Source organism: Zalophus californianus, chromosome 7, assembly GCF_009762305.2.
Source record: "Zalophus californianus isolate mZalCal1 chromosome 7, mZalCal1.pri.v2, whole genome shotgun sequence".
In the NCBI taxonomy this organism is placed as follows: Eukaryota; Metazoa; Chordata; class Mammalia; order Carnivora; family Otariidae; genus Zalophus; species Zalophus californianus.
Window position 1 is genome coordinate 96,072,582 of NC_045601.1, and position 251,021 is coordinate 96,323,602.

A 251,021-nucleotide genomic window follows, 5' to 3' on the forward strand; every position below is an offset into this window, starting at 1 on the left:
CCACCCAGGCACCCTCTACACAAATATTTTAAAATTTCCTTTGTCTTAATCAAAAGCTTTAGGAAACTAAATGCACAATCTTTGAAAATGTAATTTAAAATTACAAAATACAAACCTAGAAAACTTGAGCAACACAGTATAAATTCAACCTAAGGCTTAAAATGTAGCTAGTTTCATGTGTTTGCCACACACTCTGGCAGAGGTAGGAGGGGTTTGTTTTGTTTCAAAATAACTAAAGAAGTTAAAGAATGTGTATGATTTTCTTTTCCTCAAACTAATTTATATGTAATATTTGTTTTCTGATGAACTGACTTAAAGTTTCCCATTTCAGGGCTTCTTTGTCAGTGGAAAACTTGGCAAAGAGCCCTGCAGATCCAACATTCACTGGTGGTGGAGCCTGCAGCCACTGGGCTAGCTCCCTGCTGCCCTCAACTTTTCTTCTCCTTAAAAAAAAAAAAAGGGAGGAAGGAAAATTTTGGATGAGACCATTTTATGAATGACCTTTCTCCTCACCAAACTCTCTAGACACCCAACAAACTACTTCTCTATGGGAATAGATAGCTAATCAATATAACTTTTGTATGCACTTACGGAATTAAATCAACTTACTTTTTTTATCAAACGTTTTCACTGAGAAAACAATCTGACTTTTATACAGGAGATAATCAGGTTTCTTATGCTTCAGCTCTTTAGCTTGCCCCTATTAGGGAAAAGTAGAACATTCTTCTGGAAAAATCATAAACTACAAAAGAAATCACTGATACTTTTTTAAAATAAATTTCAGAGAAACATAAACATGCTATATAACTACTGGTTTTTTGAAGCTAAGCAAGCTCGTGTCCTAGTAACTTTCAGACTAATGAGATGTAATAAAAGACTAAAGTTACTGATGGGCCACAGGAAGGATACCACCAATTATTCTGCAAGAAGACCTCTCATGGTGACACAAATTTTACTAAGCTTGGAGGCATGGGCATTTTCTGTCCCCCAAATCATGAAGTGAATGAGTTAAATATTGAGACCACTGAGAAGAGTCTAGTATTCAGAAACTCTACATTTTTATGTTGAGTAAACAGGAGATATTATATCAGCTAAAACAGCAAACTACCACATTTCTCCCAAATTGAGCAATGAGAACCCCTGATATGAACAGATATACACAGGTAGCAAGAGCAGTCACAAATATCTCTTTATACTGTTTTTATTTATTTTTATTTTTTTCTAAAGATTTACTTATTTTTTTTTAGAAAGAGAGAGAGTGAGGGGAGGGGCAGAGGGAGAGGGAGAAGCAGACTCCCTTCTGATCACAGAGCCTGACTCTAGGCTCCATCCTAGGACCCTGGGATCATGACCTGAGCCGAAATCCAGAGTTGGCTGCTCAACCGACTGAGCCACCCAGGAGTCTCTCTTTATACGGTATTTAAAAATAGAGTTTATTAACTAAAAATAAAACCTAAAATAAATTATAACTTAAAAAAACTGTAAATAAAGCAGTTCAAAGGACAGTCCAAGTATGTGAAACTGCCAACTAGGCATGAGTTAGGAACATGATTTCAACACTCTATGTAGGAAAGTGTAAAGCTTTTCTTAGTTATATAATCATTAATTGCAGTGTTTGTCTTCAGATTAGCATGGATTGATAACTAGACTTACTAAGGTGCCTAGAAATAGAACAATTTATCCAAAGAAGTGGTAGACTGGAGACTCAAGAATAATGAGTAGTTAATTTTTATACTGTTTCTTCAGTCCCTCTGGAATGAGTAGTTTTCAGAGTTTGATTTCTGGACCAGCAGCATCACCATTACCTGGAAATTTGGTAAAAATGCAAATTCTCAAGCACACCCTAGACTTAAAAAACTGGGACGAGGCCCAGCAATCTGTGTTTTAGCATGTTCTCCACATGCTTCTGATTCAGGCTAAAGATTGGGAACCGTTTTTTATAGGAAATTATAAGCCCTTTTACAGAAATGTCATTCTACTGAATTATATGCATATCTTAATGTTCATGTTTGTATTTCAGATAAAATGTACTTTAGATATTAGCTGACTCATATGGTGATGCCAACAGTTCATCTTCTTCAGAATCATTTCCTAAACTGTATATAAGTATTTGCTTGCTTGGTCAGTTGTTGAATTTTTTTTTACTTGCTTTTATATAGATAGAGTATAAAACGTAAACACCAAAGTACTGATACTACTTATTGAAACAGAATTCTCATGATTTTATGTAAATCAAACCTGAAATTAAATGCACCAGAAATTGCAGATTTTTAGTCTCTCTTGGATGCTTATGGGGCCTAATCTTAATGATTTTGTGTTTAATTGTGGAAGAAAATACAAACAAGTTAAGACAATGCATGAAATGCCAGAACTGTATCATCAAAGACTGTGATTTAGAAGAAAATGCAATTACACGTTGTGTAACTTTTTTTTTTTTTTTTTGCTTTTTGGGAATGGAAATTTTCATAACATATATAGAAAAATCTTATTTTCCTTATAATTTTAGTTATCAATTCTTTTTGTATGCATGTGAACAATATTCAATCAATTGTTCTCAAACTAAATGATCTATGAAACTTCTTTTGCTACCAGAGAGTCAAATATAAAAGGTCAGCTCTATACTACTCTATAGTCTGCATTCTTATTTTTTGATGATTTCATTATTTGACAAAGGATATTCTTTTCATGTAATTTTTGTATATTTATTTGGCAAGCCGAGAGATCTAGAGACAAATGAAACATTTCTAGAGAGATGATGTATTTTATTAATAATACATTATTATTTATATTTATCCTATCTTAAAATGGAGAAACTTTCATGGAAGCTATAACAAAAGGTCTAGAAAGGGAAAACATTAGCTTTGGACTTACCTAGATTGAAAAAGGTATGTGGGAAAATAATTGCTAAAAGAATAATAACATATTAAAGTTAAATCATATTACTTATGGTTTAAGATTTATTTATTTATTTATTTTTATTTTTTTAAAGATCTTATTTATTTATTTGACAGTAAGAGACGGAACACAAGCAGGGAGATGGGAAAGGGAGAAGCAGGCTTCCCACCGAGCAGGGAGCCCAATGCGGGGCTCGATCCCAGGACCCGGGATCATGACCTGAGCCGAAGGCAGACGCTAAACGACTGAGCCACCCAGGCACCCCTCATTTATTTATTTTAGAGAGAGAGAGAGAAAGGGAGACAGAGCATGTGAGCTGGGGGAGGGGCAGAAGGAGAGGGAGACAAGCAAATTCCTGAGTGGGGATCCTGGACACTGGACCAACAAGAGGCTCAATCCCAGGACACTGAGATCATGACCTGAGCTGAAATCAAGAGTCAGATGCTTAACTGACTGAGCCACTCAGGTGCCCCATATTACTTACAGTTAAAATATTTATGTTATTTAGTCTTTAGTATAAGAAATTAATAATAAAAACATGCTAATTAAGAAATTTGGTCAAAATCAGTGATTTATAGTCAAGTCAATTTTCTTAAATGTTAATTATATCCAATTCACTTTTTAATCAAGAACGTCTAACAATTAGCAAATGTGCTGACCTACTAAGAAGAAGAAAACAGTTTTTAGAGCTACACTGCTTAAACTCCTGTGTGGTAAATTGATTGCAAAAGTGGCTACGATTCTCCATTTATTCCTTATTTATCCCCTTTTATAATATACTTCAGTAGGTTCAAGGAGTAAAGTCTATATCCTTACTCTTTGAGTTTGTATTAAACTTAGACTTGATTTGTCCTGTACAATGCAGTAGAATTGATAATCTGTCAGTTAAGAGACCATGTGTTTCCACTGTTTCTCTCTGAAACCTTTGTAGCTACTGAGAACAAGTCAAGGCTATGCTGTAGAATGATGAGAGTCATGTGTCCCAGCCACCCCAATAGCTTCAGCCAACAGTTAACAAACCACTAACTAGATAAATGAGTGAGGCCATCCTCTGATGGCCAGGCCTTAGCCTTCCCATCAACTGAAGATAGATACTGAAGAAAGCCCACTTTAGATTAGCCAAGTCTGGCCAAGATCAGTAGTACCATCCAACTGACCTACAAACTCACAATTCACAACACAATTCACATTCACTGAGGTTTTGTTATTTGTGGCCATTTGGGTTGCCAGACTTAGTTAGTAAAAATACAAGATACTGGGCCACCTGGGTGGCTCAGTTAGTTAAGCATCTGCCTTCGGCTCAGGTCACGATCCCAAGGTCCTGGGATCCAGCCCATGTCAGGCTCCCTGTTCAGTGGGGAGCCTGCTTTTCCCTCTTCCTCTCCCTTACCCTGCTTGTGCTCTCTCTCTCTCTCCCAAATAAATAAAATCTTTAAAAAGAATACAAGATGCTCGCTTAAATATTGAATTATTTCTAATTAACTTTGAATATTGCATTGAGATAAAAGAAAATTTGTGAGAGACTTATCTATACTAAAAATTATTTCTGATTTATCTGCAATAAATTGTAAGTATTTGAATTGCATACTTCTTTCTTCAACTATATTTCCCTGATGATTTGGATTTATTTAACAGTTTCTTGTTTTGCATAATTTGCTTGTCAGATTCCATTGAAACATAGCTCCTACAATCATCGTAGCCAACTTCTTTTGTACTTTGGTCCATTGAACATTCACTAATGGGAAAACACACTGAGCATTAGCATTATACACTGGTATACCGAACACTTGTTAGCATAAAGTTAACTCAGAGTTGATTTTCAATTTGATTTTTGAAGCACATACTATTTTTTAGGGAAGTACAATTGACACACAATGTTACATGAGTTTCAAGTATACATAGTGATTCAACCAGTTTATACACTATGCTATGCTCACCACAAGTGTAGGTATTATGTGACACCTAACACTATTTTAATGGCACAACTTGCTTTTGCCTTCTTCAGGATTGTGTTGCATATCCTGATAAGCAACTTTTTAAAATGTTGTCCACTAACAAGAAAAGAGCATTGTTATCAACTTTTATTCCATTCTTCTTCAGCATTACACATAATGATTTCATATTCTCATGCTGGAAGAATATTTACTAACATCCATATAGAAGAATCAAATTCTTTAAGGGGTGAAGTCCACTTCAAAAAATAGTCATGACAAGTACCTTAGCAATTATACACTTCAAATCAGAATTTATTTTCCTATTTATAAGTGATGTCCCTCTTTTAAGAAGAGCCTTGATACCTAGCAGGATACATTTTTTCATTGATTCTCTCTTTAACACATCTGAAAAGTTCCTTGAAACAAGGCAGTATTTCAATAATACTGTTAACTCTTCTTTCAATTTACATAATCCTAATATTAAAAAGAAACTATAGGCTTCACTTAGTGTCAACATTCTTATCAACAAGAATCTGGGGGGCCTCGGGGCACCTGGGTGGCCCAGTAGGTTAAGCATCTGCCTTCAGCTCAGGTCATGATCCCAGGGTCCTAGGATTGAGCCCTGTATCAGGCTCCCTGCTCAGTGGGGAGTCTGCTTCCCCTTCTCCCTCTGCACCCCCCCACTTGTGCTCTCTCTTGCATGCATGCTCTCTCCCTCTCTCTCTCAAATAAATAAATAAATAAATAAATAAATAAATAGAATTTGGGAGGCCTTTTTTTAAGAATTAAACAGATTTCAGAGCTTCAAATAAATTGAGGATTCTCTCAACTGCATTTGTTAAAGAGAGCCACAGGGTTTTGAATGTGAAAGAAGTTAATATTGAATGCCAAAATAATCACAAAAATTCTTTAATCTTTCAGTTTGAATAGAACAAATGAAGTGAAAGAATAATTTTATAACATTTACTTCAATAGAATGGAAATCCAATGATGCTTGAGGAGCATTATTAGAATATGGGCAAGACAGCCAATACCTTCTGTAAGACCATTCGTGTTTTGCTTCAACTTCAAATAGACACCGTCTTCACATTTATACTAACATTTACCAAATTTATATTTGTTTGAACTCCATTAAAAGCAGTACTTTTTCTCCATTAACTACTAAATAAGAGAATCTGCAAAATTTTCTATTGTTTCTCAAGTCCATTTTATAAGCAAGACATTTTCACACATACAAAAATACTGCATGGGCAAAGGGAAATTTTTTTCGGCATTGTGATTGCTTATCTATGGTTTATGCAAGTTATGGTTTAAAAAGTGAGACATTTATATTTTTATCTCTGTAGTAGTAAATGGAGTTAGTACTTTTAAAAGTTATTGCAATAGATTTTTTTTTGGCACTTGAAAATTTGCTTGCAATTTTAGAATCAGAAAATACCTCTGATAGGAGTATGTTTGGTCCTTTGAGCTGAAAAAGACTAATGAAAATATTCAGTGTCGATGGCCATTTCAACTTGTTTTCTTTATCTGAATTTCTCTTCATAGGAATGTTTGTTATTTATCTCTTTCTTTGGTACTAGTTTGTTGGGGTTAATGTAGAGCATGAAATCAGCCATAATACCTGGCTTGCTAAAATGTAACACAAAGGCCACTGGGGCCTAGGGAAGGTTTTGGAGAAGGGCATAGGCTTTTGGAATGTCGAGGCCTACATGACCACTCTGTGGTAGGAATGCGGCGGTGGGGGTTGTTGCCTTCCCAGAAGCTTTCTTAGCCCAAACAGCCTCCCTGTGATCTAAGAGATGTAAGATGTCTGCATTGTCCCTTAGGCTGTGTTTAGCAGAACTCGTAGAACACCCAGATTAGCATATTGTATCTTTCCCGTAAACAGATCCTCCTAGTTCCAGTAAGACCCCTTGTCACACATCACGTGCTTGAGAAACAGTGATAAGGATTTGTGATTATCCTGAAGGACCAACAAAGGCAGGGGCAAAGAAGAGCAAAGGGTCTTGGTCTCTAAGCGTTGACCTCCTTGCCTTCTCTCTTTCAAGGCAAAGTTTGGAGTCCTCTTTCATCCATAGGTACAGGGATTGCGGGCCATTCCCGGCACTAGTTGAAGCTCTTGGCTGGAAAATATTGCTTTGTATCTGATTTTCCATCATTATCGATATTGAATTAACAAATTCATATTGCTCAAGGAGGCTCAAGAGTTCTTTTTCTTTGTTTAATAAGTGTCCACTCTTTAGAAAATGTATCACAAAACTGATTCTTTCATTTTGGGGTACAAATATATACAAATAAAAAATAGATAACAGAGCTCTGGGCCTTAGTGACATCTTCCTGGAAACCTTGGCACCATGACAGCCCACATGGAGGAAGAAGCGGATGCGCAGGCTGAAGTAAAAAAGGATGAGTCAGAGGTCCAAGTAAACCACTAGCTTGTGCACCCATGGAAGCCGCAGGAGCAGAACCACGGAAAGCTGGAGGCCAGGGATGCTGGTACAAATTGGACTGCATGCCAACTTTCTAGAACTTGATTCAATGGATTGCAATGACCACCTTTGAGAGACCCATCTGGCTCACACCAAAACAATTCCTTTTGGTCCTTTGCCCCTGGACGTGTGACTTTTGGGGCTAATTCTGTTTTCATCTGTGGCTGAGTGTACAATACATCATCGCTTCCGCTGTCTTAGCTGAAGAAAAGAAGATAATAATAGAAACCACTGCAGGAATCGAAAAGATCCCATCTGATAATCTCACAGCCACACCAGTGGGTCTGTTTTTTCACAAGTGCAAACTCATAACTAACTAATCAGAGTTCGAATCATTGAGAGAGTTGCAAACTAACAATAAGTGACTTTGAGGTCTGATGAAAAAATGGTTAACTCCCTTTTGCCTGCAAGAGACAGCTGTATTTTAAGATATGACTACAAAGCTAGAGTTGATCTTCCATATAGTTTAGGAAAGCCTGAAGTTCAAGAACTAATGGACTTCCAGAAGCAGATATGTTTTTGATGGACTTTCAGGTGTGTTAGTATGGGTCTTAAAAGTAGGGCTGATGTTGACTGGCTGATTGGCTGTGTCTAGACTGGTCACTGATGAAGCTGCTGACTTTCAAATGCATGGGGCTGTCATTCATGTTCTTACTTTCCAAAGTGAGACTATTGTGGAGTGGCTGATTTCAGTGCTTGGGAACAAATTTGAGGTTTTCTCTACTTAATGGCAGCTACTTGTCACAACTTAGAACTCTGGCCAAAATAGTCTTTCTCTTTCTCTTTTATGAATAGAAAAAAAATAAGTACTTTTAATTCTCAGCCCTCCCTGTTCATTTTCCCTTAGTTAAAACTGCAGGAGAAACCCTAAGAGATCATTCAGATCTTTATTAGTGAGTGGAAGTATGGCTTCAGCTAGTTGGCTTAATTTATTTAAGCACCAGTTACTGGGGCAGAAAAATAGGTCTGGCATATTTTTTGTAGTTTTTTGACAAAAGCTAAAAGACATTTAAAGTATCCTATCAAAGTTACTCCAGGACATAGAGCAAAATCATTCAACACAGGACATGTTCTGTGCATATAGGACACTTGGCAACCATAATGACAGTAGATAACAGATCCTTCTCCTGCAAAGGTGAGGTTTTGTTTTTGTTTTCGGGTGGTGTTTCTTTGTTTGTTTTTAGCCCTTAATTTGAACACATTCCATGATGAGGACCTTACATATCCTGGATAAGTACAGTTTAGTTGACCCTGCTCTTCTTGTGGGAAACCTGCCCTTCTGTATACTGAACCTGTGTTTTCACCCACTGATCCAAATCCCAATCTTTGTCATCATGCAGAACCAGTCTAATCCTTCTTCCACAATGGATTTCCTCAAGCATTTTATTTTAGTCATCATGCCCCTTTCTGAGTTTAGTCTTATTAAGGTAAAATACCCAGATACTAAGCTCCATTTCTTTGTCTTACAAGGCTAAGTCTGTAAAAAAAAGAAAAGAAAAATTTAGTTTAAAATGGTTTATTTTTGTGAAGTTGTCCTGGCCATAATGATTAACATTTCTATTTTCTCTACTACAAACTGTCCCATTTATAATTTCAGCTAGCATCTCACACGGAATTAATATTTTAATCTATTTTGAAAATAATTACTTCATTTTACCATTGTCATTGGTAGTTCCTTTATGCCATATCTCAAAGATAATGGAATAAGTGCAGGGAGTTGTTTTTTTTTTTTAATGTTTTAAAATTTTCATAGACTCCAGACATGTAATTTTCTGGGCCATGAGCCCTGAGCTCTTACAACTTCTTCCTTTTACAACTTCTTAATATATCTTGTATTTCAATTCCCTCTTAACAACTTCTGTATCCTTTTCAATGGCAGCTTTGAAAATCTGGGATTAATTCTTACATAAGTACTGTTTTGTTATGGAAGAAATTATGTCTTCATAGATAGAAAGAGGTTGTAAATCATATTTAAAAATTTATTTTAATATGCCTTTAGTATTCTTGTGATGAAAGGAAAAGTCCTATAGAGGCATTATATTTTGAACTTTATAAAAGTATGTATAATTACTTTTTTTAGAATTTCTTTATTAAAGTTTTATTAACTTTATTGACATGGTGTTTGCAATGAAAGCCAAAAGTAAAAAATAGTTATGTTAGGTTCTAAAAATCTTACCTTATTCATAACATATATGTTGTAACTTGACCTTGAGATAAAACCGAAATGAGATGTGGAAAAGCAAATGATACCAACATTCTGTTGCTGATCAAGAATCATTGAATTTCACACATAACGTTTTACTTTTTTTATAATGACGTTATTTTAATATATTTTTCATCTAGCTGAGAGTATATATTTTAAATATTTTTCCATGTTGATAAGCCAACAACTGGCTTTGTTACAAGATAAGTGTATTTTAGTACTGTCATTGATTTTCAGTATCTACATAGTAAATAGAATTGTCATAGTGGTTTTAAATGTTAAATGTTTAATTTGGGGCAGACAGTAGTTTAAAATTCATCTCTGGTGATATAAACTTCATGAACTAATTGCTAATAACAGATTTGAAAGAAAGAAATTAAATATGTACGTAATTTAAATACATAGTGAAATGTACTTGAGATTTTACAATGCAAATCTATAAATTCTTAAACTTTCACTGTGTTTTTATTCATACTTTTGCTAGAGACATTTTGAGTTATATCCAAGTTTTCTGAACTCATGATTTTAAATAAAAATTGCACATAAGTTCTCAATATATATTCTAGTTACTATTGCTGTGTAACAAACCACCTCGAACTTAGAGTTATAAGCAACAACCATTTTATTACACTCACTAATTCTGTGGGTCAGGAATTAGGGAATGGCACAGAGGACAAATATTTCTTGCTCTACCATGTCTGGAGCCTTAGCTGGGAAGACTCAGCAGTGGTTGTGGCCTTGAAAAGCTGGAGCTGGGGAATTTACTTCCAAGATGGCTTCTTTTCTCACATTCTGGTATCTGGGCTGGATCTGTTGACTGGATCACCTACACATGACCTCTCCATGTGATATGGATTCCTTAGAGCCTGGTGGCTGAGGTCTGAAAGGATGTGTCCCAAGAGAGGACTCCAAAGAGTAAGTGATAGAAACGAATGAGTGATAGAATAAAAGCTGCATGGCCTTTCTGACCGAGTCTCAGAAGTCACAACATTTCACTTCCATTAGGTTCTGTCGGTTAAAAAATAGTCAAGTAAGGTTGGCTCTGAGTCGAGAGGAGATAGACACCACCTCTCAGGGTAGGGTTATCAATGAACTTATGGACAGATCTTAAAACCACTGTTTTAAGCATGTTCATTTTTTTAAGATTTTAAAGATTTTGAAATATCTAATATTATCTTTCCCATGAATAAATCCTAAATTGACACCCAATTATTCCCACCTCTTGGGGTTTACATCTTTGTGTAATACTTTTTTTGGTGAGTGTGGGCAGAATTTGTGAACTTGCTTTTAACTGATAAAATAAGGTGATAGAATGTCATTCTTGCAGTTATATTATATCACATGAGGTGTCATCTTAGCCAACTAGAGCTAGAGATTCTCCTGTGGGTTCAATGAAGGATGGCAGCCATGTTGGAGAAGTGCCCACATGGCTAGGAACTATGGGTGGTCTCTAGGACCTGAGAGCAGTCTCCAGCTTGCAGCCAGCAAAAAGGCAGGATTTCCAATCATATGGCCTCAGAGAAATGGATTCTACCAATAACTCGGATGAACTTGGGAGTGAATTCTTCCCTTGACGAGCCTTCTGTTTAGAATATAGTCCATCTACCTTGATTGCAGCCTTGTGAGATCCTGAGGAAAGGAGGCTGTTAAGTTATGCCCAGATTCTTTCACATGGAGATGTGAGATAATAAATGTGTATTTCTTTAAGCTGCTTAGTTTGTGGTAATTTGTTACACAGTGACAAAATACCAATACAATCTTATTGTAGGTTCCTGCACGTGCTGTGGTTTTAATCATATAGGGTGACCACATGATTTAATTGTCCAAATTGAGACTCTTAAATTTTAAAAGTACACTAAAGTAATTGAAATTATGTAAATTCTGAAATATTTATTTATTGATAATATATTGGTGCACCTATAAAATAGCTCTTTTAAACAATACTCTTAGTTTTCTTTAAAAAATAAAAATATATACCTATATAAAAAGAAAATAGATTTTATTGTATTAATTATCAGAACATTAAAAAAAATAAGTACTACATTTATTCATGAACTTAATCCATTTGTTAGTCATATCTTTCTCTAATAGCATATCCCTCATATTTTCTAAAATGTGTGTGGGAATATGCTTTTTCAACATGGACTTGATATCAAAATTTTCCATAATATTTCTACATTCTTTCCTAAAGTTATATATTTTGTTTAATAAAATTGAAATTTTATTGCTGAACTGGAGTCTCTCCTATAGAAGATATTTTTTAGTTGAGAAAATATTTTTATATAGTTGCTGAATTTCCTGGTAAGCTCAGAAAAAAAAATTTTTTTGATGTAGAGGGTTTCTCAATTCCTACACACATATATATATATTTTTTTAATTTTTAATTTTTTAATTTTTTTTGAGAGAGAGAGCATTGCGAGCAGGGTGTGGGGGCAGAGAGGGAGAGAGGGAATCTTAAGCAGGTTCCATGCTCAGTGCAGAGCCTAATGAGGGGCTTGATCTCATGACATTGACACCACAACCTGAGCCGAAATCAAGAGTTGGATGCTTACCAGACTGAGGCACCCAGGTGCCCCTCAATTCCTATATTTCATTCAAATATTTTAACCCACGTAACTATAGTGTCTTTTAAATTGCATTTAGAAATTTTTGCTTTGAAAAAAACATTTGCAAGATAAAAATTCATCAAGCAAACTGTCTCTATGAATATTTGTTATTCTATTCAAATTCAATATTTCTTTCAATATAAATATCAGTATCTTGTTTAATATCTATTTTGTTGAATATTTTCCAAATAAGATATTGTGAAAGTATAAGCCTTCTTATTTAATTTCATTCCCATAGAGAATATGAATTTATCCGATAACACATAAGGTTTTTAACAAAAGATTCATCCCCAAATTCAAGATATCACAAAACTCAGTTATACAAATTCAGACTTAAATCTTATATATCATTTAACATTTGCCATTTAGGTTGAAGTGGTAAAGATAAATATTAAAGACTTCTCTTTGTAAACTTGGTTTTCTTAAATTATAATTTGCTAAAATTTTCAAAAGGTAGTCTTGGGCATTCTATTAATTGAACATATTTATTAAAGAATTCAAGCCCTTATTTTTTGTTTGTTTGTTTTGCTCCCCGAGTCTTGCCTGTTCTTTATTTTGTGCTTTTTTTCTTTTTAATGAGGTTTTTTAAAATTTTTTATTAATTTTATTTTATTATGTTAGTCACCATACATTACATCATTAGTTTTTTTTTTCCCTCTTGGCAACTCTAAATATTCCTGTTTTATTTTACTTTATTTTATTATGTTATGTTAATCACCATACATTACATCATTAGTTTTTGATGTAGTTTTCCATGATTCATTGTTTGCATATAACACCCAGTGCTCCATTCAATATGTGCCCTCTTTAATACCCATCACCAGGCTAACCCATCCCCCCACACCCCTCCCCTCTAGAACCCTCAGTTTGTTTCTCAGAGTCCATAGTCTCTCATGGTTCGTCTCCCCCTCCAATTTGCCCCCCTTCATTTCTACCTTCCAACTATCTTCTTTTTTTTAACATATGATGTATTATCTGTTTCAGAGGTACACGTCTGTGACTCAACAGTTTTACACAATTCACAGCGCTCACCATAGCACATACCCTCCCCAATGTCTGTCACCCAGCCACCCCATGCTTCCCAACCCCCACCACTCCAACAACCCTCAGTTTGTTTCCTGAGATTAAGAATTCCTCATATCAGTAAGAGCATATGATACATGTCTTTCTCTGATTGACTTATTTCCCTCAGCATAATACTCTACAGTTCGATCCACGTCATTGCAAATGGCAAGATTTCATGTTTTTTTTTTTTTTATGGCTGCATAATATCCCATTGTACATATATACACCACATCGTCTTTATCCATTCATCTGTCGATGGACATCTTGGCTCTTTCTATAGTTTGGCTATTGTGGACATTGCTGCTATAAACATTGGGTGCATGTACCCTTCAGATCCCTACATTTGTATCTTTGGGGTAAATACCCAGTAGTGCAATTGCTGGGTCATAGGGTAGCTCTATTTTCAACTTTTTGAGGAACCACCATACTGTTTTCCAGAGTGGTTGCACCAGCTTGCATTCCCACCAACAGTGTAGGAGGGTTCCCCTTTCTCCACATCCCCACCAACATCTGTCGTTTCCTGAATTGTTAATTTTAGCCATTCTGACTGGTGTGCAGTGGTATCTCATTGAGGTTTTGATTTGGATTTCCCTGATGCCGAGCGATGTTGAGCACTTTTTCATGTGTCTGTTGGCCATTTGGATGTCTTTTTGGAAAAAATGTCTTTCATGTCTTCTGCCCATTTCTTGATTGGATTACTTGTTCTTTGGGTGTTGAGTTTAATAAGTTCTTTATAGATTTTGGATACTAGCCCTTGATTTGATATGTAATTTGCAAATATCTTCTCCCATTCTGTCAGTTGTCTTTTGGTTTTGTGGACTGTTTCTTTTGCTGTGCAAAAGCTTTTTATCTTGATGAAGTCCCAGTAGTTCATTTTTGTCCTTGCTTCCCTTGCCTTTGGTGATGTTTCTAGGAAGAAGCTGCGGCAGCTGAGGTCGAAGAGGTTGCTGCCTGTGTTCCCCTTTGGGATTTTGATGCACTCCTGTCTCACATTTAAGTCTTTCAACCATTTTGAGTCTATTTTTGTGTGTGGTGTAAGGAAATGGTCCAGTTTCATTCTTCTGCATGTGGCTGTCCAATTTTCCCAACACCATTTGTTGAAGAGACTGTCTTTTTTCCATTGGACATTCTTTCCTGCTTTGTCGAAGATTAGTTGACCACAGAGTTGAGGGTCCATTTCTGGGCTCTCTATTCTGTTCCATTGATCTGTGTGTCTGTTTTTGTGCTAGTACCGTACTGTCTTGATGATGACAGCTTTGTAATAGAGCTGGAAGTCCGGAATTGTGATGCCGCCAGCTTTGCTTTTCTTTTTCAACATTCCTCTGGGTATTTGGGGTCTTTTCTGGTTCCATACAAATTTTAGGATTATTTGTTCCATTTCTTTGAAAAAAGTGGATGGTATCTTGATAGGGATTGCATTAAATGTGTAGATTGCTCTAGGTAGCATTGACATCTTCACAATATTTGTTCTTCCAATCCATGAGCATGGAATGTTTTTCCATTTCTTTGTGTCTTCCTCAATTTCTTTCATGAGTATTTTATAGTTTTCTGAGTATAGATTCTTTGCCTCTTTGGTTAGACTTATTCCTAGGTATCTTGTGGTTTTGGCTGCAATTGTAAATGGGATCAACTCCTTAATTTCTCTTTCTTCTGTCTTGTTGGTGTATAGGAATGCCACTGATTTCTGTGCATTGATTTTATATCCTGCCACTTTACTGAATTCCTGTATGAGTTCTAGCAGTTCTGGGGTGGAGTCTTTTGGGTTTTCCACAGGAAGTATCATACCATCTGCAAAGAGTGAGAGTTTGACTTCTTTGCTGATTTGGATGCCTTTTATTTCTTTTTGTTGTCTGATTGTTGTGGCTAGGACTTCTAGTACTATGTTGAATAGCAGTGGTGATAGTGCACATCCTTGCCGTGTTCCTGACCTTAGGCAGAAGCTCTCAGTTTTTCCCCATTGAGAATTATATTCACTGTGGGTTTTTCATAGATGGCTTTGTGATATTTAGGTATGTACCCTCTATCCCTATACTCTGAAGAGTTTTGATCAAGAAAGGATGCTGTACTTTGTCAAATGCTTTTCCTGCATCTATTGAGAGGATCATATGGTTCTTGTTCTTTCTTTTGTTAATGTATTGTATCACACTGATTGATTTGTGGATATTGAACTAACCTTGCAGCCCAGGATAAATCCCACTTGGTCGTGGTGAATAATCCTTTTAATGTACTGTTGGATCCTATTGGCTAGTACTTTGGTGAGAATTTTTGCATCCATGTTCATCAGGGATATTGGTCTGTAATTCTCCTTTTTGATGGGGACTTTGGTTTTGGAATTAAGGTAATGGTGGCCTCATAAAACGAGTTTGGAAGTTTTCCTTCCATTTCTATTTTTTGGAAAAGTTTCAGGAGAATAGGTATTGATTCTTCTTTAAATGTTTGGTAGAATTCCCCTGGGAAGCCATCTGGCCCTGGGCTCTTGTTTGTTGGGAGATTTTTGATTAATGCTTCAATTTCCTTAGTGGTTATAGGTCTGTTCAGGTTTTCTATTTCTTTCTGGTTTAGTTTGGTAGTTTTATACATCTCTAGGAATGCATCCATTTCTTCCAGATTATCTAATTTGCTGGCATATAGTTCCTCATAACATGTTCTTATAATTGCTTATATTTCTTTGGTGTTGGTTGTGATCTCTCCTCTTTCATTCATGATTTTATTTATTTGGGTTCTTTCTCTTTTCTTTTTGATAAATCTGGCCAGGGGTTTATCAATCTTATTAATTCTTTCAAAGAACCAGCTCCTAGTTTCATTGATCTGTTCTACTGTTCTTTTGGTTTCTATTTCATTGATTTCTGCTTTGATCTTTATTATTTCTCTTCTCCTGCTGGTTTTAGACTTTACTTGCTGTTCTTTCTCTAGCTCCTTTAGGTGTAGGGTTAGGTTGTGTATTTGAGACCTTTCTGTTTCTTGAGAAAGTCTTGTATTGCCATATACTTTCCTCTTAGGACTGCCTTTGCTGCATCCCAAAGATTTTGAACAGTTGTGTTTTCATTTTCATTGTTTTCCATGAAATTTTTTAATTCTTCTTTAATTTCCTGGGTGACCGTTCATTCTTTAGTAGGATGCTCTTTAGCCTCCATGTATTTGAGTTCTTTCCGACTTTCCTCTTGTGATTGAGTTCTAGTTTCAAAGCATTGTGGTCTGAAAATATGCAGGGAGTGATCCCAATCTTTTGGTACCAGTTGAGACCTGATTTGTGACCTAGGGTGTGATCAATTCTGGAGAATGTTCCATGGGCACTAGAGAAGAATGTGTATTCTGTTGCTTTGAGATGGAATGTTCTGAATATGTCTGTGAAGTTCATTTGGTCCAGTGTGTCATTTAAAGTCTTTATTTCCTTATTGATCTTTTGCTTAGATGATCTGTCCATTACAGTGAGGGGGGTGTCAAAGTCCCCCTATTATTGTATTGTTGTCAAGTGTTTCTTTGCTTTTGTTATTAATTGGCTTATATAATTGGCTGCTCCCATGTTAAGGGCATAGATATTTACAATTGTTAGATCTTCTTGTTGGATAGACCCTTTAAGTAGGATATAGTGTCCTTCCTCATCTCTTATTATAATCTTTGGTTTAAAATCTAATTTGTCTGATATAAGGATTGCCACCCCAGCTTTCTTTTGGTGTCCATTAGCTTGGTAAATAGTTTTCCACCCCCTCACTTTCAATGTGGGGTGTCTTTGGGTCCAAAATGAGTCTCTTGCAGACAGCATATGGATGGGTCTTGTTTTTTATCCCATCTGATACCCTGTGTCTTTTGACTGGGGCTTTTAGCCTATTTATATTCAGGGTAACTATTGAAAGATATGAATTTAGTGCCATTGAATTGCCGGTAAGGTGACTGTTACTGTATATTGTCTGTGTTCCTTTCTGGTCTATGTTACTTTTAGGCTCTCTCTTTGCTTAGAGGACCCTCTTCAATATTTCTTGTAGGGCTGGATTTGTGTTTCCAAATTCCTTTAGTTTTTCTTTGTCCTGGAAGCTTTTGATCTCTCCTTCTATTTTCAATGACAGCCTAGCTGGATATAGTATTCTTGGCTGCATATTTTTCTCATTTAGTTCTTTGAATATATCATGCCAGTCCTTTCTGGCCTGCCCAGGTCTCTGTGGATAGGTCTGTTGCCAATCTAATGTTTCCACCATTGTAGTTTACAAATCTCTTGTCCCAAGCTGCTTTCAGGATTTTCTCTTTGTCTCTGAGATTCATAAGTTTTAGTATTAGATGTCGGGGTGTTGACCTATTTTTATTGATTTTGAGGGGGTTTTCTGTGCCTCCTGGATTTTGATGCCCGTTTCCTTGCCCAAATTAGTGAAGTTCTGTGCTATAATTTGCTCCAATATACCTTCTGCCCCTCTCTCTCTTTCTTCTTCTTCTGGGATCCCTATTATTCTAATATTGTTTCATCTTATGGTATCACTTCTCTCTCAAATTCTGCCTTCATGATCCAGTAGTTGTTTATCTCTCTTTTTCTCAGCTTCTTTATTTTCCTTCATTTGGTCTTCCATATTACTAATTCTCTCTTCTGCCTCATTTATCCTAGCAGTTAGAGCCTCCATTTTTGATTGCACCTCCTTAATAGCCTTTTTGATTTCTACTTGGTTAGATTTTAGTTCTTTTATTTCTCCAGAAAGGGTTTCTCTAATATTTTCCATGCTTTTTTCAAGCCTAGCTATTATCTTTATAATCTTCATTCTGAACTCTAGTTCCAACATCTTACTAATGTCTGTATTGATTAGGTTCTTGGCAGTCGGGACTGCCTCTTGTTCTTTTTTTTGAGGTGATTTTTTTCTGTCTTGTCATTTTGTCCAGAAGAGAATAGATGAATAAGAGAACAAAATGCTAACAGGGTAACAACGACCCCAGAAAAATATACACTAAACAAATCAGAAGAGACCTGAAACCAGGGCAAAAGAAAGCTGAGCAACTTTGGGGAAAGCAAATATTTTTTGTAGTAATCACACACATGCAATAATCAAGAGACAAAGAAATTCTCAAACTCTTCAAGTTACGTTCAAAACCCCATCCCTGTCATTTAAGTACCTTCAAAGCAAATCACCAAAGTGGCTGAGCAATCTCTACTGCAATATTTAGTTATGTTTATAAATCCTAAAATCCTTATGGCGCCATTGCTGGCTGGCAACAGAGCAGTTTTTGGTGTTTCTGAAATTGCGGGTGCTTAATTATGTCTTACGATGTTGGTTATCAATAAAGTGTGCATCCATGTCCGAACTCAAAAAAAAAAAAAAAAAAAAGAAAGAAAGAAAAAAAGAAAAAGATAAAAAGAATATGATCAAATATGATCAAGCTGGTGCATAGATCAGTGCTACACACTAGATTTTGGGTGTATTTTGGTCTGTTAGAAGAAACTGGCTCCCAAAATTTTAAAGAAAAAAAACCTTATATATGTACAAATATAAGGGTAAATACGATGATGTGATGGAATATGACTGTAAAGATGAAAATAATTATAAATGATTTTATAAAAGGAATTGATAGGATAAGAAGCTGATTGAAAAAAGAAAGGAGAGAAATTAAAAAAAAAAAAAGAGAATGTGATCAGGCAGGAGACTAGAACAAAGCCATACACTAGAGATTTAGGGTGTATTTTGTTCTGTTAGAAGAAACTGTATCCCAAAATTTTAAAGAGAGAACAACTTATATATATACCAAAAATAAGATTAACTACTATGAAGGGATAGAATATGACTCTAAAAATGAAAAATCGAAAAGATTTTTAAAAAAGAGATTGATGTTGCTTGTAAAAGGGAAAAAGAAAAATTCAAAAAAAATATAGTTAAAAAAATTAACTTTGAAAGACTAAAGAATCATGGGAAAAAAGCCATGAATTCTATGTGCAGTATTCCCTTAGTGCTGGAGTTCTGCTGTTCTCATTGATCAGTAAACTTGGTCTTGGCTGGCTGTTCTTGCTGATCTTCTGGGGGAGGGGCCTGTTGCAGTGGTTTCCATATGTTTTTGCCGGAGGGGGAATTGCCCCGCCCTTGCCGGTCCAGGCTAAGTAATCTGCTTGGGTTTGCTCTCGGGAGTTTTTGTTCCCAACAAGCTTTCCATACAGCTTTGGAGGACGAGAGTGAAAATGGCGGCCTCCCAATCTCTGCCCCGGAGGAGCTGAGAACTCTGGGCCCCACTCTTCAGTGAGCCCCCAGAGAAAAGCAGTCGATCACTCCCATCTCCCCGGTCTCCGGCTGTACTCCGTGCTCCCCCGGCCTGTGACCGAGCATTTCTATCTCTGGCACACGATCCCGTGTGGAGTCTCCAAACCCAGCAGATCCCTGCTGTGTGCTCCTGCACTGCTCCTCCCAGCAGAGGAAAGGGAGTCTCCCCGGATCTGCCACTTTTTGGGTCCCTGTTGGAAGAGCAGTGGTCTGACTTTGCCATGGATCACGGTTTATGGCAATGCTGAGCTGAGAGCCTCGGCTCCATTTTTGCAGCCAGCTTCCCCGCTCCGAAACCTGGGAGCTCTGCTGTACTCAGACACCCCTGGTCTTTCTGTGACCCCAAGGGTCCTGAGACCACACTGTCCCATCGAGGGTTCCATCCCCCCTGCTTAGCCACTGGAGTGATGTCCCTCAGCAGAGCAGACTTCTAAAAGTTCCAATTTTGTGCTCTGCATCTCTAACACTTGCTGGTAGCGGCTGAGGGAGACTCCCTCCCCCCACTGTCTATCTTCCCAAATATCCCCTTGGATTCACTTCTCCGCACATCCTACCTTCCAGAAAGTGGTCGCTTTTCTGTTCAGAGAGCTGCTGCTATTCTTTTCTTCGATCTGTTGAGTTCATAGGTGTTCAGAATGGTTTGATCCCTATCTAGCTGAATTCCTGGGACCAGATGAAATTTAGGTCTCCTACTCCTCCACCATCTTAACATCATTAGTTTTTGATGTAGTGTTCCATGATTCATTGTTGGTATATAACACCCAGTGCTCCATGCAATACCTGCCCTCCTTAATACCCATCGCCGGGCTAACCCATCCCCCTACCCCCTCCCCTCTAAAACCCTGTTTGTTTCTCAGAGTCCATAGTCTCTCATGGTTTGTCTCCCCCTCCGATTTCCCCCCCTTCATTTTTCCCTTCCTATTATCTTCTTCTTTTTTTTTTTTTTAAGATATAATGTATTATTTGCTTCAGAGGTACAGGTCTGTGATTCATCAGTCTTACACAATTCACAGTGCTCACCATAGCACATACCCTCTCCAATGTCCATCACCCAGCCACCCCATCCCTCCCATCCCCCACCACTCCAGCAACCCTCAGTTTGTTTCCTGAGATTAAGAGTTCCTCATATCAGTGAGATCATATGATACTTGCCTTTCTCTGATTGACTAATTTCTTTTGAATAAAATGCCATCACAATGTAGAGGAATCTTTTACAAAACATGTTCTATACATATTAGAAACTGAGATTTATTTGCAAAGTTGTTCACAAAGGCCCTAATATTCTAAAATACGATCAAAGATAATCGGTGAAGAAGGAATATTATACATTAAGCTATGGTATTTTTTTCAACATCAGTTTATCACAAAAGATTGTAGTTCAACAATATATTCCCTAATATGTGTAAATTTTGACATCTAGATCTTCAATTTTGAATAGTAGAATATTTCCCCAGTTTGGCTACATTCATGAATTATTTTTGCCTCATAGCCAATCCCAAGTACATTTTTTTCTTTATAGTTTTTTTTTAGTAGGAACGTTGCTTTTATTATATTGGTATGATACACCAAACTTTCCATTTGTATTATCACAATCATGACAAAAATTATCTTCCATGTTAAACTTTTAGTAGAACTTACAATAACATTCACAGTCAAGTCAGATCTTTTACTTGGTGGAATACATTTCAACAGATTTACTTTGATTCCATGAATCAGATGGGAAACAAAACTTTTGTGGTAATTAGCTAAACTGCTTTTCTATTGAAATTTCTGAACACAATATAATAAACAGGTATTACTTACAAGTTCTCTTTCTCATGGAGTGAATATATTAACAGCCCTATCTTTATTATTCACATGTGCGCGCGCGCACACACACACACACACACACACACCAATACACAAAAACCAAAAACCCAGAGTCTTAGAAAGTAAATAGGTAGATTAACTTAGAATAGTTACTTAACTAAATGAAAAGTCATGCTTTATAGATTAATATATGCCCCACCTCTGCCTGTTCATGTGTTTAGATGTCTTTGGGTGCTGTCTTCTTAAAATGCTGATGCTTCTGTTGCAGATTTGTCTTTTGATTTTAATATGATCAGTACAACTCTCAGGGTAGATGGTAAATAGTGAAATACATTTTGTTTAAATTACAAGCGCATCATCAACTTTCTTGAGAGATGGAAATTCAGAACTTATTACTCTAAACGCACATTTCTGTTTCCTCATGAGATTGCTATCAAAAGATTTTATTACAAAATAAAAAGTACTAGTATAAGCAAAAATCCAATGAACACTTGTGGAGTTATGTTGTACAATTTTTAAAAACTCCACAAAATCCAGAGTATTCGCTACAATCTATACTCTAGCAGGACTGTTCAGCTTCTGTTCCCTCAGCCTCTATTCATGTATGTTCAGCTTATAATTTTCAATATTTCCCTCTGGCCCACAGGATTGGTATTGTGTCAGCCTCAGATATCTCACAAAACTAGGAAGGGGTCATGGAAAAAACTAGACAGCTTGTAAGACCAAGGGACCCACAGGGGCTGATGGGTAGATTTCTTTTCTGACCATCACCACCCAAGATCACATGGAGTTAGCTGTCCCTAGCTGCTTCTCACAGAGCACACTTTATTTGATCAGCTGGTACCCTGCATGCTGTCTTTGAAAAGGAGATAGTAGTTATATGTTCCATCTGGAAAAGATCAAATAAAGAAAGAGTCTTGTTGCTGGTCCTCTTACAGATTTAACCACGTGCTAAACTGAGAACTCCATTCTCAGAACAAATGTCTCTTACTCTGCAAGATGAGCTTATGGCAGAAGCTGGAGGTTGACATACCCCATCCTGGCTTATTTTAATACAATTACTAAATAAAGTTCTTTGTTAAAAGTGAGAAATTCAGGAAATTCTAAATAGTATAGGACACCAGGACAAGTATAATCTGGGACTGACCCAAGCAAACTGGACAACCTGTCTCACTGATGGGTGATGTGAAAGACAAGAGGACCCAGATATTTGAGCTAATGAGAAGGGAAGAAAGAAAAAAAGTGAACTGTTTATGTAATAATTTAGAATCATTGAATTCAAAAGCATTTTTATAATTATTAATTCATTTCTTCATAAGATGAAATTCTTACCCTCTGCTGCTAAGAATTTTTTTAGATGGTACAGTTTTTAAGAGACCAAGTACATTTTTCCTACTGTGTCAGTCTAAGATAGGTGTTCTAATTTAATTACTCTATCTACTAAAATGACAACTAATATAATATGTGGCAATAATCCCCCCACCTTAGGAGGGTGCCATACATAAGTGATTCCACTATAGCTTTGATGCCAAACTGGGGGTTTAACCCACTAAACTAAATCATTTCCTAGCTATGTGACTTTGGTCAAGTTCTTTAATCTCTCTATGGTTCTAATTCTTTGCTTCCACAATGGGGATATTAAAGATACCTACATAAAGGGGTTGTTATGAGGATTAAATGAATTAATATATGAAGAACTGTTCATATAGTGTGTGGCACATAGAAATCAATCAATAAATGCAAGTTAGTTAAGGTTGTTATTATTGCAATCGACTTTCCTAGAAACTTGGAAGGAGATAATATACTTCTCATGTATTTAATATTATATAAATTAACCATGCTTGATTAGAAATAAAACTTTGATTATTAGACTATACTCCTTACAACTTTTTATAGTCAGTATGAAACAAAACAGGTTTTAGATCAAGAGAGATATCCTATTTTTTGAAGACATGGTACTTACAAAGGCAAAATCTTTATAAATTATGCTGTATGATAGTTTTTATTTTGCGTGAAAATATCACTTCTGCCACACACAGTTAAGATAGAGAGGTGGCAAAATAAATCTAAGTTTTGCTGGCTATTATTTATAAGAAAATAGTATTTGAATGCTGAGAGATACAGGATTTATAAACTAACTTTAACGATTTTGTTTTGAACTAATGATAATAAAAATATATAGATACTGTTAATATTTGAATGATTATAAAGTAAAATAACATGTAGGCAGCTTTATGATATTTATGGGTCTCATACTCATAACTATGGTTCTGTCAGGATGTGATCCCAAACTCTAATTCCTTGGACTGAGCTTTAAATCTCTGCCTGCAAAATCTGGTCTTTCATGGAATTTCAATAACTCAATGAACAGGACTAAGGGAATAAGGGAACCTACTTATCGGGAGAGGTTTTACATTTGTAGGAAGTCTGTTTTCCATGGGTTATATATTTGAAATTATGGGAAAAAATGTAAACCTAAAATTATCCAATGGAATTTGATGGATTCCATTCTTGCGTAGTGTGATTTCAGCAAAGCAGCGATAGCCTGATGATAAAAAATGTAGGTTCTGAAGTCAGACTGCTTGGGTTTGAATTCCGGCTGTCTTACTAACTAGCCATGTGATGTTATGTGACTTAGTTAACTTCTCTGTGCTCACATTGTCTCATCTGTAAAGTAAAAATCACAGAACCTTTCTCATCAATTAGATAATGTGTACTTGAAGTACTTAGCACAGTTCTTGTCACATGGTTAAGTCATTGCCATCATCATCATTTATACCAGTGATTCTCAACCAGTGGTGGTTTTTGCCTCCCAGGGGGGACATTTGGCGGTGCCTGGAGATAATTTTAGTTGTCATGACTTAGGGAAGGCTACTAGCCTCTAGCAGGTTAGAGTGCAGGAGTCTGCTAAAATTCCCACAATGCACAGGATAGCCCTCAAACAAAGAATTAACGGATCCAAAAAAACAATAGTGCTGAGGTTGAGAAACACTGATTTAACTTATTCTGTTGTTGGAAATGAAGTTTAAAGGCCAACAAACATTTTCAAAATGTTGCAAATAATGCTGATTAATCCTAACATTAACTATTTTCTAAGCTGCTGTTAAGCAAACTGTGAGTTACCAAGAATCAGAAATCTCTATAGATATGTAACTATGGGGTGGGAAAAGTTTCTGAAGGAATAATGAAATATATAAGGCAACAAGAGTGTTATACAACATAGACTAAGAAGGTGAGATAGAAGATACTGGACAAACACTAATGGGAACAGGGACTGAGCAAGAAGAGGGGCATCTCAAGAACCTGATTTTAAGTCTCCTGTTCCCTTCCCACCCCCACCCCGGGCTCTGGTGGGTTTATAATTTTTTAGTTAATTTGAAACTTTACATGAGTGAGTGAAAATTTATCCAAACATCATGTATGAATTTTGAAAGCTGCAAAAATTAATATTGCATTACACAATAACTATAGATTATTGCCTTGAAAAATCATGTATTTCATATTGAGGCATTTCCATTTGTGAATTTAGTGAAGATTTGAGGCTGGAAAAATGCAGGGCATTGAGTAATGCCACTTATTAATGTACTCTTATGCCTTTCTGCCTTTACAGTTTTTAACTAAAATGTTCTTGGAGTGATGACATTCTAGTTAGAAAGGGACTCCATTATCCAATCAGTTGTTGTAAATTCTCTAGAGAGTTGTACTTCCAAGAGAACACTGGGAAACTGTTGGCATGGCAACTACTTTTTCCATGATGGAAAAACTTCCTCAAGTGGTAGAGTAGAACTTCATTAGTTCAGGAAAAAAATACCATATGACATGTGGGCAAATATGCTAATGAGTATTCCAGGTGACAGAGAAGGAAAAAATGAAAAGTAAAAAGTCATCAGGAATTTAAAAATCATAATTCTTATTAGATAGATGTTTTGATAAACTTATAGCATGGACATAAATTCATGGATTAAATAACTTCTAAAAAGAGAAATACCACCAACCACCACTACATGTGATTATCAAAATGAAGTACCCCTCTGCAAATTTTCTTGAGGACCTAGAGCTTAGTCTTAAACCCTCAAAGAAGAGGGGTTTTTTTTTAATTTTTTTTATTTTTTAAAAATTTTTTTTAAAGATTTTTATTTATTTGGCAGAGGGAGATACAGCGAGAGGGGGTACACAAGCAGGGGGAGTGGAAGAGGGAGAAGCGCCTAGGCCCCCCGCTGAGCAGGGAGCCCGATGCCGGGCTCAATCCCAGGGCTCCGGGATCATGACCTGAGCCGAAGGCAGACACTTAACAACTGAGCCACCCAGGGAATATACAGATGCTGAAGTTATGAAGAGGGTTCTTTAACTTTATGTTAACTTTATGGAAAGTACTTTTAATGTCATCAAATCTGAAAAGGTCCTCTAATTTCCTACTTAAGACAAGATTGTTTGCTCCATACTTTGTGGAAATCTCATAGAATTCAGAATTAGAAGACTGAGCTCTAGAGTAAACATTATAACCTCTCTGAGCAAAGGTTTCCTTTTCTAGAAAGTGCTATGAGGAACAAATGACTATGTGTATGAATAATGTTTGTTTATCATTTATTCTTGAAAACCATGATATGAAAAAGGTAAAGCAAAGGGTTTGAGAGACACAAATTTGAGCCCACTTCATTTTGATTTTGCTGTAGTTGTTCAAGATCTCTGAGTCTCAGTTTCTGTAGCAGTTAAATGGAGATGAGAATTCATACACATAGTTAATTCATACACAAATGGAGATGAGAATTTATACACATAGCCTCAGTTTCTGTAGCAGTTAAATGGAGATGAGAATTCATACACATACCCAGTGGAGTGCTTCCTAGGTCTTGTCACTTAAATACAACCTTTCCTCCCCTGCTCACAAGAACAGGTATGACACACTTAAAAAAATCTAAAGCTGTATATAAAAGTCTGACTTGCAAAATAAATACTTTAAAATTAGTCTCTTTAGCACCTCCAGTGGATTATGTTTGTTCATATTTATGTGTTTATATTCATCTGTGGCAAAACTGAGAAGGATCATTATATCTATAATTTCCACTGTGAAATGATTATGAACATAAAAATATCATTAGATTAGGTGCTTTTATGAAGATTTTTATTTGAAGTTATTTCCATGTCTTGATAGTTCTTGGTAGTAATATAGCCTGTTATCAATTGATCTTTCTTGTCCCATCCTGCTGCCTTCACCATGATGGGCTTGGTCTGTCCAATCCTCTCAATGTGCCCTCCTTCCCGGTGCCTTCTCTTACATTCCTAACTGAACATGGGATGTACTCTGCTCCAGTGCTTCTCAACTTATATTATCACTTGGCACTTATCAACAGACTGCTTTGTTGTAGATATTTGAGTGGTATATTTCACTAGAAAATTAGAAGTCTCTTTGTGTTAAAGACTGCTTGTTCATCATTACTCTCCACATAGTAGTATAGTGCCCTATACTTATTATGCAATTAAATACTCAATGCACATTTAATGAACATGCAAATTGTGCTATAATGTTTTTTAATCTAGATTCTATAACTGTGGGATTTAATGTCTTACATTCATCTAATGAAAATGCATCTGCTACTATACATATTAGACATTATATATGTACACATTTTAATTTTTGTTTTCTTTGGATGTCACCACTAGAATGGGAGACCCTTAAAGCCAAGAGGGCATGTCTTATATGTTTGTTCATATTTATTTTCCCATTAACTACTGAGCATCAAAATATCTCTTTAGTGATTTAAACTAATGTTCTATAGAAGTCACTGAATTCAGGCTTTATAGATTCCCTCCAACTGGGACAATATCACATATATATATTCTTAACAGTGAACTGATTTGAAAAGAGGAGAAAAGATAGAAAGCGAAGATGTATTATTGAACACCTACTCTGTGCAAAGCAAAATACAAAGTACTTTGTACTTATAATTGCTATTGACTTGTTTTCTCATTCAATAGTGCTCGATACAGATTCAAAGAATGATACTGTTCATGGGTAAGAGTTAATATAGTTTACCTCTTAAGGTCACATTTACTATGAACCATCAAAATACATCAACTGATTGATAAAAACATTTTCCAAATAGAGTCTGAGTTTGTAGGTAATGGAATGGAAAGATACTTTTATATCTATTGGCAAAAATGTGCACTGCAGCCATCTAATGAACTAATAATAGTTAATGAACAGTCACTGTCTGTATCTTTTATTTTACAATATAGCTGGCAAAGCTAATGCTTTTGGATCCTTCTGAATTAGTGAAAGAAGAAATAGACTCCTACATCTGGAGAAATGTGGTTTGCAGCTTTGTTCTGATTTCTGTATCTAGTGCCAGGTATCCATCACCTGGGTGGGGTGTTGTTTTGGTAAAATAGATCTCATTACTTACTCTCAAAAAAATGTTCTATTTCAGAACAATGCTATTGTTAATGGAACTTTGATTTTAGGGACCAAATGCCAAGAATGTTTTTAAACACACTGTTATCCTTCCCATCAATTTAGATCAGCCAGACATAACAGATGTGAGAAGTTATCTAAATTTTTCAGCAATAAAACTGAGATGATGAAAGCTTTGCTTCCCCTTAGGTATCATCCAGTATTGGTAACCAAGTTGTTTTCATTCTTTCTTTTTTATTGTTTAAGGCTGGAGAACATTAGCCTTGTGATCCTTGCCAAAATTCTATAGCATCATTGTTTGAGACTCACCATATGTGTCTTTGATCCCTGCCCAGTAGGTACCTTGGCTACATGCCAGTTTGGCACTTATTACTATTACTATTTTGATTTTTTCACTTGCTTCTGATTTTATCAATGCTGTCATCATACAAACCCTTAAATAGCCATCTTTGGGACCAAAGGGACTCACAGAATAACCTGTTTTAACTGGACATTTCTCCCCGAAGAACTTGCCACTTGAGAGGATTGATAGTGGTCAATCTACCTAATTTTGGGTTGACTGGTCTCTGGAAGACAAACCCGTCCCCATTCTGTTTTTGAGAGACTTTGTTTAGGATATAGGCAATGCACAACTACGTAATTTATTTTTGTCATTTTATATGGAGAAGAGATAGGGAGAAGGATGGGAGTGGGTAATGAGAACATATGGCTTTAGTCTAGTTTTCTTTCTTATAGATTCGTCAAAATATCAGAACTCTACTGTAAGTTTCTCAGGTTCTCCAAGTAACACTTAGTGTTCTCAGTTCAGTTCACCATCTCCTGGATTCTACCTTTACTTTACTAGAGGTGACCGCAACTCCAGGAACTGAATAATATGTGCAAACACAGTAATCATAAAAAAACAATTTCATGTTAGAATTCTGATAAATATGGGGGACTAAGCTGATGTGAGATATGTATGTCCCTCTCCTCAGACACTGATATCAAGGATGTACCCAGGGACTAAATATTGCCAAGAAGCCCACAGGAGGGTACAGGTCTTTATAGCCAGAGGCTGGGGCTTTTATCACATGGGAATGGGATATCCAATGAGCATCTGAGAAAGGGAGCTAATTGAGCCAAGATCATGAGCTATTGGGTCTCCAAAGACAGTTCCATGTATATAGATGGAAAAGGTTTGCTTGAGCGTGTGAGTGGGAAATGGAATTCCCTGCAAGAAAACTGAAGCCAAATTCCATTGTGCATGGTTTTAAGTTCCAGGTTCATAATATCCTTATGGTACCCCAAGCTAAGATGTTAACAAAAAAATGAATCCCAGAATTGTCAAACCAAACTCACTGGAAATCCCAGCCAAGCCAAAGTGAAGTTATTCTTTAGGGGGTGTACCAATAACCCGTACAAGATCCCCATAGGAAAAAAAAAAAAAAAGCCTTGGGATGCCTGGGTGGCTCAGTCAGTTAAGCATCTGCCTTCTGCTCAGGTCATGATCCCAGGGTCCTAGGATCGAGTCCCACATCGGGCTCCTTGCTCAGCGGGGAGCCTGCTTCTCCCTCTGCCTGCTACTCCCCCTGCTTGTGCTCTCTCTCTGTGTCAAATAAATAAAATCTTAAAAAGAAAGCCTTCACCAAGGATAAACTCATATTAGTAAATTACCAACCACATGAGGAAATGCTGTATGTATGAAACCAAACTTTGTTAAAAACAAAAACAGAAATTGACAGAAACACAACCATCATGGAAGATTTCCACGACTGTGCTGTTTTTGGAAGATTAGACAATTATTTATACAAACATTCACATGATCATATTCTAGCTAGTCATCTCCCTTTCAAAAATAAGTAAAAGGTTATGCTTTAGAAGATGATTAAAATGATTTTGATTATATATGTATATATGAATATTGCATAGCCATTAGCATAATAGTTTGAAAGAACTTAATTAAGTGTTAAATGAAAAGGGCAGAATAAAAAGCAGAGACAGAAAAATGTTAATTTATTTTCTCTCTGAGAGAAAATATGTTAAAATATTTCTAGCATTAGAATGATGGTTGATTTCATTGATATCTTCATGAACCTTTTGTGTTTCCCAAAATGTGTATAATATGGAACAAAATTCAAATGATAGTACAACACAGGAGAGCCCTGAAATTTTGAGAACTGCAAATACTTTGATATTTCTGGAGTTAGGAACTTAAGTTGGAAATGGACAGGAGATGAGACTGGAAAGATAACTGAGTCTCCTCAAGAAAACTTGGGTGTCATTTTAATAAACTTCTCTGCAAAATTATGAGAAATCTCTAAGAATTTTAAGCTGAGAAATATTATCAGATACATATTTTCAAAAATTGCTCAGGCTATACAGTGTGATTTTAGAATGCAAAATAAAACAGAGAGCCAGACCACTGTAGTAATAATAGCTAAATATTTTATTGGGTGCCTACTATGTGCCAGAGACCATGTGTTGATCACTTTATATATTCTAACTCATTTCATCTTGCAACGGCTCTGTCAGGTAGGAAATTTTATCATCACCCTCCTAAACATAAGGAAACGGAGGCTAAAGAACTTGCTGAAGGTGGCTCAGTTTGTAACTGGTGGAACCAGGCTCCCATCTCGCGTAATCTAAAACCACGGTGAGGGATCTCCCTCACTGTGCTATGGTGGTGCCTTTCAAAAAGAAATGTGGCAGAGAGAAGTCAATAGGGGAACTGAGAGAGAAAATGGATGGGTCCAAGATGTTAACATCTCTTCTTGGGAGACTGGATTTTTGGTAGGAGCTTAAGGAGGGAAGGGAGTCAAGAACAATTCAGGAAAGACAGGTACGTGTGAATGTTTTGAGTGAAAAGTTATTTATATTTACTAGAGGAAACAGGAAATTTAATTCCTTTAATTTGCAATGATTTTTTGTATCTTCTTATATTTGAATGATTGAAATGCAATGAAATAGAAATGGCTTTAGTCCTGATGCATAATGAGAGTGGTATAGAGCGCAGATCACCATATGCCACACACACGTGATTTTTAACACGTATTTCCTATACTGCTCTGATGGAGCTCAAGTTTCTTAACCTGCATATGGGGAGAAAGAGCTACATTGTCCACCACACGGATTTGCTGTATCTACTCTGATTTCATTTAGAGCTTTCTCGATTTGCATTAACAGAGATACAGATAAAAATTTCATTCTAATGATAAAAAGAAAGATATACACTAACGTAACTTTTCAAATTTATACATTTTCAGTATTCAGAATTAACTTTAACATCAAACTGTACCTTCCAGCAAAAGCCCATCTATTTTCACTCCCTTTCATTTGTGAGAGTAAACATTCTTAAGATACTTGGTCCTTATTATTGTTAATGATTTTTGTATTTACAGGAATTATAGTTTAAATTTTTGATATTATAGCATTTTCCATATGAAAGGCATTAATTAATGCCTTAAGTAAGTCTGTGTCAACAAATATTTTCATATTTATAAGGCTTTTATGAAAAAAAAACCCACTATATTACTTTGGTGAACTAACTGGGATATGATATTTTCTGAAGACCTTCCTATTTAGAAAAGTATTAAGCAGTAAAGTTTACTTCTAGGTGTTCTTTATAGCAAAGGAACGTATAGTATTTGGCTTATTTCAAAAGTCATATTCTGCAAAAACTTAGACTTCACTAATAAATGTCAAAACTATTTCAAGTTTTGAAGGACTGACTCCATTCTGAAGGTTACCTTGTTTACTGTTGTTCAAATTGGTCCTTTCAAATTCTTTCAGAAACTATGTTCCCTGTTACAGTATTACAACAGGGAGAGAAAAAAAAAAGATAATAGGCATTGGTGCAACCTGAATGCATTTCAGCTGTGGAGGAAAAATAATTAACAGTTGAGCTCTGCTAAAAACAACATAGAATAGATTTAGCCTTATGAATACACACCTATAAAATAGTCACTTTCAGGTAAATAATAATTGGAATTTTTTGTGTGTGCTTTAGGAGTTTTAAAGGCATCCAGTACTTGCATGACTTCACTTTGGCAGCTCAGGTCATGTTCTCCAAGTTAAACCTCCTTGGTCAAAGCTGTGAGGTCTCAGATCCCCTTACCCTCTTTGCCCTTTCCAATGCTATTCCACTGAGGATCTACATGATACCTCTCTCATTCTTTGCCTTTTCCTGTCCTTAGCTGCTTTATTTCTATTGCTGGTGGAAGTCTCACCACTCTCCCAAGTAGTAATGATTGTTCCCTTATTCTGGGTGTTAAATTCCTTCTAAGTGTGTTTATACTATGTTTTACAAGATAATCTTTGGATCCTTCCATTTGGTTGTGCAACATCAGCCAGCTTCTGATTTCTCTTTGCTGCAGCAACTGGTAGAGCTGACTGGTATGCCTGGCCATGAACACTTGGCTGCATAAGACTGGTCTTTTTTTTTTTTTAAGATTTTATTTATTTATTTGTTAGAGAAAGAGCGCTTGAGAGAGCACAAGCAGAGGGGAGCCCAAGGCAGAGGGAGAAGCAGGCTTCCCGCTGAGCAAGGAGTTAAGAATTCACGAATACACTGTTGATGGTATGGAAGGCAATACCACTATGTACTTTTGCTCTTGTATAACAATGGCCATGAAATCCGTGGCTAGTACTCAATCCCAGGACCCTGCGATCATGACCAGAACCGAAGCCAGACGCTTAAACCACTGAGCCACCCAGGTGTCCCAAGACTGTTCTTGATGAATGTCTATTCAGTTGCAAGCTGCTGAACCCACTCTGAAGAGTTTTAGAGTGGGTCCAGGTGATGTACCTGTGCCTGTGAAGGAGAGGAGGTAAGGAAATGGTCTGTTCCAGGACCATCTTCCCAACCCCTTCCACACCAAAGATTATTCCTATTCTAATATCCTAAGGATTTATGTAGCATTTTTAGTTCCAATGAATTTAGGCTTTAGGGCTTCAACAGTTTTGAGCCATGCATCTCTTAAGCAACTCCATTCCAGTTCAGTGCTTAACTTGTAGTACCAACTTAATGACAATTTACTGACTTATCCAAGTTATCTGTGACATCTCCCCCAATGTAGTACTTTGTATATTTTCTTCTTTATTAGGCTGTGTTTTAAGCTTGCAAATGAGCTCAACATATTTTAAAATCGAGCTTATTGTTGTCAAGCACAAACTCAAGTGAGTTCAATGCTGGACAAATCTACATTAAGCATGAGTCTGCAGCTGGAAATGAGCAAACGCACCGGCACTAAAACGCATGCGCCCTTCCTTTTATTTACACCCTTTCTCTTAGGATCTGAACCAGGTGAGAAGTCGGTAAGTGGGGCTTGTGCAGAGAGCCCCGCAAGCTCAGCGCAGTAAGGAAAATGCGCCACACCTGAACATCCTTGGGCTCAGTTCCTTTTCTTCTCCGGTTCCGGGTGCTGCGGACGTCTGCCGCAGGTGCCTCCCGCACTCCCTGCCCCGGGCGCCGCCGCGAGTGTGGCCCGCTCCCCACCCTCTCGGCGCCGACGCAGTGCGCGGAGCAGGGCCGGTGCTCGCAGCCGGTGGCCCGGAGGGGCGCGCTCTGGGCTGGCGCAGCTCGCTCCGCATCCCTTTCCTCCCGGCTCCTGGCGCCCTCCTATCTCCGTCTGCAGTCCCAGGCCCCGCCATGGGGAATGTGCCATCTGCGGTGAAGCACTGCCTCAGCTACCAGCAGCTTCTCCGGGAGCATCTCTGGATCGGGGATTCAGTGGCTGGGGCGCTCGACCCTGCGCAGGTACCACCTCGCGGCCCAGGGTGTCCCCACCCTTTTGCACACAGCCGGCTGGTCTCTCTCCCTGTTATGTCACCACCGCACCGCAGGGCCCTCCCTGCAGCAGTTCGGTCTTGTTAGGCCTCACCTCTTAAAAGGGTCCCCATCATCTCTGTGCTGTGAACATGTAGACCCGCCTCTATAGCTCAGACCCAGCAAAATCCCTACCTGTGGCCTTTTGCAGGACGCCTAAAGGAAACTGCCGCTTCTCTGTTTTTCCCTTGGAGGGGCTGCATTATACAATATGCGTATCTCTTGGCTTTCCTCCAGGGATAGTGCCTTTATTTTCAGTTCCTTCCCTGTACCGTGTAACAAAGGGGACAATGTGTGGCAGAAAGAGCAATGAAGCCAACATATATGGCTAGGAAAACATCGTAGGGTGAAATTATCTAACATATCATTAATTATCCCTAATGTATTTATGCTTCAACACACTTGAATAAGCTTGAAAAAAATTGTAAATAACAGCAATTTCAAACCAAAATTGATGCCCCTGTGATTCCTGAATGCTTTAAGACAATAGGCAACTTGATTGGATCCACGTGTTTGCAGCTTAATGCATTCTCAAACAAATGGCAGGTAAATGAAAAAAGAAATTTGCTTTTCCTTTAAAAGAGCTCAAAATTTAAAATTTCACCAAGTAGTAACAGTGACAATTGTTATGTGAATATTAAAGCATGGAAAAATGAAGGGGCAGTATAAGGGTTTCACTCTTTCTTGATTTTTTGCTGGACGCAAAAATGTTCATCCCTGATTCATCTTGTGAACAGCATAATAACTTGGGTTAATTATAATATTTCAGTGGGTAAACATAATCTGACTATGTGGCTTTAGATCAGCTCTTCTAATACTAGGTATCCATTTTTCCTGTAGTTTTACATTTAGCGTATTCTCAGCTTAGTGTATCAGTATGTGAAATTGTGATCTTAGTTCTACAAATAGGAATTCAGCATTTGTGGATTCTTTCAAAACCAATCAGAAGATACATTGCTCCTCATTACTTAAAAGATGGTCATGGTCATCTGGCTTGAAGTCTGTTGCTGAAAATGCACGAGAGGGAGAGTTATTCTTCTCATATATTCACATGTCTATTTAATTTTTCTACATTCTGATTTGATTTTTTGCTATTATAACTTTGTTTTTATAACCTTTTTTTAAACTTCCATATTCAGTCTGTTAGAGAATCAGGAATCCTCTTTTCTTCCCTGAGACTTTGCGTGATGTTTGTTGCTGTGTTAACATTGTATTTCTCTCCCTCATGTTCTGATTTGTGAGCTGTGGGGGCAGTGGTGGAGACTAGGCTGCTACCTGAGGATGTCTACTTTGCCCTGTTAAGATGTGGAAGCAGGTCATCAAAAATGATAAGGAGTGTGAGAAACAGCTATACCTTCACTAAATAGTGACTTCTTTGCCTGGGAAACTCTTACTCGTTTTTCAAACACAGCTTAAATGTTACTTCCTTTAACCAACTCTTTGCTCCACCCAGAGTTAATGCCCCATTTCTGTGCTTCCATGGCATTTTAGGCATCATTCTGTTTCAGTCCCACTCGTTGAATTGTAGTTTTTTATATCTTGCCTTATTTGAACTCAGCACCATTGACATCTGACACTTGACTCATTGAAATTGATCTTCCTTGGCATCTGTTTAATAACACCTGTAACTGCTTTAAGCCCTACGGAGTCTCTGGTTCCTTGGTCGGGCACCAGATGGACTCAGTGGCCTATCGCTGTCTGGTAAATGACCAGGTTCCTCATGACTTTGTATCCACACTCACGGTTTCGGTTACTATTTATATATTCGTGGTCTCCAGATTTATATTCCTGTCTCCCTCTTCAGCCTCTCACTGGACATAATCACTTGGATATTTCAAAAGCAATTCAAACTCAACATTTCCGAAATTGGATTCACGTTCTCCTTCCTTCAACCCCAGACCTTCTCCAGTATTTGCTATCACAGGAAACCATCACAATCTGTTCAGTTCTATATGCCACAAGGCAAGAGCTTTTCATTTTCATTTCCCCACATCCAAAGTATCACTAAGTCCTGCAATTTTACCTCTTGAATTTCTCTCAAATCCATCTTTTTTTCCAACTTTACTCCTAGTATCAATTTTAAAATAGCATTCTCTCTCATGGACTACTGGGTGATTGCAGTCCTTCTTTAACACCCATGTAGCCAGTTGGGAGATGTTATCTATTTCAAATGGAATCCTGCTGACCCCCGTTTTATAGCCTTGTATGCATTTCTATTACTTTTAGGAATGAACACCAAAACTTTCAATGTGTCTCTGAAGCTTTCCCTGTTATTTGCATTGCATTTCTCTATAATATCATCTTAAGGTACTCTCTTGTTCTTGCCACCGTGGCCCTCTTTGAATTCTTAATAATGTTTCCTCTGGAGCCATGGTCTTTGTTTTCCCCTCTGTTGGGAAGACTGTTTTTAACAAATTCTGTTCACCCTTCAGATCTTAACTCAAATGTTACCTTCTCATGAACTGTTTCCCAGACTCTTAAGGCAAGCAGCTCTTGTTATCCTATATGGCTCAGTACATAGTTCATTATATATAATATGAATTGCCTATTTTTGTGATTATTTGATGTCTAGTTCCCTACCAGAGTCTAGGCATCATAAAAGTAAGGGAAACACCCACCATTCTCAGCAACTAACAGAATGTCTGGTTAGTCTTTCACGGCCAGTAAATACTTAATGAACAAATGAGTGAATGTTTATCTCCTGCTTATGGGGACCATGAAATTCTTCGTAGCTCTTGCCAAATCAATGATTGGTACATTGTGGTACAATGAAAAATATTAGTTAAGTGAATGCTAATGTGATGATAATGAATACTTGATGTCAATATAGTTTGGTCTTAGTGATAGAAGATGGATATTATTCCTGTTGGTGTCTTACCTTTTCATCTCACAGGAGTTAGGCTTTGATGGGGAGAAGAGCTGAAAATGGATTCTGGGGGGTGTTGATGAGACAGCACAGTGCTTAACAAATCATTGTAAAATCTGGCAGAGAGAATCATGAGCAGGACCTCTGGAATTTGAAACAATTTTGTAACTGTTGGGACAGATAGAATATTTTGAAAGAATCCTGTGCTAGGCAATAGAAGATTGGAAACCTAGATATTTTTTGGCTACCAATTCATCCTGTGAATTTGTGCAGGCAATATCCTGGCTAGATCTTAAAATTTCAGTTTACATGTGAGAGATAATAATATATCCCTGATAAATTATTAGGATGAAAAATAAATACTGGATGTATGTATGTGTAAAAATAGACACACATACGTTTGAAGTTTAACAATTTATTATCCAATACAAAATAGGTCAGTGTGAATAAAAGGTTTATTGTACCACAGCTCCACAAATTAAATTTTTGAGTCTCTAATTTTTTGCTAATGACACTGATTTTGCAGAGGATTCCTTTCATAGACCAGGAGGTTAAAATTGATCATCCTATGGTTCAAGCTATCTTTTCAGGCCTGTTTTATTTTCTATGTTTGTCTCTGTTAAAATTGGTATGAAGAAGCTGGCTTAATTGGTATATTTCAAGGTTTTGATTAAATGTAAGGTACCTGGTAAAGCAATTCCTTTTTGATTTGCAAGTGCTGCTAAAGCAGTAGCTAAATTTTTTTCATATATTAATACCCTGTGTGACAATAAAATTCTCCAGGGCCTAAATTCTAATACAATATTTTAAATGCAGTAGATGTATAGAAGCAAAATTGTAGGTTATGTGACATTAAACTTATAGTTATTGTACATTATATCCTGAATCCTTTAAGTTACATTTGCTCTCAGCAAAAATTATGATTCAAAGAAAGTATTTGGTATTAAAAGTTTTCAGGAATCTAACCTAAATATATTTCTGCATAAATTTAATCTGAGGATAATGTGACTGTATGCTTTTTAGTTTGCAGCTCTGCAGTTGTTAGTACATTTACTAAATACTTTAGGATGACTGGGGAGGAATTTTCAGAAAAGAACCAAGGTACCATCCCACTGTTTTTTTTTTTTAATTTGTCTCAAGTAAGTGTTCTTTTTCCCCTCTTTTTTCCTCCTGGTATGCTTTTTCCCCGCTTTTTTCTCCTTTTATAGCTTCTTTTGAGTGACATAATTTTGTTCATTTTTCCCCCTGCCATGGCTTAATTATATATTGTTTTTACTATACTCTTTGTTGCTATATATAAGATGTCAACACATGATCTGGACTTACTAAAAATATTATATAAATTGGTATCTTTGCAACTTATTAAACATGCAAATATAGTATTTTAGCTCCATTACTGACTTCCACTTTTCATATTATTGTATATGTTAGTTTTATATCTGTTGTCTATATGTATATAGTTGATATACATTTTATATTTAGAATATATTTCTTTCCTTTAGTCTTCCTTTCTTCATCCCCATTTTTCCATCTGAAATTATTTTCCTTCGTCTAGAAGTAGTTTTTTTCCTACATTCTTTAGTAAAAATATGATTTTTTTCATTTTTGTTTGAAATTACATTTATTTTGATAAATGATGTACATAATTGTAAGTTAATACTGGCCATAAATATATAGTCCACATAAAGAATTAAAATGCATGACAACAGCACAAAATGTAGATTTCTCAAGAGAGGTAATGGAAGCCAGAGACAATGAAATGAACTGTTAGTCTTATTTTTGCTTCTTTGATGATAATGAGTCTTCTCGTTGTCTTTGGTTTTTCACAGTATGACTATGATATGTCTAGATTTAATTTTCTTTGCATTTGCCAGTGGTTTGTAGCATTTTTTGAATCTATGGCTCCATGCTTTATTGGCTTTCATAGATTTTAGAAAATTTTCAACCATTTCTCCTTAAGTATTGCTCTGTTTCTTTTTTAATCCCTCCACTTGGGCTTATCATTTGAAAAATCTTAGAACTTTCCCTGTGCTCCATCTATTTCTTACACTCATTTTTGTCTTTGTCACCTTTTTTTCTCCATGTTCAGTCTGAATATTATCTTCTCACTTGTATTCCATTTCACTAATTCTCTCTTCAGTTGTAATTTGCTGTTAATCTAATGTACTGAGTTTAATTTTATATTTTTGAGTTGATGCATTTCTGTGTTTTTCAAAACAACTTTTTTGTTCTTTGCCACAATTTTTCATCTTGTCATGAACGCTTGAGTATTAGTGTTATTTTTAAGTTCCATGTCTGATAACTCCAATATTTGGATCTCTAGTGGGTCTTATTTATTTATGTATCTTTCCTCTTGGAATGCTTACCGATTTTTGGGTGTGTGTTAGACACCTGAAATGAAAATTATAGACCTAATTTGAGACACCTCAAATTATCCTTCTCCAGAAAGGGTTCTTCCCCCACCCCCGCCCCATTTACCGACTTCCCCTTGTTTGCCCTCCCTGCCCCACTTCCACCTCTGGCAACAATCTGTTCTCAGTATCTATGAGTTTACTTTTTTTAGATTCCACATATAAATGATACCTCACTGTATTTGTCTTTCTCTGCCTGACTGACTTTGTTTAGCATAAAGCCCTTAATGTGTATCCATCTTGTCACAAATGACAGGATTTTTTTAAAGCTAAAAAATATGCCTGTGTATGTCTACTACATCTTATTCATCTGTTGATGGACACTAATGTTGGCTATTGTAAATGATGGTGCAGTTAACATGAGGGTGCAGATACTTTTTAAATATAGTGATTTCCTTTCCTTTGGATACTTAGAAGTAGAATTGCTGGATCATATGGCAGTTCTATTTTTAATTTTTAGAGGACCCTCCATATTGTTTTCCAAGGGGCTGCACCAATTTATGTTCCCACCAATGGTCCAGGAGGGATCTCCCCTCCCCCCACACCATCCTTCACAACACTTATTTCTTGGATTTTTTAAAGTAGCTGTTCTAATAGTTGTGAGATACAAAAAGGATTATCTTTAGCTTTTAGCAAATAGTATAAGGATAGCTTACCTTAATCCAATCAGATGCTTAGCTGATTTGAGTCTGGGCCTACTTTATTTGTGAGGATTTGTCTTTTTCTCTTCACCCTTTCATTTTGTCACTGTTCAGGGGTTCTAACTGAAAAACCTAGTGTGTTTACCAGGGTATCTCCTAGTTGGGACCTAAAATCAAAGTATTTTCTCCTTAGCCTCTAAGACTTATAGAAGTTCTGATGATCTTCTCAACTGCTAGTATTGAATTGACAAATATTTCAAGAGGAAGTCATGATCGATGTTGGTCTTACCACTTTGTTTTTCTTCTGCATATATATATTTGGTATATTGGCCACTTAAGTACTCACTACCTTGGCAACTCTCTGAGGCTATCAAACAAGTGTTTTCATTAATATTTTGTCCAGATTTTCTGGTTGTTCTCGGAAATTCACTCTGAACAAGCTAGTTGAAATACAATATAAGAGGGAAAATGTAAGAAAACAAAACAATTATGCAATGTAATTGGAGTTGTAAAAATATATTAATTTACCATATTACAAAAATTTTGAGGTAGTTATGTTATGTTCCAGGTAATATACAAACTGTTTAGAGTAACTATCTTCCCAGCTTTGAGATATAATTAACATATAACATTGTATAAGTTTAAGGTGTACAGATTTGATACACTTATATATTGCACGATGATTACCACCTTAGCATTAGCTAGCATCTGAGTCCCATAACAATTTACAATTTCCTTTTTGTGGTGAGAAAATATAATAACTACATCCTTAGCAAATTTCAAGTATATAATGCAGTATTATTAACTGTAATCACTATGCTATACATTAGATTCCCAGAACTTATTTATCTTACAGCTGAAAGTTTGTATAGAATAATAATTTAAAACTCAAAAAAGGAATTCAAAGATTGGCTGCTTTATGAGAAACTAATACTTCATGGAAAAACAGACTATTGCAATGGTTTTCACTATAAATAAGAATTATGAAAGAGAAGAGATTTTAAAAATAAGAAAAGTTATGCTCAACTTCAATATCTGGCTTTAGAGAAGCAACATACTATTTACTCCTGTGTGACATAGTTCAGTAAAGTTTGTTCAGTGAATCAATGAATGATTAAATGGATAGTCCCCTTATGGTATTTTATGTCTATTGATAAAAGTTTATCTCAAATCTTTTTTTTTTTTTTCTTATGGACATGGAGTTGGTAAACAAATTTTATTATTGTCATTAGCCTTTTCTTTTTAATCTTTTATATTGCCTTATTTCATTCCTGGTTAACTATTTCTCTTTTTTTGTTGATTCCTAAGCCTTGGTAGAAATCGACATATTTTATCAGTTGATTTGAAAAGTATTTTGTAGGGGGTGCCTGGGTGGCTCAGTTGGTTAAGCGACTGCCTTCAGCTCAGGTCATGATCCTGGAGTCCCGGGATCGAGTCCCACATCGGGCTCCCTGCTCAGCAGGGAGTCTGCTTCTCCCTCTGACCCTCTTCCCTCTCATGCTCTTTCTCATTCTCTCTCTCTCAAATAAATTAAAATCTTAAAAAAATATTTTGTAGGTTTGCAGATCCTCTCTTCTATACGTGTATGTTTGTATCTTTGTGCATATGTATGACGTGCTAACAACTGATTTCTATTTTTTGAAAAAAACCCTGCATTTCTGTTTTCTGAATTAACATTTTAGTTTTCTTTATTTGAATATTTAGCTCATGTAATTTTAGTCATCTTAAGAATGCCTTAAGACAGTTCACGTCCATTTCTCTGTCATTTTGCTTTAAATTGTGTCTCTTATAAGCTGAGCTGCTTATCTGATTGTCTCTATCCTTAATTAGGTGAATTTACCTTTAATTACATGTGATTATGTGTGACTCTTGATATGTTTATCCTATTTTCTGCCATATCTATCAGCCTCACTCACCACTTTATATTTCTTATATTTGAGGCTATTTATACTTTTTTGGTGTTCTTATTTTATATTTAAATTAATGTGCTTGTTTGGAACAAAAGATGTATTTCACAGAGTGAACTCCTTCATATTGAGGAAAATGTCTGTTTCATTATTTTTACACCTTGGGTCCTCAGCATGTTACCAGGTATATCGCCGTTCTCAAGACTCTTTGTTAACCTAAGATCTCTCACAGGTAGGTGGAAGTAGAGTTCCAAAGACTTGTAGTACTGACGAAGCCTAAGATTTTAGTCATGGCCCCAACAAAATTAGAAAGTTGAAAATACTTGTGGTCAGAATCTTAATAAGTGAGCAGTCACAAACAGTAATAAGCCCTTTGTATGACCATGTGAATTAATGGCTCAACTAAAGTAAAATCTAGTAAATTTCAGTGGAAATCGAATATTGGATGGAAGGTTCACCAGGACACTGAGTAAACTGCAGAATAATGTCAAAATTGGGGAGTAAGAAAACAATGGCAAACTAAGTTCTAATGGCTTTGGTATATAAGGGATACAAGTCCTCAAAAAGGGCTAAAGGACCGTATGGCCAAATCACATGGATCTCAAAGGAACAGGAGTTTTCGTACAAATAAAGAGTGACAGTTTTCAGGAAGTAATAGAAACTGCAGATACCATCCATACTTCACATGTTGATTCCCAACTAGTGAATGGTGAGACCAAGAGCAGAAACCCTATGGTTGAACTGGCTTGGTCTCTGTACAGTTGGGAAAAATGCTCCCATGTATACTTCATCCCAGGCATACTGCATCTAAGATGCAGCCTTTTTATTCCTTTTTCATATTTTACTTTTTAATCAATTAAGACACATTATTTTGTATGAGTTCTCTATTCAGAGTACTTTCATAGTTTTAGAGCTACCACTGTGAAGTGTTCAATATGTGCTAGGTCCTGCCTAACTGCTTTCTGTACAAAACCTCATTTAATCCTCCCAACAATCCACTTTATAAACTAAATATTTGGGATGCAGAAAAGTAAAATTTGTTCATGTTCCACAGCTAATGACTAGCAGAGCTCGGAACGAAATTCAGGCAGCTCTAGTTTCAGAGCCCCCAATTTTTACTACTAGATCGGTGTTTCCTCGACTTTTCTGGTGATAAGATTCACCCTGAGGTGTTTATTAAATGTACCAGAAATTCTTATTCAGTAGCTCTGAGATGGAGCCAGACTATCACTGTTTTTACTTTGTTTTGTTTTGTTTGATTTTTGAAAATCATGTGCCCGGTGAGACTGCCACCCCTTCCCCCCTCCCCCCGCCGTATCTGCTTTCAGAGGGTCTGCTGTCATATCATGTTTTTTTCTAATCTGTCTTTCCAGAGCTCCTGGCTGCTGTCCAGGAAAGACTCCTATGAGTTTCAACTTCCCTTCTGTCCTCTTTGAGGTTGAGACTAGAGTTCTGCCTGGAATAGAATTGCATTGGATACAAAAGGAAAAACAACTTGGTTTCCAATAAATTTCCTGTTCCCTTCAATCTCCAATACTTTCTGTCCTTGGATTTCTGTTGGCTCCTGTATTTCTTGCTTTCTCTTATTCCAGCTGGCTTTCACATCCTTCCCTCCCCCCACTCTATGCTCTTGTTTTTTTCATTAGCTGTGAGCTCCTCCAAGTCCTCTGGCTTTCTTTATGCTTATTCACTCTGTGCTGTAACTTTCCCTGACCCTTTCTTCTCTCCTTGACTCTCCCTTTCCAAGTTTAGCTTTTATTTTTGTTTCTTTTTATTTTTCCTCCTCAACTAGGGGGCTAGACTGTGCAGAACCACGACTTTATGGGTCACTGTCATGGAACAGATCATAGTAAAAGAGCTAAAGCAGAATCGTGTTTTTGGGGAATATTATTTTTAACAGAAATTCTGATTTGAAAGTGATTGTCCAGCCTGCTTGAAGCCCTAATAATAAAAGCAGCATATAGATTCCCAGTTTCCTCCTGCCAGTCTCTATTGTTAGTCTAAGTGGGAGATGCAAATTGGCTCTTTCACAGGTGAGCAAAATTTAACCTCTGGAAATATTTTGTTTGGTCAAGACTACACTGAAAAGATAAGTACATAGAAATGCCTTAAGCAGGACTTGCACTCTTTATTTGTATACTTAGCTGCCTCTGGCACCCGGATTATCTTCCTGTGCCGGTGGATGTTTGATTTTGTTATCCTTGGTGGATAGTTACATGGGGATGCTTTAATGAACATGGTTCTCAACAACCATCCAGGACATTTCTGAACGTTGGCAAATTTTCAACACTATAGACCCTAATCCTAATTACTCGACAGGCAGGAGTTAAGTCTTTAAATTCCCAGAAATTTGCCATCTTCCCCTTTGGATGATCTTCCTTTTCTGAGTGATCGGAATTCATTCCTAAGTGAACACTGAGGTGTCGTTGCATTTCTTCTACATCTGACCAATTTGGGGCCAATTTTTATGTTCTTTTCTTTGGAAAATAATACTGGTTGGCAGATCTTGTTCCCAAAACATGCATTCTAGAATCAGACTTCATATGAAGAGACTTTTATGTGAAGGTAATTTAGAACATTATTCAAGTTTATGGTTGTTTATATTTTTTAGACTTTCCTCATTTATATGAAAGCCTAGTAATAATGTAAAGGAAAGCCAAGTAGTGGGCTCTCTGAAAAATATAAAGTGTAAACAAAAACTACTTTCTACATACGTGATGAAGGGACCAGAGCTGTGCATTACAAACATGATTTTGATAAGAGGAGTTGATACTTCCTTCCCTGGTTTAGAGAGAGGAAGGGCTGAGCTCCAGCTCTCGGATGCTGGCAAGGTGCTAAGGACCCTGGTGGGCAAGAAAGGGAGATAGAAGCACTAGAGCTTCCATCCCAACAGCACTATTCAGGCCATGTGTTCATTTTTCATTGCTGTCTCCGAAAAGCTCATTTCTTCATCCTGCTTTTTATTTGAATCCTGCTTTTTCCTGCATTCTTTGGTTGAAACTCATTTACAAACACAAGCCTGCAAATAGGTTCTAATGCAGTGCAGGGCGAATCCATGAGGATGATAATAGTCTTTGTGTTGGAGGTAGATTGGACGTCAAATGGGATTTGCATAGATAGAAGGCGTTCCAGTTCAGAATAAGATGATTGAACATTTATGGGCAGACTTAATGTAATAAAGTAATGGAGAGTTATTCATTTAGTTAGGGATATTTCTGTGTCTGAGTATATGCATATCAACCTACATCTGGATCCTCTCTCTGGTCTATTGTCTCTTGCAAGGAAAAGGAATTTAGAGGCCCTAATCTTAAAAATGGCCTTACTAGTTTTTTTCATGTTTGATTTGAAAATGGATGCTTATGTTTTGCAAGTGGTGAATCTTGTGAGTGTTTGGCTTATGTCCTTCACCTTTCCCTCTCCCAGCCCCAATCCCTGTATAGTGCTTAGTGGGCCCGTCTTCCACTTAGAAGTAGAGTTCGCCATCAAATATTTTTGAATAAATGGAAGTATCTCTATATTAAATACACAGTATTTTTAGTGCGAGACTGAGATCTTCTCAAGAGATGAAACTAATATTTGATTCTCCTTTCTGTTATCGAGGAGACCTAAGTACTCAGATCTTTTTAATATATTTCTGGAACTAAATCGTTTCTGCGTGTTAAATACAGCAAACTTCAGGTGCTTTTTGCCAAATTAGTGGACTTTATGATTGGCACAGGTAATATCAAAAATAGTAGTTTTGGGGGCTCATGGGTGGCTCAGTCATTAGGCGTCTGCCTTCGGCTCAGGTCATGATCCCGGGGTCCTGGGATCGAGCCCCACATCGGGCTTCCTGCTCAGCGGGAAGCCTGCTTCTCCCTCGCCCTCTCCCCCTACTTGTGTTCCTACTCTCGCTTTGTCTCTCTCTGTCAAATAAATAAATAGAATCTTTAAAAAAAAATAGTACTTTTGTAAAGTAGAGTTAGTAGTTTCAGCTATGCTATATTATTTTTCACATTGGACGGTAATGTAGATTTTTAAATCCAGGTGCTAATTTTTTTTTCTTTCCTGGCTATGAAGGTAGAATCTAGCTTTTCATTCACTTTCCATATCTCTGTTTTTACTGAGTTAATTCACACGGTGTACAATATGCATCTTCTCAGGACTCCGTTTTATGAGAGAAGGAGTAGACACACTGGGGGGTATAATGATACCCTCAGGGTGAAGCAGCTTCTCTATTGCAGTGTCTCAGCCACGGTCTCTGGTTTTGGATTCAGTGTTTGGGCTGAATATCCCACTGATAGTGAGCACATCAAATGTTACCTTACGCTCGTTAACTTTCCAAGTCACGCTTCCCTGGATTTGTGAAGTAGGGAAATGCAGATGTCAGGAAACTTCGACTACATAAAAACGCCTTTAATACAAGTTTCACTCTATGAAATCAGCATTTCATAAAGTCGTCTTGGTGAACTTTATTAACAAGCAATGGGGTCTAGGAAGCTTGGCAAACAAGGAGGCAGGAAACCCCAAAGAGAACATGTCTGTCAGACATCTTTCCTTCTGGGGCTTCCTTCCAAATGTTTTTGGATCTTGAAGGAAGTGGAGTGGCTCTCTGCCACCGCTTTCATACATCTGTAACCCACTGAGTGTACGGAGTCTGGCATTCCCTTTCTAAATTCTTTCCTCAATCCGTATTTATTTCACTGTAAAATAGAAGCTGATCATATAGGTTAATGTTGAAATCCAAATATGAATCTTATTTTACTTAGACACAATTTCTACTTCCTGGGAATTTTGATTTAAGGACCGAGAATTCTCGGATTTTTAAAAATGCGATGGCACTGTTCAAATTTTGCATTTTGTAGAACGCTGTGGACCTGGTCAAACATAAAAGCTGAGGGCAATTTGGAGTTCTGTCTGCCTAGGTTTTAGGGCTGTGTTTAAAAGACATTTGCAAGACCTGTGGAGAAACAGATGTAGTTATTCAGAGTTTCACTCACGAATGTCTGCTATCACTTAGTCCCCATTCCCATATGACACGATTTTAATATTTAATGTAATTCTGCTAAATGTATGCTCTCGAAAATATTGAAAGAAAAACTTGAGCTAAAGGAGATGGAACATAAGCCTCTGTAAATACTCCCCTCTAGAGAGCTAGATCTCTTAAATATCTATTTGCTCTTTAAATAATGTATACAGATATTGACCTTTTGGTGAGAAAAGAATAGTGATAACTTGTTAAGTAGAATGTCAATTATTCGTCTTAATCAAAAATTATTATTTAGGGAAAATAGTATTTTTTTAGCATACCTGCTCTGGATTTCCAACTGACTTACCAAATGGGACAAATGAAAGAATACAGGAGATATAAAATGCTACATAAACTGTTAATAGAGTATTATTAACAAGAGTTTGGGAAATCACACAGCATCAGTATTTTTTTTTTTTAAGATTTTTATTTATTTAGTGGACAGCGCGAGAGGGAGCTAGAGCGAGTGCAGGAGCAGAGCAGGGGGAGCGGGAGTGGGAGAAGCAGACTCCCTGATGCGGGGCTGGATCCCAGGACCCTGGCATCATAACCTCAGCTGAAGGCAGATGCTTAACGGACTGAGCCACCCAGGCGCCCCTCACACAGCATCGGTATTAGCAACCCCGCTACCAGATGGTGAACTTATTCCAGTGACTTTGCTAAGGGCTTTATTTAACTTCTGAACTCTTAGATTTGCATAAAGAAGATCCCGTTACACTCACTTTTAATAAGAGGAAAGGGAGGCTCAGAGAGTTAATAAAAATCTCTGTAGGCCACATAACTAGTAGAGGCATTGGACTTGAACCTATAACAGTTTCCAAAGCCAGTATTTCTTACACTGCATCCTGTCAAGTCTGTTGACCAATATGAACATCAGTTGTCTTGTACTCACTTATTATAACGTCATTTAACATAATTATTAAGGTTCTAGATTAATCTATCACTTTAAGGAGGGAAACTGCAGTCGGTTACAAATGACGGGATGATACAGCTCACCTTCCCTCATTAGTTCATTTTGAGACTCAACATTTAAAATCTGAGGTAGAAGAACCTGAATGAATCCTTCTTATTTCAGACAGAAGTTATTCAGACTCTTTAAAATGATGCCATCGTTCTTGAATCTTTGCTTGCCATCCCCTTTCGCTCTGTACCTAACAGCAGCTCTTCTTTTACCCCTGTACTCAGCGAAATGGTTTTATAGGATATTTCTGAGAAATATGGCCTTTCTTAGTTTTTCAGTAAGTAGCTTAAACTTGGGGCAAGTACAGTTGACTTAAAGTCCTACCAAAAAGGTCAGATTTATATAAAATGCATTGTATTCATACCAAACACTATGTATGTAGACTTCACACACCAACTGAAAGTTCCTGGCTAAGTTCTGTTGGAAAAATCTGTTTGCCTCAACCACTGCATCTTTATTCTGTTTTCTAAGAGGTCATCAACAACCATAGTGTGTAGAGTAAAACCACACTATGATACAATAAATGGAACAAAAAAAGAAGAACTCAGTCCCATAAAATGTGCTGAAGTGCTATTGTGAGGTTAATAAAAATCTTTATTAAGACCTGGCTTGTTTGAAGCATAGAAAACAAGAATTTGCTGCTTCACACCGAAGGTCAAAAAATGATGAAACAAATTGTATATAATCGATCATCGAATGAAAAAGGTAATGGGTGAGAAAGAAAGAATAATCACATAATCACAAGGCAGTTGTTCTAGCCCTACAGTGTGTCCCTAAGAGAAAAACTTCAAGGTGTTTCCATTTGAGAAATGAGGAGCTCAGGAACCGGTCACATTATGACCGAACGTTTGAGTTGAATTTATACTGTCACAGATGCACTTTCCTGTGGCTTTGCTGTCCTTCATTTCTGCTCAGCATTTCTAAAGAAACAATGCCAAAGTAGGGAAAGCTGAGGTGGTCTGTTGTGTCTTTCCTCCTTTCTTCTTGCCACTGGGGTTGACTTTGTTCCTTGAGAGAGCATCGGGCTCTGAGGCTGCAGGATCCACCTCTGAGGAAGCCACAAGCCTTATGATTTTTGATACCTGTTTTCTTTTACTAATAAAGGCAAAAGCAAACGAGGACCAGCAGCTTCTTTATAAACTATTGAGAAAGGAAAATAAAAATGATTCTTGTCATTAATTTTGTATGAACTCCTGTTTAACTAGTTTTGATGAAACCACAGGCAAAACTTTGTATCAGATTAACTAATTACCATACTACATGTAACAACTTTTTGTTTTCTGATTCCTAACATCATTGGAGACCTTATCTATTAACCAATAGGGATAGGAGAAACTCAATGCTAAGAGCTCTTTTAGAAAGTTTGAAATATTTAAAAAGGACTGAGACGCACTAGACAATAGATATATCCTTAATTCCTAGGAAGGAAACCTACATGTGAAAAATTAAATTTGTGCCTAATCATTAGTAAAATATACAATTCTCATAGATGATAAAGACCACAGGAGTTCAAAACCAGGAGAAACTGAGCATATTCTTACATTGTTTTGTTACTGTATTGCTGTTGTGGCAGAGTATAATTATATTTGGTCTGTAGGGTATAGGCTTTATTTTTCACATTTGGCTCTCACACCCCTGATTATTTATTAGTTATTATTAAACATCTGAATACTTTCCAAGTGCCAACACATTTTAGTTGCTGTAATTTTCATGAAGACAAATACCTATAGCTCATGAGCTTGTTCCTGTGAATGTTTATCATCATGTGAAGACATATATACCTACTTACTTAAAATCGCCCCATCCATGTCCAAACATGTTTGTGAGTTTATGAATGTACCTCTCCGTGTATGTAGGTTTAGGTCTATGAATATATGTAAGTTCATATTTATTACTGTTGGGTAAATGGTAGTATATCAAAGCATGGTTTTTGGAGTCAGAACACTCAGGGGAAAATGATGAGCTGGGCAAAGAGAGATTAGGACCTGGAGCAATTGAGGGCAATGTGTATAGGATTGATAGAAGAAAACCTGTGAGAGACCACTGAAAAGTGGGCATCCAGGAGAAGGCATCAATTAGTATAGAATCTTCCATAGTGCCTCTCGTTGATCCTATCTGACTTGTAATTGATTGCTTGGCTTATTCTGCTGACATCTTTGAGTGTCCTTGAGGCTTCAATATATTATCTCGAACCTTCAAATGACCACTGTTAGTTATTACATCTGGTATTATGTCACTTTGGACAGTAGGACCTACTCTTGCCACACCAAACCTGTGTAAGTCAGCCATTGATGTTCCAACTTTTTCCCTCTACAGGGACTGAAAAGAGGCCCTAGAAACCAGAGGGCCTGGTAGTGGGGGCAGCAGATCTTGAGGCCTTTGCTGAACAACCATCTCCCGTTCTCTCAAGCTATTCAGCATTGACATAATGACTCTCTGTTCCTTTTGGTGTGCTCTAGTATACATGGATGTTACCAATATTGGTATTTCAAATACCACTGAAAATTTAATGAGATGTAGAAAAATGTTTAAATGACTTGCAAACTTTATAAAGAGAGATTGTAGAATTGTTTGAGATTCGTGTTACAGTTTAAAATTTCACCCATTAATTCCTCTAACATATGCTGAGAAGACTGATTTGGAATGGTCCCGATGAGGACAGATGAATCATTTTCACTGAGACATAAAATAGTGGTATTTGAAAGGAAGGAGTTAGGAAGCTATGGGATTAGGATGGATATTAATATAAAGATTGTGATTTTAATTTTAATTTTTACACTATATTGGCAGAGGGATTTTCTTGATTTTATAGTTGATGGTGATGGGCACTTAAGCATAGTCATATAGATTTTCTCTTAAGTTGGCCTAAACTAGACCCATGGTTCTCAGATTATGTCCTTGCCTCAAGAGCATCACCACTATCTGTGAGCTGGTTAGAAATGCAAATGCATGGATTCAACCTGACCTAAAGAATAATGATCTCTGGAGATGGGCCCAAGAAATTGTGTTTTAATAAGCTCTACAGGGGATTCACATGCACATTAAAATTTGAGAAATACTGATCTAAAGGAATTGCCGATGACTAAAGGCCATTATGATCTATACAGGAAGCAGCTGGGATGAGGAGGCTTGAGGTTTGTCTCAGGCTTGTAGGGACCTTATTTCCAAAAAAGAATCTCCATTAACTGAGGTTGTGAAACAAATAAGATGCAAGTTTTAAAAATGATTTTATAAGAATACAGTATAATTATATTCAAGGTTATTAATATGAGAGTTCTAATCAATAATTTTAATAAATGTTGAATACTTTTAGCTTAGAAGAAGCAGTTTGTTGGGATGCTTGTGTCCCAAATAAATTGAATAAATAATGCTGCTGAAATGAACTATTTATGTACAGAATGAAGTTAAACTTTATTGAGCAACCTGATAAATTTTGTTAGAGATTAGGTTTCCAAATAGAAGCTTAGTTCGCTTAGCTGGAAGGTATAAAGTCTAATTAGTCATTGCATGTAACCTGTTTGTTAATTGTTCCTCTGAGGGGAAATTGAAAATCAGCCTTTATGGTTTATTTTTTAATGGACACTGAAAAAAAGAACATTGATTTATTGCCTAAAATGACTGATAAAGTTAGCATCCAACTTTAGCCGAACTGTGCACAATTTTTTTCTTTGTTTTGATGTTTCAGTCTGCAGATGTTAGCTGTTTTTGTGAGGAAATAATGGTGTTAGCTGTGAGTTTTCTTGGAAAGAAAGAGCTTAAAAGCTTTAGAGTGCTGGAATCAGAGTCAGCACAACCAGATGAACATGGCTGGAATGTTAGGTGAAGCCCATGGGGAGTCCTTCCACAGCAGCATCTGGAAGGAAACAGTCAGTGACTGGAGGGTTTACTTTTCAGGCAAATGATTAAGAAGTGATTAAATGAAGGTGTTAGGATGTGAGGGAGGGAAGGAAGCACTGAAAGTGTATATGCAATATGGAACAGAGGGATTATGGAGAAGACTTAACAGAATGAATCGTAGATCACAGCTGAACTTATAAAAAAAAAAAAGGCTGGAATTGGAATTTGGACAGAAAAACTTATAGGTATCAAATGAAACAGAACGTGAGAATCACATAATACAGAACATACTGGAACATATTTTCTTGGAATAGTAAAGGACAGTGATGATGTCTAGTTATTCAGAGCCACTGGAAATCATTTCTTAGAGTTGGAAAGACATCCCACATTATACCTTTATAGTCTTACTCTAATTATATTGGCCCTACTTTAAAGTCCTAAGAAAGCTCTGCAGTTTGTAAACAGAAGTCCAAGGCTTTGATCAAGTGAGTGGTTGCGATTTAGCAGTTTGATACCACCTTGTTCATAATACATAATGACAGTGTTGCTTTAAATTGCTTTCCACAGAAATTTATTTTTACTCTTCTTGTAAATGATCATATCTTCCTGCCCGTTTCTCTTGCTTAGTGACTATTTTCCACTCCAAACTGTGAATGAATGAATGAATAAATGAATGTTTGAATATATGGAATATATGAGCTGGTCTGTTAGTTAAATGAAAAAAAATATTTTCATGCATAAATAATTTCATACATAAAGGAGCCTCACTAAAACAGGAGAACTGACCAAGGAGAAAGGGAGTAAGGCATCTGGGGCTTCAAAGAAGAGAAAGACAATTGATAGGAAGATAGGAAAAGCAAAAGTCTGGTAAATATTTGTCATGCCATGCAGAGACAGTAGGACACAGAGAGGAATTTGGACAAACAGGCTCTGGGGAGCTTCCCCTAGCTTACCACACCTGCCCTGTAATTCTTGTAGTTATCTCTGGTGTTAGCTCTCCTTCCTGGACCAGGCTCTGAATCTAAATTCTTAGAGGCAGTTAATGGGGGGGTAAAAAAGCTTTCCCGAGTCTTTTGGGCCTTGACAGGCTTCAGCTCAAAATAAACTACATGCCAAAGTGACACATTTTGGGGAGACTCATTCTGAACCCCCTTCAGTCCCACCTATAAAGCTTTGCCAAGAAGTTTGACAGTACAGAAGCTGACTTGTTAAATTGCTCCATTTCACTGAACCTGTCTCCTTAGTCCTGAGAATAGGTATGTTCAGTTAAACAGTTATCTCATTTCAGGAGATGGTGATGCAGGTGGACCCCCAAAGTTAGGTTTATGGTACAATCAGGTTTTTAATAAGACACATTTCTATGGAAACAAAAGAAAAAAATGGTTAGTGATTGGACAGACTATAATCCTAGCTTCTGAGTTCTGAAGGCAGCTAGTTGAGAAAATTTCTAGATGTCTGGCTTGAAGCATTTTCAGGTGAGTGAAGGCAGGCAGAGGAAACCTGATAGATAATCCTGGTTTGTAGTTTGAATGTCTCTGGTGATCTTTTTAGGTGGTCACCCAGCAACTGGCATGAAGATTGTTTATATGTGAACTATTGTGATTTTTCTGAAGTTCATAGCAAATTGTCCAACTCTAGCTTGCATGGCTTTGGGAAAAGGACAATTTTAGTTCTCAGTGATTTCAAGTCAGAGATAGGAGAGAAGTGTAAGTTTAGAGAATTGTAGACAAATACTGGAAAAAAACTGGAGGAATTCAGGATCTAGTCCAATTTATAGGTAGAAAACAAAATCTCAAAAACAACAGCACTAGAATTTGATATCCACAAAGGTATATGTTACTACAACATAATAATTTTCTCTATAATCATCCATATTTTTATTAAAGTAAACAGACTAATTTGTTCACAGATTAAGTCTAGTTTCAATAAATTTGGACTGATTATAGAATTATAGCAAAAATAGTGATTGTTCACCTAGGCTCTTTTGAATCTGCTTTGTTGGAACTTTTGTTTTTGTTTTTTTGAGAAAGAGACCATGAAGGAGGGGCATAGGGAGAGGGAATCTTAAACAGGCTCCATTCCCAAGGTAGGGCTTGATCTCATGACCCCGAGATCATGACCCGAGCTGAAATCAAGAGTTGGTAGCTCAACTGGTTGAGCTGCTTAGGTGCCCCTACTTTCACTGGAACTTTTTATAAAAAAAAAAAAAAGCTCAGATTGAATTTTTAAAAGCCTCTTGAGGCAAGGAGGTCAAGCCAATGACTTGCTGTCAGACTTCACCAGCAACACCTATAGATTCAGGTTAATTCTTCTCTTCTTGAGGTCTCCCAAATATACTGAGGTTTCTATACTTGCCAGAAAGTGACCTTATTCACCTACTAAGGCTGCCAGGAACTCTGTAAGCAAGTTGCCAGGCTGATTTTTTTTTTTCCCCCCAAGGGGTTTTATTAGCTCCATAGAATCAACCTTAGTTCCTTAAAGCTGTTACAAGGTGAACAGATTCTTACTGAACTTAGGCAAATAAGTGTATTGCCATGAAAATAAGAATACTCCCAGAGAGTTTTCAAATTCTGGAGGGATCAGGTAGGGAGAAAAAGATAAATGTTTAATCTTTGCTCATAAAAATACATTCTGCTAAATTGCTGTGAGTCACAGCTTAGGAGGACAAGTTTTCCTGTATTTGGAAAACACATGATTAAAGAGCCATTAATATTTTAAACAAAAAGTCCATAAAAATTAAAATCCTCTTCCTCAGTTCATCAGGCTTATGTAATGAATTCTTGTTAATTTTGATCTTTTGTTAGCAGTGTTATGAAGCCATCAGTCCCCCCCCCCCCCCCCCCCCCCCGCTTTGGAGTTCTGTAATTGCTTACTTCAGTGGTATGATCTGAAACTTATCAGAAAACTGTACTCTAGAGTACTTACAGAATCCTTTCCATAAATTTCTTTGAAGCTGAAACACTTGTGGATAAACACGCAAAAACATCAAAGTAAAACAATAACTGTAAATGACAAAGGCTTAAAAATAGCAATGACTAAAGGTCAGATAAGAGTTCATTATAATGCAGTTGACAAGGAATTTGGTTATGTGACATACAATATATTAAAATAAATTGGAATTACAAGTGATAACATTGTATTAGGACATATCAGATTTCTAGGAACATTACATACAATTTCTGGAATACTTATCATATATACCTACAAAGACAACATAAAGAAGGCTTAGTATTCTTTTTTGACAATGGTTCCCATGTCATTTAATATATCAAGTAAGTTTAATTAGTTTAACTTGTTTGTTTTTAATTTAAGGAGAGAGAATAACTCTTTTGAGATGTTCTAAGGACCCTCTAAAAAATCCCAAAGTTGGTTCAAGGTCAAAGATTTCATTTAGAATTTGATTGTGGGGAAATTTGTCAAAAATATCAAAAGGTTTTACAATCACCAAAGAGGATCATATGTCACTATGAAACAATACTTAGTTATCTATTTAACCATAAGGACAAAGACTTCAAAGGCAAATACAGAAAATTAAATACTTGTAAAAAAAACAAAACAACCCACAAAACAGCTCTTTTAATAGAGAAAACTCGGTTTTCTTGAGTAATCAGACTTGATAAATAAGCAGTTATTTTTACAAGAGAAATTGTCAAAATTTTTGTTTTCTAGGCATATTAAAAGATAACCTTTTATAATCTCTTACCAAGTTTAGACCAGTAGTTCAAGAAAACTTTGTCCTTTTAGTAGATGAAAGAAAATTAAGTCTCAGTTTTACAGAAGTGTACTATTGATAATAAAGCTTATTTTTAAAGTACTTATAGTAACAATTCAATTTTAGCTGCTTGATTACACAAGGTAAAATATATATAGAGACAGTCATGAACATACAAACATAGACCTCATAGTTTCCATTCTAAAATTTTAACCATGAGATGGGTATTTGTGCGGAAGGCACATGAGGTGATTTTTTAATTTTCCTAAGGTTCAAATAACCTTTCCCCTTTTCTTTTGATTAAAAAAAAATACCTTTCTGAAGTTTATTTTAAAGTGATGACCTAATTAAGAATTCCCAGGGAAAGTGGGGTAAAACATTTACATTTCAAGGCACAGTGAAAGAATGCAAGTTTCTCTTAAAAGGACTCATTCCCTTAAGGCCAGAATTTTTACAATACTTAGAAGCCTTTTGAGATAAATAGGGGTGATTTTGGGAGTAGTGAAAAGGATAAGTGGCCTTTGTGTTGTGCCTGGAGTTGCATTTCTGGTTTTGCAAAGATTTTTAAGATAAGGCAGTTGCTTTAATTCCTCAAAGAGCTGGTATGGACTCTGGATGATAAAGGACTGACCTATCTATCCACCTCCATTGGAATGTTTCCCTTTTTCTCTGGACACATTTAGCTTAGAGCAGAAGGTCTAAAAAAAATCCTATTAGGCTACGGATATCCGCTTCCAATGTAGCCAAGATTTCTATCACAGAGCTATTAAATCCTTTCAGATATCTTGCCATGTTTCAGCGGGGACAAACAGTAAATATTTCTGGCAGTATTAAACAACTCTGTGGACTCAAGAGGTGTCCTCAAGGAAGGTGCAAAGGATAACTTCACAAGATCTGGCGTCATTCGTAAAGATAACCAAAAGAAAGAACTGACAACCTGCATGGTTCAGGCAGATGGAAAGCCAAGGCAGATCTCAGGGCACAAAATGAGACAAGCAAGAAAGCAATACTGATCCCTGGGGGAGAAAGGATCAATATCCAGTGGGTCTGGATTTGGAAAGGAAAAGATGTCAAATTTTATTTTCCTCTCTTGACTGGGCCTTACAGACAGAGAAGCAAGAGAGCTGAATCTGGCAAGAATCTTTGCTCTTAGCTGGCTTCTGCCAGTTTTCCTAAGGTCCCCTCTGCAGACTCCAGTATCTGCCAGAATTTGGCAAGATTTTTCATTAATTTTAATTTTAATTCCCTTAGCTATTTAAGGGAATAATGTAGCAAGTTACCAGAAAATTCCCCAGAGTCTCGTCAACCCCAGGGAGGGTTAGGAAAGTCTGTATAAAACATTCAACAATTCTCCTTTCTGAGCACACAATTCAACCTTAGACCAATTCACTGCAGGGTGAAAAACTCTACTATTGCTTCCATTAGCCCCGTGAAGGTTGGCCTCAAGCTGATCTATTTCCTGATTATTTGCAGGAGGGTCTGGGAATTGGCAGAGGAGATACGGTAGTTTTTAAGAAGGTAGTTTTTAAGAAGAATTAATGTTGGGTGTGGACCTTAATTTTTGTTATAAGTCTAATTTATGTTCTATCTTGTTGAGAGTGTCCCTAAGGCTAGCTATTATAATCCTTTGTGTTCTCTTTTTAATTTGGTCTTTCCATAGGTACCAATAAGATAATTACTTAGGATGAGCACTATATACAATTTTTTCTTTCAAATAAAGCCAATTCAAAGGATCCGTCATGTGGCCACTGATGAATAGGATCTTATATTCTTAATAGGGACTCAAAACAGTAAGCCTTTTTCTGCAAGAGCCATCCTAAAGGAGAGTGCAAAAGGATTCACAAAATCCAGAAAGTTCACTTCCAAGGTTAGCCTAAGAAAGCAAAAGATCCCCATTTTCACAGTTGGTAGGAATGGTGTAGTGCAAATGGAGTCTCTAGTTTCTCATGAGAATGTGAGTTGCCTGCTAATCTGTGACACTGGGCAGGTGCTCCTGGAGTAGGACTTTGCCAGCACCAACAACACAAGATTAAAATGACCAAGATCCTGTATTGACTGGGATCCTTTATGACAAACTCCCTTGAGAGCTGCCACAGCTGACAGAGGGAATGCCACCATACCCTGGAACCAGTCCAGCTCAAGTTGGACCAAGTCTAGTTTTTCTTATCAGATCCACATCCTATTTGGATTCACACTGATACATGTATCTTTTGGTTGGTGGAGACTAGAGAATACTCTCTGTGGTTTTAAAGCCAAGCTCTCAGGACATAGAATAAGAAGACAGAAACGAAATAATGACTATCTCTGGGAGAAAGGAATCAATAGGAAGATAAGAATACTCAAACCAAAAATTTGCCAGAGTTATTATACCCAAGAAACTAGTTCACATAGTATTTTTTCCTGGTAATCCAAATTTAAAAAAGGAAAAAGGACTCTCTAGTCTTCCACTGGACCCTGCAGGCAGAGATTTGGGAGACTGACATAGTAAGAATTCTTACCTTCTGCTGGTGCTTGTCAGAGGTCCTGGGATCTCTCAGCTGCAAAAGTCCCAGAGTGAAGTGTCCAGCTGCTGAAGGTCCCTTCATGGTCGCTAATTGCAAGCACAGAAAAATTTTCCTTCTTTTTCCTAGGTTTTTTTGGGGGGCATTGGTGGGGAGGACTGGTTTGTTTATTAAAGTGACCTAAGACAGATTAATAGGAGAAAAATTAATTTCAAAGATATGAGAAGCTCAAAGACAATTAGGTTTATAGGTCATCCTGAGCCGAACAGAGGAGGGTAGGGGTCTGAAGTTTCAAAGGGAAGGAAGATAATTCACAGGAAGATGGGAAGAGCAAAATATTGGTAAACAAATGTGTGTCATGACATGCAGAGACAGTGGGACAAAGATATTTGAATAAACAGGTCCTGCCAAGCTCCCCTCAGCTTACCACACCTAGCTTATACTCTTTATACTTATCTCTGGTGATAGCTCTCTTCCTGGGCCAGGCCCTCTATATGAATTCTTAGAGGCAGTTCATGGGGAGGTGAAAAGCTCTTTCTGAGTCTTTAAGGGCCTTCATTGTGTTCAGCTCAAAATAATCCACATGCTGCATTTTGGGGAAGCTTGTTCTCAACCCATTCTAATGGTAAGGAATGGTTTATTTTTCCACAAAAGCCTTCTATTTATCATTAAAAACAAAATTAAGTTTACTTCTGAATAGAAGTTTTTCTTCTTGATGCCAGATATTTGAGCATTGGGAAAAGTCAGAGATTAGAAATAGAAGCCAGCTTTAGGGAGGTTAATGCCCTGCTCTCCCACCAGTCATCTTCCCAGTGGTCATTTAAAGGTCCTTTAATCTTTTTTTTTTTTTTTGCATTTTCTTTTATTATGTTCTGTTAATCACCATACATTACATCATTAGTTTTTGATGTAGGGTTCCATGATTCATTGTTTGCGTATAACACCCAGTGCTCCATTCAGTAGGTGCCCTCTTTAGTACCCATCACCAGGCTAACCAATCCCCCCACTCCCCTCCCCTCTAGAACCCTCAGTTTGTTTCTCAGAGTCCATAGTCTCTCATGGTTCGTCTCCCCCTCCAATTCCCCCCCACCTTCGTTTTTCCCTTCCTACTATCTTCTTTTTTTTTAACATGTATTATTTGTTTCAGAGGTACGGGTCTGTGATTCATCAGTCTTACACAGTTCACAGTGCTCACTATACCCTCCCCAATGTCCATCACCCAGCCGCCCCATCCCTCCCACTCCCCACCACTCCTTTAATCTTAATGTATGGAGACTCTGAACACAAGGCTCAATCTTGACTCCAGACTCAAAATCTAAGAATTGGATTTTATTAGCCAATTATCTAAATATTGTAATGCACAATTACACATTTTCTGTAGTTTCAGATAATCACAGGTGACTTCTTACTCAAATCCCCTATAGATGATTTGGTCATTCAGGGACCTAGGCTCCTCCTTGTGGCCCTGCTCCACACTAGGTTCTTCCATTTAGCTGGTGGTTGGAGGGAAAAAGATCATAGGGAAGACACATCTATTTCTTCCCACATCATTCTGAAAGGGACACACTTTGGCTTCACTCCATTGTCCAGAACTCACTTGAATGGTCATACACAGGTGTGAGGGTGACAGTGGAGTGTGCACAGTGGTCTCTACCATATGGACTTAACCTTCCTGCCAAATCTCTAGGCAGGCTCTTTTTTTCTGGATTATAAGAGAGTATAACTGGGCACATTCAGGAACAAATGACTGGGCAAATGGAGGGCTCTGTGTATAATATTTGGTCCCACGACAAAACTTTGTGATAGAAGGTCCCATTTAATTCTATTTAAATATCTCTGGCCTCTCTTCCTCCTCTTGCACAACTGGTGGTCCCTCAGGATGATCATTTCATCAAGTGGTGGTGAGAAGTCACAATTTAAGAGGTGCCATTGCTAAAATGTGCCTTAGGGTTGGTTCCATTGCTAGGTGAAAGGTTTGGGAGTGTCTGCCTACCCAAAATTTATTCTGGGCTACATCGGGGTGAGGAAGGCACTTTGACAACCAAGACCATAGTCGTGACAGATGATGGACATGGTCGGGGAAAATTTCGGTGAGATTTGAATGTTTGGTAGTTCTGAGGATGGTGGATCCATTGCAAAATGGAAAATTAAAAAAAAAGAAAAAAGTCAAGAAGCAGCCCTGGAGGAAGTAGTGTTGAAAACAAGTCTCCTTTTTCACATTGCCCAGATCTGCCTATAGAAAAACATAGGCACGAGAAAAGGCTCAATTTCTAGGGCATTTCACATATCGGGATTCAAGGAATCTTGGAAGGATGGCTTTGCTTATTTGTGATTATTCTTGGTCATCATAGTCACATGGATAGACTGAAAATGATAAGCAGGGTCAGAGATAGGAATCTTACTGTCACTATGAGAACTCTGTATTCTGGTAGGAGTAGAAGGGATGTATAGTGAAATTGTCTGTATTCCTTCCAAGTAAGTTTATGTAGGAAATTTAAGTGAGATGATCATATAACTTATGGTCCAAACTTGGGCACGTTGAGGGTAAAAGGGGGTCATGTTAATTACCCCAGGGCAACAGGTATAAACCAGGACCACTTCAAACAAAAGGGATGTTTGGCCACCTCAGAGCGTGTTAGTGCAATCATCCATCAGTAACCCTTCAGAGTTTTTAACAGCCCTCACTTTCAGAAAATTTCATCCTTGTACTCAGTCTATTTCTATTAATTCCTGCATTAAATAAAAATTGACAGATTCCATTCTTTGTAGGGTCATCCTTTACCTACTAAGTTATAAAATTGCCCGTTAGTTCTCTATACTCTAGCCTAAATATTTCTAGTCCTTTTTACCATCTCTCGCCCTTGCTATGCCTGCTACTTTAATTCCTTTGCAGACCTTTCCTAAGTTTCTTGTCTCTTTAAATGGAGCCTGAAACAGCCCTGGGTCCTCCCGGTAAGTTCCAACTGAATTCTGGAAAGGCAGGCGTGTTTTAGACTGACCCCAACAGGTTAAACTTTTATCTAAGTATCCTGTTGCTCGCTTGTTCAGCTGGAGAATAGAAGGTGGTGGAATAAATTAGGCATAGTCTTAAGTACGTGGAACACTTTTAAGTACAGTGTGCACACCAGCTGTACTCTTTTTAGGCAATATAATTTATCGAGTATCCCCCTACTTCCTGGTATATGGAGAACATTTAAGCAGGGCTAGATTTTGGCTTACATGGAATGAACAAATACACATATGATGTGATTTAAGAAGGATCAGAAATTCAGCGGCCCCAGACCACCCCTTACCAGCCTGATCACATTTCTACCATTAGAGACACCTCTGGGGTTTCAGATTCAGTGTCTCCAAAATGAAATCAGCCACCCGGAAAGGAAAGCGTAATAAAGCTGGTAGCGACCTCATCAGTTGGATTCAGAGCCCTAAGGAAACAAAACATAAGTTTTAATTAGAATTAGGGCCAGGAGAGGTCAGTGTGTTAGAAAGCGGAGACAGGTGAGAAGTCAGAGAGAAACAGTCTAGAAATGACTGAATGCAGAGCCGGGGTTGCTGCGGGCAAGTGGCCTCAGGAAGCAGGAGGTGAGGCCAGGCAACCTAATGGAGTTCTAGTATATGTGCTGCCGAACTGAGCACTACAGCCTAATGGAGTTCTTTCGCTCCAGGCTGGCCTGTGGTTTGAAGCTCCAGACAGGGAGACAGCAGTAGTGTTCACAGAGAAGGTGGGGAGGAGTTTAATGAGGAAGCAGATTTCGAATAAACTTAACCATTTCTTTTCCTTTCTTTCTTTCTTTTTTCCTTTTTTTCTTTTTTTTACACTTGCCCTCTCATGAGTATTCTGACTTTTTCTGCATTTTACATTGTCAGACTTCTAGGCAAAATCAGGGTGTAAGTTTTTCATCTGCCCTGCCTCGCCTAGGAGTCAAGAGACATTCTGTTAGGGTGAAAAGTTGTATCTTCACGGTCTCCTTTTGCCTCCTCTACTCCTAAGCTGTCTTAACCCAAGCCACCATTACGCCTCACCTGGATTATTGCCGCACCTTTTGTTGGTCTCTTAGTGTCTGGTTTCCCTGCTGGCCTCTATCATTCTGTTCTTGATAGAGCAGCCAGAGTGAGCCCAGTGAAATAACACCTCTGATCCTGTCAGTCCTCTGTTCCAGAGTGCTCCAGTGGCTTTCCATCTGCTTGGGAATAAGTCTTAGTTGCTCTCTCTACTACCAAAATCTTCATTTTATTTTATTACTTTGTTTTTACTTCTTGCTCACTCTTAACACCGGCCTTCCGGCTCTTCCTACAACAGTTCACACACCAAATGCATTTCCCCCAGTCAACTTGGAGAACATGGCATTGGCTGTTAGAAGGCCCTTTCCCAGGACCTCTCTATAACTTGGCACCCAGTCCCATTGACTCCTTCTATTCTTTTCTCGAAGGGCACCTTCCTATGTAAACTTGCAACAGGTCTCCTGTCCCCCAAATTCTTCTTCCCTTTCCCTCATTGATTTCTTTTTCTTTGTAACACTAAGAACATATTGTTATATTTTTTGCCGTAAACTCCATGAAGAAGGGATCTTTTGTCTGTTCTGTTCACTGTAGTATGCCATGGCTTATCAAGTGAATGGATGAAAGAAAGTCTAGCTTACTAATAGTCACAGAATTCCATGGAGCCCTTGGTAATTGATGCTGATAGCAGTGATCACAAAGATTCTGCAATTCTGTATACTGGTAGTGTTTGGACACTCAAGGTCAAGACTCTGGATATATTTTGGTTTATCATAGCCAGTAATACCAGTAGAAAATTTCAACTCTATCCCACCCTGCCCAGGAGAATCTGTACAACAGAAACTTGTATATTCTCTTAGCCCACGGGACATTCTATTTTTTTAGAAAAGCAGCGGTCCAGATGTTTGACCTAACTTCCTTTTGTAGAAGCTTCTTTACCACATGAAACTCCTATTGGGTTTTTGAAAGCTTCCCTTGGACAATTCATGAGCAAATAATGCTTCCAATTGTCTTCCTCAGAGTGTAAGGGAACACAATGTATAGTGAATTTTCATTAGTTTTCTAAGCCATAATGAGTGTGAACATCCTTTATTATATGACTAACTTCTGTGAATTTACTGAATAAATCATATCCATTTATTTATTCCATAAGTGTTTCCTGAGCATGTTCCATATGCCAGACTCAGTTCAGAGAACCGGGATACAGCAGTGAACTTAAGTCCGTACGCTCATGGGGCTCTTAGTCTAGTGGGAAGAGACAGACAGTAGATAATTAAATAGACATACTCATAATGTTCTAGGGGGTGGTGAGTTCTAGAAGAATAATAAAGATTAAGGGTGATAAGATGGTGAAGAGGATTTTTTTTCATATTGGCTTTACAAAGAACAGAGTCATGAAGAAAGTGAAGAAATGAGCCACAGAGATATATGAGGGAAGAGTAGTCCAGCGGGGGAAGTGCGGGTGCACAGGTGTTCAAGGGGCTGTGGGGAATTCAGTGTGGTTGGAGCAGGAGGAAAGGGGGAGTCAGAGAGGAGCTCAGAAAACTAATAAGGTACAACATCTTGGAGTCCTCAAAAGCCATGGTAAAAACCTTGGAGTTTTCTCTAAGGGAAATGGGAAGTCATGGGGGTGGTTGAACCAGAGGAAGGATGTGATTGGTTTTATGTTTTAAAAGTGTTAGTAAGTAAGGTTGCTGCCTTGGAGAAGGGGTGGCAAGAGTAGATGCAGAGAGGCTGCTTACAATGCTTTTCCAGTAATCCAGGTGAGAGATGATTATTTCAAAGATGGAACATGGTTTGCTGATTGACCTGATGGGGGGCACATGAAGAAGAGAGGGGTCAAGGATGAGTCCATGTGTAGGCTTTAGCTGTTACCTTAGTCTGTTGGGGCTACTATAATAGAATACTACTGACTGGGTGGCTTGTAAAGAACTAATTTATTTCTCGGTTCTTGATAACGGGAGGTCCAATATCAGGGTGCTGGCTGATTTGGTGTTGTGAGAATTTACTTCCTAATTCACAGCTGTCTTTCTGTCTTTTTTCTTTGTCCTCACATGGTGGAAGTATAGTGGGAGCTCTCCAGAGTCTCTTTTATAAGGGCATTAATCCCATTCATGAGGTCTCCACCTCGTGACTTAATCATCTCCTAAAGGGTCCTACTTCCAAATATTATCACATTGGGGATTGGGTTTCAACATATGAATTTGTGGGGGACACATATGTTCAGTCTGTAGAAGCAGTGTAAAAGAAAAATATACCATTTACTGAGATGTGGAAGCCTTCAAGAGGACAGATTGTAGAGAGACAAAGAAGTCTCAGTTTTAGACATAACCACCCTTAGGGCCCTGCCCTGGACTCCATGCCTCAAGAGGCCCTGTGCATGGGCACTGGCATACTTTTTCAAAATTATCTAAGTCACTGCTTTGAGGGTTTCAGTATATTTTATTCCCCATATATTTTAACGTCCCAAATGATGAGATTTTTGAAACTTCTGATGGATTTTGAGGTCAGGAACCTTTTGTATTCCATTTCCTATAGTGGAAATTAGAATAATCCATGTACTCCAAGAATGATGACAAAATGAGTAACTGGGTGGCTTTCAGGCATTGTAAAGTCTCTTAGGCTCAAGGGTGTGGGTCAGCTTAAACCTGACACCGTGGTGTCCTCCTCTTGCTCTGTGTTCCACAAAAAGATCTGCATTGTTCTTGTTTTTCTTCTTCTTTTTTTTTAAATTGGATCTTCCATACCCATAAACTATTCTTGGAGATAGAAAGGAAGCTCCCTGGGGTGAAAGAAGAAATTAAAATCTAGCTTGTGGAGAGGATAGAGGCCTTTTTTGATACTCTTGCCTTGAGCATGTGAAGCCAATCAGAATTATTAATGTATTTAATTTGCTTTTTAAATTCATATTTTTTTTTCCAGGAGAACATTTCCAACAAGTAAATAACTGTGACTCCTGTGTTCACTTATGGTATTATTGAGCCAGGTTTTGAATATGAGCTCTTACTTACCCTCTTACTGAAGTGAGGGCCTCTCTGTCGCCTCTAAAAGGTTCAAACTGAGGTTGACATTGCCAAGTGGAACAGGATGGGTGGAGTTGATGGTGTCAGCACTAGTGGATAAAATCGTTGGCAGGCTCCAGAATAGGATAATGTCTCCAAAGTGTTTTGAGCTCCTTGCTGAAAGACCTTGAATAATTTCCATGTATTATTTTGATTATGGCTAGAACTGTATAAGGTAATCTGCTCTGCTATTGACAGTGATTCCTTTCATTGTAAATTTTAAACAAATCGGTATATCTTAAAGTGATAATGGCATAATTTTAAGCTACTCTTCTTTTCATGTCTTCATGTTAACCTTAAGAAAGGCCCATGATAGACATCGATCAAGTATTAACTCTTCACCAAGCTAAATGCTTTATATTCGTACTCAGTCTTCACAATACACTTATAAGCCAAGGACCACTTGACTCAGAGGAGAGTCACATTCCCACTTTAAAAAAAGGATGATGAGGAATAGTAATCAAATTATTTCCTCAAGTTTGTGCATCAAAGTGTGTGGTAGAGCCAGGTTTGAGCATCAAGTACCTGGTAGAGCCAGGTCTTTTGTCTCCAGAGGTTTTTTTTTTTTTACTACTACACAGGATGGCCCTTGCACCATGGCTTTTAAAATACTTGTAAGATTTGCTTCAGTAGTTGTATTAGAAAGAAAGCTACTAGAATAATTCATTTTAGGAAAGTTTTAACTAGGGTAACTCCATGAAAATTGATCTCCATATCCAAATGAACTTTCTTTGACCAATTTGTAGCATAGGGTTTTGTCTGTTAGCTACACAGAATTAAGTGAATGAACAAAGCATGACTGCCTGTGCCTATTTGTCTAATGGCCATTATATGTACAGGACTATGCATGGCTTTGCTACAACTCTTCAAAGCTATTTTATGATCTCCATTTTATTTCATGTGTTTTCTCTCAATGCTTTGCCCATGTTTTGTTATTTTTAATGGAACTGTTGACACATGCTTTGTTAATTTTGGGTGTATAACCTTGTGATTCAACGAGCACATATACGTTATGCTGTGCTCCCCACAAGCGTACCTATCATCTGTCACCATACAATGCTACTACGTACCATTGACTGTATTCCCTGTGTTGTCCTTTTCCCCATCACTTATTCATTCCATAACTGGAAGCCTGTAACCTCACACTTGCCTTCACCCATTTTGCCCATCCCCACCTCCTTCCCCTCTGGCAGCCATCAGTTGGTTCTCTGTATTTAGGAGTCTGTTTCTGCTTTTTGTTTGTTTTATACATTCCACAGATAGGTGAAATCACATGATATTTGTCTTTCTCTGTCTGACTGATTTCACTTAGCATAATACCCTCTAGGTCCATCTATGTTGTTGTAAATGGTAAGATCTCATCCTTTATGTCTGAGTGATATTTCTGTGTGTGTAAAGAACATCTTCTTTACCCATTTGTCCATTGAGGGACACTTAGGTTGCTTCCATATCTTGGCTACTGTAAATAATGCTGCAGTGAACATAGGGATGCATATATCTTTTTGAGTTGGTGTTTTCATTTTCTTTGGGTAAATACCCAGTAGTGGAATTACTGCATCATTTATTTCTAACTTTTTGAGGAACCTTCATACTGTTCTCCATGGTAGCTGTACCAGTTTACATTTCCACCAGTGGTGCATGAGGGTTCCTCCTTCTCTACACCCTTGCCATCACGTATTTTTTCTTGGCTTTTTGTTTCTAGTCATTCTGACGGGTGTAAGGTGATACCTCATTGGGGTTTTCATTTGTGTTTCCCTGATGATAGTGACATTGAGTATTGTTTCATGTATCTCTTGGCCATTTATGTTTTTTTTTTTAAGATTTACTTATTTGAGACGAACCATGAGAGACTATGGACTCTGAGAAACAAACTGAGGGTTCTAGAGGGGAGGGGGGTGGGGGGATGGGTTAGCCTGGTGATGGGTATTGAGGAGGGCACGTTCTGCATGGAGCACTGGGTGTTATATGCAAACAATGAATCATGGAACACTACATCAAAAACTAATGATGTAACGTATGGTGATTAACATACCATAATAAAAGAAAAGAAAAACCTGGCACATGGTAACTTAAAAAAAATAAAGATTTATTTGAGAGAGGGAGAGAGAGAACGAGCTTGGGGGGGAGGGGCTACGGGAGAGGGTGAAAAAGACTCCCTGCTGAGCAGGGAACCCAATGCAGGGCTCAATCCCAGGAGCCTGGGATCATGACCTGAGCCGAAGGCAGACACTTAACCGACTGAGCCACCCAGGTGCCCCCATTTATATATTTTCTTTGGAAAAATGTCTATTCAGATCCTCTGCCCATTTTTAATTGGATTATTACTATTTTTGGTGTTGGGGTCTATAACCCCTTGTGATCTGCATTTTATAGAGGAGTAAATAAGATACATAATAATTGAAAATTAATGAAAGGAAACTTCACTAATACAGAGTTGGGAGGCCAGAAGGGGCAGCACTCCTGTTCTCCCACTCCTTGTCAGTTGCAGACCCAACAGGGTGAGAGTTACCTTGCAGGTTGCTCCTAGTAGAAGAAAGAAAGGTTTTCCTTTTCTCTGCCCCTCCTGAAACAGCCCAGCTAATGAGAGACTGTTACAGCTCAGCCGGTGAAAAGCCACTGTACTCTAAACTCCTAGTTTACACCAATGGACTTTTTGTTTATGACAGCCTCCCCAAATCACTGCGTTCCTTTATAAAAGAGTGTTTCTCTCCTTTGTTCTCCAGACTTGCCTATGGTTTTGTCATGGCTTGCTTGTCCCAAATTGCTTTTCTCTGCTATTCCTGAATAACGCCCCCCCACCTTTTTTTTTTTTTTGGCTGGTAAAATAACTGGGAATTTCATTTCATTTAAGGTTAACAGTGGTAATAACATTTCCACTATACCAAACATCACAAATAGATTTTGGCTTTGTCTGTTAGGTTCAATCGTTGGTAATAGGTAAGTGGAACTAGTATCTACATAGATAGCGGATACTGAAGTAGATAGCTATACTGAAAAGGCCTAGAAGCCCATACCTGGACTCCTTGTGAAGGACTGCCATGTTTTATTACTGTTTTCTGCCCTCGGTCTGAAATAGAGGTGTGGTAGTACACTTGGCATTTGGGGTGAATACATGCCCTACAGAGACAGGGTTTCTTTTATTGATCAGACTGTTTGACACTTTGAATTCTTTACTGAATATTCAACATTTTTGTTTTGTTTAGATGCCTGAGTTAAAAAAAAAAAAAACTCAAGTCCTATGAATTACTTCTATACTTTTTAATACACTTTGAGTATTCTTTCATACTGTTAGAACTTTATTCATTGATACAATGAATCCGTGTGATCTGCAGAATGTCCTGATAGTTCAGGTCCCTTGAAATATATTATGACGAATGGTAGGAGAGTTAGTATAGCCCAGGGAGAATTCTACAAATGTCTACTCTTTTGTCCCAAACCAGAGGGAATTGTTCATGCTCTTCTTTCCATCAGGTATACAAAAGAGCACATTTGCCCAATCAATGGCTACCTACATTTACCTGAGGCAGTGTTAATTTGTTTTTGCAAATATATTACAACAGTGTCACACCAAATAGGCACAGAAGCTAGATTAGGGGTTGAGTTTGTGGTAGTCCAATTGTCATCCTTCAAAATCTTACTGTCTTTCTGGGGTTTTAGTAGAGGTGGTACTGGGGATTCAAGTGGGTTATGATGAGGCTATCACCACTATATTCTTCCTATGTTCTTTAGATATATAGGGATGGCAAAAATCTCTGCCATTTCTCCCAGTTCACCCAGTGTGCCTGTCTTCTTTTTCCATTCTTCTTTCATTTTTTTTCTTTTCTATTTTCTTTCTTAAATTTTTTCTATTTTGTTATTTTGACTGAGCAGGAGATGGGAGGAGTAGACAGCTCAGAAGCTTCTAGTTGCCCATCCTGCTGTGATAGTCCATATATTACAGGTCAAGTAACAAAAGTGTGGAAGCTATTAAAACTACCAAGTATGTCTATTTCAATTTATATATTCAGAGACTGGAAAATGACCATGGAGGGATAGGGAGAATAGGTTCTTGGAGGAGGATTTGTGTGAGGAAGGTTGGTGCTTTTGACTTAGTACCTATGAGGAAGTGGAGTGAGTAGGAGGGGTAGGTCTCCGTCCCTCCAATGTCTCTGGGGCTGGTAAGGTCCTTAGGAGTTACATACACTGCCTTACAGCAGAGGGGCTGTGCAGTTCCTGCATTAACCACTTGTTGGATGATCACAGAGAAGAGATCCAACTGTGGGTAAAATGTCTTTCTTGAGTTGAGGGCAGTCCCTGAGAAAAGGCTAAGTGCAATATCATCAGCTGCCAAAACTCCAGCTTCTGGGAGTGTCTCAGTCCTGAAAGGGATAGCTCAGCAGCACACCAAAGCATGCATTAATAACGCGAAGCACTTTCCAAAGACATAGATTCTACCTAATTTCACTAGTATGTGGTATTATTTCTATCAGTCTCTTGTTTTGCCACCTTTAACACTCAACAATTCATCACTCAAATACCAAAAAACTGTTGACCTGAGATAAGAGACACCATAAATTATTAATTAGCTAGTGTGTTATTTTCAAAGAACTTTTGGTAGATGTTCAGAACCATGCAAATTGTCAGGCATTTTGATTTTTGCCAATCAGAAAATATCTATTACCTAATAGAGTATTTTGATAAAGAGGCTTCATTAAGATCTGAAGAATTTTATTTAAAGTTTGAATGGATTCAGGGCGCCTTTTGTTTCTATTGATTACCATCCATGGTTCATAAACTGTTCACTGTGTTAATATTCTGTATTTTCAGTCCTCATACAATATTTATGATACAGTTATGCTTTTATATTAAAATAGTGAATGACTGTTAAATACATATGTATATTTGTTGCTCAAGACACTTTATTTTTAAAGATTTGAGAGAGAGAGAGCGTGAGTGAGCATGAGCAGGGAGAGGGGCAGAGGGAGAAGGAGAGAGAATCCAGAAGCTGACTCCCTGCTAAGGGCAGAGCCTGACTTAGGGCTCAATCCCAGGACCCTGAGAGATCATGACCTGATCCAAAACCAAGAGTAGGCCACTTAACTGAATGAGCCACCCAGGTGCCCCTCTCAAGACACTGTTTTATTTAAATTCAGTTAATTAACATACGGTATATTATTACTTTCTGAGGTAGAGTTTAGTTATTCATCAGTTGCATCTAACACCCAATGCTCATTACATTACGTGCCCTCCTTAGTGCCCATCATCCAGTTACTCCATCCCCCACACCCTCCCCTCCCACAGCCCTTAGTTTATTTCCTTTGGTTAAGACACTCTTATGGTTTGTCTCCCTCTCTGATTTCATCTTATTTTATTTTTCCCTTCCTTCCCCTATGATCCTCGTTTTGTTTCTTAAATTCCCCATATGGGTGAAGTCATATGATAATTGTCTTTCTCTGATTGACTTATTCACTTAGCATAATAACCTCTAGTTCTATCCACACACATCATTGCAAATGGTTAAGATTTCATTTTTTTAATGGCTAATATTCCATTGTGTAGATATACCGCATCTTATTTATCCATTCATCTGTGGATAGACATTTGGGCTCTTTCCACAGTTTGGCTATTGTGGACATTGCTGCTATAAACATTGGGATGCACGTACACCTTTGGATCACTGCATTTGTATCCTTTGGGCAAAAACCCAGTAGTGCAATTGCTGGGTCGTAGGGCCAAGGCACTTTTAAAAATGAAATTTATTTAACTGGGAAATGAACTTAAGTGATGCAGATGTTAAGAACCCCATTTAAAAAAATATTTATTTATTTGAGGGCGCCTGGGTGGTGGCTCAGTTAGTTAAGTGGCTGCCTTCGGCTCCCGGAGTCCCCAGAATCGAGTCCCACATCGGACTCCCTGCTCAGCGGGGAGTCTGCTTCTCCCTCTGACCCTCTCCCATCTTGTGCTCTCCCTCTGTCTCTCAAATAAATAAAATCTTAAAAAAAGAAAAATTAGAGCACAGGGCGCCTGGGTAGCTCAGTTGGTTAAGCGACTGCCTTCGGCTCAGGTCATGATCCTGGAGTTCCGGGATCGAGTCCCGCATCGGGCTCCCTGCTCGGCAGAGAGTCTGCTTCTCCCTCTGACCTTCCCCCCTCTCATGTGCTCTCTCTCTCTCATTCTCTCTCTCAAATAAATAAATAAAAAACCTTTAAAAAAAAATTAGAGCACAAACGGGGGTGGAGTGGTATGGGAGAGCAGAGGGAGAAACAGGCTCCCTGCTGAGCAGAAGGCAGACACCAAACTGATTAAGCCACGCAGGCACCCCAACTCTTTTTAAAAATTTTAATAAATTTAATTCTTATATTGTCCATTATTCTATATTTCAATAGGCTGTCTGTGGCAGATAATCTTACATAATATTCTTCTGCCTTTTTTGTAACTACTCTTATTTAAGTGTTCATAAAATTTATATATTCCCAGAAGGAATTCTTATTATGTTCCATATCTACACTGACACCCAGCATTAATTTTCCATTTAGTGCCTAGAACAAATATTAGTATGCATACATACAGAAGAATGTTCACATTTTTAGAGCTTGTTTTTAATCTCTGTTTAACATTGACTGCAGTTGGGAACAAAGTACTGCACATATTCCATTTTTCCTTTTGGCTGCCAAAAATTATTAAATGGTAAGTGGATACCTTCTTTTACCTTTAGATTTTGTAAATTAAGATATATTGTTCATAAAGTTTGAGGTGACTTAATAGTACATTATGAACTTATTTGTATCTTATTGCTAGTAAATTCTTCTTAAACTGCCAGAGATTGCCTTTGAGTCAACTTTGGAACAAGGATATTCTGAAAGAAGGGTTTCAAATATCAGCTTTGTTGATTCAGCCCTTCATCCTGGAAAGGCACCAGAGAGAAAAATGTCTTTAGGTTGCTCCAGAGGACCAACATTTCTGTGGATATCTATTCAATCAATGATAATGCTTTACGTGTTTCTGACTGTTAGGTTAAAAGGGAAATATCTAAGAAGCAACAAATAGGAGAATGTGGAGGGTTTAATGTTACCACAAAATGCACCATGTGCATATTTCAGGTGAGATGAAAAAACTAGATTATTTTGTAAAAGTGGACATCTAATGCGTCCTTAAAGTTCAATTTAATTTCAAAAGAAAACCCTACAACTTCCAGATTCGGATTTCTCATCTGTGTAGTGGGAACATTTGATTTGGCTAGTGTAGCAGTTCTCTATGGGAAGAATACTAGCTGTGAAACAGGATATGTCAATATTATAAGGACTTTATTTACACATAAAATTACTCTTCAGGAAGTAATGAAGTGAGTGGAACATATAAAAATATGTCCGGAAATTTCTACTCTGGATGGTGGTGTTCTCTTAGAGGGGAGAAAAAAGCAGTATTTGTACAGTGAATAGTAAGGAATCCTCTGTCACCATTAGGAGGGTTGATTGTATATATAGAAGCCACCCATATGTATTTTATGTATACATGTAAAAAATAAATACATGCACACACCCTATTAAGATTTCAGAGAAATCGCCATCAAAATATGCCTTCCACTGAATCTTACGTAGGATTGAGAATGTGAGTAAAGGAGCCCATTTATATCCTGCATAAAAGAATGGTTCATTATTTCTCAACCTTAAGCTCAATAGTTTGTGGTATATTTAATCTCATCCTAAAGAAAACTAGAAAAGGAGCCAGGGAACTTAGTTGGGTAACCTTAGAAAGTCACTTAATCTCTCTTTCAGTTCTGCCTATCTCACAGAGTAGCTTCACAGATGAAATGTAGATAGAAAAGTGCTTTGGAATAATACAGCAACATGTAAATGCAAGATAGTATTGCTTTTGTTTTTGTTCTATGAAAGTGAACCATTAGAAATTTGATGCCAAATGTGGGCATACAGTCAGCCATATAACATGGGTTTTTGAAAGCCTTGTTCTGGATAATACAGCTTTTGTTTTTCACTAGTATCCTCCACTACTCCACATTCAACAGGATACACTGAGCTCAGGAACATAGAGCTTTTAATGCTATAAAAATAAATTCAGACTATAGGCCTGTTTAAAGACTATGTTGCCAACTTCTGCAGACTTTTTTTTTTTTTAAACTCAATTCTTTGGAACATATAAGTCATTCATCAACTCTCATATATTCACTATAAAAAAAAAATTGCTGTCCCTTCACCACCCCCACTCCCAGAAGGTAGCATGCAGATCCCTGTGGCCACTAAAGTATAAGCTTGTTACGGGCAGGAGTTTTTGTTTGTTTGGTTCAATAACTATAATAATGTTTCCGATATGTGTTGGATAAATGAGGAGTCAACCTTTTATGCATTTTAGATGTAAGCTCATTTATTCATCCATTCATTCATTTAACAAACAGCATTCAAGTGTTTGTGTCCATTCTGAGGACTCTGAAGAATTTTTTGTTTTGTTTTTAAGTGGGCTCTACACCCAGCTTGGACCCCAACATGGGGCTTGAACTCATGACTCTGAGATCAAGCGTCGGATGCTTAATTGACTGAGTCACCCAGGCACCCCTGATGACCGTGAAGGTTTATAATAAAAAATGGGAAATAGACGAGGTAGTAATTACAGACCTTTTTAAGATAGTCTCTATAGGATCATAGAAGTGAAGTTACTGAATTCTCTTTGGGGAGGTCAGAAGAGTCTTGAGGACAAACTGAACCTTGGATAATGAATAAGAGTTTTTGTTGAGAACAATAACTGAGTATTAATTGAGGTAATAAGAATGTTGAGCAGCAATTCTTTATGGATCTCTTGCATTTCTGTATGACTGATTAGCACGGGACTGATTAACTTTCTTTTGAAATACTTTTTTAAGGTGTTTGTCTAGCAAACAACCTTGGGAAATAGAGCAAAGGGCAGGCATGCTAACTGCCCGTTGTGAAATACTGAGGTTCCCAAGCACAGCTCCTGTCATGCTCGGCGAACCAGTGTAAGGAAGTGTTGATGCTCCTATGCTCTTACTGCTGCTATTAATGTGAATAATAAAGGCTTTGTCTCTGATTCAAGAGTTGCATATCTTCTGCCAGCACCCATAACCTGTGGCGGGGTTGCTTATGATCTAGCATGTAGGGTACAATCTTAGTCCTTCACAGGTTGTGACACTTTGGTTTTTTTTTTTTTTATTTTTTTTATTGTTATGTTAATCACCATATATTACATCATTAGTTTTTGGTGCAATGACACTTTGTTAATGAGGATGAGATATAGAAGAAGACATGACTGCCTGAATGAGGACCTTTCCAATGGATTAAAGGGATTTGAGGGAAGTCAATGGAAATTGGTAACAAACATACCAGATTTTGTAGTCAATTGAGCAAAATATGGTCTTCTGTTTTATTGCATGTGAATGATGAGAGATTAGGAAGATGGTGGCCGTCTAGTTTCCAGAAAGCAGGTTCAAGGGCTAAGTGGTACCATGGTTATGTTAACTTTCCTAGGGGCAGGGGAACTTCCTTGACCATCTGGCGGTCAGCCTCAGGTCCATCCATTGTAACAACTAGCACTAAGATGAACACTATGTGGGCTAAAAGTTCTCTTCCCTCTTTCCATCAATAGTTACTAGGAGTATAGAAGGAATAAATTTGGCCAACGTTATGAAAAGGAACCAGGTGAATCATAAGAACTTTGATTAGTTCAGTTGGGAGTTGAGGGGGTGGGGTAAGTAATGCTTGTAATAGAGGGATAGCAGTAACTGGACCTTCTTACAGCTTGGCCTGTCCCGCACCAGGTCTCCAAGTCTCGGAGTCCTGGCTGCTATATGGAAACTTTGGCCCTCTTGGGGAGACTTGGCTAGGATAGACAAGCTCCTGTGAGGAGCCATAGATGAGTCAGCCATTGACTAGTATGGGGGACCCTACTGACTCAGATGGTGTATATAGTGCTGAAAAGCAAAATATTGGAGAATGAGCAGGGAGCCAAAGAATTCTAGATAAATTTTATAGTCAGCCTTGCCACTTTGCAGAACTCCCTTAGCCAATATATTGTGACTGTATGAGGACTTAAAAGCTGTTATTTTGATGATGGATCATGTGCAAGTCAAGCCCATGTCAGCCAGAGGGAACAAACCCCATTATCCTGCTGGAAACAAACACAGTTATGGATGCTGAGTCCAGGGTTTCCCCACATTAAAATCTATGGTGTTAGTAATGATGATTTTGATGTGTAATGAGGGCTTTGTGTGGTTTCCAAACATTGCAAGTTCATTTGACTGAGCTGGTGAGGAGCTACTGTGCTACCCAAAATTGAAAGTAAATGTGCCTTCCTGATTCGGAACTTATCTCTCCCTCTGTGCCCCCAGATCATTCCCAACCTCCCTCCTTCATCTGCTTTAAGGAAAAAGATGATTATTAGTGCATTGAGATCATCCACCTGAGTATGCTGGGGAACTTTGGGGAAAGGGAGGATTCAAACGTTTATGACTGTCCTGTAAAGGCATCAAAGTCTCGATTCTTCTCAGTCCCATGAGGATGAGGAGTCTTGTTTCAACTGATGGGATCTGGGCAGTGTTCACTATGGGAAAAGAGAACCAAAGTAACCTTTTGGGTGAGGATGTTGAGGCCAATACAGTGTACTGTTGTTAATTCCACATCTGAACGTTTGGTAAAAATTGATGTGTGATGTGATTGTAATTCTCGGTCCCATAAGTACCAGAGGGGATCATCTCAATTAGAAAGAGCCGCATGTCTCTATGACTGCTGATTTTGCAAATTGAAACTTATGAAAAAGTCAGGCAGCATCCACTTGGAGGTGCTGGTTAGGGTTTTGGATCCCTCACTGCCCTGACACAGCTACCAGTTATCTTTTGAAAATCAAGTATTGTCTTGCTATTGAGCTCTTGTTGAAACTGGACACATGAGGAATGGAGGCCTTCTGACTCCCTGGCCTATTCCCATTTTGGGAGATGAGCTTGGACCCAATGACTAGCAAGGTAGGACGATCTCAACAGGCCTCACTAATCAAATCAAAATGGCATATTTGAGGAAGTGGTCAGCCTGTCGCCAACACGGTCTCAGCTTTACACAAAAAAAGTGGTAGTTGCCCTCTCCTGCCCACCCCACCGCCTGAAGCAGACACTAGTTCAGTGGTGCTCTTCTATTCACAGTGTTTTCTTTTCCTAATGCCTTAGCCTGGTTGGATGATGTGGCTAAGCCAAGACCTGATGATGTCCACAGGGCTGCTGCAGTTGTAAAACCTCTGTGGTAGCTGCATAGAACTAAAAATGGATGTGATCACTCCACCCACTCAGGAGAACTAAGTCTTTTACCATTTTTTTGCTGACTTTGGGGTTGTGGTCAGTGCCCTATCTTACTTGTCTGCCATTTGGACATCTACAGACTGACAAATCAAAGACACATGTTTGGGTGCTATGAATTGTGCTGATTGAATCACCTGAGCCCATATTCTGCCGAGGCCACCTGGAATCAAGCTGCTGATTGAGCCTCCATCACTGGAGGGTCATCTTTGCTATCTGGATCCATCCTAGTAGTGAGCCTGGCAACATGTCCACCATCAAAAGATGGGCACCAAGTGAACAACTCTTAGTTTCTGATACAGAGGCCTCTACTGCATAGGATTTATTCAGCTGATTGGGCCCAGAGGAGGGCTGAAGTCAACCCTGTTGGTTGGCTTTATCCTACTACTTATAGTTCTGTTAAGAGTATTTTTTTTTAAAGATTTTATTTATTTATTTGACAGAGACACAGAGAGGGAACACAAGCAGGGGGAGTGGGAGAGGGAGAATCAGGCTTCCCGCTGAACAGGGAGCCCAATGCGGGGCTTGATCCCAGGACCCTGGGATCATGACCAGAGCCGAAGGCAGACGCTTAAAGACTGAGCCACCCAGGTGCCCCAAGAGTATTCTTAATATCTTATGAGATCAGCTGAACAGATTTGAGCCCAGCCTTTGTTCATAATTGGAGGAGCCAACACGGTAGCCTACTAATTGTGAAAATTTGACATAAATCAAGATGGTATAAAAATGAAGAGTGGATAGTATTGGGAAATAATTCTCCAGGTGTGTCTTGAATTTCTGTATGTCTATAAGCAGAGTTACAAGTGTCTTGGTTCCAAACTATTTTTTCAAGAATTTTTATATTGGGAAGAGCTTTAAATGATAGAGTGTCTCCTTCTGGAGCAAAAGCTAAGGGTGTTTAAAATCTTAGAAGATAGAGATACCATCTTCCTCTAAAGTAAAACGTAGGCATGCTCATAGTCAAGTGTAGTAAACATGGTATTTACCTCTATAGCCATGAAAAGACATGCTTACCACCCATTACCAAAGGTTCGGGTTCACTGTGCTTGGGATTCCTTTCTTGTAATGCAACCCATTGCTTGTGCAAGTGTCACCTTGTCGTTTTTACTTCTCCCTGTGGGAGTTGGGGCTTGGAGACCCAGCACAAATCCTGATCCTCTAGCTACTGCTATTGCTGTTATAAGCTTTGTTTCTCTCACCTAGGAGTCTTGTGCAGCATCCTTGGCAGGCGCACTGGTTAGCTTACAGGTAGGCTAAAATTTCAGACTCTTCCCCATTCTTCACAAATACTAATTATAAAGATACACCTCTAATCTAAATGGTCTAAGAGAGCTGACATTTATTTTTTCCATATAAAGCATAAAATAATTGCTTATTATTGATATGGACTTCTTATTCAAGCAGTGATTCAGAGATGTAGGCTCCTTCATTTTTTTGTTTATTTGTTTTTGTTTTTGTCACATTCAAGTTTGTCATACTCATCTGCATCAAGCTGGCTGCAGGGGAAGGTTGATGGGAATTTGTTCGGAAATAAGTCTTAGGGGAGAAATGCAGGCCAGTCCTTTGTCCATGAAGAAGAGAAATGGGTTTGGTGGAAAGTCTTTCCCACAGACAAAAGGTATTTCCAACCAATAGAAACTTCATGTGTACAGACATGAAAGTATGGAAGGCACAATTTCGGCATGGCTAAAATCAGAGAATGCATGAAGGAGAGTGTGGTAGAAGATGAGAGGCTTGTCGTGAATCATTTCACCTCAGGCTGATAGATCTCTCTGAAGGTGACTGCTGGATGTTGAAAGATTTTAAGGCTGGAAAAACAAGATTAGCAAAACTACTTAGGGAAGATATAGCAACAGACTGGCTGAGAAAAAAAAAATGACAATTTTAATGAAGCCAGTGACAGAAGAGACTCACTAATAAAATCAACAGGTAATTATTGAACACAGTCTAAGTGTTAGGCATTGTGCTCGGTGCTGGGTGTATGCCAAACTCAAACCAGTAATAAATGGACCACTTAGATATAAATAGTAAGAGAGAAGGTAAAGCATAGCATGTGGTGGAGAAGTATCTGAGGAGAGGCATGAGGTGGGGAAAGTAATGAGATCGGTTTTGAGTCACTGACTTCTATGTACTTGTACAGCATGTAGGTGAATTTTTCAGGAGGCACTGTTGATGTAAAGCTATGCTCCTTAGACAAATCAGTACAGACCTAGTAATGCCTAGAAAAAGCCTGGAGATCATCAAGAGAGGGCTCTCACATCATACATACTCAAGTACGTGTTAATTGATTGATTTTATTTGCTATTAACAAGGGGGGACTTGTTAACTCTTTGAGCTTACTGAACACATTTTAACTTTCTTCTAATTTCTCAGATACACTGGTAGAGGGAATACACTCATGCCTAGAAAGACGAAAGAACAGCATTATATTCATGAAGAAATCTGAAATAAGATCAACTGAGCACATATACTGCTTTTGTTATGGATGAGAGAGAGTCTGCATTGTGTGATGAAGGTCTCGGTCCTTGGATTCCCCATGGGAAGATTTACGAGGGGATCAGTGCTGGAATAAAGACCACCAGAAGGAAAGTAGCAAGCACAAAGTAGTTTATGAAAGCGGAGGTGTACTCTCAAGGTGGGAGAGTGGGCGTGTTCCATGAGGTGGAAGCAGCCCCTAGGTTGTTTATGGATTGGATATTATTGGGTCTCTCTGATCTGGGAGGAGCTGTGAAGTGCATTGGGTTGGTCTCTAATGGAGGCTGCCTCCAGTCATTTGCGGAACTCCTCCCACAGGTTGGGAAGGGGAAATTTTGGATCCTACAAGGTTCATACTTATGAACCATCATGCCAGCCTTTCTCCATCCCAGAGGGCTGTACCTGCATTGCAAATGCAATATAATGTGTGTAGAGATTACCCTGGGGCAGAGGTGGAAGAGGAGAGGGCATGTTCTGCACCTCTTTGGTCTGTCAGCCTGAAGTCTCAGAAACCACAAGATCAGGATGTGGTGCTCCCGGGCTTTTAATATGTAGCTTATTTGTCACCATCCCTGTCTCCAGTTCATGTCTCTATCATTCCCCTTCAAGGACTTGGGACTCTGCCTCATGGCGTTCCCTCCAGTGCTCGTTTCTAGCTTCTACCTAACACTTGGACTGAAATGGCTGTATTGGGTAGGGGTTCAGCCTTTTGGTTTTTTCAGATTGTTACTTCTGCTAGCTACAGCAATGTTGCAAAAGAGGGTTTTGAGTTCTTCAGTTGCATTCGGCGTATTGTTATACCTTAAAAAAACACTATGTCCCTTGTCGTGGTTAAAACATTGCTGTTTAATAAAGATGTGCTCTTTAGCCATGTATGCTCCAAGCTAATTGCTGTTGCAAGTGCAGTTTCAGGAAACAGTCCACGATAATGAAACAATCTGTGATAAGTTTAAGATTAGCCAGTTTTGTTTTTCGTTTCTGCAGTCTTAGGGCTAGAGGTGACAGCAAAGAAGAGTGAACTCTTAGTTACTCCACCTTCCCCTGCCATCTGTCATTCAGTGCCTGCTTGCAATTATGACCACTGAACTTTGACATGGTTTCTTGCTTGCCATCCCAGACTGAGCTTAAAGCCCAAGAGCTCCATAACCCCATGCTTCCTCTCTCAGCCCTACACCTTTCCAGCTGCATGGATTCCAATGCTCAGAAGGTGTAGAAATGAGAATTCTTTTCCTTTGTGGTTAATTTTTGCTTATTGCATTGCCCAGTTTCCTGGCAATGTGAAGCTTTTGTAGATGGGATCATCTGGGTTCTTTTCTTGAGTGAGTTGGCGCAGAAAGCCAATAAGATGACATATTGGCTATGGACCCTAAAGGGGCCAGGGGACATTTTTCTGTGTCCTAGAAACAGACTGGGTTCTGCATCCAAACCAACCACTTCACCAGTGCATGTTGATGATTGCCACAGGGAAAGAGAGGGACAATATACATTGGTTAGCCCACATTCATGATTCCTGTTGGAAGGCAAGATGAAAACCACTCTGAAGTACAGGTCCCGCTGATTTTGATTGATTCTATCAGCTATCCATTGAAGAAATTGATGATAGTTACCCCCACGTAACATGGCTCAGAGATACGAGGAGATCATTCTAATTTTAACTGCAATATGATGTTTAGAAAGGCTGTTCCTATTTTTCCTGCATTAAACTAATGTCTTTCTGAATATGATGTGTCCATAGTACTTGGTTTAGGACCAGAGGTTCCAGAGTCCAGACCTGAACCAGATCTGCTATTCCAGATTTGGGCAAAAGATAGAACAGAGTATTACACTGGGCTTACAGCTAGGTGTTCCCAGTGGAATATTGAGGGTTTAGGTCCCAGTGGGGGGGCTCTGTCCTTCTGGAAGCTGTGTATAGGTGCTGGTTGTGCTGTGTGACACAGAAAATAAACAGCATACCTTTTTCTCCTGCCTCAGCATTCTGGGCACATGCCAGAAAGCCAAAACCACATTCCTCAAATTCAAGGTATGGAGTGTGGCGTCTTTATGACTGTGCTCAGTAGAAGTCTGTTAATACAAAGATACAATTTTATTTTTATTAAGATTTATTTTAGAGAGCTTGAGGAAGAGAGTGAGTGAGCACAAGTGGGAGGGGCAGAGGGAGAGAGATTCCTAAGATTCTGTGCTGAGCATGGAGCCGGACACGGGGCTCGATCTCATGACCCTGAGATCATGACCTGAACTGAAACCAATAGTCGGACGCCTAACTGACTGAGCCACCCAGGTGCCCCAAAAGATACAAATTTTAAACTAATTCTAACAATGTGCAGTTACTCAACAAGTTTGCTTTTTAGATCCTGAGTATGTTACCTTCCCCACAGTTATACTTTAAAACTTAATCTTTTCAATTGTAATCATAATTAGACTGAATGTCATTGAGCTAAAAGGAAAAAATGACTTCATGTTGCCAATGATATAAACTTGATATTTGGATTGTAGCATTGTATCGATTTCTTACCATTTTAGCTTTCTGGGGTGAGAACTTTATTTAACAAAGTGTAATTGTTTGACTTTTCAAAACAGCAAGTTTGATGTTCTAACAGTTAACCTGTCTTTCTTGCCTTGTATTTTCCATTTCAGGAAACATCCCAGTTATCTGGATTCCCTGAGTATGTTAAAATAGTGGAAGTTGGACCTAGGGATGGATTGCAGAATGAAAAGGTAGTTTGATATTAGTTTTACACAGTTTACTTCAAATGCTAAATCAAAGTATTTATTAAGATTCTGAAGACTTATATGGGTTTTATAGATTACATGATTATGTTTGTTCTCAATTGCTATTGAATTTATGCATCTTAAATACAATTTGCTTTTGTTAGGAAGTAATTTTCTATTTATACTTCAATAGACTCTATACAAATTACTTCTAAAATAATTTTTAATGCTTTCATAGGTTATAGTTCCTACAGATATAAAAATTGAATTTATCAATCAACTTTCCCAAACTGGCTTGTCTGTAATAGAAGTGACCAGCTTTGTGTCCTCCAGATGGGTACCACAGGTATGTAAATCCATAATTCCTTAACTGAATCTTTAATTCAACTTTTCCAAGATTTAGCAAATATGTGTGATATAAATTGTGATATTAACATGACATAATTACTAATTTGCTATATTTTTACAAAATGTTAGCCCATGCACTGAGACATGATTAAAGAAAAACCCCTGTCATGAAACATCTTCTAAAAAATTATTTGGAACTCTATCCTAAGCCTACCTGACTGTATGTTCCAATATAATGAGCAGATAAGGCACTTAAATAGCAATTTAGGAGCCTGCCATCCACTTACTATTTTACTGACCTTGTGAATAATCTGAATATTTTCAGGTGCTTTAGTTTTTTTCTCCGTCAGAATGGAGAGGGAGCAGGGGAGGGGCTGAGGGAGAGAGAATCTTAAGCAGGCTCCACGCTCAGCATGGGGCCAACACAGGGCTTGATCTCATGACCCTGAGATCATGATCTGAGCCAAAATCAAGAGTCTGTTTCTCAGTCAACTGACTCCTACTCTTTGCCTTTTTTTTTTTTTTTTTAGCACTTAGATTTGCTAGAGAAATTTATCTGCCTATCATACACAAGGCAAAGGGAGTTGTCTAGAATCTTCTCTTTTTAAAAAGATTTATTTATTTTAGAGAGAGGGAGAAAGAGAGAGCATGAGTGGGAGGGGCAGCGGCAGAGGGAGAGCAGACTCCACGCTGAGTATGGAGCCAGACTCGGGGCTTGATCTCAAGACCCTGAGATCATGACCTGAGCCAAAACCAAGAGTGGGATGCTTAACCGACTGCGCCACCCAGGTGCCCCTAGAATCTTCTCTTAAAAGAGGATAGAGCTTTACCTAGAGTTGACAGGCAGGTGGCAGCAATCATCACTTCTGAGACTTGGCTCTGGTCTTTGAAACGTGATTAGTAACCATTACGTCCCTTTTCCTTCGCTATCTAATCCATGTTCTCATTCCTTGCCTCCTTCTATCTCTCCCAAGCACTTCATTGATTGCTTTCTCATCCCATTCCTTTGGTGCTGTTATTCTCAGTGATCCTCCTTCATTTACACTGCCATTTGCTCTTTTTTTCTGTCATCATTTCATTACAAGTTTAAGGTTCCCATAACATTCTGCCTTCAGTCATTTTCTCTGTGCTCTCCTCTTTGCCTATTCTTCCAACGTCAACAGTCACCTTAAAAGGCTGACACATCTGTACTTCTGTCCTGCCTTCTCTGATAAGCTTCAGCTAGACGTACCACCAGTGTACCTCAAGCTCAGGTGGGTCAAAATCACACTCCTTTCTGACCACCCCGCTTTATGTAAATAGCTCATCAGTTCTCTTTGGAGTCCTGGACTTCAGTACTCAAAGATCTCTCTTCCATATCTAGTCAGTTACTGACACAAAAATTATTTTTCCTCAGCATAGCCTATATATGTATCTTCTTTTCAGTCCTATTGGTAACATTAGTAATCCACACCCTTATTAGCCAATTATTGTGGTAGTCACTTAAATGATATTCATAAGCACTATTTCTCCTTTCTTTTTAAATTTTGCCTATTTCTTCTAAAATCTCCCAGAAATAACAGCCTTCTAAGTTCTTTATGTTTTTTAAAGGTTTGATTTATTCGAGAGAGAGGGAGAGAGCACGGGCAAGTGGGAGGAGGGGCAAAGGTAAAGGGAGAAGCAGATTCCTTGCTGAGCACGGAGAGCCCGATATGGGTCTCAATCCCAGGACCTTGAGATCATGTCCTGAGCCAAAGTCAGACACTTAGCTGACTGAGCCACCCAGGTGCCCCTCTAAGTTCTTCAGAGATTGCCTTCTCCCCATTAAAAGAGTCTGGAAACTAGTCTGGTATTCCAGGTCCTCTGTACCTTAGCCCCTTCTTTCATTTCCAGCCTTAACTCTATTTCTCTACTTCATTTTGCTGAAGGTTGTGCCAAACCAAACTGCTTCTTGTTCCCTAATTACAAGTCCTGCCTCTGTATCTATATAGCACCTTATGTGTCCTTGCTTATGTAAATCTCAATTTCTACATTGCTCTGCAGTTACAATAGGATGATGTAAAAAGGCTTAAAACAGTGAAGCCTTTTAATTGCAAGACCTAGGAAGCAACGGAAGCTGCAATAGAATTAACAGTAATACACCACTTTTCACAGGGGCAGTTTTCAAATATCAGGGTTACTTTTATTTTTCCCGAAACAAAAATGTAACTTTCCTTCATCCCAGTTGTCACTGTTTATAATCATATATTTTTTGGTAAACATTTTTAAAATTACCTGTTTCCTAGACTATAAGAGTTATGGAAGGAGTGACCGTGTTGGTCTTGTTCATCACTGTACCCCCTTGCTTAGTGCCTAGTAAGTAGGTGCTTAATAAGTAATTGTGAAATGAACAATGAAGCAATCAGCCTGAAACAATCATACTTTCAACTTTTTGGTACGGACAGCTGACTCTTTTGTTCATGTCTTTGGTCCTGTGTAATGAAGGCTACAGATCTTTTCCTTAAGAAGGCACAGATAGCTTTATGAGACTAGACATACTTCCTTGACATTGCCATTTTGTAAAATGATTAGCCATTGTGATTTTACAAGCTGTCATTAATTTTAAAAGAATGTGACACCCTTTTACCATGTTTAAGTGTTCATGAAATTGCCTTTGTTTGATTCAGTTAGTGCTCATTTCACAGATTTGATTATTGTTGGAGAGAAACTGGAAAGGCAGGTATAACTTGACGGTAATGTCAGGAAGCTGGAGAGGTCTTGGTCATATTAACTGATGATCAATCAAACTTGTATTTCAGATAATATATTTTACTGGGTCCTCTTCAAGACATTATTTTCCCATGGTTTTATAAAGCTGCCTACAAAATATTCTTCTTTACTAAAATGATGCCCATTGTCATAATCTATTATTACACAACATTGGGAAATCTTCGAGAGATTATTCTTGAAACTAATCTAAGACACATCCGGTGACATTTAGAAAGAAGAGGCTAGAACCCTAACTGGAGGGCCATACATCTTGTTTAGCTAGTTCAAAGATCAGATGGTCAAAGCAAAAGGGAAGGCAGTCCCTCTGTATGCAGTAATAGGAAAATGCTTTCTGATCTCACATTAAGTAGATATGTGATGGGACCATAAAATAAGATGATTTATTCTGGGCTTGGTCTGGAGGTGAATTCAGGACTTAAACAATTGAGATTTAATGAACGCTTCCTAGGCTCAAAGTGTTATTGAATAAATGATGGAATTCCCCTTGTAGCTCTTGGGGACAGCTGTGGTGAGGAGGAAGTATTTCTGGTACTCTGTTTCTGTCTACATTCTGCTCTGAGCTTGAGTCCCTGACTTTGTTTGAGCCTGGGAAGTCCCAGCAGTGCTGCCTAGAGCATGGGAGTGTTCAGGGCAATAAGGCCCATGAATGGATCCCTGCATGTGAATGCCCAGAGTCCAGAGCACCTGGTTGGTGACCAGTGCTCAGTAGTGTTACCTGAGGGAATGTCTGACTAGCAGATGGACTGACTGGACTTCACACAAGTTACCTTCCTTCTTTTTGATAAAAAACCTTTTTCTTAAAGATTAAAGTGTGTTTAGTTTAAATATTGGATCAGGTAGGCCCAATTTGAATAATCGAAGATACTCGTCCTTCAACTACTAAAGATACGTTACATATTTCACTTTTAATTTTCATGTGGTTACAGGCATTCCAAACCAAAAAAAAAAAAGTGTTTTAAATAAATCACAAATCCGGGGGCACCTGGGTGACTCAGTTAAACATCTGCCTTTGGCTCAGATCATCATCCCGGGGTCTTGGGACCAAGCTCTCTCCCTCTCCCGCTCCCCCTGCTTGCGCACACACTAGCACTCTCCCTCTCTCTCTGTCAAATAATTAAATCTTAGAACTGAAAATCACAAATCTGTTAGAAAAAGGGGGGGAGAGTGTGATTTAGGCAGTGTGCCTAAATCAAAGATAGCAGATTGATTCTTCCAAAGTTATACCAGTCACTTACTACATAATATATCAAGGGCTTTTCAAAGGGCAATATTGAGAATATCCCATTTTTGCAGTTTGATTTTTCCATAGCTTTTTTTATTTTTAATTTATTTGAGACAGAATGAGGGGAGGAGAGAGAGAGAGCACATGAGACGGGGGAGAGTCAGAGGGAGAAGCAGACTCTCTGCCGAGCAGGGAGCCTGATGCGGGACTCGATCCAGGGACTCCTGGATCGTGACCTGAGCTGAAGGCAGTTGCTTAACCAACTGAGCCACCCAGGCGCCCTGATTTTTCCATAGTTGTGTTTGGGTTTTAGATTTCACTGAGCTTGCCTGAGCAGAGCAGGTTTTATTGTTGTGGTTGGAGGTCATCTCATCATGTAATTCTGCTGATTTCGTTGTCTTTATGCTAACAACAACAACAACAAAAAACATTAAATTAGCAGAACTAATTCATAATGTTAATTTTTCTTTTGAAATTTTATATCCTAATCACTCATTTTTGAAGAAAATGTCATGACATCAGACTCCTCTAACTTAAAGCAAGGTCTGAGATGTGACAGAACAATTTTAGTCCAACAGCTTACGTGTAATTGTCGGAAGTAATTTCCACTTCTAGAGACAACAAATGTGTCTCTAAATCGGTCTTCCATGAGTTCTCTGCATTTTCTTCTATTTCTTTCCCTTAAACGTAGGTCATGGGAATAGTCCTTTAGTTTATGTTTAGATTGCTGCTTGTTCGCTTATTCCTTTTTTAGCATTTTAAAGCATTTTTACATTTGCCTCCCACTGTTTTGTTTGGCAGCAGCTTTCTAAAGCAGCTAGAAGAAAAGTTCCACAGTAGCAGGGTGCCATATAAAACAGGATCCCACACCTATAATCGAAATGGCCAGAGATGATAAAATACCTGCCATTAAAAAAAAAAAAAATGTTCTTTACAACTTATCTGGAAAAAAGGTTTTCCTAAGTGTGACATATAAGAACATTTGAAATGAATCCAGATAGCCCCTTACTTTCTATGGAATGAACAATAACAGCAGAAAGAAAACATGTTTATTAAAAAAGATAGGCTTACTGCTATTTTGGAATGTGGCTCTTAGTTGTAAGCTAGTTAGTTAGTTAGTTAGTTAGTTAGTTAGTTAATCACCATACATTACATCATTAGTTTTTGAGGAGTAAGCTATTTTTTTTAAGAATTTTTTTATTTATTCATTTGAGACAGAGATAGAGAGAGCAGGAGCAGTGGGGAGAAGCAGAGGAAGAGGGAGAAGCAGATTCCCTGCTGAGCAGGGAGCCCGACGTGGGGCTTGATCCGAGGACCTAGAGATCATGACCTGAGCCAAAGGCAGGCACTTAACCATCTGAGCCACCCAGGCACCCTGAGGAGTAAGCTATTTAAATCATTATAAATACAATAATTTCCAAAAGTGAACAAGGCTTTTACATTCGTAGTATTTAGCAACTTGGTTTTAAATACTTTCATTCACATGAGTGATTAAAGTGAACATTATTTACAGAAAAGTAAGACTACAGGGGTGCCTGGGTGGCTCAGTGGGTTAAGTGTCTGCCTTTGGCTCAGGTCATGATCCCAGGGTTCTGGGATTGAGCCCCATGTCAGGCTCCCTGCTCACAGGGGAGTCTCTGCTTTTCTCTCTCTCCCTCTGCCCCTCCCCCTGCTCAGCCCCCCCCCCCCCCCCGCCGCTGATTCTTGCTCTCAAATAAAATCTTAAAAAGAAAAAGAAAAAGATAACATGCATATAACACTGTTACATAGGTCATATGCAAAATCTCAGCAAATGCTCCCTCTTAATTTTTAAGTCGTGATGTAGAAATAGATTTTCTCTGTAAAAGTAGAAAGAAATACACTTAAAAGACTAACAATTACTTACAAATCATTGAACAATTAAAAATATGGCCAAAGAACAATGTGAGCAAGGAATGGGTGAACTTTTCCCTGCCCTCCTTTTGTGTGATAGAATTCTTTATTAGTAGTGAAAACAGTTACTGGATTGAAGTTTCAGATTCAGATTTACATTGATGAGATGTGGGAGGTGGTAGCTTCTGCTTTTGAGTATCCCCCTGCTTCTCTTTCTGGCTCTGCTCTTGTTGAAAGGATGGGTGTGTGGAGAAGAAGCAAGGAAAGGGGTGATTTAGCATAGATGTTGAGTGTGTTTGTGCATGTGTGTAAGTGTGTGTGTGTGTGAGAGAGAGAGAGGGATGTTGAGAGAGCATGTGCATACACAGCCCCCACATTATTCTGCTTATGAGGCACAGTTAACTGACAGGGTAATCATCTGGGAAGTGTTCCAGTGCAAGTCTCATTCATTACACCGCAGATGAGTTGGCCCCTGCCATCTCCCCAAAGAGGATGCAGAAGAGATTTACCAAGACCACAGCCCATTTCATGACTACAGGAGTCCTTTTACCCAGCTAGTTCAGGGAGGAGCTGAAGGAGGAGCAGAATTAGCCCTGATTCTCTTCACCAGATGTTGCCTTAGTGTGCTCAATTCTCTGTTTAGGACACTATTCTGCTACACACTAAGATTGTCTTCCATTTAATTACTGTCCTACTCCATGGCTTTAGGTCTTCCACATACCTTTTCTATAGCAGAGATGTGTCTGTGTAATTATCTCAGTCAGCATTAGGTACCAACCAGTTCAGAGCGCCAGACTAGTCATTGGTGAGGTCGCCATTTCTTTTTATTATCTCCTGAATTGCCAGTCCAGGTGCGCACACCGGTGCTGCTTCCTTATAAAATAGGCTTATATTAAAGAAGCTTTTCATTTTTGTTTTGAGAGAGAAAGAGAGTGTGGACACACATATGGGGGTGAGGGAGTTACAGAAAGAGAGAGAATCCTAAGCAGTCTCCGCCCTTAGCCCGAAGCCTCTCACAGGGCTCATTCCCACAACCCTGAGACCCCAACCCCAGCTGAAATCAAGAGTCCCCCACCTAACCTACTGTTCCACTCAAGTGCCCCAAAAGAAGTTTAAGCGTCTATTTTTTTTTAGCAATAGTTTCTAACTGTAGTAGTGTTTTTTCCCCTCCAACTTGAGCATGTTGAATTTCTTACATGTCAAAAAAATTTGCTCAATATTCAATATTTAATCTCAGAGAAAAATAGACACAAAGTTCTTTAGTAAATGAGCTCTGATAGTTATTCAAAGTAGATGGGGATAAAATTGTGCTATGAAAGCTATATCCACATAGAAAAATTACATTAGCTCTTCAAGAAAATAAAAAACAAGCGTATAATATTTTCTACCTCCTTTTTCCCCAGCATTTAATGGCATAAAGCACAGCCTCTTCAGATTGCTTCAGTATGTCCAGTGTTGTTCCACTGATTGTGTAACATGTGGCAAATATTCTGTGTGTGCGTGTACATGTGTATTCATTCGCATATATGAAATTGCCCCATGCCCCAAAAGCTAGTAAAATGAATGCTGGTCCTTTTTGATTATCTGCATAACAAATAATCCCCAAATTCCATCTCCTGAGACAGTAACAACCATTGTTTTTGCTTATGGTTTCTATCAAGAATTTTGACATGGCTCAGTTGGGCACCTCTGGCTAGAGGTTTTCCACAGATGGTGGTCGGAGCTGCACCAGCAGGGACTGGGAGGCCGGGGCAGCTGGGAGCTGGCTGGACACCTCCTTCTCCGTGTGTTCGTAGAACTGCTCTTTGTGGTCTCTCTGTATAGGCTAGTTTGGATTTCTTTACATCATGGCAGCCTAAGACATCTAAAATGGTGGTTTAGAATTGCAAAGGTGAGTGCTCCAAGAGACAGGCAAAAATGGTGTGCCTTTTATAATCAAGTCTTATAAATTTTGTAGCATTACTTTTCTATGGCACTCTCAGTTAAGACTGATGAATTTTGTATTGAATTCAGCTTACAGTATGTAGTAAGAAATGCATTTCTTAGTAACCCCAAAACAGTTGTACTTTTCTCCAAGCCCTCAGGTCGCAGGTTTCCTGAGCTTTCATGATATTATTATATCTACTGTTTAGATATAATAACCTATTCATTTTCTAATGGTATGGTAGAAAATCTGGGACCTGACTCTTACTCATTTATGATGTGATTTGGCAAAGTGTTTTTTTAATCTATGGCTTAGATCCTTTCCATTTATTCATTTGCCCATTCATTGCCTTTATTGCATCTATTAAAAACCGCATCAAGTTCTTCGTTGAGCTGAAATTGAATAATGTGTATTTGCTAACAACCATAATATTGACACAATAAAGCAATTGTAAAATTAAAATGGATAATGGGAATTAAATCACTAAAAACAATGAAAACTTAGAGGTTTTCAAATCAAATGAATATCGGTAAATTAGTTATAATAAGGTAGAACCTGATAAACTGAACACACTAAGCAATTTGCCATATGTCACTCTGTCCAACCTTTTAAAGTTCTGTGTTCTGTACTGTTGACAAAATAGAGATCTCCGGATCCATATGATGGCCAAATCATTGTATTTGATCATACAACTTTCACACTGATGGCATTGCTTGTCACAGTAGTAAGACCATTTTATTATAGCCGTTACTGATAGTCTCCCTCAAACAACCCAGGCTTACCCTCTTCTTGTCAGTGTGACTATCCACTGTGGGCAGAGGTAGCTTATAGAAAGAAGTGTAAGTAGAGAAGGGAAACTCCATTTAGTCAGTATAGAATGAGTACAATTAGATACAGTATTTTAAAAATCACTTCTTCCATGCATGGAAAATAACAATGTTGACAGTGTTATTATCAAACACAAAGGCATGATATATGAGAGGCAACACAGTTGAATGGAAAGAAAATTATGTACTGGGCGCTTTGAGACTTCTTGCCCCTACTTCAGAGTGATGTTAGGAACATGATTGTTTTGACACGGGAAGACCAGGAGGGTGGTCACAAAGGCATTGACCTGAACAAAGAATAACTAATGTGTATTTGTTTTGTTTATCTTAGGAAACTGGGAAATGTTATTGAATAAAATGACTGGTTTCTCCGTCTGAAACATTGGTCTTCCGGTCTATAACCCACACATCCATTGGGTAGATTAGGTTTATTTTATAATTTAAAAATGAATATTTGTAGACCTTAATGGATTATGATTAAAATGTCCTGCCTGCATTTGCATAAGAGTAGAGGTCATATGTTACTTGATTTGGTCACTCTTGGAAACGTGCATGCTATCCAATACCGGGCAGTACAAAAGTCCTTAGAACACAAAGGTAATGTTGAATAAAGAAGAACAGGAAATTATACACCAGACCAAATTAGTTTTAAGGCTTCTGGACTTAAGACGTTTTTTAAGTGTGGTGTCAGATCATTTTAGTAGTGTAGCCAAAACAGGGTATTGGGTGGAGGGAGAAAACTAGATGTTCAATTTTCCAGAGATTTCCTGTGTTTATTATTATAAGACTGTGATTTATTAAAACTGTCTTACTTCTTCAAGCAGACCAAGATTTCCTGTGTGCTACTGAGGCTAAGATATATGGGGTTTGTGCAGAGCCTGTGAATGAGACAAGGTTATAGTACTCAGGCTACAATGCTATTCATAGCTGGGTAGAGCATTTTCACCCAGAATTGTCAGGAAGAGCCCTAGTCTCATTTTTTCTCATTACTGAAATTACGAATGTATTACGTTTAAGAGGAGTTACTGCTCAAATTGAGTTATAGTGTCTGAAACCACATTATTTACATTTTTATAGTAATCGATCGCATGTGTTGAAGAAATTGTGCATTCTGTACCCATCTTTCCTCCTACACTCCTGCATATGGAAAGTAATACCGTCAGTTACGTCTCATCTAGCTAGTAGAGATGGTAGGCAAATGCCTTCTGACATTGGTTGTTTATTTTGAACTTATGTGAATGTTGTTCTGGGTGATGGTGGAGGTGTTGAGGCAAACAAAAACAAAAACAAAATCCTTCAAAAATATTTTTAAAAATGATTCAGCAGACTACACTAGCAAGCAGGGGAAAATGAGGGTTATAAGTCCGTGAGTGTAAGTCTATTTCCTGGCAGAATTTACAATGGTTTATTAAAACAGAGAATTAATGAACATAGATTGACTCAGATGTTATGGATATACCAAGAATAAGACATTCCAGACTGATCTCATTACTTTCTTGATAGTTTTTTTTTTTTCCCCTGAAGTGGGAAGGAAAAAGAATACAGTAAGACACCATGAATGTGTATTTCATGAAGATCCTTAACTATCTTGACATTGTTAAGAGCATAGTAAGACATTTCACCAAGGTTGGTAATTTCCAAACTTTCATTTATTTTTTAATCCATGGAATTTTTTTCCATTGTTAGGACCTCAATATGTGCTACAGACAGGAAAACTACGTTGAAATGTTTGTATAGATTCCCTCCCAAGAGGGACCCTAGCAATGTAGTCACCTGGTCATATATTTCAGTGAAAGTTACAAAAGTTAGATATTTTTGTATTTTTCTTAAAGAAGCTTCCTCTCCCTATTTCAGTCATTTTAGATCCACACAATCTGTATTTGCCTCTTAATAAAAATAAAATGAATCTCCTTTATTGAAGTGGGAGCCTCAAATGCACTGATTGGTCTTCCCTTGAGCAGAAGCCAGCAAAAGCCTTTGTGATTGAATCTGCTGTGATTCTGTCTTGTTGATGGCTAATATCTCCTGAGAAGTTTTGGGACTAGAGATACCTGTCTCTTACAGCAGAACAGAATCAGAATCTGTACAGATGGGTCCAAGAAATCTGTATATTTTAAAGTACCTCCAGTAGTTCTGATGATGAATCTAGTTTGGGAGGCACTGGTTTAGATAATTAAACCATGCGTCCCCACCAAAATTGTTTAGCTTGAGGGTGGGATCTTTCTAGGAGCTTTTCCCTTGATCTTGTGACACCTGAAATCTTTAGCAATGACTAAGATAAAAGATAAAGACAAGATATAGGGGTTATATTTATCAAGGAGGTATTAGAGAATGTGCTTTACAGTCAGGTAGACTTGGGTCCCATCCCAGCTCCCAGTCACTAGCTGGGTAATCTTCCTCATCCTTAATATCTCGTTATCTTTTACAAAAATTGTTGCTCTCATTGGGTTGTTAAAAACACTTAAATAGATAATGCAAACAAGGAATTCAACACACATGTCTAACATACAGACTGGCATAAAGTAAATGTTTGTTTTTATCATTATCACCATCATTGCTAACAGTAAAATCTTAGAAGAATTAGTAGAGAAAAGAATCATGGTTCAAGATGGGTTGAATTCAAAATAGAATAAATAACAAGGAAGAGAAATTTCAGTTCATTCATTTATTAAATGCCTTTTATGCAAAGTCTTCAAGGAGCTAATAATTTAGTCAGGGAGAGAAACATATAAAACAATAAATCATACAAAATGTGATGAGAGCAATGTTATACACACATAGCTATGGAGATAACAGAGACACGTGACTCAAGCTGATTGTTGAGAATATCTTAGGAGTTTTTGAGCTGAATATTGGATGAAATAAATGAACTTGAAAAAAAATGATTTTCAGGCAGTTAGTACATGCAAAGGATCAGAGAGGCAAAGCAGCTTGACATTCTGCTATGGCTAGAGGAAATTTGGGAGCACTTCAAGAATTAGATGAACTATTAAGGAAAAATAGGATTCTGGAGTTCTCAAAACTTTCAAGGGCTTAGTTGCAAACTATTCTGAAATACTGGGGAGAGGGGCACAGGGTTCTAGCCAAGGAATGAGTAACTGATATAATGCTGTCCTCAGCTATTGTGGTCATGGGGGTCTGATCTAAGGTGACACCAGTTTTCTGGAGTCAAATAGTTGGGGTGGTGTGACTTAACCACACTCTGGACAGTGGTGATGCTCATAGAAAGCAAAAGAAAAATCTTATTCCATTGGGTCTGTGTGAGTTGAAGGAGAAACTTACTCTAAAATTTTGATTCTTCACTCCAGGATGGAGGTTCAGACTCCTGTAGACTCTTCATATAAATCAACCAAGGAACTTCTCCAACATGCACATTTACAGTTTATGCTCTCAGAAATTTTGATCCATTGGGGCTGCCGTGAAATACAGAAATAGGCATTTTATAAACCACCCCAGTTAATTCTGACCCAGGCAGTCTTCAGACGTTGGTGTTTGAGAAGCAATTCTCAAAGTACACTGGACCTTGCAGTAGGTGCTACAGACCATGCGCATATTCCTGCTGGTGGGAATAGGTTTTCTAGGAGATTTCCAGGCATGGTTCTCAGTAAGTCTGTGTCTACATAGAGCATAGCTAACAAGAGGAAGGGTCTTAATTCTTTCAATTGGATGTAATTAAAATAAAATTTTGGGTCCCACAGGATCATGGGTTGGCAATGACTTGCATATATACATTCAGAAGGTCAAAATAATTAAGTCCTTCCAGTTTTCACTTGTGCGTCATATGGAAGATTAAAAGGGACCTAATTTGTATCTTACTATGGGAGTTTGAAAATTCACTTTCCTTACCTCTCCAAATGTCCTATCCCCCCACATATGTTTTAGAGTCTCTTGTTCTCTCAGTGAGTCTTTTTCTTTATGCTTTTTAGGTTCTGTATGTCTCTGTTTAGTCCCCTGATTCCATATCACAGTGGGTGCCTGGCTTGCATCAACAAAGATAAAGTATATGGGTCAGGGTAAGGGAGGCATCCATGCTGACAATGACAAAGATTCCTTTGAATGATGGTGGGGTCAATGTTCTGACCCAACTTTTACTCTGTTTAGGATCTTTTTTAATTTCCATGAAACTTATTAATGTTAATCATGCTACCCAAAGAGCACATCCTATTATAATCTATTCCCCTTCTTCTCCTCTTAGTAACTTTACTTCCTATTTGATGCTTCTGAAATACTGTCAAGTTTTAACCTTGCTGCCTCTGTCAAGGTCCCTTATCACAAACATTTGAACTAGGAAATATGTAGTTTTCCAATGAACAAACATTAGGTATGTATGGCTCAATTGCCTTCCTCTTCAAGGATTGTGTTTTTGGTAAGGTGCAAAGTATGATCTGGAACCTGAGGTCATTTAGTTTTGAGAGTAGTTGGCCAGCACGTGGGTCTCATAACTCTAAATGGAGTAATTGTTGTGCTGTTGCTAACTGGTAGTATCTGGACCATTCAGGGCTATCTCATTCTGAGATCTGGGAATCACTAGGGGACACAGGCTAACCACTTGTAGAGAAGTTCTGAATTTGAAGGTATCAATTGGAGGACCTTCATTAAGAATAGAGTGTGTAATGTCAAATATAAAATTAGGTAGTAAAATTAACAGTTAATTTTGAATGAGCACAAAACCTCATGAAATTGTAGTTTTAAAAGTTATCAAGTATCAAAGTTACCTTGAAATTAAGGAAAAGTATTTTAAAAATTAACTGTCTGAGGTTAATACCTTTTTACCTAAAAAAATACCTAAAAAAAATACCTTTTTACCTAAAAAAAATACCTAAAAAAAATACCTTTTTTTTAATGGGAAGGAAACTTAACATGAGATCTACCCTCTTAAATTTTTAGGGTACCATACAGTATTGCTAAATATAGGTCGTATATTGTAGAACACATTCAGAAGTTAACCATCTTGCATAACTAAAACTTTACCCATTGGATAACAACTCCCCATTTCCCCTTTTCCCTCAGCCCCTCACAATCACCATTGTACTCTCTGCTTCTATGTGTTTGACTATATTATAGATACCTCATATAGGTGGAATTATGCAGTATTTATCATTCTACAATTGGCTTATTTCATTTAGCGTAATGTACTCAAGGTTCATCTGTGTTGCATTTGGCAGTATTTACTTTTTTGATATTTTGTTGTCAGTTTATACCACATTTTCTTTTTTATTACTTTTTTAAAAACCGGTTTATTGTGATATAACTTATATACCATACAATTCATGTAGGTAAAATGAACTACTCAATGGCTTATAGTATGTTCATAGCATGTATAATCATTACCGTGATCAATTTAAGAACATTTTTGTCATGCAAAAAGAACTCTCCACCCCTTAGCGACTGTCATTCTCCAATTGCCTTGTCTCCCCAGTCCTAGAAAACCACTAATCTACTTTTTGTCTCTATAACTGTACCACATTTTCTTATCCATTCATTCATCCATGGAGATTTAGATTATTTCCACATCTTGGATATTGGGAATGATGCTGCTCTGACTTGGGAATGCAGGTATCTGTTCAAGATTTTGATTTTAATTCTTATGGATAAATATCTAGAAGTAGGATTGCTGGAACATACAGTATTTCTATTTTTAATGTTTTTTGTGGCACTTTCACACTGTTTTCCATAGTGGGTGCGCCATTTTACATTTTCATGGACAGTGTACAAGAGTTCCATTTTCTCCACACACTTCCTTGCCAACACTTGTTATCTTCTGTGTTTTTTATACTAGCCATGCTAACATGTGTAAAGTAATTATCTTATTGTGGTTTTGATTTGTGTTTCCTGATGACTAGCAATATTGAGCATGTGTATATCTGTTGGCCATTTGTATGTCTTTTTTGGAAATATGTCTATTCAAATTCTTTGCCCATTTTTTAATTGGGTTCTTATTTTTCCTATGAGGGTGGCAGCATGCCTTCTATATTTTGGATATTAACCTCTTAACTGATATGTGGTTTGCAAATATTTTCTCTCAATTTGTAGGTTGCCTTTCCACTCTCCTGTTTTCTTTGCTGTGCAGAAGCTTTTTAGTTGTGTGTAGTCCTGCTTGTCTGTTTTTGCTTTTGTTGGTTATCTTTTTGGTGTCATATATGAAAAGTCATTGCCAAGATTAGTGCTGTAAAGCTTTTTTTTATTATTATTTCCTAAGAGTTTTATGGTTCCAGTTCTTAAATTTTAGTCCATTTTGGGTTCATTCTTATATATGGTATAAGATCAGGATCCAATTTCATTCTTTTACATGTTGGTATCTAGTTTTTCCAGCACCATTCATTGAAGAGATTGTGTTTTCCCCATTGTGTATTTTTGGCATCCTTGTCAAAGATCAATTGAACGTATATGCATCAGTTTATTTCTGGGCTCTCTATTCTTTTCCATTGGTTTATATGTCTGTCTTCCATGTTGTTTTAGTTACTGTAGCTTTGAAATATATTTTGAAATCAGGAAGTGTAATAAAGCCAGCTTTATTCTTCTTTCTCAAGATTAATTTGGCTATTTGGGTTTCTTTGTGGTTTCATATAAATGTTAGGATTTTTTTTTATTTCGGTAAAAAAATGGCATTGAGATTTTGATAGCGATTGCATCTTTAATTTATAGATCACTTTGTGTAGTGTGGACATTTTCACAGCACTAAATCTTGGAATCCATGAACATGGGATGTCTTTGTTTCTGGCTTCTTTAATTTCTTTCATCAATGTTTTATAGTTTTCATGTATAGTTTTTCCACCTCCTTGGTTAACTTAGTTCCTAAGTACTTTACTCTTTTTGATATTATTGTATATGAGATTGTCTTCTTAATTTCCTCTTTGGATGGTTTGTTAGTGAATAGAAATGAAACTGATTTTTAAATGATTTTTTTTTTAATTCAGTTTAGTTAAAATATAGTGTATTAGTTTCAGGGGTAGAATTTAGTGATCCATCAGTTGCACATAACACCCAGTGCTCATGACATCAAGTGCCCTCCTTAATGCCCATCAGCCAATTACCCCATCCCCCAACCAATCTCCCATCCAGCAACCCTCAGTTTGTTTCCTGTAGTTAAGAGTCTCTTATGGTTTATCTCCATCTCCATTTTTATCTTATTTTTCCTTCCCTTCCTCTATGTTCATTTTTTTTTCTTAAATTACACATAGGAGTGAAATCATATGGTATTTGTCTTTCTCTCACTTATTTTGCTTAGCATAATACCCTCTAGTTCCATCCACGTTGTGGCAAATGGCAAGATTTCATTCTTTTAGATGGCTGAGTAATATTCCGTGTGTGTGTGTGTGTGTGTGTGTGTGTGTGTGTGTGTGTGTGTGTGTGTGTACGTGTACACACCACATCTTTTTTTTTTTAAAGATTTTATTTTTATGTATTCATGAGAGAGAGAGAGGGAGAGGGAGAAGCAGGCTCCCAAGGAGCAGGGAGCCCAATGTGGGACTCGATCCCAGGACCCTGGGATCATGACCTGAGCCGAAGGCAGACGCTTAACCGACTGAGCCACCCAGGTGCCCCACACCACATCTTTTTTATCCATTCATCTGTCAGTGGACATCTGGGCTCTTGCCATAGTTTGGCTGTTTTGGACATTGCTGCTACAAACATTGGGGTGAATGTGCCCCTTTGAATCACTGTTTGTATCCTTTGGATAAATACCTAGTAGTGCAGTTGCTGGGTTGTAGGGTATTTCTATTTTTAACTTCTTGAGGAACCTCCATATTGTTTTCCAGAGTAGCTGTACCAGTTTGCTTCCCACCAACAGTGTAAGAGGGTTCCCCTTTCTCCACATCCTCACCAACATCTGCTGTTTCCTAACCTGTTAATTTTAGCTATTCTGACTGGTGTGAGGTGGTATCTCATTGTGGTTTTGATTTGGATTTCCCTGATGCTGAGTGATGTTGAGCATTTTTTCATATGTCTGTTGGCCATTTGTATGTCTTCTTTTGGAGAAATGACTGTTCATGTTTTCTCCCCATTTCTTGACCTGATTATTTCTTTTTGTGGGTGTTGAGTTTGATAAGTTCTTTATAGATTTTGGATACTAGCCCTTTATCTGAAAAGTCATTTGCAGATATCTTCTTCCATTCTGCAGGTTGCCTTTTATTGTTGTTGACTCTCTCCTTTGCTGTGCAAAAACTTTTTATCCTGATAAAGTCCCAATAGTTCATTTTTGCTTTTGTTTCCATTGCCTTTGGAGATGTGGCTAGCAAGAAGTTGCTGTGGCCAAGGCCAAAGAGGTTGCTGCCTGTGTTCTCCTCTAGGATTTTGATGGATTTGTGTCTCACATTTAGGTCTTTCATCCATTTTGAGTTTATTTTTGTGTATGGTGTAAGAAAGTGGTCCAGTTTCATTCTTCTGCATGTGACTGTCCAATTTTCCTAATACTATTTGTTGAAGAGATTGTCATTTTTCCATCGGATAGTCTTTCCTGCTTTGTTGAAGATTAATTGACCATAGAGTTGAGGGTCCATTTCTGGATTGTCTATTCTGTTTCATTGATCTATGTCTCTGTTCTCGTGCAACTGAATTTTGTATTCTGATTTTGTATCCTGTAGCTTTACTGAATTTTTAAATTCTAAGAGGTTTTTGTTTTTGTTTATGTGGAGTCTTAGAGTTTTCTACATTTAAGGTCATGTTATCCGTGGAGCGCCTAGGTGGTTCAGTCAGTTAAGCATCTGACTTGATTTTGGCTTAGGTCATGGTCTCAGGGTCATGAGATCAAGCCCCATGTTGGGCTTTGCACTCAACTCAGAGTCCCCTTGAGATTTTCTCTCTCCCTCTTTCTCTGTCCCTCCCCCTTCTCACTTGCATGCTCTCTTTCTCTCAAATACATAAATAAAATCTTATAAAAAAAAAGATGTCATCTGTGAACAGATAATTTTACTTCTAATTTTCCTTTGCATGCCTTTATTTTTCTTGCCTAATTGCTTTGGCTAGGACTTCTAATTATGTGTTGAATAGAAATGGAAAGAGTGGGTATCCTGTTTTATTCTTGATCTCAGAGGAAAAGTTCCTCACTGTTGAGTACAATGATAGCTGTGGGCTTCATATATGGTCCTTCTTATGTCGAAGTAATTTTATTCTATTTCTAAAGTTTTATTTGAGAGTTTTTATCATGAAACAGTATTGAATTTTGTTAAATGCTTTTTTATGAAGCATTTTTTTGGTCAAATTTTGACATATATTGAGATGATCATGTGGCTTTTATCCTTGATTCTGTCATTGTAATGTATCACATTAATCGTGCATGTTAAATCTTTCTTGCATCCCAGGGGTAAATCCCACTTGGTCATGGTGTATGATCCTTTACACATCCTATTTGGTTGGCTAGTATTTTGCAGAGGATTGTTTCCTCTGTGTTCATTAGGAATATTGCCCTGTAGTTTTATTCTCTTGTTATATCTTGTCTGGTTCTGGTATCAAGGTATCAAGACCAGCTTCTACTGAATGTTCTTATAAAATGAGTTTGGAAGTATTCCCTCCTCTTGAATTTTTTGTAAGAATTGGAAGAAGGATTGGAATTAAGATTTCTTTAAATGTTTTATAGAACTCATCTAGTCCTATGCTTTTCTTTGTTCAGTTTTACTGATTCAGTCTCATTGCTAGTTGTAGTCCAGTTGTGATTTTCCATTTCTTCACTTTTTTCTTTATTTTTTGACTGCATATTCTTAGTTTGCCTCTTTCTCATAATAGCACTGTATAATATTTTCTATGGAGAAGCTGGAAAGATGATTCAGTCTTTTCTCTTGTGGTGTTAAGGTTTTGTTTTTTGTTTTTGTTTTTGGTAGGTTAGCAGAGTGTGTTTCAGTTTAATAATACATTTTTGGTAATGTTTTGTTACATTGTATCTAATACTTTGTGATGTATAACCTTATAAACAGATAAACTATTTCCAAAGAATTACTATAGTTTTGTGCCCTTTATAGTGGAGAATTTTGATATATTCTATACTGTGATTTTTGTAAAAGATAAAAACAAAAATTTGAATGATGTACTTAATTTTATATACTGCATATTGTATTTATTTATAAGAAAGAACTTCCATTTAATTTGACATTGATGAAAACTGATTCATTCATTTACAGTTTTACACATATAATGTTTAGCAGAATTTTCTATAGGCTAGCTTCTGGTTCTATACATTTTGAAACCTGTTTCTCCTCAAATATTTACATATTTCTGGTGCCAGATATTGTAGGACATGGTGAATATAGACTTTTTGCTTAACTCTAGAATAACAATTTTAATAGGTATAACTGAGTACTGTATGTTATATAATGTATTTTATGCATTTTAAATATATGAGAATATTTATACCAATATTCTGGAAGAGCACAACAATCATGGGCTCATCCTAGTGGCAAAGTTTGTGCCTGAATTCATACATACAGAAATATAATATAGCAATGTAAAAGACCCAAATGGTATTCCAATCTTTATATGCATTACTTGAAGCCCATTACAGGAGACTCAGCATAATGATTAAAGAAACATTTTGTATAATTGCCCTTTTGTCTTCTCTTCTCATATTTGTTTTCTGCTCCAGAGCAGTAAAAGCATCTTGCCATCAAGACATATCTCTCACCTCCCATCCTATTTTCCTCCAACTTTATTGCTATTTTATTTAGATTTTCTGTCTATCTTTTCCTCTTTTTCCTGGCACTTCTCAGTTTCCCTCTTAATATACCGTGAGAAGAAATCAGGTGCAGCAGTCTTGTTAGAATGAGAGGGAGGGGTGCCTGAGTGGCTCAGTCTTCAAGCGTCTGCCTTCAGCTGGGGTCATGATCCCTGGGTCCTGGGATTGAGCCCCGCATTGGGCTCCCTGCTCCACGGGAAGCCTGCTTCTCCCTCTCCCACTCCCCCCTTTAAAATAAAATAAATAAATAAAATCTTAAAAACAAAAAAAAGAATGAGCGGGAGGAAAAATTTGAGTTCTTTAGTAGGTGATTGGAGTGAAGGAAAGGACAATGGGTAATGCTTGCCCAGTGATGATGCTTGACTTGGTCATATTGGCTGTATCAGGGCAGAGGAAAAAAGGAGTAAAAGTAGAGTTCCATATTTAGGTTATAAGATCCAGTTGTAAGAGGTGGTCAAGTAATATAATTTGGTAGATACCACTTTGCAGATAACACTGTAAAGATGGAATCTCTAAATATTTTTTTCCCTCACATTAATTTTAGACTCTACTCTAAACATTTTTGCCATTTAAGATCACAATGCTAAGTTGAATTCTTAATATTTCCACCCCATAACACAGTCTCCTCACCTTCAACAGAGCCACAGAGATGCATTGAATAATTTCCATGGTGATACAAAACAACTAAATTCCTCTTACGTATTTTGCAGTCTTGCTAGTGACTAAACTCTTATTGAGTTAAAATAATAAATGCAGTGATTTTATATGTCATCAGTGTATGTGAGACTTCCATAAAAATTTTTATAATGCAGCTCTGGAACGTCAAGCCCTGTACCATGTGTTATCTTTATAATTGAATTTGTTCTGGGAAAAGGAAAAAATGTTAATCAGTGTTAAGTGAATAGGAGTCAGTTCTTCTAAAAAAAAATAGAATAGAACCTCAGTTTTTTTCTGCACTTTTATTTAAAATTAATTATAAATATTTCAGTTTATTGAACATATCAGACAACATATATTCAGTTAGAAATGAACCATATTTACTTAGTGAATATTCTGTTTTCTCTATCAGCTGTTATTTGGAAGAGAGATCAAGAGTAATAGATGTTTTTACTTTCATTTCATTGGACTTGGAAGTGAAAGAATTTTGTGATTAAAAAAAAAGATTCTATAAAATCTTTCTCCCCATAATTATTTGAAGAATTTTAATAAAAACATATGTTTTAAGTTTAGGCTTATTAAACCCTTTTCAGTACATAGAAAGTTCAATTTTTCATAGAAAAATATGTACATACATGTGACTAGTCTTGTTCTGTGAATATTTTTGAATAGTTTCAAGTTCTATGAATAGTTTTGCTTCATTAAACCCTTATGAATAATTTGCTCTGTTAAAAAACAGGCCCCTCAGTTATTTACATTTAGCCTAGACAAAGTGTAGCTTAAATATTTGTCTCATTATTCTAGTTTAGCTTACCAAGAAAAATGTTTTCTTATCTGTGCTACATAAACTCCAGATCACATGACATTTATATTTTGTGGTTTGGTATGTACACATATACACACATATCTTTCCCTGCTGGTTTGTGTGTTTTATGTGTCTGCTTCATTTTTCTGTGCCATGTTAAATATGTAGTAAGTGCATAAAATATTGAATCAGTGTTCAAATATTGAAATGAATTTTTAAAATTACTTTTTAAGGTCTTAGGACACTTTTAAATTAACTTTGGTATCCCATCAATGTAAATTTAATAACTTGTGTACAAAATATAATTGAAACTTCTAATGTTTTTTCTCTCATTTAGTTCATGAGAAACCCTTTGTCATTGTTTAGGACTTGTGCCTTATGTTGAAATCCCAATAAACTCAGAAAACTTGGATGAGGACCCTATGTATTTAGGAGAGATTATAGTATTCAGATAATGACAAAATATTAGTAAGATGTCCAAATATGTATAATGTGGAGTGCCTAAATTTACCACATGACAGTAGCAAATAAAATCTCTAAACTATGACCATTACACTCTAATCTTTATGACTTTTTGCATATCTTTAATACTCTTGCAAAGTGTTACGCAAATATTATTATTTGAATCCATATATAAAGTGGATTCCCAAGAAATTGATTAACCAAGGTATAGCCGGTTTTGTTGGCCAGATAGACTTAGATATTGCCATTTCCAGACTGTGGCCAGATGATAGCAAAGTATGTTATCAACCAAATTATGGGGATTTTTATGATCGTAAATGAAAAGTCACAGCAAAATCTTTAAAATATGTTAAATCAAACCAGATGTAGAAAGGTTTCATTAAAATGTCAAAATAGTGCTGTAAAGGAATAGTTCCATTATTGTTTGAATAATAGTTTAAACTTTAGACATTAAAATAACATCAAGATTGAAGTATAGCATAAGCTTCCTAAGAGTAAAAAAAAATAGTAAGGCCAGAATTTTATACCTTTACTTGAAACCTGTTTTATTTATTCATTGTAATAAAATTATATCCTATCAGGATTTTCTAAAGCTCTTTACATAACTGTTTTTATTGACCAAATTTAGACTGAATGCTACTACTTATTAGATTACCTCATTATACTGCGACTATTTTAAAAAAGGAAAAAGTACTGATTTGTTGGAATCAAATTTATGGATTAAAATTTCACAATGGTATCTTCAGTGATTATCAAAGTTTTGGTTTTCTGACCTGGAAATTTGGTCACTATCATCTCTATTCATTTTTCAGTTTTATTGACTGAAACATCTCTTCAAATTTTTATTAATTTACATTTGGAATGAAATAATAGCATACAGGTCAATATGACCTATATTTCTTAAAGAATGTGTTTTGTGCCCTTTATGCTGCTTTTTGATGCACACTTTAACCAAATCTGTATATTGGTTAGAAAAACACTTTATTCATTTCTGTTACCATGGTTATGTAAATGTTTCTTTTTTTTTTTTAAAGATTTTATTTATTTGAGAGAGAATGAGAGAGAGAGAGAAAGCACAAGAGGGAGGCAGGTCAGAGGGAGAAGCAGAATCCTGCTGAGCAGGGAGACCAGTGTGGAACTCGATCCTGGGACTCCAGGATCATGACCTGAGCTGAAGGCTGTAGCTTAACAAACTGAGCCACCCAGGCACCCATATGTAAATATTTCTAATAAATATTTAAACATGCTATGTTTAGTTAGACATATTAGTAATATTACTGTCCAGTAAATACTGTCCAGTAATATTAAGATTACTGTCCAGTGTTGTTTTAGATTTCATTACAGTGCCCTAAAACTAGTAGTAACTTTGCTTGAAATTAGGAGTGGTATTCTAATTTTTTTACTATAATTTGTGTGTACATGTTTGCATGTACATTTGTGTGTGTGAGAGAAAGAGACAGACACAGAAAGGCCGACCTCACAATCTAGCATCAGACAGAAAGGCTAAATTCATAGATATGTAATAAAAGACTGTGTTGAAATATGCACAAATGCTAAATAATTTTAAAAGGCTATAAACTAATGGGGATTACATTTTTGAATAAAGTCCTCTCCCTTACACGACTAGCCAGTGTGTCCTATTAATTTTTCCTGGGAGCTTCTATTCCCAGTACCATTCTTATGGAACTTGTTGCATACTGAATTCTCACAATTGCCTGAGAATTGCCTCACTTGTGTCTAGACTACCCTTTGCCTTGCTCTTTCCAAAATACTGCATGCATCTCAGTCTTCAGCTAATTCAACACCAATTCCTGGTGGCTTTCTACTGCCTTCTGTATTTTTAGATAATGTGAACATAACTGGAGGACAATCACAGTGTATGGTCCCCTATCTTCACTTATAATCTATTCCCACTTTATTTACCCATAATCTTCTCTAGCCAGATAATGCTTTCCTCTTGCAGCACCTATTGCTCCCTCTTTTCCAGCTCTATTGATTTTTCTGTGTTTCAGCTTTTATGGCTATGTAATGAATTACCTGAGAACTTAGTGGTATAAATAAATATGTGCTATGCTCATGAAATCTGAGTGTTGGAATTTGAACAGGTCACACACAGGAGGACACCTGTCTCTGGTCCACAGTGTCTGGGGCTTCATCTGGGTGACTTGAATGCTGGAGGCTAAAGCCATCTGAATGCTCTTTCAGTCACAAATTTAGGAGCTGATGCTGGCTGTTGTCTGGGGGCCTTAGTTTCTTTGCACGTGGGTCTTTCCACCTGGGCTCCTGCACATGGCCTCTCTGCAGAAGCTAATTTTTCTCACTGCATGTTAACTGATTTCCCTGCAGTGGCTCTCCTCCCACCCCCAAAGAGAAAGCCATATGGAAGCTGTATCCTTTTTTATAACCTGGGCTCTCAAGTCACATGTTATTATTTCTGTTATACTCTATTGCTTGGAGCAATCACAAGTCTGCCCAGATTTAAGTAGAGGTAACACAGTTCACCTCTTGATAGGGACTGTTGAGCTTCTGGAAGAGCATGTAGGATTAGAGATATTGCTGTGGCCACTTTTTAAATTTTATTTATTTTATTTATTTTTAAAGATTTATTAATTAGAGAGTGAGAGGGGGAGGGGGGCAGAGGGAGAATCTCAAGCAGACACCCCACTGAGCACAGAACCCGACCCAGGGCTTAATCTCAAGACCCTGAGATCATGACCTGATCCGAAATCAAGAGCTGGCCACTTAACCGACAGAGCCACCCAGGCGCCCTTAGCTTTTTAAATTTTAATATGCCATAGTCATGTCCTACCATTTGTATCCCATTCCTCTTGTAACTCTCCTAGACTATTAGAGGGCCTACAAACCTTTCACCTTTCTGAACTCATTTAACCTGTGCTCTCGTTTATAGCCAGTATATTCCTTTACATTCTTTTCCATATGCATCTGTTTTATCTCCCCAACTCTACTGCAAATTATTTAGTGCAAGGACTTTACTTTCCTGTATTTATATTTACCACAGGTCTAGTATAGGGTTTTGGACACAGTAGGTGCTTAATAAACATCTGGCTTAAAGTCAAATAGGCTCAAAATGAAATTAGAGACTTGGGTTCTATGCATTGTAGATGAACACAGTGATTAGTCTTTGTACAGAATGCAGATATTGGTGGCAGATAGTGAATGTGATCCCTAAGAAGTAAGCAAGAATCATCTTTTAGACAGAAGTAAATGTGTTTGGATCGAATGAAACTTGGAGGCTTAAATGTCAGTAAGGTATGATGGCAGTCAACTTTTTTTACATCTTAATTTTAAATTTAAAATGTATTAAAAACTCATTTAATCCATATTATATTCCTTGAAAGTATTAAATGTAATTCCACTGGCATTTCACTGAAAGTAAGACCGATTGGCTAATAGCAGTAAATATTGTAATATTTCATATTTTTAAGTGCATAGTTATAAAGCATTTTTACTTTAATTTTTATTTCATTTTAAAATTAAAAATAAGGGGCACCTGGGTGGCTCAGTCAGTTAACTGTCTTCAGCTCAGGTCATGATCCCAGGGTCCTGGGATCGAGCCCCACATTGGGCTCCCTGCTCAGCGGGAAGCCTGCTTCTCCCTGTCACACTCCACCTGCTTGTGTTCCCTCTCGCACTGTCTTTCTCTCTCAAATAAAAAAACTTTAAAAAATTAAAAATAATACTTCCTTATTGTAACAAGTCAAGATGGATAGAGAAAAAGCAAGTCTTTCCTCATCCATTCCCATATTGAAGATACAGATTTTGGTTTGGTGCATTTTACAGCTTTCTCCATGCTCATTTTGTATACTTTTCATTATTTATATATTATTCCTTTTGTTTATTGTTCCTGCCATAATTTATTTCCTAAATATGTAAAGCTCATGATTATGTCAGTGGTAATTTGTCTATGTGATGATTATGAGATTTGATCATCAGTTATTTGCTCTAAGAGGCTAAATTAAAGACTTTGTGGCAAACTAGAAGATTTGATAATTTAAGGTTGATTTTTAAAGATTCATAGAAAATATAGAAGAATAAAGGTTTGGAAGGATGGGTTAAATTTTCTTACTATGTGCTCCATTGAATGCATTTGTTTTCATTATGAGAACAAATAGTAATCCATTGATAATAATGCATAGGACACTATGACTATTACTAAAATATTTATGCTAACCAAATAATATACTATCATCTCAGCCTTGTTAAATTATTCAAACAGATGTGTAATTTTTTTACTAAATAATGTAAAATTTCATACATTGAAAGTTGTTTAGACATAAAATTTTCACATGGAAGGCAAATGCATGGCATATTTCCTTTAAAACTCTCCCCAGTGGAGGGGTGCCTGGGTGGCTCAGTCAGTTAAACATTGGTGCTCTTGGTTTCCACTCAGGTCATGATCTCAGGGTCATGGGATCGAGCCACATGTCAGGCTCCGTGCTGAGCAGAAAGTCTTTCTGAGACTCTCCCTCTCCCCCTCCCTCTTTCCCTCCCCCTGCTCTTGCACTCTCTCTCCCCCCACCACTTTCAAATAAATAAATAAATAAAATAAAATCTTAAAACCCTCTCCTTAATCTCAAGGGTATTTTTATTTGAAACTTGAGTTGTGAAATGAAGGGAAGAGACTAAAAATCAGTCAAGTGAAAATAGTAAAGTTAAGAATTGTTGACTATTTGTAATCATTTAGCCAGGTCCTGTTATGTGAATAAGTTAAACCCAGATCTAGTTTTCATGTATTTATGACTTTAGAAACTACTTATCTTCAGCTACATTGGCATAGCTTATTATTTCTAACATTAATTTATAGAATATAATTGTGTGTGTAATTATAACCTTCCTATAAAACTAAACCATGCTCAATAAAATATTTAAAGTTGATTATATATAACTATTTTGTATTTCAGATGGCTGATCACACTGAAGTGATGAAAGGCATTCATCAATACCCAGGAGTTCGATATCCTGTCCTTACTCCTAATCTTCAGGGTTTTCACCGTGCTGTAAGTGTGCTACTTATTATTTTTATATCAATATGCTTCTTACTGTTTTAAGGTCTTTACCTAGTTAAAACGGTGTCAGATGTCGCTTCCTTGTTACCCTGTATAAATGCCATTCTAACATAGGTACATGAGTACAATGTGATCTGTAAACCCCGGGGTATTGTTAGGGACTGAATTCTTCCACATTAATGGCCCTTCCAGTTTAACCATTCAGGAATCAAAACACAAAAATACAGTTATCCGTTTTGATGAAATTCTTCCGAGAGTATATTTTGTGCTTCCCTCTTAAATAAGGAATACAGAATTTAACTTAAACATTTCTCAAATTAATATTATAATTATTAATCTTATCATAGTGGATCATTTTTGTCAACTTTTTGGATCAACTCTCTGATGCTCTTGTTCCCACCCTCTAGGTGAAGCTAATCACTGTCATTTGAAGTTGCCTCTAACAACCTTCCCTGTTCCTCTTCTTGTTGGTTTCTTCCAGTCCTGTGTGACTTAAGAATTTATATGCAAAAAGTTTTAATAGTGACACATACAAGAAGAATCAGAGCAATTTTAAGTCATGGCTTGAGATGTTACGCTCACATGGCTTTACTGTAAAAGTTTGGCAGCAGCTATTTCTGGTGTTAATATTTTTCACTTTTGTCTTTGGGACTGTGTTGCCTAATTTTGAGGTTGTGGTTGCTAGTTGATATATCACCTGTTGTGTAGCTTGTTAAAACGACTCTTGTTTATTTTGATAAATTTTTTTATCCCATTGTAAAGAAAGAGGCATTTTACAAAATTATAAATATTGCTGTCACTGGTCCTAACAGAGTAGAGAATGTCTCCACCTTGAAAAAGATACCAACTGAGTGCACACCCTCGTGATAGCTTGGAGGGGCAGGCAATGGAGTGCAACTAGTGGCTTGGGAGTCAGGCGCACCTGTGCTCAAAGCAGGACTTCAGAACTTTTAGTAGCTTTAGTGATTTATAGCCTCTTTGGGCCACAGTTTTGTCATCTATAAAATGGGCAAAATGATACTTAGTTTATAAGATTATGGGTTAGAGATAGGGCGTACAAAGCCCTATTACTAACAACAATACTGGTACATAGTAAGTGTTCAAATAAATAGAATTTTAATTTTAGAAGTTAAAAATTTATTTTGGGTGGAGGACTAGAAGCCAGTGTTTTTTTAAATGAAGAAAAAAATGACATTTTCTTTCTTAATATATTAATAGAGTATCAGGAAGAGAGGAGAATCTTGCACAGTGCTAGAGATACATTAATAGAAAGTCTTTAAAAATCCAGCTGGAAAATGAAGAAACTTGATATTTGAAAACAAGTCACTGGAGAAGCCTGGAGCAAGGACAAAGGATGGCAAAGGGGAAAAATGTTGAGGTTAATATTTTGGATTTAAAGACTGGTTAAGAGGATTAAGACATTAGACACACAAAAGTATGGTTGTAGCAGTCAAGGTATGAAACAACAGAAGCTAGGTTAAGAGACAGGAAGAAAATTTTGGGCAATGTCTAAATGATGAATTGGAAAAACATTTTTCTGTTAGGTTATGGGAAGACAAAAACAAAGCATTTACTTTCCTCTATTTTAATAATTGGTCTAAGAAGAATGTTTCCCATAGATATTAAAAGGTTTTATTGGGGTGCTAGTATTTTCCATAATTACAGTTAAGATATTTCTGAAGTCTACACATAATTTAGGAAAGGTAAAATTAAATTAGAACATCATCACTGTGTTTTCTGTGCCTCAGATTTATGGGTGTTGCAGTTTAGAAAGTTCTTGTGTTATCACCAAATATTTTTAAGTTTGAAAAGAGCGTAAGGATGAGCAGACTCCAATTTTAAATTCCAAGGCGAATGTTAAAGAACACAAGTATGCCTTTATTGAGTAGTTAATATTTCTTCTAATGCTATGATGTACATTTTGGAAATTTCTAGCTTTTGCCTTTAAATTCTCTTTTTCAGGTTGCTGCTGGAGCCACTGAGATATCAGTTTTTGGTGCTGCATCTGAATCCTTTAGCAAGAAGAATATTAACTGTTCTATTGAAGAAAGTATGGAGAAGTTTGAGGAGGTTGTTAAGTCTGCGAGGCACATGAATATTCCAGCACGAGGGTATTTATGAAATCTCACAAATGCTATTTAGTTGATATCTATTGTATAAGTTCATTTATGAACTATGTAGACATTACTTTGCCTTTCATAATATATGTAGGGTGTCTTTTGTACCTGGTATGATCCGGGCTGTCACTGTATAGTGATACACCTTGTGTATATCACTTAATAATTATTAGTGTATCCAGCTTTGAAGTGTATAATGCAGCTAAGATCAGAGGCACACTTGACATTGCAAGCCTGACATTGCGTGCAAACCTGACATTGTTACTCATTTTATTAATACTTACCCAAATGCAGCCATCAGTTCATCTCAGCCTGCTGCGGGTTGAAAAATTTGTGTAAACTCATAGTAGCGTTTGGGAAGGAATCATCTAATGTGGTTTCCACAGCTTTAACCTTTTTTTAAGAACCATGACTTTTTCTTCAAATATTATTTTATGTAGAACTTCAATACAGTGTGTAAAACATAAAATTGAGCCTTTGAGCTGCCCTGGGAAATTCAGCCCATCATTTCACCCATTCAACCTCCCCCTCAACAGCCGACTTCCCTGTTTTCCTTGTGTGACCCGAAAACACAGACAAATGGGGAAGGAGGAGAGACCTGTTTCCAGAACCAGCAGTTGCAGTGTGGACTGCAAATAGGCTGTACTCCCAGGCCTATGCTCTGTGAAATGTATAATGAACTATTGGTTACTTAAGAAAGCATTTGTTTCTAAGACATTAGCTAATTTTCTATTGCTTTTTATATTTACAGAGATATGATAATCTTAGCATGTTAACAAATTAAAATGCAGAGCATTTGTAAGAGAAGCCCGAGAGCTGTAATTGGATTTAGAGGCAGGTTGTACTTCCCTTGGTTGAGGTGAGCAAAATTCAGAGTGGCAAAGGAAGGTTCGGTGGTTAATGAAAAGGCAAGTGGACCCAATTTTGAGTGATGGTATTAGAAGAGGGTTAGAAGTCACTCGAGGTCATTTGGCGAGCAAATAGAATACACCACAGGGCACTATCTTGTTGGTTGGCTTACTTTTGTTACCTCCTTCTTCCTCTCTCCATAGTGATAGTTTCCAGCATGAGTTTTTAAAAATACAAAATTGTTCTCGTAATTGAAATATATACATATCATGGAAGGCACATACAAGAAAAATTTAAAAACCAAGATAATGTGTTTCCATAGATAGAAAATAAAGGATATGTAGTTTTAAGGCAAAAGTGAATAACCACCATCAAAAAGAAGAAATGCACTATCATTTTCTAAATTCAAACATACAGAAGTTGTTTTGTCTCTCTTTCCTTTGAAGGAAAGGGAAAAAGAAGAGGGCATTCTATTTTAATGTGTGTTTAAATGTGGAGTGTATGTTTTACGGTAAAGTCATTCTTACTGAAAAGTTGAAAACAATGCCTAACTATACAAAGTAAAGTGCATGCACAGCTTGCACTTCAAATAGAAAGTTTGTTTTTTTTCAAATGGCAAGTTTTTTTTAAATGTTAAAAGATGGATGTAAATTTGGTTTTTGTCTTCATAAGGTAGGATAGGTAATGTATTAAAGCTAATGGAAACCCTAAATCCTCTTGAGTACTGATTGTTGAGCAATTAATATTGTCCCGTCAGCAAAGAAACTCCTAACCATGCTACAACTTAAAAAGTTTGCCAGGCCTTATAAGAAGGGTACAGGGTGCAAGATGGTTACAAAGTGACCCACAGTCCAATTTTGTTCCTTGGGAGCACAACCCGTAGATTTTCTGAAACACTATTTATTCATTTTTAGAAATACACCTTTCAGTATGGGAGTTTGCTCTTTGTGCAGTAGAGAATTCTCTTCCTCCTCCCCCAAACTTTTACAGAGTTTAAATTAGATTTTATTTTTACTGGCAATCGATATTTTAGATACTCATTATTAAAAGTCATAGGTCATTAGTCATCATTTAAGAAAGTCATGCTCAGCCAGTTGAAACTGAAGTAGATGCTTCAGCATGTCTTACTAAGGCAACATGGCAACAGCTGCATCAACATGTACTTGATCACCATCCAGAAAATTTATGTCATCAGCTGTCAGATTTAAAGGCCGTAAGGCAGTACACATTTTATAAATGCTCACTAAAACCATTTAAATTTTTATAAAAATAGTTAACTTTCATATGGTTTAAATAGCAGCTTTTATTAAAGTTACGAGGGCTATTGTTGGATTCCCCCCTCCCTGAAACACATATATACACATGCATGTGTACACATTTTTTTATATGTGCTCAGGACTTCGCATAACATCTGGGACACATTGGGAAAACATACCATGCCAAATCATTGACATAAAATGCAAAGTCAGCTAAATGCCGCTGAATATACATTATATATGAATGAACAATGAAATGTCTACTTTTTAGACTTCATTTTTTAATGTGTAATTCATATGACATGTTTGAAATAGGTTATTTTTCTATTTGTCTAAATTTTTTAAAAAGTGAAAAAGGCAAGGAAAAATAAAAGTCTGTGATAAATGTGATCATTTTCTCTTTTTATCAATGCATTTGTTGAAATAATTATCTCTTGGCTTGTCAAGATCCCTTCAAAATTGAAATGCCTCGAGATATGAAGGTAGTATTTTCATATATCAGACATTTAGCTTTATTCCTTTTTGTCTAAGTATCGACTTACCTTCAATGAAGTCACAAGAATCACATGCTTGCTCTCTTTGTGAGAATATTAATTTAAAAAAGGAAACTATCACTAAGGAGCCATTATTAATTTTACTATTAAAATGCTTATAAATAAGTTCACAAAGTCAGCAGGTGTACATAACAAAGCAAAACTTGTTACATAATTACATTTTAGGCCTCTCCTACAAAATCACTTAAAATGAGTTGATCCATGATTACTCTGAAAGTCTGAACCTACTGAAAGTTGAAAGAAGTATATTTGTAACAATTTTTTGACTTTCCCAGAAGTCAAACAAAATTATCCATCCATTGTTAAAAAAAAATTACACAATGCAAAAATATTTAACCGTGAACTGTAACTGCTGAAATTCTTAAATTCCTGGAAAAAAGGTACAAAATAATGAGAATAAGGAGTAAAAGACAAATTAGTTGTTAAACTAATAAAGATAATAATATATAACTTTTAGATACAGAAAAACAAAATGCAATTTTAGGATGTGGTTAATGTTTTACTTTTCAAATTAGAGTTTTTGTTTTCTTTGGGTAAATAGCCAGTAGTGGAATGACTGGATGGTATGGAATTAGTATTTTTAATTTTTTGAGGAATCTCCACTTTGTTTTCCACAGTGCCTGCCAGTTTACATTCTCACCAACAATGCATGAGGGTTCCTTTTTTGCGACCTCAGTGCTAACACTTGCTATGTATTTTTTTTTTAATCTTTCTGATACTAGCTATTTTGAAAGGTATGAGGTGATATCTCCTTGTGGTATGATTTACATTTCCCTGATGATTCATGATGTTGAGCATCTTTTCATGTGTCCCTTGGCCATCTCTGTGTCTTTGGAAAAAATGTATTCAGGTCTTTTGCCCACTTTAATTGGATTATTTTTTGATATTGAATTGTATAAGTTCTTTATTTTTTATATTAGCTCCTTATCAGTTATATCATTTGCAGATATCTTCCTGCCACTTGGTAGGTTGCCTTTTCATTTTGTTGTTGGTCTCCTTCACTGTGCAAAATCTTTTTATGTTGGTATAGTCTGAATAGTTCATTTTTGCTTTTGTTTTCCTAGAGGGCATAATTTTTGCATCTCTTGATCTATGACCCTCACCACCTACTTTCTTCTTAGCTGAGACCAATAAAAATCCAATCTGGTTTAAAGGCTTCTGAATAAGATTGTATTATGTCTATCAGTGACCATTTCTTTGATGAAACACCCATGAAGTTAGGAAATTCTTATGCTTATTATTTTTTGACTAGTTGTCAAAAAATTTATTGACTAGCTCTGTATAATTTCTGACCTTTAAAATGGTAATCCTTCTGTCGTGAAGTAAGGGCACAGCCCTCTCCCTCAAAGTGGTCAGTTTTCACGGGTTTTCCTTTTGAGAGATAATTTATAACACCCACTTAATCAAGAACTTGCAGCCTTCTTGTTTGTTAGCCAACCCATTTAGGTCATTTTGCCCATGTTGTATTTCTCATTCCCCTCTGTCTGATAAAACATGTCATTACGGATTCTGATCCTGACCCTGAAGGTAATAGCAATATTATTGAGCATGATAGTGAGCGTCATTATTTAAGTCTCAATTTTTTAAATACACGGTGACTGGCAGTTAGTGTTTCTCATGACTAATATAGCAAATACCTTCCATTGGATGATCTACCCCAATGGAATTCACTTGCATATATGGCACCATCTTCTAAGTGGACAGTTTATTGGTCAGGTTCCTTTCCAACCTCTGTTAAACTGAGGCCTTTGTGTTGGCCTGGAAGAAAAATCAGAAGAGCAATTCATAGCATCATTTACCAAAAGATGGTACATAAAACTGTAAAAATGAGACATCTGTTAAAGCTATTTTCTGTCATGCATATGGTTTGAGGGTTTATACATTTTTTTTTAGCCTTACATATTATTCCAGCACTGCTATGTATCAGAATAACACATACCCGCAATAGTTAATATGTGTAAGCTGTGTTGGTACAGTTATGTCTAAACAGCCTTCATATAGAGCTTTTGAGGAAAGAATGTGTTTTTTTCATTTCTCATGAAATTAGCATTTGAGAGCTAAAAGAGCATCTTAGCAGAATTGCTCCTTGAGACCAAGGGACAGTCTTTATTTCTTATATCATCCACAGTGTTAAGTGTTTAACAGGCTTTCACAGTCCACTTTTGGTTGGGTTATTAATAATGGAATGTTATTTTGTATTGTCTATAGGTGGATGTACTCCGCATGACTGCATCAAACCAGCCCCTACATTTAAATGTCTTAATTACGTTTAATTGACATCACATGTCATCTCCTTGCTCTTGGCATTGCTTTTCTCATCTGAGGATAGCAGTGGTTGATTGCTTCCTTTCAAGGTGGTTTGCAAAATTTTTTCCAGGCTTTTCCTCATCCTTTTTGCCAGAATGGTGAAAGGATGTAGGATACTTGTGGGAAGGTAGGCTTGGGTAAGGCCTCACTGTAGGTACTTTTTCATGACTCAGTTTTACCAGAAAAAGTTGTTAAAGACTTGAATGCCTCAGTTTCTCTTTTATCATGATTTTGCATAATACTAATACATGGCCTTAACAAGCACAAATAAAAATAAAACAACTCACATTTCTATCCACAGTTTATTGTAACACCATGCTTTTAATTTTAGCACAATGAGCTTCAATATCAGTTGGCAAATCCTTTATTATTCGGTCATCCTATGTAATATATCCTATATGATATTTAAAATATTCTACATCTGAACTCATAAATATATGCTATCTTCTCTGGCTAGAGGATTTAGAACTTTAATAGCCTGTATGAGGTTATACATTTAGAATAAAGATTAGGAATTGCATAGAAAATTATTCAAATGATGAAAACATCACCTTAACACATTTGTGGATTAATTCATTCAAGAAATATTGAGTATTTTATATAATGAACTGTCTAGTGATACTGTATGGAATATGAAAATGAAAAAGTAGCCTATCCTCAAAGCAGACTGGAGAATAATATATAGAGAAATAATTATTGTATTGTCAAGGCAAATACATTGAGAGACATACAGAAAAATCCTATTCAAGTTTAAAGTAATACTATATTAAATTTCTCTGGGGTAATTTGGAGAAACTTAATGCAGAAGGTGTCAGTAAAATGAAGTCATTAAAGATAGGTAAATATATGGAAGCATAATCAGAAATAATGGCCTTTTCAGGTGGGGCAGGAAATCTACAAAGAACAAAGGCATAGTGAAGAGAAGTCTCAAATGTGCTTAGATGACAGGGAAAAGTTTACTTTCACTGGAATGGGAGTTTTTGAAGCTGTGTAATGGGAGAGAGGTAGAGAGTTAGGTTGAAGTTTCACAAATTGCTGAACTTGAATACCAAGTGTATTTGGTAGACAATGGCAAGGCACTAAAGATTTTCAAAGTATAAAACTGTAAACAGATCCGTGTTGTAGTCATATTATTTTGTCAATAGATATTGGTGTACAAATGAGTGATGTGAGACCAGAGGCAAGGGAAGCATTTAGGAGATGTTTGCAGCTGTCCTGGAGAAGCTATTCAGGGACTGTTTTGTATACTTGGGCTGGCACTGGCAGAGGTCATGTGCTACAGAGGCTGGAGAGGAAGAACCAGCCAACCCAAGTTATTGAATATGTTCTCAAAGATGACCTTTAAGTGATCTGGCAGGACAGATTCTGAAAATGACTGTATTACTATTATTATTATTTTTTTAATGGCAAATGCAGGGGAAACAGGAATGAGCACCATTTTGGACATACTGAGCTTAATATGCCATGTGAATATGTCAGGGAATCAATTTGTAATGTTCATGAGATTTTTGAGTTTTTCCTGGAGTTATCTATCTGCGTAATGATGAAAGACAGAGACTGTGGGGGACTGAGTTGATGCAGAGACTCCCTTTTTTGTTCCGATTACAAACACATAAATATAACCACTTATAAAACATACAGCCAAACTCAGAAAGGAAAGTCCTCAGATTTCATCAAAGAAAGTGTGGTAAGCATGCAGGTTGATGCCACTAACACATGGGGTATCTATTTCAGATATCCCTAGTGGCTTGAAAATGGGATTTTAATGTCTATATGGGAAAAGACAGATATTCTACTAAAACATGGATTTGAAAGTGATTATTCTTGGAGGTGGGAATCACCTCCTTGTAAATGCAAAGTCAGTGGAACTTGTTGGTATATCCTGGAAACCCAAATTAAGAAATTCAGGTAGAAATTTGTCCAAGAACTGGTAAAGTCCATAGAGCAAGGGCCAAAGGAAGTCAGATCTTGTTTATAAAGACATTTGAATAAGTCAAGACTCTCATGGAATTCCTACAGAAGCTAAAATCACTGTGAAAAGACACAGTAAAATTTATAAACCACATGATGATACACAGTGTATGCTAAGAAAAAAATAAGCAAAAATATATAGGAAAACTTTTAACAGAAAGGAAGGAAATAGAACAATCTGAAGAGAGATTGTAAATTAACTCAAAATAAAGAGGAAAAGGAAGAACATAAAAACAGATCTTTATAAAAAATAAGCTTTTACAAAAAGAAACATTTCTTTAAATTAAAAATACATTTATTAAATGAAAATGATTGCATTGAACAGCAGATTATATACAGTTGAAAGGGGTATTAGTGACTGGAAGTAGGATTTAAGGAAATTGCAATAATAAAACACAGAAAAAATTAATAGGACTTTTGGAAGTGAGGTTAAGAGAGAATGCCTAACAAAATTTTCAGGAGAAAAAAAGGAAATCAGATGTGAGCGATAGGTTTTATGAATTAATACCTTGAGGATTTTCTAGATTTGAAGAAAAACATCAATGTAAATATTAAAAAAGTATAACAAGTCCTGACATTCTCATGGTAAAATGTAGAATATTAGATATAAACAGAATCCTAAAGATAATAGAGAACAAATTACTATAAAATTGCTATAAAGGCATTACCATTAGATAGCAAAATTCTCATCAGCAAAACTGAGACCAGAGATAGTGAAATATGTTCAAAAAGGCAGAATAACTTAACTTAGAATTTTATACCTAGCCAAAGTATTATACATTAATTAAGGTGAAATAAAATCATTTGCTGACAAAATGGCCTGCAAAACTCAACCATTGGTGGAAAAAAGTACTGAAGGACATTAAGCCAGAAGTAAGAAACTGGATAAAAAAAAAGAAATGGAGAGGTTGTGGTTTGGGACTTCATCAGAGTAGAAACGATTTGAGATAGGTCTGTGAGAAATTTAACCACCAGTCAATCAAAAATAGATCAAAGGTTCTATGGCATAATAGTGAGGAGATTCTTAAGACTAGCTACTCTCAAATCTGTGTATTGTCCCCTTTTCTATGCAAGGGAATCAAGCAATCCAGGGGAGGTAGTATTGCTAATGGTTTAGTGGTTTTCAATTTTGACAAAATAATGGAGATTTAGAAATTATTTTGAAATATTAGTGGTTGAATTTCATTCCCTAAGTTTGTGATTTAATTGGTTTGGAGTGTGTCTTAACCATCAGGGTTTTGTTTTTTAAGCTCCCCAGGTGATTCTGTGTGGGCAAGTTTGAGAGCCACTCTAATAGATTGCTAGAGAAGAGCAGAAATCTAGACGTTGACTCTAGCCACTAGTCAAAGCAGATGATGTAAACTATTTTTATCATGGTAGAGACATTCTCACACTCATGAAAGTATTTCACTTATTACTAGCAGCAAGCTTTTTCTGTAAAGGACCAGACGGTAGTATTTTAGGTTTTGTGGGTCAAATGGTCTCTGTGTGACTCCTCACCTCTGCTCTTACAGTGCGGAAATAGCCATGGATAATAGGTAAACAGAAGGGCATGGCATTGTTCCAATAAAATTTTACTTGCAAAAGACTAATGAGCAGGATTTGGCCTGTGGGTCTTAGTTTGCCAACCTGTGCTTATAGAATATTAAAGTAAGTTAATGAACATAGTTGAGAATCCTTATGTTTGTGGAATCGGTGGAATATGAAAACCAGGCAAACCTGGAAAGGAATCAGGGAAAACGTGAGTGAATGAAAATGCACGTGGCCAACTTAAATTTAGGCACAAAGGGGTAGCTATGGCCAGATTAGTTGAGAATGCAGGAGAGGTTGGTTTTGGTTTGCTTTTATTGTTTTGCCCTTTTTTTTCCTCTATTTTTTCATATATATATATATGTGTGTGTGTGTGTGTGTGTGTGTGTGTATATATTTAGAGGGATGGCATGTAAATGCATGGCTTGGATTTTCTATTTAATCACAAATTTTCTATTTAAACCCATATTTTGGGTTTAGAATAAATGTGATTATACACACACACACACACACACACACACACACACACACACAGAAAATACATATTTATAATCACTGTATCTGCATTGAAAATGTTTGTTCTTTTTCAACCTTAGCCTCCTTTTCCAAGTGTTAGGTTTATGTAACATTTTCTTTCCAGTTGTCTTGATTAAATTTATACAGATTATTCAAACAAGATTAAATTATACTAATTATTAGAGCAGAGAAATGGATTTCCTCTCCAGCATAACTTTCAAATTTTAATTGAATTAACCTCTTAATTCCTTCTCTGTCTTCATCACTGCTTACCTGATTTAGTAAATTGCTTATTTATTTGAATCACAAAACACAACTTTTATTCACACTTTAATACTTTTGAAATTGGATTACATCTTTGGAATCAGTGAGTATGGATTAAATCATTGAATATATAGTTTACTTTTTCATTCCAAAATCTGTTATGAAATTCATAGTATATCTTATAATGGACAGCATCTTAGAATCATAGAAATAACGGTTTTATGGTTTGTCTTGTTTTGGCCTGTACCTTTCCTCTGGCAACCACTTCCAGAGTTCTCAAAGAGTTAACATTCCTGGAAAACTACTCTGATCTTGTCACTACATTACCTAATAACTTTGAGTGATCTCAAAGTTCAGACTCCTTGGCATGGCATTCAAGGGCCTTATTATCTAAAGCCTGTTATATTCTGGCTCAGAAAATTGGATCTCCAGCCTCATTTCCTACCACCCCCCTCTCTCTCATGTGAATTGCTTCATCCCTGACAATCAAACACATGATGCATTATTTTAATACAAGCGTTGTAAAATCTCTGAGGAAAGTTTAATAAAATGGGATTGGTGTTGAGCTGAAAATAGCTAAAACAGGCTTTTTCTAAAGCTTAATACTTAAGATGGAAAAGTATTATCATTTCAGGAAAGACTTGACTTTTTATATTAAATTGTTGAAGAAGCTTATGGAATATCTTTATTTGGAGTCTTTTAAATAGACTAGAAACTCTTCTGTTTGGGATGATTTAGGTATACCCACAGGAGATAAACAAGATGAACTTTGAGGTTGTGGCCAGGTTTAGAAGTTTTGGGGTGATTGACTATCTAAATGAGGCCAAAAGATCCAAATGGGAGTAAAAAGAAATTCAGTTAGTCATCTACATGCTATCTCTCTGATTCCAAAGACCTGGATATTTAATAATTGAATAAACTATGTAGTTCAGTGATATTTTCTGCTTTGAATGTTCATATATTGCTGTTGTATAAATAACTCCACAAGATAAACACATGTTATCTCATTCCCATCTGCCATCAAATAACATATCAAATTGTAATTACTAGATAAAAATGTGACTTCAATTGAAAATGTTCCAAAATTGTTTTTGTTTGTTCTGAGAATAATAATGAACTGGTGTAAAATACATTTTTGATTACTTTTTAGCTATTTCTTAATTTTTATAAAATGAAAATTAGGAAATGACTTATCCATCATCCATATATTTATATGATTCTGTATTTTGAATTTAGGTATGTGTCTTGTGCCCTGGGCTGTCCATATGAAGGAAACATCACACCACAAAAAGTGACAGAAGTAAGATACCCCTGGTTTTCTGGTTCTTGGTAAAATGATGTATATTATTTTAAAAAGTGGCCTATTTTCCTTACTGTATTTTGCGTCTGACAACAGAGTTGTCTTCCATGGGATGGAAGACAAGTTTGATTACTTAACTAATTGTTTCATTTTGACACTGCAGATGGATATATTGGCACAACTCTTCAAAGTTAAATAACCTTAGTCTTATCATTTGGGTGCTCAAAGGTGAAGGAATAAAAACACCTGTTTCATTTTTACATGGGTAGAATGCAGTGAGGGCCTTTCCACATTCCATCAGAATGTCAGGACAGTTTGTGCACACACACTTCAACTTCGCTTTGGTCGCTCAGGTAGGCTCCCTTAGAGTTTTTTCTGATACACTGCTTTTGCTGTACACTGTTTTTGTTCCTTTAAGATCCAAGAGCTCTTACTGCTGAGATTCAAGTTGCTTTTATTAGCAATTTTGTGGTGATAGATTATATTATATATAGATTAAAGACCTGCTTATTGAAGTTCATTTTCTACTTCCTGTTCCGGTTTATTAATTGATACCAATGAAGACAAAATATTCAGTCTTTGAGACTATATTAGGCTCTCAGAAACATTTGTATATGAACTATATGAATGTGCACCTGTTGTTAAGGCTGTTATTTTCATATATTTTGTGATGCGTTACCAAAGTAGTGTAGAGCATTGTTAGAAAATCAGAATTTACGCAGGATTAAACCTTCAGTTTGGCTAAAGCCATTCCTCTTTTGTGCTTTCATTTGAACTTTTGAAATTTACTGCAGATTTTTTTCAAATGAGTGTTGTCCCACAGTCTATTTTTAAGACCTTTACACAGAGAGGCAGATACACTATAAAATAAAGATTCTTCAGTGTTGTAGTCCTTCACCTGCATGGGACCCTTCTAAGACTTTATTAATTTGCATTCACAAATACATATTCTTTTCTTAAAATTTCCAAAATGATATAACTTCAGGCTCCACAAAAAACGAGGCTCCAACTCTTAACCCCCACCAAACCCCTTGCTTTTCTGCCTTTTGCCTTGTGGAGTCTCTGGATGTACCACCCACATCCTCAGCCTCTCCATGCCTGCCCCAGAATGCCTGAGGAGTTGTTGAAGAGAATCAGGCAGATCAGAAGCATTAGTTGATGACCAGCAACTTTAAATGAGCCTTCTGTACTCTTCTACTAGGTTTTGTGGCCGGCTCACTCTCTTACTGCCTGCAGTCAGCATTGCAAACTGTTCAGTCTGTTCAAGCTTCTAGTTCCTCTCATTTACTCCCCTGTATATTCAACTGGTTGGAATCCTTCCTGTTGACGCTTGAACACGTTCAAGTCTCTTCCATCTGAAAGCTTCCTTTCTTAATTAAGCATCCACATCTATTTACTGGTTACCTATTTTTATCCTTCTACATCTATTTTTTTTATTTTTTAAAGATTTTTATTTATTTGAGAGAGAGAAAGCACATGAGAGGGGAGAGGGTCGGAGGGAGAAGCAGACTCCCCGCTGAGTGGGGACCCCAATTCAGGACTTGATCCTGGGACTCCAGGATCATGACCTGAGCCGAAGGCAGTCGCTTAACCGACTGAAACTTCTTCAAAGGGCTGTCTACACTAGTGTTTATTTCCTCAGGTGCCACCAGCTCTTTATCATCCTCCAAGGTGACTTCTAGACCATTCACTTCACTGAAATCCCTCTTTGTAAGACCACCACTTAGCACTTGGGTTAAAAAATGCAAGATCATATTCACTACTCATCTTGACATCTTAGCAGAATTTGGGACTACTGACCACTTGTCCTTGATGACACCCTTGTTTCCTTAAACTCCCTTGATACCACACTTAGGGTTTTCATCCAACTGTGGCTAGGTTTCTCTTTTGAAACTTCATTGTCCTTTACCTGGCCATTAAGAAATTCCAGCATTTAATAGGCAGTAGGGAAGAATGAAAATTATGCCTTTTTTTGTTTTGTTTTAAATCCAAGTTTCCATCCAATAATAGTCTCCTACTTGGACTAGGGGGCCCTTCTGAGTGCCCTCCAACCTGTTTTCGGTATTGTTGATAGTGCCTTTCTGAAAGATTAATATTGCCACTACCCCAACAGTCTATTGTGGCTTTCTATTGCTCTTATGATAGAATCCTCAACCAAAATTCTCAGCTTGGCTTGTTTGCAAGGCTCTGCATGGTTTGTCCTACGCCCACCTCACCAGAATTATGTAGCTTCATTCCCCCTTGGTTTTTGCTTTCTTGCCACACCTACCCTTTGTATTTTTTTTTTCCTATCTGGAATGCCCTTTGCATTTTCTATTTCAGCTGTCTGGAACACGTTATATTCCACCTGAAACATTCTTAGTGTACCCTTCTTCTCACCCTCTTCAGCAAGTTAACGCCTACTTTATCTCAAGCTCTCACTTAGGCCCTTCCTACTTGATAGATGTAGGTCAATTTCCTTTGCTACATGCTCTTAGAATCCTGTTTCTTTGTTCCAAAATTCTTATTTTACTTGTATTTACACCTTCTTGAGTGGAATTGTTTGAGTTCAATCCTCAGTTGACAGCATCAACCATCTCAGGACTTATATGCTGATTATGTCCCAGCCCCTAAAGTAGTGCCTGCCAAAAAATTATGAGAAATACATAATAAATCAGTTATTTTTTTACATATGCCAGATATTGTGCAAAGTGATTTTTTATATATTCTCATTTCATTTTCATAACCAACATGTCCTTATTAACATCATCATTAATGCAATCTTTAAAAATTAATAAGACTTAGAAAATATGCTAATTGTTTTCTCTATTTTGTTATCTCTATTTTACAGGAAAGAGACTGAGGCTTAAAAAGGTTAATCTTCTACCCAGTAGCACATGACTAGCATGGGTGGAAGCTGAGATTTAAATCCAGGCTTGTCTGATTTCAGAACTCATGTCTTTGTTAACATAACATGCTGCCTTCTTGCAAACTCATATTGCTCTTTGAAAGCAACATTAGTTATCCATCATAAAGGGAACTTGCAGTTTACTTTGCACAAGTGCATCCATTTATAAGCCAGAAAAATTAAGTTAGAAATCTTACGTGATTCTGTCAATCACAAAACTACTTACTGACAGAGCTGGAACGAGTATTGATATCTCTTGACCTCTAATCTAATGCCTCGAGAAATACTACTTCCAAAGTAAATTTGTAATGCTCCTGTTTTGATAATAGGGTTGAGAAAGTAAGGCTCCCATAATTGAAATTGTAGCTTATAATTTCATAACCAAACTATGTAAATAGATAGTTATGATTCTAAGGCAAATTTGAATATTAGAAAAATATAGTAATGTCTTTAAAACCTTTATGTAATGCTTAGGACTTAATAAACAGGAAAAAGACCAGAAAACTAAAATAAATGTTTCCCATGGATACGTAACTGATCTTAGTTGTGACTTTTACTTCTGGATGATGTTTGCTAAGGAATAACAGGGTTTGAGACTGTCCATTTCCATTGTTTTACTAGCTCCTCACCTTTCCCAACAGGTATCTAAGAGATTGTATGGTATGGGCTGTTATGAGATCTCTCTGGGAGACACCATTGGAGTGGGAACTCCAGGAAGCATGAAGAGAATGTTGGAGAGTGTCATGAAAGAAATCCCACCTAGTGCTCTTGCCGTTCACTGCCATGACACATATGGACAAGCCTTAGCAAATATCCTTACGGCCCTTCAGGTATTTCGTATTATTTGTGTGTATGTGCAAAATGGGTATCCTTACTTATAAACATCAAGAGCATTAGTGGGATAATATTTATAAACTGCTATGAATATAGTGCTTAAACAGTGTCTACCACATGACAAGCACTCAGGAAACATCTGAAAATTACACATTTATTTTTAGGACAATGATGTCTCCTATTGCTGTTAATTTGATTTGATAAAATTTGTTCTTTTTTTTACTGTAGGGTAGTTGACATACAATATTAGTTTTAGGCAACATAGTAATTCAATAATTATGTATATTATGAAATGACCACCACAGTAAGTGTAGTTATTCTCTGTCACTTACAGCAATATTGACTATGTTCCACATGCTTGTCATGCTTATGACTTTTATAACTGGAAGTCTGTACTTTTTAATACCATTCGTCTATTTTACCCATTACCCCTACCCACCTCCCTTCTGGCAACCAAGTGTTTGTTCTCTGTATTTAGGAGTCTATTTGTTTGTTTGGTTTGGTTTTTAGATTCCACATATAAGAGAAATCATATAGCATTTGTCTTTCCCTGTCTGGCTTGTTTGCAGACCTGTATTATTATACATGAAGTATTTGTCTTTTCCATCTGGAAAACAACGTTCATGTTGTTGCAAATGGCAAGATTCCATTCCTTTTCGTGGCTGAATAATATTCCATTGTGTGTATATGTACCACATTTTCTTTCTCCTTTCATCTATTCATGGACACATAAATTGCTTTCATATCTTGGTTATTATAAATAATGCTGCCACAGAACAGATAGGTGCATGTATCTTTTTAAATTAGTGTTTTTGTTTTCTTCAGGTAAATGCCCAGAAGTTGAAATACTGAGTTGTATGGTATTTCTTTTTTTTCCCCCTTTAAATTTTTTTATTGTTTTGTTAATCACCATACATTACATCATTAGTTTCTGATGTGTTCCATGATTCACTGTTTGTGCATAACACCCAGTGCTATACGCAGAACATGCCCTCTTTAATACCCATCACGGGCTAACCCATCCCCCCACCCCCCCTCCCCTCTAGAACCCTCAGTTTGTTTTTCAGAGTCCATCATCTCTCATGGTTCGTCTCCCCCTCCGATTTATCCCCCTTCATTCTTCCCCTCCTGCTATCTTCTTTTTTTTTTTCTTAACATCTATTGCGTTATTTGTTTCAGAGGTACAGATCTGTGATTCAGCAGCCTTGCAAAATTCACAGCACTCACCATAGCACATACCCTCCCCAATGTCTATCACCCAGCCACCCCATCCCTCCCACTCCCCCACCACTCCAGCCACCCTCAGTTTATTTCCTGAGATTAAGAATTCCTCATATCAGTGAGATCATATGATACATGTCTTTCTCAATTGACTTATTTCACTCAGCATAACACCTCCTCCAGTTCCATCAACGTCGTTGCAAATGGCAAGATCTCCTTCTTTTTGATGGCTGCATAATATTCCATTGTGTATATATACCACATCTTCTTAATCCATTCATCTGTTGATGGACATCTTGGCTCTTTCTACAGTTTGGCTATTGTGGACATTGCTGCTATAAACATTGGGGTGCACGTACCCCTTCGGATCCCTACATTTGTATCTTTGTGGTAAATACCCAGTAGTGCAATTGCTGGATCGTAGGGTAGCTCTATTTTCAACTGTTTGAGGAACCTCCATACTGTTTTCCAGAGTGGTTGCACCAGCTTGCATTTCCACCAACAGTGTAGGAGGATTCCCCTTTCTCCACATCCCCGCCAACATCTGTTGTTCCCTGACTTGTTAATTTGAGCTGTTCTGACTGGTGTGAGGTGGTATCTCATTGAGGTTTTGATTTGGATTTCCCTGATGCTGAGCGATGTTGAGCACTTTTTCATGTGTCTGTTGGCCATTTGGATGTCTTCTTTGGAAAAATGTCTGTTCATGTCTTCTGCCCATTTCTTGACTGGATTATTTGTTCTTTGGGTGTTGAGTTTGATAAGTTCTTTATAGATTTTGGATGCTAGTCCTTTATCTGACTTCTAATTTTTTGAGGAAATTCCATACAGTTTTCCACAGTGGCTGCATCAATTTACATTTCCAACAACAGTATATGAGGGTTGCTTTTTCTCCACATCCTCACTAGCACTTGTTGTCTTTTTGATACTAGCCATTCTGACAGGTGTGAGCCAATATCTCATTGTGGTTGTGATTTGTATTTCCCTGATGATCACTCATACGGAGTATCTTTTCATGTGTCTGTTGGCCATCTGTATGTCTTCTTTAAAAAAACATGTCTATTCAGGTTCTCTTCCTATTTGTAATTGGATTTTTTTGGTGTTAAAGTGTGTTTAAGTTTTTAATATATTTTAGATGTTATCTCCTTATCTGATGCATCATTTGCAAATATCTTCTCCCATTCAGTAGGATGCCTTTTTGTTCTGTTGGTTTCCTTCACTGTGCCAAAGCTTTTTATGTTGGTGTAGTTCCAATAGTTTAATTACAGTTTTGTTCTCTGTGCCTGAGGAGATAAGTATAGAAAAATATTGCTAAGGCCAGTGTCTAAGAGATTACTGCCTATGTTTTATATTGAGTTTTATGGTGTCAGGTCTCATATTTATGTTTTTAATCCATTTTGAGTTTATTTGTGTGTATGGTGTAAAGATAGTGGCCCAGTTTCATTCTTTTGCATGTGGCTGTCCAGTTTTCCCAGCACCATTTATTAAACAGATGGTCTTTTCCCTCTTGTATATTCTTGACTTCTTTTATATATTCTGATGTCCTTTGTCATAGATGAATTGAGCATGAAATGGTGGGTTTATTTCTGGGTCCTCTATCCTGTTCTGATCTATGTGTCTTATTTTTGTGCCAGAGCCATGCTGGTTTAATTACTTTAGTTTTGTGATATATTTTGGAATCTGGGATTGTGATACCTCCAGCTTTGTTTTTCTTTCTCAAGATTGCTTTGGCTATTCAGGGTGCTATATACTTTAGCATTGTTGTTGTTATATAAAATTTTATTATATAAAATACTATATATTTTAGCATTGTTGTAGTTATGTGAAAAATGCTGTTGGTATTTTGATAAGGATTGCATTGAATCTTTAGATTATTATGGCTTATATGAACATTTTAATGATATTCTTCTAATCCATAAGCATGATATAGCTTTCCATTTCTTTTTGTCATCTTCAGTTTCTTTAATTAACATCTTACAAATTTCAAACTGCATGTCTTTCCTGCTTGGTTAAATTTATTCCTAGGCATTTTATTCTTACTGATGCAATTGTAAATGGGGTTGCTTACTTCATTTTTCTTTCTTCCTCTTTGTTATTACTGTATAGAAATGCAACGGATTTTTCTTTATTTTCTATCTTGCAACATTACTTAATTCATTTTGTAATGCTAACAGCATTTTGGTTCTAGTCTTTAGGGTCTTATATATAGTATGTCATTTGCAAATAGTGACAGTTTTACTTCTTCCATATCAATTTGGATTTTTTTTTTTGTCTGATTGTTGAAGCTAAGATTTTTAGTACTATGTTGAATAAAACTGGCAAGATTGGATATCCTTGTCTCATTCCTGATCTTAGTTGAAAAGTTTTCTGCTTTTTACCATCGAGTATGATATTAGCTGTGGGTTTGTCATATGTGGCCTTTACTATGTAGAGGAATGTTACCTTTAAGCCCACTTTTTTGAGAGTTTTTATTAAGTGATGTTGAATTTCATCAAGTGCTTTATCTGCATCTATTGAGATGATAAGATTTTTATTCCTCATTATGTTAATGTGGTATATCATGTATATTGATTTCTGGATATTGAATCATCCTTGCATCCCTGAAATAAATCCCACTTGATTATGGTGAATGATCCTTAATGTATAATTTATTTGGTTTGATAATATTTTGTTGAGGATTTTGCACCTATGTCCATCAGAGAAATTAGCCTCTTAGTAATTTTCTTTTTTAAAAGTGTTTTTATCTTTTTTTTGTTTCTTTGTTTGTTTTGTATCAGGGTAATGATGGTTTTGTAGAATGAATTAGGAAGCTTTCCTTCCTCTTTAATTTTTTTGGGATAGTTTGAGAAGGATAGATATTAATTCTTCTTTATATGTTTGGTAGAATTAACCTGTGAAGCCACCTGGTTATGGAATATTGTTTGTTGGGAATTTTTTTATTACTGATTCAATTTCATGGATAGTAATCAGTCTTTTCCAATTTCCCATTTTCCTTATTCAGTATAGGAAGAGTATATATTTCTAGGAATTTCTCCATTTCTTTTAGGATGTCCAAATGAGGGTGTATAATTTTTCATAGTAGTTTCTTATAATTCTTTGTATTTCTGTGGTGTTGGTTGTTATTTCTCCTCTTTTTTAAAAATTTTTTATTGTTATGTTAATCACCCGACATTACATCATTAGCTTTTGATGTAGTGTTCCATGATTTATTGTTTGTGCATAACACCCAGTGCTCCATGCAGAATGTGCCCTCTTTATACCCATCAATAGGCTAAACCATCCCCCCACCCCACCCCCTCTAGAACCCTCAGTTTGTTTTTCAGAGTTCATCGTCTCTCATGGTTCGTCTCCCCCTCCAACTTACTCCCCTTCATTCTCCCCCTCCTGCTATCTTCTTCTTCTTTTTTTTTCTTAACATATATTGCATTATTTGTTTCAGAGGTACAGATCTGTGATGCAACAGTCTTGCACAATTCACAGGGCTCACCATAGCACATACCCTCCCCAATGTCTATCACCCAGCCACACCATCCCTCCCACCCCCCACCACTCCAGCAACCCTCAGTTTGTTTCCTGAGATTAAGAATTCCTCATATCAGTGAGGTCATATGATACGTCTTTCTCTGATTGACTTATTTCACTCAGCATAACACCCTCCAGTTCCATCCATGTCATTGCAAATGGCAAGATCTGATTCCTTTTGATGGCTGCATAATATTCATTGTGTATATATACCACTTCTTTATCCATTCATCTGTCGATGGACATCTTGACTCTTTCCACAGTTTGGCTATTGTGGACATTGCTGCTATAAACATTGGGATGCACGTACCCCTTCGGATCCCTACATTTGTATCTTTGTGGTAAATACCCAGTAGTGCAATTGCTGGATCGTAGGGTAACTCTATTTTCAACTGTTTGAGGAACCTCCATACTGTTTTCCAGAGTGGTTGCACCAGCTTGCATTCCCACCAACAGTATAGGAGGGTTCCCCTTTCTCCACATCCCCGCCAACATCTGTTGTTTCCTGACTTGTTAATCTGAGCCATTCTGACTGGTGTGAGGTCGTATCTCACTGAGGTTTTGATTTGGATTTCCCTGATGCCGAGCGATGTTGAGCACTTTTTCATGTGTCTGTTGGCCATTTGGATGTCTTCTTTGGAAAAATGTCTGTTCATGTCTTCTGCCCATTTCTTGATTGGATTATTTGTTCTTTGGGTGTTCAGTATGATAAGTTCTTTATAGATTTTGGATACTAGCCCTTTATCTGATATATCATTTGCAAATATTTTCTCCCATTCTGTCAGTTGTCTTTTGGTTTTGTTGACTGTTTCTTTTGCTGTGCAAAAGCTTTTTATCTTGATGAAATCCCAATAGTTCATTTTGCCCTTGCTTCCCTTGCCTTTGGCGATGTTTCTAGGAAGAAGTTGCTGCAGCTGAGGTCGAAGAGATTGCTGTCTGTGTTCTCCTTTAGGATTTTGATGGACTCCTGTCTCACGTTTAGGTCTTTCAACCATTTGGAGTCTATTTTTGTGTGTGGTGTAAGGAAATGGTCCAGTGTCATTCTTCTGCATGTGGCTGTCCAATTTTCCCAACACCATTTGTTGAAGAGACTGTCTTTATTCCATTGGACATTCTTTCCTGCTTTGTCAAAGATTAGTTGACCGTAGAGTTGAGGGTCCATTTCTGGGCTCTCGATTCTGTTCCATTGATCTATGTGTCTGTTTTTGTGTCAGTACCATACTGTCTTGATGATGACAGCTTTGTAATAGAGCTGGAAGTCCGGAATTGTGATGCCGTCAGCTTTCCTTTGTTTTTTCAACATTCCTCTGGCTATTTGGGGTCTCTTCTGGTTCCATACAAATTTTAGGATTATTTGTTCCATTTCTTTGAAAAAAGTGGATGGTATTTTGATGGGGATTGCATTGAATGTGTAGACTGCTCTAGGTAGCATTGACATCTTCACAATGTTTGTTCTTCCAATCCATGAGCATGAAACGTTTTTCCATTTCTTTGTGTCTTCTTCAATTTCTTTCATGAGTATTTTATAGTTTTCTGAGTACAGATCCTTTGCCTCCTTGGTTAAATTTATTCCTAGGTATCCAATGGTTTTGGGTGCAATTGTAAATGGGATCGACTCCTTAATTTGTCTCTCTTCTGTCTTGTTGTTGGTGTATAGGAATGCCACTCATTTCTGTGCACTGATTTTATATCCTGCTACTTTACTGAATTCCTGTATGAGTTCTAGCAGTTTTGGGGTGGAGTCTTTTCGGTTTTCCACATGAAGTATCATATCATCTGCAAAGAGTGAGAGTTTGACTTCTTCTTTGCCGATTTGGATGCCTTTGATTTCTTTTTGTTGTCTGATTGCTGTGGCTAGGACTTCAAATACTATGTTGAATAGCAGTGGTGATAGTGGACATCCCTGCCGCGTTCCTGACCTTAGGGGAAAAGCTCTCAGCTTTTCCCCATTGAGAATGATATTCGCTGTAGGTTTTTCATACATAGATGGCTTTTATGATATTGAGGTATGTACCCTCTATCCCTATACTCTGAAGAGTTTTGATCAAGAAAGGATGCTGTACTTTGTCAAATGCCTTTTCTGCATCTATTGAGAGGATCATATGATTCTTGTTCTTTCTTTTGTTAATGTATTGTATCACGTTGATTGATTTGTGGATGTTGAACCAACCTTGCAGCCCAGGGATAAATCCCACTTGGTCATGGTGAATAATCCTTTTAATGTACTGTTGGATCCTATTGGCTAGTATTTTGGTGAGAATTTTTGCATCCATGTTCATCAAGGATATTGGTCTGTAATTCTCCTTTTTGATGGAGTCTTTGTCTGGTTTTGGGATCAAGGTAATGGTGGCCTCATAAAACGAGTTTGGAAGTTTTCCTTCCATTTCTATTTTTTGGAACAGTTTCAGGAGAATAGGTATTAATTCTTCTTTAAATGTTTGTTAGAATTCCCCTGGGAAGCCATCTGGCCCTGGGCTTTTGTTTGTTGGGAGATTTTTGATGACTGCTTCAATTTCCTTAGTGGTTATAGGTCTGTTCAGGTTTTCTATTTCTTCCTGGTTCAATTTTGGTAGTTCATACATTTCTAGGAATGCATCCATTTCTTCCAGGTTATCTAATTTGCTGGCATAGAGTTGCTCATAGTATGTTCTTATAATTGTTTGTATTTCTTTGGTGTTGGTTGTGATCTCTCCTCTTTCATTCATGATTTTGTTGATTTGGGTCATTTCTCTTTTCTTTTTGATAAGTCTGGCCAGGGATTTATCAATCTTGTTAATTCTTTCAAAGAACCATCTTCTAGTTTCATTGATCTGTTCTACTGTTCTTTTGGTTTCTATTTCATTGATTTCTGCTCTGATCTTTATGATTTCTCTACTCCTGCTGGGTTTAGGTTTTATTTGCTGTTTTTTCTCTAGCTCCTTTACGTGTAGGGTTAAGTTGTGTATTTGAGACCTTTCTTGTTTCTTCAGAAAGGCTTGTATTGCTATATACTTTCCTCTTAGGACTGCCTTTGCTGTAACCCAAAGATTTTGAACAGTTGTGTTTTCATTTTCATTGGTTTCCATGAATTTTTTTAATTCTTCTTTAATTTCCTGGTTGACCCATGCATTCTTTAGTAGGATGCTCTTTAGCCTCCATGTATTTGAGTTCTTTCTGACTTTCCTCTTGTGATTGAGTTCTAGTTTCAAAGCATTATGGTCCGAAAATATGCAGGGATTAATCCCAATCTTTTGGTACCATTTGAGACCTGATTTGTGACCTAGGATGTGATCAATTCTGGAGAATGTTCCATGGGCACTTGAGAAGAATGTGTATTCCGTTGCTTTGGGATGGAATGTTCTGAATATATCTGTGAATTCCATTTGGTCCAGTGTTTCATTTAAAGTCTTTATTTCCTTGTTGATCTTTTGCTTTGATGATCTGTCCATTACAGTCAGGGGCATGTTAAAGTTCCCCACTATTACTGTATTGTTGTCAATGTGTTTCTTTGATTTTGTTATTAATTTCCTTATATAATTGGCTGCTCCCATGTTAGGGGCATCGATATTTACAATTGTTAGATCTTCTTGTTGGATAGACCCTTTAAGTAGGATATAGTGTCCTTCTTCATCTCTTATTACAGTCTTTGTTTTAAAATCTAATTTGTCTGATATAAGGATTGCCACCCCAGCTTTCTTTTGGTGTCCATTAGCATGGTAAATGGTTTTCCACCCCCTCACTTTCAATCTGGGGGTGTCTTTGGGTCTAAAATGAGTCTCTTGCAGACAGCATATTGATGGGTCTTGTTTTTTAATCCAATCTGATAGCCTGTGTCTTTTGATTGGGGCATTTAGCCCATTTACATTCAGAGTAACTATTGAAAGATATGAATTTAGTGCCATTGTATTGCCTGTAAGGTGACTGTGACTGTATATCGTCTGTGTTCCTTTCTGATCTATGCTGCTTTTAGGCTCTCTCTTTGCTTAGAGGACCCCTTTCAATATTTCTTGTAGGGGTGGTTTCATGTTTGCAAATTCCTTTAGTTTTTGTTTGTCCTGGAAGCTTTTTATCTCTCCTTCTATTTTCAATGACAGTCTAGCTGGATATAGTATTCTTGGCTGCATATTTTTCTCGTTTAGTGCTCTGAAGATATCATGCCAGTCCTTTCTGGCCTGCCAGGTCTCTGTGGATAGGTCTGTTGCCAATCTAATGTTTCTACCATTGTAGGTTACATATCTCTTCTCCTGAGCTGCTTTCAGGATTTTCTCTTTGTCTCTGAGACTCGTAAGTTTTACTATTAGATGTCGGGGTGTTGACCTATTATTATTGATTTTGAGAGGGGTTCTCTGTGCCTCCTGGATTTTGATGCCTGTTTCCTTCCCCACATTAGGGAAGTTCTCTGCTATAATTTGCTCCATTATACCTTCTGCCTCCTCTCTCTCTCTTCTTCTTCTGGGATCCCAATTATTCTAATATTGTTTTGTCTTATCGTATGGCTTATCTCTTGAATTCTGCCCTCGTGATCCTGTAGTTGTTTCGCTCTCTTTTTCTCTGCCTCTTTATTTTCCATCATTTGGTCTTCTATATTGCTGATTCTCTCTTCTGCCTCATTTATCCTAGCAGTTAGTGCCCCCATTTTTTATTGCACCTCATTAATAGCTTTTTTGATTTCGAGTTGGTTAGATTTTAGTTCTTTTATTTCTCCAGAAAGGGTTTCTCTAATAACTTCCACGCTTTTTTCAAGCCCAGCTAGTATCTTTAAAGTCAGGATTCTCAACTCTAGGTCCGACATCGCACTAATGTCTGTATTGAGTAGGTCCCTGGCAGAGGGTACTACCTCTTGTTCTTTTTGCTGAGGTGATTTTTTTCGCCTTGTCATTTTGTCCAGAGGAGAATAGATGAATGAGAGAACAAAATGCTAACAGGTTAACAACGTCCCCAGCACATATACTCTATACAAATCAGAAGAGAGCTGAAACCAGGGGAAAAGAAAGAGAAAGAAAGAAAAAAAAGAAGAAAAAGATAAAAACAAACAGAGCAAAAAAAAAAAAAAACAGAATATGCTCAAATATGATCAGGCTAGTGCATAGATCAGTGCCACACACTGGATTTTGGGCGTATTTGGTCTGTTAGAAGAAAGTGCCTCCTGAAATTTTAAAGGAAGAAAGACTTATATATATACAAAATAAGGGTTGATACAATGAAGGGATGGAAGATGACTGTAAAGATGAAAATTATAAAAGATTGTATAAAAGGAATTGATAAGAAGTTGTTTGAAAAAAAAAGATTTAAAAAAAAGGAGAGAATGTGATCAGGCAGGAGACTAGAACAAAGCCATACACCAGTGATTTAGGGTACATTTTGATCTGTTAGAAGAAACTGTATCTCAAAATTTTAAAGAGAGAACAACTTATATATATATGCCAAAAATAAGGGTAATTACTATGAAGGGATAAAATATGACTCTAAAAAAGAAAAATAAAAAATGTTTTTTTTAAAAAAAAGGGATAGATGAGATGTTGGTTAAAAAAGGGAAAAAGAAAAATTCAAAAAAAAAAACAGTTAAAAAATTAACTTTGAGAAACTAATGAATCATGGTAAAAAAGCCATGAATTCTATATGCAGTATTCCCCTTGCGCTGGAGTTCTCCCGTTCTCCTTGATCGGTAAACTTGGTCTTGGCTTGCTGGCTGTTCCTGCTGATCTTCTGGGGGATGGGCCTGTTGCCGTGGTTCCCAAATGTCTTTGCCGGAGGTGGAATTGCCCCGCCCTTGTCGGTCCGGGCTAAGCAATCTGCTCGGGTTTGCTCTCGGGAGCTTTTGTTCCCTGCAAGCTCTCGGTACAGCTTTGGAGGACCAGAGTGAAAATGGTGGCCTCCCAATCTCCACTTGGAGGAGCTGAGATCTCGGGGCCCTGCTCCTCAGTGCGCCCCCAGAGAAAAGCAGTCACTCCCGTGTCCCCGGTCTCCGGCCGCACTCCGTGCTCACCCGGCCTGTGACCGAGTGTTTCTATCTCTGGCTCCCGACCCCGTGTGGAGTCTCCAAACCCAGCAGATCCCTGCGGTGAGCTCCTGCACCGCTCCTCCCAGGGGAGGAAGGGGAGTCTTCCCGGATCTGCTGCTTGTTGGGTCCCTGCTGGAGGAGCAGTGGCCTGACTGTGCGGCGGATCACAGTTTATGGCCACCCCGAGCTGAGAGCCCGCGCCTCGGCTCGGTCTCTGCAGCCAGCTTCCCCGCTCGGATACCTAGGAGCTCTGCTGCACTCAGGCACCCCAGGTCTTTCTTGACCCCGAGGGTCCTGAGACCACACTGTCCTGCGAGGGTTCCACCCCCAGCTTAGCCACTGGAGCGATGTCCCTTAGCGGAGCCAACTTCTAAAAGTTCCGATTTTGTGCTCCACAGCTCTAGCACTTGCCAGAAGCGGCTGACGGAGGCCCCCTCCCCTGCTGTCTATCCTCCGAATATCGCCTCAGATTCACTTCTCCGCACGTTCTACCTTCCAGAAAGTGGTCGCTTTTCTGTTCAGAGTGTTGTTACTATTCTTATCTTCAATCTCCTGTTGAGTTCGTAGGTATTCAGAATGGTTTGATCCCTATTCAGCTGAATTCCTGAGACCAGACGAAATCCAGTCTCCTACTCCTCCGCCATCTTGCTCCGCCCCCCTATTTCTCCTCTTTCATTTCTGATTTTATTAATTTGTGTCCCCTCTCTTTTTTTTTTATCTTGATGAATCTGGCTGTCAATTTTGTTTACCTTTTCAAAGACCCTGATTTTAATTTTGATAATCTTTTCTACTCTATTTTTAGTCTCTATTTCATTTATTTCACTCTCATCTTTATTACTTCCTTTTACTAACTTTGGGCTTTGTTCTTTTTCTAGTTTCTTTAGGCATAACATTAGATTTTTTTTTTTTTTGAGATTTTTGTGGTTTCTTGAGATAGGCTTTTTTCCTCTCTCAACTTCCCTCTTAAAACTGCTTTTGCTATGTCCCAAAGATTTTGATCCAATGTGTTTCTGTCTTCAATTGTCCCCATGTATTTTTTGATTTGCTCTTTGATTTCTTTGGAGACCCAGTGGTTGTTTACTAGCATGTTGTTTGGCATCCACTTGTTTGTTTGTTTTTTTCTTGTAATTTATTTCTAATTTCATCCTGTCATGTTTGGAAAAGATCCTTGATATAATGTCAGTCTTGTTAAATTTATTGAGACATGTTTTGTGTCCTAACATGTGATCTCTTCTGGAGAATGTTCCATCTACACTTGAATGTGTATTCTACCATTTTTGGATGGAATTTCTGTATATATCTGTTAAGTCCATCCGGTCTAATATGTTGTTTAAAGCCAGCATTTCCTTATTGATTTTCTGTCTGGATGATCCACCCATTGATGTAAATGAGCTGTTCCATTTCCCTACTATTATTGTATTACTGTCAATTCCTCCCTTTATGTCTGTTAATATTTGTTCTATATATTTAGTTGCTCCTGTGGTTGGGTGCATAGATATTTACAATTGTTATATCCTGTTCTTGGATTGATTCCTTTATCATTATGTAATGTCCTTTTTGTCTCTTGTTATAATCTTTGTTCTAAAGTCTATTTTGTGTTACATAATATTGCTATCCTAGCTTTTTGTTTCCATTTGCATGGTATGTCTTCTCCATCCCTTCACTTTTAGTCTCTCTCTATATGTTTAGGTCTGAAGTTATCTCTTATAGGCATCTTAGAGCTGGGGCTTGCTTTTTTTATTCATTCAGTCACCCTATGTCTTTTGATGAAACATTTATAGTATTTATATTTAATTATTGATAGGTTTATGCCTTTTGTTATTTTGTTAATTGTTCTCTGGTTGTTTTTGTAGTTCTTCTATGCTTCTTCCTTCTCTTGCTCTCTTCCCTTCTGATGAGTGATTTTCCTTAGTGTTATGCTTGAGTAGCTTTGTCTTTAATTTTGTGAATCTATTATAGGTCTTTGGGTTGTGTTTACCATGTGGTTCATATTAAACATCCTAAGTGTATAGAAGTTAATATTAAGTTGATGGTTGCTTAAGTTAGAACACATGTAAAAGAACTACATTTTTATTCCTCCCTCTCCATGTTTTATGTATATGATGTCTATTTTCTATCTTTTGATTTTGTGAATCCCTTAATATTTTAAACAGAATTGATTTTCCTTTTTTTAATCTTCATACTAGCTTTATACTTGATTGATTTACTACCTTTTTATATTTGTATGTTTGCTTTTACTAGTGCAATTTTTTCCATTAATAATGCCTTTTCCATTTAAAGAAGTCCCTTTAACACTTTTAATAAGGATGGCTTAAAGGTGATGAACTTTAACTTTTGTTTGTATGGGAAACACTCTCTCCTTCAATTCTGAAATAATCTTGCCATGTAGAGTATTCTTAGTTGTAGGTTTTTTTTTCTTTTTAGTACTCTGAGTATATCTTGCCACTTTGCTCTGGCCTGAAAAGTTTCTGCTGAAAAATCAGCCGATAACTTTATGAATTTCCCTTGTATGTAATTAGTTGCTTTTCTTTTGGTCCTTTTGAGATTTTCTCTTTAATTGTTGACATTTTAATTATTCTGTGTCTTGGTGTGGACCTTCTTGGGTTCATCCTATTAGTGGCTCTTTGTTCTTCCTGGAACTGGCTGTCTTTTTCATTCCCCAACTTAGGGAAATTTTCAGCTCTTATTTCTTTAGTAATTTTTCTCTGCCTTTCTCTCACTTCTTCTTCTGAGATCCCTATGTTTTGAATGTTAACACACTTGATGTTGTTTCAGTTTCCTTAATCTATTCTTGTTTAAAAAAATTTTTGTTTTTGTTGTTCATCTTGGGTGCTTTCCATTACCCTTTCTTCCAGATTGCTGATCCATTCTTTTGCATCTGCTAATCTGTTGATAGTGCATTTTTCATTTCAGTTATTGTATTGCTCAACTTCAACTGGTTCCTTTTTAAAAATTTTTCTGTTGAAGTTCTCACTGAGTTTATCTACTCTCAAGTCCAGTGGGCTTCTTTATAACAATAATTTTGAACCCTTTGTCAGGTAGATTGCTTATCTCTGTTTCATTTAGTTTTTTTTTTTTTTTTAAGCTTTATCTTGTTCTTTTGCTTGAAGCATATTCATTGACTTCTAATTTTGTTTGACTTTCTGTGTTTGTTTCTATGAGTTAGGTGAAACAGCTACCTGTCCCAGTCTTAAAGGAGTGGCCTTGTATAGGAACATCCCCTCTGTAGACTGCATGTGCCTGGAGGCTTTGGCTCTCTGGCTGGAGCTGGGATAGAATTGGGTTGGGTGCTTCATACAGGAGGTGCCCTGGCAGCATGGGCACAGGCAGGAGATGTCTCAGGTTGCTTTGTGTCCAGGATGCCTTGGCAAAACTGCTGGAGCTGTAGTGGGTACACACTGGGGGTGTCATATTGTATGCTATGCAGGAACATCCTTGGTGGGACAGCTATGTATGGGGTGACATAGGTTGGGGGACTTTGTTGGGAGAACTATATTATGGGGACTGCTAGAGCTGGTGTGGGCTAGGGGCTCAGAGCTCACTGAGTCGGCAGGCTGGCTAGAGTGCCTGGACTCTGCTCTTATCTGAGCTCTCAGTGTGGAGAAGGAATGGAAACAGTGGTGCTCCCCAGTACCTCCAATCCCAGAGAGAGAGCTCCAGCAATTCCCCCACCATTTGATCGAATACTTTAGGGTAAATAAATAGGCTTCCTTAATTTAAAGTCTAGGCGCCCGTCAAACCACTGCTTTTTTGCTATACTGCAGGTCAGACAAATCTGTGCACAGCCCCAGCCCTATCCTTCCTTCCGCAGTTCATAGTATAGAAGTAGGATTTCCATTGCTACCGCGTCTGGTTCTTTCCTGCCATTCATCATAGGGTCCCTCTATCCCTTGTTGTGCAGAAGCAGTTCATTCAGCCCTCAGTTCCTCTTCGGGAGGAATTGCTCAATATATAGATGTAGACTCAGTGTGTCTGTGGGAGGAGGCAAACCCAGAGTCTTCTTATGCCACTATCTCGAGCCCCTCAGTCCTGAATTCATTCTTTTTAAAGTATTAATCTTCTTAGATCTACGTCTGGTTTTATCAACTCTTACATGCTCTCAGCCATATAATTGAATAGATTAAAGTATAATGGTATTTTGAGGAGTACAAAATACAGAGATAGAGTGTTCTATTGTGTTCATGTAACTAATGTTCTTGTTGATAATTTGGTGCTCTATTATGAGAAGATACAGCGCTGAAATATTCTATATCTTGTTTAACATATTTTTCTGATATTGCAGACATCCTTTTGTCTGCAAATCCCTGGTTTTTGTCAAACATATGCTTTTAGATAATCAAAGCGAAGAGATCTGGAAAGTTGGATGATTAAAAATTATTAAATTCTAATAACTTAGTTATTTTGAATGTATTTAAAACAATACATATAAAATTATTTTAAGGGTATATCTTAAAATTAGTGTTAGTTTGTTAAACTCAGCTAAAAATAGGTTCATGTGCTGTTTTTAGAGCCTAAGATTTTGACAACTAAAGACTGTATCAAAACTTTTTTAGGAGGCTGAAAATCAATATATAAAGCTTTATGTCGTAGACCTAAAGTGTACAGTTGTTTGGCAGAAGTTAAAAAACAATGTGAAGATCAAGCCCTAGAAAAGGCTTATTTTGACTTTATACTATATGTGCACAAATCCGTATTTATCTTCTGGAAGCAAGCAAGGAATATTGTATTGAATGAGAACAGAAACTGATATCCCATGGACTTTTGGGCGTGGGAATTTTTACAATTTTCCCTTCCTAGGTATTCTAGTTTCTAAAACAATAGAGAACTAGGCATCACTTCAGGATTCTGTTTTCAGCTACAACTGTAACTTATTAAGTGTTCCTGACCAGCACGTTCCTGAAGACATCTGTCTCTCCCACTACCCCCACCCCTCTGATATGGGTATTCCTTTTTTCAACCTCCTCCCTCTCTCCTCCTCCTCTCACTTCTCTCCTTCCCTCCCCCTTCCCTTTCTCATTCCTTCATATGGGTGTCTCTTCTACACAATAACACTTTTAGTAGTAATTTATTTGTATAGCATATTTACTATGATGAGTGACAATTTAGTTATTTGGGATTCAGGGTAATAGAGCAAAATCGGGGCACTCAAATTTCTGCCTCTTGAAAATGCCAAAATGCAAAATATTGCTGATTCCTTATTGTGATTTTACTGGTTAAAAGGACTATTTTGAGGAAGTAATGTTTAAAATCATATGTAAAGCATGAGAACTAACCCCTCTAAGGGATGTGTCTGTGTGTGCACGTATGCGCGTGTGTGCATGGCAGTGTATGAAAAGAGTACTTCGAGCAGATGAAACACCACTTGGTCAAAAGTACTTGGGAGAGGGGAGGATTATGTCCTAGGAACTGAGAGAAGACAAATATATTCAGGAGAGAAGCTAAGCTTTATGACAGATGCTGAATTAGTTGAAATGCAGAGTGTCTATTTGGAAAGAAGAGAGGACCAAAATCCTGGGGCATTTTCTCATCCTCCAACAGCCATATTAAGGGTCAGGAAACAACCCTGGGCCCAAGTAAGATATAGGGAGCATGGATGGGAACCTGTATAAGATGGAGAGATCCCTCTAAAATGCCATACCCTCAAAGGCCGAACCAGCAAAAATTCCACGTTACATCAGGGGAGAAGGCAAGAGTATTCATTATGGCTTTGACTATGTATAGAGGAGAAACACCTAGTCCCTCTTTATACTTAATAGCCTTTTTGTCAACCCCCCATGTGGATGCAGGGTTCGAATTCACATCACCTGCAGAATGCAAGAATCAGGCAGATAAATTATCTTTAAATGGTTGTGGGTTAGTGACACCTTCAGGTCTTTTCTGAAAGAAAACATCTTCAACTTAAGATGAACTATTTGGGATATGTGTGTATGTGTGTTGTGTGTGTCAAGGGAGGGAATGGGCTAAGAAGGTGGGTATTCTTTTTTTTTTTTAATTTTATTTGTTTATTTGAGAGAGAGAGAGTGTGACCTAGAGAGAGTGAGCCCAGCCGGACAGAGGTAGGGGGGCAAGAAGACTCCCCACTGAGCAGAGAGCCCAATATGCAACTAGATCCCAGGACCCTGGGATCATGACCTGAGCCGAAGGCAGACCCTTAACCAACTGAGCCACCCAGTCACCTCAAGACGGTGGGCATTCTCATCAGCTCCTGTGGCAGTTGGTAGGAAATGTATCTGCAGGTGTCTATAACTGTGATTTCTAGTCTCGTACTATGTGCACAAGCACCAGGTAACTATGGGAGGTAGGACAGCAAAATGGGGGCCGGGGGCCTGGGAAAGCAAGAGTGTACTTCCAGCTGGTCTTACATTGCCCCAGAGCTTAAGTTGTAGTCACAGTATAAGTAGGTAAAGAAGAGGGTAACAGTGGTTTATCTAAGAAGCAACATGATGTAAAGCTGCGGAGGCAAGTTTAAATGAACAAGTGAAGAAATGGTCAAAAAGCAGAGACCTGCTGAGGAAGCTAAAAGTTGACCTTGTAAAGTTCTTTTGTCTCTTTTGTCATCCATTTCTATACAGTTTGATAAGTCAGTGACAACATAAGAAAGAAATATACACTGCTGCTCTCTTTGAAACTGAGTGTAGCTGAGACCATCTTTAATGTTTTGGAACTTGTATGTTCATAAACAGAGGTGAATGTGGTGCTGGACTGTCCCTGAAAACACAAGCGTGCTGGTCCCTGGAAGCACTAACGCTGAGTTCTCCAGGGTTCTTTTCTCCTCTCCCCTCCCTTCCACAGTAACAACAGCCACAACAACAAAATGACCAGCTTTACCTTTAGTGGAGGAGAGAAAATGTCTTGGAAAAAACTGCCGGTGTTTAAATAAAAGGGAAATCAGAGAAAGTTCCACTTCATTATGAACAGGGCTAACCTTGGCTTCGGAAAGCAGTGGCCATACTTCATTTTTTAAAATGGAATCTTTGAAGTGGCTTCTAGTAAAATTGGTGGTGGATGTGGAGTGGATATCATTTGCTTTAATTTAGGGCTTGAGAAACAGTTTACAGTGCTCTAAACTGGAAGTTAATATTAAGGCAAGGAGACATATAATAAGTGGAAACTTGGCCACAATGGTAGGAAACAAATGAGAGTTATAAATGGAACATCCCCTCTCAGTCTGGAAAGCACATACTAATCGTGGAGTGGAGAGATCTTTCTTGGGTTCCCAGGTTTTATTGTGTGTTTTTATTACTTGAACATATGACTTACTCAACTGTACCTAATTGTATGGAAGTCAAGAATTCATAATTATCAGGTATTTAATATAGAGAAATAATTCTGAGACTACAGCTATAAATGTGGGATATTTATAACCACTCAAAACTGAAAGAGCAAGAAAATGAGGTGACAAAACATACAACATTTTAGTAATGGAAGAAATGTACGTGAACCAATATACTTGTCTTAATTTTTTATGTAAAAATTGAGTTTCACCTTTCTCATGTTCCCAAGTACCTGAGTAAAACACTAGTGAACAAATTATTTAATCTACTTAAAACCAGACAATTGCACAATCTATTTTTTTTCCTCTGGCTGAAAACGGAGTAAAACAAATGAAATCCAGTACCACAAAATACAGTACGTGTTAATTGGTAGCATGGAGACAAGCCAGAGTAGGTGATACCTCACTCTGTATTTTCAAAACTTTTGATTATAATTTTTTTTCTACACAATTAGCTTTCTCCAGCACAGTATTCTGTTGGAAGATATTCTTATTGGAAGGTGGGATAATGTGTAAATTATTTAAAAAGAAAAATATAAAAAATAAAAGAGGACAAGAAGTCCAGCAGAAGTTTAGCGTTGTCCAAATTTCAAGTGTGTACAAGCAGGGCTCCTGAGCCATAAAAGTCAGTGTGAACAAGATGAACAAAGTATCTTCCTATTCTTTTTAAGTGTTTAGATTGCTTATATCGGGGATGAAAAATGATTAAATATTTGAATAATGTTGCTTTCTTTTGTTTATCTCCAATATCTTTTTATTAATATAAATTTCTCTCTGGTTTTAGCAATAGGTGATCAGTTAGTTTTTTGTTTTCAGAGAGAACAATTTTTATCTATTTCTACAAATCCCAGGTGTTTTTTACTTTATTTGTCAGAGAGCGAGCGAGCACAAGCAGGGGGAGAAGCAGGCTCCCCGCTGAGCAAGGAGCCCAATGTGGGGCTCGATCCTAGGACCTGAGCCAAAGGCAGACACTTAACCTACTGAGGCACGCAGGTGCCCCTCCACAGGTATTTAAAAGAGGTAGAAAAGCAGCTTCTGAACTAGATGGCATTGTAAACTGGCATTCGATTAATCAGCATATAAAAATACATGAAATTCTACTGCAATATGCTAAAAATGAAGGTATTTAATCTTTATACAATGGATTATGCTTGGTTCATAAGCTTGAAGCTCACCACAAAAGAAAATATGTCCAAAAATGTTCTGCGTCTCCTACAGCAATGCATCCCTGCTGATTAAATAGGCAAATGTTATAAAAATTGAGGGTTTTTTTTAAAGATTTTATTTATTTATTTGAGAGAGACACAGTGAGAGAGGGAACACAAGCAGGGGGAGTGGGAGAGGGAGAAGCGGGCTTCCCACTGAGCAGGGAGCCCAATGCGAGGTTCCATCCCAGGACCCTGGGATCATGACCTGAGCCCAGGGTAGACGCTTAATGACTGAGCCACCCAGCCGCCTCGAGGGTTTGTTTGTTTGTTTGTTTTCTATTTAGAAAAGATTCTATGAGACTGTAAAGAAAAACACTGAATTCATCAGAATATTTTGTTTTGTTTTTAATTGTGGTTTAACTTTGTAAAACAATCCTTGTTTTCCCAACTATATCAGAACCTTTAATTTACAGTTGATTGACACTCTGGGATAAAGGGGTGTGCATGGAGAACACTATTTACACCTTGTGATCTCCATTCCCACCAGTCACAGTTCTCAGGATCCAGGAAAATCCCTAACACATATTAGATCATCTTTCTTGAGAGCCAGAGGCTGAGTGGGTTGGAGGTGTAGTCCTGGAGAGCAGGTGTGAACAGAAAAGTAGAATGAAGAACCATGCAGCTTGGAGTAGAAAGTGAAGAGTGGACTTATTTGATGTCTTTTCACTCCCTAGGAGCCTGAATGTGGTGCTGTTTGCTTCATTTTCTTGAAATTACCTAGTGTTCACCCAATGGGTACTCCTTTTTTTCACTTACGACTTGCAGCATTATGCTTAGACACTGAGTTTTCCATTATCCATAAAATATGATATTGAGAAAGTTTCATATTTTTCTAGATTCCCATTCCTTCATATATAAAACGTCTGTCATCCTAAAAGATAAAGAACATGTTCATATCTTTTTCATGAAATTTTCATCAATACATAGCAGATATAGTTAATTAAAATATCTTGTTTGCTCTTCTTAGAAGTTTTGATTTTATTAGCATGACCATTTTATTCCAAAAATTAGATTACCTCTGGGTGCACCAAGTAAGACAGAAATCCTCAGCTGAAGCTGTTATTTCATCATCTTTGCACATAATAATGCAAGTTTCGAATCAGGAGGACAGACTCATCCTGGTAAATATTTTTACCAGTTTTTAAAAAATAACGATTCTTAATTTTAAATGAATCCTTGTTGCTGTTATCACCTTTGGGGAAAAAAATAACATCCATTCATACAGTTATTTTCTTCCCACTATAGTCTGTCTTCTCTTTAGTACTTATCTTTGGCTTTTATATTATTGGTGGCTCTTTGGGCCAGGATATGATATAATTCTTCCTTTGGCATAAGAGATGGAAATTTCAAAACTCACTATCTTTTCAAGCACCTCTCTTATTCATTCTGTAAATGTCTCATCTTATTGTTTTAATCTTGTGTTCAAGATCTTGTTTTCAACCAAGTACTCATCATATCTCTCTCAACACATATGGTTTCAATTTGGAAATCTTGTTGTTTTGCCCTATTTGTATAAAAACACATTCAGCTTTTCATTTTCTAATTTTTTCCAAGTTTTTTTCTCTCAATTTTTTTGTCTCTTGGAAGTTCATATTTATAAGGAAACTGTATATACCACATATAATCTTGCCACTGAATGTAACATGAATGCTCATTTTCCTTTAGAATATTGGTTTGAAATTGGTCAGTTTGGTATTAATGTAAAGTATTATCCTCTTGACTAGTTTTTGACTTATTGTAACCACTTAATGGTTGTATGCCCAACACTACAAACAAAAACAAGCACACACACAGAATATTGGAACCACTGATAACCCTACTAAGCCAAAGTCAAGAATCCCTCAGCTTTATTGTTTGAACAACTTTCTCATATATTGCCAGATATTTCTAGCTCTGGGCTTGAACTAGGTGGGAGTAATATATGTTACTAATATGGCTATTAGGTCACATTGGCTCATTTTTATAAAACTACTCACTGTAGCACACCAAACTTGGTTTTAGGACTCTCAGTAAAAGTTAACTTCAAGAATAGTGGAGAAGAGAAGTTTAAGAAGTGCATGTCAAATGTGGAATCCTAAACTGGAAGCTACAAAGTTTTTTTCCATTATTTATAAATTTCTTTAATATAGAGCAGATCATACAATGGAAATTATGCCTATCAATTGTGACCATTTAGAATTATTTTATAATTTATTTTAAAATGCTCACTTAACCAAAAATTTGTCTACCTTCCATGGGACAGTGTCTCTGCTATTAGGTAGATAGACAAAAGCAGATGAAATACCATCACTTTACTCAATAATATTTTCATCTCTCAAAATATTGAAATCATGTCAAATTGTTTAGGTAATGTTATTTTCACCTAGGTTACAAATTTAAGTTCTACAGACTTACATTTTTAAAAATCTGTGTAAGGGGCGCCTGGGTGGCTCAGTTGGTTAAGCAACTGTCTTCAGCTCAGGTCATGATCCTGGAGTCCCAGGATCGAGTCCCGCATCGGGCTCCCCGCTCAGCGGGGAGTCTGCTTCTCCCCCTGACCCTCTCTCCTCTCATGTTCTCTCTCTCATTCTCCCTCTCTCAGATAAATAAATAAAATCTTTAAAAAAATAAAAATAAATAAAAATCTGTGTAAATAATAACAACTAAAAATCAGGTTATGGATACATATTTCTAAAGACTTCTCAAGTAAAATATATTTTGTAATAATTGTCTTTTTGTGATTTTTATTAAGATATAATTGAAATCACCGTAAGTTGCAGATATAGAGCATAATGATCACACTTATATTTATTGTGAAATTATTACCATGATAGGCTTAGTTAGCATCCATCATCTCATATAGATACAATAAAAAGCAAAACAGAAATACAAAAATTTTGCTTGTTATGAGACCTCAGGATTTGCTCTAACAACATTCCTATGAGTCATACAGCAATGACAACTACAGTCATCATGTTGTATGTTATATCCCAAGTGTTTATGTATCTTATAACTGGAAACTGGTACTTTTGACCACTTTACTCCAAATCCCCCTTCCTCTGCCATGGTCTCTGTTAACCAAAAATAGGATCTTTTCTTCTTAGTTCAGTGGGGTGTTTTGTTCTTAGAGTCCACTTGTAAGTGAGATCATATGGCATTTGTCTTTCTCTGACTTATTTCACTTAGCATAGTGCTCTCAAGGTCCATCCATGTTGGCAGAATTGGCAGGATTTCCTCATTTTTTATGGCTATTTCATTGGGTGTATATATACTGCAAAAACTACTTCTTCCATTCATCTGTCACTGCTGCAGTGGACATGGGATACACATAACTTTTCAAGATAGTGTTGTAGGTTTCTTTTGGATATATTCCTAGAAGTGGAATTTCTGGGCCATACAGTAGTATTATTTTTTTTGAGGATTATCCATATTGTTTTCCATAGTGGCCATACTTGTTTACAATCCCACCAACAGTACATAAGGGCTCCCTTTCCTCCTCATTCTTGGCAACATTTGTAATCTCTTGTCTTTTTAATGAAGGCCATTATACAGGTATGAGGTGATAACTCATTGTCATCCCTCCTTCATGCCTTTAGGACACCTTGGCTGGTATAGAAATATTGACAGGTTTTTCTTTAAAAAAAATATATTTGAGAGAAAGAGCACGAGTGGGGGAGGGGTAGAGGGAGAGGGAGAGAGAATCTGAAGCAGACTCCATGCAGAGCATGGAGCTTGATGTGGGGCTCAAATTCACAACAATGAGATCACAACCTGAGCAGAACCAAGAGTCAGATGCTTAACTGACTGTACCACCCAGTCATCTGTACGGTTTTTTTTGTTTCAATATTTGAGTATATCCTTTCCTTCTCCACTGGCCTGAAAAGTTTCTGTTGAGAAATCCACCAATAGTCTTATGTGGGTTCCCTTGAATGTATGTCTCTATTTTTTTCTTGCTAATTTTAACACTTTTTTTTTGGTATTTTTTTTTTAAATATAGTTGACACAAAATGTTACATTAGACATAAGACACTACTATAACACCATTGACCATATTTCCTATGCTGTACCTTTTGTCTTTGTGACTTATTCATTCCATAACTGGAACTCTGTATCTCCCATTCCCTTTCACTAATTTTGCCCATCCTCCTACCTCCCTACCTTCTGGCAACCATCAGTTTATTCTGTATTTATGAGTCTGTTTCTGCTTTTCTTTTTTTATTTTCCACATATAAGTGAAGTGATACTGTATTTGACCTTTTTTGACTTATTACATTTAGCATAATACCCTCTAGGGACATCCATGTTGTTGCAGATGGTAAGATCTTATCTTTTTATGGCTGAATAATATTCCATTGTGTATATATATATCATTTATTTTTTTATCTCTTCATCTATTGACAGACACTTTGGTTGCCTCCATATCTTGCTATTATAGATAACAATACAGTGATCATAGGGGTGCATATGTGCTGGTAGATACCCAGTAGCGGAATTACTGGATTGTATAGTATTACTATTTTCATCTTTTGGAAGAACCTCCATACTGTTTTCCACAGTGACTGCACCAGTTTACATCCTCAACAACAGTGTACAAGTGTTCCTCTTTCTTCACATCCTCACCAAACACTTGTTATTTTTTGTCTTTTTGATTCTAGCCATTCTGACTGGTATGAAATCATATCTCATTGTGAGTTTGATTTGCATTTCCCTGATGATTAGTAACATTGAGCATCTTCATGTGACTGCTGGCTATGTTTATATCTTCCTTGGAAAAATGTCTATTCAACTGCTCTGTCCATTTTTAATGAGATTATTATTTGGTTTTGAGTTGTATACATTCTTTATTTTAGATATTAACTTCTTATCAGATATACCAGACTTTACAGAATATATTTGGAAGCTTTTCTTCCTATTTTATTTTTTGGAATAGTTGGAGGAGAACAAGTATTGACTCTTCTTTAAATGTTTGATAAAAATTCCCTCATGAATCTATCTGGTCTTGGACTTTTGCATGTTTGGAGTTTTTTGATTACTGATTCAATTTTGTTGCTACTACCTCATCTGTTCAGATTTTTCATTTCTTTCTGACTCAGTTTTGGAAAATTGCATGTTTCTAGAAATTTGACCATTTCTTCTAGGTTATCCAATGTGTTGTCATATAATTTGTGGTAGTATTCTCTTATAATCCTTCTTATTTCTGTGGTGTCAGTTGTTACTTCTTTTTTTATTTCTGATTTTACTCATTTGAATTCTATCTTTTTTCTTTTTGGGTCTAGCTAAAGATTTAGCAATTTTGTTTCTCTTTTCAAAGAACCAGTTCTTGGTTTCATCAGTCTTTTGCATTGTTTTGTTTGTTTGTTTACTCTTTGTTTCATTTGTTTCTTCTCTGTTCTTTATTATTTCCTTCCCTGTACTAACCTTAGGCCTTTATGTTTTTCTTTTTCTCGTTCCTTTAGGCTTACAGTTAGATTGCTTATTTGAAAATTTTCTTGTTTTTTTTTCCGGTAGGCCTGTATTGCTATAAACTTCCTCCTAAAAACTGCTTTTGCTGCGTTCCAAAAATTTTAGACCATTGTCTTTTCATTTGTCTCCATGTATTTTTTCATTTTCTCTTTCATGTCTTCATTTACCCATTGGATGTTTAGTAGCATGTTGTTCAGCCTCCCTGTGTTTTGTTCCAGTTTTTTTCTTGTTACTAATTTCTAGTTTCTTACCACTTTGGTCAGAAAAGATACATATGATTTAAATCTTAAATTTTTTGAGACTTGTTTTGTGGCCTAACGTCATCTGAATTGGAGAATGTTCCATGTGCACTTGAAAGAATGTGTATTCTGCTGTTTTTGTACGGAATGTTCTCTGTTAGGTCCATCTCTGATAATATGTCATTCAAAGACACTATTTCTTTATTGATTCTGTCTGGATGATCTATCCATTGATGTAAGTGGGGTGTTAAAGTCCCCTACTTTATTGTATTACTGTCAACTTATCCCTTTATGTCTGTTAACATTTGCTTATGTATTTAGGTGCTCCATTGTTGGGTGCATATATATTTACATTGTTGTAACCACCTTGGTTTGATCCCTCTGTCTCTTGCTACAGTCTTTATTTTAAAGTCTGTTTTGTGTGATATAAGTATTGCTACCTTGACTTTTCTCCCCCTTTCCATTTGCATGGAATGTCTTTTTTTATCCCTTGACTTTCAGTGTGCATGTGTTACTAGGACTGAAGTGATTCTCTTCTAGGAAGCATGTAGATGATCTTGTTTTTGAAATCCATTCTGCCACCCTGTATCTTTTAATTGGAGCATTTATACTGTTTCCATTTAGAGTAATTATTGATATGTATGTACTTATTGCCATTTTGTTAATTGTTTTCTGGTTGTTTTGTAGTTCTTTTCTGTTCTTTTGATCTCTTTCCTTGTGATTAATGACTTTCTGTAGTGCTATTCCTGGCTTTCTCTTTATTTTAGGTTTTAGGCTTGTGGTTATCATGAGGTTCATATATTGCATCCTAAGTTTATAACAGTTGATATTAAGTTGATGGTCACTTAATTTTAAACATACTCTAAAAGAACAGTTTTACTCCCCTGTCCATGTTTTATGTATAAGTTGTCATTTTTTATGTCTATTTTTCATAATTTTCTTCTAATTATGGTCTTTTCTTTTCCACTTAATAAAGAGGTCCCTTTAGCATACCTGGAAGCCTGGTTTAGGGAGGCTTGTGATAAATTCATTTAACTTTTGTTTGGGAACTCTATCTCCCTTCAATTTTGAATGATAACCTTGCTAGGCAGATATTTTTGGTTGTAGGTTTTTTTCCTTTCAGCTCTTTGAATATATCATACCACTTCCTCTGTCCTGCAAAGTTTCTACTGAAAAATCAGCTGATAGCCTTATGGGGTTTCCTTTGTACTTTTTGCTTCTCTCTTGCTTTTAAAATTCTCTCTTTGTCTTTAACCTTTGACATTTTAATCATTATGTGTTGTCGTATGGACCTCCTTGGGTTAATCTTGTTTGCAACTGTCTGTATTTCCTGAACATGTATGTCTATTTCCTTCTCCAGGTCAGCTATTACTTTTTCAAATAAGTTTTCTGCCCCTTTCTCCCTCTCATCTCCTTCTGAGACCCTATAATGTGTGTGTTTGCTTGATGACCCTTAAGCTGTCCTTTTTTAAATTTTTTTTTCTGTTCAGTATGGGTGCTGTTTTCCACCTCAACTGATCTGTTCTTCTGTATCTACTAAAGTGTTGGTTTCCTTTAGTATGTTTTTCATATTAGTTTTTTTTTTTTATTTTTCAACTCTTATTCTTTTCTATATTTGGTGTCTCTTTGTTGAAGTTCTCAGTGAGTTCTTCCACTCTTCTCTCCATTCTGCTGAGCCTCTTTATGTTCATTATTTTAAAATCTTTATCAGATATATTGCTTTTCCATTTTATTTAGTTCCTTTTCTCAGGTTTTTTCCTATTCTTTCATTTGGAGCATATTTGTCTATTTCCCTATTTTGCTTGACTTTCTCTGTTTTTGTGAATTAGAGCAAGTACTTGACCTAAACTTGAAGGAATGGTCTTATGCATGGTCATCCTGGTGACAGTAGCTGGCTAGAGCTGTATCTGGCATGAGTTCAGGCTCCCAAGGCACTCTGTGCTGGGGCAACCATTATGGGATGGCTGGAGCTGAATTGGGGGCCATCACCAGACTCTCTGTGCAGATGGAACCCTGACTAGATAGCTGAAGCTGAAGCGGGTGTAAGCTGGTGTATCCTTATGTTCTCTGCAGCAGGGGCATCTTGGCAGGACTGTTGAAGCTGAAGTAGGTCAAGCTGAGATGTCCTAGAGTTCTCAGTGCAGGGGGTGACATGGTGGGGACCTAAAACCAAGGTGGGCACAAGCTGGGGTTTCCAGGGTACTCCGTGCATGGGGCACCTTGGTTGTGTGAGGAGACATGAGCCGGCAGGTCTTGGAGCACTGTGCACCAAAGGTACCCTAGCAAGCTATCTGGAGCCAAAGTGGTGTGGGCCTGGAGTGTGCCAGTGTGCCTTATGCCAGTATTCTCTTGGTGGGATAGACAGAGCTATAGTGAGTGCTGACCAGTGTCCTGGTGTGTGCCATGCTGGGGCCAACTCAGGGGGATGGCTGGGTCTGGTGTGGACTAGGGGCTCAGGGCTCACTGAGGCAGTGGGCCAGCTAGGGTACCCAGACACTGTTCCCACCCACTCTGTCATTGTGGAGGGGGATCTTAAACCATGGGCTGACTAGCTCCTTAAATCTGGAGAGTATTCTAGTGGCTCCTTGCTATTTGGAAGGATTCTAATACTAGTCCCTTTATATTCTGGTTGCTCTTTTAAACCACAGCTTTTTCTTTTTCTTCTTCTTCCCCCCCCCCCCTTTTTTTCCCCCCTATGCCCCAGTGTTTCCAGGGCTGGTATGGGCTAGGGGCCCAGGACTCACTGAGGTGGCTGGTCAGCTATGGCACTTGAAACCTTGCTCCCTTCTATGCTATTAAGTTGTAGAGGAAACTTGAACCATGGAGCTCACCAGCCCTTCAGACCCAGAGGGAGTTCCAGCAGTTCCCCTGCCATTTGGCAGGGTTCTGGGTCTGGTTCCTTTATATTATAGTTGTTCTTTTAAACCATATCTTTTTTTTTTTTTTTCTGTGCCCTAGAGCAGACAAATCTGCTGTCTCATTGCCATCTCTCTCCACTGTAATTTGCAGTGTTGGGGATCAATGTTCCCCTCACTATCATGTCTACATCTCTCTTGCTGTTCTCTATCTTTTGCTATGTAGAAGCTATTCAGTCAGCACTCCCTTCTTCAGGAGGAATTACATTATGAATAGGTGTAGATTTGCTGTGTCCATGGAGGAGGTGAGTTCATGGTCTTCTTATTTTACCATCTTGGACTGGGATTCCCCCATCTTGGACTTTTGACAATTTATCATGTATCTCCATGTAGCATTATTTGGGCTCAAAGTATTTGGGTCTCATGGGCTTCTTTGATCTGGATATGTACTTTTCTCCCCATGTTTGGGAAGGTTTCAACCAATATTGTTTTAAATACACTTTTTGTCCTTTTGTATTTCTTATCTCCTGGAATTCCCATGAGAATAGGATTCTTTTTTTTTTTTTTTTTTCATGGTATCTCGTAAGTTCTTTTGTCTTTCTTCGCTCTTTCATTTTACTTCTCTGACTGGATAATTTCAAATGTCCTATCATTCACGTTGTGGATTCTTTCATCTGCAAGTTTGAGTTTGCTTTTGGAACTCTTTGGAATGCGTTTATTGTATTTTTCAGCTTGAGGATTTCCGTTTGTTGTTTGGTTTAGTGGTTTCTATTTAACTTCAGAATTTGTTCATGTACCATTTTCCTAATTTTGTTTAGTTGTCTGTGTGTTCTTATAATTCACTAAACTTCTTCAAAGGACTATTCTGAATTATCAGAAAATTCATAGATTTCCATTTCTTTACAGTTAGTTATTGAAGCTTTATTAATTTCCTTTGGCAGTGTCCTGTTTACCTGATTTTTCATGATCCTTGAGTCCTTATGTTGTTATCTGTACATTTGAGTAAGCAGTCTTTTCTTCCCAACTTTGCAGGTTTACTTTGTAAGAGACAGTTCTTCACCATTCAGTTAGGTTTGAGTTTCTGGACGTGTCTGCTTGTAACATCCTTGGGCAGATGGGGCCTGCCATTAGGGTCTATTTTTGGAAAAATCAACTATTTGAGCTCAGAGGTCAGGGTTAGGGGATGACAGTGATTGAGAACAGTTGGAAATTACTTATGTGTGGTTCCATGTCCAAATGGGTTTGTAGGATAGGCTCTGTGGTTACCAGAATTCTCTGCTCAGGCTTACTAAGTAGTTGTGATTGACTACTATATTAACCAGCAGCTGGGGATATGGATTAGCTTCCCTGCCCTGAGAGGGTTCGGTGTGATCTTAGATGACCCGTGTTCCATGTTCTCTGACCCAGTAGGGCCACTGGCTTTACTTTGTGGGTGATGAGCTCTGTCTGCTGTCAGCTCAAGCATTGGTCAGTTACACAATATCCAAGCATTCTTATCAGCCTCTCTGATTAGATGCGGTGAGGAGCCATGCTCTATGGTGTGTAGGGCTGTGACAGCTCTCCTGCCTGGGGAGAACAGGTAGGGTGACATCAGGAGCTACACCTAGCAATGGTGCTGCTATGAATTAAGTCCCCATCTGGATGTAGCACAGGAACCCTCCATGCTTAGTACTGGCTTTGCTTTGAGGATGATTGGCTGTATATCTATCTCTATAGAGTGATAGAGAAGTAGCTATAGATAGATATAGAGATAGAGATAGATGTATATAGATATGTAATTTGAACAGTGAAGAGCTCTAAGTAGTGGGAAGAATGCATACAAGAGTAAGCTTGGTTACCGTCTGATCTTGGAGAGTTTCCTGTATGAGCAGAGGGAGTTTCTGCTGTCACAGGAACCCAGGGGTGACAATGTATGCACCAAACATGAACGAGCTTTTTATCTTGTTATACTTTACTGGCAGTGGACAGCTATTTGATGTTTGCAAGTCAGGACAAGTTGATTAATGCCTTGTTTCAGGAAACTCACTCCAAATTCTATGTGGAAGATGAACTTGTATGATTTTGGGTGATGCAGAGAGGAAAAGGCAAAGTTAGAGACTAGAGACACAGAGAGTAGGGCAAAGACTACTACAATAGTCCCTTCCTGATGATAAATGATTAGAGGGAAAACAGAATAAGAGACACATATGAAGAATGTTATTTCAATGCAGACTCAGTGGGACTAGGAATTGCTTGCTTGTTTGCTTATTTCATTCATTCATTATTTGTGAGGGTGGTTCAGGAGATCAGAGTAATGTCTCCAAGACTGCAAGTTTAGAAAACAGGGGATTAGAATATTTTATCTTTCCAAGATATTGTAAACTTTATGAGGAAAAAAATGCAGTGTTCTGTTAATGGTAATAATCCATATTTCATGACTTTATGTTTGACATGACCACAGCAAAATAACTCCTCAGGCCTGCCTCAGTGCATAAGGCAAATAGATTTTTGGAATGCCTGTGTGCCAAATAATTTAATAGTACAGTCAAAACCAAGTCCTGCATTTATTATTTTATTGTTTAAAGCAGTTTTAAAGGGGCATATTATTTGGGTTTTTTCCTGGTTTTATTGAGATACAAGTCACTGTATGAGTTTCAAGTGTAAAGCATAAAGGTTTGACTATATATTTTGTGAAATTATTACAGCAATAAGCTAACATCTAACATCTCATAAGATATTTATTTGGGAGAGAGAGAGCACAAGCCAGGGGAGAGGCAGAGGGAGAAGCAGACTCCCTGCTGAGCAAGGAGCCCAATATGGAGCTCTATCCCAGGACCCTGAGATCATAACCTGAGCCAAAGACTGAGGCTTACCTGACTGACCTCTAATAATTTTCATATGTAACACTGGTATTATAATTATCATGTTGTGTATTATATCACTAGTACTTATTTATAACTAGCAGTTGGTATCTTTGACCACCTTGCTCCAGTTCCCTCTCTGTCCACCCTCCACTTCCGGTAACCCAAATTCTGATCTCTCGGGTTTTTTGTGTGTGTTTCAAATTTGGATTCTAGATTTAGATGGCATAATTCAGTATTTGCCTTTGTCCAACTTATTTCACTTAGCATAATTTCTTCAAGGTCCATCCATGTTGTTACAAATGGCATGATTTTTTTGATTTTTATTGCTGAAGAGTATTCCATGGTATGTATGTATGTGTGTGTGTGTGTGTGTGTGTATATATACACACATATATAAATATATATATAAATACACACACACACACACACATATACACACACACCAAAACTACTTTATCCATTCATCCATCAGTGGCCACTTAGGTTGTTTTCATGTCTTGACTATTATGAATAATGCTTCATTGAACAAGAAGTATGGATATCTATTTGAATTATGGCATTTCCATTTCCTTTGGATATATTCCCAGAAGTGGAATTGCTAGATCATATGGTAGTTCTATTTGTAGTTTTTGTTTGTTTTATGAGCCTCCATATTGTTATCCTTTGTGGCTGCACCAATTTATAATCCCACCAACAGTGTACAAGCTTTCACCTTTTTCCTCATTTTCACCTGCATTTTTTTAATGTCCTTTCAATTATAGCCGTCCTAATAGGTATGAGGTAATATTTCATTGTATTTTAATTTGCATTTCCCTACTGATGAGTGATGTTAAAATCTTTTCATGTGCTTGGCCATTTGCAATGTCTTTGTAAAAATGCCTACAAACTGCCTATTCAGATCTTTTTTTAAGTAGGCTCCATACCCAGCATGGAGCCCAATGTTGAGGTATGAACTCACAACCCTGAGATCAAGAGTCAGATGCCCAACTGACTGAGCCACTCAGGTGCCCCCTTTTGCCCATTTTTTAATTGGATGTTTATTTTTTGGCTATAGAGTTATATGAGTTCTACACATAATTAGGATATTAATCTCATCAGATATGTTTTACAATTATTTCTCATTCTGTAGATTGTTTTTTCATGTTATTTACATAGAAGCTTTTTAGTTTGATGTAGTCCCACTTACTTGTTTGTTATTTGTGCTTTAGGTGTTATAGACAAATAATCATTGCCAGAGTCATGTCAAGGAGTTTTTACTGTTTTCTTCTGATTTCATGGTTTCAGATCTTACATTTTAGATAGTAACCCATTTCAAAATAATTTTTGTGAGTGGTGTAAAATAGGGGTCTAGTTACATTCTATCTTTTCTCCATTGAGTATTCTTGAATAACTTGTAAAATATTAATCATATTACTTGAGGTTATTTCTGAGCCTTTGATTCTGTTGCATTGATCTTTTTTTTTTTTTTTTAAGATTTTATTTATTTATTTGAGAAAGAGAGAGGGAGAGACAGCACGAGAGGGAAGAGGGTCAGAGGGAGAAGCAGACTCCCCGCGGAGCAGGGAGCCCGATGCGGGACTCGATCCCTGGACTCCAGGATCATGACCTGAGCCGAAGGCAGTCGCTTAACCAACTGAGCCACCCAGGCGCCCTTGCATTGATCTTTTTTAATCCCAGTACCATGCTGTTTTGATTACTATAGCTTTGTAGAATAGTTTGAAATTAGAAGGGTGATGCTTCCCAGTCTGTTCTTTCTCAGGATTGCTTTGACAATTTTGATCGTTTGTGGTTCCATATATAGATTGTTTTTTCTCTACTTATGTAAAAAGTACCATTGGAGTCTTGATGGGGATTTTATCAAATCTCTAGATGGTTTTTGGTACTGTAGAGATTTTAACAGTATTCTTCCAATCTGTGAACACAGGATACTTTCCATTTATTTGTGTTTCCTTCAATTTATTTCATCAATGTTTTCAGAGTAGAGATCTCATTTTTTTGGTTAAGTTTAAGTATTTTTTTATTTGATGGTATTATACATGGGATCAATTTCTTTTTTGAACAATTCATTGATTAGATATAACAGTTTTGTGGTTGAGTCTAGGATTTTCAGTACGGAAAACCATGTCATCTGCAAGTAGAGACAATTTAACTTCTTTCTTTTTAATTCTGATGGCTTTATTTCTTTTTCTTGCCTGATTTCTCTTCTAAGGACTTCCAGTACTATGTTGAATAGGAGTAGGGAGAGTGGGCACCCTTGTCTTAGTCCTGATTTTACAGGAAAAGCTTTCAACCTTTCTTCCCTGAGTACAATATTTTTTTATCATAAATGAATGTTCATCAGATAATTTTCCTGTATCTACTGAAATGATGATGGGCTTCTTTCATTATATGAATGTGATTTAATTAATGTAGATATTCAACCTTCTTTGCATCCCAGGGATAATACCCACTTGATCATAGTGAATGATCCTGCTATTGGTCTGCTCAATTGAATTTATTTTAGTATTCTGTATCTAGTATTTTATTGAGAATTTTGGCGTCTATATTCATCAAGAATACTGGTGTGTAGTTTTCTAGTAGTGTCCTTTTCTGGCTGTGGTGTCAGGGTAATATTGGCCTTGTAAAATGAATGGGACTGTTCCCTGGTATTAAATTTTTAAGTATTTGGTAAATTTCACTATCAAAGACATCTCCTGGGCTTGCTTTTGTTGGGAGATTTTTTAGTTTTTGCTAGTTTCTAAAATTTCTTCTAGTGCTTCTACATTGTCCAGTTTGTTGGCATTTGGTTGATCCTAGTAGCATTTTATCCTGTTTCTTTGGTATCAGTTGTAAGGTTTTTTTCATTTTTTTCTCCTTAGTCTATATAAGGGTTCCCCAAGTTTATCTTTTCAAAGAATCCCTAGTTTCCTTTTTTTATTATTTTTCTGTTCCTTTTCATTTTTTTTTGTTCCAATCTTTATTATTTCTTTCCTCTTTCTAACTTTGGGCTCAGTTTGTTTTCCAATTCTAGTTCCTTAAGAGTTAAGTTTATTTGAGGATTGTTCTTCTTAAGATAAGCATTTATTGCTATTAACTTCCCTCTTAGAAACGTTTTGTTGCATCCATAGTTTTGGTATGTTTCCATTTTTGTTTGTTCTCTGATCCAATGATTGGAGATGTGTTAGCTTATATTCACTTATGAATTTTCCTGTATTGAGTTCTATTTTCATACTGTTGTAGTCATAGGAGATACTTGGTATGATTTCAATCTTCTTGAATTGGCCAAGACCTGTTTTGTTTCCTAATAGAAAATGTTCCACATGCACCTGAGAAGAATGTGTATTCTATTGTTGGTGGATCAAAGGTTCTGTATATATTGTTAGGTCCAAATGGTCTATAGTGTTGCTCAAATCCTCTGTTTTCCTCTTGATTCTCTGTCTGGACTATCTATCCATTGTTGAAGCGGAGATATTAAAGTCCCAAACTATTACTTCACTGCTGTTTTTCTCCTTTTATCAGTTTTTGCTTTTTTTTTAAAGATGGATTTATTTATTTTAGAGAGAAAGAGAACATGAGTAGGAGGAGGGGCAGAGGGAGAGGATCTCAAACAGACACCTTATTGAGCATGGAGCCCAATGCAGGGTTTGATCTCACAACCCTGAGCTCATGACCTGAGCTGAAACCAAGAGTCAGACACTCAACCTACTGAGCCACCCAGGCGTCCCAGTTTTTGCTTTATATATCTACTTGCTGGGATGACCTCTTTATCATTATATAATGACCTTTGTCTAAGTCCCTGATTGTTTTTTTAGTTACCATTTGCTTGAAATACCTTTTTCCATCTCTTCACTCTCACGTTATGTGTCTTTAAGGTCTCATAGAGGTAGCATATTATTTTAATCCATTCAGCTATTTTATATCTTTAGATCAGAGGATTTCATCCATTTTTATTTAAAGTAATTACTGATAGTGAAGTCTGCTTTTGAAGCTCTTCTAAGTTATTGAATTCTTCAGTTCTGAGATTTTGTTGAACTTATTGTTTTCCTAATTTTGATTACTTGTATGCATGTTCTTATAGTTCACTAAACTTCTTAAAAGCATTCTGATTCGTATATCTCTATTTCATTAGAGTTATTGGTGCTTTATTTCTTTTAGTGGTATTATTATCTTTACATGATTTTTGCATTTCTAAATTTTGTAGATTTGCTTTGTCATAAATAGTATAGCACCAATCAGTTTGAAGTGTCTGCTGGTCAGGTCCTTGGCCATAGAGTTTACTGTTAGTGTCTATTTTTGGAAGTCAATTGTTCAAGTTTGCAGTCAGACGTTGGAGTTTTACCATCGGGTAAGTGTAGTTCAATTGGGCATTTGGCTTGGTTCCCTGCCCCAGTGAGGCTGAAGGATGGCTCACTGGTTTGGTGGGTTCTCTGGTCAGGTTACTGGAAGGTTGTGACTGGGTACTGTAGTCAGCATTAGGTGGTGGTACAACTTATTTTCCCTGCCCTGGTGGGGCAACGGGACAAAGAACATTACTAGTTTGTGCAGTTTCCAAGTGCTTTTATCAGCCCTTCCATTTAATTGGGGCTAGGTTGGGCTGTAGCAGGTTTGGCAGTTATGTACCTCCTTGGTCTGGGCAAACCAAGCTCAATGAGTAGTAAAAACTCTTTGAGGAGTTAAATCAGGCAGGCATGATTCCATTGATTTCCCTGGTCTGAATGCACCATTAATTTGGTTCTGCTGTTAGCTAGTTGGGATATTAGCTAGTTGGGATACTGCCTGTGTGAACTTACTTACTCTGCCAAGATTGGAATGAAGACTGTTACAAGCCACTACCCCTTTCTCCATCACAGGCCGATTCCCCTCAATCAATACAGTACAAGACCTCAGGATGTCACCACGAGGCTTTCTTCCCCCTGGAGGGACCTCTTTTCTCAGGGGAGACCTCTCAGCATGATGTTGCACTTACCTAGGAGAAGGGCAATGCAGTCAGCATGTAGCTGCTTTCTAATGCAGTATGCCTTGGTCTCTTTGGTCTCGTCCATGAATAGTTGTTCTTATGAGGGAGAGCAAGTCAGGAACAACTCATAGTGCCCTCTGGATGATGTCATTTCTCTTGGATCTCAACACTTAAAAAAATGTTTTTTAAATATTTGGAAACTATAGCTAAGTACAAAGAAAAACTGTGTCCTTACAATTTTACCACACAAGGGAAATTATTTTTTTTTAAAGATTTTATTTAATCATGAAAGAGAGGCAGAGGGAGAAGCAGGGAGCCCAATGCAGGACTCGATCCCAGGATCCTGGGATCATGACCTGAGCCATCCAGGCGCCCAAGGGAAATTATTAAAATAGGTCATACATATATAATAAAAATGTGTGTGTACCTGTACACACGTTTTTGATAGTGTATTAATCTAAAAAATGTGTACCTCATCATCTCTATACCATCCGTACACATGTTTATAAGCAATTGGATGGGTAAGAATTGGTTTTATTTGGAAGTAATTAGCTGTAGATAATATTTAAATCCTAGGGGATGCATTAGATAATAGAGAAGACATGAGGACAAAAGCTGGAACCCCAAAATATTGCATCAGTAAATCAAAGAGGATATTGAAGAAACTGAGAAATAGTGTCTCATGGGGTAGAAGAAAATCAAGATACTCTTGAATCCTAGACTCCCAAGGAGAAAGAGGTAATCAACTATGTTAAATGCTGGATAAAGATGAAGACCACATACCAATAACATTGCCTTCCCTTAAGGGCTTCTGCCTTTGGAATTGTTCTTAAAAGAACATTTTAAATTATAGAACTTGCTTACCTGTCTTTTCTTTGGCTTCATTTCTTATATTCCAATCTTTAATCCAATTGTACTATATTATTTATGGTGAAAGATAAGTTATATAATAAATGGATAACTATGTAACATTTTCTGTTGGTGAGGAAAGAAGAATTTTTTAAGGTATAACAATCTAGCATGTGTCATAGCTTTTTTTTTCTCACATAACGCCACTGTGGCTTACCAAGGCTAGATCAGTTGCCCAAAGCCACCTACTTGAAAGGTAGTAGAATTAGGAAGAGACAGGGTAACCTGGTACGTTGTCATTTTGGTCTATTTATTTCATGCAGTGTCATACTTTTAATTAATGGGACTTTTAATCTAATATGGCATGACCCCTGTATTTAGTCTTTTTATCAAACCCTTATTTTTAAATATTTGTCTTTTAATTTTAGCTAAATTTATGTAAAACCTCATCCTCAAAATATCCATTGAATACATACAGAGAGGATTGACTAAGAATATTGTCTTTACATTCAATAAATTAATAAATTGGTATATTTTACCTTTTATCCAAGTTATTTATATAAAAATAACCTTTGGTTATTTCTGTAGATGACTTACACATTTAGATTTCTAACCCTGGAGAATTATTTTAATATATAGCTTCTGGTTTTCTTCCTGGTTTTGTATTGCTTATATTTTATCAATCTTTTTCTCCCTTCATTCAGAAAATTGAGTTTCCCTAAGGCTCACTTCCTCATTAATTTCTTGGGGAAAAACTTTCCTTACAGGATATGGAAAATGTTTACAACATCAATTTCCTGAGGTAAAAAGTTGAGGTTTGAAAAGGCTGCTTTGAGAATTAGATTCCTTTTACTTTGATGTCATAATAGCTATAGATAACTAAATAAAGCTCATATTTCTTAGTAAAATGTTTTCAGTTCAGTAAACATTTGCTTCAGTATTCACTGAAGGTCTAAATTAAAAGAATACTGTTTCTATTTATTTTTCTACATAGACATTTTGGAACACTTCCCCTTGAAAATACCCAGGATTTTATAGGTACCAGACCTTCAAGTGAAATGTATTCACATCAGCTCTAAGAAGGCCAACAGTTATCCATTATCCATAGTGTATCTACTAAAAAAAAAAAATATTGAAAATAAGCAAGATATCCTAAGATACAGCTTTCTGAATTTGATCCTAATTAATTTTTGACTCATTTGCTTAAATATAAAGGCACAGAATTTACCAAGAATTAAGGATCACCAGAGTGTGTGAGACAATCACAATTATTTTGAATTAATATATAGAAATGTTAATATGTTTGCCAATGTGGTTTGCTTATTAAAAATCATGATATTTACTGAAGGGTAAAGAAACAAATAGTGTGTTCCTATCTGAAATCCCAGTGCATGGGTTCATTTGTAGTATCAGTAGGAAGATGTGACTAAATTATGAAGAAATTAAAGTGGGAGAGGCAGATGAAGAGTAGCCTCTCTCGGCCATTTGGCCTGAGGAACAAATTGAAGACATTTTTAACGAACTAAGATTGAAAGGAACAATAATACACATAATGTTAGATGAGCAGATAAATATATTGACTACTGACCTTCTTACATTTTTAGAAGGCACTTGAAAACCTGCTGTGTTGTTTGTCAGTGACTTTATATTCTTGCACAACAAAAATAGACTGGACCAAAAAGTTACAGGTAGTCCCTGGAAAGGGGGTGCCCTAAACTCTGGTTTGCATGTTGTATCCCACTTACTTGTTTTTACGCCCACAGGAATTTGAGTTTTAGAAACCTGATCTAAATTTTTTAGAGAGAGTGGTTGGTGGGTTTAAGAAATAAAGATATCATTTTGGGACCACTTCGGAATCCAGGATTCCCAGTAAGTATAGAAATTCTAGATAAGATTAATTGGAAATAGAGGTTAAAATGAATAAAAGTAGATGTATACACATGTACATTTATATTTTAACTTTCAGACTTTTTTACACAAATGATTTCTTTTTAATTGAAAAATTACCTTTAAATATTTTTTTAAACATTTATTTGACAGAGAGCGAGAGCAGGAACACAAGCAAGGGGAGTGGGAGAGGGAGAAGCAGGCTTCCCACAGAGCAAGGAGCTCGATGCAGGATTCGATCCCAGGATCCTGGGACCATGACCTAAGCTGAAGGCAGACGCTTAACCTACTGAGCCGCCCAGGTGCCCCACCTTTAAATATCTTCAAGTGAGTTTCTACATTGTACTGAGAGCCTGTACTAAAACAAAACTGGGTGGGGGGGTTGGAAATCAACATGGATATAAGGTGTAGGATTATAGGAGGATCACTTGTGGTTGTATAAATGAAAAGGTTAGGATCAGAGAGGCAGGGGATTTTTACTTTTACATTCAATGAAAATGGCTCAGGAAATTTATTAAGCCTCTGTATTTCAACACATATGCAGCACCAGTTTCAAGTATTGTCATAGGTTGTGATTAAGAACAATAGGGGTGGAAGACAGTGGAGGCGTCCATGGAGAATGTGGAAAGGCTGGTAAAGAGCTTTATAAAGCCAAAACCTGGGGAGGATGTGTCTTGAGCTTTAATATGGGAGAATGGATGGGGTGATTTTAAGATTCCCTTCACTTTGGTTTAAAAGCTACGTAAGGAAAAAAATAAGACAAGACCTGAGGACATTTCAGATCCATTGTCTTCCAATTTTTTTAAATTTATATAAGACATGTGGTAAAGAATATATATGTATCATGAAAAGAAATTGAAGTGAAAGTCTCTTTCAATCAGTATAGTTCTCTGTGAGAATAACCTGAAAGAGTTGGTTTACAGGGTTGACATCACCAAGATGTTGACATAGTTCTACTTGTGAGAAAAACTGAAGTCAGTTGAATAACCTAACAACTATTCATGGACAAGACACAACTGAGAGAATTGTAGAATGCAGGAGTAAGGCTGAAGTACCACCTTGCACCTGAGAGGCCAAGATAGACTGTATGAGAAGGGTAAGATGAACATGGTAAGCACCTTTCCCCCCCTGTCCTGGGCTACACAGCACCATGCAGTACGTGTGATTCCTCCAGTGTGAAGAGAGCCCAGGTGTCACATCCAGCCACCCCCCGCGCCCAACCGCAACCACTGTGGGTGTATCTACTGTGATTTCACCTCAGAGCTCACAGGGGATACTATAGGACTCAACCACTGGGAATCTACCTGTGCCCAGGAAGGAAGCAAGGGCTTCCAAAAAACAGTACTTGAAGCTTAGGATAAGTCTCTATCCACTTAGTCCAAGTACTAAGTTCATCTGCAGATGAACCACTCTTAGTGGGGTGGAGGCCTGCCTAACTTGAACCCAAAATGAAGAGTTTTGCTTGCCCTGGAGCCTGGTCTGTTCATGCCGAGCCAGACGAGCTGAACCGTAACCCCACCAACTCCTCCTAACTAGAAAGCATATTCAGGAAGTTTTGAGAACCTGAAGTGGGCCATCACAGACCACCTAGTGGAGTGTAGCATAAGAACCATCTGACACGAAGAATGAGAACACTTAGGTGGACAGAGCTGCTTGCACACACAGCAAAGCAGTGGCTCTATTCTTGGGTACAAATGTAAGATACCAAAATTTGTGGGTCACAGCAAAGGCAGTTCTAACAAGGAAGTTCATAATGGTAAATATCCTGTTTTTACACATCAAGCCACTAGAACAAATTAAGCCCTAATAAACAAAATAGGGAATGAAGAGACTATTCCATACATCTTTTCTATTAAGAGCTGGTTCTTTGAAAAGATAAATGAATTGGCAGACCTTCAGAAATGAAAGAGATGTCAACCACCCATAATATCACAAAAATGCAAAGGATTAGAGACTACTATGAACAATCATATACCAACAAATTGGACAGCCTGGAAGAAATAGATCAATTCCTAAAGACATGTAACCTACCAAGACTTAATCACAATGAACTAGAAAATCTGAACAGACCAATTACTAAGGAGATTGAACCAGTAATTAGAAACACCTCAACAAACAAAAGTCCAGGAACAGACTGCTAAAGAAGAATTCATACTAACCCTTCTCAAAATGCTTCCAAACTCATATGAGGCCAGCAGTATTCTGATATAAAAACCAGATTAGGCAGCCACAAGAGAAAAAAATTATAGGCCTTATCCCTGATAACTTTAGATGCAAAAATGCTGAACAAAATATTAGCCCACATTTAACAACACATTAAAAGGATCATATAGCTATTCAAGTGGGATTTATTCCAGAGATGCAAGGATGGTTCAACTTTCAGAAGTCAATCAACATGTTAATAAAAAGATATAGAAAAAGCATTTGACAAAACTTAACATCCATTTATAATGATTCTCAACAAAGCATGGGTAGAGAAAAGAGCACTCGGCAAAGGCTAGATATGACAAGCCTGCAGCTGACATTATACTCAATGGTGAAAAGTTGAAAGCTGTTTCTCTAAGATCAGGCATAAGACAAAGATACTCTTTCCACTTTTATTTAACATAGTACTGGATGTCCTAGCCAGTGTAGTAAGGCAAGAAAAAGAAATAAAAGGGATCCAAAATGGAAAGGAGGAAGGTAAAGGCTTATACAATGAAAACTATAAAGAAATTGAAGATATATATAATTGGAAAGATATTCCCTGTTCATGGACAATATTAAAATGTCCATGTTACCCAAAGCAACCTAGAGACTCATCGTAATCCCTATGTCAGTTTTCATAGAACAGTTTTAAAATTTGTATAGAACCACAACTGGTGCAGTCACTGGATAAAAATATGGGGGTTCCTCAAAAAGTTAAGAGAACTACATTATAATCCAGCAGTCACACTACTGTGTATTTGCCCCAAGAATGCCAGAAAACTAATTCAAAAGGATACATGCATCTCTGTTTATAGCAGCGTTGTTTACAATAGCCAAGATAGGGAAGCAGCTCAGTGTCCATTGATTGATAAATCGATAAAGGAGGTATGTGTGGGTGTGTGTATACCTACACCCAGGAATACCATTCAGCCGTAGAAAAGAATGAAATCCTACCATTTGCAATGACATGGATGGAGGTTGATAGTATAATGCTAAGTGAAATAAGTCAGAGAAAGAAAAGTACCATATGATTTCACTCATATGTGGAATTTAAGAAAGAAATGAGCAAAGAGGAAAGAGATGAACCAAAATAGATTCTTAATTATAGAGAACTGAATGGTTACCAGAAGGAAGTGGGGAATGGGTTAAATAGGTGATGGGTGTTAAGGAGTGCACTTAATAAATCTTGATAATTGAGTGATGTGTGGTAAGGTTGAAACACTGTTGTACACCTGAAACCAATATAACACATGCAGTTAATTGCGATTAAAATAAAAACTTTAAAAAAGACCCCTAATAGTCCAAGTAATCTTGAGAAAGAAAGACAGAGGCATAATACTCTGTTATGTCAGAATGTATTATAAACCTACAGTAATTAAAATAGTGGTATTGGCATGAAAATAGATGCATAGATCAATGGAACAAAAGAGCACCTAGAAAGAAACCCACAAATATAGGGTCAATTATTTTATGACAGAGGACCCAAACATATTCAATAGGGAAAAGACAATCTTTACAATAAATGTTGGGACAATGAGATTGCCACATGCCATAGAATGAAACTAAACTAGAATCTTACACCAAACACAAAAATTATTTCAAAATGGATTAAAGACTTAATGTAAGACATGACACCATAAAACTTCTAAAAGAAAACCTAGGCAGTTACATTCTTGACAGGAGTCTTGTCTATGATTTTTTGAATCTGACAACAAAACGAAAGCAACAAAAGCAAAAACAAGTAGGACTGCATCACACTAAAAAAACTTCTACACAGCCAAGAAATTCATCAACCAAATGCAAAGGCAGCCTACTGAGTAGGAGAAAATATTTACAAGTCATACACCTGACAAGGAGATAATACTCAAAATATATAAGTAACATATCTCAACAATAAAAAACTGATTAAATAATGGGCAAGAGATATGAATAGACATTTTTCCAAAGATGACACATAGATGGTCACCAGGTAAATGAAGAGATGCTCGTCATCACTAATTAGGGAAATACTAATCAACTCAGAATGGGATATCTAGGCAGATCTATTAGCATGGCTATTATTACAAAAACAAGAAGGGTTGATGAGGGTGTGTAGAAAAGAGAACCCTCATTCACTGTCGGTGGGAAAGTAATTTGGTGCATCCATTATAGAAAATGGTATGGAGGTACCTCAACAAAATTAAAATTAGAACTACCATGTGATCCAGCAATTCCACTTTGAAGTGGAAGTTATCTGAAGAAAATAAAAATACTAACTTGAAAAAAAATGATGTATGAACCACCATGTTTATTGAATCATTTACAATAGCCAAATATGGAAGCAACCTAAGTGCTCACTGCTGAATTGATAAAGATGTTATATATACAATAGAATATTATTTAGCCATAAAAAATGAAATTGTGCCATTTGCAGCAGCAGTGGGTTTCAAGGGCATTTGCCAAGTGAAATAAGTCAGAGATAAATACTGTATGATCTTTCTTATATCTAGAATGTAAAAAAAAATCTCAGATACAGAGAATATATTGGTGGTGTTGGGGGGGTTACTGAACTATTTTTAATTTAAATACATAGAATAATTTATAATAAAAATATGGCACCTTAAATCCTTTTCAAAATTATTTTTATAAAACAATTCACCAACCAAAGCATTACCGGCCTTTAAGCCACTTCTTCCACTGTACCCAGGCTGGAAAATGAATTTTTAGCCCCACTTATTGCTGACTACAGCCTTCAGCCCTTCCAAACAGGGAACTGTACCAGAGCACATAGAAAGCTGCAGGGCCCATCCAACAACCCTGCTTACAGTGTCACTTAAACAGAGAACACAGCTAGTGGCTTTCCTTACCTGCAGAGAAAACTGGTGGCCTCCATTGACCAGGGAATTCAGTGTACGCTTTTGGCTGATTAGAGCCCCCATACAACAACCCATACAGGCGCTGGGTCTTCTCCTGCTGCCCTGCCCATGTGGGGAAGCTAATTCATAGCCCCACCTAATACTGACTATACTAGAGCATTAAGGCAATTGATGAACCCATTCTACAGCCTCATTTGGGTATGGAACCAAGCCAGCAGTCCTATCCAACTGTTTTCAGCCAGTGGCACACTCACCCCCGACCTCAAGCATGACCATTTGACTCACCTTAAAACAGACAATAGTAGTAGGTCCCACCTGGACAAGGACATTACAATACAACATATTCAGAACCAAAACTGAGCAAACTGTTGGAGTACTGTTTCTGACAGTGAGAACCTGCAAATTCTGGAAGAGGAGATCACTTACTCAGATACTCAAACAACAACATAAGGAATCAAGGATCCTTAAAGATCTAAATGTGAGACCTGAAGCCATACAACTCCTAGAAAAAAAACAAAGACAGTTATCTCTTTGACATAGCCTTAGCAACATTTTTCTAAGTATGTCTCCTCAGGCAAGGGAAACAAAACCAAAAATAAACTATTTAGGACTACACCAACATAAAAAGCTTTTGCACAGTGAAAGAAACTACAAAAATTGATAAGGCAATCTACTGAGTGGGAGAAGACATTCATAAATATTTGATAAGGGTTAATATCTAAAATAAAGAACAGGGGTGCCTGGGTGGCTCAGTCAGTTAAGCATCTCAGGTCATGATCCTGGAGTCCTGGGATTGAGCCCCACATTGGGCTCCCTGCTTCTCCCTCTCCCTCTGCCTGCCGCTGTGCCTACTTGACTGTCTCTCTCTCTCTGTCAAATAAAATCTTTAAAAAAAGAAATAAAATAGGGGCACCTGGGTGGCTCAGATGGTTAAGTGTCTGCCTTCAGCTTGGGTCATGATCTCTGGGTCCTGGGATTGAGCCCTGCATCGGGCTGCTGGCTCAGCGGGGAGTCTGCTTCTCCCTCTCCCTCTGCCTCTCCCCCTGCTCATGCTCTCTGTCTCAAATGAATAAATAAAATTAAAAAAAATAACTTCTACAACTCAAAACCAAGTAACAATCATCCAATTGAAAAATGGGCAGAGGATCTGAATAATCCTTTTTCAAAGAAGACATACACTTGTTCAACAGACACATGAAAAGATGTTCAACATGGCTAATCATCAAGGAAATGCAAGTCAAAGTCACACAGATATCACCTCAGACCTGTCAGAATGGCTTAGAATCAAAAAGAAATGTATTGGCGAGAATGTGGAGAAAAAGGAACCCTCGTGTACTGTTGGTGGGAATGCAAATTCGTGCAAGCCTCATGGAAAAAATTGAAGTTGCTCAAAGAGTACAGAGTAGAAATGACTCATCTTCTAGTAATTCCACTACTGAGTATTTACCCGAAGAAAATGAGAACACTAACTTGAAAATATACATGCACTCTATGTTTCCAGCATCATTATTTACAATAACCAAGATATGGAAGCAACCCAAAGATGAATGGATAAAGAAAATGTGGAATATTATTCAGCCATTAAAAAGAATGAGGTCTATTTGCAACAATATGGAAGGACCTAGAAGACATTATGTGAAGTGAAATAAGTCAGACAGATAAAGACATATGCCATATGAGTTCATTTATATGTGTAGTTAAAAAAAAACAAAAAATAAAAAGCAGAAACAGACTCCTAAATAGAACAAACATGATTGTGAGAGGAGAAAGGGGTGAGGGATGGGCAAAATGGATGAAGAGGAGTGGGAGGTACAGGCTTCCAGTCGTGGAATGAGTAAGTGATTAGGATAAGAGGCACAACATAGGGAGTATAGTCAAGGGTATTGCAGTAGCCTTGTATGGTGACAGATGGGAGCTACACTTGTGGTGGGCATAATATATAAAGTTGTCAAATCACAGTTGTACACCTGAAAATAATGTAACATTGTCAACCATACTTCAGTTAATAAAATAAATACAATAAAGGCAAAAGGAACAGTATAGTATTGGCATTTAAAAAGATATATAGATCAACAGAAAAAAATCGAGAGCCCAGAAATAAACCCAAGAAATATGTTCAACTATTATACTCAATGGAGAAAAGATACTCCCTGAAATAAGTGGTGCTGGGACAAGTGGATATTCACATGTAAAAGAATGAAACTAGACACTTGTATTATACCACTCACAAAAAGGAACTCAAAACAGATTAAAGACTGAAATGTAAAATGTGAAACCATGAAACTTCTGGAAGAAAACAGGAAAGAAAGCTCCTTAACACAGATCTTGGCAATGATATTTTGGGTAGGATACCTAAAGCACAAGCAACAAAATAAAAAACAAGTGGGTCTATATCAAACTAAAAAGTGTCTGCACAGCACAAACTATCAACAAAATAAAAAGACAATGTATTGAATGGGAACAAATAATTGCAAACATACAAAGCACTCCTACAATAGCAAATAGCAATTCGATTAGCAAAAAACAATCCAATTTAAAAATGGGCAAAATACCTGAGCAGACATTTTTCCAAAGACAATATGCAAATGCCAACAGGTGCATTTCACTCAGCATCACTCTCAACATCACTAATCATAAGGGAAATACAAATCTAAACCACAATGAGATACTACTTTATGCTTGTTAGAATGGCCATCATCAAAAAGACAAGATATAACCAATGCTAATGAGGATGTGGAGAAAAGGGAACCCTTTTGTCCTGTTGCTTGGATTGTAAACTGGTACATTCACTATAGGAAAAAGGATGAAGGATTCTCAAAAAATTAAAAATAGAACTACTTTATGATCCAGCACTTCCACTTCTGGGAATACATTCAAAGAAATGAAAATAGTAATCTGAAATATGCTAACTACTCATTCAATGATGTTTTATTTTTTTTCTTTCTGATAATTTATATCATTCTATGAATTTTCATTTCACCTAACTTTTCAGGTATGTTGGTATAACCTTTTCATCTGCACCCCCACATGCACAACAATAGTATTTACCATGGTCATGATATGGAAACAACTTAAGTGTTCATTGACAGATGAGTGGATAAAGAAGCTGTGAAATGTACAATGTGGAATATTCAGCCATAAAAAAGAAATTCTTCCATTTGTGACAACATAGATGGACTTTGAGGACATTAAGTGAAATAAGGCAAACAAAGAGAAAGGGAATACTGTATAACCTCACTTACACATGGAATCTAAAAACAAACTAAAAACCTACAGAAAAAAAAAAAGCTCATAAAAAAAATCAGTTTGTGGTTATCAGAAGTGAGGGAAGGGGAGAAGGGAAATTGGGGAACTATCTTCAAAATGTATAAGCTTCAAGTTATAAGATAAATAGATACTGGTGACGTATATAGCATGAGGACTATAGTTAACATTTATATGTGTCATACAACAATATTAAAAGTTACAGTTCGTATCAAGAGAAAATTTTTTAGTTTTTTGCTTTTCCCCTTTTTAATATATCTATATGAGATGATGGATGCTAATTAAACTTATTGTTGTAGTATTTTCCCAATATATGTAAGTCAAGCCATTATGCTGTACACCTTAAACTTATGCACTCATGTATATTAATTATATCTCAACACTGGAAAAGATAGTTTAATGATTATTAAACAAGATGTCATTTCAAATGCAAATTTTCACTCCACATAAGACAAGGAGAATGACCTGGAGTGCAGTGCCTCACTAATATTTTGAGAGCTTTGCTACATCAGTAAAAATCTAAACAAATATGTACAATGTTTAAACATCTGTGTGATTATTAACCTAGATTCATGTCTGTTTTTATATTTCCTTTAATATTTTCATCTTCAAGAACTATTTTGGTTACCTGCAATATTTTGGTACTAACTCTCATTTTTAACACATATTTGTTCTTTTACAATCCATTCACCCAAAGATGTTACTGCTCTGTAAATTTTTAAGACTTCACTCTACCATGTCTCACAGATAAATCCCTAAGTTCATGCGTATTGACTTGTTTTCATTTGTTCTTTCATTTCTCTCCTCTTTTAAATTCAGGTGGAAATGTTGCTCTGTTTCTTCCTAAGTTCTATAGTTTATTACTTTTCTGTGAAACTTTGAATGGCTTCATGAGCTTCTTCACATCTCACTTTTGATGTCATAAGGAGAAATGAGAAGATGGAAGGAGTGTACAATGTTACAGTAAACAAAACTTAAGATAATACCAACATATTTGAAAAATTAAGTGAAAAGAAAATTCATACAATGATATAAATTATCAGAAATGGAAAAAAGAAATAGATCTGCATTGAAATAATTTACATTTTTTCCACAATGAAAACAGGCCAAGATGCTTTTATGGTTAAGTTATATTGAACATAAAGTAAGAAAGTAGTTTCTGTATTACACATTTTCAGACAATATTGAAATGCAGAACCTAACCCATTTTATTTTTTTTTTTAAGATTTTTTTATTTGACAGAGAGCGAGAATACAAACAGGGGGAGTGGGGGAGAGAGAGAAACAGGCTCCCTGCTGAGTAGAGAGCCCAATGCTGGGCTTGATCCCAGGACCCTGGGATCATGACCTGAGCCAAAGGCAGGCACCTAACACACTGAGCCACTCAGGCACCCCACCCATTTCATTTTATAAGTAATATGCTTCTGGTTCCCAAATCCGTCAAGGACAGTATATAAAAGGACAGTTATGCCCACTCTAACTCATGAATATTGATGCCATATCCTAAATAATTAGTAAACAAAATACAGTAATATGTAAAAAGATAATTCATCAACTAAGAACTTTGTTTTATTCCAAGAATTCAAGTTAGGTTCAGCATTAGAAAATGTATTAGGAATCACTACTCTAAAAGTTTAAAAAAAGAAGACATTGTTATCTCAGTGTATATCTATACCATGCATTTGGTGCTCAGTGTTTCTCACTATTCAGTTTTTGTTCACTTGCCTAAAATTTTTTTTTTTTTAAAAAAACAAATCTTAAACACTAGGGAAGCAAATTCTTGAGTTGCTTCAGGTACAACTGAAGTTATTGAGGCCCCAGTGTGATATCAGATGCTCAATTCCACTGTTCTCCTCCCAAATCATTTCATGAATCCAGTATAACCTTGTCAACAAAACCTACGAGAATAGTACAAGAAAAATCATAGTCAAATCTATTTCATGATGTCCTAAATAAAATCCTTTGAATGCAATCCACTGACATAAAGAAAAAAAACACTAATCTATTTCCACCAAGTTATATTCCAGAAATTTTAGTAAGGCATTCTAAAATCAATCAGCGGAATTATCACATTAATAAAAATGAAATCTTATGATCAGCTGAAATGATACAGAAAATTATTCAACATGCTTAAGAAGGTAGGAGGTTCTATCCAGTTCAGTAAAGGACAAGAACTTATAAGGTATACAGATTGGAAAGGAGGACATAAAATTTTCATTATTTCAGATGTTATCATTGCATATTCAAAATCTTAAAAGAATTTTTCAATAATTAAAATCAGTAATTCTGTTGAAGACTAAAGAATACACACACAATATACAAAAATCAACAGTATACCTATATATACCAATAACAAATACTTCATTACAAAGGAAATTTCCCATTGTAGCATTATTAAAATATCAAATAAGGCATAAATCTAACCACAGACGTGTGCAATTGCTTTGTAGAAGGCAACAGAGTATTTTATGGAAAGAAGTTCTAAATATTGGGAGACAAATTTCTGACATGAAATATTTAGTATTATACAAATAATGGTTTTCACCAAATTGATTTATACATTCAATCTAAGCCCAATACAATTTCCAGCAGGTTTTTTGTTTTGTTTTGGGTTGTTTTTGTGGGGGGAGGTGTGGTGGAAATCGATAAGTACTTCTTAAAATTGATGTTAGCCTGCAGATGATCTAAAATAGTCAAGGTAATCTAAAAGAGGAATTTCAAATCTGGGGAACATATCAGATTAATGTTATTATGAAGATAAAAATCAAGAAGACAACAAAGTAATAATGTAAGGATACATATATGAACCAAAATAACAAAATAGAAAGCTTTTTAAAAAGAGACTCAAATACATACAGTTATTTGATTTGTGATAAAAGCATTAACACAGTTTAGTGGGAAAAACATGATCTTTTCAATAAATGGTGCTTGTTCAATTAGATATTCACATAGGAAAAAAAAGTCTTAACCCTTACCTCACACTGTACACAAAATCAAGTCCCGATGGCTTCTAAATCTAAGTGTGGAAGTAAATAACATGAAAGAAAATGATTTGCATAGACAGATTTATTACATAATAAAGAGTTAACAAGATAGAAAAAGATCAATCAATAAGCCGGCAACATTAAAATTAGAATTTTCTGTCCATAAAAAAGATATATTATAAAACCCTGGTATCAGCTCCACATGTAAAGAGCTTGGAATCATCACCCTCATCCTTAAAATAAGAAAAAATTCTAACAAAATAAATGACTTTTCTTGGACCTATCAGAGAACTGACATTGCAGGGCAAGCTTCTGTCCTGAAATCTGGAGATAGACAAATCCAGAGATGCACAGCTGAGGTCTCCTTACTATTTGACACATTTAAGTGATACTTTTGACAAACTGCTGGAGGCTAAGCATGGATAAGCAGGAGGTGGAGAAACTCCTAAAGCCGGTCTCGAAGGAGTCATCACAATTTCTTGAGTTTAACCTCAAGGAAACCCACCAAGTTCTAATAGCAAGGAGCTGAGAAGAAAAGGAGCACAAGCAGAGGGAGTGGGAGAGAGAGAAACAAGATCTTCCCATGATTTAGGCAAGGAGAGCAGAAGAATATTCACTATGTAATATTACCAGAGCATTCTCCCTTCAAGGGCCTATTTTCTAGGGAAAAAGACCTTACCAGAGCTTATCCCAGCTGGGGAAGGATATCCATCCCACTCCAGTCCCTGACAGACTTCATGTCTTACTAACAGGATAGAAAAAAAAAAAAAAAAAAGATACTGCTGGAGAAATACTTGTGAAGGTCACCTCCACATAGGCTCACTAAAAGTCTGAGAATCTTAAGATTATAAAATGCTTCCCTTCCTCTACATCTTATCATCACACCGAGTCCTCAGTATACAAGCACTGAATTAAAGCTGAAAGCTACAAGATATAAACTCTCTTTAAGGAGGAATACTTAGGGAATCCCACATAAAAAGTTAAGACAAAAATCAAGGAGAATAGAGAAATCTGAAGCCTCTGGTTATTACAGTTACAACAAATATTCAAAATAGCCAAACTCCTTGCTAGACAAATTCTCACACATGTTCAGCCTATTTACCTTAGTTTCTGTCATCAGATACAACATGTATGGCTTTCAACAACAACAACAAACAACAAAAATCACAAGAGAAGCCAAAAGCCAAGAAGAAAACAGAAAACAAAGTTTAAAGACACAAAACATCAGAACCAGACTCGGATATAATACAGATGTTAGAATATTCAGACAGGGAATTTAAAGTAACTATAGTTACAATGTTAAGGGCTTTAATTGCAAAAGTAGAAACTGGAAAAAAAAATAAAAAGTTGTGAATATAGCATAGAAATGGAAACTCTAAGAAGGGAATTGAAAGGAAATTCAAGGAGGGAAAGTAATAGAAATGAAGAATGCTTTTGATGGACTCATCAGTAGACTGCACATGGCCAAGGAGAGAATCAGTGAGCTTAAAAATATGTCAAAAGAAGCTTCATAAAACCTAAATGCAAAGAGGAAAATAATGGAAAAAAATAAAAACTGACTATACAACAACTGTGGGACCATTTTAAAAGGTGTAACACATGTTATTGGATTACCAGAAGGAGAAGAAAAAGAGAACAGAGTAGAAGAAATATCTGAAGCAGTATCTGAGGATATTTCAAAATTAATGGCAGACACCAAACCACAGATCCAAGAAATGCAGAGAACGCCAAGCAGGATAAATAAATACAAAAGTATGTACACCTAGACATATCATATTCAAATTGCAGAAAAATAAAGACAGAAAAAAATCTTGAAACCAGAGGAAAATAAACATCTTACTTGTATAGAAACATAAGAATTACACTGGATTTCTCATTAGAAATTGTGCCAGCAACAGAAAGTAGGGTGAAATATTTAAAATGCTGAAGGAAAAAAACCACAATTCTAGCATTCTGTATTCAATAGAATTACTCTTCAAAGGTGTTAGAGAAACAAATGCCTTTTCAGACAAAAACTGATGGATTTCATCATCAATAAATTGCCCTACTAGAAATGTGAAAGATATTCTTCATAGATAAGGAAAATTATGTGTGTCTGAAAAATCAGATCTACATAAGAGCAGAGATGAAGTAAATGAAAGTAAAATAAAATTCTTTTATTCAAAATACTCTTAATACATCTAATAGACAATCATTTGTTCCAAGTAATATTAGTTACAAATTATAGAGTAATTTTAGCCTAGGGATAAATGACAGCAATGTTAAAAGGGATTGGAGGGAAGAATTGGGAATACTCTGTTATAAGGTACCAGCACTACACACAAATGCTATCGAATTACTTGAAGGTGAATTTAGACTTGTTAAAAATGTGTATTGGAAAGTATAGGGAAATCACTAAAAACTTTTAAAAGAATTATAGGCAACTAATGAATTGTTGAACACTACATCAAAAACTAATGATATACTATATGTTGGCTAATTGAACATAATAATAAAAAATTTAAAAAATACTCAAACCTACACTGATTTAAAAAAAAAGAATTATAATTGATAAACTGGGATACGATGGTCATATAAAATGCCCAGTTAAAACCAGAGAGGCTGAAAAAGATGGAGAAAAATTTTTTTAAAAGTGCCATGAATAGAACACATTTACAAACATGGTGGATATTAATCCACCTATAATCTCTAATCATTTCAAATGTATTTGTATATACATTGTATATACATTATCTATACATTAATACATATTAATGCACCTATTTGAAGACAGAGATTGTCAGAGTAGATAAAAAATAAGACCCAACTATTTGATGACTACCACAAATCCCCTTTAAACATGAATACTTGTATATATATACCATACTAAAACCAATGAAATGAGAGGTGGGGTAGCAATATTCATTTCAGACAAAGCAGACTTCACAACAAGGAAAATTACCATGGATAAGCAAGCATATTAATAATGGCAAAAGGATAAGTATCCAAAAAGAAATAACAATTGCAAATATATATGCATCTAACAGCACAGCATCAAAATTTGAGGCAAAACTGACAGAAGTGAAACAGGAAATAGACAAATTCCCTATTATATTTGGAGATTTTGCCATATCTCTTTCAGTAATTTATATATAGCTCAAGCAAGCAGGAAATCAGTAAGGATAGAGTTGATCTGAACAGCACTATCAACCAATTTATGCTAATTGACATTTGTAGACTATTCCACCCCCAAAGAGCAAGATACATACTAATAAAATATGTTAATAGGAGTAATTGGTTATGGCAATTGGGTAAGTTAATATGATAATTCTAGGTACTATATTCACATTTTTCAGAAACTCTAAAGCTGCCCTAAAATATTGTTTATTAGAATAAAAAGATGCATCATGAAAGTGAAAAAAATTAAGCCACAATATGGGGAAACATATTTGTAATTCATATATTTGACAAAGGAATAGTAATACTGACTACATGTAGAACTCCTACTAATCCATGAAAAAATAAATACTGGGGCGCCTGGGTGGCTCAGTCAAAGTGTTTGCCTTCAGCTCAGGTCATGATCCCAGGGGCCTAGGATCTAGCCCGACATCAGGCTCCCCGCTCAGCAGGAGGTCAGCTTCTCCTTCTCCTTCTGCCCCTTCCCCCTGACTTGGGCTCTCTTACTCTCTCTCTCTCAAATAAATAAAATCTTAAAAAAAAAAAAGAAAAAGATTAAAAACCCAATAGAATAATGAACAAATGAGTTGAAAAGACATATTACAATAGAAGATTTACTAATGGTCATTAAGCTATGAAGAGGTACTCAACTCATTAATCAGAGACATGTAAATTAAAGCTACAGTGAGATACCACTGGATAGCCACAAGAATTGCTAAAATTATAATGTCTGGTAAGTATTGGCAAGAATTTTGAACAGATGGCATTCTCACACAGTGCTGGTGGGAGTTTAAATTTATACCACCACTTTTTAACATATGCATACTTTAAAACTCAGCAATTGCATTCCTAAATATATATCAACAGAAATGTATACATTTACTCACCATTAAAAAAAATGTTCAAAAATTTTCACACTAATACTCTTTGTAATAGCCCCAAACTGGAAGTAACTCAAATGTACGTCAGCAATAGAACTTACATAGTTGATGGTATCTACATCTATATAAGAGAATTAACAAAACACTGCTACATAAAACATGTTTGAATTTTAAGAAAACTTGATGAGCAAGAGAAGACACATGATAAAGTATTTATTAGATTACACTTACCTAACATTCAAAAACACAAAACCCATCCACAGTGATAGATGTTAAGATGAGAATAGCATAATGTGGGGGTGGGGAGTGTTGGGGGCATCTTGGACTGGTAATATTCTACTTTCTGATGTGGGTTGGCTTATGAACACTCATTGATCTGTACACTTAGGATTTGTGCTCTTCTTTATATATATGTATGTTATACTTAAAGAGTTTCCTTTAAAAAAAAAAAAAAAAAGCAAAATGAAAGAAACAAGTAGGAAAATGGCCAAAGGGTATTACACACAAAAGGGAACCACTTTTGGAAAAGTTTGGCTCTTTATAGTAATTTTGAGCATGTATATACTCTATGATCTAGCAATTCATTCTGAGATATAAACTTAGAAAATCTCTTGTACAACAGGAGACACAGCTAAAGAGTTTGTACCAAACTGTTAATAATAAAAACTGATTCAGCCCTAATTTCCATCTCAAATGAATTGGGTAAAGTAGGGCATATTCACACAATAAAATATGCTATGATAAGGAATATCTAGAGCTATGTGCAATCACAGGATTCATCTCAAAAAACTAATAATGGGTGAAGAAAAGCAAATTATTGAAGAATACCTAAGGCAATATTTCAGTTATGTAAAGGTCAAAAATATGCAAAATTAGCAGTCATATTATATTGTAACACTATAAAGAAAAACAATGATTTGCAGAATTTTCTGTAAGAGAGGGCACATGTAATCAAGGAGAGCTTGCAGGGGGATTCAAAAATATTGGTGATGCTCTATTTCTTAAACTGTGTGGAAAGAAATATGTTCATTTTATTATGTTTTAAACTGTATGTCCACTTTAAATATGTTTTTTACATTAACAATGGCAAATTAAAAGTTAAAGAAAGAAAGAATGAAATATGTCAGTATAACCACATTTGGACTTTCGGCCATGAAATCCTGAACCAAAACTAGCAATGAAAATATAAAACATTATTGTGTTAACACTTACAGTTATTTTATAACATGTCCATCCACTATCTTTCAGCCCTTGGTCATTTGAGAACACACTGGAGGGACCTATAGGGTAAATCAGCAGGACTATTTACACAACAAAAAATGTGGCTGGTAAAATATTCTCTACTGATGTTCCTGAAACCAGAGACCAGAAATTCACAGTGGGAAATAAGACCCTTTACTTTTCTTGTGCCAACACAAACAACAATTATAGTGTCATGTGAGAAAAGTTATAAGAAATATTGCTTGGTTTCAGTCGTTCAACCAAGTCAGCAGATTTCTGTAATTGTGGCAGATTGGACCCCAAAACTTTAACAGTCTTCAGCAAGGAATGGCTCTTAGACATTAAACTGATCTCCGATAAAACAACCCCAGGGTCATGAGAAGGCTACTCTGCCAATTTCATTTCACTGTGGGACCCACTGACATCTGGTTCAGCTGCGGAAGCTGGAAAACTTCTTTAAAATTCTCTTGACAGTAAAAATGGACATGTGGAAAACATTCTGATCTGTTAATCTTTGGTGCTCCTGAAAAAGGGACATTTGGCTTTATACTTCATGGTAATAAATACGAAACCTCCAGATTGAGTTGTAAATAACTTAATGGCATTTAAATAAAGAATAGAACTTTCATCTCCCAAATGTGCCAAAAGATGAATACGCACCTGCCTCACCCCCATGATGTAAGAAGCCCCCTGGATTATTTGTTTGTGCTTGGGTTTAGTAATTTGCCCCCTTTGCTCAAGTTCCATTTGGCCAGTGAAAATTGCAAACAGTAGCAAGTGTTTTTTCCTCCCCTTCTGTTTGTCCTTCCCTTTCTGCTAACTAGCTCTCAAGCACTTCTCCTGCTCTTGCATTGAATATTTCAAATAATCAAAGGAATAAAAACAATACAACTATTTTCATATGTATATTTCCATGTTATCGATAACTAACCTTTAGGGTCACGGCATAAATATCTGGCTTCAAGATCAATGGACTGTAGAAGCTGCCTCTGTCTTGCAGTGTCTACAAGGTGTACAAAACAGTAGTAAAACATAGCCAGGATTTGGACTGGTTATTCCTCACTTCAGCTTCCAAGCAGATTCTGCCCACTGCTCCCTACTTCATGTAGTATATCCCCTTGCTTCAAATTCAAATTGCTCTTTGAGGGTTTTGGCCTTTGTCATTTTAAGTCTTCTAAAAACTTTTTTTCCAGTTTTGTTTTTTTCTGTTTTTTTTTTTTAATTTCCACAAAGTTCCTCATTTCAGCATTAATATGTTTGTCCCAATTTCAAAATACTATCCTAAGAGCCCTGGAATGAAACTCATAAAATGAATTAGAGAATAAAGGAAATATGCACAATGAAATATAGGTCTGTAAATACATGCTTTCTCTATCCTCAAACATCTTGTGTGGTCCCTAATCAAAATAAATCTGCAAATACATAAATAAATACATCATTTAAAAATGAAGCACAGCTATTACTTCTGGTAAGCCAACTCATTTTTTTTTCTGATTTTATCTATAGTATCTTAGCTCCTAAATGGGAGAATATAGAACAGTAGTTACAAGCAGGGCCTCTGGAATTTAAATGTTTAGGTTCTAATTGACTCTGCGGCCTAGGGAAAATTTCTTAAGTTCCCCAGACCCCATGTTTCCAGACTTGTAAATCTGGGATATCAATAGTACCTACTCATGAGCAGTTGTGAGGATTAAGTGAATGTGGGTACATATTAATCATTGGAAATTGTTATGTTTTCTCACTCTTCTTATTTGCTCCATATATCACCTAACAGGCAGTCTAGCCTCCGCACCAGATTCAGGAATATCATTCATTCTACCTTTCCACTGGAAGTTTGGCTTCCTCTCTAAATCTGTGTCTGAGGTAGGTAATTAACTAGGTGTGGCAACATTGCATTATAAAAGAACTTTTCTGTGTTCCTCAGGAATTTATCTAACATCTGTTGAGCACCTTTTATAAGATATTGTACTTCAAGAGAAATTAAGAAAACAATTCCATTTACACATTACCAGAAAGAATAAAACACCTAAGAATAAACTTAACCAAGGAGGTGAAAAAATCTATATTCTGAAAACTATAAAACATTGCTTAAAGAAATTGAAGATGACACAAATGGAAAGCGTATTCTATGTTCATGGATTGGAAGAATTAATATCGTTAAAATGTCCTTACTACACAAAGCAGTATACAGATTCAATGCAATCCCCATCAAAATACCAACAAGATTTTTCACAGAACTGGAGCAAATAATACTAAAATTTGTATGGAACCACAGAAGAACCCAAATAGCCAAAACAATTCTGAAAAGGAAGAACAAAGCTAGAGGTATCACAATGCCAGATTTCAAGATTTACTACAAAACTACAGTAATCAAAATAGTATGGTACTGGCACAAAAATGGATGCATAGATCAATGGAACAGAATAGAGAGCCCAGAAATAAACCCACACTTACATGGTCAATCTACAAGAAAGGAGGCAAGAATATGTAAGGGGGAAAAGACAGTCTCTACAACAAATGGTGCTGGGAAAACTGGACAGCTACATGCAAAGGAATGAAACTGGACCACTTTGGATTAGAGACCTAATTATAAGACATGAAACCATAAAAATCCTCAAAGAAAACAGGGAGTAATCTCTTTGACATCAGCCTTAGCATCATTCTTCTAGCTATGTCTCCTCAGGTAAGGTAAACAAAAGCAAAAAAAGTATTGGGACTATACCAAAATAAAAAGCTTTAGCACAGTGAAGGAAACCATAAACAAAATGATATGGTTACCTAGTGAATGGGAGAAAATATTCACAAATGATACATCTAATAAGGAGTTAATATCCAAAATATTTAGGAACTTACACAACTCAACATCAAAAAAACAAATAATCCAATTAAAAATTGGCAAAGGACTTGAATGACCTTTTCCAATGACGACATACGTATGGCCAATAGACACATGAAAAGATGCTCAGTGTGACTAATCACCAAGTAAATGAACATCAAAATGAAAACACATCACCTTCTACCTGTCAGAATGGCTAAAATAAAAAAGACAAAAAATAGCAAGTGTTGATGAGGCTGTAGATTAAAAACAACCCTCATACATTCTTGGTGAGAACTTAAATTGGTGTAACTACTGTGGAAAATAGTATGGAGATTTCTCAAAAAATTAAAAATAGAAATACCAAATGATCCAGTAATTCCACTACTGGGTATTTACCCAAATAAAACAAAAACATTTGAAATGATATATGCAATCCCATGTTTATTATAGCATTATTTTCAATAGCCAAGATAGGGAAGCAAACCAAGTGTCCATCAATAGATGAATGGAAGAAGAAGATGTCATTTATTTATACACACATACACACACACACACACACACACACACACACACACACACAAATAGAATATTACTCAGCCATCAAAAATGAGCAACATGGATGGGACTTATAGGGTATAAGTCAGAGAGACAAATACTGAATGATTTCACTTACACATGCAACCTAAAAAACAAACTAACCAAAAAACAGTCTCTTAGACACATAGAACTGGTGGTTGCCAGAGGGGAGATGAGTGGGGGGATGAATGAAAGAGATAAAGGAGATTGGGGTACCAACTTCCAGTTACAAAATAAATAAGTCATAGAGATGAACAGTATGGGAATATAGTCAATCATGTAATAATGTTATACAGTGGCAGAGGGTGATTATACTTACTGTGATGAGCACTAAGTAATGTACAGAATTGTTAATAAGGTTATACCCCTAAAACTAATATAACATTGTATGGTAATTACACTTTAATAAAAAAAAGATATTGTACTTTACCAGGTGGTAAAATTGGTTGTTATCTAACTTAATTGTTTATCTCTGAGAGGGTATTAGGTCATTCATTTTCCAATAATTTCAAAATAATGAAACTTGAATCCATTGTTACCTTATACAGACAGTATATAGAACTCACATTCTTAAACTCTTTAGTGACTCCTACTGCACCTTTCAGTTCTCAACGTAGATCTCAGATCCCTAGGCTGCGCTAGACCTGCCACCACAGCCTTATCACTTCTCATGCTCCTCTTCACTCAAATCCTCTGGACTGGAGGCCTTCAGAAAGGCTGTTCTTTATGGTACATTTTCCCCCTATCTCTGGACAATCTCTCTTTGTCTTTTAAGTCACACTTTATAAAGGGTTCCTTAATAGGTGTTTCTGGACTGTGCTCATGTATCACATGGTATATACCCGGTTTTGTTACTGTTCACACAATATTTCCACACTGATTTCTTTCTTAATTTTGGCTTGAGGTATAATTGACCAACAAATATATATACTTAAGGTATACATCATGGTGCTTTGATATGTGTATACATTGTGAAATGATTCTCCCCACACATCCACCGCCTCACCTTTTTTTTTTTTTTTTTTAACTTTTGGTGAGAACATAAGTTCTACTGTCTTAGCACATTTTACTTATACAATTCAGTGTTATCAACTGTAGTCACCATGTTTTACATTAGATCCTCAGAACTCATTCATAGCTAAAGTTTTGTACCCTTTTTCTAACTTCTCCCTACTTCCCTCACCTGCCTCCACCTCTGATAGCCACTTTTCTACTCTTTATCATTCTTTTTTTTTAAGATTCTACATTTAAGTGATATCACGCAGTATTTGGCTTTGTCTGTCCAATTTGTTTCACTTAGTATAATGACCTCAAGGTCCATCCATGTTGTTGGGAATGAGAGGATTTCTTTCTTTCTCATAGCTGAAGAATATTTCATTGCATATATATACCACATTTTCTTTAACCATTAATCAGTTCATGGACATTTAGGTTGCTTCCATATCTTAACTATTGTTAATAATGTGTGTTCAATATCATTAATCATCAGGAAAATGCAAATCAAAACCATGATGAGATAGGACCTCATACCTGTAAGAATGGCTACCGTCAAAAAGACAAGAGGTAATAAACACTGGTGAAGATGTGGACCAAAGGGAACCCTAGCATTGTTGGTGAGAATGTAAATTGGTTTAGCCTCAGTGGAAAACAGTATGGAGGTACCTCAAAAAATTGAAAACAGAACTACCATGTGATCTGGTAATCCTACTTCTGGGTATAAATCCAAAGGAAATGAAAACAGTATTGAAGAGCTATCTTTACCTCCATTTTTTTTTTTTTTAAGATTTTATTTATTTGTCAGAGAGAGAGTGCACACAAGCAGGGGAAGCGGCAGGCAGAGGGAGAAGCAGGCTCCCTGCTGTGCAAGGAGCCTGATATGGAACTCAGTCCCAGGACCGTGGGATCATGACCTGAGCTAAAGGCAGACACTTAACCAACTGAGCCACCCAAGCGTTCCTATACCTCCATGTTTATTGCAGTACTATACACTGCTTACTTAATGTCAGTGTTCCACTTATCAGTGAGGAAAAAGACTTGTCATAATTTCTAGCACAGGTTCTAGCACATAGTATATGCTTAATGTTCAATACCTATCTTCAAAGTGACTAAATATTGCTAAGAATATACAGTTTCAATACAAACACTCTATTTCTTACATCAATGATAAGGAATTTTTTTAACTTGATTTCTTTGTGGAAAAGTAGGACTACCTGATACCACAGTACCTAAGGATACAAAAAAAAGCAGAACATGTGTACTTAATGGGGGAATATTTGGGAAGTCTGTGAAACAATTAAAAATTCAGAAGCTGATTTTTGTTTGTTTAGGTCTGCTGATTTTCCTTAAGTGAGCTGTGGTTGAATTATTTAATTCAGTTTTAGTTGGTGTTAGATGTAAGGTGGAACAGGAATTAAGTAATGTCCATTCAGGTAGCATGGCAACATAATACTAGAGGTCTATACAGAAGAAATCTGAAATGGCTCTTGCTTGAAACATTTGCAAAAAAGAATATTCACAAAGAGAAAATATATTCTAAAACAAAAATATATTCTATATTGAATGTAGGCTGTATATTTGAACTGCAGGCATGGAAATCCATAAAATAAATGTTTTTTACATGTGTGTAAGAACTTCTTAAAATGAGATCTTTATTAGTTGAAACCATGATTTTATTCCAAAAATGTAGTTTTATAAAAGAAGCAATCTTTCAGATGAGGAAAGATTACTTCATATATAGGCAAATTTTCAAATGGAAAAGACGTTGTGGTAAGAACAAGGAAGTTACAAACAGTGAGGGAATCTACAAGTTTTATGTTGTTGAAATATGAACTTCAAGATAATGACAACATAAAGAAAATGGTCATGTAAATATAATGTAAGACAATGATAAAAAATGAGGCTGCACAACATATCCTGATGCCAAAACATGAAGGGCCTCACTAGCATTGGTAAGAATCTTGGATTTCATCCAGTAGGTGATGGGGAGACACAAAGGATTTTAGGCAGGGAAATAATATTAGAACTTCAGGTTTGTATTTTTAGAAAAATCCTTCTGGCAGATCTGTAGAGGGTCAATGTAAGGAACATAGGACAAGGCAGGCCAGGTGATAGTCTTTCAGTGAACCAAACAAGAGCTATTGATGGCTTTGTGTATAGAGCATACACTATAAAGAGTAGGAGAAGAGGGCTATTGGGAATTTATTTAGGAGGTAATATTTATTTAGGAGGTAGGACCTCATGATTGGCTGAAAATGGAAGGCAAGAAAGAGAAAGGAGAGAGGGAGATGCATAGCTGATTCCCATGGTTTTTGCAGGAGTGACTGGATGGTTAATGATCAAACCACTGTTCTATACATACATTTAAACTGCTGTTGCGGTCCCCCAGAGCAGAGTTGTGCCTGAACGATGGAAGAGGCAGTGGAGACAGAAGAGTTAAAGCACAAGAGCCATTTCAGGGGTGCCTGGGTGGCTCAGTCCTTAAGTAGCTGCCTTCAGCGCAGGTCATGATCCCACAGTCCTGGGATCCAGCCCCTCACGGGGCTCCTTGCTCAGTGGGGAACTTGCTTCTCCTTCTCCCTCTCCCTGCTTCTCCCCCTACCTGTGCTCCCTCTCTTGTCAAATAAATAAATAAAATCTTAAAAATATATATAAATAAATCAATAAATCACAAGAGGCATATCAGTTTGTCAGATGAGCTCAAGAAGTGGAACTTCATCCTTTATTTCTTATGGCACTTAATGGCAAAGCTCTTGTTCTTGATTTTGCACCTCATTCCCTTGAGCTATCACTAGTCTCAAGGTTTATCCCTCATAATTCCTAAAAAATTGTTTCCCTCCTGCTTGACTAGTGACTATTGCCTCTTGATAAGTCAAAATAATTTAGTCCATCAGGCATAATTTTGCTCAAATTTTTGCCGCACTAACCATAAAGGTTTATGGAGTAGGGTTCTAGGGGCCTCAATACTGACCTCAGAAGGTCTACAAATAGATTCAGCACTCAAGAGTCTTACAGTCTGACATACTTTCATCCAGCTTTTATTTTCACCTTAATATATCTTAGGACAATTATTCACTTTGTTAAAAAGAAAACCACAGGCCCAAAATGGCATCACTTAGGTTAAGGCCTCAAATCAGTAAATCAAGATTTAGTACCAAAATTAACTGCAGTTTCAACCCTTGAGGAATGTAACCTTTAACCAGTCCATATGGGAATTTCCTGGTTAGCACTAGGAAATTTACTAATACACCTCTTCTCTTTACCTTAGGAGGGTGACCTTGCTTAAAACAATGGATTTTTTGCTAATATTTTCATTTTATTTTTCTGCTCCCTCTCTACCTTTAAAAACTTCTTTAAGAAGCAGGGAGACGGAGAAGGAGAAGCAAGTTCCCCACTGAGCCCTTTGGAGGTCCCCTCTACTTGCTAGATGGCATGTTGCCTGATTCATTAATCGAGTTAGTAAAGCCAGTTGGATCTTTAAAATTTACTCTGTTGAATTTTTGTTATTTAACAACTTCCATTACTAATGGCAGTACACCATAGAGATTAAGTGCAGTGGTTTTGGAGCCAGACCAACTTTAAAACATGCATGGGCATAAATGTAAATTAAAAAAAAAAAACTTAAAAAGTTTTAACACAGATTTTAAACTGTTATAAAATTGTTACAAAATGGAAAAGAATACAACATGACCAATTGTTATGAACTGAATATTTGTGCTCCACCCCCAGCCAAGTCATATGTTGAAATTTTAAACCCCATGTTATAATTTTAGGATATGGGAACATTTGGGAGGTAATTAGGTCATAAGAGTAGAAGCCTCATGAGTAGGACTAGGTTCTTATGAGAAGAAATGAGATGGATTTTCTCTTGATCACGTAAGAATACAACATGAAGACATCCATCTGCAAATCAGGAAGAGGGACCCACCAGACATCAAATCTGTTGGCACCTTGATGCTGGATTTCCCAGACTCCAGAAGTGTAAGAAACAAATGGCTGTTTTGTGAGCCACACAGTTTATAGTATTCTGTTATAGTAGCCCAAACTGACTGAGACACCAAGGTTTATAGCAGGAATGAATAAAGATTAGTTCAATATCAGGAAAGTGATGTAATCATAATATTAATAGATTAGAAGAGAAAACCATCTCTTAAGGAATGCAGAAAACAGTTGATAAATACTTGTTTTTTTATTTTATTATGTTACGTTAATCACTATACATTACATCAATTACATCATTAGTTTTATTTTTTTTATTATGTTAATCACTGTACATTACATCATTAGTTTTTGATGTAGTGTGCCATCATTCATTGTTTGCGTATAACACCTACTGCTCCATGCAATATGTGCCCTCTTTAATACCCATCACCAGACTAAATACTTGTTCTTGATAAAACCTCTTTAAAGTAGATGGGAACCTTCCTGGAGCTCATGAATATTATCTATCAAAACCTTACAATGAATATTATACTAAATTATTAACTTTTTAATTGAGCCTCTTTCTAAAACAAGATGTCTGTCAGTGTTTTAGCACTGTAGTAAAATAAGAAAAATAAAAAGTAATGAGAACTTTAAAAATCAGGGGTGCCTGGGTGGCTCAGTCAGTTTAAGCATCTGCCTTCAGCTCAGGTCATGATCCCAGGGTCCTGGGATCGAGCCCCACATCTGGCTCCTTGCTTAACAGGGAGTCTGCTTCTCCCTCTCTCTGCTCCTCCCTCTGCTTGTGTTTTCTCTCTCAAATAAATAAAATCCTTTTAAAAAAGAACTTTAAAAAAATCATCTGTATTTTCAAATGGTTGCTTATAATGATAGAATATATATTCTCTTGGATTTTCATAGAACGTCCTATCATTTGTAATAACTACTGTGTGGTAGTAGGAATGGGAATATATATAGTAATAAAAGTATTCAGCAAAGTTTCAGGCTAAAAAATATCCAAAATAACAGTGCTCCTACACAGAATAGTGTAACAGACTATATATAGTACTCAAAATCTAACAAACTAAATGAAACTGACGTTAGCAACAAAAGAACTATATAGATTACTAGAAGAAACAAAATATGTGTTAAAACCAAATATATACTAAATTTTTGATGTAAAAACCTATACATATTAGTAAGATATTCAAGAAATACAAAGGGGTGGCGGATGGGGGAATTGGGTCATGGACATTAAGGAGGACACATGATATGATGAGCACTGGGTGTTATATGCAACTGATGAATTACTGAACTCTACATCTGAAACTAATGATGTACTATATGTTGGCTAACTGAATTTAAGTTAAAAAAAGAAATATAAAGAAATCAGGACAAACAGCTAGATATATTATGTTCACAGAGGAGAGAATTCAGTATCTTAAAGATGCAAATGTCCCAATGTTGATTTATAAAGTTTATATTCTTTGAAATGATCCTAACAGCTTTGTTCATGAAACTTAAAATCAAAATCCGTAAATGTGATGTGTGATATACCTAAACAACATCATGCTCAATGGTGAAAAATTGAAAGTTTTTCCTCTAAGATTACAAACAAGACAGGAGTGCCCCTTCTTGTCAGTTCTATTCAACATAGTTCTGAAGTCCTAGCCAGAGCAATCAGACAAGAAATAAAAGACATCAAAGAAAGAAGCAAAACTGTCTTTGTTTATAGATGATACTGTTTTACATACAGAAAATCCTAATCTCCACCAAAACACTGCTAGAATTAATCAATGAATTCAGTAAAGCTGAATAACAATTGGGTTTCTATACATTAACAACAAAACATCAAAAAATAAAGAAAACAATCCCATTCACAGTATCATCAAAAACAGTAAAATACTTGGGAATAAATTTTACCCAGGAGGTAGCAGATCTCTAAGACTTTGATGAAAGAAATTGAACAAAACACAACAAATGGAAAGATATCATGTGGTCATGGATTAGAAGAATCCATATTGTTACAATGTCCATATTACCCAAATCCATCTACAAATTCAATGAAACTTCTATAAAAGTTCCAGTAACATTATTCACAGAAATAAAAAAAAAATCCTAAAAAACCCCCAAAGAACCAAAGCAGTCCTGAGAAGCAAGAACAACCCTGGAGGCATCATGCTTCCTGATTTCAAACTTGAATATACAGCTATTCTACAAAGCTAAACAGAATGTTTCTGGCATAAAAATAGACATATAGACCAATGGAACAGAATTGAGAGCCCAGAAATAAGTTCTCGCATATGTGTTCAAGTAATATTTGCAAGGGAGCCAAGAATCCTCAATGGGGAAAGGATAGTCTCTTCAATAAATGATGTTGGGAACTGGATAACCACATGCAGAAGAATGAAGTTGGACTCCTATCTTACACCACTCACAAAAATTAACTTGAAATGGATGAAACTCTTAGAAGACCTGAAACCCTAAAACTTCTAGAGGAAAACATAGGGAAAAATGTTCCTGTACATTGGTCTTGGAAGCGATTTTCTGGATATGACATCAAAAGCACAAGCTACAAAAGCAAAAAAACTCTAAGAGGCTATGTGGGACTACATCAAACTAAAAGCCTTTGGCACATCAAAAGAAGCAATCAGGAAAACAAAGAGGCAACCCGTGGAATGGGAGAAAATATTTGCAAGTCACATATCTGATAAGGGATTGAGATCTAAAATAGATGAAGAACTCCTACAACTCCATAGCAAACAAACAACACAATTTAAAAATGGGCAAAAAGGGGCACCTGGGTGGCTCAGTCAGTTAAGTGTCTGCCTTCAGCTCTCGTCATGATCCCTGAGGCCTGGGATGGAGCCCTACATCGGGCTCCCTGCTCAGTAGGGAGCCTGCTTCTCCCTCTCTCTCGCCCCCCCCCCCCCGCCAACTCATGCTCTCTCGCATGTGTGCTCTATCTCAAATAAAATCTTTTAAAAAATGGGCAAAAGAACTGAGCAGATATTTTTCCAAAGAAGACATACAGATGGCCAACAGATACACAGAAAGGTGCTCAACACCACTAATCCTCAGGGAAATGTAAATCAAAACCACAAGATATTACCTCATACCTGTTAGAATGGCTGTCATCAATGCCCAGCCGGCTGGTCAGCCAGGTGAGCAAGGCATTACTGCATCTGGGCTACAGCAAACCCCGTGGTCTGTGAGGGGCACTTTTGGGTATCTGTGTACAGCAGGGCAAGAGATGCCACAGCATTGGCCAGCAGGCCCTCGACCCCAGCCTGGTACTCAGCTTCCAGCTGACCCTCATGCTGTGTCTGAACTTATACCTCTGGCCTAAGATCCAGGGGCTATTCAGCTCCACCATCACTCCTTTCATCTCTGGCTTCAGCCAGTCCCTGACCCTGAGCAAATGGGCTTCCAAATCACCAAAAAATATCTGTATAGCTCCCAAAACTATTCATTGAGAAGTGTTGAACTTGGGCCTAGAGACCAACCCCATCCCTATGGCAGAGACAACTGAATTTGGGGGGTGGACTTTGGCAGGCAGGAGCTGAGGGACTGGTGCCTACTGTTAGGAAATGGACAACAGCCACATGAGGGGAAGGAGATTGAGGTAGAGGGAACATTGTGGTTCCTAGGAAGCTCACTGAGGTGTGCAGGTGGCTCCCAGTTGGGGGCACATGCTCCCCAGAACTGTAGCATGAATCAAAGGCTTATGGGGCAGCTGGGCTTCTGGCTGGATGTATAGGTGGCATGTGCCTTATTATTTTTTATTGTTCCTGACAATTAAGACAACAGTGGTGTGACAGAGTCAGAAGAGTGGCTGGGCTGCACTGGCCTCTGCAAGGGGTGTGTGCTCCTGGTCGTGGCCCCGGAGAGAAGGGGAGGTCATAGAGGTAGTTTGTGTATCTCACAAACTCTTAAGGGGCCCAAGGTGTTTCTTCTTTGTTTTTGTAGCTTTTGTGTTTGTTTTTTTATCAGAGCTTCACTACTGACCTGTCCTAGGCAGCTATCTTACAGAGGCATGAATCTAAGAGGAGGAAGAGTGGATGTCGGGATCACTTAGGGATCTTTGACACCTGAAGGAAAAATACACCTGGGGGTTGCCTTTGGCTTGTCCCCCTTTGTGTACCGAAGAGTTGAGCTGTGAGGGGACGGGGCTGATTGGGGTTGGGGCTGGAACCCCTCCCCCAGAGGAGTGTCATCTGGGTCTTCTACCTAGAACGGTTTACATGAAGATACTCGCTATTCGTGAATATATTTGGTGTCCAGGTATTAAGACCTATGTAATATTTTTTTCTTTTCTAATAAAAAAAAAGTTTAAAAAAGACCTATCTGTACCCCATGTTCATTGCAGCATTATTTACCATAGCCAAGAAAGAGAAACAACCTAAGTGCCCTTTGACGGATGAAGATGTGGTGTGGACACACATGTACATTCAGCCATGGGAAAGGAAATCTTGTCATTTATGACAACTTGACAACTTAGATGCACTTTGAGGGCATTATACTGAGATAAGTCAGTCAGCAAAAGACAAATTCTGTATGATACCACTTATAAGTAAAGGCTAAAAAAAGCTATACTCAAAGAAACACAGTAAGTGGGACTGACTGGCAGGGTAGAGGAAATGGGGACAGACTGGTCAAATGGTACAAACCTCCAGTTATAAAGTTAATAAGTTCCAAGGATCTAATATACAGCATGATGACTATAGCCAATAATACTGTATTATATACCTGAAAGTTGTTAAGTGAGTAGATCTTAAATATTCTCATGATATATAAGAGATGGTAATTACATGACCAAATGAAGGTATTAGCTAATGCTATGGTGGTAATTATTTTGCAATATATAAATGTATGAAATTGACATGTTGTATACCTCAAACTTACATAATGTTACATGTCAACTATCTTTCAATAAAGCTAATAAGAAAAAGCAAAATAGAGGAGTGTAAGGCAGAATGCACAAGAAATTTTTTAAAATAAGAGAACCTGCCTTATCACGTTCTAATCAAGAAAAGACTTCTTTATGACAAAGCAGCCTCCAGGACTGATTTCATGGGGAGCTTAGGTAGGTTTACAATGCTTGGGAAAATGCACAAAATACTTAATTCTAAAAGGCTAGAAAGTAGGAGAGGGTGTTGGCTTTATCTGTGGAAATCCACACAGAGGAAACTTTATTTTACTGTTAGGTCTCACTAGGTTGTTTTGATCACAATTCAAACTGAATGTCAGGCTTAGCTATTGCCATATTATTTGTGTTTGGAGAACTTTGTTTTAGGTTTTATCTATTAAAAATATCCTTTAGATTTCTAGCCAGGTTGGGTATATAGAGGCCTAGCTGTGGAGTGCTTTCTTGAACTCTGAAAACTTAAATCACTAAGTGACATTATCAGTGTTATGGCTGCAGAAGAAGACTTTCATGTCTTTTGTCTTTTTTTAATTTGATTTCTGCAACTAGGAGTCTAGTATTTTTCTATATAATCTTGTAAGATTTTTAAACTAGTGAATCATCTTCATAAAAATCTAATGACATAGATGTAATTTTTTCAGCTATCACACATTAGCAATTTTCTCTTGGAATTTAATATTTGTATTGTTCACAGTCATTGTTGCTAGAAATGTGTATCTTGACAGAAATTTTAATCCTAGATAACTGTATAAGAATCTCATTGCCAATATTTAAAGTAGATAAAAAAGGAACGAAGCTCTAATCAAAATAAGACATTTTAGCCTGAAAAGTTTCATTTGGTTCCTGATTTCCACCTGTTTTGTATTCTCATTTTTAAAAATGATCCTGTACATACAGAGTATGGCCCTGGAGGTGAGACTCAAAACAATCAGAAGACTTTGGAAATATTTTATACTGAAAGCTTGTCCCTTGTGTTCTCTCAGGAAAGCAGGAGCATGTGAAGTAGAAACATGAACAGCTCAATCAGAAACAGAACAGAAGACAAAGCTTACTTTCTTTCAGTGATGAGTCCATCTGGAGAGGTGCCAAGGGGTTACTATATTTAGGGAACAAATGTAGGTATTTTAATTTGAGATATTAGAAAATCTGCAGTTGACCTACAGTTTCAAACCAAAATTTTTATGTTTCTATTGTTATATTTTGAAATATCAGTATCTGAATATATTTTATTATCTTTCAGGAACACTTTGAAAACTTGTATGTTCTAGCATAACTTTTCTGGAATTTTCTCTGTAATAGTTCTAAAGCAGGGAAACTAAGGCTTAGCAGTAAACAAATTATGAATTATAGCATTTCTTTTTCATTTGCTTTAAAATAGTTGCAGAATTTTTTACATTGCAAAAGCCATTTTTTCCGCATATCTTTCTCTCTCTTCTCAAGCAAAGGCTGCATGGACTCAGCACCCCAACCCTAACATAATTTCTTTGTGAATATTGACAACACATATTGTTCCACATGGGAAGAGACTCTTTGTACCTTCCATGCACAATTTTCCTTCATAAACTGTGTTTTAATCGTGATCAAGTCATTGTTTGGTGTATGCATTTTGCCCTTAACTACTTCTGAGAAGCCTATTGGCTGAAATAAAGAGCAGCAATATGAGATCTGAGCATCTGGGGCATGCCTATAACAAAGGAAGTCTGTATAATCAGTTTGGTCTTAGGTGGTATTCAAAATAATCCTTAGACCATTTTACAGGAACTTATCCAAGAACAGCTGAGGATGACTGGCATTTTCAGTGATCATTTGTATGCTCTACTTTAGATTGCTTTAAAGAATTAGTAAGGTTGTATTGGCACAGTAATTGGGATTACATTTTGAAACGTAAATAAATCTCTAGATGAAATTCAAACCATATAGTTGTTATACCAGATATAAAAGTTGAAGGCAGATATATGTGGGAGAGAGGAGAGCTCTAGTAGTCATGGGGCAAGGGCAGTCAGAGGGGAGAAAGTTACAATGCAGTGTAATTGAGGAAGAGAACAAAACCCAGAAATTTAAGAGGTGAGCATACATGGTTAGCATAGGAAGAATGGAAATAATTTTGGATATGGTTCCAACAGATAAAAGTGAAAATTTTGAGGAAGGCAAGGTCCCAAGACAGCAGATTCCCTCTTTGGAGAAAAGAAGTAACACGTATTTTGGAGAAAAAAGCATAGAGAAGCAAAACAGTCATTCTTATTACATCTTTTTAAAAAATTTCTAAGGTGTTTTCATAGAGTCTTATTTGTTGACTCTAATTTCAAGAAAGGTTTCCATCAGTTATGCCCCAAGCGCCCCATAATCACACACATATATTGCATATCTGTGGGGCCCAATGATTATCTTGATTTGCTGTATTTGTCGTTCATGTGGATCACAATGAATCACATAAACTTGCTGCCCTACTAGTAAGCAGCCATTTACGTTCTTATTTACTTTTGCTACTATATATAGACTTTCCTCTCTCAAGTTTTAATGTGTTTTCAGGTAGTTTTACACAGCTGTGTGTTTCGCAGCAGCCAGAATGGTGATCGCTGACTACCTTGAGTACTTCTTCAATTTATTTAAGTCCAGGATCCAGTCAAGTACACATACATTTAAAATATAAACTATTACTTTGTAGAATACCAGTCTAATTTTATGGTGGTATTTTTTGATGTTCTGATAAAATGATGGTTGCCTTCTCTTATTCAAAGAGTGGTTTTAATTTTAAATGAAGTACCAAAATAAATCTGTTTTCATTAAATGAATTTACTCGTCAAAGGAACACGAAGGAAGAAATTATATTCTTGTTCTCACCATGTGCCAAGTATTCTAATCAACAGTGTATTTCAAAAGTAGCAAATAGATCTTTGCCTATTTGGTTTTAGGCCCTCTCCCACCGTACCGCCCTACCCTTGATTACCAGACGTTGACACACTAGCCACACCTTTTCAAAAGCAGTACTACTTAGTAGATACGGTATGATTTGGAGAACAACAGTACGATTTGCCTTTTTTTTTTTTTGAAACTTTCAAAATACTGTACATGTGTCACTCACAGTTGGAGATTTTAGAATGCCAAGGAATGTGTTCCACATGTTTCCTTTTTTGACTCTCCAAAAAACAATTTACTCTCAAAAAAAAAAAAAATCTTTACTACCTTAATGTCTGGATGACTAAAAAATACAATGGGTCATTATTCTTCAGGATGTTTATACTGCTTGCCAACAAAACACCACAGAATAATTTTACAAATTAGATTTGTGTTTTTTTTTTTTCTTTTTCTCCATTTTCAGGGCACAGAGTTAACTGATTTTGGTTCCAAGTTCTGTAGCAACACCCTAAGGGCAAAAGTCTTAATAAAACACATTAAGTTGTTTCTCATGAAAAGATATTACATCTTCTATTTTATGTCTCACAGAGATTTCCTACTTAATGTTACTTGGTCAGATAAATGTTTAAATGTTGCTGGTGTTTTAATAATAAAAAAATGGTGACATTAAAACTTATCTTCATCCTAAATTTCAGAAATGTCTAGGTTAAAAAACACTAACTGACACAACAATGTGCAGAAACATGGGCTATACAGCTTACTAGTAACAATGGAACATTTTTCCTCCCCTGGATAAAAGTGACAAGTGAATTCAATACATTTCTTATAGAAAAGTGTTCTGCCCACGGATCAGATCAATATATTCACTTGAATGTGTGTCTTTTTTGTGCATTTTTTTTTTTCCTAGCAAAAGGATATAGTGGTCCTGGAGGAATCCATGACTTAGAAAACATTTGGAACTGTGACTTAGAAAAAGAGTTGCATATATATTGAGAAGCACGATGATTTATAGTACAATCAACATGTTATTCTCTTAATGTTAAATATGCAGTTTTAACTGTTATATATCTTATCAGTAGAATATATTAGAAACACAAAATGTATTCACTGACTCACCTAACACAGACTGTCTACCATGTGCAAACCTGTGTTATGAATGTCTGACATTCGGCAGGTATGAGCACCCTGAATGACATTTTATTGAAACTTTATAGGGAGGTCTTAAACATCTCTCATTTCCTTTATAGTTAGGAGAGTAACCATGAACTCTATCCTTCCTCTTTTTTTTTTTTCCCAAAGAATATTTGTACTCTACAAGTAAGACTTCGAAGGGGACTATTTCAACAACTCACTTTTCAAATATGGAAAGTGAGATGGAAAGAAGTAAAGTAACCCTTCCTAAATCAAATACCAGTTACTGAAGAACTAAAAGCAAACCCAAAAGCCACGTCTATTGTATTCCCCCAAACCTTGTCTGGTGTGAAATGATGTTTATAAATATGTGATTGGTGAAAGGGACAAAAACTTGGGTAAAATTAAACTTGAGTGCTTTCTCCGACTCTCAATTGTCATTTGTCTTTGGTAAAGTGATAATGAGTTATTCGTGTACATAAATCATTCACCTTTGGGTTAGATACCAACTTGACAGTATTACGTTTGGTTTTACATATATTGCAATAAGAAACTAGCAAATTTTGCGTAACTATACAGTACTGTATTTCATTTTGTATAAAGTTTTGGATTTCTCTTATCCTTAGTGAGATATGATGCCTGGAAGAGTTCCACCTCTGTAAAATTAAATTTCAAATACAGCTCCACTTTAGAGAAGCATGCATGCATTTGTTAGATGGCTTACAAACTTTGATATAAATTCTTTCTGGACATGTGAGATGATGTGAGTAATTGATACAAGATTAGGCACTGGCCTGAAATACTGAGCAAGAACAGACCTAATTCTATTAAGAAATGCAATAGTACTTTCAGATGTCTTGTGGACACTAGCTGTAAAGAAGATTCTGAGAGTTCTAAATTCAACATGAATTATGTAAGATGACTGAAATATATATACACACATACCCACCAATAGCAACATAAAGATAAGCATATCTCCTCCTATACCTATATATAGCTATCTTAAACATATTCAGTAACATTTCAAAGTTAAAAAGTGTGTGTGTACATATCATAATCCTATCTTTAAAAACCCATTCTACTAAGCATCTAGATTTATAATATTGCATCTAACTTATTTTTTGTCCCCATAGTGAGTTGTACATAGAAACCACTTAATAAATATGTTCTATAATAGTAAATTAATATTTTGGGTACTTCTACAAAATTGTGCTACACAGTGGGAGGAATCAAGTTAATGGTAAATGTCAATAAACAGGAAACTGTTATTAACAAGGTCAGTCATTAGTGCTGTTTTTAGTTCTTTTTAAAGGCTTCCTTTCAAGTGTCATACTCTGTAAAATCATCCTCAAGGTCTCAAGTCCTCAAGGCCAGATTCAGATGTCATTTCCTCCATGCAACTTGCCCTGATTAACCTGGCCTGAAATAACTTCCTTCTCCTTGAACTCTTATATTTTCCTAATTGACCTGAATTAGTATTTCACACAGTCTTCCTTCTATATGTTCACATAGACATCATAGCTTTTCCACTAGATTATAAGTTTTTTCTGTCAAGGGCTGTCTCTTAAATATACTGGTATCCTAAGCCTTTTCTAAGTGTATACTTAGGAATGTTGTTTGGTTGATTCTTTAGCTTATATAAAGCTGAATATGTTCATAAGAGCTATCATTTCATAGTAATATTGACAAAAAAGGGGGTCTCCCTGTGAAATCAGAACTTGTTCAACTAATAGACATTTATGTAATTCTTATTATATTGTCTAGGAAGAAACTAAATCTCCTGTAGTCAATTACAGAAGAATTTTGTTCAAGTCAACATGTTTTATTTGACAGGAAAGCATAAACATGACTTCAGTTAATTTGTTAATAGCTTCATGAGCTTTGGCCTGTAACATCCTCCTTAGTCTACTGTGGTTTCCTAATCCAAAACATTGTGGCCTAGCCTATCAAAAGCAAAATGTTTCGTGATATGAAAAAAGTACAATGCCCTAAGATGTTTTCCATTCTATTCCTACCATCGAAAAAATGCTGATGGAGACTCCTGTTTGCGACACTAATGATACTGACCTTATCAAAATATACTTGTTCATAAGATCTGGCCCTGCCACACATCTGATGTTATTGTCTAACACTGTCTCCCTGTTCCTGCCACTACAGTCATTGTGGTCTCTTTACTGATCTCAACACACCAAGCATCATCCCTTTTCAAGGCATTTGTCCTGACTTGGTTCATTTTGTCTTAAACATGATTATTTCACGTGAGTACTTAAGTTCACTTTCCTACTTCATCTGGGTCTCAGCTCAAATACTCCTTTGTCAAGCAATGTTTCTTGCAAGAATGGTGTAAATTGCCATCTCTTCCTGTCACTTGTTTCCTGAATATTCTTACCTTGTTATTTAACCATCTTACGTGTTTTTCTCCTCCACTGGAAAGTTGGCTCCATAATAGCACAAATTCTGTGCATGTTATTTCCCACGACTGTATACCTGGCACCCAGAAGAACATAGGAACTCAACAAATGTTTGTGCATTGATGGGACCAATAGTTGCCACTACAGAGCATTACCTGATGTTTTAACTTTTCTAAAGACAAAGACATAACGAGTTACATGAGTGCTAAACACCGATGTTTTTATGGTACTGAAATTTAAATGGAATATACTGAGTGGCTTCTACCAAAGGAATTTGGTGAACAGTCCTTGTTTGATCTGTGAAAATAACACTTTCCTACTTCTAAGAAACTGTTCCCCACAAGTCCAACCATGTAGTTCTTATGAGGGCGTAGAAATTGCAGCACTCTCCCTACACACACACACACACACACACACCATATACACAACACCTCTACTAAGTGTATGATATAGTGGACTCATGGCCCTAGTGCAAGAAATCTTTGACTTCAATAACTGGTCCAGAGATGGACATGTGATTCAAGGTGGCTCAGTAAAGATCCAAAACTTTCCCAATAGTTTCCTGGCTGGAGCTCATGAAAAAAGTACTCACTTTTCTTATATAAAATCCTGTGACCTTTGGCATAGCAGACATGAAAAAATAAAGTCAACACAGGAAAGAAATGATGAGGAGTAGGGGGTGAAGACAGAGGGAAGAAGAAAGGGGAAGATGGGAGGGTGAAGAGAGAGGGAGTGAGAGAGGGGAAGAGACAGAAGGAAAGAGAAAGTTTCTGGTCTTTTCCAAGATTAGCTTCAAACTCTTTCCACAATCCACTTAAGTGAACCAATAGATTTCCCCCCTTTTTTCCCCCCTTAGTTCAACCTAATCATCCTGATTAATATAGGGCATGATATGGTAAAATTAAGAACCATATCTCCAGCAGGAGGTTTTAAGATACATGTGGGGGGAAAAATCATGTACCACAACTTATTTTTTTCGTGTTTATAATGACTATCAGTAAATACAAGAAAATAACCTTAAAATGAGATTCGAAGAAGCTATTTCTGCAGGAGTCTGAGCTCATGAGATCCTGGTCTACGTCTTTCTGATTAACTAAATTGATGTAAGGCTAGAATTAAAATACTTAGAAGAGGAGGAACTGTATACTTCTAAAAAGGTCTTCCTTTAATATTTTCTCAATTTGCCTTTGGTAGGAGCTAGATAGAAGCAAATTCAGACTGAACTCCATGAAATGGATACTTGGATCTTTCAGGGTCCAGCCAGAAAACAGGAGCCATGTAAGCAACTCAATCCAGGAAATTGTGCACAGGTGACTGGATAACCATAAAACTAAACATTAGGCAGCAAAGCAATCCAGAAATGAGCAGGTTCTGGGTTAGGACAGGGTAACCAGGTGCCTAGGGCACACCATTTAGGGAGCACTCATTCTCAGGTGCTGATTGTACTTGCTGTAACTGAGAGTGAGTACCTTCTTATAGCTTGCCCCTCAGTGCTCTCACTTTTAAGGAGGCACTCCTGAGATAAGCAGGAGCAAGAAACCACCACTGTGACATCAGTGAGGCCCCTTGGCTGGACAAAGAAAGAAGACGTTGTTACAGGAACCCACCATCCAGAGTCACCAGGAGGAAGTTGGAACTGTGGGCCTGTCCATGGTCAACATTTAGAGCAACGGAGGAAACAGGCTCTGCTAGAAATATCACCTGAAACAGCAAGGGGGAATATTCTCGTTTCTTCCTCCAACAGAGCCTTCTGTTGGCTGAACTGGTTGGAATCTAGCTCATGTGGGAGTTGGGGGAATGTAGGCTACACAGGCAGTCCCCTGTGTTAAAGAATGGAAAAGGGACAGACAAGAATGATCTCTCAAAGCAAGCAGGCACTTGACCATCACAGGGCTACGCACTTTGGAAATCAGAGATGCAGGTGGCAGCCTTCTTGTCGTGAAAGTTGAGTCGTCTTACTTTATTCTTGCCCAAACAGGATATTTGGCCATATCAATCCATTTTTTCTGTGGTTAATACTGTATGTTACTACATATTTCATAGGTGATTTTTCTTTTTCTCTGAATGTTATCTAGCCAAGTGAGGGAATAGTACTTGGACTCAGATCTAAAAATTCCTATCTGCTTCTCTATTTTCACTTTTAACTAAGGGTGGCATTGGATTTTAGGTGCTTGGAAATATTAAAGTTAAAATAAATCCTAAAATGTGTTACAAGTCACATGGGAGCTTTTGTAATTCTAGTGGTATTTGGCAGCCTTGCCGCAAATACCAAATATGTGTGGGTTTGACACTCTTCAGGAGCATCTTCAACAAGTTTTTTTTCCCTTAAACTATGTTTTATAGGTCTTTGCTGTGTCTTTGCTTAAAATTTACCTGTTGTGTTCAGATGCCAAGGAATGGACCTACCCCAGGAATGTGTTACCTCAAATCACAGTAGCAGCAGCACTTCATATTTTAATGTTGTCTATGTTTATAACTTCATGACAAAATTAGATGTTACTGAGCAAACTAAGTGAAACATGCATTTATAGACAGACTTAGGATTGGATGAAATTCCTAGGGCCCATCAAAGCCAATAGTTTCACTCACTGTAGAAGGGATTCTTTCTACAACCTTTAGATTGTCTTTTAATAGTTTCAGTGGCAGGAGAGATCATTATTTTGAGAGCTAATCAAGTTTAGGCAGCACTGAGTGGCTACAGAGTTATCTCTCATAATCAAGCAAAATCTACCTCTGTCAATTTTCCTCTGGAATCATATAAAGTATGTCTACTTTCTTGACCACATAATGATCTTGAACTCTGTAACTGCAACTATTATCTACCTCTGAGTCTTATCCAAGATAAAAACCCACAATTGCCTCAACCATTGATTATATCGTATTTTCCAGATATGTTGGTTTGGTCCAAACGTGCTTCACCTCCTATACATTTAAGTGTGATTACACTTACTTTTGTTTTCCTACCTTCTTTGAGTTAACTGGCTTCAACTGGAGGAAAATCTATTTTGATTTCATGTGTACTCAGCTTTCTCTCTTTTCAAGTTATACTCACTGCTTAGAAAAATTAACACCATTATTACCATAAATATCTTGTGAGATACTCTGATCGATTGTGTCTTTAGAGTAAGCAAGATTCCTGGTAAGTCATTTATAAATCAGATTGGGGGCACCTGGGTGGCTCAGTCAGTTACTCATCCAAATCTTGATTTCAGCTTAGGTCGTGATCTCAGGATTGTGAGATCAAGTCCTACATCCGGCTCCACACCCAGTGTTTAAGATTCTCTTTCTCTCTCTCCCCCACCTCTCAGAAAGAAGGAAGGAAGGAAGGAAGGAAGGAAGGAAGGAAGGAAGGAAGGAAGGAAGGGAGGGAGGGAGGGAGGGAGGGAGGGAGGGAGGGAGGGGACTGAACTTGAACTATTTGAAATGAACAATAAGGATTGAATAGTAATATTCATGTAGTGATGTAATATTGTGAAATGATTTAAACTTCAGTTCAGTTTAATGAACATTCAGTTTAAATGCCCCAAATATCTCCTAATTAATGGCTGAATACTTATGTTAATCGGCTTAGTCATTTCCATTCAAAACTCAGTGTCTCAAATTTCCCCTGCCCTTCTCTGCCTCTTGTTCATATTATGGTCTTGCTTAGTTTGAAAGGAGTTTGAGTATCCATCCACCATTACCCAGGGATTACCTGGTCTGATGGCCAGGTTTGAGTGCCTATTGTCTTTGAGGCTGCCTTAGGTCCCACTTGCCAGGCTCCTCACTTCACTTTTGCTACCCTGGCATCCCAGCCAACTGGATGGGAGATTTTGAGTCTTGTACTCCCTCCAGCATACACATTTGGAAGCAGGACCGTCCCTGTATTCTAGGGCTCCCCTAAACCTATCTGGAACTTCTATCACCCATTCCCCTAACCACATCCCTGGTACTCAGCAGAGAGGAGGAGCTTTCAACTCAGGGACCCAGGAAGCATGTTGTCATATCTTTTTAAATTATTCCACTACCCAGTGGAGGCCAGGTCTTTGGGTTATAAGAATGCTTAACCATAAATTTGAACATTACCAAAGCCACGGATCACTCCAGATGTAAATGAGAAGAAATAGGTATGCAATGAAAGATTAAGAATTAAAGCTAGTTTTGAACAAGCAGGGATGCTTTAAGTAGCGACCTGTTAAATATCCAGTTTTTTATATCTGTAATGATTTCCAAGAAACCATCTTTCTACCTTTCACTAGAGTTGATTCTATATCCCATTCCAGCTAATGGATCATCTTAGTTATTAAAGCTAGAAATCACTGCTTTTGTCAATGACACCTCTTTCTTCCATTATTATTCATTTAGACACTATTTTACCTCATAAATGTCAAATTTGTTCCTTAACAAAAATCTTTTTCCCCTTCTGCTTCATTTTAAATACTCATCACCAGTGACTTCATGCATTGTACTAATTTTCTAACAAGTACTTCTACTTACATATTTCTCAACCTTCTATCCATCTCGATTATTGCTCCCCTGATAACAAAATTTGAGTAAAACAAATGCTGATGATGTCATGATTATTCATGAACCGTAAGTAGCTCTTTATTTCTTAGGGAATAAAGTTCGTCCCCCAGAGAAAGGCATTCAGGGCCTATCATGATCTGGATCTGTACTCCCTCCACACCTCAACAGCCCCTACAATGTAAGTCTCATTAAAATATTCTCAGTCCATCCTTGGCCTGTTCATCATATGTGCCTTTTCTCAAGCTGTTTCCTCTCTGTAGAGTATCTTTTCCCTCACCATCCTCCACTTGTCAACATCCTTCAAGGCCCAAAGCAGAGCCAAACTATTCATCAACCTTTTCACACTGCCCCTCCTTCCTTGCTCTACTACAAAATATAGATACTGTCTCACTGGTGTTTCTGAATAGCTGTTTGTAATTCTCATAACGGCTACCACAGTCTACTTTGCATTATTGTTCTCTGTATTTATGAATATCTTCCCTGCCAGGTCATTAACTTAATGATGTGTTAGTTACTATTCTTTGTTTCCAAGTAACAGTAGCCAACTCAAGCTACCTCAAGCAAAAAGGAGACTGTTATGAGGATACAGGGATGTCCCATGGAAACCTCTTAGAGAAGTATACACACCCGTCAAGAGCAGAGATTTGGAGGTTTTTCCACCTGATCCTGCATCTCAGCTTACATCACTTACCAAATACGTAACATCATGCATGATCATATTAAATGTTCTGTGGCTCAGTTTTCTCACTTATAAAACGAGGATGATAACAGTACCTACTTCCTACGATAATTGTGTGGTTTAAGGCACTTGGCATAGCTCTAATTAAACGTTATTTCAAAAACAAGGGGAGGAAATGAAGCTGGACCTCAGCAAGATTGAGAAGCTGTTTGGAATTCAACGGACATTTCTAATTCAATGATGCTTTCTTTTCCCCCTTACGGCAGACTCAATTTCTCTACTTCGCATTGCTCATGGAAAAAGTTGCTTGTCCATACCTCATATGCTCTACATCTCACCTTTTAGAAAGGTGGATTCTATCTTTGTTTCTGTTCTAAATTATGGGGGAGGAGACTGTGATTGATCCAATTTAGGTCCATCAACTGCACTGAGGATTAATAAGGAGTCACTGAACAAACAAACAGGTTCCAGGAACCCATTTTATGGGAAGGCAGTACGAAGAGAAGGAGGTTTAGGGAGCAAACAAAGTAGGTGGTGATCCACTGAACTGTTTCATTTATTTTAGTATCCTCCTTATGCAGTTCTGTGTTTCCAATTGAATTGTATCAAGTTCACTTATTACCATGTGGTTATACTTGCTTGCAGGACTTGCTATTGTACTCATTGTTCTTTTAGGTACATTATTTGTTCCATTCTTTCAGAAATATTTGTGAAATAACTCATCATGTTCTGAGTGCTATGCCACATGCTGAGCCTATAATGGAGATAGAGGAAGGCTCTTGCCCTCATATAGTTTGTATATATTACCTGCTATTTTGACTCCCCTCCTCTTACCAAAATTTGGTCCTCCCACTATCCCAAGCACTCCTTGGTTTGTGAGTACTAATAACACTGTAACACCTAATCCTTACCAGGCATGACTGTGCTCTCATTCTGTAACATTTTTTTAAACTTAATATTTACTTAATATTTAGTATAGCATATTTACACTATTACATAGGCCTCCCACTAACATTAATTTGGAATTGGAAGTTATTTACCTCCTACCAGTGAAATTACAAAAACATGAAGGTCTAAATTCTAGATCCATCTCTAGAATAATGACCCCTGTGACTTTTGGTAGCCCCACTAGGAACTCCGGGGCTTAGTTCTCTTTAAATCAATTAATCATAGAGAAAATTGACTAAATTTTCTAGTTGTAAAAATCTGGGATTTCTAGATTCTTATTAAAGAGTCACTTCCATATGTATAGGTACTTTTTTTTTTATTGTTTACATGGTGTTATTTATGGATCCGTCCCCTTTCCTTCCTCTTCATTATGCATCCACCTTTGTGTACACATCCAGGAGTGTGTTAAGTGGAGGGTAGGGCTGGTCCAAGAGAAGCTAGTGTCAGGGAACTAAAAATGACTTGTTTCTGAACTCTCCGATTAAGTCAATTACTATGTTTCTGAGAGTATTGATCACTTATTTCTGTGAAGACCTCAGGGTCTATGTTCCCTTAACGTATCTCCGTACCTCTGTCCATCCTCTCCTTTCACCCTACCTCAAAGGATAGTATTCTCCACTAATTTCTAGCTAAATGCCACGTTTCTGCCCTAATCCCAAACTCATCCACACTCTCTAAGGTTTTTTCCTCTGTGAATTTTCTCTTCTATGTGTGGTATCGTTCTTTACTTCCATTTACTTACCTCTGTCCCTTAAGCCTTCCAAATTACAGGTCTCAAATATCCTCCATATCTCCCCATTCATATACCCCCAATTATACCCTGGTTTTCTTCTTTATCACCACATGTCTTCTGTCTCTATACCCTTGACATATACTTGTTAAAGCCAATATTTGCTGTGTGTTATGTGCCAACCTATGTGATAAGCACTTTCCATGGAAGATCCCACTGAGTCCTCAACAAGCCCATGATTCAGTACTATTATACTCATCTTACAGTTGGTGGGACAGAGAAGTAACATCAACAACACACAGTTAACAAGTGGCAGAACAAGTTCAAATACAAGTCTCCATAAACTGATTTTTTAAGAACAAGGCTGTATTAAAAAAAAAAAAAAAAGAACAAGGCTGTATGTCCTCCATTTGTTTTTCAATTAATTCCCAGCTCTCCTAGTCTGGTCTCTGCTGAACCCATCCATTTCAAAATTTGTCAATTTCATAAATACAGCAGATTTTTCTCAGCTCTTACTTTCCTTAAGTAGGTGAAGTATTCATCACTGCACTGTGGTATAAGTATTTAAAGAAACTTTGGGGCACCTGGGTGGCTCAGTTAGTTAAGTGTATGACTCTCTTGATCTTGGCTCAGGTCATAATCTCAGGGTCATGAGGTATAGCCCCACGTCAGACTCCATGCTGATCTTGGAGCCTGCTTAAGATTTCCCCTCTCCTTCTCTCCCTCCTCGCACTCTCTCTTCCCCTCTCAAAAAAAAAAAAAAGTATTTAAAGAAATTTTCTCTGCTCTGGCTTGTGACATTGGACCTCCTCCTGAACTCCTTGTGTCTTTCACTAACTCATCTTCTTTCTTTTACCACCAAAAGATGAGTGTTAACTAAATACTAGGATTTGAATCTCTGATATTCTTATTCCCGTCAAGTTTCTTCAGAGAAAAAGTGGAGTAAATCAAGATAATTTTTTAAATTTTAATTCCTCTAAAAGGTAACTGCCTAAAGCAAAAAAAAAAAAAAAAAGAACAAAACTTCATGGGTATGTAAATGTATTATGGGTATATAAAAGTAAAGGTAGGGAAACTATAGCACAAAGGATGGTTGGATGGAACTGAGAATATACTATTGTAAGGTCCTTCCCTACATGTGGCATGAAAAGTTGAAGGTAGACTTATTAAAGTTTATATTGTAAACCATAGAGTACTAAAAAATTTAAAGAGGTAGAAATATTAAGTCAATAAAAGAGAAAATGGAATCATTAAAAAATACTCAACAAACGATAGAAAAGAGGAAAAACAAAACAGATGGAATAGAAAATAGCTGGAAAAATGTACCTTTTAATCTATGCCCTCAGTTGGTATATTAGTTCTAATTGGCTGATGTAAATGCACATCCTAAAATGAGTAACAGCTCAAACACATGGATGTTTGTTCCTCACCGAACAGGTTTTTGTCAGTGGGTATCTCTCCTCCATGTGGTAATTCATGGACCCAGGCTCTTCCCATTTCTTGGCTTACCATTCCCTAAGGCCTCATTGTCATCCACATTTGACTATTGACAGAATTTCTGAAAAGAAATATTCTAGAAATGGCCTGCATCACTTTGCTTGCACATCATTGGCTAACCTACAGTCACATAACCACACCTAAATTAAAGAGCAATTTGGTTGTCACCTAGCTGAATCTCAGAAGAAAAGGAAACAAATTTTTGCTGAAGAGCCAGCACTATCTGCCACAGATGAACAGGTAAATTTTATTACGCATAAAAGTCAACTTGGAGTATGAAACAATGCAAATACTTTGACTTTACAAGAAAAAAAAAACTCAGTTTTGGGGTAGACAACAGAAATCTGCCTTTTTTTAACCAGGACTTTAGGTAAACCTGATACTCAGGTGGTACCATTTTGAACAACACTGTGCAAGGCAAGATGGCATCACCATAGTGACTGGACCAGGATATGCCAACACCTGAGAACCAGTTCTTTCCTAGAAGAACCAGAGTTTCTTTCCACTCAAGTGTGTTCTGGGGAGTAGCAGCTTCTGCATAATTTGGGAGGTGTTAGAAATGCAGAAGCTCATGTCCTACCTCAGACATCATAAATGGTTGTTCTTTTGTTTTGGGTTTCTTTTAGGTTTTACATATAAGTGAAATCATATGGTTTTTGTCTTTCTCTGTCCCATTTATTTCATTTAGTGTAATACCCTCTAGTCAGACATCATAAATGGAATCTTATGCTCATTCAAGTTTGAGGGGGACTGACTTAATTATTTTGTGCCAGTGGGTAGGTTAGAGGGAAGAGATGGTTACTGAAGAAGGGCAATATAGGAGCAATAGCCACTCAACAACAGGCAGAAGTAGATGATTCCTAGAGGAATCCTCTCTAGAATCTGGACTGAAACCAAGAAATGAGAAAGGTCAGTATGGTTTAGGGGTATTGTTCTGGCAGAAGAAGGGGATGATGATGAAACAAGAGTACACATTATGTGTATGGTATGTGCTTATTAGGGAGGATAAAAAAATTCTTAGAAACACAAATGAATGATGCCAAGCATGGTCCTATCTTCCAGTTTCTTTTCTTTTCTTTTCTTTTTTTTTTAAGATTTTATTTGAGAGAGAGAGAGAGAAGGAAAGTGGGAAGGGAGAGTGAGAGGGAGAAGCAGACTCCCCACTGAGCGGAGAGCCCAATGTGGGACTTGATCCCAGGACCCTGGGATCACGACCTGAGCTGAAGGCAGACATTTAACCAACTGTGCCACCCAAGCACTCCTATCTTCCAGTTTCTTATCATTTTTCTATACCATTACATATTCATTGAAAATATTTAATGGTTTCATAATAGTCTATCTTATATTTGTTAACTCTTTCCCTGTTATTGGACATTTAACTTATGGCCTTTTTTTCCTATTACAAATCATGCTACAAAGAATATCTATTCTTGAACATGAATCTATAACATTTCTGGCTATTTTCTTGGGCTAGCTTCCTAGGAAAAAAGCCTTTGGACAATGATCATTTACTTTCTTGAAAGCCTCTTATTACTACATTGTATAGAGACTTTTCAGAAAGTTGAAAAAAGTGTCTTAAGAAAATGAAGCCTTTTGATTTGTCAACATTCTCTTCCTAATTCACACCTTGCCTCCTGGCATTATTACATGGATTAAATGAAACAGTGCATGCAGTGTTTAGTCATGTGCCTGGCATACAGTATTAATGAAATGTTAACAGTTAACATTTGACAGTAGCACACAGCTATTTGCGTTCTTCCTCTGTCTTACACTGTTTGAAGCAGGAAATAGTGCTTATCTTCTTGGAGCCTCAGTCTCCTCATCAGTAAAATGGGCATGGGTTACTACACATTTCACCCTAACTTTGTGCAGCTTTATCATATATAAATAAGGCCTAAGACACAGGATCTGGGACAAAATAAGCATTCAATAAATGTTCACTAATAGTCTATTATTTTCTTTTACTGAAATTGAGAATTGCCTTGTTATCTGTTTATCCGTTTCCTTACCCCCCCTTCTATGTACACAGTCCCATTTCTATCTCCATTTGAAATATACTAAATGAAGGTAAGAATATAATCTATTTTGTTATGTGTAGTAAGGCAAAGAAGAATGAAGCATGTAGGAAAACCTTTTCAAAGAGGAGGGAGGTTATATGAAAGTGTCACCACTAGCTTAGTTATCCCCCAACAGCAATATATAGGCCTATCATCATTTACATACCAATGTTGGTATATACTTCACTTAATTAAAATACTGGGTTTAAGTCACGTATGCTAACTGTTCATTATCTGTGATTTATATGTTACATTCCCAGTACACATGAATGCAAATAGTATTATTTCTCAGGTGGTATCATAACGCAGTATATAGTAACCCTTTAGAAAGCTGGTTCAGAAGTAGCTCAAGGCAAGATCTGGACTTATTGACAAGAGTGCCCTGCTCCATTAGTGTTATCTGGCCTGATCACTGGAATACAAGTAGCACCTTATGCTTGGATAATTGCAATCCTCTGTTAGAGGGTACACTGGCTTAGGAATTGCTGAGGAGACAACTATTTAAGAAAGGAGTACATTTTTAATATTTATCCCACATGAACATTTATCTTCCCCCCCCCAAGTAACTTAAATCCAAAAATGGGTAACTTACACCATCAGAAATATCTCATTTTAAATTAAATCTAACATTACAGATTTTTTAAAGAAAAAGTTGATCTTAGAGGGTAAAGAAAGTAGATGTCATTTCAAAAATTAACATATCAAAATTTTATATGTTCAAGATTTTAGTATCCTCAATACCTAAAATTTGAGATTTCACTAAATATTTCTAAATCATGAAAATATAGGACATTATAAGCTTTGCAAAAAGATTTGACTCCTCTTAAGGATTTCTCATTTTATTTGGGAAATAAGTTCTTACAGCACTAAGAAAAAGTCAAGATGTACTTTTTGTTAGCATGTCAGAATGGTCAGGGCATCTAAGCACTACACAAAATTAATACTCCTAAGATTGTAGCACAGAATGATGTGCTTATGGTTTATCTACAATTTACCATTTTCCAGAAAAAGTGGCTACTAATATTTTATTCATTTTTCTCAGCCCCTAAGTCCAAGCACATAAGTGTAGAGTGCAAGCAGACAGAGCACATGTAACTAAACTCAACAAGTTTATCATTTCCTGGTTACTGGATTAATAGCTTTAATGAGCTTGGGGGAAGGTGGGAGCCAAGGACACCTCAACCCTTTGAGTTCTGGGTTTTAGTTTAGGGAGGACTACTAGTTCCCTTAGCTCTGAAGAAAATGGTTCCTAGCTTGATAATAGTATGCTACTTCTCAGTGACAAAATATATAATTATAATTTCTAATGCTGAACTCCATGAGCTACAGTATTTTGTATGGATTCCAAGTTCCTGGCACAAAGAATGCGCTTCATAAACATGTTCAAGTCAAAGGAAGACTACAAACTGTGGTTCAGTATATTTTTTACTATTCTATACCATTAGTGAAAGTTTCCTAATTTGAAAAAAAATAATTATTTTTAAAATATAAAGTTATTTACTTACATGTTTGTCATTTTGGGAGGCTGGAACACAGTGGGGTTGTAAATGCTCGACTTTAACTTGGTGGATTTTGAAGCTACATTGCCACCTTGTGGTTTCTCATCTAAAGAGGTACTTTCCCTCAAAACCAATGCTTTGTTTTTCAATCTACGGTGCAAAAACCTGCTCATGTTTGAGTGTGAGCACGTGTACACACACACACACACCAGGAACACACATGTGTGCATACACACCCATACCCATAGGAATGTGAAAGCCTGAAAATAGTGGTTTGTGTTTGGAGACATGGGAAAGGGAATATCTACAAATCATCTTTTAATGAAGACAATATCTTGTATGATAAAATCATCTAAGATCCCATCTATTATCTTCAAATTCATGGTATTATTTCAGTAAGTACAAAAATTGTCCCTCTATTTACCATCAAGAATCAATGTAGAAAAAAAATGTTTTTCTTCCTACTCTGTCAAGAAATTGTTTACATCATAGTATGTATCATTTCCAATGGAATAAGGAAGTAGATGTAAAGAAAATATACACAGTAAAACAAAATTTTCATAGTGGCAAAGTTTCAAGGCAGCTTATTTTTTTAAAGATTTATTTTAGGGAGAGAGAGAGAGAGTGTGCGCAAAAGCAAGCAAGCTCATATAAGGGGGGAAGAGGGGAGGACAGAGAGAAAGGGAGAGAGAGACTCTCAAGAAGACTCCCCACTGAACATGGAGCCCTAAGATCCTACAACCCTAAGATCATGACCTAAGCCAAAACCGAGTTAGACGCCTGACCAACTGAGCCACCCAGGCGCTCCTAAAGCAGCTTATATAAGAATTAAATCATAGCTTAGTATATGGATAACATTATCCATTAAGATTTATTTCTAGGAAGTAGAATCGAACATTTAATAGAGGTCAGAATTTAGGAGATACTGCATAAAAAGTGCTTTTAAAGTAGTACCATGATTTTTTTTAAAAAAAGAGAATTCAAAAGAGAATATTAAAACATTAATATCTTTATGTTCTCCCTCACAGGTAATATATACTTAAAAAACTCTTCAAATTTGCTTTAAAGCCACCTAGTGCATAGAATTGATTCAATTAACTTGGGAATAGAGCTTACGGATAGAAAATCCCCAGCTCTACAGCTCTTCAGATTCTAGGAAATAGGGAAAGGCCATTTTCCAGGTAACCTTTCACTCAGATCATGTCTTATTTAAAGATTTTGTATGCAGATTAACCCTGCAGTCTCACACCCTAGAAAGATCACTTAGTTGCAAAAGAATGATGTTTATCAAGAAAATGAGCCTGGGATTCATTTATGTTCATTCTTGTTTACATACTGTTATTCTACCATAGGCGAAAGTTTACAGAAAGCTTTTTTTAATACTTTATATATAATTTGCATTCATTGTGAAGGAATTGGAAAATAAAGACAAACAGAATTAAAATAAATTACCTGTAATCATACCACCCAGTGATCACCTCTGTTAACCGTTTTGGTCTATCATCCAAAAAAAATTTTTTTTTTTTAAACCTTGTAGGCTTTGGTGTAGCTCTCTTAAGTCTCAAGGGGAAATCTAGAAGAATGGTTCAAAAAACACAGTCCCTTTGTTATGACAAAAAGACACAGGAACCAACTGAAAGAGCTGCTAAAAACCAAATCTTAAACAACCTGATCCACAAAATATATAATATTGGATTCTAAATCAAACTGAAAAAAAATACCTGGAGTCCCTACTGATAAAAAACAATGTTTGAATAAATCGAGGAGAATATACAAATCTCCCAAATGGGAGAATTCCAAGTGATTTCTGTAGATACTCTCTACCTTTAAGTGTGAGGTGCACATAGTGACTTTTCTCCAAAGAGTACAGTCAGGAAAGTGGGGAGTGGAGCCTTCCTTACTGCAGAACCCTGACAAACACTATCTCAGCCAGGTGATCAAGGTGCTTATCAGTCATCAATCTTGTTGACAGTATGTACCCTTAATACGATATATTGAGAATGGCATTTCACCTCTGTGTTCTTCCTCGAAATATTTCAGAATTCTAGTCTAGCCATTCGAAAAACATTGGACAAATCCAAACTGAAGGACAGACAAGAACATCAAGTTCAAAATAAGGAAATCGGAATCACGTGTAGACATTAATACCATATCGATTATGGTCCATCAGCTGTGACAGATTTACCATAATCATGTAAGATAATGTAACAATATGGGAAACTAGGTGCATTATATATGGGAATGCTCTGTTCTTCACCAGCTTTCCTAAGATCTGAAGCTCTTCTAAAATAAAAAGTTAATCAAAAAGAAAAACAAAAGGAAGTGTGATCCCCAGATTGGCAGCAAGAGCAGCATCCGTGATCTTGTGAAAAACTCAGATTCTCAAGTCTGAGCCCAGGTCTTGTAAGGCTGACTCTGGAGATGTAGCCACAATGTATGGTTCTGATTCTGGGAATGCGAATGGCTGACCTAACATGCTGCCTAAGATCTCTGCTTTTAGGGGCTTCTCATTTTAGCAGAAGTCGTGTTACTTTTTCTCTTTAATATCCAGGAGTTGAATAATCAGATTATGCCTCTCGGTAGCTTCTGATCATCCAACTGTCACCTTTTACAGAGGTATGACATCCCTGCCTCTCTTCTCCAGTCTTCTCCAATCCTCTGATCTCCAGGGCTCTCAGACCCCTCTAATCATGTCTTCAAGGACATCTCCAGCACACACATATCCCCTACCTCTGATATCCCCACATACATGACCTGTACCAATTTGCTTGTTTCCAGAAACCATAAATTCCAGTGTGAATTCTCTGGAGACAGATGTGACCTTGGCAAATTTTGTGATCCTGCTATACCTGAGTTTCTTCATCTGTGATTTGGGGATGACAGAAGGATATCTATCTCATGGGGTTTTTGGGAAGATTATGAGTTACTATTCATAAGGTGTTAGGAATAATATCCAGCACTTAATGAGGACTCAGTAAATGTGAGATGGTGCTATTGTTAGTAGTGGAAGTCTTGCCTCCCAAATAGCTCTTCATTTCTCCCAAAGAAGCAGGGCTGGGTACGCAAAATAATGGCTCAGTAAAGATCAAGTGAATTGAATGGGTGAATTGAGCCTAAAACATCCTATTTAAAACAGTGACCCTACCACTACCACCAGTCTTCTAAGGCACCTTGACTCTGAGTTGCGGTGTTGGAAGTATTTTGTGTTGACATAATAGTATTAGGATCGAACTAGAGAATTAGAGAATCTATACAACCTGGGAAAGAATTCATCTTACTTCAAGCTTCACCCCCTACAATCATGTGATTATCAATGAATAACACCATTTTATTTTGATCTAAGATTATTCTACTTCCCGAGATCCTTCGAGTTTCTGTTAGCCTAAAACACAAGATTAGGTAAAAAAGAAATCAGCACCCCTGGGACTGTTCTAGCAGCAGGTGAGTGAGTATGTTTGGATAACAGGTTTAGATTTTGCTTATTTGCTCTTTGGAACAGGTTAAAGAGAAATTCAACAATTTACATGCCATAAATAGACAAGCCCTAAAGGTTCTGGTTTGTTTTCCAGATGGGGATTAATGTGGTGGACTCGGCAGTATCCGGATTAGGTGGCTGCCCTTATGCAAAAGGTGCTTCTGGAAATGTAGCCACTGAGGATTTGATATATATGCTTAATGGCTTGGGGCTCAGCACAGTAAGTCATTTAACATATTTTAATATTCATGCATGCCTTTCAGATACAAATGGGAATGTGTCTCAGATTTGGGAAGCAATTTTAAGGTCAAAGTTTTACTACACTTTTGCTGTTTGCTAAAATGCACAGTGGGGAAAATACAATAAAAACTCTTTAGGGGGCTTTATAAAGTAACTTACTGCTGTAGCCCCATCACCAATAACACTACCATTTCACATTTTTATAGTGCTTCATGACCTCCAAAGTACTTTTTCATGTATCATCTCGTTTGATTTCACACACTGTGAGTGAGAGTCTGTGTCTTTGCCATTAGGATTGCTGTTTTTGCACTTTTGTTTTGGATGGAGGTTTTCCTAGGAGGAAACAGAACTTGATTTTCTTGCAGTGACAATTGGGCTTCCGAAAAAGAGCCCAGGGCACTATTGGAATGATCAAGAAAGAGGAGAGCTTAATACTACTTAGCACGTGAGACAATGGACAGCAAGAATTGTCTCTTTAAAAAAGTTCCTGAAAAGTCACATCCTCTATAGCATCCACCCAAATTAGCACTTTGTTTTGCCACATGTTCGTTAACATTGCTTATTAGTCTGTAAGGCAGATTTTTTTTTGCGGGGGGGAGGGCAAAAATATAAAAGAAAAAAGTTCAGAGATGATTAGAAGTTCAAAATGTTTTCTGAGATGTAAAAGCCTCATCTGGATTACAACATGGAATTTTACCTCTCTCTCTCTCCCATCTTCTCTCACTTCACTCTACCTACATGAAAGCTCCTGCAGTACCACTTGCCTGTAGTTCCCATTTCCACACCATTTTTTTCTCACCTCTACTCTTGGCTCTTGCTTCCATCACCACTAAGATGGCCGTATTCCCCATCCTCGATTTCACCTGGAGACTGAGCTGCGCCCATCCCCAAAAGTCTTCTAGTGTCTCCCCGCCTAACCCCCAGGCTCATATTGTTAGGTTCCTCCCTTAGGACTTCCAAGCCAACCTGTGTGCTTCTACCTCTAAACCTACCCTGAGGTTGTATCAGGATCTTATTTCAGTGTCTAGCTTCCCCTGCAGCCAGCGAGAAGTTATTACAGCTATGCTCATTACATAGAAATGCTCAATCACATTCACTAGGAGATGGGTATCTCTTGGGATAAACAACCAAAAGCTATTGCCCATCTTTCCTGGTTAGGAGTACCTATTATTTCATTTACAGTAGCTTAATCATTTCTGGTAGAGATGTATGGCCATGATAAAAACTAAGGCAAATTAGATTCTTTCTTGGAGATTTAGATGACTGAATTGAACCCAGCTGATTCTATGGTGCATCTTATGTATCAGGTCATGTTCTAGAACTTGAGGGCTGAAATGCAGATAAACCATGGCTTCATTCCTAAGCATTCAAAACTTAAGGAGAGAATTGTTACATGGGGTAGGAGCTACAATTCAACCAGCTATCCAGGCTAAAAGCCAAGATTCTCTGTAGGATCCAGTGTTACTATGGTCCCCATGCCATATCATTTAGCAAGAGTCACTAATTTGACTTATAAGGTATTTTGGTTGGTTGTTCTTTAATACCCTTGCTATAGCTATGTCAGCACAATTCCTTAGCTCTTTCCTGGGTATTCATCCTCCACACTGGTGTGCAGACTTCTGACTTGCCTTTAAATTCATCTTCCATGCTATCATCAGAGGATTTCATCCCAAATACAAATATGAATATGCCTTGTTTCCACTTGAGCTCTCATCAGTGGATTATCATTTCCTGTAAAGCAAAGCTGTGTTCTCACACCTAATATGGCCTCTTCATGCCTTTTCAGGTCATCTCTGCCCATCATTCTACATATACAGCATGGCATTTTTTAGAAGTTTTGTACTGTTCTGGCTGCAGTGCCCCCTCTGTCCTTTCTCAATGACTCACACTCCCCAAGTAAGACTCGGGTCAGAATGTACCTTTCCTCACACCCTTTCCTGACACACTCCTCTCTTCTTTCTTTTCCTCAGTGGGTTTACTGCCCCACCCTCACCCTCATAATCATCTGAGCATATCTCTATCAGTGACTTTAATTATAATACAGGACTCCTCTCAACAGGGGTCCATATTGCCTGCTTGACGCTAAACAGCCTGAGGACAGAAACCTTATTTTACATGAGGTAAAACATATCATAGTACATGAGACATATTTAAGCACCTGACAAATGATTCAATAATAAATGCAATATTATTTTATAATGATATCTGTTAGGTAAAATGATAGAGAAAGGTCAAAATGAATTTTTTTGTGTAAAATGTCAGCAAATCCCAGTATATACTTATTATCAATGGAATTCTTGGAAAGCAAAGAACACTGGTGACTAAGATCTTTCTATAATCCCTTGCTGGGTGTAAATCGAAAGTGATAGACACATGTAGCTAGTTATTCATAAAACTTAAATAGCACTCCATTTAGGATGTCAACTAAAATGTGCCTAACATTGTCTACCCAAAGCCATTCCCAGGACAAGACAATCTCAAACCAAAGCAAATGTTGATAACCGAAGAACAACTTTATAGCAAAAAGACAAAGAGAATCATTTATAAGTATCATTTTACAGAATAATTTTCTTGATCACTCTTAAAAACGGAGAAGTAAACTACAAAGAAAACATTGCTCTAAAAATTTCTAGAGAGAATTGACTGTATTAAAACGAGGATCTCATGATCACTGTTATGAAAAGGTCCTATATTTATATTTGTCTCTTTTAAGAAAATGACAGACTTACATAAATATTAAGAACTACTTAACACGTTCTGCATGGAGCACTGGGTGTTATAAACAAACAATGAATCATGGAACACTACATCAAACACGAATGATGTAATGTATGGTGATTAACATAACATAATAATAAAAAAAAAAAAGAACTACTTAATAGCAAGGGAGCCTGAGTCTGTTCAATTTTAAGTCCACATTGTTTCTAGTCCATGTTAAGGCAAGACATAGGAGTTTATGAAATGCTACCTGAGGGCAAATCTCTGGGTAATCCACCTAATGCTCTACCTCTCCTATAGTGACAGATGAGGTGCTGGGTGGAGACACTGATGGGGATCTTTTGTTACACCAAGCCCAAGAAATGAGGAGCATGCCCTGAACTTGGCCTTCATACCCAACCGCCTATCTGTCATTCATGGATTTACCTAAGCCTTTGTTGATCCTGTTTATGCTTTCAAACAGTACAGCTTCTCAGAAAAACAAGTTCCAGATGTGTACTAAGTAGTACTTCATTTTATTTGACCTATAACTACTTCCTTCAATATCATACTGATAGTGTTTCTGAGTATCATTAAAATTATATAGTTACTTTTCCTGTATTGCTCATATGTTTATCAAGTTGTTTGTTTATATAGTAAAAAGGTTTTTTCTTAAGTCCTTATCTATGAACTCCTCCAAACCATACTAATTTTAACTGCCCTCTACTGGTCTTTTGTAGATTGTTTCTAGTTCTGTTATTGTCTTGCCTAGAATTTAGATACTACTCTGAATTACACTGAGTTTTTTCAGGGATAGATAGCCTATGATTTTATATAAGAGTCAGATTCAAGATATGCTTTAATAAAAAATCTAAAATGCTGATTATGTGATTCATGAAGAAGACAAATGTTACTCTCAAATCAACATGAGTAATTTTGTTTAGTAATTTCAAATTGTTGACTACTAATAAAATGAAAAGGAATCTGTTTTGTCTTCTTTCTCCCTAATCCACCTGGTATCCCTTCTTTCCCTTAACAGGGTGTGAATCTTTACAAAGTGATGGAAGCTGGTGACTTTATTTGCAAAGCTGTGAATAAAACTACAAACTCTAAAGTAGCACAAGCCTCCTTCAATGCTTGACTTGAATGAACTTGACTCAAGGCTGAAAAGATCGGTTTCAGCTACAGATACTTATCTGAAATTCATTACTGTCAACTTGTTCTGAAATGTGAAGTGATAGACAAGAGTGGGAAAATATAATTTTAAAGAGTATTACTGGATAGATTACAAAATCAGTGGAAAGCAATACCAATCATTGGTAAATTGCAAGCTGAAGCTAAATAATACGATTTGTAGACATGCTTTTGAACTTGGAGAAAAGTCTACTCTTTTGCTCTTATAGAAATAACTTTTTAATTTAGTAGATGTGAAAATTGACTTCAGATTTCCCTAAGTATCAAATGCTGTGTTAATACTTAATCAAGCTGGCTTAGCACAGTATACATATTGTCAGTAGTTTATGAGCTCCTGCATAGTGTGCAAAGTGTGTGGCCTTGATATTATGCATTATGCCTCTGCATCTCAACTTTCCATTTGCCAAGTCAGTTAAATTATGGCCCAAGCGCCAAATCTCCATCTGACCGTACATAATTTTTAGCAATAGAACTTTTATATTTCTAGTATGGCTAACATCTGTTAACTATTTCAATGAATTTATCTTATTCCAAGAGGCTGTGGTCAATGGCAAGATGCCATATCCTGGAAACATTATGACCTCCCATGTTTGTTATATGCATCCAGTTTACCATATTTTCTCTTTCATCAATTTTGGTAAAAACCAGGATGGTGTTACTCAACTATTGAAAAATATAAGGTCCGACTTTCATCTCAATGTTTCAGTTGCAATGCTAAGAATAGATTGATACATATATTATAATCCACTTTGATAATTCTCAGATCACACCCAAATTGCCAAAGGAAAGGTCACTGTGATCCTGAGAATATTAAGGCAGTTTTTAATTCATGGAAACAAAAACAAAAACAAAACTGTTTTCCATTGATTCAGGGTACTTTGATTAAATCACATTATTTTTTTTGGTTGACTTTATGGTTATTTTTAATGTTGAAATGACTGAAATTTTATCTCTTGTAATAGGAAGCATTGCCAGAAATAACAAAAATTAATATATCGAAGTTGAGAAGAGGAGCAGGAAGACTATGTTAAGAAAAAACATTTCTGTAACCTAGGCAAATCATAAGCGGACAGAATTATTAAATGCAGGTCTGTACTATCAGTTCTATTATTTATGTAGACTTCTCTAGTAATAGTGATCTTATCTTTGAATAAATTTGAATATAACTTGAAATATGAAAGGATCATTATGGACTGTCTATTAAATATTCATCACAACTATTGAAATAAAAAGAAATTCAAGAAAATATGAGAAGTACTGATTACAACTCAGTTAACTTTAAAGATATTCACAGTAAGAATCACAAGGGAAGCACATTGGTAATTGACAAAACCACACTAAATACCCACGGAAGAGGCTAACTCATCAGGTTGTGATGGGTGTTGGAGCAGGAGCTTGTTATCCTGAATCCTAAGTAAATCTTTGCATTTGGATTAGTGTTGGCAGGGGGGCAGTGCAGGGAACAAACAAAATCACAGCTCTTCATGGATCTACCTGTTATATCTCCCTGTGGGTCTTTCTTCAAGAGAACCAGCCCTGTGCACTGGGGCAGGAATGGGATACCTGCCCTAGTGTGCGCAGTAGGATATGTCCCCCATCTTCTGAGGAGACTGGGTTTTCCTCTCTTATGGAACTGTGAGGTTCTTAGTTTTGAGCTATTTGGAAAAGGATCTGTGGGTGCAAACTACTTATAGAAACAGTCAGGATTTGCTGCTTTGAAATACAAACCATGGACTCTCCAGAAGGCAGAGCAAGTAATCTGAAACTCCGGGCACAGGTTAGCACACACTTAGAGCACATCTCAGTCTACAGATTCATTTTCGAGAATATCTCAATGTTTCCTATTCATACTCACTACAAGAAAGTTCATGTTTTAGTTATTTGTTATCCTTTCCCCATCCAAACCATCTAAACCTTTCTGCTAGATTGGAGTTTCATTTCTGGTTTGGGGGGGGGGAATCACTTAAGCACATAAAATTACCTGAAGTCCACAGGCAGAATCCCCCCAAAGCCATATTTCAACTAACCAGGAAAACTTGGAATCACTGTAGGACCCACCCCAACAACCCACACATAAACCCATACCAGAGTTAGCTTTGGGGAAAGGCTTACGAATGGTAAAGCAATTAGGAACTTTACTAAGATACTTATCAAAACAATCTTTTATGGCATCCGCCCTTAAGAAAAATATCCTGTGTTCTAGAATATGTAACATGTTTTATCACATGTTTATGTTGATAACCTATTAGAGATGAAAACTAAGATGAAGTCCTCTGAAAACCACAAATTTTCTAAGTTCCGGATTCATGAAATTCACCAAGCAAATCAATGGTAACTGACTAGGACTTTCTGAGAAAATGCAGGATGCCCTTTTATGTTATTCTGATTACTATAATATTTACTTCCTTCCTAGCTGCACTTATATGGCTATTCTTTTTCTATATATGTGCCTCCCATACCTCCAAAATGATCGACTCCAGATATGAGTGACAGCTTATACAACATTGAATAAGTTAGCCACAAATATCATCCTTATCAGAATTGTCAAGAAGAGATAAAATGAAGGCCTGGGCACCAGCCAGAAATCCGAAGTGAAGTAACAGGCAAGTGAGGAATTGCTGTGAATACCAGTAATTATTTGCAAATTGCTTTTGCGGGCTAGAAGATAGAAATTTTGTACCATGTGGGGTAGACCCAGAAGTTAAAAGAATAGTTTCGGAGACAGGGAAAAAGGGAGGAAGATATTGGGCAAGGGAGGGAGGCAGAGAGGAAAGGTTCAGGAATGGAGGGGGAGGGGGAGGGGAGGGGAGGGGGAGGGGAGGGGGAGAGGGAGGGGGAGGGGGAGGGGGAAGAAAGGTGGGAGAAAAGGGCAGGAGAGGGGGGTGAGAAGCTATTGTCTGCCTTGAGCCGCTCAAAGGAAGGTACGTTCTGCTACGGTGGAGTCCATCAGTTAGGCTGCTATAATTGCAAATAAAAAGCTTAACTTGAGAGGCTTCAGCAAGAAAAATTCTCTTCAGTATTTCAGAAATACTGCTTTTCCACCATCACTTAATTCAATAGCTCAATATGTTCCAAGTGAGAAGCTTCTCTACATTGTCCTCTTTTTTGTCTCAGGGTATTGGCTCACCATCAGGCTCCTGCTCCCCAGGGTCATAAGATGGTTGGTGCACTTCCTAGCCTCACATTCCACACAAAGCTCAGCAGCTGTGGAGGGTCTTATTCTAATTATTTTTTTTTTAATCAATGAAGATTATCTTCCAACCCCCATCCCAAACTCCTCATGTTTCATTAGAAAGAACATTACGAGCCCCTTCCTTAAATAGTAACTTAAGAGGGGAATAAACCATTAGGATAGACCAACTAAGGTCATTGGTGACCTTGAACAGATCAGCGAAGTGGAGAAAAAAAACCTGACAGGATCACATTTTATGATCAAATGGTGAGGAATTGAGGCTGTTAGCCCTAAGGAAAGACCATATTTAGCTTCTCTGAGACAGGAGCAAAGGATGGAAACAGGAGGTTTAAAGTTGAGGGGTATGCATTTTAAGGGGAAAGTAGGTCATCCTGCTAATTTTTTTCATGAGGATAGGAAGTGAGGTCTTCAAGCTTTAGTAGGGGGTGAAGTGAGGGTTGGAGAGGCATGGTAAATCTTGAAACCCACCTAGAGCTGTATTAGAATTTATCTTACTCCATCCAAGTTTTTCAGGGGCTGTTGTGTGCGAAGTTCATGTGTAAGTATCTGTCCTCATGCTACCTTTACCACTCTGTTTGACATTCCACCTCCTGGAAGCACTTGTTGGTTCCTAGGGACCACTCTATGCATGTCCCACCAGCTCTCTGATCCCATGGCCTCTACCTCTGTATTTTGGTCTCCTCCCTCTCTCCTTTGTGCTTAACTACATACCGCAAATAAAAATTGTCCTACCAGGGCGCCTGGGTGGCTCAGTTTGTTAAGCGACTGCCTTCGGCTCAGGTCATGATCCTGGAGTCCCGGGATCGAGTCCCGCATTGGGCTCCCTGCTGAGCAGGGAGTCTGCTTCTCCCTCTGACCCTCCCCCCTCTCATGTATTCTATCTCATTCTCTCTCTCAAATAAATAAATAAAATGTTAAAAAAAATTGTCCTACCAGTCAAAATGTATTCCACAGCCAGCAGGATTACCATTGCTTGGGACCTTTGGAGAAATAGTCTCTAAAGCTCCATCCCAGGACTCATATGCTCGCTAAAGTTTGAGAAGCACATACCTGTTTGATACCTCCTTTTGGGTATCTAAAGGGCATCTAAAACTTTGTGTATTCAAAATACCTTTACCAGTTAGCCCTCACCCATTGTGCTGTACCCCCAAGGTCTTTGATCCTCAAACAAGCTAGATTCAGACCCACCTCAGGTCCTGTACATTGGTTATGCTCTCTGCCTGGAATGCTTTCCCTGGCTCTTAGCCAGGCTCCTTCTTGTCTGTCATTCAGGTTCAGCATAGATATCACCTCTTTAGTAAGTCTTTGTGGACAACCCAGGCTAAAGAAGGGCCTCAATTACTTTCTCTCACATTAACTTGTTTAAATTTTATTATAGAATTTTTAACTCTTTGTATATTTAGTTCTCTCTCTGCGTGTACCTCTCGTTCTTGTTCTCTCTCTCTCTCTACCCCCGTATCTCTGTCTCTCTCCCTCTCTCTCTCCCTTTCTCTCTCTCCCCTTTCTCTCTCTCTCCCCCATCTCTCTCTCTCTCCCCATCTCTCTCCCCCATCTCTCTCTCTCCATCTCTCTCCCCCATCTCTCTCTCTCCATCTCTCTCTCTCCCCATCTCTATCTCTCTCTCTCTCCCCATCTCTCTCTCTCCCCCATCTCTATCTCTCTCTCTCCCCCATCTCTCTCTCTCCCTCCCCCATCTCTCTCTCCCCCATCTCTCTCTCCCCCCAACTCTCTCGCTCTCTCCATCTCTCTCGCTCTCTCCCCCATCTCTCTCGCTCTCTCCCCCATCACTCTCCCTCACCATCTCTCTCTCTCCCATCTCGCTCTCTCCCCCCCTCTCGCTCTCTCCTCCATCACGCTCTCTCCCCCATCACGCTCTCTCCCCCATCACGCTCTCCCTCTCTCCCCCAACACTCTCTCTCCCCCATCTCTCTCTCCATCTCTCTCCCCCATCTCTCTCTCTCCGCCATCACTCTCTCTCCCCATCTCTCTCTCTCCCCCCATCACTCTCTCTCCCATCTCTCTCGCTCCCCCATGTCTCTCTCCCCCATGTCTCTCTCCATCTCTCACTCTCTGCCCCATCACTCTCTCTCCCCCATCTCTCTCCCCCATCTCTCACTCTCTGCCCCATCACTCTCTCTCCCCCATCACTCTCTCTCCATCTCTCACTCTCTCCCCATCTATCTCTCTCCCCCATCACTCCCTCTCCCCCATCTCTCTCCCCATCACTCTCCCTCCCCCATCACTCTCCCTCCCCCATCACTCTCCCTCCATCTCTCTCCCCCATCTCTCTCCCTCTCCCCCATCTCTCTCCCTCTCTCCCTCTCCCCCATCTCTCTCCCTCTCTCCCTCTCCCCCATCTCTCTCCCTCTCCCTCTCTCCCCCATCTCTCCCTCTCCCTCTCTCCCCCATCTCTCCCCCATCTCTCCCTCTCCCTCTCTCCCCCATCTCTCCCTCTCCCTCTCTCCCCCATCTCTCCCTCTCCCTCTCTCCCCCATCTCTCTCTCCCCCATCTCTCTCTCCCCCATCTCTCTCTCCCCCATCTCTCTCTCTCCCTCTCTCCCTCTCTCCCCCATCACGCTCTCTCCCCCTCTCCCCCATCACGCTCTCCCCCCCTCCCCCATCACGCTCTCTCCCCCCCTCCCCCATCACGCTCTCTCCCCCCCTCCCCCATCACGCTCTCTCCCCCCCTCCCCCATCACGCTCTCTCCCCCCCTCCCCCATCACGCTCTCTCCCCCCTCCCCCATCACGCTCTCTCCCCCCTCCCCATCACGCTCTCTCCCCCATCCCCCTCCCCCATCACGCTCTCTCCCCCATCCCCCTCCCCCATCACGCTCTCTCCCCCCATCCCCCTCCCCCATCACGCTCTCTCCCCCCATCCCCCTCCCCCATCACGCTCTCTCCCCCATCCCCCTCCCCCATCACGCTCTCTCCCCCATCCCCCTCCCCCATCACGCTCTCCCTCCATCCCTCTCCCCCATCACGCTCTCTCCCCCATCCCCCTCCCCCATCACGCTCTCCCTCCATCCCTCTCCCCCATCACGCTCTCTCTCCATCTCTCTCCCCCATCACGCTCTCTCTCCATCTCTCTCCCCCATCACGCTCTCTCTCCATCTCTCTCCCCCATCACGCTCTCTCTCCATCTCTCTCCCCCATCACGCTCCCTCCCCCCATCACGCTCCCTCCCCCCATCACGCTCCCTCCCCCCCATCACGCTCCCTCCCCCCCATCACGCTCCCTCCCCCCATCACGCTCCCTCCCCCCCATCACGCTCCCTCCCCCCATCACGCTCCCTCCCCCCCATCACGCTCCCTCCCCCCATCACTCTCTCCCTCCCCCCATCACTCTCTCCCTCCCCCCATCACTCTCTCCCTCCCCCCCATCACTCTCTCCCTCCCCCCCATCACTCTCTCCCTCCCCCCATCACTCTCTCCCTCCCCCCCATCACTCTCTCCCTCCCCCCCATCACTCTCTCCCTCCCCCCATCACTCTCTCCCTCCCCCCCATCACTCTCTCCCTCCCCCCCATCACTCTCTCCCTCCCCCCCATCACTCTCTCCCTCCCCCCATCACTCTCTCCCTCCCCCCCATCACTCTCTCCCTCCCCCCATCACTCTCTCCCTCCCCCCATCACTCTCTCCCTCCCCCCATCACTCTCTCCCTCCCCCCATCACTCTCTCCCTCCCCCCCATCACTCTCTCCCCCATCACTCTCCCCATCTCTCCCCCCTCCCCCATCTCTCCCCCCTCCCCCCTCCCCCATCTCTCCCCCCTCCCCCCTCCATCTCTCCCCCCTCCCCCCTCCATCTCTCCCCCCTCCCCCCTCCCCCTCTCTCCCCCCTCCCCCTCTCTCCCCCTCCCTCTCTCCCCCTCCCCCTCCCTCTCTCCCCCTCCCCCCTCCCTTCTCTCCCCCTCCTTCTCTCCCCCTCCCCCTCTCCCCCCTCTCCATCTCTCTCCCCCCTCCCCCCTCCCCACATTGGTAAGTGACTATTTTAGTTTGTCTAAAAATCTCAATAGTTTTCTTTTTGAAATGCATTTGTTAAAAACATAAAAATCTTTTTTTAAAAAATGTTTTATTTATTTATTCATGAGAGAGAGAGAGAGAGAGAGAGAGAGAGGGAGGCAGAGGCAGAGGGAGAAGCAGGCTCCCCATCCAGCAGGGAGCCCTATGCGGGACTCCATCCCAGGACCCCGGGATCATGACCTGAGGCAACGGCAGACGCTTAACCATCTGAGCCACCGAGGCGCCCATAAAATCTTATTCTGGTAAATACACAAGAAGAACTGATAAACATTATAAAAGCAACTATACTTTAGTGAATTTCAATAAAACTTTTTCTATAAAACTGGTAGATGGGATTTAAAACCTAAGTCATGGTTTTATAAACATAGTCCCCAGTTTACTTCTATTTAGATTCATTTATCTTTGGTAGCTTTCTTCCCCTCCTCCAGCATTATTGAGATATAATTGACATAAACATTGTATAAGTTTAAGGTACACAGTGTATTGATTTAATATCCTCACATATTGCAAAGTGATCACTAGCACAGTAGTTAGCTAACATATTCATCACATCACATAATTACAAATACTTTATTGTGGTGAGAATATTTACCATTTACTCTCCTAGCAACTGTCAAGTATACTATACAGTATTATTAACTATAATCATCATACTAGAATGGTGTTTACCAGGGGCTAGGGTTGAAGAAAATGGGTAAATTTTGGTCAAAGAGTACTAAGTTCTAGTTATAAGATGATTAAGTTCTAGGGATATAACCTCTGGCTCTTTTTTACAGAGGTCTGTACACTCAGGTACCTATCACATCTATGTAAAGAAAAGCCTATCTATGGACCAATCTTTATGCAAAAGAATAGTACATCTTGAGTTTGTCATGTCTTAATGTCTTCACAGATGTTGAGGATCAGATGCATTCAAGTTAGAATTATGGGCAATAGGAAGGGAGAATTATGTGATGACAAATGTTAGAAGCATGTGTGGGGGTAGATGTGTTTCTGTAAGGGGTTTACACACACATGTAAAGGATGGTGGCCAACACAGACATTGCCATGCTCTTAGTCTGCTTCTGCCTCCTGGTCCTTTATCACTCAGATGAGTAGAGGTCATTCCCTGGACCCACTGGACTCTAACAGTACACCACCATCATTAAATATTTTATATGTGCAGGAAAGGCTGTCCTTCAAAATTGTCATTTTGGGAAGCCACGCATGTCAGTGATACTATCTTTTAGAATTAGAATTGCATTGTGTCTTTTCCATATAAACAACTAAATTTCACTAATGTATAGTCACATTCAGTTTCTATATTATGCTGATATTGTTAACAAAGATAGTATTTACCATATTTTATTTTACATTTTTTTAGTAGTTAACATAATACTAACCAATTCAACTATCCACATTATTCACTAAGCCTCTATCCAAATGACAGTTATTTCTAAAACTTGACACAAGAGGTATTTTCAACTTTCTAGATAATTCAAAAGAATGAAAATTTTTCTAAAACAATTTCAGTGAGTCATAAATAAGCACATTAGCATTACTGGCAGAATGTTTGAAAAGGTGCCTAGAGTTTCAAGTCAGAAGTTTTGAAAGGGTATCATTTATTTCTATCTTGTTTGTTTAAAAATCATTTTTTTATATCTCATAACTTGTATATAGTACCACTTATCTATATGAATTAGGGATGGGCTGTTAATGATACAGGTTTTTCTAGTTGAGTGAATATTTCCACTTTACATCACAACTATCTAAGGAATCAACATTTCTGTAGGAAATATTGCCATGGTCCACTATTTATTTGTTCTCCAGTTTTAAAAACTCCTCACAACACACAAGGCCATTCCCAGTATGGATTTCATCTACTTTCAAGCTTATCTTTATTATCTTCTACTATCCTACCCTCCACAGCCTCTGTTCAAACAACCTCAAAATCAAATACTACTCCCCAATGTTCTGCCTCTCTTCATGCTCATGTCTTGGCCTCTGATATCTTCTCCCTTGGGTAGCTACTATTCATCCAGTATATTCCCACTGGAATTTGTTTATACTTGACCACTGTTCAGTGGGATTATTTGCTATGTACCCATCTGACTGGACTGTGGACTTCTGAAATTCAAAATCTGCATCATATGTACTTGTATATCCCCAGTGACTCATGATATCTAGCAAATTGTAGGACCTCATGAGTAGATGTTGCATGAATAAATGAATTGGCATACCTTTATCTTAATATGGGAATTATCAACTTTATTCATTTATTTCTTTTAGTTCATTAGTTAGTAGTCTCAGTTGCTACTGAGATGTATAGGGCAAAAACATAAGCCCTGCTATCAGTACCCTAAGACTGTGTTCTTTTGGGAAACTGTGACTTTATCTTCCTAATTTGGAAGAACTCTTACTCTTAAGTCACCTCTTGGCATTTTCTATTTCACCTACTATTTTAAAAGCCCTGAAGATGGAGAAGCCCAGCAGAATCTCAGTTACTAGCCAAGATATATTTGATATTTAAACCACTTTTTCTACAAATGCCTCACATACAAGTTAGTATGGTATTAATGAAACTTACAGATTGTCTTGTGGGTTAAAAAGGCACAAGGGGCCCTGGGTAGCTCAGTCAGTTAAGCAGCCAACTCTTGATTTTAGCTCAGGTCATGATCTCAGGGTTGTGTGATCAAGTCCTGCATTGGGCTCTGGGCTGGATGTGGAGCTTGTTTGGGATTCTTTCTCTCCCTTTCCCTACTGCTCCCCCTACCCCAAATGCATTCTTGCTCTAAAAAAATAAGTAAAAATAGAATAAAATCTAGGATGCAGAGGAATGTATTAGTGATCTGGAGGATAGAGTAATGGAAAGCAATCATGCTGAACAGGGGAGAGAAACAAATACTCTATATTGAGAATAGACTTAGAAAACTCAGTCACTACACCAACCTTAGTAATATTTGCATTATAGGGATCCCAGAAGGAGAAGGGAAAGGGGGGGCAGAAAATGTATCTGGAGAAATTATAGCTAAAAACTCCCCAAATCTGGGGAGGGAAACAGGGATCCAGATTCAGGAGGCACAGAGATCCCCTAACAAGCTCAACTCAAGGTGGTGCACACCAAGACACATAGTAATTAAAATGGCAAAAAACAGTGATAAAGAATTTTAAAGGTTGCAAGAGAGAAGATACCTACAAAGGAAATCCCATAAGGTTATCAGCTGATTTTTCAGCAGAAACTTTACAGTTCAGAAGAGAGTAGTATGATGTATTCAAAGTACTTAAAGTGAAAAATCCATAGCCAAGAACACTTTACACAGCAAGGCTATCATTCAGAATAGAAGGAGAGAAATTTTCCCAAACTAAAGTTAAAAGAATTCATGACCATTAAACCCACTCTATAAAAAAAAATAAGGGGGATTATGGGGAAAACAAAAATCTTAAGAAAAACAGGAAGCACAAAATAAAAGGATATAAAAGGTTTTGCCAAATATCTTACACACAGAGGGGAGAGGAGTAAAGGAGTTCAAAATCAAGGTTAATATAGACTGATATATCTAAGAGATGTCATATATAAACTGAGTGGGAACCACAAATCAAAGAACAGTAATAGATATGCAAAAAATAAAGAGTAAGGAACCCAAGTATATCACTAAAGAAAACCAACAAACTCTGAAAGAGAAGATAGATCAGAGAAAAACTACAAAAACTACAAAACAATAAAATATCAATACCCATCTATCAATAATTACTTTGAATGTAAATGGACTAAGTGCTCCAATCAAAACACAGGGTGACAAAGTAGATAAAAAAACTAGAACCATGTATTTGCTGCCTACAAGAGACTCATTTTAGACCTAAAGACACCTGCAGATTCAAAGTGAAAGGATGGAGTAATATTTATCACAGAAATGGATGTCAAAAGAAAGCTGGAGTAGCAATATTCATATCAGACAAAATAGGCTTTAAAACAAAGACTATAACAAGAGACAAAGAAGGATACAACATAACAAAGGGAACAATCCAACAAGAAGATATAACAGTTGTAAATATTTTTGCACCCACATGGGAACACCCAGATACATAAAATACTTAATAAACATAAAAGAATGAGTTGATAGTAATACAGTAATAGTAGGGAACTTTAACACCCCATTTACATTGATGGATAGATCATCTCAACAGAAATTAAGCAAGGAAACAGTGACTTTGAATGATGCAATGAACCAGATGGATTTAACAGACATTCAGAACATTCCATCCTAAAACAGAGAATACACATTCTTTTCAGGTACACAGAATAGATCGGTCTCCAGAATAGATCACATATCAGGCCACAAAACAAAGCTCAACAAATTCAAAGAGACTGAAGTCATAGCATGCATCTTTTCTGACCACACATTATGACATTAGAAATCAAACACAAGAAAAAAATCTCAGAAGACTTTGTCTCAATTTTAGGCCCACTATATACTTCTGTGTACTGGTCTGTTTTTATGCCAAGCTTTATCTTTCTCAGTCATAATACCTCCATGTTACTTCAGTTGGTTTTGACTCACCACCTGGCCTCAAATACTAGCATATGTAAACAGCGATATACCATTGTGTGAATTTATTTATTACTGGTCCTCAGTACTTTGTTACAATACCCAAGTGAAAGGGCAGGGTATATACAGAAAAAGGTAAAAGTTGCAACTCTGAAAGTCTAGGGCAGTGGATACCTTATAAACTTCCATTGATTTTTTCATCATTTAACAAGTATTTATTAAGTAAATGGAGAATAAAAAGACAAAAAAATAACAATGAAAGAGCTGGTTCTTTGAAAAGAAACAATTGACAAACCTTTAGTTAGACTCACCTGAAAAAAAAAAGCTCAAGTAAATAACATCAGAAACAAAGAGACATTACAACTGATACTAGAGCAATACAAAACATTATAAGAGATTACTATAAATAAGTATACACCAACAAATGAAGGGCATAGAAGATAGGTTAAATCCATAGACATACAACTTTATAAGACTGATTTATGAGTAAATAGGAAATCTGAATAGATTAATTACTGATAGGGAGATTGAGCAATAATTAAAAGCTTCCCAGCAAACGAAAGTCCAGAACCAGACAGCTTCATTGGTAAATTCTACCAAACATTCAAAGAAAAATTAATACTAATGCTTCTCAAACTCTTCCAAAAAAATAGAAGAGGGAGTAATTTCAAACTCATTTTACAAGACCAGCATTACCTTGATACCAAAACCAGACAAGAACACCACAAAAATTTACATGCCAAGATTCCTAATGAACATAGATGCAAATATCCATAATAAATATTAGCAAACCAAATTTAACAATACATTAAAAGGAGCATACCATAATCAGGTGGGATCTCAGGGATGCAAAGATGATTCATCTGCAAGTCAATCAACATGATACATTAACAAAATGAAGGTTAAAAATCTTAGAATCATCTCAATATATGCAGGAAAAACATTAAAAAAATTCCATATACATTTGCAATAAAAAAGATCTCAACAAAGTGGGTATAGAATGGACATACTTCAACTTAATAATGCCCATATATTTTAAGCTCACAACTAACACCATCCTCAGTGAAAAAGCTGAAAGCTTTCCCTCTAAGATCAGTAACAAGACAAAGATGCTCATTCTCACCTTTTATCTAACAAAATAGAAGTTCTCACGAGAGCAATTAGGGAAGAAAAAGAAAAAGCATCTAAATTGGAAAGGAAGAAGTAAAACTATTACTATTTACATATAACGTGATATATATAGTAAATTCTAAAGCTTCCACTACAAAAACTTTTGGAACCAATTTAAAAAATACAGCAAAGTTGCAGGATATAGAATCAGTATATAAAAATCTTTTGCACTTCTCTATACTAATAACAAGGTATGAGAAAAAATTGAGAATAATTCCACTTAAAACTAAATCAAAAACAATACTTGTGATGAACACTGGGTGTTATGTTTAAGTGATGAATCCCTAAATTCTACTCCTGAAACTAATATAACACTATATGTTAACTAAAATTTAAATTAAATAAATACTTAGAAATAAATACTTAGAAATAAATTTAACCAAGGAGGTAAAAGACTTATACAATGATAACTTTAAGACTGATGAGAAATTAAAGACAAATAAATGGGAAGATGTTTATGACCATGGATGGATGGAATAATGTTAATGTGTCCATACTACTCAAAGTAATGTGAAGATTCAATGCAATTCCCATCAGTTCCAATGGCATTTTTCACAGAACTACAACAATTTATAATTTGTGTGGAACAACAAAATACCATGAATAGTCAAAGCAATCTTGAAAGAACAAACTAGAAGTATTACAATCCCAGATTGTTAACTATACTACAAAGCTATAATAATCATAACAGTATAGTACTGGCACAGACACACAAGTCAATTTAACAGAATAGAAAGCCCCCAAATCCCCAAAATAAACCCATATTTATATGGTCAATTAACACACAGCAAAGGAGTCCAAAATATATAGTAGCATAAAACACAGTCTGTTCAATAAATGGTGTTGGGGAAATATGGACAGTTACATGCAAAAGAATGAAACTGGACCATTTTCTTATATCATACACAAAAATAAAATCAAAATGGGTTAAAACCCCAAATGTAAGAACAGAAACCATAGGCAGTCAATTCTTTGACATTGGTCTTGGTGATGATTTTTTAGATTTTATTGCAAAAGTAAAGCAACAACAACAACTAAAAAACAAGTGGGACTACATCAAGGTAGAAAGCTTCTGTAGAGCTAAGAAAATCATCAACAAAATGAAAGAGCAACTTAATGAATTAGAAAATATTCCCAAATCATGTATCTGATAAGGGTTAATATCCGAAATATATCAAGAATTTGTACAACTCAGTAGTAAAAAAACATACAATCCAATTTTAAAAGAGAGAAAGATCTGAACAGATATTTTTCCAAAGAAGACATACAAATGGCCAACAGGTACATGAAAAGATGCTCAGCATCACTAAACATAAGGGAAGTATGAATCAAAACCACAAGGAGGTATCACCTCCCACCTGTTAAAATGGTGAGAATGTGGAGAAAATGGAACCATCAGGCATCACTGGTGGGAATGTAAACTGGTACAGCCACTATGGTAAACAACATGGAGATTCCTCAACAAATTAAAAAGAGAACTACCATATGATTAAACAATTCTGAGTATTTATCTGAAGGAAACAAAAACTAGGGGCGCCTGGGTGGCTCAACTGTTAGGTGTCTGCCTTCAGCTCAGGTCATGATCCCAGGGTCCTGAGATCCGGCTCCGCATCAGATTTCCTGCTTTAGTAGGAAGCCTGCTTCTCCCTCTCCCACTCCCCCTGCTTGTGTTCCTGCTCTTGCTATCTATCAAATAAATAAATAAAATCTTAAAAAAAACTATTTTGAAAAGATACATGTACCCCCATGTTTATCACATTATTTACAATAGCCCAGAAAGGGAAACAACCTAAGTGTCCACTGACACATGAATGCATAAAGATGATGTGGTTATGTGGATTTGATATAGAAACATACTTGCACATAGTGTGTGTGCAAGTATATATGTGCATGCATGTATATATGTGTATATATGATGAAAGATCATTCAGCCATTAAACAGAATGAAATCTTGCCATTTGTGACAAGGATGACCCTTGAGGGCATTATGCTAAATGAACTAAGTCAGAAAAAGAAGTGTCATAGGATCTTATATGTGGAATTCTGAAAAAAATTAAAAAAAACAAAGACTAGCTCTTAGATATAGAGAATACGTTGATGGTTGCCAGAAGCCGGGGTCGAGGGGGTAGGTAGGTAGGCAAAACACGTAAAAAGGGGTCAAAAGGTACAAATTTTTAGTTATAAAATAAGTCAGAGATGCAGTACAGCTTTGTGCCTATGGTTAGTTAATCCTGTATTGCATATTTCAAAGTTGCTAATAGAGTAAGTCTTACAAGTCCTCGTCCCAAGGAAAATTTTGTTGTAATATGTATGGTTATAGATGTTAACCAGGTTTCTTGCAATACTCTTATTATACAAATTATTGAATCATTATGTTACATACTTAGAATATGTTATAGCTCAATTATACCTCCAAGACAAATGCATAGTATTTTTTCAGCACCTATTATATAGTTAGGATTGCGACTGCCTGCTAGTGAAAAGAATACAGAGATAGATGTTTGCAGTTACCGTTCTAATGCCCTATGTCATAAAATGTCTGACTCCCTTTTGGTGTATAACCACTGACAGCTTTTAAATCTCCCCCACCTTTCCCTATCCTTCTGTGCCACATCTGGACATGCTCAAAGGAAAGCCCAGTTGCTCCTTCCATTAGTGCTGGTGAGGAAGTTCAAGCCATGCTATCACCAGCAAGTTAAATTCAAACTGTGCAGGAACCTCCACCTTGGCTCTATCTCCTAGTCACAATAAAATCCAGGTCCAATCGTCCTTTTCCCTTGCACAAGTCATTTTTATATCTGCTTGTGTATCTCTGATCCTCTCAGAAAGATTCACTATGTCCAAGAAATACATCTCTTCACATCTTGGTATATGTAGAAGCATCATCAGTTTCACTATTTGAACCAATTTTGGGTGGAGGCCCGTCCTGTCTCTGTAAGTGATCACAACACTGTAATGCTATATTTCTGCTTCACCATGATGAAAGCATGTTGTTTTTCATCTTTTTGCTGGTTTCCTCTGGTCTCAAAATAGCTTCTATAGATCCAGTCTCTACATTCACATTCAAGGTCAGAAATGAGGGCAACAGCAGTCTTGCTACATCTGTCTCTTTATCAGGAAAATTATAATCTTCCCATTATCATTAGCCAGAAATATGTCATCACTATACTTAGTTGTTAACGAGTCAGAGACTTCCAGCATTTCATTTGAGCATATTGCTACCCTACACAAAATCATAATTCTATGTACAGAAGTGAGACTGGATCCTGAGAAAGCAACTGTCAACTAGCCTAAATAGGGGCCAGGTTGTATGATGTGCTAGAGATGTAACTATGAGTAAAATCACCCATAGTTCCTTATAGAACTATCTAATAGGGGGAAATCAAAACCGAGTGACAATTATACTTGTAATAAGTGCTATAAAGAAGAAATGTATTTTTTTTCTGTGTATAGAACATATGACCTTGCCAAGTGGGTCTATCCATAGGACATGATTCATGAGGTAAAGTCTAAAAAAAAATTAAAGTGCTAAATAAAAAAGATCATTTCATGGAAGGGGCACGAGGCATCTGGGAAACTCAAAGAAGCACAGGGAAAAATAGAGTAATATGGACATACAGACCCAAGTTGGTTAAGAGAGCGCTCAAATAATACACAAGGATTTCAGTTGGGCAGATGCTTGGGAATTATGTTTGTAGCCTCAAAGTTCTTCTACAACCATGGGCTCAGTGTTTAAGACAAAGCAATCACTCTGCACCTATGTATTTGCTCAGTAAAAGATCAAAATTTTAAAATGACTAAATTACTTAACAAGAATTAATTTTGTCATGTAATGTAATTTCAAGAAATGGTTCTCTGTTCAACAACACCCAAATCCTTATGACTAAGCAAATATGAAAAAGAGATAGATCTTTCGTCTTATTGACTGGCTGTTAGGGAATATTAGGAATGAGAAGTAAATCTTTTAAAAAAGTTAAAGACCTTGAGATTCTTGTAATAGGGAAAAAGGAATGAATGGTCAACTCCTTCCCCATTATTGGCCATAAAGTTGATTTTCTACTGAAGGTGAGGGGCTGTAGTAGTGATATCAAAAGAAGATTGTTGCTTTGAATCTGGATACTCAGATCTGAATTAGACAATAAAATAGTAGAGTATGTTCCAGAAAACCAATGGGGTATAGCAACAAACTAGAGATGCATAATGAAGGCTAAACAGTGAATTAACATGACAGTGTTGTCCTATTTTACCCTGGATAAAAAACTGAATATGGAACAACCTGAAAGCTTAGAGAACAGTAAGGAAAAATAAATCTTCCTATAATTAAATTTTACTTGACTCTGCAGAATGTTTAATAGTTTTAGCAGCATACCGGGTGCAACCTAGGAAATCATTTGTGAATGGCTGGATCATTTTCAACAGAAAGTGAATTCTTGTTTTAAGAGGAATTTCTATAAACCCTAGTCTATATAGCCTTAAAGCGTTAGGTCTTTTTTTTCTAGAAATACCATTTAAGGAAATAATTCTCTCTTTAAACTTCTTTGTAACCCTCAAAGCTCTTAAAACACTGACCACAAACTGCTGATGGAGAGGTATTTACTTGATGTCATTTTTGTCAGTATGTAGGCCTTTCTCAGGAATACTGGCATTGTTCTGAACGATAATCTATATTAGAGGTTTTCAAACCTACAATTCTTTATAGAATCATGTCCATGTGAACCAATAGTAAGTACTTAACATGGAATTAATAAGAGTTTTATTGATTCAAGGTGCTTTGCACCAGCTGTCAGACACAGACCAGACTCTTTAGCTATTCTTCACCCTGATTTCATAAAGAATAGCATCCCCATAGGACAATTTTAATTGGAAGCATATTTCTCCCCATAATGCAAACTCAGGGTCACAACAGGTAAACCTGAAAGATTATTCTACCATATGTTATCCCCGGAAAATATATTCCCCAAATATCATGATACACAAGGGGCAAAGATTATATAAGTCTTAAGATAAACTTCCCATCAAGACAGTTTACCATAACCAAATGGTTGGGTTTCAAATGAAGGCAAAATGCAATTTATATTCTGTTATACATTAGGAAAATGAAAATTATGTTATCCACCTATTTGAGGGCCTGTTAGTTTTATGCTAAGCTTCACAGGGTGCCTCAAGATATTCAAGGATGAGAATATATGGTCATATATTCTGGAAACCAGAAAATATACGTCTTTTTATTATAGTAAAGTTAAATATATAGTACCATTTTCACAGACTTTAAAAGTCTATTAGTAACTTAATTTTCAGTTCTCATGACAAATCAAAGTTTTAATTACCAAAAGATACTTTCCAACATTTATGTTTACTTATAACTACATTTGAAATTTTATGGCAGCATTCAAAAATTACATATTAAATGTAATTTTAACTTCATGAGGAAATTTGAAGCCTTCAAAATAAGCTTAAATGCATTAGTTTTTAATTCTGATACATATATTTCTAAATCACTGGTATGTAATTGTGTAGGCATAAGTAATTATCCAGACTAACAAATATCTACCTTCTATGTAGTATAAGTTAAACCATAGTATGTCTTAGTTTGGGCTACTATAACAAACCACCACATAAGCAAATTTATTTCTCAGTTTGGGATGCTGAAAGTGAGATCAGAGTTCCAGGATGGTTAGGTTTTGGTGAGAGCCCTCTTCCAAGTTGCAACTGCTGACTGCTTGTGTTATTCTCACATGGGGAAAAAGCTAGAGAACTCTCTAGAGAGGACATCAATCCCATTCATGAGGGCTCTTATAACATAAGTTACCTTCTCAAGGCCCACCTCTCAATAATACCATCACATGGGGGGTGGTAGTAGGGGCTGGGATCTCAACGTATGAATTTCAGGACAAATACAACCATTCAATCCACAACTTGACACTGAAGTTGAAGTCAATGAATTTGCATGTTACTTTTCTGTCAAAATCAGGACAGTAGGCAAAGATTACAAATGGGATGTGGTGTCCAAATACTTCAATGCTGCCATGATTGGTATTAATTACACAAATACCTCTGCAAATTAAGTCACCACAGTTGACTTTCAGCTACAAGAGGGCAGAATTTTTTTTTTACATCCAGGTTCACCACAAGCCCAGGTATATAATTGGGTTTCAGTATTTCTTCTCTTTGTGGCCAGGGGTGCCTTAAGAAATTACACTGAAGCGTAACAGTGGGAAGCAATAGCAATTTTGTATGTGAAGGAAAATGGCATCCAGAAAACTTAAGCTGCCTATCCAACAACCCAAAATGGTTTTAAGTACTGTGGTCAGTGATTGGTTAGATTAAGAAGCCCATGGCTTGCTGAAATTCTATTTTCATACATAAAACAGATGGCACCTCAAAAATTACAAAGGCAATATATAGATTTGACTAACACCTCTTTGGTTGTCACATATACAGGTAATTTATTATCACATACATAATTTTTATATTTCCAAAAATCTGGTTTGACTTTTTCAGCTATCCTAGTCGACCCTCATTTTACTGGTTTCCTCAACACCTAGGGGCAAGTGCCCCCAGGCTGTCGGTTAACTAATTACCAATGAGAGAAAATCATTGGCTCATTTGCAGCTACTTTGGCCTGTTAGCAGTTGGTTCCTTAAACAAGAGTAAAGGAAAACTCACTACCATCAAATTGGATTTTCCTAACATAGAAGTGGTAATGTGGATCGTTCAACTTCTCATGAGCTTATGTTTAAATATTCAACCCGGGCACCTGGGTGGCTCAGTTGGTTAAGCAACTGCCTTCGGCTCAGGTCATGATCCTGGAGTCCCGGAATCGAGTCCCGCATCGGGCTCCCTGCTCGGCAGGGAGTCTGCTTCTCCCTCTGACCCTCTTCCCTCTCATGCTCTCTATCTCTCATTCTCTCTCTCTCAAATAAATAAATAAAATCTTAAAAAAAAAAAATTCAACCCTCTCCTTATCCCAGAGAGCTTATAAAAACATAGGCAGTGCAATATAAACCTAAGTAGAGACTACTTTTGGAAACAGAAAAAATCCAGTTCCCATCCCATCTTAATCCACTATCAACTTTGTCAACCTGAGCTAACTTCTTACTCTCCAAACTCATTATTGCTCATTGATAAGAAAAACCTAGTATATACCCGACAGGACTCTGATGAGTATTAAATGCATCAGTCTTACAAGAACACAGAGTTCAGAATAATTACTTAAATGTTATCTCTTTTTGATGGACTTGTCTTGTTATCCCCAAATATCTCCTGGGCTTCTCTACAGCAACAACGTACTTCCCTGCCTCACTGATTCAGTCTTATGATTTGCTTTGGCCAATGAAAAGTGAGCAGAAAGGACATATTTTATTCCTAGATCTAAGTTTTAAGATCCAAAATGTACTCTGTCATGATTTCTAATTTCCCTTTGGTAGTATTAGAGGGAGAAGCGGCTTTATCAGCCTGGATCTCCCAGGGAAAGCAACAGGGCACAGTCAGAATTTAGCTGTAATCAACTTGCAGTGTGAGCAAGAAATAAACCTTTGTTATTGTGATCCACTGACATTTTGTGACTGTTCATTCCTATAAAATAACCCAGCCTCCTGTTTGATGCACTTATTACTATTATAAATAAGACAAATGCAAATAGTTATTGAAAATTATAAAAGTCTGGGAGCGCCTGGGTGGCTCAGTCATTAAGCATGTGCCTTCAGCTCAGGTCATGGTCCCAGGGTCCTGGGATAGAGCCCCGCTCCCTGCTAGGCAGGAAGCCTGCTTCTCCCTCTCTCACTCCCCCAGCTTGTGTTCCCTCTCTTGCTGTGTCTCTCTCTGTCAAATAAATAAAATCTTTAAAAAAAAATCATAAAAGTCTGTATAGTCAGGGATACTTTGTCGATGTTAGATGCAAATTAAACTCAGCTTTCTTTTAGCTACTTCATAAAGCAAACATTTAGATATTAGATTCAGTGTCCATTATATAATAATAAGTCAGTTACTAAGGGCAATAAAACTGATGAGGGAGCAGAAGGCAAGCTGAGGACAAAGCACAAGCTGATTCGCTGCAAACTCTCCCCTCCCACTACTGGGTGGGTTATGTAGGACATTCCTCCAGGAAACCCCCAACTGTCTGAAAGTTAATGCTTTGCTAGAGGGAAAAACAACCTTAGCTTGACAACAGCAAGACCTCCAGTATCCTGAGGGTTTTCTTTGGCATATGAAAGTCCTTTTGGACACCTCCCTTTTTTAACCTCCCCCAACTCCCAAGTATATAATCAGCCATTCCTCATAACCCCAGGGCAGCAGCTCTTTCTGTCCCCAGGTCCTGTCCCTTACTTTAATAAAATCACCTTTTGCACCAACCAGGTCTCAAGAATTTTCTTGGCAGTCGGCTCCAGACCTCACCAACATCCAAAGCTACATCAAAAGTACTTCTAGGGGCGCCTGGGTGGCTCAGTTGGTTAAGCGACTGCCTTCGGCTCAGGTCATGATCCTGGAGTCCCGGAATCGAGTCCCACATCGGGCTTCCTGCTCAGCAGGGAGTCTGCTTCTCCCTCTGACCCTCTTCCCTCTCATGCTTTCTATCTCTCATTCTCTCTCTCTCAAATAAATAAATAAAATCTTTTAAAAAAAAAAAGTACTTCTAGATCAGAAATATTAACTATGTCCCATGGATCCTCACAAAATGTACATATGTATTTATAAATATATATTTGACTAGCAAATTAAATCCAGTGTGGGGAAATTGTAGGATTTTCAATCGTCTTCTTCTCTGACCTGTGGCAGTCATTATAGTTATTTGCAAAACAGTGAGGCAACTAAAACCACCAGTCCTAATCTGAATCTAATCTGAATGAATCTACAAAAGCATAGATTTACAGTTTTAAATTTGGAGTACTCTCTGCTCTAACAGGCACTCTTGTTTTCTACCTGCAGTAGAGGTAGAATGGTGTAAAATATGGAAAGAGATGGTAGGAGAGCATAGTCTCCCCCCACCCCCACCTTTTCTCTCTTCTCACTTGCTCTCATCTCTACTCTTTTCTTCTCATTTCCCTTGTCCTCATTTCCTCTTTCCTCTATTAACCCTAGCTTTTAGTTGACCCATTGCATGTAATAGGAACGTATGGAAAATCTTAAGTCATCAAAAATTTTTCTATCATTTTCCTTGAATTGTGATTCTCTACAGCTCCAAAACTAATGAAGCAACAGTATTCATTACTCCTAAGTTTGGGTACAGTATTAGACCAAAGAAATCATTGTTCAATTTGAGCTCAAAATCTAAAAGCACATGAAGAAACAATAGCATTGAAAGCCAGGCTTTGTTGAGAGTATTTTCTAAATTTTATTAACTTTCCTGTATATATCATGATCTAATTCTGGTAGATCTGAGTGCTAGGGCTGCACTCAAAGTTATAGCATAAAAAATCTGGAGAATATGCTGAAAGAAAAGTCCACATTTGATAGGAAACTTTCAACCCTAGAGAGATGAAGGGAAGAGAAAGGCAGAAGCAGGAGGTTCAACTTTGGCATTCTGTCTTGACCCCTTCTTAACCATTACTTCCCCCAACTCCCAGTCATTGTCCCAGCCCATCCATAGTGGAACACACCATGGGCTTGGTACGAGGGCAGAAATGACAAACAGTGTTAACATCCATGTAAGTTTGTGGCAAATGTCAGTATAAGAGTTCTACTGCTTTTCTCTCAGCAAAGGCATGCATTAATTATATTGCGAAACCAACACATCACTGGAACTCTAGCAGGAAGCCATGACTGAAGGAGGGATTTGAAGTTAATGCCAACAAACCACTGCATAACACAACAATGAGCAGAGAGAGTAGAGGACCATTTTGCCCCTCAGAGGAATGCAAGGAGGCTGAGACCCTTTCTAGGGAGCCAGAACTGGTACAGCCTTCAAATAAGGCAGCTGCCTATCCAAATGTGCTTCACATTAAGCAGTCAGATTAATAATAATGTTCCCATACCTTAATGGTCCCTATGTTTGGAGAAACCATAACCAAAATCTGGTTATCTTTACCAACTTTCTGAATATTTATACACAAATAGAGAAATTATTTAATAGTTATCTCTTCTTTCCTACTAAATAATTCAAAGACTTGAATACATAGAGTATATTTTTGGATATGATTGGAAATCAAGATTCTTTTCCCCCAGCTTTATCAAGATGTAACTAAACATTGTATACATTTAAGGTATACAATATGATGATTGATACACTTCCTTATTGAGAAATTGTCACTGTAGGATTAGTTAATTATGCTATGCTATGCATCACCTTGCATAATTACTTTTTTGTAGTGCAAACATTTAACTACTCCACTAGAAACTTTCAAGGGTATATAAAATGCAATATTATTAAGACTTTCAGATAGAGAGAGGAAGATGATGGAGTAGGGGGATCCTGAGCTCATCTCCATGGACACACTGAAGAAACAACTACATGTAATCTAACTCACTATAAAAATGACCTAAGATTGGCAGAGCAGACTTCCAATAGCTAAAAGGCATAAAGAAAAAGCCACAAAGCCACATCAAGGAGTATGAGGAAAAGAGGTACAATAGGGAACTTGTGGGTCACTGCCACACCAGGGTATCACAGGCATTGAGGCAATCCCTGAGAATCAAGTCATTCAAGCCCTAAATCAGGGACTAGTACTGTGAGGACCTTCAATGGGACGATAAACCATTAACCTATGGCTTTGAAAAAAATCAGTGGGACTTCGCTCTAGGAAAGCCAGAAGGCTTCAGGAAACCAAGTTCTTAAAGGGCAGTGTGATAGATCACTTGGCCTCAGACCCAACATGGAAGCAGCAGTTTGAAAAGTGCTCGAGGTATCTATGAAGATTCATTGACAATTTTGAGATGCATACCCAAGGGTCAGGGATCTGCAAGAGCTTTCTCTGGGAATAGAGATGCTGTCAGGTACTATTTTTCTTCCTCTTTAGCCTACCTAACCTGACACTTATGGCAACCAGTTCTGAACACCACCTATGTTGGTAGTATTACTTTCCCAGTCTAGGTGTCCCACTGAGGACCCACTCTGCCCAACTCATGTGCCAGAAAGTGACCCTCTAAAGCACTTCCCTTTCTGCCACACCCAGCAGGTAACCTCAGTGGAGGCCAGCATGCCCTAGAGCTACTACTGCCCCACCACACTTGGCAAACAGCAACCACTAGGACCAGTACCACCATTGCCCCCCCATGGCTATTCCTGCCCACTGAAGGAGGGATAGGGAGCTAGCCCCACTGACCAGCCCACCCACAAAGGCTGCAGCCAGGCAAGCCCTGCTCAGCAATGCACGAATGGCAGTCATGACTGGTCTTTGTGGACATCCAGGCTGAGGGCCAGCCCCTCCTACTCGAGCACCCATAGCAGTCACAGCCTCACCACAAGAGGGAGCATGCAGCCCACGAAGGTGCTACCACTGGAGCACCTGGCCCTGGTGACCAAGGGGGATTGCATTACTAGGCCCCACATGATGCTTCTATATAAGACCACTACTTTCAAGACAAGGAGATGTAGCTGAACTAAAACATAGTAACAAACACAGAATCAAACATTAAGAGAGAAAGGAATATGATCCAACAAAAGAACAAAACACCAGAAAAAAAGCTAAATGAAATGGAGATCAGCAATCCACTTGATAGAGTCTAAAGTAATAGTCCTAAAGATGCTCACTGATCTCGAGAGGAGAGAGGGATGAACTCAGTGAGAACTTCAACATAGAGATAGAAAATATGAAAAAGAACCAAAGCTGAAGAATATACTATCTGAAATGAAAGATAAACTATAGGGAATCAACAGCAGATTAGAAATTGAAGAATGGATTAGTGATATGGAAGACAAGAGTAGAAAGCACCCAAGCTCAGTAACAAAAAGAAAAAAAAAATGAGGACAGTTTCAGGGACCTCTGTGACAACATCAAACATGCAAACATTTGTGTTATAGGAGTCCCAAAAATGAGAAGAGAGACCTAAAGGGACAGAAAACTTGTTTAAGAAATAGCTGAAAAATTCCCTACTCTGGGGAAAGAAACAGACAGCAGGTACAGAAAGTACACAGAGCTGAACAAGATGGACCCAATTAAGTTCACACAAAAAACAACAAAAGAAAAGCAAACAGTTATATACGAGGAAACTCCATAAGGCTATCAGGTGGTTTTTCAGCAGAAACTTTTCAGGCCAGAAGAAGTGACACAATATATTCCAGGTGCTAAAAAGGAAAAAGACAAAAAAACAAAACAAAAAACATAACCAGGAGTACTCTACTTGGCAAGGTTATCCTTCAAAATATAAGGAGAGAGAAAGAATTTCCCAAATGAAAGTTAAAAGAGTTCATCACCACTAAGCTGGTCTTTTAAGAAATACTAAGGACAACTAAAGTGAAAAGAAAAGGCCATAACTTGAATTAAGAAAATTATAAGAAAAAAATTTCACTGGTAAAAACAAGCATACAGTACAGGTAGTAGATCATTTATAAAGTGGGTATGAAGGTTAAAAGACAAGTAGTAAAATCAATTTTATCTACAAAAAATTAGTTAAGAGACAAAATAAGTTGTAAGATATGACATCATATACATAAAATACAGAGGAGGGTAAAAATTGTAGAGCTTTTTGAATGTGTTCAATTTTAAGTGACTATCAACTTAACCACAAGGGAAGAGGGTGAGAGAAGGAGAAAGGACAGAACTACAAAAACAACCTGACAACAACAAAATGGCCATAAGTACATACTGATCAATAATTAAATGTAAATGGTCTAAGTGCTCAATTAAAAAACATGGGGTGACAGAATGGAACAGAATTAAAAAAAAAAGACCCATCTATATGCTGCCTATAAGAGAATCCCTTCAGACTAAATACATATATGGTCTGAAATAGAAGGGATGGAAACAAAATATTCTATGCAAATATGAAAAAAAAGAAAGCCAGGTTAGTAATACCCATATCAGTCAGAAGGAAGGAAATAAAGATTAGTGCAGAAACAGATGAAAAAAAAGAAAATATTAGGGAAAAAAAAAAATCAATGAAACGATTATCTGGTTCTTTGAAAGAGCACTGATAAACCTTTGGCCAGACTTCAAGAGAAAAGAGTACTCAAAATGGAAAGAGGAAAAATCACAACTGACACCAAAGAAATACAAAGGAATATAAGAAACTACAAAAAAATTATATGTTAAGAAATTGGACAACCTTTAAGAAATAAATTCCTAGAAACATACAATTTTCCAAGACTGAATCAGAAGAAAATCAGAACAGATCTATTAGTAGTCACAAAATTGATCCAGTAAACACCAAACTCGCATAAAAATGAAAGTCCAGGACTAGGCAGCTTCACAGCTGAATTTTTTAGCATTTAAAGAAGAGTTAATATTTATCCTTCTCAAACTATTCCAAACTATTCATTTTACAAGGCCAGCATTAACCGAATACCAAACCAAAACCAGATAAAGACACACAAACACACAATTACAGGCCAACATCACTGATTAACACAGATACAAAAATCCTCAACAAAATATTAGCAAACCACATTCAACAACACATTAAAAGGATCATTCACCACAATCAAGTGGGATATATGCTGAGGATGCAAGTTAGATCAACATCTACAAATCAATCAACATGATACACATTAATAAAAGGAGAGTGAAAAACCATATCATTTTCTCAATAGATGCAGAAAAAGCATTTGACAAAATCTGACATCTATTCATGATAAAAACCCTCAAAATGTGTATAAGGGAACATATCTTAACATAATAAGGCCAAATATGACAAACCCACAGCTAATATACCCAATGGTGAAAAGTTGAAATTTTTCTATCAGAAACAATGCAAGGATGCCTACTCTTACCAATCTTATTCAACATAGTACCAGAAGTCCTACCTCAGCAATTGGACACAGAAATAAACTGCATCCAAATTGGTAAAGTAAAACCGTCACTATTTGCGGATGATAATATATATAGAAAAACCTAGAGACTCTATTAGAAGCTATTAATAAAGGATACAGCAGCCAATATACAGAAAGCTGTTGCATTTCTAAACACTAATAAACTATTAGAAAGCGAAATTAAGAAAACAATCCCATTTATAATCACATCAAAAAGAGTGACATATCAAGGAATAAATTTAACCAAAAAGGTGAAGGATCTGTAATCTGAAAACTCTAAGACATTGATGAAATAGACTGAAGACGACATCAATAAATGGAAAGATAGATCATTCTCGTGTATTGGAAAAATGTCCATACTACCAATAATTGAGAGAGTCAACACAATCCTTATCAAAATACCAGTAGTGTTTTTTATATAACTAAAATGAATAATCCTAAAATTTGTATGGAACCATGAAAGACCCTGAAGACTCAAAGCAATGTTAAGAACAACCTTGGAGATACCACAATTCTTGATTTCAGGCTATACTACAAATCTACGATAATCTAAACAGTATGGTACCAGCACAAAAATAGACACACAGTTTGGTGGAATAGAATAGAGTACCCAAAAATTAACCCATGCTTATAAGATCAATTAATCTCAAGAAAGACTAGAATATACAATGGAGAAAAGGGAGTCTTTTCAATAAATGGTGTTGTAAAAAACTGGACAGTTATACGCCAAAGAATGAAAATGGACCCCTTTCTTACATCTTCCACAAACTCAAAATGTATTCAAGACCTAAATTTAAGAGCTGAAACCGTAGAAGTCCTTTAAGAAAACATTAGCAGTAATGTCTTGGACATCATCCGCCTCTGCAGTATTTTTCTGCATAGATCTTCCCAGGCAAGGGTAGCAAAAGCAAAAACAAACAACTGGGAGTACATCAAACTACAAAGCTTTGAGACACTGAAGGAAATCATGCACAAAACCTTAAGGCAACCTAATGAATGGGAGAAGGTGTTTGCAAATGATATATCCACTAAGGGGTTAATATCTATAATATGTGAAAAACTTAGCTCTGCCCCCCAGAAACAAAAAATGGGCAGAAGAGCTGAAGAGATTTTTCCAGAGAAAACACACAGATGGCCAACAAACACATGAAAAGATGCTGAACATCACTAGTGCTCAGGCAAACATAAATCAAATTTACAAGATCATCTCACACCAGTCAGAATGACTAGCATAAAAAGGCAAATAAATGTTGGCGAGAATGTGGAGCAAAGGGAACGCTCATGCACTATGAATATAAATCGGGGCAGCCACAGGGGAAAACAGTATGGAGCTTCCTCAAAAAATTAAAAATAGAGCTACCGTATGACTAAATAATTCCTCTTCTGGATTTTTACCCAAAGCAATGGAGGCATGGAGAGTTTAAGTAACTTTCCTAAACTCACTGAATTAATTGGTATGGAATGAGGAGTTTCCACACCAGGAAGTCTTGCTCTGGGGACTATCCTTTCCATCACAAAGTTGTAGAAATTATTGCTTTAGGGCTGGGTTAAGAAATTTACTCTGTAGTCTAAAAGCTATGAGAAGCCATTTAGACATTTTAAGTAACAGATGGAGAGGTAGGGAGTAACATGGACAGTTGGGGGGACAAGGGTGTATATGAGAAGAGAAAGGGCTCCTACATTAGTGTCAACAAGAGATTGTGGAAATAGGACGTTTCTATTTTAAAACTTTAACATTTCTTGTGTATAGAAGTACTTATCACCAGATCAAAGAAATAAGTTTTTCCCCTGTACTCACAGATTTTAAAAATGCTTAATGAAGTAAGCCTATAAATACCTTGTCTTTCAATTGCCTCTTTTCAAGTAAACAAATTCATTTTATCCAACCATAGGGTAGCAGGGAATCAGATCACTGTTTGTCCCTTTCTATTTTCTAGATTCCCTCTTAGAGCTAGGAATAAACAACCAGTAATTGCTCAACACATACAAGGTCACAGTTTTCAGGGGCTGGGACACTGCCTGTTCCTCCTGTTTCTTTCTTTTTTTTTTTTTTAAGATTTTATTTATTTATTTGAGAGAGAGAGAGAGAGAATGAGAGATAGAAAGCACGAGAGGGAAGAGGGTCAGAGGGAGAGGCAGACTCCCTGCTGAGCAGGGAGCCTGATATGGGACTCGATCCCGGGACTCCAGGATCATGACCTGAGCCGAAGGCAGTCGCTTAACCAACTGAGCCACCCAGGCGCCCCTCCTGTTTCTTTGATAACTTTTCTCGACACTGGTAAAGAACATTTTATATCTAACAATCTCTCCAGCTAGGTGCAAGAGTAGTCACCCTGAGTTTTGCTGATAGCCACAACGTTTCAAACTTGTATGACATCACTACATGCTCTTCATTCTCTTTGTGCTCAGCGATTTCCAGGACAAACCCAGGACTGTTTCAAATGCTATTTAAGTCCCAGCTGCCCAGACCATCCATTTTGTGCTTGCTTATTCCTTCACTCTGCTCATTTCCTAGTAGAATCCCATTTTTCATTCCTTCCTGCCCTTCCATATCCTTGCACTGGGCTTCAGGAACTCACAGTTGGTCATCAACCAACTCATCTTGTATCTTTAACCTCTTCATGTTACTTTCTCCTTGCTCTCATTCAATGATTTTAACTCATCAGCTGGATATTAGAATCATCGCAGAAGATTTGTACTAAAGCTCTAGACTATGTCACATCAGTTAAATCCAGAAGGATGGAGCGTGGGCATTTAGTAACTCTAAAAGCTTCCCAGGTGAGAAGTATAGAGGGTTGAGAGCCACTAGATCAGGGTGATCTTCAGACCAGCAGTGGCAGCATTACCTGGGAACCTGTTAGGAATGCAAATTCTCAGCTCACCCCAATTAAATAGAAACTCAGAGATGGGGCCCAGAAAGCTGTGTTTCACAAAACTTCCAAGCTTCCATGATGAGGACTGAGTTTAGTTTAGTTTATGTGACTATTGCCTATGAACTCTATCTTCCCGGTTTTTAGGCAGTTTCCTGCCATAACTCACTTATTTCTGGACCCAGAGGTTTGATTTTATATTCTTGTTCATTCCCTCTCTGCTTCCAAAATGTTTCTCCTTATTGCTGCTTCAAAATACCCCAAATATTTGAAGAGATTATCATCAAATTTAGTTACCCATCACCTGATTCTTTTAGTCACCATACTGATTTTTTTTTTTTTTTTTTTGGTCATTTACTATTCTCTTAATTCCGTCTCATGAATTCCAGTGCCTGGCTCACCATTTTTGTTTTTGTTTGTTTTCCCCTCCACTGTTATTCCTTGGTGATGTCAACATCCTTTCAGTCATGTGTTAACTACTCAACACCTGACCTTTATTCCTTATTAGCCTTTTTTTAATACCTTTTCCTCAATGTCCCCTTCAAATCAGTCTACCACCCTCACGATCCAATTAACTATAACTTGTGGAATTGATTCAGGTCCCAGAATTCCAATCCAACAATCCCTGATCTCTACTGAGACCACAAAGCCTTGACCCTGTTGACCTGTTTGCCGTCTTCCTAATCATTGCCAAAATGACTCAACTAATTTTTAATTCAATCCCTCTCTCCCTTCTTCCCTCCATTGAATTTACCTGCAAAAATTCAACTGTGGCAAAATTCAGCTCTTTATACCTGGTTAGTTGATGGCAAAAACAAAACAAAACAATACAAAACAAAACCCCCAAACTTTGATGTATATATTTTATGACCACAAATATCGTACCAGGTGATTCAAGTAATTACATACTAGAAAGCCCACATACACTTCTTACCATATGCCAAAGCAGTTACAATGGATTTATAAACATATTAAAAATTTATTGCTCTCAAAAACTTAAGGTAAATGCTATTAACCTTATTTCAAAGTTAAGGGAACCAAAGCTCAGAATTTAAGTATTTTGATCCAAATCATAGAACAAGGAACCAACAAGGATTCGAATCAGATAAGCTTAGGAATGTTGCTTCTACAATACTTCCCTAATAAATATACGATCCATTCCCCAAAATAACCATTTCACAATCTCTCTTCCTTCTATTTACTTCTCTCAGTTATCAGTTGATGACCTCACATTCACAGAAACTACAGACCCATCCCACGTGCAATGCTGTCCTTAGAAGCAAAACTCTAACACTTGCCAGTATTCATTGTTTACATTTCCTCACTTATCTCTCTTCACTCCACCGTAATTGGGCTTCTGTCTCCACCAAGAACATCTGTTTCAGATCTCAAGGACTTATATTTCTGCCAAAAGCAAAATTAAGTTACTTGTCCATCATAGATATTTGATGTTTGTGGATACTTCCTAGAGGACTTATTCCACTTTTGTATTTATAGCTACTTCTTTTATGTTTACATTGCCCTAATAATACCGTTTGCTATTCTTAGGAGGCTCATTACCTCCAGTGACTCACTAAATTAGGATTTTCAGGCAGAAGAGCAGCAGTTACATTTGTTTTGAAATATTAAAGGACTAGAATAAATGTAAGCATTCAGTAAAAATATATTCACCTTATAAAAGTATTTCTGCAAAACCAGTCAATTATGCAACAGGATAGAAAATTTCAGTAAGGTCTCAAAGTATTTGTTTATTTAGCCATCTTAAATACATATGTATTCTTTCTTTTTTCCACTATTATTTTATGTAAAGTAGTAGTTTAAGAGTCATGGAAATACATCCTCCTTAAGCCTTTTTAAGAATTTCTATCAGAGGAAATAAACAGTAATATTTATGTTAAAGATTTTAAACCACTGCATAAAGGAAATCAAATATTTTTAAGAAAACAAAATAACTTCATGAGCACACACATGTAATATTAAACAAAAATTTAAAAACTCCTTAATTGGTACTGTCAACATACAACCAAAGCAAACTCTGGGCTTGCAAATGAAGATTTTTACTTGAAAGATAGCTGTTTTATGTTTGTAGTTGTGTTTTTACCTAGGCATAGAAGATTCAGAAAATATTTTACCTTAATTGTCCCTGTTGTCTCTGGTATAAATTCAACTTACATGCAGATACCCAGTAGTCCATTACACTCAAAATGAACAGTTACATATTTCAGACATATTAATAGATTAACATAATTATATGCACTAGATGGAGAAATTCGTTTTATGAAGTTTTAGGACTTTATCTAAAATTAAATCTGACAATCTTCCCTACATAAAACTTTAAATCACTGTTTTAAAGGCCTATTTTCCTTCTCTTTGTACAACCAAGATAATTGATACCTGTGTTATAAATCCCTAATTAAACAGGACACATTTATTGAAACTGACTTGACTGTGCAGAAAACTTTCGGAAACACCCATTCTACCAGCCTAAGTTTCTGGATGCAATCAGTGTGGTCTAAATGAACACGCAAGTCTCAAAGCAGCACTGAGGGAACAACTTGAGAAACCTGAGTGCAGTAAGTGATTGCAGCCGGATACTCATCTTAAAGTTTTGAGGAGCAACTTGTGAAAGAGTAGACAAGGACATGTAAAAATACAGTGGGAATGCACCAAATACACACGTTAACCTGGCAGGCCTTTAAGGCAGTGATGCCAACATTTTGACCATCAGTTCCTTAGATTTTATTCTTCGGCTGTAAAGCTCTCAAATTTGATGGTTCTAAAAAAGTAAAAAGAAACCTTCCACTTACTCTTTAAGTTGTTCAACTTCATTTCACCGTACACGGCAACAAAAGGAATGCAGGCTTCAGTAAGTCCCAAAAATGTGTTCTCAAAAGTCCCACAAGGAATTCAAAAGTAGGAATAGATCGGAGCCCCACCTTTAGAGTAACAACAAAGTCCCTGTTTTCCTTCTGTCTTAAATGCCTTCCCAAGAAGCCTTTCTGAGTCATCGTGCTGGGTTTCAGCTGGTACCACTCTGCTGACTCCTCCTGCCAAGGAACACCTGTGGGAATTTATGCAGACAATTCTAGAGAGAAAAAGAGGCTGTGGGTAAATATGCAGAAGAAGCTAGAGGAACAAAAACTTATAACTGGAGGGAATTTCTTTTTTTATAAAGATTTTATTTATTTATTTATTTATTTATTTATTTATTTATTTATTTATTTATTTATTTATTTATTTATTTATTTGAGAAAGAGAGTGAGCGTGAGAGAGAGCACAAGCCTGGGTGGGGGAGAGGCAGAGGGAGAAACAGGCTCCCTGCTGAGCAGGGAGCCAGAAGCTGGGCTCGATCCCAGGACCCTGCAATCATGACCTGAGCTGAAGGCAGATGTTTAACCGACTGAGCCACCCAAGCGCCCCTCTGGAGGGAATTTCACCGATGTTCAAATTCTTCTGAGAAGTCTGTGATCTGGCAACCCTTCCCCCAATGTATTTTTTTCCCCAGAAATCACAGGCAACCTCTGTGGTAAACTTGCTTTCTCATCTGGGGAGGGAGAGATATAAGGAAGATCTTGGAAAATTCTAAATTCAACGGATCTGGTTTAGAGCTCACTCAGCAGTGC

General features: G+C 37.3%; 1 protein-coding gene across 5 annotated transcripts; it reads left to right on the forward strand.

Annotated features, from left to right (window-relative positions):
• Nucleotides 1–32,913: 32,913 nt before the first annotated feature.
• HMGCLL1 (3-hydroxymethyl-3-methylglutaryl-CoA lyase like 1) lies at nucleotides 32,914–220,299 on the forward strand. Of its 5 annotated transcripts, none has more exons than XR_003521491.1 (10): nucleotides 32,914–33,371; nucleotides 80,742–80,822; nucleotides 81,055–81,162; nucleotides 107,270–107,365; nucleotides 109,337–109,485; nucleotides 119,975–120,038; nucleotides 123,567–123,755; nucleotides 213,680–213,805; nucleotides 217,562–218,804; nucleotides 220,197–220,299. XR_003521491.1 is itself a non-coding variant. In XM_027602638.1 (10 exons), exons 1-9 carry the CDS (start codon nucleotides 33,264–33,266, stop codon nucleotides 215,903–215,905), a joined length of 942 nt encoding a protein of 313 aa, XP_027458439.1. In that variant the 5' UTR covers nucleotides 32,914–33,263; the 3' UTR covers nucleotides 215,906–215,945; nucleotides 216,844–217,262. The 5 variants fall into 5 exon arrangements, 4 of the variants coding, with proteins under 4 accessions (XP_027458439.1, XP_027458438.1, XP_027458440.1 ...); XM_027602638.1 differs by lacking the exons at nucleotides 217,562–218,804; nucleotides 220,197–220,299 and adding exons at nucleotides 215,885–215,945; nucleotides 216,844–217,262; XM_027602637.1 differs by lacking the exon at nucleotides 220,197–220,299 and having other exon boundaries at nucleotides 217,562–218,889.
• The last annotated feature ends 30,722 nt before the right edge of the window (nucleotides 220,300–251,021 follow it).

Bases quoted from the DNA above. Each gene is read 5' to 3' on its own strand.
- HMGCLL1 (XM_027602637.1), top strand. From the start codon at position 33,264: ATGGGGAATGTGCCATCTGCGGTGAAGCACTGCCTCAGCTACCAGCAG. The intron at 80,823-81,054 runs GTAGTTTGATAT...ATGCTTTCATAG, and splicing joins ATGGATTGCAGAATGAAAAG to GTTATAGTTCCTACAGATAT. The intron at 213,806-217,561 runs GTAAGTCATTTA...TTCCCTTAACAG, and splicing joins ATGGCTTGGGGCTCAGCACA to GGTGTGAATCTTTACAAAGT.